The sequence below is a fragment of the Poecilia mexicana genome, unplaced genomic scaffold (assembly GCF_051168715.1).
Source record: "Poecilia mexicana isolate PSO_F unplaced genomic scaffold, ASM5116871v1 scaffold_21, whole genome shotgun sequence".
Taxonomy (NCBI): domain Eukaryota; kingdom Metazoa; phylum Chordata; class Actinopteri; order Cyprinodontiformes; family Poeciliidae; genus Poecilia; species Poecilia mexicana.
The window spans coordinates 12,418,807-12,628,482 of record NW_028263390.1 but is presented as its reverse complement, the minus strand read 5'-3'; the positions used below and the strand labels follow the sequence as shown (position 1 = coordinate 12,628,482).

Here is a 209,676-nt window from a genome sequence, read left to right as displayed (position 1 = left end):
AAAAAAAAAAATATATATATATATATATATATATATATATATATCGCAAATGTGCAATATCCCGATTGTGTACTGTAAGTGCAGAGTTAAACAGAGTTACTATAGGATTACTTTAATAACAGCATATTCATGTGTGTGGGTAGCCCAGTGAACTTAGTAAGAGTCCACTGGGCTTTAACTAAAAAAATCTGTGGCAATTTTTTTATGCCACAAAAAAAAGTGGCATAAAGACGAAATGTCATCAGATTGATGAAAAATCTGGTGCTTCCTTTCAGGGCCGTGCAGAGACCACTGAAGGGGCAGGTGTTCAAAAAAAAAAGAAAAAGGGCACATCTAACCGCATTCTAGGACCAAATATTAACAAAGCCACACAGCTTGCAGAGTTTAATAAACAATGATAAATTACAAAATTGTGACTTATCAAAGTTAAGGAAAATCTCTATATAGAGCATACAACTATGCATGTGTAAGATATTTTATTAGTAATTTCTTTCTGCAGGTCTATTTTGTTATAGGAAAGTATTGCAATATTCAAACCTGTAATTTAGCAAGATATGTAAATCGGAGCAAGACCACCAGACATATTTTGTCTTTACAGAATTACAGTATTAAAAATATAAACAAGGGCACAATGCAACCTTTTACTGTACTGTAATCTATAAAAAAGAGCTGCCTTTTTGCTACACTTGCAGTGGAGACGAAGATGGTCCATCCAGGAAAGCAGAGCTGCATCAAACTTTAATGTGGAACTGCAGAAAAAAAAAAAATCTAAAGCAAATATTGAATTGTTAAGGCATGTCACCATGAGAAAAGCCTACCTAGTTCTGCAGGGCCTTGCAGAGACCACTAAAGGGGCAGGTGCTCAACAACATGAAAAGGGCACATCTTACCACATTCTAGGACAGAATATTAACAAAGCCACACAGCTTGCAGAGTTTAATAAACAATGATAAATTACAAAATTGTGAGATATACAATCAAAGCTAATGAACATCTCTATATAGAGCATAACACTATGTATATGTAAGATATTTTATTAGTAATTTCTTTCTGCAGGTCTACTTTGTTATAGGAAAGTATTGCAACATTCTAACCCGCAATTTAGCAAGATATGTAAATCGGAGCAAGACCACCAGACATATTTTGTCTTTACAGAATTACACTATTAAAAATATAAACAAGGGCACAATGCTACCTTTTAGTGTACTGTAATATATAAAAAAGATCTGCCTGTTTGCCTCATGAAGTCAACTTTCGTTTTTGCAAAACAAACTTATTTGCGCATGTCATTAATCTTTCCTTGCAATTCAAAAGTTTTGTTTGTGTGTTTGTGACTCAAAGTTTTGCTTGTGATTCTCACATGACATCATGGGCAGGACCTAAAATCGCAACAAAAGATTTCTGATGTGTGCAAATAAATGTTTATGTTTGGTAAAAATGAGCTATTTAATTAAAAAAAGTCTTTTAAACAACTTTTTTTTTAAAGGAATCATTACAATTCCAAAGGTTTTGATTACAATTTTATTTTACTTAACTGAGGTTAGTTAAGTAGTTAGGCAAGTGCGTCACGGGCAAAAGGTCAAAGGTGACAGGCTTATTGTGTTGTACAACAAAAAAAACAAAAAAACTAATAATTTTAGTACATGTTCTAATGTGTCAGAAGAAGGCTTAGGAAATATTAATACCAAAAAAAAAAAAAAAATTTGACCAAAAGGGCACTTGGGGGCAAGGAGCAAGAGGGGCAGGTGCTCAAGCACCCCTACCCACCCACCCCCCCTCCTCTGCACGTGCCTGCCTCTTTTGATTTAAATACGACAGGTTTTTTTTTTTTTTTTTCCCGGTATTTTATTATTATGAGATTAGGACGATTTGTCTGCCTGTCATGGCTGGTGCTGACGTTGCATTCTTCACATTCTACGTTAACGTGAAAGCGTCGCTGCTGTGGTAAAGTCCCGCCCCTCCCATCGACAACAACTGGATTCCAGCTATCTGTATTTTCGACAACTAGCATCGCTAGCCCGCTAACGATGGTTGCGTTCATAAAGAAGTAACGTAACCTCGACGGACTCGGGTTTGTTTCTTTTAATCTGAGACGGGCTCCGTTTACGGCCCGTGTCGTCTATGCAAGCTACTGGACCAGCGGCCGCAGAGAGACTCGCTGGCGTACCGTCCTTTAGCCTTCTCCGAAACGAGATTAGCAGCTATCGCTAGCTGGCTCGCTGACAGCTGCCTGGGTTAGCTACGCGCCTTTACCAGCGACGTAGCAAGGATTTATTTGATAAAACAATGAGTCGTCTCTGACATTGGTGAGTCATCGTAGTAGTTTAATATGGTTTATATTTTTAAATGTTGTTTTTAACGCAACCGCGCTAACCATCGGCTTGTTTGTAGCCACACATACAGAGCCACGCCTGGACCATTTAAATCACTGCGCCGCATGACACTGGGAACTTATTTCGGTTTCAACGCCCCTACTACTGTGCAATGTTTGTGTTCAGGATACTTAAGGCATTTCTACTGTTTTTGGTTCACAGAGAGTACTGAGGCCTTGTTGGTTGTCACTTAGGAGTTATCCTAGCCCATTTCTTGCAAGGTGGGTCTCGGTTGACTCTGCATTGGTGCTATTGAAGATACGCTCGTCCGTGCACGCTGGTTTGGTTTTACCAGAGCTGCCAGTATGATGCCAGTGAGTATGATCGCCTTTTAACAATGTTGATTTGTGTGCTTAATTATACAGAAATCCTATGTGCTTTCACTAGGTAGGTGAAATTTTTCCAAAGACTTATTTTTTAAAATAAATCGTTTATTTGAATGATAAAAAGTGATAGCATTTAAAGCATTTAGATTTTGGGGTCATTCCTGTTTCTGATTTTACATATATTCTGACCCAAATTACTATTTTATCAAATTTCTTAAAATATCACCAATAAAAAGTCAATTTAGAGTTCTACAAAACCTGTTCATATTTTATGTTTTTATTTACCTGAAATGAATATTTTTAATTGACTTGGAGTTGTTAAATTCTTGAATTCAGCCAAAAGGCCAAGTTCCTTACTGTAAAATATTTTTTACAGTGGAATACAATGCTGGTTTAATTTTTCATAACATTTATTGTTAATTTCTGAAATTAAGACAATTTACACTTCACACCAACCTAAAACACAGCTGTGGAATAAAAACCAAAACTATTTTTATGGCTAATCCAAAAAAATGGCTTTATTAAAACGGAAAGCTTCAGTGTTTTGATCATAAACTATTTGTGTAAAGGTATTGCAATTTAACTTTTAATAAATGCCAGTTTGAAGCCTAATAAGAAAATACAGTATGATTTGCACAATTTTCTGTCTAATTATAACATAAAATACATTAAAGACATCTTGTCTTTTTTTTATTAAATTGTTGATTGTTTAATAGAACCTTATTCAGGTAACACTCTAGCAATATCTGGGTACTTTTTTTTTTTTACTATATTTCATATTATTTAACTTGGCATTCACATTTTCATACATTTTACCAAATAAAAGAAACATTTATCACCTCTGCTGCTATTGGTTCCTTTCCACTTTATACAAAAACTTATTTAAACAAAAAAAGGCACTGGCGTACCCAAAGGAGTGTTTTGTTTGTTTTTTGCTTGTTACATTTTTTTCTCTACCCTGTGTTGACCTGGTTTTATTGTTGTGTGCAGTGCTGAATATAATATCTGAATTGCAACTCTAGTACTAAGGCTTTGTTGTTTGTCAGTGCTGAGGATGCAGTGATGAATTTTGTGGAAAATTACAACTCTGTAGGTTGTTCAGAAGAGAGAACAAACACGAATGCAGGATTCATAATTTAATGATAGAAGGAGGTAATTTATATTTGGTTTGTTATCTAAGAGTTGCAGGAAACAAACACAGGGAGCCTTTTAAAGCTTTCAAGTGTACAAAGTTGCTCTGCGTTTGTTCCAGTGGTGACCTCCTCCGGTCCAAATGCGGCCACAGCCTCGGCGATCAGTTGCATCCTGTGGCACCAACCAGATATCGACGGAGTCAAAGAGTTAGTCCAGCAGACAGGGACTCGGTTCTCTCGTGTGACTCGGCCAGCCAATGAGACCTCAATAGATCTAGGTCTGTGCGACTACGTCAACTAACGCTCTGTTGTTGGGGGGGTGGGCGGCTTTTGAGCTGAGTGGATTGTCAAGAGGCATTAATCTCACACTGCGAAACTGAGCAAAGCTTGACTTAGAGGAAAAAGTAAACATTGTTGTTTTTTTTTATATATTCTCACTTTTGTAGATTAGTTGCTTTAAAAGCAACACCAGGCGAGCCACCATGCTGAAAGCGCTTGTCATAAAAAAGTAAAGTATTCGTAGTTGAATATGCAGGGTTGTGACTGTTTATTCTTTTTTTATCAAACCCAATATGAGTAGATGGATAGAGTCAGGTATTAATTTATTTAGCAACTTTCAGTTGTTTAAGATGCCTGTTTCTATTTTGCTGCTTGAATAAAATACATTATTGATTATGCTTTCAAAATTTTGTCCTAATGGACATTAGTCAGCCTTCACTCTGAAGCGCTCCCTTATGAAGGGTGGATAAGACGTTGTTGGACTTTGACACCTTTTCGTCTGCAAGCTGAGGCTTTTCTTTTATTCTTTTTCAAGACCTTGGCAAATTTGCTTCATGTTCTAAATGTGAAATATTAAGACTTGCTGCATATTAACAAACAAACCTGCATAAATGCTCTGGAACAATTTCCTAATCAGCTAAAGCAAGCCTTAAATCTGCTTATTCAATGTGGAAAGATCCTGTTGCCACGTTGTTTAGGTCAAAGCAAAAAAAAAAAACACACAAAAAAACAATGTTTATTCAGGTTTATATTGTTTATATTGTGTGTGTTTCAATTTTTCATTCATACTGAGGCTCTTTTTCAGTATTGTTTGTGTTTAAATACAGAGAATTGTGACATCCAGATTCAAAAAAAGCCCTTCCATCAAAGCACACCGGTTTATTGATGCTTACTTATGAGAGGAGCTTGTCAAAACCTTTTGATTCAATGATATGCAGCAACAAATCACAAAGAAACGTTCACGAGTCATCCAAAGATTGAAATCAAATCTATTCAGTTTAAATCTGCGTGCAGTTAATGCTTGGAAACGACCACGGCCATGTAGACACTCCTGTTGTTTACCACTGCCTCATGCAACACCGACTGAGTCCTGAATATTTTTCCTTCCCACAAGTTTCTTATCCTCAATGGTGTCATAATAACCTGTGTTGACACAATAGAACCTCATTCCTCTGCCTCGGTATTTGGTTACAATGCAATACATGCTTTTCTTTCAAAGCAGAAAATTTTTTCTGGCATCATTCAAGTTCTAAAAGAATATTTTGTTTTTTTTTCCACTTTTATTTGAAGTAGAGGGGGAAAAAAAGCTTGAAGCAGTTGGCAAACATACTTGGTCAATCATTTGCGATAAAGCTCAGATGGTTTTGACTGTATAAGTCTTGTGTTCTGGTGTCACTGTTTTATCTTGCTTTAGGACAGTTTTATTTTGAAACTGCTTTTCGTGAAGCAGCATCATTCTCCTGCTTATGATCCACTTTATTGTGAGTAAGCGCAGGATAAGACTTGAGTGAGAAAAAGGTTGTTTGACTCATCAAACCAGGAATTATGTCAGCTGAGACTTTTATGTTTTTTGTTTGTTTGTTTTTTCTCAAACAGTGATTGGTTGTCTTGTCCATTCACCATTTTTCTTGCGTTTTTGCAATCTTTATCATTTTGTACCAGACTAAAAGAGCAGTCTGCCATGGGACATTTCGTACTGACCATGCATCAGTTTGTACCCGCCCTGACTACCAATTGATGAAACAAGGGGAGTTGTGACAGAGGCTCCGTCGTTGGGTTTATAAAGGTTACTGCCTCCTCCTCCATTCTGGGCAGAACATATTAATATTTACTTAAAGTATTTTTTTAATATATATTTTAAAAGAGGCTTCTGTAAGCAACTGTGGTTATGAATTTCACTAAGACTTGTTTGACTGGAGGTCATTATCTGTCATGTTTGATCATTTAATAGCCTCAAAAGCGGTTTTAGAATTGCAATCAGGGAAAACAGAGTTCAATATAAAAAACACCTGAAAGTGTTGTGCCATAAATTTAAGTAATGCTTATGGTTTTGTGATTTTATGTTTATCGTCAGAAATCATCAAAACCCAAAACTACAACGCGAGTAAATTGATTCGTAAAGGTTACAGAGAGCAACAATGTTCATTAGGTGAATATAGTAGTGAAAATAGGGTGACTTGACCTGAGGCCTTTATCATTTACTGGATTAACCTGTTCATGTTTTATACGTGTTTTTTTTTTTTTTTTTTTTACCCAGTGAACATCAATCTGAATCATCATTAGATCAACTAAAGGTTTAGCTTTTCAGTAAGATTCTATGCCATTCTTGTAATTTCACTTGAGGTTGTGGAAAATTGTTTTCATTTACAATTCTGTCAAGGTCTTTGATTAATAATCAGGTTTTAGAATGTTTCTTCCTTACTTTCATATTATAAAATGCTGCTTTACATATTTGGCCAGGAAAAGACCGATACCATCATTTTTTTTTGTTGTTTTTTTCCCCATGACGCCACGGTAACCAGCACCACATCCCAGCCACAGTCTTCTGTCAGAAAGTCTTTTCGTTATCCTCCTCTGCCCTCTCTCCCTCTTTTTCGTTCTCTTCCTCTTACTGTTAGTTATACTCTTGCTCACTCTCCCCCCATCCGTCCATCTATCCCTCCCTCCCCGAACTGTACATCCAGCTCGTGTTTTTTTTTTTCCCTCCCAAGTCTCCTCTGCAGCACTTTTCTGATGCACGCACCGCTGTCGGCTTTAGAGGTCTGCTCGCGATGGCATAACGATTAAGTCCCACGACTGCAAAAGCAGCAGCAGCGCCATGATGAAGAGGTTTGTGAATATAATGCTGCGTGGCCTTGTTAGCCTCTCCAAGGAGAGCCCTATTTGGGCAAAGGAACACCAGCCGCTGCCAAAAAAGAAGATCAAGAGGAAACGGAGGGCGGTGAAGAGAAACAAGAGTATGGGCAGACGCAACTTAGTGAGGGCGGTTGGTATTTCTCCAGTGGTCCTTCAACAGGATCACTGGAGTTCCTGTTTTCTGAGCTGCTGTTTTCCCTGTGCAGATTTTTATTATTTTTTCTGTCATGTTATTTATTCTTATTAGCGGATGATTTAAGTTTAAATTTGCAACTTGTTTTCCTGATAAGCCTGAGTAATTGTAGGTTGGTTTGGAGGCAGACAATTAGAATTACATTATTAATTGTTGGCTAAAAAAATCTGCATCAAAGTAAAGTATTCTAAAAGATGTAAACAAGGAGGAATGTGCTCAATTCTCCCTCGAAATGAGGTAGATGTATAGCGTCATTCTTTTTCCCAGTCATCATCTAAAAACGTTTGTGCCAGTAAGGTGTCACCACCCTTAACTTATCTGCAATAGTTCACGTCAGCATGGTTGGAAGCAGCATCAAAATAGATGTTGGTTGTTTTTTTTGTCATATTTGTAAAGGAAAGCCAAACTAAAATATTTGCACGTGCTGCAGAACCTTTGGGCTTCTGGTCGCATTAGTCAGGCTTCGGAGAACAAGTGATCATGCTGGTTAATTTAGCCCGCTGTTGAAAATGTCAATGAATCAGATGTCTGCATCATTGAAATTCTGAGTCATTTGTCTCAGAAAATCTCCTGGAGTTACAGTTTAAAGGTAGCTCAGTGACTGGACTGTAAATTATATATGACGGTGCTGCAGAGCTGTAACTGGACACTGGAGCCCTTTTCACAAATGTAAATGTGAACTACTTTATTTTAAATGTAAACACCGAGTTTGTTTAAGGCATAGCTCTTTATTTTATGCGAGACTTGTCACATTTAACAGAAAGGTGCATCTTTAATCCTTTTCGCTTCATGTTACCAGTAACATCAAGCCAACATGTAGTGTGTTCTCACTACTACAGCAAGAAAAACAAGCATATGTGCCCAAAGATTGAGAAAGATTGAGAAAGTTTAAATCTGTCATGTTGGAGCATCAGTGGGCCAATTGTGCCTCCTTGATCACGTATTGCCAACTCCTTCCCTTAAACTACCTTGTTGGTCTTTTGCGTCCATTTATACAGACCTATACCTCTCTTTTGGTTATGGTTTTGAAAAATGATGCGGACTTGTGATTTAGAGTGTTTCTCAGCGCTCAGCTGAAGGACTGCTCCCATGGCTTGCCTTGCAGTGATGAAGGCAGAGTGAAAAGTGTTTTCCTCTGTTATGGAGGTCCGTGTGTTTCTGAGGAGGAGGTCAGAGATGACCTGTCAGTGCCCTGAGTGTCTGACATCATGGACGTATGTAACCTTTATTTTACCAGGAATGCCTCATTGAGATTTAAGAACCTGGTGAAGACCGACAGAAGCACACAGACAATAAATAAGCAATAGTGAAACACAAACTACCATAGATGACTTTGCGGGTAATGTGCAGCCTGGGTTTCGTCATATTCTTCAGATTTATTGGCTTTATTAATTTATTGAGATGGTATATTTAAACCAGTCGGATTTTTGTGGCACATTTTAGCAGATTTTTTTATTTGATCTCTTACACCCATTATACTATAGTAGACAGTCTAAAATGCAATAATATCTTTCCTTTAGTGAACACAATCGTTTTAGTCCTTGACCCAAGCAGCTGTTAACTTGAAAACATCTTCAAGGCTAAAGTAAACAGCATTTGTTTTATGTGGACAAAGACAACATCTTGTTAACTTTAGTGCCAGATGGGACTGCTTTGAATTGAAAAGTACAGCAGTGATGTAGAGTAGCTTTTGCACAAAAAGCCTACGTTTTTGTAACAAACATAAATTCATAGTTAATGTAGTAATGGGCACAACTCCAGAAGACAGTATTATTTTGCTTTTTTGTTTTACTGTTTTTTTTTTTTTTATTAGTTACATATTTTATTCTTAAGTATCACTTGCTATATGGGTACATTGTCATCTCACCGGTTTATATGCTTGTTTTCCTACTTTCGATGATATACATGTAACATTAGGTTTGTAAAGATAAATAAATGCGACGTCACTATCTTCTAAACTCCCTTTTCTAAGAACTTTAGTTGAAAATTATCTTCCCAAATGCAAGTAGAGACATTGTTCTGTGTTCCCTTCCAGCCTGAACTGCATGTTCACCACAGTATTGGGCCTTAATCTATGTAAACAGAAAAGTGCCAGGCACAGTCACGTGCATATCAGCAGTTCAAGCTATCAGTCACGGATGGTCTGCAGCATAACGCAGCATCAGCACAGAGGGCTTTGTACGTCACCGAGTGTTTAAAGCCCCAGCCTTCACACCACACCTTTAGACAACGATGGACTCTTTGTTTATTTCCTTCATTATCTATTTATGCTTTAAAAATTTTCTTCCCCGGGTCATTTATCCCTTCCGCGTGTCTTTCAGATGATATTGACAGTGTACCTCAGCGATGGGGAGCAGACCGCGGCCGAGGTCCCCATCACGCCCGAGACGACGTGCCGCGATGTCGTGGAGTTCTGCAAAGAGCCCGGCGAGAGCGGCTGCCACCTGGCTGAGGTCTGGAGAGGCAACGGTGAGACCCGCCTGGGAGACTGGGAGTACATAGATCTGCCCTAATCTACACAGTCTTCAAGTAGTGCTTGAAAATAATGCAATGAAGCCCCATTATTGCTGAGTCTGACACTTTTTTTTTCATGCACAGGAATTTCATTTTTGCTGTCTTATTCCAGAAGTATACTCAATCTAAAGAAGGTGTTAAGCTGAGTTATGCATGAATGACTTTAGTGAAAAAGACAGAACATGGAAAAAAAGGAAGATATTATTACAGCACAAGATAATGGGCTTCAAGTTCAGGTTCCAGTTCTTAGGACTGTCATGACTTCTCTCCATCCAGATAATCTACAGCCATCATAGTATCCTGACACACTGGAGTAGTTTTAGATCAGAGCCCCTTGTTTTCTTCTACGTCTGAACAAAGGGTGTTATTAAACCCAAGTTATGCAATAAGATTCAGCTGACATTTAATAATCCATCGCTCCCCCCTCTAAAATCTTTCTGGTGTTTTTGCTTGCTTTATTCCACCCTTTTGTTTTTGCAAACAATGGGCTGTCACATTGACATCCAAAATACTTAAAACTCTTGGAGATATCCACAGATCTCCTCCTACTACCTTGTTGTTTGCAGGCAGATTAAGTCCCAGCTAATCGACGTCTTCCTGGTTTCAATCATTTTTCTGCAGAACGAGCGATCCCGTTTGAGCACATGATGTATGAACATCTGCAGAAGTGGGGCCCTCGAAAACAAGAAGTCAAGTTCTTTCTCCGCCATGAAGACTCTCCCACCGAGAGCAGTGACCAAGGTGTGTGTGGGGAAAGTCCCGACTCCAAGTTGGCTCTTTACGACTGACACTGCTGTCATCTTAAGTTTGTGACGGCCTGGGTCTGCGTTACAGATTTAGTTGTTTTGTGTTGTTGCACGTCAAAGCCTGAGTGCTGATAAAAAATCAAAATAGCCCCAACAGGGACAGTTTTGCTTTCTTTCACTTTTGTCAGAAAATGTTTGACAACCAACATGTCCTCGGGTGTGTTTTCCTCTAAGCCACTTTCCAACCATTTAAACGATGACCGAGTTTACTTGGGGTGGGTTGGACCAGTTTTCACTCTCAAAAATATTGTTGAGCTGCATGTGTTTGAAGCATTGCCAAATAAACCAGAAATAATCCTGTATTTAAATCCCATCTGTCAAAGATCACCACAAAATATTTTAGTTTTAAAGCTTATTAGGTATGTTAAAGATGTGCACGCACATTAAGCCAAAGGCACATCAAATTAGTACATTATCCTATTTTTGTCTGTGCGTACATAAAATAAACCCAATTGCAAGAATTATTTTTATTTAGTTTAATTTCATTAAATGCATAATTAAATGATGCATGCAAAATGCGTAATTGTTCAGAATGTGCTTAAAAGTATTTAGATATGTTTTGTGTAAGTATTTCATCTTGTGCTGTCAGTCAGCTTCACCCATCAGTGAGTGGGCGAAGCTACTGTTGCTAAAGTATAATGCATTTGTTATTTTCTTTAATTTATGATAGTCAGTTTTAAAAGTGTAATTGTGTATTTAATAAGTTGACACATTTGGTAAACATGCTTTTGTCATATATTGGATGTATTAATTACAATTTTGTAGGTTGCTGGATTTAAATGAATGCCGATATGTTGTGCATCTTAAAAAAACTACTGTGAACAGTTGGCAAAATCATGGAGTTGACAGGGGAAAAAAAAAACAGAAAATGAAGAAGTTTTCAAAGAGAACATGAATTTTCTTTTCCACCTTACAGGTGCTGGTCATAAAATTAGAATATTGTGATAAAGTTCATTATTTTCCATAATGTCATGATAAAAATTAAATTGTCATATATTTTAGATTCATTGCACACCAACTGAAATATTTCAGGTCTTTTATTGGTTTAATTTTGATGATTTTGGCAAACAGCTCATGAAAACCCAAAATCCCTGTCTCAAAAAATTAGAATATTATGAAAAGGTTCTCTGAACGAGCAATAAAAATAATCATCTGAATCAACAAAGTAACTCTAAACACCTGAAAAAGATTCCTGAGGCCTTTAAAAACTCCCAGCCTGGTTCATTACTCAAAACCGCAGTCATGGGTCAGACTGCTGACCTGACTGCTGTCCAGAAGGCCATCACTGACATCCTCAAGCAAGAGGGTGAGAAACAGAAAGAAATTTCTGAACGAATCGGCTGTTTGCAGAGTGTTATATCAAGGCACCTCAGTGGGAAGTCAGTAGGAAGGAAAAAGTGTGGCAGAAAACGCTACACAACGAGAAGAGGTGACCGGACCCTGAGGAAGATTGTGGAGAAGGGCCGATTCCAGACCAAATTAAATTTTCATCTCCATAAAACTTTTCAGCAGATGGAAGCATGAAGTGCTCCAAAATCTTCTAATAGCTGCTGCATTGATCCTGCCCTTGATAAAACCCAGTGGACCAACACCAGCAGCTGACATGGCACCCAGACCATCACTGACTGTGGGTACTTGACACTGGACTTCTGGCATTTTGGCATTTCCTTCTCCCCAGTCTTCCTCCAGAGTCTGGCACTTTGATTTCCGAATGACATGCAAAGTTTGCTTTCATCCGAAAAAAGTACTTTGGACCACTGAACAACAGTGGTCCAAAGTGCTGCTTCTCTGTAGCCCAGGTCAGGCGCTTCTGCCGCTGTTTCTGGTTCAAAAGTGGCTTGACCTTTGACCTGGGGAATGCGGCACCTGTAGCCCATTTCCTGCACACGCCTGTGCACAGTGGCTCTGGATGTTTCTACTCCAGACTCAGTCCACTGCTTCCCCCAAGGTCTGGAATCGGCCCTTCTCCACAATCTTCCTCAGGGTCCGGTCACCTCTTCTCGTTGTGCAGCGTTTTCTGCCACACTTTTTCCTTCCTACTGACTTCCCACTGAGGTGCCTTGATATAACACTCTGCAAACAGCCGATTCGTTAAGAAATTTCTTTCCGTTTCTCACCCTCTTGCTTGAGGATGTCAGTGATGGCCTTCTGGACAGCAGTCAGGTCAGCAGTCTGACCCATGATTGCGGTTTTGAGTAATGAACCAGGCTGGGAGTTTTTAAAGGCCTCAGGAATCTTTTTCAGGTGTTTAGAGTTACTTTGTTGATTCAGATGATTATTTTTATTGCTCGTTCAGAGAACCTTTTCATAATATTCTAATTTTTTGAGACAGGGATTTTGGGTTTTCATGAGCTGTTTGCCAAAATCATCAAAATTAAACCAATAAAAGACCTGAAATATTTCAGTTGGTGTGCAATGAATCTAAAATATATGACAATTTAATTTTTATCATGACATTATGGAAAATAATGAACTTTATCACAATATTCTAATTTTATGACCAGCACCTGTAGTTTGAATCTCATTCCCCCCCCTTTTTTTTTCTCCCAAGCAAAGGTTTTCCCATATCAGGTTTTCTTTTTTTTTCCATTGAGCTTTTCTCAGTTAGTCTGTCAGTCTGTTCCACTCATTGTTAATTATCTTTCAAAGCTGCACGTATCTGCACACTTGTTTGTGTTTTTGTACGTTTCTTTTCTTGGTTAGTGACGATTGCTGTTGCCCGTTTGTTTTGCAGGGAGTCAGCAGTCTCAGGATCAAACTGGTCGCAGAAGTGGCAACGCTGGAGAGAAGCACAATGAGAATGGGGTGAGAAGTAAAGCTTATAATTTACTGTCTCTTTAGTCACCTATTATTATGCACTGTTAAGTATATGTAGCTCATAAACATGCCTACATTTCCAGAGTGTTTTTGATAACACTTAAGTCTGAAGTATGTTTTTGCAGACAGTTGTTTCTACCTTCTATCTTGGGAGTAAAAGGACAAAATAATAGTGCGTGTATGATTCTGCTGTCATGTCCATTGGACGATGGTGTGTGCATGTTTGGCTCTCAGGATGTGTCCACTTGGAGATGCGAATGACTCCCGTTAAGAGCTCCCTCTGGCATGACATCCTCTCTCTGCCCGACCATCTGTCCCAGATTTTGCATCTAAGTGTTGCGGTCAAGGAAATGTAACTAATTGAACCTTTAGGGTTAAGACAAGAAGCCAGTGTATCTGGTGAGATGAGAGGCTTGGAGTTTTGTTGTTTTCAGCTTATTTGATTCCAGAGCAGCTGCACCATTTTTACTATTCTCTCGTTGATGGGTGGAAATATTGTCAATATGAATGAAAAGTATTTAGATGGCACATAACGTCCTTGTGTTTTGTCATTAGTTTGGAGAGATTTGTAATCTACAATTCTCTTTGCAGTACAAAATGATTACTCTTGGTTTTCCAGTGTTCTCAGTAGAACTGCACAGTATATTGAGATGCATTATACAGTAATGTGTACACACAATCGCGTATTCAACCAATGCTTTGATATAATATTTTGCACAGCATGTTGGATGCTTTCATAGTCTGCATTCAAATAAATACACAACTCAAACCAGATATTTACATGCACTATAAATAGACACAGCCTGACTCACGTTTAAATAGACCCAAGCTTTTCCACTGTTAGGTCAGTTGGGACTTTCAACATTATTTTAGTTTGTAAAGTCTGTGTAAGATAGATAGATAGATAGATAGATAATTTAAAAAGGAAATCTGATTAACTTTGGTTTACTAATATGACAGAAGAATTTACAGTCATTAAAAGGAGCGTCCCGACTGTCACAGCTCATCTATGTCAGTTTTTCCCAGGTGTCAGATTCACAAGACTTCACCACACTTCCTTCTAGATGATATAATTGTTCCAAAGAACATAATAACTCATATTCTAAAGCCTAACCTGGTCATGTTCTAGTACCGCTGAGATAAGCACACTTTGCAATTTCAAGACTCGGTGTGAAAAATGCTGAGGCCCAGATAGTAATGAGCGTTTTATCTCGATTCCTCTTCTCAAAAGTCTCTGTCACCTTAAGATGCACCACCAACATCATACATCTATCATAACACGAACCAGTGGATGAAATGAACTCTGTCGGCGCTCAGGAGCACCATGGATGTCTCTCAGAAGCCTCCTGACTGTCAGAACTCATCTATGTCAGTTTCTCCCATGTGTCAGATTCACAGGACTTTACCACACTGCCTTCTGGATGATATAATTGTCACAAATAGGACAATTTCTTTGGCTTTCTTCGGCATTTCCACAGGCTGCTACTCTGCGGATCACGTCTGTCTACTGGGGGAGGCTGCTGTTTGCAACAGACTCGCATGAAGGGAATAAATATAGATTTATGCCCTTTACAAATTCTTGTCCTCAGAGAAGCTTAACAGACGGTTAGCTGTCTCGACAGATCAAATGAAAAGTAAAATAAACACCTTTTGAGACATAAGGTGGTTTTCAATTGGTTTATTCTGTGGACTCTGGTATAAATACATGATTTTATTCAAGAATTTGTTTTGGCAGCATAATCAAAAGGTTTGCATGCGCTTCGAATTTCTTCCTCGGGTGAATTGTTATTGATGCACATTTGCTTGAGTGAGTTTGAGTGTAGCTTCCTTTCCATCCAGACAGCCATTCATGTGAATGCTTTAATAAATGCCATGTTGGGACAGACTGGCTGAGTTGTGCTGGCGACAGTGCAGTGACATCGGGGCATGTTTTGAGTTTAACGTTGCTGCTTCCCTGCACAATATTTCAGAGAAATGGACATGTAGAAAGGAAAATCACTCTGGAAAAGAAGCAGTGTTTTATTCTGACGAGATGAGTTGCATTAATCTCCATTAATCAAGTTAGTCCATACCCGTCCAGCTATTTTAGCTCCTATAATACAGATACTTTCACAGTAATCCTCTTGCTAATCTCTTTAGCAGCAAACTGAACTCTTTCTGTGCTAGTATTCCACATTAAAAGGAGGCCACCTTCACATGTCTGGCACCATCTGCTTTCTCTGTACATCCGAACCGAAGAGGAAGTCTGGGAGAATTTCAAGCATGTCAGGAAGGCAGTTTAGAGAAGCTTGGAGTTCACTGAGAATGCTCCTTCACTCAAAGGCAGCTGCATCTTTGGAGGATGTTCAGAGGTTTGGTTTGGAGGAAAACAGGAGTGAAGGCATAACAAAAATCTGCCTTGTTTTGAAAGCGTTCAGGATTTATGTTGGTATTGTTTTCTGTAGATAAAGAGGAGGACTGTGATGGGTGTGGTGGTGAAAGCTACAGTTATTAATATTTCAGCAGCCTCTACAGATAGTTGTACATGGATGCTGTTACCTAAGTGTTTTATTGGAGTGGTTTGTAGTTACATTGCAAATCCTGTTATTTAGGGCCCATTGATTTTTTTTTTTTTTCTCCTTCAAAATTTTGTGAATTTGCATTAGAAACTAGAAACATTTAAAAGAAATTATAGAAAGTCAAAAAAAAAGTAATTTAGTTAATTGTTGAAATATTTTATTAACTGCAACTGACTTATAATCTCCAGTCTTTATTGGCTTCATTTATTTGGAAGTTTTTATTTTTTTATTTTTTTACATTTGTGAAGTTTAGCAGATGTTTGTCAGCGTTTGGTGCTTTAATCCTGTAAACTCAGCATCATGTGAACCGTTATTATCCAGTTTCTCCTCGGATCCCTTTGTGTCAGGAATGCTGCCTGTTTTGAGATAAGAGACGCTAAATTTGGAGGAGGTCTGTGAACCGCACTGAGGTGCATAAACAAAGAAGAGGGGAATTTCTCCAGTAGTTAAAATGACTATAAAAAATCTTACCAATTGGCAGCCTATAAAATATGTCACAAGGTGCTGATTTAGTAGATTATAAGCAGTGTTTACGATGTTGACCTCGGAGTAAAATGTTTGTGGATTCCAGCTTCCTGGTTGAAAGGTTTCCCCTGCAGCTTTGGCTTCTCTCAATATTCTGAAATATCCAAGTTAGATATTGGATATTCTAACTATCCAATTTTCAAAAGCGTTTTTTTCATCCAATGTTTATCACTATTGATACACACAACTTATACTGCTCTATTTCATCAAAACATAACTACTACATCATGTCAACAGTGAACTATTTTTCAGGTAACGTTTTGTTTCTGATTTTCAGCTTTTCTAAAGCTTTAACCTGCAAATTATTTATTATGAACTACAATTAAATGTTCAAAGTATGTTTTTCACTAACGCGAGCTGTGTTTTGTCAGTCTGAATGTTTCCTGGTGAGGCTTAAAAACCTCAGTAGTACTAAAAATATCTTAACTTGGATACACTACCTTTCTGTCAGTAACTTCTTCTACACTGACCAGTGTTGTGTTTATCATGACCTGGTAGCATTTACTGAACAGAAAAACAATTACTTTTAAGTTTCCAACCAACCTGGTCAACTCAAAATTGTCCCGTTTCGATTAGAAGCCGTTTTTCCATCGCACCCTTACATGATACCAATGCAAGTATTCACCCCACTCCCATTATTTAGAAAGCATAATCTGTACTTGTGTCAAACTCCCAGCTGTGGATAGTATTGAGGAAACGATATGAAGGTCCACATCTGATGTGGTGGAGTTGTGGACGGCTGTAGAGTCAAAGTTTCCTTTTACTGTAAGAAATGTCTCCTGGAGACTTAATGTGGTGTATTTGACTGGTTGGAGCTCTGCTGTGTAATTGTGATGCCCTCTCTGCCATATGAACTGTTATTAAGCTGTTGACACTAAATGGCACATTGGTCTCATCGTCTCACTGAGTCTTCATTACATATAATGTCTGAAGAGAGACTCTCTGTTGTGCCAAATTGAATCGGATATCTCTTTAAACTTTATACAAATAGAATATTTTGTGTAACTTGTCAGTTTGTATTTTACTCTGGCACTTTTTTTCATTATTTTATATAATGTGCTTTTGCTTATGTAACTTGGATGCCACATGTATTATTCTGCACTTAGTCACTTTAAAAAAAATTTTTTTTTACATTTGTCGTTGACGTGCAGATTTATGGGACGTTCACCAGAGTGGTGGCTTTAGGACACACCGCCACGTCACGCTCTGTCTCAGTGGCAGCTTTCAGCTCTTCCAGCTTTTTTTGCTCCGAGCTGTTAAACCGCGATGTTGTGGCTGGACGAAAAAGCCGGGTATCCGCTAAAGTAAAGCATCCTACTCATCAAAGCTCCTGGGGAGAAGCAAAATCTCCGGTCGTGAACTTTTCTGAATCCGGCAGCTCTTAGTAATGGGAATTTAAGCTCTAATATTTAAGCCTATTTTTGCTTTATTTATTTATATTTACTCAGCAGACAGTTGTGTTTATAAGAAAGCGGGACGGTTCTGCACAATTAGGCCCATCAGTTCTCTTCACCTGACTGGAAATCTTTAACCGCCCTCTGTGCTGTGTGTATATCAGCACTCATTGTAACATCTCGGTGCGTGTCAACATTGGGATCACTATGTTTAGATTTTAGTGTCTTGACCAGTGTGTGTGTGTGTGTGTGTGTTTTGTAGGTAGGGAATCAGCGTGTGGAGCTCACGCTGTCAGAGCTGCAGGAGATGGCCACCCGGCAGCAGCACCAGATCGAGGCTCAGCAGCAGATGCTTGTTGCAAAGGTAAAACCATTTTTTATTTATTTTATTTTTCAATCTATTCTCCAGAACAAGTTTCTGTTTGCTGTATCTTTTTTTGGACTAGAAAAATACAGTCAAATTGTTTGCATTTCATGTCTCCTCTAAATTGAATGGTTGGGTTCAATTTAGTGGAGTCTAATCCTACGCTAACACCCACTTAATGTCAAAACGAATCAGAGTCAACTTTATTTTCCCAAACTGTGCACAAACAAGGAATTTAATTTTGGTTTTCTGGAACTCTCAGCAAAAAGAGTATAAATGTATAACTTTTGAAGAGAGAAAAAAAAACATAAGGATAAAAAATAAAATGTACATCTAGTTGAAACCTTTTTAATTTATTTCATAAAGAAAGAAAAAGAGGAGTAGAATTTAGTTTTGTAAACCAGACCTACACACTGTTTGGACAAAAATATTACAGATATACTTTCTGTTTTTCCACTTAAACCTCAAAAAAGCCTCATTCCATGTGGGAACATCTATACCAGGAAAAGACAACATATCACTGTAAATTTTCTTGATATAAGTTTTTAAAGAAATGATGACGGTTAATGATTTGTAATGGTTTATCTCAGGGAGTACTCAGATTACTCGTCCATGTTTGTGTTTTTGTGCTCAACAGCTGCAGCATTTCTTAAAAAACACAATTGCATAATGAAAGCACAAGACATTTTCCTATGGTGTTTAGTTTTTTAGATTTGCATTTGACCTCATGGGTAGATAAAGACAGTTGTTTCAGGGAAAAGCATGAGCCGGTGACTAAGCGTGAGATTCTCAGTCTAATTTTTTATATTTAATGCTTCAGTATTAAATATAAAATTCTTGCAACAGGAAACTTGCAAGTAAAGAAGCTTCTTCTTTGCTTGAGGATATGTATAATTTTTAGCTGTTGCATTGAATAAAGCTTACCCAAAATCATTCACACATTTTAGGTTTAAAATCTTTTAATTTTACCAACATGTTTCTTCTGACTGGAAGGAATACTGCTATTTTGGAGTGGCCTGGTTCAGAGTCCTGACTTGGACCTTTACAGAAAAAAGTAAAAATGAGGGTGATGGTAAATAGGCCTTCAATGCTAAAAGACTCGGACCTCATCAATCAATCATTAAGCTATGCAGCAAATGGCCTGAGACCAGGAATTGAACCCAGGACTGTATCCTTAGCGCATGGATCACATACTGAGCCACCCAGCTTCTTTTATGTTTTTAATCAATTTGAGGATTATCCACATATTTCAATATGATGCAGATTATTCATTTTTTGAGCTGATCTGAAATGCTTAGCTGATGGATCTCCCTGATGGTTGGAAAGCCAGCTGATGGCTACTCTCTTGCACTTGCTTCGGTTAACTTCAGGACACAGAAGTCCAGTGAATTGCTTATGTGTTTGTGTCATGCAAAGATTCTCCTGTGACCTTAAAAGGGGGCCAAGCTGTTGTGTAACCAGTTGGACGGATTGTAGCGTGACTTTTGACGAAGAGACTTTAAACGCATGAAGAAACATGAAATTAATTAAGGCATTTCAAGAGTAAATGTTAAGCCATGAAAGCCTCTTTGACTGTTGTTGTTAATAGGCCTGTCACAATAGTCAATAAATCAATTAATTGCATGAAAAATTAAAACAAACTCTATGATTTTCATTCACATTCTCCACCAAAAGCTGGATGTTTTGGTCTCAACTATCCCTTTTTTTTTTTTTTGAGGGACAATTTTGTTTACAAAGACTTAAAAATATTCAGTTTATTTGTTGTTTTATTTATTTTTGGATGTTTAAAATGTTTTCCAGTTCCAGTGTTAAATGTTCATTGGAATTTAAACTTCGTTGATCTTTGAAAATGTGTTCTTGCATTATTATTTTTGCCATTACCGTTATATTACTTAAACATGGTCTCAAAACAACATTATTATCGTTTATCGCAATCTTACCCCGACTTGCGTGTTTGTGGTTTTGCTGATCAGTCATGCAGGATAAAGGCCACTGTAGACCTCCAGATAGCACAACGGTGTATTGCCTTTTGTTGTGATGTGTGAAAAGTAGGCCCCACTCGAGGCCCTGCAGTCATTTGGAAACTCGGGCTTGTCGGTTCTTATTTTAGGACCCTAACTGGAGCAATTCTCACTTGGGTAGAGATGAAGTCATCTGACCCTTTCTTCAGCCTTCCTGACACAATGAAGCATCCCGTTTAATACACACTCTAGACCTGTTTACCCTTTAAAAGTGTCTCTTCCTCTTCCTGTGTTAGATGGTATCTTGTGTGTTTTATTTGCCTGCGAGAGTAATTTGTTTTGTTGGAGCAGAGGTCGATGTTTTGCCCTTCTGATAAAACATTGAATGTGGCCCTGGGTGGCCACATTTTGCGCTTCCTGGTAAAAATAATTATCTCTGTGTTTTGTTTTTAAATATTACAGATATAAAAAAAAAATAATAATAATCCAATTATTTATTTTTCAGGAGCAACGTTTGCGTTACCTGAAGCAGCAGGAGAGGCGGCAGCAGCAAACCGTGTCTGAGAGCGAGAAGCTGCAGAGGCTCAAGGAGCGTGTGGAGAGCCAGGAGGCGAAACTCAAAAAGATCCGAGCCATGAGAGGCCAGGTGGACTACAGCAAGGTCATCAACGGCAACTTGTGTATGTAAAATTACCAAATGTACTCTAACTTTTTCCTTCTTCCTTTTTAAGTCAATATCCTAGTAGTAATACCACATAAATCAGCTATTGCAATGATTTTTGAGAGATTAACTTTAGATATATTTATTTGTATGCTTTCCAGAAAGCATTTTTTTTCCTTCTGATGACTATTAGCATATACATAAATAGCATTTATGTTTGATTGGGATTTTTGTTTTAACATCCAGCAGCAGAGATCGAACAAGTCACCAGTTTGTTTCAAGAGAAGCAGGCCGAGTTGCAGGCGGCCGTGCTGAGGGTGGAGCAGCTCAGCCTGCAGCTGGAAGACCTGCGAAGAGGAAAGCTCAACGGCATACAGACCGGCCTGGGTGGCCAAGTGACCGGCGCAGCGGCCCTGGAGCTCAGAAAGCTTTACCAGGAACTCCAGGTAAATGCTCTGCGTGTTCTCGCCGCTCACGAGGGGTTTGCTTTGCTTCAGGCTGCAGTGATGACGGCGTTTCTGCTCCTCAGATTCGGAACAAGCTGAACCAGGAGCAGAACAGCAAGCTGCAGCAGCAGAAGGAGCTTCTGAACAAGCGCAACATGGAGGTGACGCTCATGGACAAGCGGATCAGCGAGCTGCGGGAACGCCTCTACAAGAAAAAAGCTGAGGCACGTCAAAAAGAAAATCTCCCTGTAAGACTAGGAACACTCAATCCATCTCTTGAGTTTTTTTTGTCTCTTTATCCTTCAGGCATCATCGTGGATATTTTTGTCCATTTCTACTGTTGTCTTTTCTTTTTTCCTTTACAAGAATCTCTTAAACCCTCCCAGCTCTGCAAAGACACTTACAGTGCAGTACATTACTCTAGACTGCAAAAATATAAAATCTGAAAAAAACTCACTCTTAAAAAATGTAAACATTTTAAAGAACTGTCTCCAAACATATGATTGGAAAATTAAGACATGTTAATAAAACGTGACATTAAGTACCCAGACTGACATTTTAAGTCAAAAGTTAAAATTCTCAAATTTCTTGAGTGTTTGGTAGTTTTGAGAAGGGCTGATGCTGTTTAAGAGATTTACACAGAAAAAATAAAATACTAAAAAGTATTTTTTTTTTTTTTAATGCATTTTTTTTAGGGTGGATATTTTTCTCAAGTTTTAAAAGTTGGTCAGTTAAACTGATGCCTGAGAGTTAAAAATCTCTCCAACATCAGTTCTGCAGGTTTCCTCAGGCGCTCTGACAGTGTCCATAGCTCTCCATCATAACGTCTGAAATGTGTCTGACGCTCTCCTTACAGCTCAATAGAGCCAACGGGCCTCCCTCCCCCCAACCGGCCCCTGGCACTCTGGGTCGGGTTGCTGCTGTTGGGCCCTACATCCAGGTTCCGGTACCAAGTCGACAGGATGGGGGCTACACCTTACCGCCTGACCCTCTGAAGCCTCAAGCACTGGGTGTGAATAACCAAGCCAACCAGGGTCGTCCTAAATCAGGTGGGCTGAACTTCATAGAATCAGGAACAACAATGTTTCCAGGAAAAGAATAAAAATAAATAAATAAACTGTACAAGGTTTTATTTCACCCGATGTGTCGGAAGCAAAATCCCTAACTAAAACAGTGACTTAAAAATACATTTACTGTTAGGAGATCAGCAGGAATTCGGCATGCACTTTGGGACAAACCGGCTTTTTCACTTCTCCACGTTGAACATTTCCTGCATGAACCGAAGCCGTTTCTTCCCAATCTGAACTGTTAGATCTCAGCTTTGACTTGACCTCTGTGACTTCTGTTTCCCTCCTCTCTAACCTTCACTCTCTTCCTGTGTCGTGTGAACTCTCTTTGTCCGTCCTGGTCTCTCCTTGTGCCAATTCTGTCATGTCCATGTAATGTCTCTGTTTCGATGGGGGTTGGGCTTTTGGGTAGACGGTGTGCGAAAGCCTCCCGGTCCTTGGAAAGTGTCTGATTTAGACATCGTTGTGGACCCGGTGCCCCCGTCCTTTCCAGAGTCACACCCGGGCCCCGGAGCCTCCAGAGGCTCTGACGGCACGTCCCGTGAGTGCTCAGAGCTGCATATGCAAAGGAGGGGCAACGACTGAACCTTTTCTCTTGATTGTAGCACAGGATCCTCAGTATGCATTCAATATTTTACTCCTGATTAGAGAAAAGAGAGAGTTATTTGGAATCCTTGAAATCCTCCTCAGAAACTAATTTGTGTTTTTTATATTAAAGTGATTACATTATGATGAGTTCCTCCAATATTTGCAGACCAGCAATGCAGTACATTGCCTGAGTTCAGTATTTATGCCCCTTTGCAATATTACAATGTTAACGCAATACAACCACAAACGTTAATAAAGTTCATTAGGATTTTGTGTGATAGACCAACAAAAAGCAGTGCATACCTGTGAAGAAGAACAAGAGCAAAGGGTTAAAGGTGAGAAGAGCAGTAATCGGCGAAGCAGCCAAGAGCCCAGTGGTAACTCTGGAGGAGCTGCAGAGAGCCACCACCCAGGTGGGAGAATGTAAAGCTAGTGCAAAACTACAAGGCAGCCATCTTATAGTCTGCAAAATACTTTAGACTGGAGCAGAGGCTCATCTTAAAATATAACCACAGCAATAATCGAAGCATATTATATGTTACAATATTGCAGGCTTACAGCCATAATGGCAAATAAAAACAATTTTTACACAGTATTGATGCACACAGTCTTGTATTTTTTTTCCCCTTGTATTTTAATTAGTAAAAGTCTGTCCTTTTCTTGAATGTCACATTTATGCACTGCTGTGTGTTGGTCTTTTCTTAAATTGACATATGCACTGTAGTTTGTTGTAATTTGACAAAATAAAGAACTTTAAGGGGTATTAATACTTTTATAAAACTCTGTACGTTTTATTTATTTTAACGTTATTAACAGTTAAACAGTACGTTCAAATAATTCAAAAATAAATGTTTGGATTTATTAGAGAGACTATGATCAACGCACTGCTGATCCCGTGCCTGTTATTTACAGTTTTGAGAAGGTTCGAAGAGTTGAATGCCTCATTTGTTTTCACACACAAATCAGCCAATTATCTTTATTTTCCTCAGTGTCATAACATTCCTTGATGGCCTGTTGTAGCACTAACCTTCATGCGAATGTAGTGACATCTCAAACCCTAGGAAGCATTTGCTGTTGTCAAACACTTTGCATGCACAAGATATTGACTTGAATCTGAAAGGTTTCCTTATCACTATGAAGTGGGATTCAAGTATCAAAAATGCCTTTATCACTTTATTGAGGGAAAAAAGGAGCAGTTTCAATTTGACCGTTTAAAGTTTTGCTTTATAAAGTAGAAATTATTGCTTCCCATTCAGTTTATTGAAGGTTCCAACAGCATGATATGCCTCGGCTTTGTTGATAAAGTTAGCCTCCACTTGATCTAAGACCTGAAAGAAATCTGATAACATCTGATGAAATCTCTTAAACATGTCATTGAACTTCAGCATTTTGGTTTTCCGACTTTGTCGTCTTCATCTACTCCTGCTGTTCTGTTCTGTTTTTCTTTTTCTGTTTTTTTTTCCATTTGCCCTTTCTTTGCTGTCTAAAAGACACACCTTTGTAAAAGAGATTTCCCCCCCCACCCCTCAAATCTAATGAAAACATTTACTATTTCAGCCTGAATGCACGTCTTACTTCAAGTGCAGCAACTACATGCTATTCTATTCTACTAATGCATGCAAATCCATTGTCATTGCTGTGAAGTTGGACCTCAGGATTTTTTTGTCCTATTGATCAGTCTTTCTAGAATATTTGTTTTAGCCCTGTTTTTGATCAATATCTATTCAGACAGATTTTAGGCCATCTAGACATCTGAAATATTAAGTTGAAGGACTTTTCCAGAAATGATTTGGGTTCAGGTATCTCTTCGCTGGATCGGTGTATACCTATCAATATCAGAAGCAAACATAGGGTTTCTTCAGCCTTAAAAACCATGTAATATAATTTTATCAGATTTATTTTTCAATTTTGGATAAGTTTTGAGAAGGGAAAATTGGAAAAGGACACTTAATTCATTTTTCCATGATCTAAAAAGACTTAAAATAAGACTTAAAATATTCTTAAAATATTTTTGTATATTTATTCATTTATTTTAACTTTACATCCTTTTTTTGTCAAGTCAGTGATTTAAGTTAATCGACTCATTTAAATATAAAAGAGCTGTTTTACATCTTTTCTTTGTCACTAAGCTTTTCAGATCAGGGTTTTAAACAAGACTTATGGCTTAGATCCCAAACAAAGAAAGAAATTGAGAAAACATATTAGCGTTTTCAAAGAGGAAATAAATGAAGGAACCTGTTTTTAGCAGCTAATGATCTATTCTGGATTTGAGAATGTTTTTCAATGGATCTGATTCATCTGATTGGCTCAGAGCTCAAAAACCAGGTAAAACATCCCGTTATGGGACGGCTGAATCAAAACCCAACGCCCCATCAAGTGGTTCTGATTCACAGCTTCCTGAGCCACCTCCATGAAAATAGTTTCATTTTGTCTGTCACTTCATGATTTCTGGTTAATAGGATCAACATGTAAAAATCCTGACTCCTTCATCTGACTTTGTAACATATTTACTTTCCCTCACTAAAATCCCACACAGCCCTGACCAAACATTTCATACAAAACATTAAAGTCAGATTAGTTGCCGCTTTGCATAGCGACTTTTGTCACTATGGTTAGTATTTTTATTAATATTTTGTAACATACTTACTCTGTCCTGGTTTTGTCATAGCTAATGACACTGGTTGGCCCACCATAGGCAAGTCCGGCACAACTTTGAAGCCTCCTGAGAGACGAGACTCGGGGGCCGACAGTCAGGGCAAGAGCCCCACCTCAGGCTCCCCCGTCACTCCAAATGCAGAAAAGGTAAGCTGTCTAGTTCTATTCTTTACTAATGAATCTTCTGAACCTTGATTAGTTACGGCCAATTTAATTGTGTTTTTTAAACCTGTGAGGACCATAATATCTCAATATTCATTTTTGAACAAATTTATCATCACTCTGAGATAAAACTGTCAAATCAGACTTTAAACTGTAGAAAAAAATCACAATATAAGATCTAAACATTAGAGATCAAGCAAATCGTACCTGATGTACATTGTATAGTTGTATGAATAAATATTTTTAAACATAATCAAAGAGGTTTGTGTGTTTTATTTTTGCTAAATTGACAACCAAATCAGCTACACAAGAAGTTCAATTTTGCCTTTTAATTTTCACGATTCATTTTGTTTTAAATGTTTGTTTTTTTCCATCCACACAACATTTTGCTACATATTACAGCTTAGAATGGATCAAATTGTGATTCCAGTGTCTGTAATATCTTAAAAAATTGCTTTACATACGATGTACATTAAGCACTTTGTATTGCCCGGTTGCTGAAAATGTGCTATAGAAATAAAATTACCTTTACCTTTATCAATATTGTCATTCAGAAACTGCAACCAGGTTGCTTCCAATCAAATAACTTGTCAAGCTGATTTATTTTCAAAAACTGAATATGTTTATTAAATTAACAAAATGCAAATGATATCTTATTCTACAGAACCCTGACACTTGATTTGTCATAAAAAAAAAAATAATTCTTGTCTGTTTGCTGCTTTTCCCTCAGGTGCTAGATCCAAAACTTGCTGTGTCCTCCCCTGCCATAACCAAGCCACAGCCGCCGCCGTACGGATCCCACCTCACCTCCGCAAACCCAGCCAGCTCCTTGGAGCGCCGCAAAGATGCACCGCCCCCGCGGCCCCTTCCAAACCCCCCGGCGCCCGCGTGGCCCCGCGTGCCGTCCTCCACCGGCTCCTCCTCTCAGCAGATCCAGCAGCGGATCTCCGTGCCGCCGAGTCCCACCTTCCAGCCCAACGTTCCGCTCTTCCCTCCCGCGCTGAGCGAGCGTCTGGATCATCCGCCCGCCGTGGCGGTGCGCCCCTTCATCCCGGACAGAGGAACGCGGCCTCAGTCGCCCCGCAAGGGCCCACCTACCGTGAACTCGAGCTCCATTTATCACATGTATCTGCAGCATGCTGCGCCAAAGAGCCAACCGCCGAAGCCTGCTGTTAAAGCGGGTAGGACTTAAGAACATTTCTACAAAAACTCAAAATCTAACCAAGTATTTCCGGTCTAGTTTCTAGTGCAAATATCTTGGTACACTTGAAATAATGCATAATTAAGTTACAAGTAAATTTTCAGCATGAAATAGGAGCTTTTAAGACAATAACTCCTTAATGTTGATGAAACGGTTATGTGTAAAATAATCCGATAGAGGTTATTGCACTTATAACTAGTACTTTTTTGTGTTTTTGCAGTGTAATAATATGTTTAAAAAAATGATTGAAATCCCTGTTTGCCTTTATTCCACCTTCTCTTTCTACATCTAGTCTACGGGAAGCCTGTTCTCTCCTCCAGCTCGACACCAGCATCCCCCCTGCCTTACGTCCAGGCAGGTGGAGCATTCCCGGCACTCCAAGGCCTCGCCGGCAGTGACGACTCTGTAGACGGAGAACTTGATGATCCGGAGAGCTTCCAACCATCGGCACCTCCTCCCAGTGTGGAGAATATCCCACGGCCACTCAGTCCCACGAAGCTTACGCCTATGGTCCATTCCCCGCTCCGTTACCAGAGCGACGCAGACCTGGAAGTGCTCCGTAAAAAGCTAGCCAACGCTCCAAGACCACTAAAGAAACGGAGCTCCATCACAGAACCCGAGGGCCCCAGCGGACCCAACATCCAGAAACTTCTCTACCAGAGGTTCAACACTTTGGCTGGAGGCATAGAGGGGAATGGTGGCAGTGGATCAGGTGGGAGTAACGGCGCCGGTAACGGAACACCGTTTTATCAGCCGGCTATTCCACCTGGATACCTGGGAGGCGATTCACTGGCTGACACAAACAACGGCAACCTCCTCCCTGAGACGCAGCTACCGCCACCTCCAGGAGGGGAGGAACCAGGCTCTGAGGCTTCCTCTACCAACGACGCCAACGCCAACGAACCCAAGGCACCGGAAGGAGCTGCGGATCCAGGCGAGGAGGAGGAACCGGAAGACGACAACAACAACAACGTCGGAGGCTCCGAGGCATCTCTGCCCAGCCCGGTGCCAGAGGTCAGCAGTCCAGAGGAGAGTGGGACGGCAGTTTCTCAACAGCTGGTGAGCCAAGCAGCAGTGTACTCTTATTATTTATTTATTAATTTTTTTTTAATACAACATTAACTTTTTTCTTAACTTAAGACATTTCTGTTTTTGTTAAAGGAGAAGCGCACAAACCTGAAAAAGCCCGACTCTGAGCGCACCGGTCATGGCTTCAGAGTCAAGTTTAATCCTTTAGCCCTGCTGCTTGATGCGTCCCTAGAGGGAGAGTTTGATCTGGTTCAGAGGATCATCTATGAGGTATGTCCTTCGGATGAATGCTTTATGTACATTTCATTCATAGAGCTGTGCAAAAATATTCACACCCCATGAGCATTTTACTTTAAAGGGGGAATTGGAATTTGAGATCATGTAAAATCAAAGTGTTGCTATGATTCTTTCATGCATGTTTGAGAAATCCTCTAATCTCCCGTGGCAACCATTCAGGATGGGAAAACGGTTGCTCTCACTGAGTGCCGCATTTTCAACACAGCTCTTCTCTGAAGCTGCAGTTTTTCAGCTGAACTTCTGCCTCACAGAGTATCCCAGTGACTGCCCCACTCAGCTCCTTCAGACTAGCAGCAGCAATTAGAAAACACCTGGTAGAGCTGGCTTCTGCTTATCATCACGCACACTATTTTACTGTGAACGACTGTAAATGGGCTACCGGAGAAATGTTGTTGCAATTACAAGGTGAAGGTGTAGTGTGGGAAAGACTATGGGCTCCTTAAAGAGACAGAGTCCTTTAAGTAGGACAGTTTTTATCTGCGTTAAATTTCAAAGACAAAATGTTTTAAGTTATGTTTGATACAACATTTTTATAAACAACTGAACACAGTTACTTGATTGTGCTATAAAATGGCACTATGTGCCTGGAAAATACACAATACTTCCCCTTTGAAGTCAAAAACCTCAGTGTATTTATGGGAAGAAGATGAGGAAGTTCATCATTTTTAGGGCGGCGTATAGCCCTCATGCTTCTCTGTTTTTTCCAGGTGGAGAATCCCAGCACTCCCAACGATGAGGGCATCACACCTCTGCACAACGCAGTGTGTGCAGGACATCACCACATCGTCAAGTTCCTGCTAGATTTCGGCGTGAACGTCAATGCGGCGGACAGCGACGGATGGTGAGTCCGTTGAGTCGACACCGTAACGCTTTAATCATGACTCCGGTCGCGTCTCCCTCCTTTGACTGCTTGCGTTCATCTGAGCAGGACTCCTCTTCACTGCGCCGCCTCCTGCAACAGCGTTCATCTCTGCAAGCTGTTGGTGGAGTCAGGAGCCGCCATCTTTGCGAGCACCATTAGTGATGTGGAGACGGCAGCGGACAAATGTGAGGAAATGGAGGAGGGCTACATCCAGTGTTCCCAGTTTTTATACGGTGAGAGAGGGGCCTAGAGAGGAAAGTTCTGGTTTTGTAATCCCGCCGCTGCTTCATCTCCTTCAAATCTGACACAAGCTGCTCTGGACTCTCCTGTGCAGGTGTTCAGGAGAAGCTGGGTGTGATGAACAAGGGCACGGTGTACGCTCTGTGGGACTACGAAGCCCAGAGTCCAGATGAGCTGTCATTCAAGGAAGGAGATGCTATCACAATCCTGCGGCGGCAGGACGAAAATGAAACGGAGTGGTGGTGGTCACGGCTGGAGGACAAGGAGGGCTACGTGCCCCGCAACCTGCTCGGGGTACAGCAGGCTTAATATTCCTTTTACTCTAAATTATACTGCTATAAACTATTTTAGTTTTTTTGGAATTTCAGAATTTACCCTTTTCGATTACCTTGGCAGAAATGACTGGGTTAAAATTTAACCTCCATTTAACTCTGTGAAAAATTTTTTTTGGATTAGTAGACAGTGACATAAAGGTTTCCTTTATCGAACTAATTAATTATCCACATATTTTATACAGAAATGTATAAATCCCAAATAAGGCTGTTTTTCTGCGTTGCTAGGTGGGCAGAGGATCCAAATCTGAGCTCGTTTGGAAAGCCGTGTCTTCATAAGCAGCAACATGATGTCTTGTGTAACAGCAGATTTGATAACATGCTGATGCTGTTCAGAGATTAGATTCACCTGCTGCTTTTGAAATTACAAACATGGGAGCTACTAAAAATAAAGATTTAATGGACATGATCAAAGCAGTTTAAATAGTTTGACACGGAATATGGGAACTTAGAAATACTTTTTTCAGACAAGAGGAGGAATATTAGAGATTTAAAGTTTACTATCACTGAAGTGTGCCAATAGCCATGTCTGACTTGTGTATTATACAGGGAGAAGATTCAAATCCTGGTTACGTTTGTAATCAACAGCATTTGCTAAATGTATTTTGTTATGTACAGTTGCATATTGTTTCTATTTTGTAACTATTTAGAGTTTTGCTTTACTTTAAACATTTAAGAATAAAATAACACTCATAATTATTGAGAAGTAAAAAAAATAATAATTGCATTAAACCCAGAAATTTAGTACGAATTTAGTTATGCAAAGCAAAATAATTTTGATTTCCGTTTGTCTCTGCAGCTCTGTCCTCGAATTAAGCCTCGTCAGCGCTCCCTGGCGTAACGTCCCCCGCCTGGACCGGAGACGCACCAGAGGAGCCCGGTGCTCCGACTCCTCCCTGTGGCCATAACCTTCCCCAGCCTTGTGCGTTCACAAAATCTTTCCAGCGTATGCGGAGGGAACTGAACTTTGACACACCTACTCACGTCTGCACATACAAAGACAAGCACTCCAAAGTCTGTTAACTGTCTCCATCCTTATTTCCTCCTTCCTTCCTCTCTTATTGTTCTAACAGACGACTATTTGAAGATTCAAACACTACCCCTTGTCTGTATTTCTTGCAGTGTTCACACTTCAGCCATCTCCTTGAACAAGTCGTATTGACGGCACTGGTTTACATGATACTGTATGATAGCTGGAGGTTTATCCTTTAAGTCTGGTTTGGGTTTAAGGACGTTCTTTTTCTTGCTTTGCTCCGCCTGAATAAACACTATTGCAGAAAAACGAACCACCAAAGATGAAATGCAGTTAAAAGTTTTAATTCGTGCTCTCTGCAACAGCTTGAAGTAAAGCCGAAGAGGGGGATGATCAGTTTCTTTGCTGCTGTTTGTAATTATTAATGGTTCCCAGCAGTAAAAGTCGCTCTGGATGGTCTCACGGAGCTGAAATTGAAATTTTATGGGGAAAACGAGAAAGTAAATCTTCAGTATCGCTCACACAAGCTAGTTTAATGAATACGGACTGACATCTCATGCATTATTCTACTGATTTCATACACATCAGTAACGTTTTTTTTCTCTTCTTTCTTTTGTTGAAATTAATGTGCAAAATCTGGACGCAGAACTACTCTGGATCTGTGGCAAGAACACTAATAAATTATAAGCGAGCCTTTGAACAATATTTTCTTTGTATTATGTGATCTCTGTGTAAAACAGATGTTAAATTGAGAGAGAGGATTCAGTATGTAAAGTCTCTGAAAGTAGCACATCCCCAAAGACAATGATGCAAAAGTGGGCAACAATCAGTATTTTTGCTTTGCCAGAAAACGTTGTGTATGCAACTGTAGAGTGTGTGTTCATGCGTACAACACAATTAATAGCTGCGTTTGCACAGAGAAGGAACAAATTGGCATCAAATGGTGCCAAGATCCCAAGTGGTGTCATTTATATGCAGTGTCCTCCACAAGTCATTGGTGCCCCTGATACAGATGCATCTAAAAGCCTTAAAATACGTTATTGTCACGGCTCTTTGCTGCAGTTATCTAAATGCGAGTTCTTTTTTTTTTTTTCCCTTATCCGGTCCCACCTCACTGCATGTACTCGCATTATAAACTCAAGTTATCATCCAGCATTGTTTATTGTAGTTCCACTTGTTTTAAGTTTCAAATATTTGCTTTGTCCTACTGTAAATAAGAGCAAGTTCTGGGAAGGAGTGTTGTTTTAGCCTTTTTTTTTTTTTCTGTTTTATAGAGATTAACACAGATCTGCATCTTCCTTACTTGAGTGGCATGTTCTTTTATCTTTTCCATTTTGAGGCGTGGCTGAGAGAACTTCACTTGCCAAGTCATATTTGTACCCCAGAAAAACAGGATGTTTGTTTGTTGCATTTCTTTTAGAGGACTGTTGGTAAACATCAATTGTATTTCTGTAACTCACATGAGGGGCAGTACTGTGCTGCAGCAATTAGTACAGTATTTAAACTAAATGCATACGATAAAGTTAAATATAGACTAAGACGAGGAAAACGCTGCAATAAACAAGCTGATGGGAATTAAAAGCGAAAATAAAGTAAGTTTGAAGGAGGATGGAAAACCCAGTAGAATAAATATAAGGTGGCAAAACTATTCAGGTTTGGATTTTTCTAAATTTTCCTAAGGGATTATGTTTATAGAATAAAAATGTAAGGCTTTCACATCTCTACCAAGGGTGCCAATGACTGAGGGGACATCATTTAAGCAGTAATGGGTTTTAAAATGGTTTTTCTTAAAAAAAAAAAAAGAGTACATGAAAGACGCAAAGAAAAAAGACTGGATTAGAAAATTATTGATTTAGGCAACTTAACGGTTTACTTAAATATATTAATGCACCTTGAGGTGTTTTATAGGCCAGTTTTCTTCAAGATTAAACCACGTTCTGATTTCAGACTCATCTCTACATAACTAGCTTTAAAGGAAAAGTACAGGTAAGGGAAATTGCTAGTATTTTGGCTCTGAAATGTTGCATTTCCTACACATGCAAATACACAACCCGTCAGAAAGGAGTGCAGGAATTAAACATTGGTTATATACACATATTTTAATTTAAACCAAGTCCAAGGAAACAGACCCTGTAGCATTATCTCTCACTACCATCTTCCTAGGACCCGACTCTCACCATTTCAAAAACATTTTTCTTACCTCGTTAGTCAGCTTACACTCTATTTCTGAATATAACTTATATATTATCTGTTTTTCTCTATTAAAATCTTGTTTGTTTTCCACCCTAGCTGGATTTTACAGTGTCATCTCTGGTTTATTTCTTATGATTTAACCAACTCCACTGAAATATCTCAGGACTGACAAAGTGCTGCAGACACATTTCATCTCAGCTCTGGTATAGCATTTCACAAATTGCAGTCTGTTGCTCCGTGTTGGAGATAAGTCTGGGCCATCATCGTATGACTCCTGTATCCTTTGGTTTGTGCCATAAATACCTTTAAAATAAGGTGTGAATATTAGAATTGATCCTATTTGTTTGAGCTTTACGTTGCTGAAATGCTAATAAAATCTATTTGCTCTGTTTATTTGTGGTGTATTTTTTTTTTTCCATTTAAAAATTACAAAGCTGCTTGGAGTGAAGTTCGTTATGCTGATCTTTATGTTTTTAGTTGTCAGACTGCATAGAAATATTTCAGAAGTTATTACTGACAAGTCATGGACAACATAGTTATATGTAGGAAATGCGGGAATGTTTGAGATCTGGCTCGAAGTAAAGGTTTGGGTTAATCTCTTGATCAGACATAATTTCTGAATGGTTAAGGCTGTTATTTGACATGTGTTTTCCTCAAGCAAATATTGAAATGTTGAGTGGCCTTGCTTCACAAACACTGGACAAACACGGTGGTTTTGTCAGTGTCAGTAGAGTTTTTAATAAAGTAAGTTTGAGGCTGTTTTTACAGCTCAGATTAAAACCATGCTATTTGTTTTTGTGCCACCAGAGAGCAGTAAATCATCTGCTGTTTCCAAAGTTACAGCTTCCGATGAAAAGCAGGTCGCTTTTAAAACGTCTGGCAATAAAAAATAAAAATAAAAAAAACACTAACATGGAAGTACTACTGCCTGTTAAAGTGTTTTACCTTGTAGCAGACGGTTTTTTCATATCCATTTTCTATACACCCTTTTCCATTGTGGGGTCGAGAGGGGTGCTGGTGCCTATCTCCAGTTAACGTTCCGGGGGAGAGGTGGACAGGTCTGGACAGGTCGCCAGTCTGTCGCAGGGCAACACAGAGACAGACGGGACAAACAACCATGCACACACACACACACACACACACACACACACACACACACACACACACACACACACACACACATTCACACCTTTTATGAGTTTTTTACTCTACCTAATTAAATACATTGCAACTACAGGAACCTTTGTGTAGTTTGCTTGTTTTGTTTTTGGTAACAAATTGGAAGAAGTTGTTGACTATAGAAAATGAGTAATAACTCGATATTTATTGCGAGGGACTATTTCATTGCTTATATGTTGGTGTTAATTACATTTTGAGCTTACTAATACTTAAATGTGTGGAAAAGATGACTTTTGTGCATATAAACTGCTGCAATAACTGTTTACAGAAATATATGGAAACATTTGACATTTTCAGCATTGGAACATACAGAAGAGGGGTCTATTACCATCTCTCCAGTTTTTCTTAATTAGGTCTGGGAATTAAGATGGCAGTGAGGTGATTTTGTGACTGATAACTTGCTAATGTGTTAATTTGGCAATATGGTCTGAATCATTATGCTTCAAAATACCTGCTAGTAAGTTGTTTTCAGTTTATTCATAAGTTTTTAATGAAAAAGGCCCATGAGGAATAACACCGATCCTCCACCAGTACTTAATAGTGGGAATGAGATACTTTTCTACATTTGTCAGGCCAAGTCCACCCAGCTTGTTTATTGAGTAAAGCTCAACCTTAATTTAATATGACAAAAAACAAACCGTCTTCATTGCATTCAGTAATTGCTGATTGAAATAAATTTTAAGTTTATTTTCGTCACCAAACTAAATAAAGTATTGTTACAACCAAGTTGAAATTTTAGACGTTTAAGATTTGCAAGAATATTCCAATCGTTACTTTATCAGGAATTGAATATGCTGTTACATTAAGAAAACATTCATTATCTTGTGCACACACACACACACATATATATATATATATATAGAGAGAGAGAGAGAGAGAGAGAGAGAGAGAGAGAGTCTTATCTTACACCAATTCCTTGTCTGTGTGCACAAACTTGGTGACTGAAGCTTAGCACTACAACACCCATGAGGCACAGGGGTAAACATTGAACGACGCGTGCGCATTACCTGGTCGAGTAAACCGATGAGGTTACGCGTAGCTCGGACCAACCAGTCAAGAGGAGTCATTTCCAGCCGTCCGAGTTCAGCGCTTTCTGACTTCTTGTGCGTGTTTTTTATTTTTACTTTTTAGTTTACCTCATGAGCTCACGGACACAGACAATTAGAGGAATGCCCAACCTGACGAGGTAAGTACGGTGTGCTGTTTCCCATAACAAAATAATCACCGCAAGGCGTGCAGGAAAGCCAGAACCCGGCCGTTTTGTTTGGTCGCCGTGTTGTTGGTGACCTCCTCACCGCCGCCCGGTGACGCCAGCCGGTGAACTGTGGGGTAATGCCGGGGCGAGTTCATTCATGCTCTGTTGGATTTCCAGAGTTGCTAACGCTCAGAGAGCTTAGTAATCAATAGGAACGAAAACATTTACCAGACAGGGATAAACAGGGGCAGGCAGGAGTCACGTCGGTATTTGCATATATTTTGTTTGCGTTTAGCCCACTTTTTGTCTTCTGAGGTAAACTGGCCTGTCTGAACAAGTGAGGTTAGAAACGGGATGAAAGATCTTCCAGGAAGGTAGTAATAGTCTCTAATGGTTTCATAGCTTATTCACTCTGAAAACTACTTTAAATGCACCGCAGTTAAATATTACCCGCACTCTGCTTGGACTTTGATATTGTTACTTGAAATTTATCTGAATGGTCACTCTTGCTTATGAATATTCATTTGAAATAGAAACTGCACTATTATTTTACCAAAATGTCCATACTTGTTCTATATGGGATGATTGCTGCAAACTCTGTTATTGTTTTATGATTTTTGTCTGAGAGTTAAATGTCATTTAGCCTATTTGTATTATTTTATTTTTACTTTACCTATTTACCTAACTTTCCAATCGCATTCTCAGATGTCTCATGGTCATAACATTTTTTTAAGATGTCATAATTAATAATTCCTTTCAAACTATGGTTCAAAACACTTTGAATTAAATAACCTTTTCCTTAAATATCCTGTTAATGTGATTAAGATTCATTCTGCATTTATCTGTTTATTTTTAGCCATATAAATGAGTTTATGATGCTATTTTTGTGATAGATCATCATAGTATTAATTGTTTCCTTATTAAAGTCTTGAAGCTTGAATTTTTCATAAATTAACCAGCCTGTCAAACATCTAATACTTTACCGCCATGATAAAGTAACTACCTCTGTCTTGTGAAATAAATCATTTCACAGGTTGCTCAGAGTCCACAGCTGAGATTATCTGTGGTCTTATACCGAGTTGGACATTATTCAGGAAAGATTTACATTCCAGAGCATTAAAAAGCTCTACATGGTTAAAGGGCCTGTATGTGCTTGTAAGAAGGTTTTACCGCTGTGGTATCATCTGCAGACATGTTTTGACTGTAAACACTGGAGAAGTCTGACGTTATTTTGTCCACAGCTTTAATGCTCAGAGAGGGAGGTGAGCAGGTGAAGATCAGCACTGACAGGCCTGGACATTTAAACTGAGAGCCTTGTTTTTCTGAATACCTTGCAGATGATTAGTTCATGTTGAAACTGCGCTTTTTCTAAGCCTTAAGCTATTTTGTTGGCACCTAAGCAATTGCATAACAAAATGGCACATTTGCACATTTTAAATCAGAAGCAGTTTTTATTATAATGCACTTCTGCCATTTTCTGTTCATCATCCCGTATGTGGTTGTACATTGTGGCCGAGGGTTTTAAATGGGTGCGTTTCCTTCCATTAGTTGCTTAATGTGTCTTTGGGCTCGTCTCATGAAAACAAACAAAAAAAAAAAACATTGCTGCTGTGACAACTTAGGTTTTTGTTTGGTTTGTTGACTTTGTCGCTTGCTTGTCAGCTAATATCACTCAGCTCTGTGCAATCTCGAGCACATCAGATGACACATAATGGCATCACTTCCTCTACAGCGTTCAACCATAGCAGCTGCCCTTGTGTTTTTTTGCACTGGGTTTTTGTTGATTTTGTGTTCCTCTTGTTCTTCAAACTTACATAGACCGTATGGCTCATTTTTAGTTGCCGCAGTTTGTGATGATCCCAGTTGAAGCTTGAAGTAAGTTGATAATAATTGAATAAATCCTTGATGCAAGGTGATGGATTAAGCTGTCCCATGTAAAAACCTTTAATCGAGTATGTGAACCAGAGACCAAAGCTGGCACTCCATTAACAGTAGCAGTCCATTGTATGCCTGTCAGCACGTGCACCACTAGCACATGGGGGGCTCATTTAATGATCTATGTTAAGTTTCACTGGGCTCACAGTGTTACAGTGTAGCTGCCTCCCTGGATACTTCAGCATACGACAACTAAATACCTGCCATAAAGCGAGAGGAAAGAAGTAGCTGTGTAACACTGCTGAGTCCCACAGACCTCCATTTGTCTGCATTGTTTCCAGATTTGGTTTTGCCTTCAACACATATTGGCCGCAGCAACTGATGGCTTAAACGGAGGCCATTAAACTGACTGCAGGTGTTGTTTGTGACGTGAAGTTTCTTTGGGCATAAATAGACATTGTTTGACCTTTTCATCAGCCATCTGTCTGTTTAAAAACACCTGCTGACATCCTCATTTCAGCTCATTAAACTAAATCAATAGTCGTTCTCTTCGACTGTTCCTCCTGTATGTTTGCACAAGTGAGTTACCTGCAACTGTGGCTTATATTGCTCTGTGTATGAGCCAAATCAATCAGAGATTGTATTTCAGTAGTTTGACTTCCCTTCCAACAGAGTTGTATAATATATCTGAATTGTCATGGCATTAACAGTGTCTGCAATATTTAGCAATCAAAACAGTTTGCTCGGGTACAATATTTGGTAGGCACCTATATTTCCTGCATTGCATATAAGTAGAAGTTGCACGGACACCAACTGTCCTTGATGCCCATAGCTGATATACATTTATAGTGGCTAAGATGTGAAAACCAAAGGAGAGTGGAAAGACGATGTTGAAAAATAACTGAGAAAATGGGTTTGTCATCACAATTGTCAGCATAAGCATTGCAATTTAATAATCTTCTGACATTGTGCAGCACTACCTTCCAAACATGACATGCAAAGCATTAAAAAACAAAGTGTTGACAGACTTGTGTAGTTTGAACAGTGTCGTCAAACTATTATTTTGATTCGTACATTAGTATTACGCAGTTAAACTTTAATGAGTAAAACATGGATGGATTATGCGTAGATGGCTGAGATTTTTTGCTGCTTCCATTCACTTCTGTGGAATTTAAGTAAGTCGTTATTCATTAGTGAGGTAAAGACCAGGAATATTAACCGTGCTGTGTGCTTTTCAGTCCCTGAAAAGGGTACTGGTTTGCCATGTCTCCAAACTACTGCTTCTTAATAGCATTTCTCTTGACACCCTCTATATCACTGGACAAATGAGTATTTAATATGCAATGAGCGGGGACTAAAGTCTGGATTCTTTCAGTCTCTACTTTCTTCTTGGGGGGGACCATTGTGTAATGCTTTGAGATCTGAGTTTGGTTTTCTGTCTATAACATTATTCTTAATCACTGATTTATGTCTTCTCTTTACTTAAGTACATAATTGAAAAAGAAAAGTTCTTGTAGCTCAAACCTGAGTGTTACACTTAAGCTGTGTTTGAAAAGACAATAGGCCAGGGCTGTGTTACTGTAAATCATGTGATGGAGAGTCCTGTTTAACCTGTTGCAATCCAATGTGTGTGTGTCAGTGTCTGATCCTTAAGCATTTAGTGGATATCACCTGAATGAAAACATGCTGGCTTTCAGTAGCTAAGGCTGCAAATCTGGTAGGTAAATATGCCTCAGTAACTTTTCTGGGGTTAAATATTAACTACCACTGCATGTGTGTGTGCAGTTTTCCAGCCTCTTGTATTGTGGCGTTCAGTTTCTGTGAGGTGTTATGGTTTTCTCTAGCCATAATCTTTTTGCTTCATTTGTCTGATCTGTAATATTGTATAGTATTTCTTACAGTGGAGTTTTACAGAACTTATCACGGTTTTGTCACATTTAAAAAATATTGATCACATCACTATCGGCAGCTGTTTTATCACAACTAGAGCAGCCTCCTCCACAATTAATCCAGTTGTTTTTTTATGGATAGTGACGCATAGAAACACCTGGATTTGTTTGGCAGGAGTGGAGGAGTTCCAGATGGAGTCTCTGTTTCATGCCCCCCCCACCAAGCACACTCGGCATGATTTGTGGTGGATCGTGTGGCATCGGTGCGAACCTGCATTACTCCGCGGGCCCGTCACAACAATAGGCCTGTATGACTGTTTGAATGTGCCATTCTTTGCGCGGTGTGCTTCACTTGGGCCAGACAATGGCGTAATTTAGCATCCCATCTCCGTTTAGGCCTGCTGTGTCACCATGGTACCCCCTGCCATACCCCCCCGCAGTCTGCCCTGCCTTTGCACTTGTTCTGGTTATTGGGGCAGCTGTTTTCTGGACCGCCATTGTTGGCCACACCCAAGACCCAGCCTCATATTTGGAGGATTGCTGAGGCTATGTGGGCATAACTTATGGAAACATGGAATGCACTAGCAACATTTTTGCTTTGAGGTGGTTTGGACATGTTTAACACCATTAAGCGAGTTTCAAGAGCTGCTATTTAAAAAAAAAAAATGTTGTGCCTTCTTGTACAATGACAATAAAGGAATTCTAATCCTATTTGATGACAAAAATACAGAAAATTTGACTATTGTAAAGAAAACAAAAAAACATTGCCACTAACAAGATAAAAGAGTTGCATATGTATTTGTGATTTTTTTCTTTTCTTTTAAGTAAAAAGATAGCTATGCAGTTAAGGAAAAAATGAAATGTATTATAATCAGTTCCTATTCCTATTTTACAAAGTAAACAGATCACAAGACGAGGCATGCCCCGATCCGGGTGGCTTACTACTCAAAACAAACTATTTTTCTCCAGGAATTCCTTCGTTTTTTTCCCTGCTGATTTAAAGGTTTTCCTTGAAATGACTCTAAGAAAAAGAAAAAAAATCCAAAAAATGACATTCATTTAGAGAATCACAAACAAAGTGTTTTGCATTTATATAACCACTGCTTGTTTTAACAGTTTCTTTTTAAAATTAAGTAATAATTTTACACAACCATTTTCACAATAAGCTATAATTAACATATCCATCTGCGGGTTAGTTTAGAAGCCCGCAGAGCAACAGCACACTGGTTGTCCTTCTTTGAGACTGTTGACTCTTGACCCTCCTGATTGTTGAGAGGTGAAAAGGCAACACACACACACAACGCCTGGCGAAGCCACTCGGTGCTGGCAGATGTTTCATTAATGTGCTTTAGCCTGACTGACTTCATAGGTCACAGTAATGGATTCTTCATGGGAAGTCCTCTACCCAGTTTTAACTTTGAAAATGCATCTTAATGCTTGTGAGCCACATCCTTAATAACACAAGAAACACATTCATAGCTGATGTTATGCTGTGTTAGACTTGATATGCTGTCATTGAGTGTTGGATGAATACAAACCTGATATCGGTGTTGATGCCAACGTTTGCATCATCCTCCGTGCTCTATAACACCTGCAGTTATTAAGTATGCAGAGTTTTAGACTCTGTCCCAGTTCCTGTTTGTGCAGCTCCACAGTTTAGCTCCCTCTCCAATGTGAAGATCCTCGATCTACTGCCTTGCCTTCTGGCTTTATATGTAGAACTGGGTGACCTATCTGATTTTATTTTGGGCAATCTGAACTTGTTGTAGCCATACCCACGAGAGTACTGGCAGTACCAGTTGTGCTACTTGCAATGCATGCAGAGAGATGGAGCCTTTCAAAATTTTTGCACAACTCTTCAACTTTTTTAATTTGGGATTTTATGTGATCGACCAGGGGTCTGCAACCTGTGGCTACAGAGCCACAAGTGGCTCTTTGGATCTTCCGCAATGGCTCTTTAAAACTTTGATGGATAAAGAAACAACTAAACTTTACAAATAGATTATAAACTAAGATGTTTTTCAGTTTCTTTTCCTGGAATAATTGCATTTAACTTCCACACATGACACTAAAAGTTCCAGTCATATTTATTTAGATCTGTCTGTCGTTATTATGCTGGAAATTGTGTGCAAATATCAACATACCATATAAGAAAATTTAGCCATCGTTTTTTTAGAAAAGTTTAATATTTTTTCAAAGCTAAACATAGGAATAAGATTATTGTTCTTTAAAAATCAGAACAAATCTCCTTTATTAGATATTGATAAAAAAATCGGATAAATATGTAATAAATTAGATTTGAGTTATAATTTTTAAAAAAGGTCATGTAATATCTGCAGCTCTAAACCAGTCTTATTTAGCTGGACTGGTGGCAGAAATTACTCTGGGTTGTAAAGGTTGCAGAACCATCTGGTAGATCAACTCACAATTGTGCTTATTTGTGACTAGTTTTGAAATCAACAAAATGTGGCCTGCATTAGTATTGAGCCCCCTTTGCTCTATTTCTAGTGGGATCATGGGGAAAAAAAATAAGTCATTAAGCTCCCCTGTTTTCAATTTCCCACAAGCGATGTAGGAGGCACGGCAAACATGTGAAAGAAGAGGCTCTGGTGAAATGAGGTCAGACTTGATGGCAGCATCATGCCGTGGGATTGCACTCAAAGTCCAGACGAAGGTCCTGTTGAGAATCTGCGACAACACTGGAAACTCGAAGCTCTCCATCTCATCTAACAGGGCTATTTTTTGCTACAACTTACAGGGAGAACATCAATTATGCTGAGTTTTGTCATGCTCTTTAACAAAAAAAAACCCAAAAAAAAAACCGCAAACATTGAAATGTTTAAATTTATTTATATTTTTCTAGGTACTATAGTTTCCTTTTTAGTTAAAACCCACCTTACTTGTAATAGGTATGTAATAAAACACAAACTGATTAGGTAGACAAATTGAGAAATGACTCACTGACTCTTCCTCGTGTCTCGTTTTGTTGTGACAAAACCAGGAAAGGCGCACAGATTTTATGACCGATCTCATCCTACCACAATAGATCTCATCAGTGGCTCATGGTTTACCACAATATGGAGTGACGACTCTATTTTGGGTGCTGGTCTCTCCTCTTCTGAGGCCTGTTATTTGGACTAATTGCCTCAAGCTGTTAGTCTGTCATGTAACAGAGGATCCATTTATACTTTTGTTGGGGTTCAGCCTTAAATATTTGGATCAGTTCATTGTTTTCTGCATGTACAGTTTTATTTGTTTAATTAACTGGTCTCTTGTTTGGTAAGAGGTTTTTAGCGGTTTAGGTTGGAAAATGACTTCTCTCTTGGCAGTCGGGACAAAATGAGGTAAACCTTAGCTTATCATGACAATGAGGATCAAAATTAATCCCATTGGAGGCTCAGCTATAAGATGTGGAAAGAGTGCAGCAATGGAGGCCGTTCAAACAAAGGGCGCATGAGGGTCCTGTGTGTGCACGTGTGAGGGGGAGTCCCTTAACCAAGAGTTTGCTTTTAGAGGAAGGGAGGAGGTTTAATAGGTCTGGAGGGATTCATGTTTCACTCCATGCTCGCCTCCTGTGCCCCTTTGTCTAGGTCATATAATAGCTGGTAAGTTCTGCAGCAGAAATATTGGAAAGTTGGACTTTTCCCTGTGGGCCTGTGAGCTGCTGTCTGTCTTTTTTTTTTTTTTTCAAACATTTATTGTTTTTGAAGGAAAGCTTCCAGCTGGTTGGCTGCCAGCATTTTGCTTGACGGCATATTCAGTCTGTTCAGGCTGCTACTTGAAGTTCTGGTATCTTTCAGCTCAATTACTGAAAGCTGACGCGTGTTCAACATTTCAAAGGGTCAATTATGCCACACGCAACAACACACCTTGATTATTTGCATGAAATGTTTAACAGACAGCAGATCTTTTGACAAAACGAGACGTTTCACGTTAAAATTCTACAATCACAACGTGTCTCGGGAGGTACAACATCGGAGTCGGACTCCTGGAACTTCTCGGGATGCACATTTCATCTGATCTGGAGATGAAATCTGGATCTTATTTAAATATGAGCATTAGATGAAACTCCTGTGATTACCACACAAATCTAAGTTGTCTAATTGTAAGCCTCCAGGGTGGATTTATAATCAAAACATCATGTGGGTTTTCAAATTATGCCATGCATCATTTTTCTTTTTCTTTTTTATGGTTTCCTTTGACTAGATTAGGTCTGACGCCAACACGTGCCTTCTCTGTACACAAAGCTAACTGTGTGTATCTGGCTCTGATAAGCAGATGGATATCATATTCAAAAACAGCCTGTGCCAGACCATGGCATGCTTAAAATTGTTACCGCACCCTGCAGAAAGTTGGACTCATGTTATAACTTGTAGTTCACTTATAAGAACAATGCATGGAAAAATATGTTTAGCTTATGTCCTTCTGCCTACCTTCATCTCAAATGTATTATTGATTTACATGAACTCAAGATCTTTTTTCAATAGAAGACAATCCTGTCTTTATTGTTTTTGGCATCAAAATGTGTATAATTGGACGTTTTCGATCACTATTCTTTTCGGTTGTTTATCGCTTAGATTGACTTGTTGTCAGTATATTTGCTAGCTAATTTAATTTCCTTTAACAACCACTGATGGTAGTCATGCTTATTTTAAATGAATTAAAATAATTGGTAATTGTTTTTAAAAAAGAGGTCTTTGTTAGGCAGATTATTGCCTGTTATAGAGTCCAAATTCATTGCTTTACTTTCAGACTCCAGTTGCTCTTTCCACTCTTCCTGAAACTGAGCATTTTCAGGTACAAAATGTTTTCTCCTTATCTGTGAGTTCATGCTCCAGATGCTTTGGGTTCCTTGAACTCGGCTTTAAGCTGCTGGTAAAAGAAACTGGTTCCCACACTTCAACATATCTGTGTGATTAGCATTCCTTTGGCATAACTATTATAGGACCAATGTAGTCTGACGACAGTATCTACGTCTGGAGCATCATGTTTCTTATGAGGTGTGTTGTGAAGACGTATTTATCTGCTTATTCATTTCTTCTCTTTGCACTTATATGTATTAATACATATTTCACATCTAATTAACTTTATTACCATATAAAGGTGATCTAAGTGAATACTTGGTGCTGTTGTTTTTTTTTTTCCATTGTTGTGGAGGAATACTGGCCCATTGCAAAATTGCTCAATTTTAGCCACATTGGAGAGTTTCTTTGGGCATCAAATGCCTGTTTAATGTCATGATACATTAACTTTAAGTCCAGACTTTACTAGGGCTATGCCCTGTCCAAAACTTTCATCTTGTCTGTAACGGGTCAGAGCAGGACATTTTGGTTTGCTTTGGATCATTGACCACCTGCTGAATCACGAGTGAACCTAGAAAGGTTTGGAGCATGATGAGCACCAAACCTATTTTCCCAAAAGGTTTGGTGCTCATCAAGATGTTTTCTGGCTAATGTGAGATAGACCTGTTGTTTGCTTTTCTTGGCGGTGGTTTTGGTTTTGGAACACGACCATAATTTGAAACAGAAGCAAATGAGCACTGCAGTGCTTTAGATCTTGTTCTGGGTTCTTCTTTGACCTCCTGACTCAGTCCTTGGAGTAATTTTGGTTGGCCGGCCACTCCTTATTTTTTCTCCATATGTTTATAATGCCTCTCACTGTGGTTTACTGGAGCCTTAGACATGGCTTTTTAACCCCTTCCAGACTAATAGATGTCAATGACTTGGTTTCTCATCTGTTCTGGATTTTTTATTTTTTTTTCCCATCCTGGGGCATGATCTGTTACTACGTTGGGCATTTTAGCCAACTTCATGTTGTCAAACAGGTTCTGTTTAAGTGAAACGATTCTATAGATCTGGCAGCAACAAAGCTGGGGCGTTACCAATGAAATTGAAGATAATGATTTAGTTAATAAGTTGATTTATGATATAACAAGTGACATTTATTTTTCTCTTAACAGGGATGGTTGATTTGCATTGCTTTTTCTCTAAATTAGTGAAATCCACATTTTGTATTTACTCTGGATACTTATGATATTAATATTTATTTGCTTTGAAAATAAAAAAAGACAAGAAAAGTGTACTTCTACAGCAATACAACCCACTTTAAAATGTTTTGAGAGGTCAATCTCAATCTTATGCAACCCTACAAATAGCCATTTGAAAAAGATAATGTTCTATCAAACTGTACATTGAGCATTTAGAATGTAATACATATATAATATATTGCAGCATACAGCTGCTTTGAGCACAGAGTTGTTTGTTTCTAACGTTTGCGTTTTGCAGCTGATTGCTGAGACGCCGCAGGGCAGAAGCTGCCAGGTTAATCCTGTTAAACACCAGGTGTCCTTGTTAAACTCCCGCAAACATCCTTTTTTTTTTTTTTTTCTTCTGTGCATGTTTTGGTTTAAGTTTTGCTTTGCAATGCTCAGTGTTAGCAAAGTGTTTCATCTTCTGTTTCCGTGTTGTTTCTTTGGTCTGCTGAGATTATGACCACAGATAAGCAGCTTGTATTCCAGACACCTTGCGATACACTTTATGACAGCTTTGTTTCACACAGGACTTTGCTTCTGCCATAAATCCAGCTGGCCAAGAGCCAGTTTCACATCTGTGTTGGCTGAGTAAGATGAGGCCAGATGAGGCCTCAGACCCCGTTCACTTAGATCTAGTCTGGTGGATGAACTCTCTGATCACCTTTATGTGTCAGTAGCTAATAGCCAAACAGCACTTTGAAGCTGTCTTCACCCTCAGAGCAGACTGAGCACTGATTGGATTATATTGGATTAACACGACTCTATTTGATTTTGTTTGTGTGTATGTATCCTAGCTCCTCTCTAGTACTTGCTTCATGCTTCTCTATTTGTGAAAACCCTAACCACCAGTTTCTCACTGCTGGCCTACATCTGGACAGATCAGCAAGTTAATCTCTCTGCCTTTTAACCCCCAAACTCTGTCAATCTGCCATAAGCAGTTTCTCTGCAGCTGCTTAATGTTGTCATATTTTTCCGCCACAGCCTTCAATTTGTTTTACCAAGCCCTTTAGTCCAGAATATACCAGACTTGTTTGAAAAGTAGATATATTTATAGTTGCGTAGTTAAATGTCCTTATGTTGGTAATAGATGGAGAAGCTCTGAATCAGTTCTTGAGATTCCTTTGCTGATACAGTTGTTTTCTGATCCAGAAATGACTACTTTTACTTCAACATTTAGTGTTGTTTTCTGTTTTTTTGTTGCATAAGCACATGTTAACAAATCAGTTTCTCGCAGCCTCAGGGTCAAAGTGTTTTTTTTTTTCTGGATTTTACATTGTACACCAGAACAAAGTAACATATTTGAAAAGTGTGGTGTGCACTTGTCTTCATCTCTCCTGAATTAATGCTTTATTGAACCACTACTGTCTCGTGATATGGCTCCAGGTCTTTTTGGGGTATGTTTCTACAGTATTTGCACATCTACAGACTGGAATATTTACCCAATCCTCTCTGCAAAACAGCTCAAGTCAAACTAAAAGGAGAACATCAGTGATCATTATGTTCAAGCCATGCCAGAGATTTTTTTTAATTTTTTTATTGTATTTAGGCCTAGATTTCTCCTCGACCATCCTACCACAAAACATGCTTTGATCAAAACCACTTCCATTGTACCTCTGTCTCTGAATGTTCAGTGTTAGCCAACCAACATCCAAGTCTCATGTTGGTTGAGACTTTGCCTCTATGAAAAGGTTTTCTTCCAGGACTGTCCTTTATCTACTTCAATCAAAATTCCCACCAACTCTGACCAGATTTTCTGTCCCTGCTGAAGAAGAAACATCCCCGCAGCATATTAATGCTACCACCATACCTTACAGTGGTAAAGGTGTGTTCAGGGTTAGTCTCTTGCCACTACTGTTTTGCTTGTAGGCCAATAAACTGATTTTTCATGATTCTGCCAAATGCATCTACTAATGCATAAACGTCTATTTATTTACTTACTTAATATTTAATAAAAAGTCACATCCCAATACCAATAACAGTATTGGAACTACTCTTATATAAGGTCATTTTGGACTCAAGGTCCACTTCTACCTCTTCACAGCACTCATCTTTTTTGCATTAAGGCATTACATAAATGCTATGTTAAACACAGTGCTCGGTGAGATAAGTGACAGTGTAATTGTAGACACTTCAGTTATGACGTATAAATTGAAAACACTCCTCCCTGCCTTCAACAGAATTCCCTTAACATAACTTGCCTTGTTGGCTGCATCCACTTAGAAACATATTTTCTTGCTTGGTTGTTTTCTTTCACACCCCAGCTCTCTCTCTCTCTCTCTCTCTCTCTTTCCAAATTTCTGACCCATAAAGTGCTATTATCAGATATTGGACTACCATTTCTTGTTTACACTTGCTTGGCTGCACTTGAGTGGATGCAGAGAGTTGTGTGGGCCTTCAGGGATGGACCTGATTCAGAGAGTAATTACAAGCTTTCTGAAGGGTGGGTAAAGACCAGAGGGACCCTCGCCAATCCTGGCATTTAATTTGTCAATGATGGGGTCTCCTTCAAGGGAAGGGCTGCGTGGTTGGAATTTATAGATACAGCCCCACCCATACATAAACGTGTCGATACTGTGCAGTGCTATCGCCTTTTGCAATATCCTCCCCCTTCATTTCAGTTTGAGGCACTTTATTTAGATTTTTTGGGGGGAAGTTAATCACCAGCTAGATCACAATAAATATATTTTGTGGTGCTAGTTTTTAATTTTCTTTTTTTATTTATGTTAATTTGTATTCTTTGCTTTAAATTCTAGCAAATTTGCATTAAATTATCATAATTTACAAAATCAAAGTTGGCACTTTTAATGGACTTTTAATGCAACTTTTAGAGCAACTTTGCATTAAAAGTGTCCTTATTTACCGAATGACACTTTATGACAACAGTCATAGACATTCATAAAGACTCCTTCATGTTCATGACAGGCGTTATGTCATGTTTATGACAGTGTGATGTCAGTCTTATGCACACCCCTTCAAATAAAGTGTTACCCTACTTTCTACTACTACTTTCTAATTATTTGTGAGAAAGTACTTTTCTAAAAGCAATATAATCTGATTGTCTCTCTTCTCGCCTTATTAGAAATGCTTTAGCTTGTCTTTAATCACTACCAGGAATTTTAAGTAAAGAACTTTTTCTTACTTCCGTTTCGGTCCTATTATGCCTCAAGCTGGAGGTTGTCATGCATTTTGTCAATCAAGCTTGACGACTACATCTCCAGCTTGTAAAAGATCACAAACGATCTGCAACTCTCTTTTAAAAACTGTGTGATGGGGAAAAATATTCAGGAGTGTTGAGGTTTGACATTTTATCCAGGATAAAACCAAAGATATCAGCTAGTTTGTTCAGATATGCTCCTGTTGTTTCAACTTCAAATTAATACAGCACACAAATGTAGGACAACATTAGTAGCCGTGGAAGCTGTCAGCACCCTCAGTTTGCGCCCATCTGCTGGTGTACCAGGTGAGCAGGAGGTCAGCAAAACATGAGTGGTGGCACTTTACTGACAGAGGAGAAACGTCCCACCAGAACAGAAGTCCTCCATGGGAACAGGTCCTGTCTGTTATTCCAGCTGCATGCCATTCTTTTCAGAGGCAGCTGTCCAGGACTGTGCAGCTTCCACTGTTATCCATTCATGACTGCACCGGCTCGGCTTGCCAATGATGTCTGTTATACCAGCGCAGCAGAGATAAACTGTTTCACACGGGCTCGGCTGCATGGATCAAAGCTACCAGCTTAAACAGGAAAATTTGCCGCGTTTCTTTTTTCTTTTCTTTTCTTTTTTTTCAGCAGGTGCAAAATTGTACCAGCCAACTTCAATGCGTGACTTGGAAATGCTTCAGACGTCTTGAAGATGAAGGCAATGCCATAAGCAGGCATCTCCAAGTGGTGGGGAAATGCAGCTGCTGTAAGATTTTGAACTTTGAGCAACCTGGAAACGTGGAAAGTGACATTAATAAGTAATTCAGATCATATCTTCTAATATCAGATCCATTTTTCTCTTTAGTTGCATTTGTCTTGTAGTTCACAACACTTTCATTCCATGTCCAAAGCTGAAAAAGTGTGAAAGTCGCAGAAGAATGATGTTGCATCTGGAGCACGAAACTTGGGCATTGATTCATAAATGTGGCTGTAAATGAATAAATTTGGTAAATGGCTGTTTTTGACCATGTCAAATTGAAAAATGTCAAATTCTGGTAGATTTCACATAGGCGTCAGCGTTCCCTTTTCTCCCAATAACTATGTTACCAGAATACTTACATCAGTGAGGTATGGAGTTGTTGTTTAAAACAAAGTAGCGGTGAAAGGAAACATCTCACTGTTCAACATATAATCAGTCTTGTTTTGTTCTTGATGATTTATCAGCACTGCAATAATGTAGCTGCCATAACATTATTTACTTCAACTACCACAACAACATGTTTCTCCTTTAAATTTAAAAAAATCAAACTATTGCTTTTCCTGTGGTGGCTGGAATTGTAACTCATTTGACACAGATCCTAACCAAAAACTGCCACTGTTGCGGCTTATTGTGGACAAATGTGCAGGAAAATCATTTGAAGGGGTAGGAAAAAAAAAGTTTTTTTATGTCTTTGTTTCAAACAATTGCCAGTCTCTCTCTGTGACTGGCTTCTAGGCTCTGAAAGCTCTTTTTTGTATCGAAAATGTGTTTTTATTAAAGTTGCAAAAATAGACTGATGGTAATTTATTAGTGATACGGTATCCCGTTTTGAGTCATGTTGTAGCATATGTGTTCTGTAGCAATGCTTGATCCATCTTTTAATATAAAAAAATAGGTGACTGAATGATGGATGACATAACTTTTGCCAACAGCTGGCAGGAGGCATTTATGGCCTGAATCAGATAGACAACGGCTGTTCTTTTATGAGGACATGTCTGCTTGTCTTTCTCTTACTGCATGAGAAAAGATGAGTAAGTAATAATTGGTGCTGATGAGTTAGCTAAAGGTCTTGCTTTGGAAAAGATACATGAAGGAATGACCAACTTGTTACAGTGGAAATACAGTTTTTTGCAGTTTCCGCTGGATTTTTCTTAGTCAGCAATTAGCTGAGATGTGTGTGCTGTAAATCAAGTGGGAGTGTCAGGATAAGATTAAAAAAAACAAAAAAAAACACCTCTGATTATTTTCGCTGTCACAAAATGTGTTGCATTTTTGCGATCATGTGGATTTTATGCACAAAAAATGTATTTTTGGGACCAGAAGGATGTCAAGGTAGAGAATAATATCAGCTTTTCTTTATTATTGCGCTCCTTTTCTTCCTCATCTTTTCATCGCTGCTTGTGCGTTTCCAGTTCGTACCCACATTTGCGCTGCAGGTTTTACACCTTAGTCTTGTTCTCATCTCGCAGCTTTCCAAACAAGACTTCACTAAACAAGCTACCCAAAGCCCCGTCTAAAGGTGGGGGAGGGAGGTAGCGAGCTGGGCGGCGGCCACTTCTCGGCTGCATCCTATTAGAACTGGGAGTGTTGAAAAGGGGTGTGGCTTGAAGCCAGTAACATCTGTGCCTGTCCCCTTTGCCCCCAAAGCATTCTGCAGAGAAAGGGAGTGGAGAAGGAGGCTGGGGAGGGAGAAGATCTCCTAAGAAGTTCTCGCTGGCCAGCTGGCTGCTTTTGCTAGATCTCAAATCGTTGCCGTCTTTTATGGCAGGTTTATCCTATTTGCCCCCTAGTTGACAGAGAAAACCATCCCCCATCTATTTAGGATTTTCATTTTGATTGATTTTTTTTTTTTATTTATTGTTTTACATATATATATTTTATATATATATATATATATTACTTTTTGGCAGCTTCTTGAAGAGCGCTTATTACCGATGACTTTGAACCTGCGTGGATTACACACCTTGTGCAAGGAAATGCTCTTCTGTGTGCTGCGTACAAGTTTTATTTATGTCAGCCCTGCAGAGAGCTGGATGCTGCAGTGAGCTCAGGATATAAAGGGAATGCCCAGAGCACACCAGAGGCAAACTCTCTCCAGGACGGGGTAAGACGAGCCCTATAAATCTGTCTCTTATACTCTATAATCAAATGAATGCAAGGAAACGGAGAGCCAGAGCAGCAGCCGGCTATCTGCTGACTGGAATGTGTGCGCGGACTGCATGTGACCAGCAGATAGTTACAGGCTATCAGTCTGTGAGTGTTCCTAAGAGGAGTTGTGGCTGCTGGTTTGATTTATCTCCGACCCCCCCCCCACCCCGGCCACCACCAGAGCGTCAGCTGGATTCCTCTTACCGATACGTAGGTGATTGTGTCATGTCTGTCTAATTGAGAGGTGCTGGTGCTGGGAGCGGTGTTGCCGTAGTAACCGGAGAGAAGGGGGGGAGGATGACACGGCACTCCTGCGAGGGCCCCAGGCGCTTTTCTCGGTGGGAGAGTTGTGCCATGCACGCAGGGAATGCCCCGTAATGACAAGGCTGCTCTGGCGATGGGGTGAGGTGGTGGTAGAAGTATGTGCACTCATATACCGGCGGCTGCCTCCCACCAGCTTTCTCTCCCATTATCAGCATCAAGTGAGTGTCAAAGAGAGGGAGGATGGCATACTTTTTTTTTTCCATGACTGGGGACGGGCGGGGTGGAAAAAATCAGGTCAATGAGAGAGAGAGAGAGAGAGAGAAAGTCACCTTGAGCGGAGACAGGTCCACTCGTCCTCCCCTCTCATTTCCAGCTCTTGCCCACACTTCTCCGGTTCTGCTCCCAGGAGGCTGCGTGTACTCCACATCACACGCATCACAAAGGGACTGACAGCCAGCCTTTGTGATTCAGTGGGATTGTGCTGTGCCTCAGAGTGATGAAGCAGGATTTTTTACCCTGTAATCCTTAATGGTGCTGTTACTTGTTTTTGTCTGCTGAATTAGAGGGGCAATCCTATTTTCTTCCTCTATAAGCATCCAGAAGAGATTAAAAAGGAGGGTAATGTGCATTGGAAAGGGGCTTACATTAAATCACCCACCCAGCTTGCACCGGTCCCCCACTGCTCCGGTTACCATAGCAACTGAGGAAGAAGCAGGGATTTTTTTTTTTAAGCTCATCCTGCCTCTCGGGGTATCGTAGGAAATATTGCAATGCTCCTCCTGCTCTTTTATTGACGATCTGTCGGGTTGCATATTTTATTAATGAGGAATAGATTTGTCTGTAATGTTTGACTGTGCGCAGCTGTGCACACAGTAGTGTTTACTGTTCCCTCCGCAGAAAGAGATTGAGATGTTAGCTGTTGTTGGTTTACTTATCTCAGTCTTTCAAAGTCTGTAATCTATACGCAGGCTCATCAACTGTTTGTTCTGATCTTTCATCAAGTTTTCCTCTTTCCTTTCATTCGCGTCTGCTTCACGATGAAGCCAGTCATTTCTATTGATGACAGAAGCACACATTTTCCAGATAATAATATATTACAAAGTTCTCTTAATGCTGGTCGTTTAGGAGATATATTACACTGTACTACCCACATTTATTGGCACCATAAATTGCGGGAAAAGCCTTAAAATTGATCCATCTGTTATTCCAGCTTCATATCTGGAACATTTAGAAAAGTTCAACCCTTAATTTGATGATTGTTTTTAGCTGAATTTCAGTTACCACCAAGCTCTTCATATAAAATAAATATGCCAGAAACATTTCTAATTTATGCTGTAAAACTTAGCCATTTTTATGAACTTCCTGCTTCCCTAAAGTAGGAAGTTTGGCACCTTTGAGAGGTCACCAAATCTGCATAGCAATTACCAAAGTTGTCTACATGCTATTTGTCAGAACAACACAAAGGTAAATATGTGGAGCTTACTAAACTCTACTGAGTAAGTAAAGTGTACCGTTGAAACCAAAAGTGAATATTTGGAAAAAGCACAATCACGGCCACTATAAAGTACACTAGATGATCTGTGTTACTGTGAGCCATTTATTGTTCCAAGAGCTCATAAATGTTGTTGAAGTCCATGGCATCTGGACTCTTTGAAACACCAGGACATCTTAAATAAAAATCTGGTGCCATCTACCAGAAAACTGAAAATACATTGGCAGTGGATCTGTATTGGTGCTCAACATTGTCCTACTGTTAAGTTATCTTGTGAGCATCTTTATAAATTGTTATTTCCCTTGATTGTCTAAAACAACCCCCTAATAGTAGCATCCAGATAAGAAAGTGAAGAACTCTGTTTCAACTATTTTCTTTTTTTGCTCCAAATGAAACCTCCACTTGAAGGTCTGACTTCTGGAAGAATGCCAACATGGGTGGGGGGCTTTGGATCATCGCTCTGCACAACTGGTTTGGCAACCCTGTCTGTGAAAAAAAACAGCAGCCTTTTAACCTGCATTTTAATCTCTGTCCTCCCTACATTTTACACTGGCCTTCCTTTTTTTAACACAGAGTTTTGTCCATTAGGCTACGTTTATCGGAAGTAACAAATGACATATTTTTATGTAGATTTTATTTATAATGTGAATGGGGAAGCTACCATTTTAATACTTCTCCTTATGGATAAAAAGTTCAGTAGACTCAGATGTTCTGCATTTCAAAGGCAGCAAATATGTCCTTTGTTGATGAACTAATGCTGCTTTCTGCTATAGGTAAAACATGTCAATAGCTCTGATTGTGAAAGTTTGTTGCTTCAGCAATCATTTGTGACATAAATCTTCTGGAGCTGGTTAGCTTGCTTCTCAGTCTTCATCTCCCACCTCTTCCTTTTTGGAGATGACGTTTTGCCTCTGGCTGCTGGAAACAGGCTCGTTTGCAGCAGATCTCATCCAACCTGTGATCATGTTTCCGTGCGCTGAGGAGATGTGTAAAGATCATGAGGTTTCTGTAATGAGGAAAGATGGAGTAAAAATTGGATTACCCTTATGTAAGAGGGCTAATAGAATTTACTATTTTTGAAACAGCAGACTTGTCTTTTTAATGGAGACAGAGTGCAAAAATCATATTCATCTCAATTTCAGACTTTAATCTGTTATATTGAGTCTCATGATTGTCTTGGCAGCATTTGTTATTCCCTCTGACAAAGTTGTACAGAAACTTATTTTATGGTGCAGAATACTGCGACCTTACGGTTAGTTTGGGCTCAGACTAACTTTGTAACACTTCAAAGTCCCGAATAAGTAGAACTTTTCTAACCCTCCACCATGTCGTCAAAATGTATCCCTTGTTAGAAGAAGTGCTTCCTTTGTCTGCTCCTGTGCTCGTATCCCCCTTCTTCACTCATGCTGCATCCCTGTATGTTAATCCTGTAATCTGAGATCCCTGCCAGCTCCCTCAGCCATGTGACATTAATGCTCCAGAGGCTATACCACAGCCACATTTCAACAAACAGTCGTGTAATTCAAATGCACAGTAGCACCTTGCTGCCGGAGGCAAACTGCGCCACTGTTGATCGGACAATCCTGCCAACTCGGCTGTCACAGAGATGCGATTGATTTTAATCTGATAACTTTCCAGGGTCTGAACCATGTGATGGTTCAGAGTGTCCAGATCTGCCTTTGTTCACACATTGTGTTCTCTGCGCACCATTAACTAATTGGCGGAATACATAATTGCATGTGAACCAGGTGTGCTGAACAAATAGGCAACATGTGGAATTAAAAGCACCATATTTTTTATTTATTGTAGGGACATCAGTTTGCTTTTCATGTATAAAATGCACGGAGCACTTTGAGGGTTTGAAATGTACATTTGGTAGTTAAGGGCAGCTATATTCAATGTTGTTGTTTTTCTGCTTTGCTGATATGTTCATAAAATGTATATGATTCATCAGAGCTCAGGTTAATAACCGAGGCTCCAAATACCTTCCTGGTCTGCCTTGTAACACAGCTTCAACTGTAAAATTATATTGGTTTAATCTTTCTGCATATGCACAATTTGTGATTATAGAAAGGATATTTTCAATGGGTTATGGCATGATCTGATCTTTACCCCTTCCAACAACAAAATGCGATTTTCATTCAGACCCTCTAAATTATAATCTGAGATTGGGTGTGGGAAGCTTATCCCTACAGAGATTCAGCAAACATAATTTTTGTAAAGTTTTTGTAGGGTTTCTGCTTGCCTATCCTTATTTTTACCAATTCTAAGGTCTTAAATCAGAATTTATTGGGCAAGATTGCGTGCAAAAAGTTGGAATTTGACTTTGGTTTCAAGAACTCACAGTATAGAAAGTATAAATATGGAAACTTTAAAGGGATTAAAAGAAAAGCAACAATGAAAATATATTTATCCCACCCTTCCTGCCATAAACGGTCATTAATTATTTATATTATGAGTAAAAGTGATCTCACACATAATGTGGGTGTAACGGCTGTGTGACTAAAACAAAGACAAAATGATTGGAGAGTTGACATTTTAAACTGTCTTTAGTGTCTGATAGTAGCAATTAATGCTGTTGGTGTTATTAGCATTATTAATAGCCAAGTCTGCTTTTGTTTTCCTTTGAGAATGTGTATCCTTACTTTAACTCTGAGATTTCCAAAGGCTAGCGAACATCACCAAGTCTAGCATGTTCCATAAGAACACAAAAGGATTAAACAAAAAAGTTGTGTTATCCATTAGTCTTCACTTTATCTGCCAAAAATCTTGGTCTCTCTCGCTTTTTCACAGCTTGAACAATTTTTTTCTTAAATTGCTAATTTTATATCTGCACTTTCACTAACTTGCAGAGTTCTTAAGCAATTTAATCAAATCTGGAATTTAATTTCAGTATTTTTCAAACTCAGGTTGAGTATTAACAAAAGAAAATAAGTTTTCTTCTCACTGCCAAAAGGTTGTGTGCTTCCTTCTTTATCTCCTTAAAATGCTTCTCCCCTGTGTAAATATTTACCATAAATTCATAGTAAAGTATGGTGTTTTATTTTTTTTAATGAGCATAAAGGGATGTGAACTCTGGAAAGTTGAATCTAGAAAAGTCTGGATTTTTGCACCAAATCTAGGTTTGGACCCTGGATTTCAATTTGCTGATCAACACCCAAGTATGGTGCATTCACACTGGCCACAAACAGATTAATTTTTTTAAATTACTGAATCTCCAGTAACTTTTTACTATCTCCACTTAATACATCTAAAGGATTTTTGTTTCACTCGAGAACATTTTACAGAGGTAAATTGTTTCAAAACATTGTCATAACATAACAGATATTGTGTTGCGCTTTTTTTCTTAAATCAAAAACCTATTAAGCAATGCTATTGTTAATACATTTATTGATTGTTGCTTATTCTGCTGCTTCTTTTCTCTGTCTGAAGCCACAGTGAACTGTTTATCTGTACAATTTACAGCCAACATAGATTTTAGATATAATCTGAGCAGATTTAAGTTGTTGTATGTTTAAGAAAATTAAAATTAATCAGTCAAAAACTGCTGAGAGATGCCAGCTGGTGCAAAAGAAGGTATTTCACACATCTGTTTCCAATACACAGCTGTCCACTGTGTTCTCTTTCCAAGGTTGAATTCCAGCGTCAAGTCGACCACATGCGCACAAAGAACCATCAGCCCCAAAATGACCTTCTACTATTTTTAAATTAAACATAAATCAACCTAATTATGTTTTGTTTCTGGCCCTGACGCAACGAAATAGTCCATTTGTTTTATATATACAACCATTTTATGAAGATATTTGTGGCGCGTGCTATTTTGCCTTTTATGTCACTGACACATGTAGCATTAAATAAATCCAGCCCTTGTTATTTTTATAACAGGAAGGCACATCCCCTTAAGATCAACATTTGTCTTCAGTTATTAACAGGAGATTCAGTCTAAAAAAAAAAAAAGGTCTGAATGACATTGGTGGTGGTGGGGGGGGGGGGAGGCATAATCTGGAGGGAGGCAGCTCTTTGGAAAGTGTCAAGCCATCTTTGATTTCTTTGTTCCTTATTCTTCTCGTCACATGTCTGGTAACGTGAGTGTCTCTGTGTTTAGTTTACAATGTTCTTCTCAACTTCTGCCTTTCCTCCAGCCGACCTGACAGCTTTGAGAGTTTTAATAGGGGGCTCTTGTGCAGGCACCATGCACGGCTTCTCGCACAATTCACAAACACTGGGGTTCTTTTTACAGTCTGGACCTCAGCCAGGTCATCCGCCAAACCACATGGTCAAGAAAACAATAAAACCATCCAAAGACAGAAATCTCCCTCAAACAAACAGAGAAGTTGTCTGAACATGGGCAGGCGGGTCTTGTTAAATGTGCCACGAATTAAGGAGCACAAGAATTGTACTGTAAGCAGGGGCCGACTAACATTCACGATACTCCTCGTGCGGCCCGGTCCAAGAGTTGATTTATGGTGGAATAAACAGCATTCTTCTTGATTATGGAAAATGCAGCTGTTGCGTGGCATCACCGTCAACTTTCAGACTTTTCGCATTTCAAACATGCCTATCGACTTGGATCATTTCTGGAGTACGCTGTTCGTCCTGCCAACTTGTAATGCTTGGATACCTAGTGGTCGTTTCAGTTAGCTTTTCTGAAAACCTATGAGCCAAAATGCTAAAAGGAGCTGTAATCCCACCCAGTCGGAGCAGGTGGCAGTCGAAGGCTGGTTGTGTGGATGTTGTTCAGGGTCACAGGGCTCACCTGGCTTGTAGAAGAACGTCTTCCAGCTTCAGCAAACATGTTTTTTTGTTTGAAACCTTAATCAACTGTCAGGCAACTTCTGGGATTAACGTCCAGAGCACTCTGGTCTCCCAGGTTAAACAGTGACGGCACACAAACACAGCCTCTGCGTCATCAACAGTCTCTGTGTGTTTAAACCTACCTTGTACCAGTTCCTGTGGCTTAATATGGCTGACAACTTTACACAAAGCTTACAGCAGGCTTTAGCTAATGGAAAAGATGGGTTGTGTTTTGGACTAATATGGTCAAAGAGAGCTTTGAATATCTCCTTGCCTTCATGCCAGAATAGATGGTGAGTGTGAAGCCAAGCAGCTGCTGTTGAGACCCTCCGGTAGTCCATTCTGAAACATCGAGGATGTGTCAAAATAAATACACACTAGTCGGAGTGTAAGGAAGAGGGAGCTGCTGTGTACTTCAGCCCACATGTGGTCATCTGGTTGCAGGCAGAGTATGAGTAGTGTGTATATTAGAAAAGTCTTTACAAACCTGAGATTATTTTTGGAGTCCATAGGCCTCCAGAGAGCAGTGGTTTAATCTGCAAAGTTGCTAATAAAACGTCCTGTTACATTTAATCTTTAATTTTAACCGATTACACACAACGTAGCAAAAGCAGGACTTTGTGTCCTAAGCCACAGTTATTCCCAGTGTTGCTAAAATAATATAACAGAGTATTACTGTTACTATCATTTGTTATTTTGATGAGCCTTGCTTTTATTTACAGAAAGCAAGGCTTGATACAGTTTCAATACATTTTCAGTTAAGACAAAAAAAAAAATGTGGCAAATATTTTATTTATTCAGTCTTGAACATGAAATGTTCTAATGGGTTGTAACATGTAATAAAGACACTGGTACAAAACTGACTGGATATTTGGTTTGATTTGGTCAATGACTGAAATCACTGTACACCAAAGAAACTACTAGAAATGGTCAACGTACCATGATGTGGTTGCATGGTGCTGCTGTGAAGACTCCATGATGTCTGGGTCAACAAGTCTGGGTTAATTTTGGTGAATAAGACTGTAATGTAATGTTTAGTCAGAAAACTAGACTAAAACTAAATAAAAAGTAATTTAGAATGACGACGACTATGTTGGAATCTTGACCAAAAGGGAGATTAAATCCAATCATAGTTTTAATCCTTTGTGAAAATCTTTGCATACCCCAGCATACGTGGGTACCAGTAATCATCCATGACCAACCTTTGTGGCATTTTGATCATGTAAACTAACCAGTCTGGAGTTACAGAATTTAGGTGTTAACCTGTCTGCGTTTCTGCTGATTTATCTATATGTTCATCTGCAACATCATCTGAAGAAACTGCCTCCCTCTTAAGTTATTGACAATCATTTTTCGATTTATTTATGCAACTTAGCACTTAGGGGAAACAAATGTTTCAAGCAACTGAAGGGTTTTTTTTTCCTCAAATTCGCATTTAGCCATTGTAGCTGATGTTTGCAGTCGTTTCATTTTTAAGGAAACTTAGTGACATCTTGCAGTATAAAGCAGAGCTGTTGGCTTACATTATATGCCCAGACACACCAGACATGGCAGAACGCTGAGAGACCATTAGAAAATATGGGTTACTCTTTTTTTCATTAGTGACAGGGATAAAGCTACCAATACATGAAAAGAGGAGTTTCTATATTACTGGTTTTGATCAAATCTTTGTAGGGCTTGGGAAGCTGCTTCCAGACATCGAGACGTACAGTAAAGCGTTATGCATGTAACCGATGTAACCTCAGTTTTTATGGCCCAGCTGACCAAGCATTGCTTTTTAAGTGGGATTCTAGGAGCTAAAACAGAGCCTTGCAGACAGGAAGACTAGAGTGTCTGTGTAATGCAGAACACAAGGCAATGAGGAAATAGCAGGGTTCTTATGCAGGCTTGCAAAGCTTGAAAATGTCTGGAATTTGCCTTTAGCGTTTTCTATGTGTGAAAAATCTATGGATGCATGGAAAAAAGTCAGATTTTTCTAAACTTTTTTTTCTTTCCCACATTTCCTAAACACAGAAATCTAGTAATGTGTAAGAGGTGGTGTAAGAAGTGAGGAGGTTTTACAATAATCTATAAACATTCATATGTTATAGATTGTCTCAATTATTTGTGGTAAGTAGTGATGATGAGAAAACGTTCCTCTTGCAGATTCAGGTGAAGTTTTGTAATATTACAATAAAGTTTTTGAATCTTTAAAACTTTTGAAGATAATTTTATTCGTATAGACTCAATGTAAATTATCTCAGTGATTTAAACAAAAAAAACTTCTTGGATATTTAATGTCTTTTGCTGATTCTAGCAATACTACTTGGATTTAGAAAATTTACAATTTACAGATCAGACCAAGCGATTCATTCTTAATGAAAATGAACTTCCCCTCGGACAGCTAACTACAGCTCTATGCTCCTACCTCAGCTCTTTGAGTACGCTGTCCCGCAGTTTCCTGATTACAGTAGAGGACATGACTCGAGCAGACTAAATTTAGAAATGAATCCCACAGTTTATGATCCATACAGTCTGGATGTAGAGCCTGACGTGTAGTAAATCTTTGTGAAAGGTGAATGTGGTTGTGCTCAGCAGAAATCTGGTCACCAAGAAAAGGCAACCAGAAATTCCTGTAGGTTGCAGTGGGCGGTCCCTCCGCGCGGTTTATGACGCCTCGCTTCACAGCGAGGAGGGAAGCTGCCACGATATGCTGACATCCTAGCTGTGTTTCCAGACAGTGGAGATGTGTCATGAATTTAAAAGCAACCAGCAGGTCAGAGATCCTGTTTGTGCTTTTCGTCGTTTGTCTTCACTGTTTTTAGGAGGGTGCTCATCTGGGCTTTGAGAGGAATGACAAATAAACAGCGTCGTTCAAAAGCTAACTTGTCATCATGGAGGGAGAGGAGATGTTGAGGAATCGTCATTAATCTTTAAAGTTTCTTGCATATTGTCCCCCATATTGGCGGGTTCTGCAGGGACCAATACAGAACTGATACGGATTGATATGTCACATAATTATGTCTCCTTACAGTAGAAGACTAGGAACACACGATGGAAACGGGGTTGAAATCGTTTGTACAAATTTCCCCCTTCGAAAACCTCAAGTACCAAATAAACCAAACTGCAAAGGTTCAAAGTGGAGAAGGGACACAAAGTCCAAACCGCTCAAAACACATGATAATGATTAGCATTTGGCAGTCTATGTAAATGTTCCAGAGCTTGTTTTATTTATTTATTTTTTTTAATAGTAAAACTTTGTGGAATCTGCTCAGCCCCGTTCCGTAATGTTGTTCATTTATGACAGCTGATGTTTGTATTTTTACCCTCCATAAACATGCAGGCGGACGGTGCCACTGTTCAGCAAGGACTGCAGACGTTTTAAACATGCAGCTGTTAGAGGTCATGTTTTGGTCTATAAAAACATTGACTCTACTTCTGAAAAACAATATCCTTTACCTCTCAGCAAGATGCCTCCTCGTCAGAAACAGTCAGCCTTGCAGCTGAACGCTGAAGGCAACAGTGAAGAAAGTGGCAAGGGAGGGTTAAATGCACTAATCCAGGCAAATTATGGTCACCTCCTCAAAAATCCCTCATAACTAGTCTTTATTGTATAAACAGCATAGCTGCCTTTTATCATGTTTTATTGATTTAAGTTACACCATTAAGCAAAAACCACAGGCAAAGATTCATGCTTTACATTTGTGAACTTCATCTCTTTCAAAGACTTTGTTTTCTCAGTCATAATAAGGAGTTTTTGATTCAGTTGTTGGGGATTTTCTGTTGAGAACTAAAGATTATAGCCTTTGAACCGAGTGTTGATCAAATAGTACATCTTAAGCCAATTTAATTATTGGATATCTTCTGTGACCACGGTCCTTCAGCATTCTCACATTTAATTAAACGAATCTGTGGCACTTCTGTAACTTTCCCTCCATACAAAATTGTTCTTATTCATTTCAGGAAAGTTTTGAAGACTCTTTGCTCTGATACCTTCTTCTAGCATTTCTCTCCATCATTGCTGATTTTACACATTTTCTGTCAGTTTTGGCAGAGGCCTTCATTTAAACAAGACAGGTCGAAACCTTACTCTGCCCTCTCTTTGCGTCCACAGCGTGCTCTGATGGAGGCCGGACTGTAAGGTGGAGGAGGCCGTAAAGAGGTCCAGACGGAGCCTCCTATCCTCCCTACCGGATCAACGCTAATCGGCTGATAGCCATGGCTCCCCGGAAGCGCGGAGGCGGCGGCAGCCGGGGCGGCCTCTCCTTCGTCTTCTGCTGTTTTAGCAGCAATGATCACCCAGAGATCACCTACAAGCTGCGGGAGGACTTTGCCCTGCAGAGCATGGAGCCGTCTCTGCCAATGCCCGGATATGACGAGCTGGATAACATGTTCTCGGACCTGGTGGTAAGCTATCGCCTTTGTGCTTTCTTGCTCTTGTGTTTTTTTGTTTTTTTTAATGTCCCTTATTTAGTGTTCTTTGCAAAGCTAAATCCATTCATCTATCTATGTCTAAGAAGACATGCTTTGGTTCAAACAGCACAGAAATTTCGGATATATTCACAAACGGATCCAATATGTATGATTAAAATGTTGTATTGAAACGAGTCACTTCAAAAAACGTACTTGCAGCAAAATTTTAACATTTAAATTTTAGCTTTTGATTTCAAAATATTCTCTTGCCTTTTTAGAAATTAGTAATTGAAGTATCATATTCTCATAACTTACAGTACCAATATCTTGTGAGTAGCCAGGCCTGCATGCTTTCCTTTCTTTCTTATCGTCACTTCTAATTTGTCCAGTCACCCTCTCTCTCTCCTGGCCCTGATTCCCCTCTCACGGCAGCCACAGTCGTCTCTCTGCACATCAATAGGCCTCATTCAGGGGCTCTTTATGTCTCACCCCGCTACATCTGCTAATTGCTTGTTTTTGTCTGCCGTTCTATATGAAGACATAATTGAGTAAGTTTAGTGTGAAGACAAGGAGGCTTTCTGTTGCTCTGTTTACCAAAAGACAAACAGCCACATGCTTTTGTTCCCCCCTCAGCCACTCACTGGCCTTTTTGTTTACATCCTAAATGGGTCCACTAAGAAGGGAAAAAAATATGAACAGTGGGAGAAAAGTCGCTGATATGTTTGTCATTACAATCAGTTAAATTTGAGCATGATGAGCAAAGGTCAGGCTTGTCTTCCCATGATAGATGATGTCAGAGGTTAAATAAAAAATAAGTCTTAGAATTACTCCTAATAAAGTGTATTAAAGTTAAGTAATGTTTTATTACAGCAGCATAATCTAACACTGAATATTTCACTCATTCATTTGATTGATAGTTTATAAATCACTGAACGGTTTAGCACCACAATACATTAAAGATCTGTTATTGCTGTACCAACCATCTAGACCCCTCAGATCTTCTGGTTCTGGTCTGCTCTGCATCCCCAGAACCAGAACCAAACGAGGAGAAGCAGCATTCAGTTTCTATGCACCACGGATTTGGAACAAACTTCCAGAAAACTGTAAAACAGCTGAAACACTGGGTGCCTTTAAATCTCAACTTAAAACCCACCTGTTTACAGTTGCTTATGGCAATTGATGCCTTCTATGTATTTGCGAGTGACTGGGAGTCATTGCGCGTATATAAAACCCTGTAAATTCTAGACTAACAGGTAACCAATTAATGCACAAAATCCGCGTAGGACAGCGAAAGTCCTAGCGCAAAATTTTTGCGAAACAGGCGGACGGAGCCTGGTGCTGCAAGGCTGGAGGCCTTGTCCTGTTAGGCTGTGATTTTATTATCTTTTTATTACTTTCTTTTTCTTTCTCACTGTTTAACCCTGTAAATTCTAGACTAACAGGTAACCAATTAATGCACAAAATCCGCGTAGGACAGCGAAAGTCCTAGCGCAAAATTTTCGCGAAACAGGCGGACGGAGCCTGGTGCTGCAAGGCTGGAGGCCTTGTCCTGTTAGGCTGTGATTTTATCTTTTCTTTTTATCTTTTTATTACTTTCTTTTTCTTTCTCACTGTTTAAAATTATGTAAAGCACTTTGAAATGCCTTGCTGCTGAAATGTGCTATACAAATAAAATTTGATTGATTTGATTGATTGATTGATACTTGAACGAAATAAAATCCCAGTGAGTATGATGGCTTATTTAGGGGGTAAATTACGTTTATAGATGTTTTAATGGCCAGAGGGAGCTTTGCAGCGCCTCTCAGTAATGGGGGATGCCAGTTCCATGTTTCAGGTGACTTTCTTGACCACTGACGCATCGTGCAGCTCAGACACTGAGCTTTGAACTGAACCAATAGTAGAAACAGAATCGTTATCCTATTAAAACACCCCATTGTGACTTTAACAGGACAATAATCCAGGACATACGGCCTAATCAACACAGATGCCAAATTAACCTTCTTCCATGGGCTTGATAGTCACCCAGCTTTAATCCTACAACAATCTGGACAAGGGAGATGATGGAAAGAGGAATGATCAAAGATCCAGTGTCAGATTATACTACTGGAATAAAACACATTTAGTTTTAAGCTTCTGTTGCTATTAATGGGAGCAAATGAGTCTTTGTCTGTACATATCCAATCTGAAAATACTAGAGTTTATTAAATCCGTTGCCCTTTAAGCCTAGCACTCAGAGTATGCAAGCCCCTGAGTTATAGGATCAATAAACACTGATTGATTACAGTTAAGCTGATTAATTGATTGGCAGGTCTTGAACACTTTCACAAAATCCAAACTGTATGCCGGTTGGAACAGATGAACTCATTTATCTCTTTGTTCTTGAACTATCTACTAAACCACATCCAAACTTATTTTTTATGCTCCTTTACATCTTCCCTCTTGTGCTAAATTGCTTAAGAGCTTTCTCATGCCTTTTATCACTTTCTTCACATGAAGCTAATTAGACGCAGTTATCTCCAGCTGAAAGTTCACATGTTAAACCTCACATATTTTGCTGATACGTCCCTCTTTCCCCAAATTGGCTCTGGTGTTCAGTCCGAAGCCTTCCCGTCAGAACCCTTTTTTATTCGTGCCTCTGCGAACGTCACACATTGTGACACATGTTGCCTCCAGATGTTTGTTACCACATGGCAAACACGCGAACCGCGCCTTATCTTTTTACGCCGTTATTCGCATGTCTGAAGCCTGGAAGGGATCCGATTTACTTCACAACCGCACTGGATTTACGGTGACAGACACAAGCCAACCCAAAACTGATCCGCAGCTAAAAATGAGATATGTTTCAGCCTTTCTTGGCGAGCATTTTTGTTTTGCAGGAAAACAGAATTGATTTATGTGGATGTTTCTAAATTTGCAAACACAGTGCAGCACAGTAATCAATAGCAGATCATTAGCATCTCTGTCTTGATGTTAAGGAGGAATTTTGAAGGCATTTTTCTCCTTTTGCAGGATGAGCTGGACCTTACAGAGAAACACAGGGAAGCCATGTTTGCCTTGCCTGCAGAGAAGAAGTGGCAAATCTATTGCAGCAAGAAGAAGGTAAAAAGATCTGACAGTTTTTACAGGGCTTCTACATGGTCTACAAATTCTCCAGAACTTCACTCCTTAGCCCATCTTATTTCTATCCTTCCATTTGTCATTTTTTTGTGTTATTACCCGAGTCCCTCCTTCCCTGTTCACTTCATCCCATCCTTTTGCATCATTTCGTCCTTCCTTGTATGCCACCTTGTGTGGCTTTCTTGCTTCCTCCCTCACATCATTCCTTTTTCCACTGTCTTTTCCCATCTTTTTATTTCTTCTGGTGTTCCTTTGTCATGATTTTACTTGTTTCCTTCCTTCCTTACAAGTGTACTTGCATACAAACATCTATCCTCTCTTCCAAACTTCTTTCGTCCCTTATTTGAGTCCTAACTCCCTTTCTGCTTTCCTTCATTCCCAACAGTCTGTGTTTCTTGAATTTAAAGCTTTACATAAAAATATCATCCAGATGTTAACAGTAAAATATTCCGTATTTTAAATTGAACATAAAGGACTAAGAACTCTGGGGAGTTGATTCTGTGAAAGCATGAAAGTTGTACATGAATCATGCATAGTAACTATGTTTTCACAGGATCATTTTCTGTTTGAATACTTTCATTTTGACTCACTGTATCTCCTAAACTATCTCCAAAGGCGGCTCCAGTCTGACCTTTATCTCCTGGATGTTTTATTTATAGTACATGAAAGTTTGCGCTTCCTGTAAAAACCCTTTAGCTACATATTTCTGTGCTCCTAGTAGGCTGTCTGTCAAAACCAAATGATTAATAACGTTTCTCTTGAATGTGAAATGATTTGCCAAAAGATCGAAAATATATTTTTTTAGCTTTTATGGAACTGTCTCTCAAGAATGCAATTTTTATCTGTGTCAAACCTTTGACTTGTCACTTTTTTCTACCCAGCTGTTTTTTTAAAAAAAAATCATCTGTAAAAATCATAAATAACTATATTTAAGCTGTCCAAGCATGTGCTTTCAGACTTTAAGGAATATTCCTCCCAGGAGGAAGATGACTAGCTCAACATCACTCTTGCGACTGTTTATGATCAAGCCCGTACAAAAATTGGGAACCTTAATAAAGCCTTTCTGTATTCCATTACAATGATGCCAAACCACATTCTTTCTGTGTCTCAACATCTTTTTTCTTAGTAAAGACAAGAGAGTTCAGATTGTCACACAGCATGGAAAATAAATGTGGCTTTATTTTTATTAGTTTAGTTTTTTTTTTTGTAAAACTATGAAATCTGATTAAAGAAGCCTCAAACTGTTGAACGGTTGAAATCTGGTGGGGAAAACTGAGAAAATGTTTTGCTTTTTTAAAACCACATTAGCTTGCATCCATCGCTGAAAACTGTGATGAGACAATGTGGTGAAGCCAAATCCAATTAGATCGTAGCACTAATTGTTCATTTATGTTCTCTCATCGCGTCATGGAGCTGATAGTTGAAAAGACACCTACCCAGTAAACGTAACGAACTGAATTATCCGAGTCTCCAAGCAACATCCATTAAAGTTTATTATCATCACATGATAACCATTTCTTATCATGACATTTGTTATGATAATGATAAGCAACACAATTGCCTGTGTAGTAATAATACTATACTCTTCAAAGCTCAATACCAGATGAATTTGGCGTAATTCTGCAAATCTCCCAGTTTGCATTTTTTTTTGTGCTTGAATTCAGGGCAAAGCTTTGTAAATTGTAGATAAAGTTGAATATTATTCTGAACTATTACCAGTAAAATATTCAGTGTTTGCATAAGCATTAGTGAGTTTATTTCCATTTGAAAGCTATTATCACCCGTAGCGTAAAGTTGTTGCTAATAATCTTAGTCCCTCAGGGTTAGATCTCTGTGTCTTTGCTCAAAACTTCATTATAAATGATGACAGCCAGACACACGATGAAGTCACTTAATTTGTCTATTTTGGTTCGTTTTTTTGTTGCTTGATAATTTACCGGTACTTGAATAGTAAGTAAGAGAGGCTGTTGTTGTTTGAGCCACTAACCGGACTCAAAAGCTAAAAGCCTTCAATGTTCTGGTGTTATCCTTGCAGCGATGACACCTGTCCCCTCAGAGTTTCCACATAGCCATAACATTCCCGACTGCTCTGGAACCGCGTCGTGTTTCATTAAGCTTTTTGTTCTTGATAAAAGGTGCCTCAGCTGTTCGTCTTTCCCCTACACATGAATTTTTACCCTCAGCATGCAGGAAAACACAGATGCCTGTTGTCGTGTCACTCAGTGGAAGTGACGCTCCCACTGAATGTGCCCTCGCATTTATGCAGCATGAGGTATGAGCGTGTAGGATATCCTGTCCCGACTAGTTGGCCGTCTGGGCCTGCAGATGTACTAATCTTTTCCTACATCTGCAGAGGAGGGATGATTAATCTGAAGGATGGACATTTAGTGCATCATTGTGTACATTAAAAGTCTTCAGTCACAGAACCAAGATATAAGTTCTGTGTATTTTTATTTTTTTTTATATATATATAATTTTGGGACCATGTCCAGCGGGTTTAATTATTCTTGAAACGGATACGTCTCCCAGCCATAAAACTTTAAGTGATTCTTTTGGCGGGTCGTGTGTTTTCATGTTGATAGATAATTGCTATGGTTACTTCCTGAAGTCAAAAGAACAGCCTTAAGGCGCTACGTCATTATAAGCCTCTATATTTGCTTCTGTTTATTTTACTATTTGACTGAACATTCTTTTACTACAGATGTTAAGTCAGTTTGTCCCAGACCTACATTTATTCCTCAGTTATGACAGGGCAAGTTGTAAACACTACATGGTAGAAATGAAGTATTTTGATCTTCTCTTGATCCTTAAGTAGATAGTTCTACCTAAGTCACTATACCTCTTGAAATTTTTTGCATTATGCTCATAAACTTCAGTGTACTTTATTGGGATTACATGGGAAGAAAAGCATGACGCTGCCACCACCATGTTTCACATGGCATGTTCAAGGTGCCATACACAGTATTGCTTTTAGAAATGAAAAAAATGAATAAATAAATAAATACATATATAAATACATATATCATGTATTGTCTTTCTGCTGGTCAATCTGTTTAAAAAATACCAATAAAATACATTGAAGTTTTTATCTTTAACATGACAAGAAGTAAAAAGTTCAAAGAATAAGAAACTCTTTTAAAAACAGACTCCGGTCTTCAGGAAGGATTGGTTTGCTGGTGCAGTGAGCGAGGGAGGGTTTAGACGGATCAAAGCCTTATGTGTGAGCATCGACCTGCATGAGGGGGCTGCGAGCAAAGACAGAAATGCACAAGTATTGCTGACTCTGCACTAGTCTCTCTGGCTCTAGCCCAGACGGATACAAACTGAACCATCAGAGCTCAGAGGGGAAGGGTGTGTTAGAGGGGGGTAGAAGCCAAAGGAAGTACTTGGCTGTCCAAGCCAAACAGGAAGGTTCACTTCCACAGGTGCAGCTCTTTTATGAGCGCAGTGGGGGTGGGGGTGCATCAGCGATAAGGAGGAAAGTGGTGTCACAAACGGGGCCCACTAAAAGCCCACCAGAGATGAAGGTGCCTTTTTTTTTCTTTTCTTTTTTTCTGACTTTAGAAGCCCATCTGGATGCTGAGGAGATAATTCTGTCAGAGCCGTAGCTGTTTGCTTTGGCCAGACACCTGAACCGATGAAATCATTCTGTCAAGAATCAATCTTCTCTCTGCCTTTTTGTCAGCACTCCTCAAGGCTACATCCTCTGCCAAGAGGAAGATTCACTGATCCGGTTGCTAGAGGAGACTTTGCACTCGGGTTTCAGGTTTCACCCAACTCCAGAGAAGGCTAAGCTGCAACTTCTCTTTCGAGCGGGCTGTTCTACTAAAAACAGAAACTCACCCCTGTTTCCCGAAGCATCTTTGATCTTTATTTTCCTAAACGTGGAGAAAATAAATCCCCCTCTACGCTCACTACCCCCTTCATCCTGAAGAAACTGGAGTTATAAAGCAGGCTGCCGACATCCGAGTTAGAAGATCAACAGTGAGAGGAAAGTGGCCCCACTTCTGCGGCTGCTCCTCCAATAGACTGGACCGCATCCAGATCCCGGCTGGATCTGGTCAAGCTGGCACTGGATCCTGAGTGGACCCAGCAGGCTCTGGTCCGACTGTCGCTGCGCACTCCGCGCAGACCGGCCAAATCTCCGCGGTCCGCTTTAATAACGGACGCTCAATTAGTTTCCGACGGTCACAGTTCGTTTGTGCCTGATGGAGCAAAGTTAAGCTGGGAGGCACAAGGCCTTTTATGTTCAAGCCAAGTTCAGGAGAAAAAAACTGTCTCCTCATGAAAAATGATGTTTTTATGTACTTGTGAAACAAACATGGCTATGTGGAGATTAAGCCCACTATAAGTCAGGCTGTGTCCCTAATCCGTGGTTTTAACAATCATTTGTTAATCTCCAGATTTTCTCAAGCAGCTGGGCTGTCTTTTTTGGCACCTACTGAAGCGCTTGGAAGATAAAATGGGTTGAATATGTGTGTCGTCCTACTTAGGAGTTCTTCATTTTTAGCTATTTCTGTCTGCTCCCTGAGCGCTGCATGGCGCTTTAGCTGGTGTCTTTTACAGCTTATTGATCTGACAAATGATGGAGAGTAGGAGTAGAGAGCAACAAGCTACAGTTCTACTTTGAAGTCGGTCTTTGATGTTCATAAAGATCAAACGTGTGACAAGAACCAGATGAAAGCTCGTCCTTTTCTGTGACTTTCTGCTGCATTTCGAAGTCGCGTCTCAAAAGATCTGCTCTCACCCAATTCCCATTCTCACTCCAAATTGGTCCTCTTTAATCTTCACGTTATATTGTTGTGTGATTTCTTTTAAAATTCTTCAGTAAATCACAGAATAATTGTATGTTTACAAAATTATTTGCTTCTCTGCATTTTCTTTTTTGCTTTTATTTTTTAGGAACAAGAAGAAAACAAAAGCGCAACTAGTTGGCCAGAGTATTATATTGACCAGCTCAACTTAATGGCAGCTGTAAGTAATAATGCTAGAAGACAAAAATTCTTCTTTTTGGTTATAAACTGTTCATACAAACATGTATATTTCATCTGATTATTATTATTTTTTTTATGTAATTGGAAAAGGTAACTTCAGTGCGCTCCATGCTTTTTGACACCCTTGGTGGAGATGTGTGGAAAAACAAATGGATAAAATAAATGTAAAAAAATTATTGAAGAAACACACCAGATAATTTGGAGAAATTTAGCCTTTTAATTTAAGTAGTTCTTTTGAGATATGCTACAATTATTGGCCATCAGTTATTTGATTAATCCCATGAAATAAATAGAACTGAAACCATTTTTATTTAAATGTCTTTTTTAGTTTGATCAGAGTATCTTGGAAACTTCCATTATTTTTCATTGCATCACTTCTCATTTCTCTCATGAGCTTTTCAAAACGAGAAAGACATTAAATATAGCCTAAACCTGCACAGAGCAACACATAAAAAGTTCACAACGGCTGATAGTGTGAGTGAGAAGAGTGAGATCCCGGCGTCACCATGACAACAGTTTATTTGAAGTCCTTCGTACAAATCTTTACCAGGGGTGCCGCTAAATGTGGAAGCTGATATATTTTCACATGCAACAGGTAGGTGGCTCTTTGGAAAAATAGGCATGAACTTGAACATTGATGGGGTTTCATGTGTTGTTGGACAGAGAAAGACCCTTCTTGCTCTGGAGAAGGAAGACGAGGAAGAAAGAAATAAAACCATAGAGAGCCTGAAGACGGCTCTGAGGACACAACCTATGAGGTGAGAATATTTGCAGTTTGTCTCTGACAGCCACTTTCATGGTCTTTATGTTTAATGTCATCTATGATTATGTCTTTTCTCACATACCCTTTCCTAACCCTCTCTGTCAATCTGTTCGGTTCCTCATCACAGTATGGAAATGAGTCCTTTAGAAAGTGAAAGGTCAATGTACAAAAGAAAGTTTATTTCTCTAATCGGCTGCATCAAAGCTTAGCTTCAAGGCATCTGCTCATGTGCGTGTTCTTGGAGTTACCTTGAATTTTACATTCCAGTTTTGTGACCCGTTTCATCGACCTGGATGGCCTGACGTGCATCCTGAACTTCCTGAAGAGCATGGACTACGACACCACCGAATCGCAGATCCACACGTCGCTGATCGGCTGCATCAAGGCTCTGATGAACAACTCGCAGGGCCGCGCCCACGTCCTTGCGCACTCCGAGAGCATCAATATCATCGCCCAGAGCCTGGCCACGGAAAACATTAAGACTAAGGTGGCAGTGCTGGAAATAATGGGTGCCGTTTGCCTGGTGCCTGGTGGACACAAAAAGATCCTGGAGGCCATGCTGCACTATCAACGCTTTGCCTGTGAGAGAACGCGCTTCCAGGTGGGTCATTGCTGATTTTCTTTCTTTTTTTGTTAACGGTTGAATGCAGCAATATTTTCGTAAGATATCAAATGCTGGTTATGGTCCGTCGTTCCCCAGACACTTATAAACGAACTGGACCGGAGCACGGGGAGATACAGGGACGAGGTCAGCCTGAAAACGGCCATCATGTCCTTTATTAACGCTGTGCTGAGTCAAGGAGCTGGAGAGGTACATTGTTGAATCATTGCACTCATTTTATACTGGAGCATTTTTGTTTAACAGCTCGTAAGATTTGACTCACTTTATTTGTTTTCCTCCTGAACAGACTAGTTTGGAATTTCGTATCCATCTCCGATATGAATTTCTTATGCTGGGAATTCAGCCTGTGATCGATAAGCTGCGATCACATGAAAACTCCACTTTGGACAGGTAAGACTCTGTCTCTCTTTCTAAAATGTGCAGTTTCAATAAAAAAAAAACAAATTAGTAATAAACAGTTTGAAATTTAAATAGAAATTTTGATGAAAATCTGAGACTCAAAGTTTTTCACATCAGGTTCCTAGGAAGTGTGGAAATCCAAATCCTTACAGCTTAAGCTGTAACGGGACTTCCCAGTAACCCTATTAGATAATGCATAAATATAAACAGTCCATGCAGGATAAGTACTTAAATGCATCATATTTGCAGCCTTTCGATATAACGACATAGTTTTTTTTGTGACCCTCTCAGGCATTTAGACTACTTTGAGATGCTGCGGAACGACGATGAGCTGGCTTTGTCGAAACGGTTCGAGTCGGTGAGGAAGAGAGCCGCCTTCTCCTGCAAGTCTGAGTAAAGCCTTTTCTACACATTCAATATCCCGTCATGCCTTCTCTCTTTTAGGTACATATAGACACCAAAAGTGCCACACAAGTGTTCGATCTCATCCGCAAGAAGATGAACCTCACTGATGCATACCCGCACTTTATGTCTGTGCTTCATCACTGTCTGCTAATGCCACGTAAGTGTTTCTGTATAAGGTAGGATTACACAGAGATAGTACCTATTTCTGTAGTATTTTTTTTTTTTTTCATGAGGCTGCAAATAGCAGTCCAAAGGCATCGGTATAACTCGCATACAGCGCACAGTGCTTGTACTCTCCAGTTTGGTGCCAAAAAAGATAAGAGTGTTGACTTTGTCCAGAAAATTGGATAAGCACATTCCCAGCCTGACCGAACACTATGCTCCTTTGAACCGTGATATTTACTTTGTCCAAGGGGGTTTTGTAAAAAGGTACATAATTCCTAGTTCCCACATCATGCGTGAAAGAGCCTCTAAACAAATAAGTGTTTTAACTGGTGTGTATTTTCTTTACTAATCAATTAATTTCAGTCAGCATATTAAAAGAGGCAGATTAAAAAAAAAAAAACCTCTACTAGGCCTGCTATGCAGTTGGATGCTAGTATTTTCCACAGTCTGAGTATTTATGGTACTTACATCTGAGAGATCCACCGGTCCATAAATCCAGCACCAATCCACTATTCTATTGTTTTGTGTGTCCATCTATCTATGCATCCATCCACTAATCTTTCTTAGTTGTTTCAGGTTCTCTATTAAAAACAATATTCTGCTGTGAATTCATAGGAAAGTTTTGTATTTCGACTTTAAATATGTGAACATTGGAAAAGAGTCTTATAAAATCCTGAAAGTAGACATCTACAACCTTGGCTATTATTATTATTATTCAAAAGAAGAATGAATCAGTCACTAATTTATGATATAATCCTCTGAAATAACACTGGACACAAATATAAATGTAACACTTGTTTTTACTACCATTTTGTCACGAGCTGAACTCGATCTAATCAAAACTTTTTCTATATACACAATAAAACGTATTTCTCTAAATTAATTTGTCTAAATCTGTGTGTAAGCACTTCTCCTTTGCAGAGATTATCCATCCCACTTCACAGGCGTGGCATATCGTGATGCTGATTAGGCAGCATAATTATTGCACAGGTGTGCCTCAGACTGCTCACAATAAACGGCCACTCTGAAATGTGCGGTTTTGCTTTACTGGGAGGGTCAGAAAACCAGTCGGTTTCTGGTGTGACCACCGTTTGCCTCGTAGAGCCCAACACATTTGCTTCACATAGAGTTGATCAGGTTATTGATTCCGCTCCTCTTCAATGGCTGTGCAAAGTTTCTGGATATCGGTAGAAACTGCAACACGCTGATCCAGAGCATCCCGAAACTGCTCAGTAGCTGACATGTCTGGTACGAATGCTGGCCACGCAAGAACTGGGATGTTTTCAGCTTTGATTAATTGTGTATAGATCTTTGCACAATTGACCGTTCCTGCGATGGTTTCTGACAGTTTCTGCAGAAATCCTTCGGTTATACAAAATGTTTGAAACATTTTGTCCTTTTTGCACGTCTCAGACAATTTTCGAGGTGAATTTTCTGGATGTGGAAGTCCTGTGCTGCTGTCATTACAAGTTTTGATTATGGCAGCGAAGTGAACATTCAGTTCACGGTCAACGGCTCTGGTGGGCATTCCTGTGCTCCCTCAAAACCTGAAACATCTGTGGCATTGCGCCGTGTGATAAAGCTACTCATTTCGGAGTGGCCATTTATTGTGGCCAGTCCGAGACATACCTCTGCAATAATCACGCTGTCTAATCAGCATCTTGATACGTCACACATGCAAGGTGAGATGGATTATCTGCGGAACAGAAAATTGCTCAAAACACAGATGTTGGGAGATTAGTGAACAATATTTTAGAAAAATGGGTTTATTGCGTACATAGGAAAAGTTGTGGATGTTTGAGTTCAATTCATGACAAACTTACACGTGTTGCGTCTTATACTTTTTTCATTTCCAGACAAGAGAAGTGGAAACACGGTACAGTACTGGCTGCTGTTGGACCGGATCGTCCAGCAGATGGTCCTGCAGAACGATAAAGGTCACGACCCAGACATCGCACCATTGGAGAACTTTAACGTAAAGAATGTGGTCAGGATGTGAGTGCTCCGCTCGTCCTTTAACACACAGAAATAAATGGGGACATGGAAGGAATTACATGACTGTGGGAGTGAGGAATGCGCAAGAGTGCTGTGCTCGCTGACGAGCTGAAAGTCACAAAGTTTACAATGTTGGCTCCGGAGGGTTTCTTCTTAAAGTTCATCCGCGGGCTGCGATTAATTATCCGTTGTCATTTTCCTGCACAGGCTGGTCAATGAAAACGAGGTCAAACAGTGGAAAGAGCAGGCAGAGAAGATGAGGAAAGGTGCGTGCGTTCCACGACTTCAAATCCAGACTGAGCGAACTCGGTGCTGACGATTATTTCTCCACAACAGAACACCATGAGCTGCAGCAAAAGTTTGAGAAGAAAGAACGCGAATGTGACGCAAAGACGCAGGAGAAAGAGGAGATGATGCAGACGCTCAACAAGATGAAAGAGAAGCTGGAAAAGGAGAGCAACGAACACAAGAATGTCAAACAGCAAGTGGCCGAACTTACAGCGCAGCTGCATGAACTCAGCACCGTATGTTTATATCACTGTGAAATAAACTGAAAAATCACAGGTTTTTGTTAAAAAAATTAAAAAACTCCTTTTACTTCAATAGCATAAGGTTGTTAATTAATTTTCTGTCGTTTTCATAGATGTGCAACACGAGAGACTTGCATTTGAACCCTCCTTTGTGTTTTCAATCTGTCCCTGCAGAGACAGGCAGCAGCTGTCGTTCCTGGAGGTCCTCCTCTGCCCCCCGGACCTCCTGGCAGCCCCCTGCCTCCTCCACCAATGCCATCACTTGCAGGCATGTTCCCCCCACCTCCTCCTCCTCCCGGTGGTGCCATGCCTCCACCTCCTCCGCCCCCTCCACCCGGTGGCCCTCCGCCACCCCCTGGACGCGCACCCATGGGGGGCATCCCTCCACCACCAGGAGCCCCCCTGGGACCATCTTTGAAGAAGAAGACCATTCCTCAGCCAACCAATCCTCTCAAGTCTTTCAACTGGTCCAAGTTGGCTGAGGTGGGAGCAGTAAAGAGATTCAATGCCAAGTTTTGTTTTTTTTTGTTTTTTTTTTTGTAAATAAAATGACACTGGGGTAAAATGTATACTTTCCTCTGCACAGAATAAGCTGGAGGGTACTGTGTGGATGGATGTGGACGATGCCAGAGTTTTTAAAGTCCTGGATCTGGTGGACATAGAAAAGACATTCTCAGCCTATCAGAGACAGCAGGTATGATTCAGGTTCAACTTTAATTAGACAGGAACAGCAGGTTTTTATTTCTTTTCTTTTTTTTTTATATTCAGATTTTTGTTCTGCCATTTTTCACATTTTCATCATCTAAGTTCCACAACTTTGATGCTTGAATCTTGCTGATCTTTTATATTTGAATTGATCATATGGTCTGTGTGACTGTATGTGCATGAGTTTAATCAGCACAATCAGCTTCCTGTTGATTAGAGGTGACAGACCAACACAAATGGTACATTATTGTGAAGTGGAAGGAAAAGCTTAATTTTTACTCAACACTGTCACACTGAAAAAATGTGACATACATTTGCATTCAGCCAGCCTGAGTAAATGCTTTGCAAATTCACTTTTCAAGACAGTAATAACTGCAGGCTTTTGGGAAAAGTCTCTGCCTGCTTTTTTATGACTAGACTGTTTTTCCTTCCTTATGTTCAAAATGGCTCAATCTCTGTTGGACCAGATGGAAGGCGTCTGCAAATATCTTTTTTGTTTTTGCCCTTAAAAATTTTAATTTATGTTGAAAAATGTTCTTTGAATTAGATATCTGTATTTGAGCTGGGCATTCCTAGAAAGGTGTTGCCCTGCATTTATGAAGGCTATTTATTGATTACACAAGTAACACTGTTTTGTGTTTTTGCATTTGAATTGATTGTTTTCGGTTTTGCCTTTTTTGCTGTGTGAAAATGCATGAATGAACTGTTCCGAATTGGCTTCCTTTTGGTTTTAGTTCTCTTTTGCTTTAATTTCTGCACATTACAAATTATTGATTTGTGGTATTTTTTTATATGTGTATATATATATAAAAAATGCTCTCATGCATTTAAGCATGTTTAATACACTCAACATTACACTGAGATTGCATGTAGAATGTAAGAACGTGGGCTGAGTTTTGTTTTAGAAGTCAGTTACCAGCCTGATTAAATTTCACAGTGACCCAACACGGAGACAGCCGACAGACGTTAATGTGCGCAGCATGTGACAATGAGCACACATTGATTAATTGAACCACTCATCCCGTCTCACTGCTGCTCACCTCACTACTGATTCATTGTCACTGAAGCGCCGAATGAGCTCTGATTCATTTGCTGTCTGCTCTTACGGGCTGCAATCACGTAACTGCTTTACTCATTTCTAATGAATGCTTCCATCTTCCCTGCTTCCTGCTGCATTTTAGGACTTCTTAATGATCAATAACAGCAAACAGGTGAGTTGATTTTTCTCTACTGTTGAGTATTTGGGATGTTTGTTGTTTGTGTGTCATGTTTGTGATGTTATGAGCTCATTGTGTGTCTCCTACAAAGCCGTGGTAGAGTTTTAGTCCCTCTTTTATGTTTTACTGTGTCTCTTCTCACCGGGTTAATACTGCCCAGTTGTTTATGGGATTTATAATTTTAAAAAGTCACTGGTTTATCATTTCCACGTGAAGGCAAGATGTGTGGTGTGGTGTGGTGTGGTTCTTTTGTTCAGAACCACACCTATCACCTCTGCAACAAAACGCTTCCTCACAATCTGGAAGTTTCCAATACATTTTGGAGGTTTCTGCATCCCTACGTTCAGTTTCAGCTTTCCTTGGGACGAGGAAACGTCATTAGTGTCCTCACCAGCCTCTCACCGTTAACATTTGGCATTTTGTATTTGTGCTGCATTGTGAAGAGCGCGCATCTGTTCTGGGTCTTCCCAAAAATCGCAATTTGGAGGTTTTCGCGCTTAACCTTAGCTTGGAACATCATGTAAGCCACAGACCTGAGCATAAAGCTGAGTTTTCCTGCTCTTTCTTTTTTTTTTTCTTTTTTTTTTCCTGGAAAAGCGGGGATTAATCACGTCAGCATCCTTGCTGGCAAAGCAGCGGCGGGACCCCCCCTCCCATCCATAATAGTTGCAGACAGTCTGTGGACCTTTCTGCTTCACATTTTCTGTTTTAAATCCCCCAAGAACTACTCATCATGACTAAGCAGCCACTACTGTTACCAGGCCATTCACACCAGAGCCAGATACGCTACCAGCACGATAATGAACCACCTCAGATGTTTAGTGCATGCTAAACAAAGTCTGGGAACTCTCAACTCAACTCTTATAATCCAGCATAATGGGGAGCGCACTGTGTTCTTGGCGCACCACAGAGGACCCCTCTAGGGCTATCCACTTTCTGCCAGATTTTTAGTATTATTTCTGATCTTGTTATGCAGTCTTAGTCTGGTGAAAAATGGGGCTTAATCAGTGTTTTGCTTCTGTGTGTCACCTGCCGAAATAGTTTACTATCGCTCTGATCCTAACCCTGAACAGAAAGAAGCAGAAGACGACACCTTGAGCTCTAAGAAAGTCAAGGAGCTGTCGGTCATCGATGGTCGTCGGGCTCAAAACTGCAACATCCTGCTCTCACGGTGAGTTCAGACGAAACCGTCACGCCGAGCGGAAACAAAGCGCGTTTTCAACTGACTCACTTGTTGTGTACTGCAGACTGAAGCTCTCGAATGAGGAGATTAAGAGAGCCATTCTTACCATGGATGAGCATGAGGACCTTCCTAAAGACATGCTGGAGCAGGTATGGACACGGAAGCACAGACGTACCGAGCGAGAAACGCCCGTATTGTGCTGTACACATCTGCTGCCTTACTGCCGGATTTGTAAACATCCTCACTTTGCTCGATCAGCTGCTGAAGTTTGTTCCTGAGAAGAGCGACGTGGATCTCCTTGAGGAGCACAAGCATGAGCTGGATCGCATGGCCAAACCTGACCGCTTCCTCTATGAGATGAGCAGGTAATTACATTTGCCGCCTGCAGGATCCTCCTCAACGTGAGAGCCGGGAGCTTCAGGTTGGCGGGGCTCAAACAATAGACTTTGTTGCAGAGAGCACAAATAAATAAATAAATGAAACAACACATGGGTTTCTACTTAGGAGGGAACAATAGCTGAGTGTGAATCACGACTTCTAAATTTGGGGGATGATTAAATAGAAACAACAATGTAGTAAGAGTATTTTCATTCCTAATTTGCAATCAGTTATGTAAGCTGTAAAAAAAACTAAACCAAAAAAAGGAACATATGTTATAACATGTAATAGCTGCAGAATATATATGTTTTTTTTTCTAACAGATATTTAAAAAGGCTAAAAAGGATTGCTAAAATGTAAAGTTTTGAGGTTTTATTTTAAGAATCTGTCAACTTTTCATAGAGTCTTGAAAGAACTACGCATGTCACTGTGGTTGTCATAAGCTTCGGATTCTGTAGTTTATTGCTCTTACGAACCCTGCCAAAAATACTTCCACTACCACAAATCTTATGTCATTAAGTGAGATGAATAGTTTTGGTTTTATGAAGGGTCTGTTTTGTGGCTTTTCAGTAAATCTATTTATTTCCCTATTCATATTTAATTTCGCCTGCTCTTCGTCTTCCTTTCAGAATAAACCACTACCAGCAGAGGCTTCAGTCGTTGTACTTCAAGAAGAAGTTTGCAGAGAGGATAGCTGAGATCAAACCCAAAATTGAAGGTGAGCAAATCCGTAGAATGAGATTTAACTTCACTCGGTCATACTGATTGGCATCCCTGGTAAAGAAGTGCCTTTTAAAATGAATTAATCTCTTATTGCAGTAGCACAAGCTTAAAATAAAAAGTTGGTTGGGAGTGATGCAAGAAAAACACCTGGGTTGTCTTGCACTGGGACTGTAACTGGAACTGTGTACATCATCAGTAAGATAAGACAGCCTCTTTTCAGATGTTTTTTTTTTTATTATTTATTTTTAAGGCATTCTGTATATGTGTTCGATATAGCTTGTGATTAAAAGAAATAAAGTCAACCCACCAATATTCTGCCCTGAGGCCCCTCTAGTGGTAGCTGTAAATCTGCAACTACTATGAAGTGTACGTGTAATCTCTTAAGGGATAAAATGGTAAGTCGAGTGAAGGATGAGTGATGCTGTGGGCCTCTTTCTCTTTCAAAGGCCCACAGCATTTGAATGTTGTTCAACAACATTCAAATTGTTGGAATGTTGTTAGCCTGCATCCCATCATCGACTCTATGAAATACCAGGGTGAGTGGAGTGTGAAAATCTGGTGGCCTCTGCCAAACAAAACATAAGAAAGGCCGTGGTGGGGGTTTTCTGGATTAAAATGTGGCCAAATTGACACAAAAATTGTTCACCAGAAACAAAATTTTACTTAATTCTGTGGCCATCTCAGTCCCCCAAACTGAAGTAGGACCAGAAACGGCATCAGAAAGGGCCCATGAGTCTGGACTGTCTCTCCTAAACAGAAATCCCCTGTCTCTGTAAGATGCAACCTTGTGAAATGTTATAGAGGACCAGGTGCTGTCCTATTTGCAAATGGGATTGTATAAAGTGTTAACAGCTGGAGAAAATAAATGTGCTCAATATAACGGTGGGATCTTTTTTCAGGGTGGGATCGTAATACTTCAATAAAAACTAGGATCTGTTTTAGGCTTTTTCCATATTTTTCCCAGGGTTGACAGTAAAAAATGTCTGGATTTGTTTTATTTTATTAATCCACACTCCTGTCATTTTGACGCAAGCTTCCCATTTCTCTGTTTTAGCTCTCACTAAGGCTTCCAAGGAGATATTACACAGTAGAAACCTGAAGCAGCTGTTGGAGGTGGTGCTTGCTTTTGGAAACTACATGAACAAGGGTCAGCGAGGGAACGCTTACGGCTTTAAAGTGTCTTCGCTCAACAAGATCGCCGATACCAAATCCAGTATTGACAAGTAAGTTTGTCAGCAGTACCACTGACTATATCCAAGTATGATAAGGAACTGAGAATGTTTTATTTTTCTGGTGAAGCTCCATTAATCAAATACAAATACCTTTGTGCCTCTTTAACTCAGGAATATAACTCTGCTGCACTACCTGATCACCATCCTAGAGAAGAAATACCCCAAAGTCCTCAAGTTCCAGGATGATCTGCAGAGTGTCTCCGAGGCAGCTAAAGTCAAGTATGTAAAAAAATATATATATTTTATTTTATTTTGGCTAAATTGTTCATAAAACTATGTTATTTTTTTGGGCTACTGATGAACTCTGGATAGTTTCATCAAGGACTAAAGTCTTCCATCCTACCGCCATGCCACTCTCATTTTTTTTTTTTAAATAGATGGATGCAGAGTTTGAGTTGCATTCTTGAGTCATCTTTAGACAGCTACATCATTGTGGTGCTCTTTAACCATTACAAGTAAAACACACAGTGATTGTGTGGAAAACTAAGACTTTCAACTGCCTCCATTCGCTGTCATTATGTTTTACTGCACGGATCACTAATTTAACGTGTTTTCGTGACAAAGTAACAGTTTAAAAACAAAGCATAAATGATGCCATTTATGTATATAGAGAAATGTGAGATTTTTTTTTTCCACTTTTGTCACTGAGATCATTTAAATCTCTGGGTATGGTCCTCATCCGTTAGGTTTCAAAGCTAATACCTTTCGATTTATTTTTCCTATTAAGGATATAGTTAAGGAAGCACCCAATCTTCACAGTCTGCTATTAAACTGGTTTTAAGGATGATTACTCCTCTCTGTAGGCAATTATCCACTTTCTCTATTTTATTCCAGCATGACAGAGCTGGAAAAAGACATTGGCAACCTGCGCAGTGGCTTAAAAAGTGTTGAGAGTGTGAGTCATACATTCATGTTACTATTACAGCAGTTACACTTTTAAAAATAACACATTCTCAGCCTTTTAAAATGTTGCTCAATTTACATTTTCTTCTTTTGATAATTTTTTTAATTTTATTTTACAATTACAGGAGCTGGACTTCCAGAAGAATCGCCCGCAGGAAGTAGGTGACAAGTTTGTGTCAGTGGTGAGCCAGTTCATCACGGTGGCCAGCTTCAGCTTCTCCGACGTGGAGGACTCTCTCGCCGAAGCCAAAGAACTGGTGAGTCGATCCGAAAGGGTTGATTTCTGGAGGAAACCACATGTGAGCTGACAGGAGCGCATCACTGTCACTCCAAGACACGGGCGCTGAAAGCTCTCTTCTGGTTCCCTCTCGGCGCAGCTGTTTCTACACGTCTCGTTGACCCCCATCAGTCACCTCTGTAGGAAAGCGAACAGCAGGGGGTGGGGGGAAGCGTCTCGGCTTCCTGCTGCGGGACCCCTCGTGCGTTTTATTGGGTCCAAGAAACAGGAGCACAAGTCTAGGATCATTTCACGCTGTGGGATTACACCTGCCAGCTGCATAAACACGATATTTCACGGATGCTTTGTCTTCCTTAAAGTAAAGCGCCAGTGTTGAATAACACAGAAGAAGCTTTAGTTTATTGGGTTGATTAAAGTATTACTGCTTAAAGCCTGGGCATGTTTTTCCCTTTTTATCTGAGATTATGACATCAGACCATTGAATTTATATAAGTTTTGTACATAAAAGTGCATTTAAAATATCCATATGCTGTATTTTCTTATTTATTTCCATAAGATGTTAGAAAGACGACCAAAATGATGAGGTGACTTCTTTAAAATCCTTTAAAAGCGTCTTTGATCTACCTTATGGTTTTCCTGTCAGAGTTGCTGTAAACATCTCATTTTTAAAGGTATATATTCTCAGCGTGACCTCACATCCGGACGCTCTCCTTTTTAACTAGCTGCTCAAAACACCCAACAAACACATTGCCTTAATTTGGGGCTCTGGCTCCAGCCCCCCGACCTCTGCTCTAATCAGTAGCCAGTCATATCTAAGCTTAACTTGGGCTTCAAAGCTCCCGACTTCTGCTGCCCTGCTCCGATTTCAAAGGAGCCGAAAGCTTAACGAGTCTCCTGTAAAACGGTAGAAGACAGAGGAAGACGTGCTTCTGCTGACTGCGGCAGTAAATCTAATCCCCTGTGCCCCCTCTCTGTGTTCCTCTTCGCTTTGGTCCTGCAGTTCCTGAGGGCAGTGAAGCACTTTGGGGAGGATGCCAGCAAGATGCAGCCAGATGAGTTCTTTGGCATCTTCGACCAGTTCCTGCAGTCGTTCACGGAGGCTCAGCAGGAAAATGAGAACATAAGGAAACGCAAGGAAGAGGAGGAGCGCAGGGCCAAAATGGAAGCTCAGGTGTGTGACGTTGTTGACGGCAAAGTTTTGGTTTAGGGGCATTTATGAACCATTTACACTTTCACTCAGAAGTCTAAATGCACACTTGTACTCTTATGACAATTTTCGATTTTTTTCAAGGGTGAAAAGTTCAACAACCAGGTGCACAAGTTTTCATTTTTGTACATTTTCTCTTATCTGCAAGACTCGGTTTAAAATCTTTAAAAGCCCCAGACGAACATAATTAAGAGAAAACCAAGTTGCCAAATTGCTGTGCTTAAACTGATACATTGGCAGCAATGTAATAATTGAAGGAAGAGAGGAAGGAAGAAACCTGTTCATCGAGTCAGCTGTTGCTAATTTAGGTTCAGCAGATGAATGAAAACAAATGAAACTGTTCTACAGGTTTTATGCGCAGGAAAACCAACACTTTATTAGATCTAAAACAGTGCTGTGCTGGAAATGATTCAGTCTCTTGTAAGTTAATGAGAATCCACTTGGAGAGATTTATAAATGAGCTGCTTGTTCCTGCGTGTCACCAGCTGAAAGAGCAGAGGGAGAAAGAACGCAAGGCCCGGAAGGCGAAGGCAAACGGCGAGGACGACGGCGGCGAGTTTGACGACCTGGTGTCTGCGTTGCGGTCGGGCGAAGTGTTTGACAAGGACCTGTCCAAGATGAAACGCAACCGCAAACGGATCAACAACCAGAGCACGGACTCGAGCAGGGAGCGGCCGGTCACGAAGCTCAACATCTAAAACGTCCGTCCCCGCTCGCTCGTTGTTTTCTTCTTCACCATCGGTTTCCCACTGGGTCAAACTGACCTCCGCATTCCTCCTCACCTTCATCCACCACCACCCAGATAGGCTTGAATAAATCATGACCTCGATGCAGAGCCATGCACTACACAACACATTCAGTAACTTGTATTTTTGTTGTTGTTTTTTTTTTTATCTTATTCTGTTAGATTGCCATAAGAGAGGGGGCGGAAACCAAACACTGATTAAACGTTGACCAAATCAGATCAGCTTGTTCAGACAAAGCTGGAGAACAGCCTCCCTCCAGGTGTGGGAGATGCTTGCGGTTGTTTGATAAGATCCCTTTTCGTGCTGCTTTTCTACATCGGAATCTATGCACAAAACTGAAACGTGCAGCTTTTAGACTCATCCGGAGCCGGGAGAGGCCATTTTGTACAGACTGATTTCATAGATCGAAAGGCGGCCAGGTTCTGCTACCTGTGGTGTCCCAGACAGACTTGATGCTCTGCTGTTGCAGAAACATCAGAGGACTGAGACTCTGCGTTGTTGGGACACAAACTGAAAGTAATAGAGAAGCAGGGATTTTTCTATTCATTACTGATGGGGAGCATTTATAATATATATGTGTGTATATGTTTCATTTGAACATTCTCCTGTTAAGAGCTGGCCTTGACTGTGTTGGTTTTTCTTTGTTGGGTGGGGTACTCTCACAACCTGCAGCCTCTCAACATGTGTGAACACTCATGTCATAAACAGCATATATCCAAATATAAGGGTGTGTGCTTGCACACACACACGCATAGAAATGTATAATTCTTATGCTAAATGCCATTTTAAGAACAGAAAACAATTCTTGAACTATATTTCCCTACCCATAATGAGAGTTGCCCCACTTTAATGTCGTTATTTGAACAAATTAAGTATGTTTTCAGCACACTGGCTGGACTTACACTGCATTTAAAAACCCATGTATAGGTAACTATGTATTTGAATTTCAGCTCTGTGAATCGATCCAGCGTCAAAACATCCCCACTCAACTTTTATAATTTAAATACTGCCTTCCATTTGATCGGATATTATTAATAATAATAATAGTAATAATAAATGGGAGAAATTACGTTTGAGTTCTGTGTTTATTCAACTTTAACATGTGTTTTGGTTAAAAATCTGTAGCTGAACATCTCGCACCACAAAATCTTTGACGCTCACATCAACCTGACCTCTGGCTCCACCTAGTGGTCGGGTCGCTGTATTTTCTAAGGGGATTTCACTTCCAGTGACGACAACGTTCACTTTAGCAGAAACCCGTGGGTCAGCTCGTCTTGCGGCTCCTGTACGAAGCGTGAAACCCCGGTGTAGAAAGCTCGGCCGGCTACTTCCACCACAACTGCCCTGAAGTCGCCGCATCTGGTCTCCTGAAGAGAAACGGAAACGACAAGAGTTCACCTCGGACTTCCGGGGAAAAGGTTTGTGGGGGGTCGACACAGGAGTCGCCATCGGCTCATAAATCAGGTTAAAGCTCAGCTTAAGAGTCAGAACTGGTGGTTTTAATAAGAATGACGAGAGCTTAGTTTTGCTCATGTAGTGAACGTTTAGTCAAAGACGGTAAGAGCCAAAAATAGGGGGGGGCGGGGGGGAATCTAAAATGTGATTTTAGGTCCATTTGAATCTGTCCAATTTTATTTTATTTTTATTTTTACTTGCTTGGTGGGGACAAAAAGAGAGCTGAAAATTACCATATAAATTTGTACTTTTATTTTTATTTATTTATTTATTTTTATTTATTTATTTTTATTATTTATGTTAACCTAAAAATCTAGAACCAACAGCATTGATTTAGTGTAAATAATCTAGACAGTCTTTTGCTTAAACATGACACGGTTTAAGATCTATTCATTTGGTAAAACTTTGTATTTAATCAATAATTCTATGCACCCAGTAAAGAAAGCTAAAAAGGAAAACAGAAAAATAATATATTTAAAAAATACTAAATAAAACTTTCCAAAACGCATGTTTTTTATACAAACATATTAAAAAATGAATGATTTGAATGTAAATGGCTGCCACACTGATTCAAAACCACATATAATTGTCTTTCCTCTTTACGACTAGGCACTATATTGGTTTTTACCAACGACATAAAATGCTAATAGAATAAATTGATGTTTTCGCTTATAATTTGACAAAATGTGGAATTGTTGGGGACTGAATACTGTTGCGTAGAACTGTATCTAGATCAAAATTTCTCTTACCTCAACAGCTTTTCCTGTAAACTGGGATCCGGTGGCGCCGCTCTGAAATGTCCTGGTCTGGTTCAGCTGGATGAGACCTTTGTGGTACTGAAGAGCAACTCGAGCTGTAACACCTGAGCCAGTAGGGCTTCGGTCCACCTGGTGGGAAACGAATTACACGTTTAAGAATGCATGTTTTATCTCAGTACAGAAATGAGAGCTTAAAATATGACATCTGCAAAAACCAGAGACTGAGGGATGGAGAATGGGGGGAAAAAAACCCGAGGTGGATTGGTGGAAGGGAAAATGGACGATGTGAAGCTGGTTTTTCCAGATTGTGCAGGGACCCTGAACCTGAGCTTCGGCGAACACGCAGATGTTGGCGGTGGGCTCGGGTGAGAACTGGTCTCTGCCGTCTGTGAGGATGGTGCCGTAAAGGAAAGCCAGGTCGTCGCTAACTGGATGGTGCAGTTTCACCTACCGAGGAGAAGAGAAAGGAGGAGGAGAATGTGGACACACAGGTATGTGGACAAGCTCGTAGATAGCATGCACATGAAAAGAAAGCACTCTTTCTATTAACATTCCTGTGGCTGACTAGATAGTTTCCTTTTCAAGTGTAAAAGGAGAAAGTTTCCTACCTGGGATTTAACGGCTCTAGTCACTGCCGTTGCTGCGTCCACCAGAACCCGAGTCCTGGACTGCTTCACATCCAGACCAAACCTCTCTGCATCAACAAAAGCATAAAAAGCTCCCCCGTAGCTGATGTCCACCGTCACCTCACCAAATCCTTCCACCGTCACCGTCACATCTGGTGTAAAGTCATCTAGTCAGACCTGTGGAATATAAAACCACCTGACCACAATTTGAGTGTAAAAAAAATAAAAAAAACCTCCCACCTGTTGCAAAGGCAAACGCCGGCACACTCAGAAACCTCACCGCTCCTGTTTTACCAGCAGAGTACTCCACAAAGGCCTTCACCAGCCCACAGGGGCAGTGGATGTTCACCTGCGTCTCCGGCGAGCGCGGCTCCTTCACCAGCTTGTAGTCCACGGCGAAGCGTCCCAGGGCGATGACGGCATGTCCGCACATCGTGCTGTAGCCCTCGTTGTGCATGAACAGCACCCCCAGGTCGGCCTCGGGCGTCTCGCTGTCCACGATCAAGGCCCCGTACATGTCGTAGTGACCCCGGGGCTCGAACATCAGCACCTTCCTGAGGTGGTCCAGGTGCTCGCGGGCGTACCTGCGCTTGGAGAGCACGCTGTCACCTCTGACCTCTGGGTAGCCGGCGACAACGATGCGGAGCGGCTCCCCTCCTGTGTGCATGTCGACCACAGAGAGCTCGACTCCCTCGTGAGGAGGAAGCCGCAGCTCCATCTCTGAACTGCTCAAAGACATAAAAATGCACGCAAGGTTTCAGCATCATTTGGACCTGATAAAAGTTTAGTTCAACGCCTCCTCACACCGCAGGAGGAAGGAAAAATAATACACGATATCACCAAATAATGGAGTCCACCCTTATGTAGCGTATCTCGGTGTAAATCCAGATGTTTGAGGTTTGAGAACAGTAGTGGACATACAGTATCCTGAAGACCAAGGCACACAAGGAGGCCAGCTGAAAAGTTTAAACCGAGGTTCAAATCTTGGAATATTGGCTTGTCTTGGAAGATTTCCTAAGCCCTGTTTAGGAGTTTAGTTCAGTTGAAAGTATATTTAGGACTTGGACACTCTGTACATTCTGTTTGAGCTTCAGCTGCTTTGCCAGAAGAATCTGTAAACATTTCCATTACACAGAAAAAACCTAAAGCTGTAATCGGAGCAAAAGGCAGCTTTAGAAATGCAGGCTAAACTTTTTGCTATTGCTATTTGTATCAAAGAATAAATTAAATGTAAAACATGCGTATTTTACAATGGCTTCACTTAAAACCCAAACAAGATGGGTTAAAATTTGGTGTTGACCAAAAGTGAAAAAGTTAAGGGGAGTGAAAAGCCTTAATTATAAGGCGGGCGAGCAGGCATTACGGGTTGGTCTTTTGCAGAAGCTTACATGGTGAGTTTTCATTTTTATTAAAAGACGCTCATCAACAACAAAACCAAAGCAAGAAACGGCTTTAAAGTTGTAGTAGCGACCAACAGCAATACAGGAGCAGAGACAGTCACTTCAACATAAAAACAAACGGAGGAAAATGTTTACCTGATTTTTTTTTAAAGTTTCTTAAGTTTCTTTGTTTCTTGCAAAACTTTAGAACTTTTTTTTCATTCGTCTTCCAGTTATTTTGTTACCAACACAAAACGGACTAGGGAGGACTGAAAAAAGGTTCAATAGCGCCACCTGTTGTTCTGGATGACTAAACGAGGTTTAAGATGGGATGGTCCAGTTTATATAAACAAAAAAGGATTTTGACACAAATAACCATAACTGGGAGTGATACACCAATTATATATATTTTTAATAAATAAAATAACAGAAGGTTATCTGGGATTTAAAAAATAATAATACTATTATATCTAATTAAGCCTTTACGGTGAAAATAAAACAAAAATAGTAAATAATAAAAACCAACCTTAAATGTGCTGGGTGTGTGAAATAAAAAGCAGACCACCACATTTTATTTCACATTTAAAACGGGGAAAATTATACTTTTACACAGAAGATAACGAATGAAGACATTTTTATTCATCTGCAATCTGAAATAAATAATAAAACTGTGACAAACGATATTCTAGGTCATATCACAACCTTTCATATTTCCATGCATATTTTTTTTTTTTTTTTGGTGTGCTGGGAGTTTTAGCTGCTCGTCTTTAGCAAAAACAGAGTTCAGAATTGTTTCCAACTTTCACGAGATAAAGATGTGCTACATAGGAGACTAAACAACAGATGGTGAGCAGGAATCTGTTTTCATTATTCATTTCACAGCTGACAGGCTCCCTCAGATGCATGCAAGGTCGCTAAATAGATCTAACGTAGGACAGATGTACCAAATCGGCCAGCATGCTGACATCACAGCCCACACTAACTTAATCGGAAGTCATCTAAAATTAAATGCCAATTATTTAAATCGTCTACCTGTAATAAGCATACCTGAGCAAGTTTAGTTGCATGTCAGAATAAATAGTGACTTTAATACAGTTCCGTTTCCATATCTAAATTATACATTACAATGCTGCAATCCTTTCTATGTGCATGGGTAAATCCGTTTGTTGAGCACTTCAGTAGTTAAATGTGTAGATCACTAATATTTCTAATATACTGTTATGTTTTTCACCCTTTAGATTTCCATGCTCTACTAGTCTGTGTCAGAACTTCTAAATGATACTAGTGTGGGAAAAAATAAAGGTCAACCCTAACAGGTACTTAGCTGTTCAACCTTGATCAGTGCACCTCTGTGGGAGGATTTTACTTTATAAGGCACATACAGTTACCTGACTCCAGGTTGTGGTAGCTTTAGTGAGGGATGAGGGGACATTGGGGAGACATTAGACAAAGTGACCGATCCATTGTGCGCGTGCAAATGTTGAGCATGTTCCGATCTTACGGAGAGAACAAAAAGTCCGAGCGGCTCCTGTTTTCTCTGAGACACAAGCAGATGAACGACAAAAATATGCGCATTGACATTGGTAAAGTAAATAGTTCAAGAAGCCATGCTGTGCTTTGTTTTTTTTTTGTTTGTTTTTTTTGACATCTTAATAAAACTGGATTATAAACGGTCTCTGGCATGGTTTCCTCACAGCTCCTTCAAAGCAACGCTGAAATAACTCTTCTTTACAACAAATCCTTTGGACCACAGGAGGGGTCCGGGGGCTGTCATGGTCTCATCTTGAGAATGGTTTTCCTAATCTAAGATCAACTTATGTTCTACTTTCATTTTTTGTTTTGAAGCCAAGATCAAACCGTCTTATGTTAATAAAGTAGCCAGATATGAGAAAATGATTTCTCTGTTGCATGCCACTGGTGTCATTATTCCTTCTAACAACACTGTAAACACTCATTTAAAGTGGCATTTTCTCCCTCCAGCCACTGGTTATTATCTCCAACCAGGTCGTGCTCCTTTGTACCGGTTTGGGGAGGGGTGGGTCTATTAGGGTTGGGTTTGTAAACATGCAAATCTGAGCACCCGACATTTGCAAAACTAAGCATCTTAAAATGAAATGGCGACATCGCCACCCATCAAACACTAACCATTGTTTTCTATAAAAGACAGGAGTTTTTATGTTTTCTTATTATGTCCATTTTAACTAAAGTGATTGTTGGGCATCCTTTTAAGAAAACGCCGTAACATGCATAAAAGCTGCAGAGCAGATTATGTGGTGCTTGCATAAGATGCATAAGAAGTTTCAACAATCAGCTGTATTTTTACTTTTGTTTTTTGTTGTTGTTGTTGTTCATAATTTGTTTCTGTGCCTTCTTGGCATCACATTGCCGTACAAAGTGCATACAATTCTGAGAAAAATCCCTGGGTTTTGATGCATAGGTTACAGAAAGTAATGTTAGCATGCAGTCACGTTTTTAGTGTTCAAAATGCCTTCCAGTCCAGCAGAAACATGCGGGTTGCCGATCAAAAATATACAGATGTCGAGTCACAAAGATTCCTCTTCTGCTTTCGGCGCCACGACCCTAGAAGACGCGACCGCGTCGTGACTTTTTATTCTCGCCTTCGAAGAAGTCGGAGGCAGCGAGAGTCTCCTTTTGGACGACAGCAACCTGAGGACTTCGCTCACTTGCGACTCGAGGAGAGACAGCCGACTGCTCAGTTTCCTAATGTCTCCTTTCAGCTCCAGTTTGGCCTCGTGCAGCGTCGTCTGCAGCAGGGATTGTTCAGACACCGGCTGGAGGAAGGAGTGCCTCAGGGATACCTCCGTGTAAACCCCCAGGCTGTGCTCGAAGGGACTCCTGTCCAGTGGGCTCTTTTCCATCGGGCTCCGCTCAAAGGAGCTCCGGGAGTCTCCAGCTCGGTCGATGCGCAGGTCACTCTTTGTGATGCCGCTGTCGCAGGAGTCGGTTTTGTGCAGGACGCTCGTTTCCTCTCCGGCGTCTCCTGCCGTGTTGCCGCCCTCCGTGCTCCCTGTCTGTCCGCCGCCTTCTGATTCCCGGCTCTGTTTAGAAGCAGCAGGCTCCTCTGAGGCCTGCGGTGCATTCGGACACTCCTCCGCTTTCTGTGTGTCCTTTTCCTGCTCAACGGCGGGAAGCGCCGGTTCAGCAGATACGGCGCTCTTGAATCTCGCCCACCCTCGCCCCCCTCTGCTGCTGGCTCCGCCTGTACCCGTCCCACCACTCTGTGCAGGTTTTAAACTCCTCTGACTAGGCCTCAACTCCATGGTCACTTGGGTGCATAACTGCTCTGCCTTTCCAGAGTCATTGCACTCTTGGTGAGGAGAAGTTGCGCTGCCTCTCCCGCCTCCGCTCCCTGCTTCTGAGCGCAGCTTGGTGCCGTGCTCCTGCTGCTGATTGCAGGAGTTTGAGTCGGTGTGACGGTGGTGCTGCGGCTCCATCTGGATGCAGTTTTGGTCGGAGAAAGGGTGCGTCTCTCCTGGGGCTTGAGAGTCTCTCTGCTGCCTGAACCTCTGGAACAACTTGCGAACGGGGTGATCCTCGGGAATGGAGAGCGCCACCTCACTCCTCTGCCGCTCCTGCTCTCTCTTCACGTCAGCGATCTTCCTGAAGATCACCTGCAGGGCAGTCAACAAAGGCAATCTGTGAGCATTAATATGCATTTTGACAGATGCAGCTATGACAAGAAATTGAGTCCAAGATTAATCCACCTATTTTGTTTTGTGTATATTTAGAAAATAGACATTTTTTCAGCTACTTATTCCTGCTGAGCATCATGTACTGTTTTCTTACTGAGTAAATTATTTGCAGGTCACTTCCTTTCTCTATTTATTTTTCATGCTACATCTTACAGGATTCATTTATTTCTTGTGAATCAGCAGGTTTTGCCCTCACGAAAGCAAACTTCACACATCTAAAGAGTATATGTTAAGAGTAAGAGTTAAGCCCGTGCACACAACAACAACAAAAAGTGCTTAAAGCACCTCGAATTAATAATATATGATATAAAATCTATATAATACGATCAAAGTGTCATGAATCTTTTAACATGCAGCTACTTGTTTGGATTCAGAGCCGCTTCAGTGCGCCTGTGATTTTATTCAATATAACAATTAAGGAACTCTAGGTCATTTTTGTTTGTCTGCTTTTGACTCTTTATGAAATAGCCCCTTGATGTATTTATGACTGAATTGTTTCAAAATGTTCCAGTACCCTCCATACAAGCAGAGACCCGAATCGACTCGGAAAGGAAAAATCCGTGAATAATTCATGAGATGTTGTTTAGACAGGGTAACGTTACAGGATCATCTGAGCAACTTACCCTAAAAGTTAGAAAGTAAAACAATCTTACATCTACTAGGGTCTTCGTAGAATAAATAGTGCAAGTTCAGTCTGGAAAAAAAAATCTAGTGCTTCCTGTGACATATTGTTTTTTACCCGTTTCCGTAGGTTACAGGTCAGGATGAGATTGCGGGAGAAGGAGTTGGCAAATGCGGTGTAAAAGTCCAGCACCCTCATCAGAGCTTCTCTCCTGATGACGTGCAGGTCGCAGTAGGTCAGCGCTCGCACGTTGGCGCAGGCCCGGGCCGGCGTGGTCTCCTTCCAGAAGACGTCCCCGAACACGTCCCCTTTACCTGGACGTCAGTTTACAAGTAAAAAGACTAAACGTGTTTTCATTTCAAACCATGTTTTCTCTTTTCCAGAATGAACTACGTAGCACCGTGCAGAAAGCACCATATGTTTGTATATATTGAAGAAGCTGAATTGCCTGTTGTGATAGAAATGGCATGAAAAAAAATCTTTATAATTCCATACTGAAAATAAGATGGTAGCTCTGGAGGAGCTGCACAGATTCACAGCTCAGGAGGTGGGGGAGAATCTGTAGAAATCAAAATTATTATTAATAAACTTCACAAACTAGCTTTTATGAAAAAATGGTCGGATGAAAGTCATCGCTGAAAGAAAACTGCAAGGAAATTAAAAGTTTGCACCAGATCATGTACAGAATTCAGTAAGTCAGTCTTGACCAAACTGATTCAGTTTGACCTATATTGGTAGAAGTGTTAGTTTCTAGGTGAGTATGGTGAATACATGCTCCTAAAAGACGTGAAGCTGAAATTGCAGCAAGACATGGTGAATCAAGGGGGCGGGATATACATTCACACCACACTTTTCAGATTTCCATTATACTTTCCTCCTACTTCGTCAAAATTAATTGTCTACGCAACATGACGAAAAGTGGCGAAACTCAGTGGGAGTATTCAAGGTAATGGCAATGGTGTAAATATGACATAATGAAATCTCTGTCCAAGTTTAACATTTCAACATAGGTCCAAATAAAACCCAGCGTCGGGTTACCGAGTATTGCGATGACCTCATCGTCCTGGATGACTTCGAGGGAGCCGGAGACAACAAAGCAGAGCGTGTCGACGCTTTCTCCGATGTGGAAGATGAGGTCTCCCGGCGCGCAGTGCGTCGTCTGAAACTCCACGGCGAGTGAGCGCAAGCAGCCGTCGCTCGCCAGACGAAACGCCGGATGGTCGTTGAACACCTGCCTGTTGAGGTGCACACAGATGTCGGCACGCATGTCTTTAGGACAGATGGAGAGGACCTTTGGGAGAGATGGAGGGGGAAAAAAAAAGGGCTGTGACATAGATGAATAAAAAACGTTATAATGGCTGCTTTTAATGTGCTTCCTTAACCAGAGTGTTTGTAAATATATCAAGTGGCAATATTTAGGAGCCCTCACTATAGGTTACCTCCATTTTACTTGAGATGGACTTAGCTGCATAAAAGTACATTTTAAAGCAAAATTGATCAGATTTTGTACAAAGATGCTTCTGGTTTGGTCAAATAAAACATTCTTAGCTTAATGTAAGCAACACCTGCAAGGGTTTCACAGGTAAAATGTTAAAGGAAGGAGAACAACACCAAGCCAGAGCTGCAGAACATTTTAAATGCACTTAGTTCTGCTTTTTAAATCTCTTTGTAAATGTGGCACACTCATAATACACAGACTATAGCACTTCAATAATTCACCATATCCTCATTATTGAGAGATACAGTATGTGCAAGCCTTTTAGACAAAATTGATTTTTTTATGCAAATAAAAAGACAACCTATAGGTACATTTCGGGAGAGAGGAAGAGAAAAGATGATGCTAACAGTTTGTATTGATTTTTTTTTTTTTTTTTTTTTTTTTTTTTGCTGGTTCTTGTTGATGACTCAGCTTTGAAGAGACATACCATTTTTTCTTCTTTTTTTTTATTGCTGTCTAAAAGGATTAAATAGCTGCTGTCGGTGCTGCAAGCATCAGCCCGGCTACCTTGTCTGTGTCGATGCCTTTAGACATGGCCCAGGTGGAGACGATGAAGTCCATGACGCGCTCGCTCAGACCTTTGGGAACCTGGTAAAGCTTGAGGAAGTCGCGCACATTGTTGAGCATCTCATGGTATCGGTTTGTGTTGGTGTACATCTGCTGGAAGATGGTGGTCACGTTTCCAAAGATGGTGGCGTAGAGCAGCGCTGAGAGGGAAAATCAATGCACGCATCACTGCTGCGGAATGATTTCTCATCAGCTTTTTGCGTACTGGCTAAAAGAAAAGGCCTGTCTCTGCCACATCTAATTTTGTGCCACAGAGAAACACAAGATGACGAACTAAGAGAGGGTACAAGTTACAAATGTCCTGTTACATTTATTTCATACTTCTAACTGAATAAATACTTACTAGTTGGCAAAAAATGTGTGGCATGTCAGCTAAACAAAAAACTGCTTTCCAATTCTTCACACTTCATAGTTATCTCTTTTGCTTTTACAGCGATCGTTTTGTGCACATTTTACTCAAGATACCACCGAATTTGAAACCGCGTAACCACACGCATAAACCCAGCGAGTGCCGCATTAAGTCTTTATGATATAATTTCCACTGAACGTTTCTTCGGTAAAGAGTGCCGCGCTGCCGTGACCTCAAAGAGTCAGTCAGTATCTCACATAGTGACGTTTTACCCACTCAAGGAGAAAACTTTCCACTCATCACAGCAGGAGCACAGAGGTTAGGATGCATATCTATCATGATGGCTCATTGTCCACTTCCTTCCCCCGCGGCCTGCAGGCAACTCTCCCTCTCTGCAATTGTTTCCGTGGTTAATAATCGTATCTGTAGCAGGAACTTCATCAGCTGCAACTGAAGCGGACACGGCGTTGTTGTTTTTTTGTTGTTTTTTTTTTGTTTTTTTGACGGGGTCCCAGTCCGATCGGGCCACCAACGGAGCGATGGGTGTTTAGTGTGTGGGTGATGCACAAACCGCGGAGCGCGGCTGTCACTTTCTGAGTCCTCACTGGTTTTGTTGCATCACTTTTCATGCTGTTTCACTGGAGTCGCTTAAAGGTTAAAGGTGCAGCGATGCTACTCAATGGATGGTGAAATTAAAGTGAGCAGTATGCTGACACCAGTTTATGTTGAAATTTTTCTCAGTCGCTTTGGAGGAGCTCTCTGACACGCAGTTTAATGTTACTCCAACCGCCGCAAGATTTAGTCTCTGTGCTTCTTAGGAGCAGTTTATCGTTCCCTACAACAAATCGCAAATCCTTTTTGACTTCCATACAATTATTTTCTGTCTTATAAAATGATAATGTTTCTTATGTCATGCCAATCAAAAAGAACTACACTTATGGATGATAAACAGTCATTCACTCTAAAACAAGTAGTCCTCATTTCAGTAGCTGTCAATATTTATCCCAAATTCAGCATTTTCTCTTAGACAAACCTCAGTTTTCACTGATTCTATTGTTTAATGTTGTGCGCAGCTTTGGTCAAAGGATCTTCCCTATGTTTGCTGTAAATGTTTTGTATCTGCAAAATGCTGTGACCAAATTAGAACGGCAAAGAACATATGCAGTAAAAATGTAAAAGACATATTCAGCGTCTGATATTCATTTCCCTCACTGTAGATCATAGACATACTGTAGATTTCAAACGTCTGCGCAAATAGTGCGTAGCGCCGTGTTGAGCATTTTCAGCAAGCGTCACCGAGATCAGACTTTTCTTGGGTTGGGACGCACTTTTAGATGAAGACACGACAAAGCAGTCTGACCGCCTCGTTCACGAACAATACTGTCGGGGCTTTTCGTTTTGATGACACTTGACATTTTCACTCACACGAATGCTGGCTTTTGAGGAATGAAGCATCTATTTTGAGCAAGTGACACACTTTTGCAGTGTGTCAAAGATAGATGTGGATTGCTGGTGAAGGTGAGAACGATATCACCTCATGGTTTCTGTAAGCGAACCAAATACTCACAGAGTTACATAAGCAAAGAACTAAAACTTATAGAGCGGCGTATATGCTGAGCTAGATACGAGTGACGTTACGCAACGGCACAGAACATGATCTGTGGTGTGATGAACTGCGTCGCGTCTGCATCCGCTTAATGCTTTTCTAAAGGTTTGAGGTCAGCTCTGTGGAAAAAAAAACAACAACAAAAAAAAAAACAAGCTGTTGTTTTTAATCACAGAAGACACTTACAAAATAAAATCTGATTTAATTCCTTGTCTGGAAATAGTTTGAAGAAGATTCATATGAGAAACTTAGCACGGAGACAGTGGTTTTGTTTGAGACGGAGGAACCTTCAGACAGACAGGCTGTGATGGGCGCTGAACATGTCACTTCTTATCATCAACAAAATGACTCTTAAAAAAACTCAACCGGGGTTTAAGGCTCCAGTGAAAGAGGAGAACCCTGTAATTATCTTTGTTGAAATAAGATTAAAATTTTATGGGAAGTTTAATATAATTCTATATTTTTTTCAACTTATTCTTAAAGCTTTATACATTGGTCTCTCTTATTTTCAACAAACACGCCTCAGTGTTTATACATAAGCTAATTTCAACTGTAGATCAATATATAAAGGTTAAATAAAACAGTCCATGCAGTTTAGGCATAAATTATCCACATGCTGATAAGATGATTGTAAGAAGATATGCAACCTTCCCCGTCTAACATATGCACCATATGTTGCTATACTGACAGCTGTTACGTAGCCAGCAGGACTGCAGAGAGCACACTGCCGAGTGCAAGCAAGTGTGTCCAGACTGTTTAATCTCTTTTTTTAAGATTCTGCTCACTCATTATGAATGGATGAATGCGTGAATGGGATAAAAACGGCATCAACGAACGCACGTCTGGAACCAGACGTTTACGTGCATCCGTCACGAGTATGTAACAGCATGCTGAGTTTGACCTTCAGTTGAAGATTTTCAACCATTTTTCCAGGTAATTTAAGAAAAAAAAAAACAACCTCTCAGGCTTTTGTTTGTTTGTTTGTTGTGGATTTTCCTTTAAACAAACCAGGATTAAAATTACTGTTACAGTCTAAGATATCCACACAAATCCCTAACTTTCTTTAGCAAGTTATAGAGAAACCAGACTTTTTTGTAGCCATCAATAAGCTTCTGGCAACATTTTTGGTGGATGTTTGAACTTTATTCCTGTAGGAATAGAATTTCCATTAGTTGACTTCCTGCCACAGAACTGATTTTTCTTTTTTTTTTTTTTTGTCTAGTCCACAAATTTTTAATTGATCTGAGTCTGAGTCTTTGGAGAGTCTAGAGGAAAGAGGAAGCTTAGATCACACACTTACAGTCTTAATCAATAAATTACAGTTTTGTTTGTCAAATCAAAAATGCCTTTCAAAATAACAACCTTTAAGTTGGTATTGCATTTTTATTTTTTAATTAAGCCCACATTTCCACTTTAAAAAAAATAGTTTTTTTTTTTTTATTGCTCTGATGTAATACTCTAATTTTAAATGTTTTCATTAGCATCGTGAAGGCTTTAAAACTCCAAACAGTGTGTAATTAATCTATTCAATGTGATACATTCCTGAAATGACTGTACTTATTCTAACTTATTGAATAGGTCTGTGTACCTAAATTTAAAACATCTCACACAAACTGGCACCCAGAGATGAAAAGAAATGGATTAGGATGTTCAGGAACAACCCAGGAACCATCAAGGTTGAAGCCTATAAATAAGTAGAAACTGCCGGGAAGCCAGTCTCACGCTCTAACAGGACAGATATTGAACAGTTTGAGCTATTTCGAAGAGCGTTGGAAGGTCAGGGTGAGGCTTTCACGCCGCAAAACTTAATCATATGTTAAGCATAGTGGCGTCATGCTTTTGGGACTGTTTTGCTCTAAGATGCAATATATAAAGGTAGTAAGATAATGAAGGAGGGCTTAATCCAGATTCTTAAATTTTACCACAAAGCAACAGCTAGTCGGGTCAAACTTGAAGCCAGAGGTCTGTTGGCCAGAAAATCAACCAACTGAAAGGAGCGCTACTACTTATTGAACTATTGGTCAAATATCCAGCCAAAATAATGTCAGAAGTTTGCTATTGTCTACCAAAACATGTACAATCTGCTACACATTTAAGATATTTGATATTTGATATTAGAGAATGTGTTTGTATATTTGAGCCTGCATGTATAAGTCTGAGATGACTACGCACTGCTGAGTTGTATGCTTTGTGTTTTTCTAAATGTTTCTCATTTTTCTAGATGAAATATCTGCAGATGTTGCTTCTACATTTCTCCTCTGAAAAGTTTAAGCATTTTGTCTCTGCCTCTGCTGATTGTTTGTTGCTCCGCAACGTTATATCACCCGTTACTTCCTTGACGTCGTCTCAGTATCTCCGCTTGCAGTCGCTCAGATCGGGCTACAGTAATGATGGTACTGTAAGACCATTGCGTAACATCAGACCTATTAGATTTAGTTCCACTCCAGCTGACGCATCACGTCCCGTAACGATCTATACGAACGAGCAAATATATTCCAGAGGAATTTCTGCAGACTTTAAAGCGCAGTGGACAAATGAGTACTCACAGCCCACCATCATCATAGCCACGGAGAAAATCTTCTCTCCATCTGTTGTTGGCGCAATATTGCCAAATCCAATGGTGGTGAGACTCGTCATGGTGAAATAGAGAGAGGAGACGTACAGGGTGTCTTTGCCGGGGCCGCCTTCCCACCGACCCGTGCCGCTGGCGTTGTACCGGTAAGGCTTTCCGATGCTCATGGCCAGCTGGTAGAGCCAGCTGTCGGTCTTGATGCTGTTGGTGGTTTCGTCGATGACCTCGTAGTCCCCGATGCTGTACCAGATGCAGGCGAGCCAGTGGGCCACCAGGCCAAAGACACACACCAGGAGGACCAGGACGGCCGCCCCGTACTCCAGATAGTGATCCAGCTTCCGGGCCACTCGGCCCAAACGCAGCAGGCGGATCACCTTCAGGGAGCTGAAAAGGCTGCTGAGACCCTGCAGGACAAAAGCACACGTTATTCTAAAGGTTTGATCTGTTCCGGAGAGACGAAAACGAAATTCTTCTTTAATTTACTGTGAGGCCTTGCCTTGTTTTCTTTAACAAATCACTTTATTCGAGATATTAAATTATTTACAGAAGCTGTAAACCCAACAGGAACAAATATTGCACATCAGCGTTTAAAAAGGAGTTGTCAAAACAGAAACCTATTATCACATCTGGCAAACAGGGAGCAACAGAAGTTAATGTAGCCACCTGGTGAATATAAGCCCAATATTGACCCTTCTGTTAGCTCGCTTTAGCGTCCATCAACACCAGTTGGCAAAACATATATGCTTCTTTCATCCAGTCTGCCACCATAAATGGCTGAGTCACTCATCTGTTCCTGCGGTCTCATTCGTCTCACATGTTTCTAAATAGCACACGAGTGTTTCTGGCCTAACAGTGAGCCGTAGGGTCTGTATAAAGAAGAGGAAATTGTTTAAACTTTTTCCTCACTAAAGGTAAAAATATTAACCATCCCATATAGCTGCAACAGCTAATTTGGTAATAGGCATTTTTGCTTGTACAGCAAAAATGATGAGCTTTTTAATGCACGTCCAGACAAACTGGAAAAAAAGGGACTTACTGGAAGAACAGAGTCCTCTGCGCGAGTTGTGTTTCTGTGGAAATTTGAGAAGTCACGGAGATGACTTGCTGGGGAGGCATGAGGAGTGACGTCCTACAACGGGAAATAAAATGTGTGTAAATATCCATGACAAGATTATCTCAGAAAGAATTAAACATTAAAATTCTCCGGCAAACAGCCGCAACACCAATTTTATTTTGATTAGAAATCTAATATTCATGCTTCATAGTTAATGAAATACGTTTTTTGGAACTTTGCACTTCTCAATATATTTTTCTTGAATATTTTTATTTTGTAAATATTTTACTTTTTAAAATTTTGTCTCAAACTCTTGAACGTTCTGAAAGGTTTTGAAAACAAAATATATAATAAATAATAAAATGTATAAATAAAGCATTTGCTGGGTAAAATTCATATTATTATGGAAATCTGACCATTAAAACTGAATTAAAAAAAAAAAAAAATGAATGCTCCGTGTAAAATTTCCAATCTCTAAGCAGGTAAGATTACCTGAGCTGACCCTTGAGCCCTGAAATCTGACTTGGTAAGCCAGGTCAATTTCTTCTCAAACCCGACCTAAAATTCAACATGGCTGCTTAAAACATGATAAAAGCTGCAGTAGCAGGGCGTTTACCTCCTCCACATTTTCAAAGGCGTTGATGATGTCGTAGGGCAGACAGGACAGCAGGTCGATGACGAACCACGTCTTCAGGTAATTCATCCGGATCAGCTTTGCGTCTGAGATGACTTCTCCAGCCGGACCCACGAAGGTCGTGTGGAAGTTGAGCACAATGTCGATCAGGAAGATGACGTCGACCACGCTGTCCACCACCAGCCAGGCCAGGTTGTTGTGCTTGGTCCTGAAGGAGACGTTGTAGGGAACCATGATGGCCGTGTAGAACGTGAGGATGAGGATGACCCAGTCCCAGGTGGTCTTAAAGGTGCAGTAGTGGAGGATGATGTGTGGAGGGGTCTTGGGCGCCTCTTGCTTGTACTGAGGGAGGATGTCTGAACCCAACTGGAGAGCCTGTTATTGAGAGGATCGTGTGTTAAATATGCAGGCGGTGCAGAATGACTTTCTCGCGTTTTCGAGTGGGATTTTTCTGCTCACCTCAACCAGTCGGGAAGGCTTGTGGCTGACCTCAGGCTTGTTCAGAGGCGCTAGCTGCTGCACCAGGTTGCGGTTGTTGGTGAGTGCCCTTGTGAGCCGGGCAAATTTGGTCCAACCTACGAAATAAGAGTTTCGTCAAGGCAAAAGCACTTGAACATGTTCTCATTTTGTCGGGTTACAATCTTGTTAGATTTATTAGATTTTATGAGACCGAAAGATTGATTTGCATTTATCTTCAATAATGGTTGCTCCAATGCCTTTAAATAAAATCCAGCTGCCTTCATAAGTCACCTGATCAGTAAATAAAATTCGTCTGTGAGTACTGTAATATCAGTATCAATAAAGCTGTATCCCAAATGTCAAACATCTCAGAGAGCCAAATTCAATATGAAGTTACTAATATTCTGAAAATGAAAGAGTATGTAACTGCAAACCTACCAAGATGTTATGGAACTGATTTCATATACAAAAGGAACAAGAAAATATGTCACATAACCGTTATGTTACCTGCAAAGATCTTCAACATGAGAATTACAGTAATGTCACAAGAACAGGGTAAAATTGTTGTTTTAGAGAATAGGAAATAGAACATTGCTTTGTTTATAAAAGTGTGATTCAATGAGGCTGAATGAAATACAACCAAAAAGGGGGAAAAAAACGTTGTGATAGAAATAAACCACTGAATAAGTGATTCCAAATCCACTTTTACAGGCTAACATTGTGGGTTTTCTGAACCTTAGTAGAGAGGACTGCATTCTGGGTAAAAACCTGCTCTTGCGTTTTTGGTTGTTGCTGTAAAACCTCCCGACAGCATGTTCGCACTGTTTTCTTTCTTTTAGCTGCTTGATAAGCACTCTTCCTCCTCTCGGAAATGGCCCTGCGGAGACCCTGAAAAACCCACTGTTCACTGACCTGAACACACAACACCTGGCCACTTCTGTACTAAACACCAGGAGAAAAACGTCAGCGAAGTCACCCGTGTGCGATCAGGAGGTCTGAACGGACTTCGTTTTCTGTCCTTCATTCAAGTAGTTGTGTTGTTTAAGAAAAGGCCTTAAGTTTTTGGACGGCAATCACAGCAAAACATGATTAAACGAGGTAAAGTCCCATTTGGCCTCACCTCTGGCTGAATCATCTTCTATTGGCTGCTTAAAAAGTGTAATGTCTCTGAAGGTGCAGAGGAAAAGCACCACCTTGTCATTTTCATTCCTGATCGGTGCGATCTGCATGTAAAGCCATATTGGTGTTCCTGTCGGGGAGCAAAACAGAAACAAAGAACCGCGTTGTAAGCTGAGTAAATATGAGTTAATTGTGATTTTGCTTTCAATCAAACATGTTCGCACTCACTGTTTTTCGTGTACAGAAGCACCTCGTGGAAATTGGACTCGTGGCTGTCAAATGTTTGCCTGATTTTGTCTATAGTCTTTTTGTCGGTCAGGTCACCGTACATGAAGCTGCAGAAAAGGAAAGAGAGAAAATTTAAAAAGGAATTAAAAAAATTAAAAATAAAACAACATTTTCAAAATTTATAATTGCGAGGTTTGGTTGTCAATTCTACATCATCAAAAGGATTTAAGTAAATTTAAATTGAATATCAGAATGTTTTCTTTCCTGCTTTACCCATAAATTAACCTTGATTTGGCCGGTGGGAGGAAGCCGTAGTATTAACGTCGTGCATGCACAAGGCCTCCCTCTGAGATCCACACATAAGACCATGCAGACATATGAGTTCTAGATGAGATTAACTAATCTAAACAAAACCATTTATATCAATCACAACCAAGACCAGAAAAAAAACAAAAAAAAGCATTATTTAAATCTGTGCACTTTATCGGAAAATAAATGTGCAAATCACTCCCTTCTGGATCCAGATATTTATTTTATAGTTTATTTTGGTTAATGGGTTTAGTTGTGATTTTTATCAGGGTTTTTATCATTCATATCTGCATAGGAATATTGCTTTGTTTTTTGGGAGGTTTTTTTATTCAGTTTCCTAGTTTAGTTTGGACATGATTCATCATCATTAATACCTTTCTGTGGTTTATTGTCAAACTGCAGTGTTGTATTTTCAGCAGTACCTTTTGTTTCTTTAAAATAAATTAGACTTTTTTGTGATCCTTGTAGCATACTGTGATTTTGGTCTTGGCTCAGACACATTTCATCTTTAATCACATGGCCAATTAGTCACTATTTTTGCCCTACAACTACATTAAAAGCCTTTTTATGGGCAAATGAACTTCTCTGTTGGAAACAAAAATCTGTTTTTTTGCTGGCTTTTTTATCTTTATTCCCTAAGGTGGTAAGGAAACACCTTGTGTTTGATGTAAAACTATGATTCAAAACTAAAAATTAAGTTACTCTATTTGTCCTATAGAGCTGGATTAGGATCTGTAAAAGTGCATTGGATTTAGCTGTAAACTTTAAGCTTAATTATTGCTTTTCGTTATTCTAATTAACTGAGTTGAGATTAATAAAGAAAAATCAACCTGGCTGCAGAAACTCAGATTCTAAAAAGTTTTTCAACCCTAACATCAATCAAAACATGAGTACTTATTCTTGGGGGAGATGAAAAACTTAAAGATATATAGCACAGACCGTCCACTCCAGCTTGACATTCAGCTTCATTAAAGCACAGATGGTGTCTTACTTGCATGTGCTGCTCTTGTGCATGACCTCAGCTCTGTGGTAACCGGACAGCTTGCAGAATCCATCGTTGCTGTATACAACTGGCCAGTCTAGGATCTGCGCATTCCCCAAAAGGAAACTGGTTTCTGACAGAGTAGTAGAAAAAAAAAAAGGAAATTTAGGACTGAACATCCAGAAAACACTTAGTGTCCATAGCATTATACAAACTCTGCTTATACTGTGCAAAGAGTTGCAAATTATAACACAATCCAGCACTGACACTTCAAATTTCTCCACCTGACATACTTAAAGGAGATAAGAGGGCATTCAGAAAGCCTTATCTGAAGATTCAGTGAGAAGAAATATTTGCTGATAAAAGGTTTACGTTCCAGCCTTAATGCAAATTAAATATTGATGGCCAGCTTAAAAGTTTCCCAGCCATGTAACAGTTAAAACACAGACTGCAGAATGGAGAAGTAGAGATGGAGCACAAAAGATTTCTAATATCTGACTGAGACCCCCACGTTTAAGATGTTGAATTAACTAGTACTAGAATAAACACATGCTCTGCCAGGTTAACTGATGAGGTCTGCATTTCCATTTGCTACTAATCAAATGAGAGAAACAAACAAACAAATACAGTTATCACACAGTCAGCATGTATAATAAAAAGGTTCACATGCAGCATCCAGAGACTCCCATGAAGACTGTGTCTGCCATGGGATGTTGCAACGGCAGAATCATTAAAAAAGCATTACCGTAAGACATTGCTCGACTGAGGTGAACAAGTAGAAGCTATATGGCATAAATCACATTAACAGTCCCTTAAGTGGAGAGAAAGAAGCACTACTTTAAAAATGGCTGCAAGTTGAGTCTGGCAGGGCATGTTTTCCTATGTGCTCAGTGACTGTGGGCGCTGATCTAAAAGAAACAAAGAACATTTGCCTTGAGGTTTTCGTATAGTGTTTGCTGACAATGCCTTTAGGTTTTAACTTGTTAAATTTTCTAACTTAATTATAATCAGAAAGAAGCTAAATAACAATAAAGCAACCGGTGGAGTACAACTTATTTCTACAGCTTACACTTGGGAGCATGGCTTTAATGTAGACAATACGAATAGAGAGTTTTACTAATTTAATTTCACTGATTTCATCCGGCGAGTTTGAACACCAGAGGTGGGTTATTACATAATTAATCAGAGCGCATAAAAGTCAGGATCCGGAGAAAGAAAATTAAGCGCTTAACCGCAAGAAAGGTTTTTGTCCCCCCCTGAGAAGCACTGAAACATACTTTAATGCCATAGAACCTAACACGCAACAAAATAATAATAATAATAAAAAAAAGATGCAATGGAATTTTAGAAAAATTAAAAGGACGGCACTTTTATTTATTTCTCCGCTTTTAAGTATGAAACTCACCGCTCGAGCGCCTGACGATGTTTTCCAGGAAAGTGTTCTGCGGAGCCACCAGACCCCTCTTGCCTCCATGCATGGTGGAGGGATCCGGGCAGAGGCTCGCTGATGCGCCGAGGTGGTGGTGCTGGTACCCACAGCCCGTCTCTGCAGACTGCCCCGTAGCAACTCACACCACGTACGGTCAAGCACACCAGAGAGGAGACAGCATATCCGGTGGACAGTTTAAAAAAATAAAAACTCCAATCCTAGAATGAAAAAAAAAAGAACAAAAAATGTCCTCACGCAAACTGAATCAAAGGTTTCAACTGGATTATGTTATCCTGTCTCCAGTAATTAATGGCCTGTTTTCAAACATGTAGCTTAAAAAAATCACTATTTGATATAATAGGGCTTGTAAATAATATGTTAAGTCTCACTGATCCATAAGCTGTTATCATGTTCTTACACAAATGCAGATATTTTTTTTAGATTTCTGGCCAAGGTATAGCAGATAGCATCTCTCAAAAACAGATTAATATAGGTAATAAAATATAATCTGTCCTGATGTGTGTACAGATTCATGTGTTTTGAACATCCGCCATACCAGTAATGTTGGCTATCCATAAAAATAATAATGATGCAAATAATGTTAGGAATAGTTTTATTTTGAAGGGCTCTCCACTTGTTTCCCGGCTCTTTCCGAGTGTACTGTTTGATTTTTTTCTCTCTTTTGCATTTAACAGAAGAATTTTTTTTTTCTCTTCCACAATAATATATTTCTGTAGCTATGGAGATAACATAATAAGAAAGAGAAAGAGTATATAAAACGACATGGTTTTGTATATATAAAAATATATTTGGAGCCTTTAAAAATAATTTACTTGAAAGAGAAAACTCAAAGCATGCATGCTTTGAGATATAAAAAACAATTGTTTTTTATATCAAAACAATTGTTTGATATAAAAAGGATAATTAAATAAATAACACATACATATTAGTTTACGGAAAAAAAATCTATAGCTTTTATTTGTTTTAGTGAACATGTCAATGTACTTTGCACTCATTTCTCATTGTAGAGTTTATGGTAAGCATAAGGATTTTTGTTGTGGGAGTGGGAGGTCAGACACACACCGCCTCCCCCGCCTCACCCCGCACACACTCCTCCACACACATGCAGCGCACAAGGCATTTATGTTGCGAAACCTCTGACTATACCGATTTCGGGACTGTAGAGACATTTACGTGCACATTTTCCAATTTCAAACTTTGAAATGTAAAATTCTAAGTTAAAATAAAATGCCTAATTACACCACATCAATTGACCAACAAACCAACCTGCTTCAGATGGTTATACTTGGAAAACCTGGTTGTTGGAGATATTGATAAAACTTTGAAAAATCACTGTTTGTGACACTATCAACAATAATAATGCAAATATACACTGCTAAAAATATTCATCTTTAAGTGTTGCATTATTCAGGCAATCAACACTGACATGTTAAATGCTTTTTTAATTTTTATTTTCTTCTTTTTTTGGTGGTAACTCAAAATACAAAGGAATAAATATTACATCTTATTCCTGTTTTTTAAACGTTGCCACGTTTAGAAGGAGAGCACTTCTTTGAGGTTAAGCAGTAGAGTAATATATGAACTGCACCCATAAAAAAAACTTGTCAAATCCTCTGTCCCAGCGCAAAGCTTGCAAGCTAGTCTGTATTTCCATTGTTTGGAACTTTTTTTTTTTTTTTTTTTGTTGGAACATTGAAGTTAAACAAGTAACACATGTTTGGTAAATGAACACTTTAATAATTTAACCAACATAGACAGTGTGTGAGAGAACTATACCCACTGTGTGTTATGTGATAGACGTCCAGCAGGAGGCGGTGCTTAAACACTTTGGAGAGTGACCAACAGAAAGTAACGCCAGAAAAAGAAGAGGAGCATAAACGGTCCCAGCGGTTTGACGCAGTTAGTATCTATGAACGCATCGCACTGTAACTAATGGTTAACTGTTACGGACTTTGGATGCCGGTGTCTCTAATAGGACCACGCCACCGAACAAAGTCGGTATTTTAAATGCCGAGAGCAGGACTTAAGAGAGGTATTCCGCACCGGTCTTCCTGCTCAGAGCGGTTTTTTTTTTTTTCAAAAGGGACCATAGTTACCATAGTTAGCTTTCCCGATGATGAATTACAACTGAAAACAAACTGTTTTGTGTAACGAAAAATAAGTATTTATAGACATGGCGAACGTTGCTGTAAATAAGTTTGTAGAGATTTGTAATTATCTCCAAGACCCCATCCATGTCGCCAGGTTTCAAAATTTCTGCGGCGTTAAAGGGACATTTCCGGAGAAGCGGACCCAGCCGGACAGCGGGCAGCCGGACCCGGACGCTCCGGGACTCAGACAGAGGGTCCAGCAGAGCGCGGATGAAGATGTGGGGAACGGGGATATCTCCTTAGCTCAGGTTAACGGGAATCAGGAAGAGGACACGGCCAGGCCCAATGGTCCAAAAGCGGCAGAGACCGTCAGAGCGCCCCTCCGGAGGAACTCCCTGACCGGGGATATGGGTCAGGAGTTCCTGATCCAAAACAAGTTCCTCTTCTACCTGTTCACCTTCGGGACAGAGCTTGGCAACGAGATGTTCTTCATCGTCTTCTTTCCCTTCCTCTTCTGGAACATCGACGCACTGGTCAGCAGGAGGCTCATCGTGGTCTGGGCCTGGAACCTGTTCGTGGGACAGTCTACCAAGGACATGATCCGCTGGTCCCGACCGGCCTCCCCTCCCGTGGTCAAAGTGGAAGTCTTCTACAACTCAGAGTACAGCATGCCATCCACGCACGCCATGACGGGGACAGCCATACCTTTCTGTCTCTTCATGCTGACCTATGGACGGTGGGAGGTCAGTATGTTCGTTTGTTTCACATTCAGGGTGAGGATATTATCAGTGGGAACTAACGATAGCAGATGCTTCAGGGAAAGGATGGTGTTTAATGACCGTTATGTCCAGATAAGAACAGCTCCAGTTTGAAGCATCATGGAACCTGCAGACCACCAAGGGCCACTCAAAGGTTCACTGGCCTCTTGCTTTAGTTTAAATTGCTGAAGGTTTGTTTTTTTTTCATCTAAAACCTTCAGCTGACTAATTAGGTCAGGGATCAGTTCAGTTCCTCTTTTATCACAGAAATATCCTCACTTATTAGGCTCTGACTTCTCAACTTGCTTTGCTTTTTCGGTAACACTTTATTTGACGGGGTGTGCATAAGACTGACATGACACTGTCATAAACATGACATAACACCTGTCATGAAGCTAAAGAAGTCTTTATGAATGTCTATGACTGTTGTCATGCAGTGTCATTCGGTAAATAATGATACTTTTAATGCAAAGTTGCTCCAAATGTTGCATTAAAAGTCCATTAAAAGTGCCAACTTTGCATGAGTTTGTAAATTATGATAATTTAATGCAAAGTTGGCATTTTTAATGGACTATTAATGCAACTTTTAGAGCAACTTTGCATTAAAAGTATCATTATTTACCAAATGACACTTCATGACAACTGTCATTTAAGCATTCATAAAGACTTCTTCATGTTCATGACAGGTGTTATGTCATGTTAGAGTGTCATGTCAGTCTTATGCACACCCCTTCAAATAAAGTGTTACCGCTTTTTCTTTAGATTCTAAACTTTTTACATTGGAATATAGTTTTTAAAACACAATTTTTAGAATTGCTTGCAGCCTGAACACAAAATAATTATCTACTGTTCACTATTAACATTTTTGTCACAAATGGAGATGTAACATTAGTTTGCCTGGAGATGTGGGTAACCCAGTTTTCTGTTGATCAGTGACTGGTGGGGGAAAATACAGAAAAACCTCTTTCTGTATGAGCTAAATGCTTCAGAACAAGAACTTTCCCCCCCCCATTTTTGATCTAAAAGTGCATAAACCAACAGCATGTACTTAGTCTAATGCATTTGACTTTCACTTTAGGAGAAATCAGATTAAGGCTAGATATGCTTTTGTGTATAAATGGGGAGAATCTTGTAATTTCTTTCATAAAGGTTGCCATATTCATTAATGCTGAAATGCTACAAACGGTCCTAGAAATATAATTTTATACATTTGTTGTCTTTTGTCAATGTATTTATATACCTGTTTATTTCCATTGGTATCGAATGTTTTTATAGGAATTAAGGAGACATGCTTAAGAAGGAATCTCAAAAGGTTTCCTGGCGTATTTAAAAAATAAATATTCTGAAGGATGCAGCGTGTTTTCTCTTCAGGCCGTCCCAGCAGGGTTATCTGATCAAAAATAACTGAAAGCAGCTAATCCCAGTTTACCTTCTGTCTTCAGTCATAAAGAATACCTGTGGAAAAGAAGCTTAAAGATGACGAAAAATTGAAATCTCTTCTCATTTGTATGAGAAGCAAATCCTGCCCTGTTGAGGCCGACCAACAGGTTGTCTTAGTGGTTATTATTTAAACTCACTTCACTGCATTCTATTCAATGTGACTGGCAGGAAGAGAACGTTTCGTCATTTCCTACAATTGAAAATCATGACCGGTTAGTCCGGCCATGATTCTGTTGAGGTTTTCATAACAGTTCAAACAATAGCAGTGCTCAAAGAAAGGAACTGTTCTTTTTAACAATTCTACACATTAAGTGCGTTTTTAGCCCTGCAATGAACTGGTGGACTTGCCTGGGCTGTAAGGAAAACGGTGTTTGGGAAATGGATGAATGGATGGATAAAAGTAATTTTTTGCGTATTAATAATAAATGAGAGGAAGGTTTGATCTATGTAGGCATGCTTCTTAGAAACAGATCGCCCAGAACGTCAGACACGCCTCTTCTTCTTATTAATGCTTACCTGTTTGTTTAAGCTTGCTCTGCACAGCCTGACATTTGGTGGATATATTTTCCAATAAGAAAACTATTTGAGAACCGTCTCAAAACATGTGCTTTACCATTTCCCCTTGGCGGTTTCTTGCTAAATTATTTGCTGACATGCACACTCGTGCTGATAAAACCCCCTGACAAGCGTAAAGATCACCCACGCAGGAGGAGACAGGCGGAGGCAGAAGCTGTTGGAGTTCAGTGGGAAGAGACATAAAAGGGAAGTTTGGGGGGGGGGGGGGGGGGAGAGAAGCAAACGCACTGGAAAGTTGTGCTGTTTGTTTTTTGGGGTGTAGATGCAGAAAATACATGCCGGGAGATAAAGCACGAGGTCATCAGTAGGAAGGAAAAGTTCAAGGTTTTATAGTTAAGGAATCTGTTGACTGGCTTTGAACTGGCCAGACGCAGCTGTCCTGGTTGAACTTTCTCTGCTTTCAAGTGACTGATGTGGACACGGCAAACGAGTTAAGGAACCAAAGAAGAAAAAAAAAAAAGACAGACAGCGGATTTTAAAGCTGTAAAGGGAAACGAACGCACATCACCGCTGCCACCTGGCACTTAATTTATGAAGCGAGTAAAATATTCCACTGAAAGCGGGATAGATCTTCAAGAAACAAGATGAGCACTCACTAACGTCCATTACATGAACAAATGTGAGTTTATAGGTAAAATGATTCAGGTCTTTTATTGAGCAGCTGATCTCATCATTATTATTTCTCTGTAGCGATTTAAACTGTTTATTTTTCTTCTTTCTATAGAAATGTGTCTCCAACTCTGAAATAGCTTGAAAATCCTAACTTTTTTTTTTTGTTTGTTTGTTTTCAGTGCAACTGGTAGTTTCTGCATAATTATAACAATAATTAATTTTATTTATAATGTCCTTTACATCAAATTGAGATGGTCTGCACCATCAGCAGGCAGAGCGCGTGAGGTGTCTTGCCCAAGGACACAAATGACGAGGGCTGGCAGAGCGGGAATTGAACCGACGATCCACCGATTGTAGGGTGAACTCATACAGCTGTTGCAACAAATTTTCAATATAAATTTCCAATCATAATGTAAATCTGAGTCGCATCCTGTCAGCGGTGTTTGTCAGCTCTCCTCGTGATAAGGAGACGTTGCAAACCTGTGTGCCAACACGCATGTATGAATCCCTGCACCAAACAGACACACACACACACTCTGCCACCTTGCAATCCACCCTACTGCTGCCTGTATGACACTTTTCTAACGTTGTTCTCTGACATTTAAATAACATTCAATCTTAATGACTCAAACACTATCTATACCTCAAGAATTGAGCAGTGCGTTTCTCTGAACTTTATCTCAAAATGCTATCAGACTGTTGCTAAATGCCATAACCTTTATCTTTTTCGCAGAACTTTCTTAAACAAGCGATGACTTGTGACTGGGAGTCATTGTTAGAATGCTGACGTCGCTCATTTGACTGAACGCACTGCGGACATCCCTCCTCACACAGTGACCTCTGCTTAGTTTCTTACCTTGACAGAAATGAACCAAATATTCAGAGTCTTTAGAAGATGCCAAGGGTGGCAAGATGACCATATGGCAATATATAAAAATCTCCATTCTGCTATCAGTGTCCCGTTATCATTGCTGCTGTCCTTTCAGCGTCTTGCTGTGACACGTCGGGAGAAACCCTGATGGCAAAAACCACAGCCACAATACTTGCGTTTCTATGGGATTACCTGTTTTAATCTATGGTGATTTCGATGAGATTACCTGTTTAATAATGTGCTGTTTTAACCTGTGTGTGCTCTCTTCTGCAGTACACCTTCCTGTTTGGATTGTCTGTGGCTCTCAGCTGGAGCCTCCTGGTCTGCGTTAGCCGGGTCTACATGGGCATGCACTCTGTTCTGGTGAGGTGATTAAATAATTACATTAAAATGAAACTGATTCCTGACATGCCCATTGTCTCCCATCAGCTACTTACGCCGAAGTCCCAGTTCTTAAAGATACATTACAAGTGCGGCCTTGAACTTCTGTGGTCTCGACTCATGAGCTGGTTGTAAACAATAGAAACATAATCTGCCGTCTGGAAAAGTTAAATCGGCTTCAGCTCTCATGAATGACCCACTTGAGTTCTTCGCTTTTATTTGAAATATATTACACTCTTGGGGAAAATTGCTCAAATATGAAATCAGGGTTAAATTGAGAAGGTTTTGCCTTGACTTAAGCTTTGTTTGTGGAAGCAGGATAAAGCCTCCAGGAATGGCAAACACTGATTCATGCAGAAAAAAAAAAAAAACTTTACTGTGGTGCCTCTTCAGTTGTTACAGTTCCTTATCTTTTTGCTTTGCACAAGCTACAAATGAATCTTTGCACAGAACTCCAGTTTATCTCTTTAGTTTGGGTTTAAGTTAGAGCTGCAGAATATATCAAGTCAGTACTGATCACTGGCATATTAATATGTGCTGCACACAATCACAAAGGACTGCTTGGATGCAGTATTTGGCAGCGTTATTAGTTTTATATATATTTGAACTTTATCTGTGCTTAGTGCTTGATAACACTGCATTGCTCCTAGAACATGATTATAAACATATTAAAGCCTGTAGATAATGTTGGATCCGGTGGTGCGACCTCAGAAGCTGCAACCTATCAGCTGATTTGTAGATATATTGGTTATCTTCTGCATTGTCCAATAGTACAACAGGTTAAGACATCAGATCCTCACCTGATTTTTTTTTTCTAGAACTTTTTACTACCAATGCTGAAATAACAGGGGAACATAGCGCCTTCTTCAGGGCGGAAAGCATCATTGTTTCTTTTGTGATTTTTTTTTTTTTTCAGGATGCTGAGCTAATGCTTGCAGTTTTGACTGACTTGTTCTTTTTTTTTTTTTTGTCTGTTTTACAGGAAGTGATCACTGGCTTCCTGTACAGCCTTCTGGTTCTCGCCTTCTTCCAGCCGACCTTGGACAAGATCGACAACTACTACATGACGGGCCACTACGCTCCTCTCGCCATCGTCTTGTCACATGTGAGCCTGGGACTCGTAGCGTTCTCTCTGGATTCGTGGAGCACCTCCCGCGGCGACACCGCTCAGGCTCTCGGCACCGGGGCCGGTGCCGCCCTGGCTTCACATGTGAACTACCAGCTGGGTCTGCTGAAGGATCCTCCGCTGTCCTCGCTGCCGCTAACTCTGCCGCCGATCACCACGGGTCTGGTGTTGCGCTCCGTGCTGCGCTTCGTCATCGGCGTGGCCATCCTCCTCACCACCAGAATGGCCATGAAAGCAGTGACTATCCCGTTCTTGTGCCGACTTTTCGGGCTGCCGCCTGACGACGTGAGGCGGGCGAGGCAGCAGATGAAAGTAGAGCTGCCGTACCGTTACATCGTCTACAGTGTTGTAGGTTTTGTTTGCGTCTGCTTTGTGCCTGTCCTCTTCTGGATCTTAAACCTTGCCTAAGTTTTCTATGCAAACTGTTTGGACATTTTGACGGACGATGCCATTTGGGAATCTGCTGCTCGTTCAGGCAGAACGCAAGTTGTTTCCGGAGCGACCGAAGCATAGTTAAAGGATGAAGCTGATATTTGGGTAAATAAATCCAACCAGAAAACCACAAAGGGATGTAATTATATCAAATGTTGTCTCAGCCAAAGAAAATCTAAAAAAATAAAATAAAACACAGTAAACCCCAACAATAAATTAAAAATAAATCTTCCTTTTGTCCTAAGAATCTATATTTAAATACATGTGGCCCACTGAAGCACTCGTTTATTTTTTTAAAGATGCATAATCTCTCTTTAATTATTAGTTTTTTACTTAGTGATGCATTTCTAATTAAAAGGAGAAACCTGATTTACCTTCATCTATGACATTGACCTACAGAAACACTGGCAAATCACAATTTCTGTTTTATTTTTTAAATAATTTAAAAATATAGAAGAAATGTGCTGCAAGATATGTTTTTTCATTCCAACAGAAAATGAAAGAACCATTTCCTTCATTTTCTGTTATGTCATTCAGTTGTTATTCTGTTCACAGACTGAAAACGGTGAGCTTCTTGTTCTGATGCAGTTAATGAAAGGGGAAAATATGTTTTTGGTTTTTTTGTCTGACATGGCGATTTCTTATTAGAAATTATCAAAGGAAAATTGGACAATTCTGATCTCTGGTCAATAGATTGGTGGATCTTTTTTATTTTCTTTTTATTAATTCACATCTTTCACCACAATTATCGACAAACATCTGCCTCTCGTCTTTTCCATTCTGCCGAATAGCTAACTGGCTTTCATGCCAGTAAATGCAGAGTGCACTGTAAGTGAAAGAAAGTGCAGTATTTGTTTCTAACTTTTAAATATCTGAGCAAAGAAAACATTCAGTTTAAGACAATAGTAAAAACAACTATTGCTATTTATTAACATGCTTAGCCTCTGTCCTTCAGATGTAACAATTATTATATCAAAAACAATATCACGGCCCTTTAAAGATTTCCATATTGTCAAGGCGTTTAGATTTCAACTGGGCCTTCAACGTGTATTTCAACAACTACGTGTTTCAAATGTGTTATAATGGTTTTGAGTTCACTGTTGAAGACCCTATTTCACATTTCCAAAGGTTGTTAAAATATCCAGCTGTATTCTTTTAGAGATTCATATTTTCAAAATAATTCAAACCACAGGAGACATTGTGGCAGATCTCATTTGCGGCAGTGTTGGAAGTGAATTTTAAAAGTATTTAAATGCTCATGCATCAGGGACCTTCATTATTGGTTTTTGACTTTAACGTTTTTGTGTTGTGTTTTAGTATTTCTACTGATTATTTAGCCCAAATATAAGTACACTCAGAAATAATCATTTGGAGAAATAATAAACATTTTTTTTTTTTGATAAATTACCTGAATTTTTGCTTTTGCAACAAGTAATCTGTAAAATTGTTTCTTATTTATTGTTTTGGTTTCCAAAGGCATCTCATCTGACATTTATAAACTGCAATATATAACAACTTTGACTCTACTTTTGCTGTTGATATGACTGTTTGTATTCTGTTGTAGAGTAGGTTAATTCTGGTATTAAAACCAATATATCCCTTTTCATATGTAGATGGTTTTCCATCATCAACTCTTTCCTTTTATACCAGAACAATGCACATTAACTCGGAAACAATGAAAAAAAAAAATGTTTTTTTTGTTTGTTTTTCTGTCATATATGTTCATATGTGCTCTTATTTGGGGCTAAATTGGTATCTGTTAAGGCATCATACTTCGTACTTTCAAATATAATTATTCATTAACAAATTCAAACAGATAAATACTTTTCCAAGTCTGTTTTTTTTTTAAAATAAACTTTGACATACTTACATCCATAATACATATTACATATGTTAGAACATTGTAAAGGACTGATCGATGTTTAACTTAAGCTATAGGTGTGTCTTATATATGTATTTTTCTTCATTCAGCAAAGTTACTCACAAGTCAGACTCAAGGTCAGAGCATCCAGAATCTTTACTCAAGTAATACTTACCTAAGTTCAGGTAAAAAGTACAGTTTAGTAAAATTACTCTTAAAAAATATTTTTTGTCTTAATGTGACTGAGTAAATGCTAGTTACTACCTACCTCAAGGAAATGTCTACAAGAAAATATTCACTTGCATCTGTCTATATCTTGGGACATTTAGGTGAATATTAATAATTATTGTTAAATTATTAATTTGCACAAATTTAAGTTATACGTTTATTTATTATATTATATACTTTTATATTTTTTCTAAGCAGTTATACAACTATTTTTTTACTGTGCTCTTTTACTATGATATCAACAAATATTTTATATTACTATTTTCAAAAATATCATGCTAAACTTTTATTTCGAAAAACCGAAGAGGAACTCGGGAACCCGGAAGTATGACACTTGCTGACAAAAACGTTTGCTTTCAGCAGAAGCGGAGGTTGACAGTGAAGCGGCAACGCAGACTTAACCGGGATAAGTTAAACTTTCTTGCGAACTGTCTACATGAGCCTTGAAACAATAATAAGGGACGCGATTTAACATCCATTTCTAGTTACGTCTTTGTAGCTGCAACTAGGGCTGTCAGTTCATTCGGATGTTGCAAATCTGTTGGTTTTTAGATTATCTGGAGCCCTAGTTGTTCTCAGATTTGCCTGAACATTTAAGGCATATTACTTGACCTGTAAATAATCTATGTGAGCTGTGATATTGAAGGGAATTATTTCCCAGCTGCTGGTTCAGATGCCTTGCCTGGAAAAGTCAAAGGAAAGAAGGACAAATGGGTAAAAAAAATAAAAATAACAAAAAAACTGATTTACAAGATTGCGATGTAAACAGTGTGTATTTACATAGACACTAAGAGTCTTTTTTGTTAAACGAAGTTACATCTCAGTGTTTTAGCTTTTGTAGAAGATAATCCAGAAAATCAAATTAACAAAATATTTTATCATTTTCTTCTCAATCATTCAGGCCAAAACTAGACTGGACGTTTGTCCAGAGGTTCTGCAGCATCCAGAGGGTTCTGTTCCCATCATGGTCCAGTCAAAGTGTGCTAATGTTCGGGACGCTGCTGGGTGTCACTCTGACAGGTAGTTATGAACCCATCTGAGCAACCACAGACAGAAAGAGGAAATGAATTGCTGCAATCACACTGGTCGTGAAATAACAGAAACTTCTTGATAAAGAACTCTTGTTCCTTTTGTGTCTGACTGCAAAAATATGCGTCCTGTTGCCGACCTTTAGCTTGGGTTTAGCTGCTTTACGACTCCCCATCTGACCTGTCTTTCAGCATTGCAATGTGCTAACACATCTTTTTTCTACCATCAGAGCAGCTGATCATTTACCAGGTGGGCATCCTCCCCAGTCACTTCTACAACGTGCTGGCAGACAAAGATTATTCCGGCTTCAGGAGTCTGATGGGAACAGCAATGGTGCTCATTTTGCTCAACTCCACGGTAAATTGATGTAGTAGTGATTGCCGGTATTGTCCCTTTATCTCTCATTCCTGTGACCACATGAGAATAAAGTCACACTGATTGATTTTCCCATTAAAACCTGGAATTTGGCCTCTGTCCAAAGTCACCTGATCCCCTATCTTTTAAACTGCCAATGCTTTGATCATTGTCTTTCAGCAGATGTTTGTTTCATGTAAATCATGTTATTGATATAAGTTAATCAGTTATATCTGTTTGTTTAAATCTTGACACATAATTCCACTTGTATTACTGAAATCAATTATTTTGTCCTTTCTCATTATACATGCTTAATTCTCTATTTTCTTAATTTATTTGTGCATTTTGTCATACAGTCATCTAGCTGTCTGTCTGAGACACCATATTATTTTATGGTTTGCTATAAAATTGTGAGATTGTTTCATCTTTGTGAGGTCACCCTGACATGTACTTTTTTTTTTAATTTTTTTTTTTTACATGTATACTTTTACACTCATTTGATTCCCAACCTAATTGCAGTGTAGTGTCACAATACTTTTATGGATTTCAACTTGCTATTTAATTATTTATTTTTTGCTTTTCAGCTTAAAAGTCTTGACCAATACATTTGCAATCAAATGTATGTCAGCTGGAGGACGACCCTGACTGAGAGCCTTCATTCGTCCTACTTCCAGGGCAGAGTTTATTACATACTAAATGTACTCCAAGAGGACATTGATAACCCGTAAGCATAAGTTGTTTTTTTTCCCCTCCCTTACATTTCTACTACCCAAATAATTAAAATATGCATGCACAAATAAAATGTTCAGTTTTACTGTGCACAACAGTCTTGAACTGTAAATCTCAATTTCTAAATCTTTTGGCTATTAAATCAGAGTTAATGTATCTGTTTTTCTTCTGCATCCGTGTCACTCGCAGAGACCAGCGGATCAGTCAGGATGTGGAGAGGTTCTGTAAGCAGATGAGCACCATGGCCAGTCGCTTGATTGTCTCACCGTTCACAATTTCTTACTACACCTACCAATGCTTCCGCAGGTCAGTGTGCAGGAAGACGTCGCGCTACTGCTACAGTATACATGTCCAACTATGAAGCTAAGATGTTGTAAACTAACATGATAGGTGCAGTAAAAAAAAAAACAACAACAAAAAAAACGTTAAAGAGCAGCAGAACGAGGTCGGAGTAGCTGAAATAAACGGCAAACTTTTATCTAGGGTGTTATGTCCCCCCAAGGTCGAGGGGTCCAGGGGCAGTAACATAAAATGTGTCCAGAGTAACAAGTGGAATGTAAAATTATTTATTTCAAAAGGTTTCACAAAACAATACAATGTATCCCAATTAATGCAAAACAAAAGGGATCAACAAACTCAAGAATGTCAAGCGCAAATTAAAGTTACAAAATGTCCAAACAAGTCAACTCAAAGTAAACACTCAAAATGGGGGGAAAAAAAAGAACACACAAAGGGAATGCTAAGGGGAGCACCAAGCCTCCCAAACACGAGCTTCTAGCTTGTGAAATTAAACTAGAGTCAAAACTGCTCAACTGAACAAGCAGAAACAAACAAGACCAAATTAGTTCAAAAACTGCCCAAAGAAGTTGGACGCACCAAACGAGGAGGGCAGCTTCACAAAACCTCTTCCAACTAGCTGCCCCACTGGAGGAATGGATTCAGGAGCCTTTTCTATGGTGCAGGTGAGTCTCATCATTGACTTGCCAATCCTCTGCTGGTCCAATGGTGTAGCTGCTCTCCTGCAGCCTTCAGGCAGCCAATCAGGAAGGTGTGCTCTCACAGCTGAACCTGCATAACAAAAAGGGAGCCTGCACAGCCTCAAGAGGTCAGGGGCCGTAACACAGGGAGAAATTTGAAACTTTTTTTTTAAAGCAGATTGTCAAATGTTATTTCTTTCTTTCACAAAGTGAAGCCACCAAAAGCAAAACACATTACACACGTTACATCCTTGAAAATGTTTTTTTTTGTTATCTAGCGTATTCATTTTATTACTTTCATTGGTTGTTCTTAATGTTTAGAAATTAGGTGGTGGTTTTATCTTCATAACAGGCAGGAAAGCAGGAAAACGATGCAGTTTTCACATCATCTCCATCTCTGAAAATATGTCTGAACTCTATTGGTCTTGACAAACAATGTAACAGATTCTTAATTGCATTTACGTTTCACAAAACGCCTAAAAATAAATTCCCTTTGTTTTTCAGCACCGGATGGATTGGTCCTGTGAGTATCTTTGGATATTTTGTTGTTGGAACTATTGCCAATAAAATCCTCATGGGGCCCATTGTGTCCACTCTGTTTGAGCAAGAGAAACTGGAGGGAGACTTCAGGTAACTTTCACACAAAAGTGCTGTGCACACAGTGATTCGAGCTACTAACGCACATGAGGCTTTCCCCAGTGTTTGTTGCAAAGGACGTTTCTGTGGACTTTGGCGTGATGCCTTTTCCTTTCTAAATAACGCAGGATATGCATCGGCTCACAGTTTATATTTGATCTTTTTTTTAATCATATGTTAAAACCATCAACAATCTGTGCTATAAGTGCTTCCTTGATGCTTAAAAAGTGATTGGATGTTGTGCTGAAATAAATGTGCTGATTTATTTTCCAGATTTAAACACATGCAAATTCGTGTCAATGCAGAGTCCGCCGCCTTTTTCAGGTGAGTCCAAACAAATCATAATTTGTATCACATAGGCACACAAAGCAATCAAACTCTCTATTCATTCACAACATCTTTATATACATACTGTCAGTTTATGAGATGGTGATTCTTTTTATTTGCTCAAATTTGATCTTTCAACTTCAAAGATTACGTCGGCCTTTTACGTCGTCAAATAAAAGCAGAACGATGTCAAATTTGGGGACTAAAATCTAGAGTTTCGTCTTAAATCAAGTCTTTAATAAATAGTTTCAGACCTTCAAATCTGTGTTTCTGTGGTGAAAGACGACCAGGTGTGAAACTGCATGAAAAGATTAGTCTGTGTTTCGTTTTCAGAGCTGGCAAAGTGGAGCACATGAGAACTGACCGAAGGCTGCAGGCCCTGCTGCAGACCCAGAAGAGCCTCATCAACAAGGAGCTCTGGCTTTATAGTAGGAACATCAACTATTAGCACACTTCGCCTCTGGAGTATTTCAAACGTCTTTGCTTCAACTGTAACTCTTCCTGCCACAGTTGGAGTAAACACCTTTGACTACCTCGGAGGGTTCCTCAGCTACATTATAATCGCCATTCCCATCTTCACTGGTGTTTACGATGGTCTCACTCCAGGTGAACTCAGCGCACTCATCAGTAAGGTGGGTGGGCCTGTTGTTTTAAATGCTCATGCAGTTGCTTTTTTCTTTTATTGTAACCTGTCATCAGCTCCTCCACGAGGAAGAGGCTGCAGAAATCAAATCTTTTGTTCCTAGTTTGTCCACTAGATGGCAGAAAGACTCTTTTCTTCCAGTCTGAGAGCTAACTGCCCTCTAAATGTTTAGCATTTATTTCGTCGAAACACATCTAATTGTCTCAGGTCTTGACTTTGTGCTGCATTTTTTTTTCTTCCATTTAGTCAGTAAAGTTGTGATTTTTCATTCTCTGCCTCTCCTCTTTTCTCTTTCCCCTATTTTATATGCAGAACGCCTTTGTGTGCATCTACTTGATAAACGGCTTCACGCAGCTAATAGACCTGTCAACTACTCTGTCAGATGTGGCGGGATACACCCACAGGTAGGACGCTGCATGTCTAACGACAGCAGGTCTTTCGTCGGTGGGATTTGGCCTCCCGTCTCTGAAGCTCTGTGTTGTTGTGGTCAGGATTGGGGAGCTGAGGGAGGCGATGGATGACATCCTTCACAAGCAGTGCGATTATGACCCCGCATCCGGGGAAAGCTACGACTTTGACAGGTCAGAGGGAGCGGTTTCGCACAAACACAATGAAAGTGGGGAGCAAACTGAAGTGTAGAAAAAAAAAACACAGCCTGCATTTGATTTTAATATAATCTCCCCCAATCCAGTGACTTTAATGTCCATGCGGGCCCTGTGGATACGGCCTTCATCCTGGACCGCCTTTCGTACAAATCTCCATACTCGGACCAGCTCCTGGTGGAGGACCTGAGTCTAAAAATCAGCCAGGGGACTCACCTGCTGGTGGTGGGGAACACAGGCACAGGGAAGACGTCCCTGCTGAGGGTCCTCAACCGTCTCTGGGAGGCACACAGCGGTGAGACGGCGGGAAGACCGCGACTGTTGTTGAACCATTAGGGTATCACAAATAACTCCTGACACAAGTGCTTGTTGTACCTGCTCCACGTAAATGTGATGATGCATCACTTTCAGTTGAATCAATTACCAGCAGAGCACAGATGAATGTTTAAATAGTAACCTAAAAAAAAAAAACGCGTCAGCATGTGCGGCATGTGTTGTTGAATACATTAGCACAAACATAAACGGACTGACAGCTCAATGTGGCACTTATATAAAACAGTGTCACAGGTTGCTGATGGAATAATGTCTTCAGTTTTTTTTTCTCTTTTTCTGTGCCTCTAGGTTTTGTCCAGATGACCACATGTTTTGGTCCCAGAGGAACCCTCTTCCTACCTCAGAAACCCTACATGACCGACGGCACTCTGCGTGAGCAGGTGACTCTTTGTTTATGAATTCAAATAACAAATATACTCTACGTGTGTGTTGGTGTGACTTCTCATTTATTGGAGTTTTTTTTTTTTTTCTCAAACAGGTGATTTACCCGCTGAAGGATATTTACCCTGCATCAGGTATCACATATTATAATGAAATAGTTAACTATAAGGCAATACAAAAACTGGTGGGGAAAAAAAATGTTGTTTAGGAATTCAATTAAATTATCTTTATTTATATATATCGCCATCTCACAATATGCCATCTCATGTACTCTACAAAAGAATAGGGAAAAAAAATAATTAGTACAAAGGATTAAGAGTTTACTATAAAGCACATTTCTGGGATTGTTTTCATTTCATCAAATGCTTTCTGTCTTAGTGCTACTTCATGGTTTCTGTATTATTGTGACTAACATGAGATGATAATATTTATTAAGCCTCATTTTCAGGGTCAGTAGATGATGATAGAATTATGCAATTCCTGGAACTTGCAGGAGTGGTGAGTACAAGTTGTGCAGTAATAAAACGTTTCTGAGATCCTATCAGTTTGTTTATAGACTGGTAATAAACCACGTTTCCTATGCGTTCCTCAGTCAAGCCTCTTGAAACGAACCGGTGGTCTGGATGAGAAAGTGGACTGGAACTGGTATGAGCAGCCAAATAAAGTAGAAGCTATGAAAATAAAAATTGAAAATAATCCTTTCTAATATATATCTTTTTTATATTCCTTGTAGGTATGATGTTCTGTCTCCAGGTGAAATGCAGCGCCTCTCCTTTGCACGACTCTTCTACCTGCAGCCAAAATATGCAGGTGAGTTTCTTCTGCAGCTCAGGTGTGAACAGCTGCTTTTGTCTAAACCCTTTATTCTGAAAATGACATACAGTGCCATTTAGAGGTAAGGAAACTTTATTTATTTTCCTTAATCCACTAGTTTTAGACGAAGCCACCAGTGCTTTAACAGAGGAAGCAGAGGCTCAGCTGTACCGGACCTGTAAACAGCTGGGCATGACTTTGATCAGTCTGGGACACCGTAGCAGCCTAGAAAAGGTAAGCCGAATAATCATCAGGTGGAGTGCAAACCTATCATTTCTCTATGCTTTGCTTCAAAACAGCCAGACCGTCTAATAATCTTTGAAGTTGCATAGGCAATTGAGTTTGCCTATGCAAACTGCTGCTTTTTCCATCATTTAATTTTGTCCAGCTCATTTATCTGAACACAACAGAAAGTTAGGAAATATCACTTCATTGGAGTCAAAGTCCAATGCAAACTTTAAACAGCCTCAAGAAATCAAAGAAGCAGAACCAAGACCTCTCTGAGGGCAGCTAGGACAATATGGCCTCTTTAAAGTAAAGGTTAATTTTTAACACCATTAAATCAGCAGCTTAACAGGATATGTTGGTGAAAAATAATGATTGCTTCCTCAGGCCTTTGTGCCTTCAAATCTTTTTTGCTTTGCTCTCAATTTTGGTGCCCGCTTTGCCAACACGTCATACCTGATCTTCCAGTACCACGACATGCAGCTGAAGCTATGTGGAGAAGGCCGATGGGAGTTAACCAAGTTAAAAGGAACCGGTGGGACCCTCAGCCTCAGACAAGAAGCCACGTGAACCCCCTGACCTGCAGGAAGCCTCGAGGTTTCTTAATAATAACTTATCATTCAAATCCTCTTAAACATGTTACAATCAGTCCATGTGAGCAGTCTTGAACAACACTTTGATTATTTTCTTATCTAAAGCAATCAAGGAATGGAGTATTTTAGTAAAAAAAGGCTTGAGATTCAGAAACTGGACCCAAAAAAATGTTTTATTGTGTTAAAAATCACATAGAAAAACACTTAAGTGCATTAAAGTTGTTTTTGCAATGGTGTTATTCATAGCCACATTTGACGGTTTTACAGTCTTAAAATGAAGATACGTGGGTTGTTAAAAAAGATTTATATGTACAATAAAATGAAAGGTTTGGTCATTAAAATAATTTTTTTCTCTAAAGGCACATGTGTGGTTAATGGGAATGTGCAAGTTGTCCTTCACAGCCTCCTTTACATTTCATCGTTTTCGGGAAAGTGAACTCCGATGGCTCTTATTTACTCAAGAGCTTCTCGTGGCCTTCAATGATCTCCTGGACCGCTGCCGGATCGTCCAGCGTGCTCAGGTCCCCCAAACTGTCCAGGTCGCAGTCCACAACTTTGCGCAGCACGCGCCGCATGATCTTCCCCGAGCGCGTCTTGGGCAACCGTTTAGCAAACTGCGTCACAGATATGATAAGGATAAAATCTGATAAATGGGCTTCATCTGAACGAACTGCGTCACAGATATGATAAGGATAAAGAAACAGAGTGAAGCCTGTTTTAAATGCAAGCTTGTCATTTGAACCCAGCCAGAGAGATGATTTACCTGAATGAAGTCAGGACAAGCGTACTTGGCGATCTTTTCAGACACCATGCTGTTCAGCTCCTTGGACAGATCCGCCTCCTGCATGTCTACGCCCTTCTTCAGGACCACGAAGGCGTAAACTCCTAACAAATCAGAATAGACAGGTATTTATATCCGTTTGTTTACTGCAAAAAAAAAAAAACAAACTCAGTTTGCATTGAGAGAAATCAAAAGTTTTAAATTTATACCCTCAATTTAAAAAATTTGATCCGACAGTTGAAGAATGTATTCTTGGTAATCTAAGACTTCCTGTTTGTCAATATCATTTGACAAAATGACCTTCAACATGGGAAATACAGGCGAACGTGCCATTTAATAAATCTTTGGATTATAAAATTAAAATATTGCTGAATAGTCCACATATTTCATTAGCTTTCACTAAGTGAGACACTTTGTATAGATTAATTACGCACAGACTTATGTTGGAAAGAATTTATTTCTGTTGGTTATCATTACAACTAAAGAAAACGTATAAAAAATTAAAATAGTGCTATTTTTAAAAACAGAAATGTGGGCTTAGCGAAAAGTAATTTTTAATCTGATAAACGGGCTCAATCTGAACGAATATTCTAACTTGCTGAATATGACGTGTACATGTGGAGGACACGTTAGTACTTGCCTTGACCCTTGATGCTATGAGAGTATCCAATGACTGCAGACTCAGCCACTGCACTACACTGATTCTGTCACAGACATAAAATACAAACCTCCTTTTATATTCAGTGATTTAATAAAGAGTGTCGGAATAAAAGGTGTTTTTTTTGGATGTTCACAGTAAATCGAAGTTAACTGGCTTCTGTTACAGGTTACCTAAATAATGTTTGTGTGCTTGAGTATATTTAAGGTGAACTCACCACTACGTCCTCTATCTCTGCTGTCCCGATCCTGTGGCCGCTGACGTTGATGACGTCATCCAGACGCCCTGTGATCTGGTAGTAGCCCTCCTGAGAACGATATGCTCCATCACCGGTGAAGAAGTACCCTATGGTTTGTTACAAATAGAGTTTTTATTTTCCATTTTTGATGTGAAAAATGAAAAAAAAAAAAAAAAAAAAAAGGCTGAAAACATGAGGTTGTTTGTTTCTGAACACAGTACCTGGATAAGGTTGGAAGTAGGTCTCTAGGAATCTCTGGTGGTTGTTGTGGATGGTTCTTGCCATGCCGGGCCACGGCTGAGCCATACACAGAGCTCCGGATGCGTTGTTGGAAGTCAGTAACTTTCCCTGCAATAACAAAAGGCAACGAATCTGTTAACGCAAAAGAAAAAAACGCTGCAGTGAGTTGGAAAGAAGGAGGAAAAAGTTGTACTCTTAACAAATTTAACTGCAAATAATGTAAAAATCGGAGTTCATGGAGAGGTTGGGCTGCTAGTAACGCAACAGTAAGCAATGAGTGCTGAAGTTTTTTTTTTTTTTTTGTTGGTTCATTTCCGCCGCGAAAGAGGAAGAAAGGTCAGCTGAAACGCGTCACTCCAACTGTCTGCACAATATGTGGGGCTGCAGGCGGCATATCAGTGTGACTGACGGCTGAGAGCAGGGTGGGTATCAAAAGTGACACAGCTGGTGGCGACTGTTTTATAATCCTTAATCTGACCTTCTCCCCCAGGCTGCTCCCACAGCCGCGCGGCATGTGAGGGGGGGTAGGACACACACAGACGCACACGCTGCTAAGCGGTTCACCTCGGTGTCCATGAGCGCCGGCTTGATGCCAAAGAAGGGTCTCATGGCCATCCCAGGGACGATCTCTGCGTCTGGTTCCGACGGCTTTGGGGCGATGCAGATGCCACCTGTTTCTGAGGTCAAAACAAAAAGCAAATGATAAAGTAATCTCATCGAAACCTCGTCATAGTGTAACAACCGACATCAAAATAAAAAACAAGTTTTATTCACTTTTACATTCCCAAACCTAAAGAAAATGACACGTGAATACAATATTAGAGAATATAGTAAGCGAAAGTTTGACAGTACATTTTTGTACATAAGCCGGGTTTTTGGGAGGTACTTTGATCTTTTGCAAACTTTTTCAAGTAGATTTCATTTTTGTTTAATGAATGGTGACACTGTAGACTCAATAGTGTGTTTTGCCCGCTTGGTGTTGAGTTTAAATTATTTCATCATTGGATAAACACCAGATCACTTGTATATTAACACCTTTGATTTGAAAGGTATGCTTCCTTTTTACTTGCACAAAGATAACAGAGTTAGATAAGTCAAACTAATCACAGCATTATAACCCAATCATACAACCTAATTTTTGTCAGTTGTAGCAAAGGTACTTTAAATACTACAATAATTATTATATTTATGGGGTTCCTCTGGGTTTAATGTTCGGGCCACTGTTATTTTTTATCATTCAAAGTTTCCTCTAATGCCCAAAGCAAGATTTAATGTTTGGGCCACTTTTAATTTAGTTATTCTCACTCTAAATCAAATCATTATTTAAATACTATTCTTTCTTTAAACATTATTTGGATCCATGAAACCTTAACAGGCATTCAAGCAATATTTTATATTTTAACTAGTTTAGCAATCTAATCTGTCAGACAAATTAACAATCACAGCTAATGTGTAATGAAACTATTGCAGTACTTTATATTTTGGTGTTCACATGAAAAATGTTAACAAAAGTCTGATCTATTTATCTCTTTTTTATTTTTTATTTATCACATTTGTGCCGTTCCACGTACACTTTTACATTAAATCTTTATCAATACTGTTAATTACACTAAAAATACAAATTGAGAGTAGGCTGTGTATGCCGAATGTCACACGGGAATAAAGGCAAAACAAGGGACGGATGGAGCTGAGTAATGTTTTGTGAATCCCGGCATAAGGCTTCCTCATGACTCCAGATGCAGATTGTGGTATTAGCATCATACTAAGTAAATTAAACGCAATTAGAGCCTCCCAGGCCTCGTGGGCTCTGGTAATCCACCTAGTGGTGGCACCAGTGGTAGCGACAGCAGAGGGGGCTGCTCTAAAGTAGGACACAACAGATGATGCCACAATAGCATTAGACTTGTGCGTTGTTCTCGTTGACTGTAACTCTGAGACTGGTGCTCAAAACTGTTTCCCAGGAGTAAATTCATGTTTCACTACCTTTCTCCTATAGAGATTAAATGCTGACTGTAAATAAATCTTTGTTTTGTTTGTTTAAAGCTTGGAAACGAACAGAAACCCCCTCGACTGACTTCCACCTTAAACGATTTGCTGTTTGTTTGAGACGTCCGTGCCCTTTCACCCTTTCACCCTCTCACCTCCCCTGCCCTGGGTGATCCAACACTCGACTCGGATGCCAGCAGAGGATAAAAATCTAATTTTCCTCGACTAAACAGGCTACTTGCTGCCTGATCAACCAAATGTCATTTATGAATAATGCCACTTAGCCGTAATTGAAAACATTAGTTCGGAAAAAATACCATAACAACATAATCCTTTTTGCAGAAGTAGGGTATTTGGGTCATATCTGTGTCTCTGACTCTTAAGCTCATGATGCTCTAATGTTTAATTATCATCAGTAGTAAGAGGTTTTCTACCATTTGCATGGTAATTACCACGGGTGTGCGCCATTTGCTTATATTACTCGATCTGATTAGGGTGAAACACATAGTGTCAGATGGGTTCAGCAAAGTTGACTTTATTAGCAAAATCCGATGATTTACAGCATGCTGTCATTATAAGCTAATGTTGTGGAAGCATGGAGGCTGTTTTCTTGCGACATTAAAGTTGAAAACATATTCTAGAAGGTTTTCTTATGTGAGACCAAGTGGAATCCCTGTAGTGTGTTTACGTCACTTCCTTTTTACAGTACTATGAAACAGTGTTTGCTCCCTTACAGATTTCTTGTTTTGTTTTTTTTCTTGCTAATTCATGGTTTAGCAGTGATTAACCACACTTTGAGTTAAATTTCCTCAGCTACACCCAGACCCACTCCTAGAAAAATAAGAAAGCACTTGTCTGACAGCATGAAGCAGGATCAAAAAGCAACACATCATGCCCTGATCTTAAGAAATTTAAGCACAGGTGAAAACCAAATTCGTCAGTCTTGATTTGTTGACTCAAGCGAGTCACAGCGACAGCACAAATGGAGACGACGTGGAATAGCGGTGAACCTTCCCAGCCGTGTGTAGCCTCCAAGTTATTCCGAGAACGCACAGAAAAAAGACTCATCCCAGAATGTCACAAAACAAGCTCACAATAAAAGAAACTGCCCTGCAGGCCTCACTTGCCTCAGGAAAAGTAAGTGTTCATGAATCAACAATAGAAAGAGGACAAAAGCCAAAACCTTTGCTGACCCAAACAAAGCACAGAAGAAGTTTGGAAGAACACATTTGCACAGCTGATTGCTATAACAGCCTGTGTGTTTACATGCACACACAACCACAGGCCCAACACGTTATGTAACAGTCCCCGTTTGGCGAACAAAGCTGACGGCTTTTCCCTTTAAGATGGACTGCTTCTGTGCAGACGTGGCCACTTTTGAGGAGGAGTTTGTGAGGCTAGCTTCTCCTCCAATAAGGAAGATGGTACTATTAGACTCCCAGTATCTGACATTAACACAGTTGTAGATTCCTCTGACATTTACCTGATAAGACACTGTACAAACCACAGATGCACACAAGCAGCAGACTGAAGTCAAGCTTAAAAATATACCACATGGTCCACTTGTTTGAGTTATGATCCCGACACAGCAAATAAAACTCTTCTCTGCTCAAACGCAAAAAAATACAAATCATTTTTTTTTCTGTTTTATTAATGAAATAATAATATAGTTTTGTGAAATAGGATCCGACTCAGGTCTCTGTTTTTCTGAGATGACAGATCAGCCATCATGGCTGCTAATGACATAAAGATGATTATGTCAAAATAGCCTCAAACGCTTATTGACGATGTTTTAATTGTAGGTCAAACAAGCTGTGTGATATGAGGGTTTTTTTTTCTTTAAAGTTGGGTAACTTTCTACAAAATTTTAGATTACAGGATCTGTATCTTACCGGTTTGCCACCAGGTGTCCACTACAGGACAGCGTCCTTCCCCGACCACCCTGTTGTACCACTCCCACGCTTCTGTGTTGATCGGCTCACCCACTGCAGACACAAACACCATCAGTTATGTCTTTATACGGTGGTCCAAACTGCTTTTTAGTACTCGAATATATGGCTATGGAGTGCAATACAATGTCTTCAGAAAATATAACAGAATTTAATTGAATTACAAGAGAGCATTTTAGAACTATTTATCTCCACAGTTTCTGAAAATTCTTAATTTAAAAAAAAATAATTTAAGTATTGTCTTGATGCAAGAGCATGGCTACTAAATGGTTTGCTTGCAGGTACGGAAAGGGATGCGAGTAGTCCAAACAAGTTTTTTTGTTTTTATTTTTAATGAAACAATTAACATTATTAATATCCACTATCTGTTTCAGCGGCACTCTACCTGGCACAGCGTATATGTGAATATTTATTTATCACAAGTCATACTGTCATCAAAACTTTCACCTCCTTCATCGCATCTCACGTTTTTTTTCCAGACGTCACGCAGGATTAGTGCGGAGTCATTTTAATCTCATGTATTTGTAGATTTTCTCTGGATGTACAAAACAACTGCTTTGCTGACAAGAAGATAGACTTGGGGGGAAAATAATAATCGGTTCATAGGTTTTTAATAATTACAGGCTGATGATTAACAGTTGCAGGGTACTGAAGGAGAGCAAAAAAATCCAAAACGAAGCCAAAAAGCTTTTATCCACAACCCATAGTGACTCCAAGTTAGCAATAATATAAGTATAACTGTGTGGCTGATGCTAGAAAACTAGTAGTGTGCAGTAGAAACAGCGAAACCCTCCGAAGAAATGTGAAGGTGAACCTGCGTTCCCTGCAGTTGTTTTGCGTTTGCCGTCATGCATTCTTGTCCAGTGCAACTCTGACTGTGAAAAACACCTAATTTTTTTTTTTTTTTACACATAAACACAGAAAACTGGAACAAAGGTGAAAGTCATTCAGGTCGAGGCTTCGTTTCTTTCTCGGTTCTCTGCCAACCCCAGTTTGGTTTTCAGTAAACCTCAACCCTGCATCAGCCTCTGTTTGTTCTTTCAGGGCAATTTGCAGCCTGACTGCTGAGGAAAGAAGGACGTCATGTGATTTTCCACTCTGTGCTTGACAGCAGTCATCGTGCTAAAAGTGTTGTAATAAATACACAATACATGTTGACTTTTTTGTTATTATTAACAGAGCAGTTGAATGCAAACAAAACAAATCCTGTTTGCGTTTCAGAAGCTGAGAATCCGTGATGTTTCATAAATTAAACACATTTACTAAAGTGCAGGCAGATTTTTAAAAAATAAGACTTGCTACAGTCCAACCTAAAGAAGATGAAAGCTGGACAAAAAAAAACAACAAAAAAAAAACAAAAGTCTTTTCCCGCTTTGGAGCAAAGTGTTTCACGTACCAGAGCCGAGTGTGGTGAGGGAAGAGCGGTCGTACTTCTTCACCCACTGGTCTCCGTATCTGATCAGGAGGCGGATTGCGGTGGGAGCTCCGTAGAACTGGTTGATCCTCAGCCTCTCCACCATGTCCCAGTATCTCCCTGTGAACCAGACAACATTTACATGTTATAGGATACAAATAATTCCACCAGCAGTGTTCTTCTTACACTTTATTTATTTTAAAATTACACACTTTTCTAACTTGGATGTGTGAGTGCAAAATATTACCCTTGAAGCTACTTGAATGGTATAAGTTCCACAAAATAATTCAGCAACGCAATGAGGTATTTGATATATTTATTAGAGTATAGTAGCATTTCACTCAGGATTAACTTTCTGACTTGACAATTAAGGAGTGGTGGTGTGTCCCAAACTGAACGCATTGTTTTAAAGCAGTTTCTGAAATCTGGAACTTCAGTTTGTAAAAACAAACTGCAGTATTAGTTCTTTGTTTTACATTTTAGACCCATTTTAAAGTCGCAGGACCAGTTTAACAGGTGGAAAACAGTAGTGAGATGTGCTTTCAGTCAGTAAGTCAAAAACCAAAATACTGGTGGTTTAAATGCTAAAATCAAGGTGAGGTGTGGTCAAACACAGAAAAACCATATAATTTCTACCAAGATGATTTTTTTTTCTTTTATTGATTAAATTCAGGACATTTAAATATCAAGTTTTAACTGTTAACCTGTTTTAGTAACAGTTTTGTTATCTACACACCGCACAGTTGTGGATCAATGCAGTACTAAGATAGCATCTGGGCCATCTCACTGCTTTCACTGCATCTGGTCAAACATAGATCACCTTTATTTGAAAATATAAAACTGTTGGTCTTTTTAAATAAAAAGTGCAGCATATGATTTGGGAACTTTTTATCTTTATTTTGCTTGTAAAGCCTCCAAAAATAGCCACACATATGCGCAAATACAGTTTAACCTGAATTTAAGGTCTGTTTGGCCTGCAAAGTTGTTTGCAGGCCAAACAGAGGTTAAAATTGCCATTTTTATTCATATTTAAGTGAGTGTGTAAGCCAATAGCTAGAATACTAATGGGTAAAACTAAGATTTGAGTAAGAAAATTATAGGTTAAGCATGTCAAATTAATAAATCAAGGTGAAAACAACTATGTTTATTATGCTGTGTCCAACTTTTGTTCTTTAGAAAAAAAAAGGGAACAAAACTGGACAAAAAAAGTTTCCCAACTTCATTTCCTTTCTTCCAAAGCTAGCCAGATCTGGAAAGTGATCAACAGATTAGAATAGAAACAACGTTTTGTTGACCCGGAAAGGGGAAATTCAAAGTGGATCTCATAGTTTTACCAAACTTTTCAAGGCTGTGCAGAAACTCTGAACCAATTTTTAAACTTAAAACATTATTTTAGAATTCAAAACCTGGGTCGGGATACACCGGAGTGCTCTCAAACAGAACGGTGGTCCCTCCGTTGGCCAGGGGCCCGTACACCGTGTAACTGTGTCCAGTAATCCAGCCTATATCTGCCACACAGCCGAACACGTCCCCGTCGTGGTAGCCGAAGACGTACTGGACACGAACCGGAGGGAGGAGACACGTTAAGCGTCATGTCGTAGAGACGGGTCAGCAGTCTGTCTGTGTTTGTGGGATCGCTGCTCACCCGGTGTGTGAGAGCGGCATACAGCAGGTATCCAGCCTGGGTGTGGACCAGGCCTTTGGGCTTCCCCGTGCTGCCAGATGTGTACAACAGGAACAGGACGTCCTCGCTGTCCATGGCAGCCGGCTCACACACCACGTCCTCCTTCAGCATCTCCTGAGCAGAACAGTGAGGTCGCGACTAGGTCAGGATCGTGACCTTATCACAACAGTTCAGGAAGCAGTGCCTAGTTTTATCACATCAAAGTGAGCAGACGGGAGTTTGCTCAGCTGTTCCACGTTCGATTTTTTTTTTTTTTCAGACAATTCCCTGAAAGCCTTTTCTAAAACACGACACCTTACTTTATGAACATCGTATCCTGAAAACACACAGTCAGCCAGTCAGGCTCTGACCTCCTCCAAGACGAAGTCCCTGTCCGTCATCTCAACTCGTTTTTCAGTTCTCATGGCCACAAACACCTGCCGGACAGTTGGACAGCTCTGGACGGCTGCGTCCACCGTCCTCTTCAGCTCTGTGATCTTCCCGCCCCGGACGCCCTGGTTCACGGTGATGACGGTGCTGGACTGAGCTACAGACAACACAGGGAAGGAGAAGTAAAGAAACACCTGCACGAAAAAAAGGATTTATAAGTGTGTCAGTCAGAATCAGCTCTCAGTGCTTTTGAGAGCTGATTCTTTTTTTTTTTTTTGATGATTTCAAAACACAGCTCTTAGTGTTTTGATGATAATATTTTTTTTCTATCACAAAAAATATATAAACAAGCAGGAACGGTTAGTCATCACACAGTGCATCAGAGTCGTAAAAAAGATCAGGATTTATCATGTTTGCAAACAACCTAGAAATAATGAAAAATGTATTAGGTTTGGAGTCTGAGTTGTTTTTCCCCCCACTATTGGATTTTTGAGACATCAATAAACCCAAATTTAGTTTTAGAAATATGATTAAGCATAATTACAAACTGTGTTTTTATTCCACCTAACAATTATATGCTACTTTGTGTGGGTTAATCCAACATGATGCCCCCTTCAAAAAAGATGAGGCAAAAAAAAGGAGAAAAAGCTGAATGAGCATGAAGACATCACATGTTTTTACACTCCAGTTTATAAAAATTGAAGTTTTTGGATTCGGAAACATACATTTCTTTCACTGAATAACAATTCAGTTAACAAACTAGCATAATGTGATGAATGTCACCTCTGCTATCTAAAATACTAAGCTTTAGCACATCTCACACAACCCTTTTAAAATCCAGCCTAAGATGCCTGCTCCCCACCTGGCTGGGATTTCTGGAACAACTGAGGCAAATTGATGGGGTTGGAGATGATGGCCTGTCGTTGCGCCTCTTTTAGATGAGTTGGCAAGTAAGTGTGAAGTGGGAGGCTGCTTCATTGTCACTCTGCTGGTTCCGCTGGGTCTACTTTATTGACAGGAGCACAGATCATCACAGGGCTTGGCCAACTCAAGTGGATCATTATGAATAACCAGAAGAGGCTTTAAAAGGGGCCAGTCTCTGCAGCCATACCATAAAAGTCCTAAAAAAAGGCTTTTGTTAGACTCTCCTTTTATATCCTATCCAAACATCCCGAGAACTAATTTGCTGATTTTTATCTTTCAGCTGGCTTTTTATATGAAATTCTGCAGATCTTCATATTTTTTATGAAAGTAATGAATGTGTGTCTTTAACACAAGAGGTTCAAAATATGGTTTGTGTTGCATTTTTTTTTGTAAAAATGAGTCCACATGGAAGACTGTTTTTAGTTTATCTGGGCATAACTCTAACAACTGACCATGTCCACAGTATCACAGGCATGTATTCCTACATTCCTTTATAATCTGCATGCAGAAATGTTATAATCTAAACTGCTTTACACGATATGGAATTACAAAATAAGTTTGATCGTGGCTAACTACAACCCCACATCAAAGATGTAGTCGGAGAGTAAAAAAAGAAAAATTGACTTTGTAGGTGTGAATTCAAATATTTGCAAAACGTTTACGATTTTTTCACTTGTAAAAATGTTGAATGACTTAAAATATTGCTGTAGCGCAAAACAACGTACTGTTATTTTTACACATTGTAATGTTTGACTTTGGACTTCATATTGTTATTTAAAACTTCTAAAATATTGCTTTTAGCACTTATAAGGTTTGATCATTAATGAAACAAGAAACGGTCATAAGAAATCAAGGCATTTTTATAGAGTTCTAACATTCATTCACATTTATAGATGCATCTTCCTTTCATTTTTTTATGGTGCAATGTCCCTCTGTTAGAGATAATAAAAGACTCAGTTTGAGCAGCAAGATGATCCCGACTGTTAGAAAATCGACTAAATCATGAAAAAAAAGACTACTTAAATGACAGTGAAGTACTCATGACTACAGGAAGCTAAAACAAAACTCATTTGATTATAGACAACCCTGAGATCAGCTGTTTGTTGTGTACGGTAAATCTAACCCAGCTCACCGTCTCTTATGCGCTCTGCCAGGGCTTCTGAACTGAAGCCTGCAAACACCACATTGTGAGCAGCACCTATCCGGGCACAGGCCAGCATGGACGCCACAGCCAGAGGGCAGGTGGGCATGTAGATGGTGACGCAGTCCCCCTTCTTTACGCCGTGCCGCCTCAACAGGTTCCCCAAGCGGCAAGTCATTTCCAGTAGCTCCCTTACAAAGATAAAGGTCAGTCACACATTGATTTTATTTTAACCGAAAAGAAAAGCTCGTGACCATGATGATTCCAACATCCTCACCTGTATGTGTACCTGACCTCTGACCCCCGCTCATCCCTCTCCCAGATCAGGGCCACCCTCTCTGGACAGGTGTGCACATGGCGGTCCAAGCAGTTCACTGTACATGATGTGCACAACGTAAACAAAGCAGCGTTAACCACGTGATGCGTTCAGGGCGCACACTGTTATCAGTTTGTCATCTTGTAAAACTGTAAAAACGGGTCGACACGCTTTCGACGTTTCAGCGAAAAAAGTGAAAATAATCTCACCGGAGACGTTCAGCTTTCCGCCCTCGAACCACTTAATCCTCCCTTGGCTCAGATCGCAGTCCTGCACAGCTTCGAAAGGTCGGATCCAGTTCAGCCTCTGGCGGGCCACGGCGGCCCAGAAGTTCTCGCTGTGGGAGACCGAGTAGTCGTGCAGAGCGTCGCGGCCAGAAACGCCCTCGAAGCCCGCAGACTCCGGCATGAAGGCCGCCGAGTTCCAGCTGCTCCTGCCGCGGCGCAAAGCATGAAGAGAAGATGCCGAGACGCCACGTCTGATGGAGGCAGCCACATACTTCGTAGTGCATCTGCAAGGAAGCCACATAGTGTTGCTGAAATCAGTCCGAGCAGTGCAAAGAAAGCGTGCAAATCATTTCCGCAAAAGGAGAACAGTTTTATGATGAAAGGTTGGAAATGTTGCGCTCGCTGTTTTTGCGCTGGAAATCTTGGAAAGTCCTGAGAGGAAGGGCTTGATGAGTTAAAGGGCGGTCACTAAGAAGGGAAAAAAAGAAAAAGAAGAAAAAAAAGCAATCTGCCGACACATTGTTCCTTCTTAGAAAAATTCTAAACTGTGTACAAAATGCAATGAATGTTGTGCTCCTTTCACATTAAATTACTCGTCAAATTAATATTAAAACATTTCAAAGATGATCACAATTAATATCTATGTAACAACTTGCACGTAAAGCGTTTGACAGTGTTTGAGCAATAAAGGTGTGGCCATAACTTGTAAGACAGCCTTTCAGTGAAGTTTATTGGCTGTAAAAAAAAAAAAAAAAAAAAAAAAAAAATAAGACTCATTGCATGAAGAGGTCAGGTTGTTCATATCAGACAAGCAGCTGTGTTTCTGGGCTAAACACATACAGGCAAGGGCGTAGGAACAAGTTTAGGAACAAGTTTATCATTGGGGTGGGGGACACATATCGGAAACCAAACAGATCTGTAAATAGCTTGAGCAAAAATGTCAAACAATAGTGTCATCAACACGTTACTCTAATCTGACCCCTTGTAACGCATAATCTAACGCGTATACTTACAGTCCAATAATCAGAATAAAGTTACGTATCCAAGTTACTGTGTGTTACTATATTTGTAATTTTTTAGTAAACACATATTGTTTCTTTCTTCTTTTTCCTTGGGGATTTACGTTTCATGTGTAAAAACAGCGACACAAACGTAAACAATGGAGGGAAAAGAGATGCACATTTTCTAGCTGATTGGATTTTTCATTGAGTACGTTATTTTTTCAAAGTAACTATGCCATCCCTGGTAATAAACTAACTAAATCATTTTTATATTTTCACACCCTGAAACCACCTGGCTCTCCTATGTCTTTCCTGACCTGCTCTTCTTATAATAAAATAGTTTAGTTTATTTAAAAATTAAAACCAGCTAATACTCAATAAACTAATTGAAGACCTCACCAGAGCTTCCTCGGTCTCTTCGCCTTTCTTCAACAGCTTCACTATTCTAGCACTGCCATTCTCCTGAATATCTAATATAATACACATGATAAGTGGTAGAGTATGATCAGGTGTTGTGTAGCCATTGCTCACACTGACGTTACACTTTAAGCAACAAGCGGAAAAAAAGGGCTCATTTTGCTGCCGTTTCATTTCCTTGTGATGAAATAAAACATTGTGGCTAGAGTAGCTAACTTTCTAGATAAAGTTAGCAGTAAAATATTAGACGTGGGACTATTCCAGAATTAAAACGACTTAAAAAAAAAGGTTTGGTTCTATTTATGAAAATAAACTGACAACAAGATGTTATAAACAAGCGATATTCATGGCAATATTCCCGACAGGCCGTTTACCTCATTCAAACTGAGTTTCTAACTCCCGCTGCCTCCTAAACTCTGAGCCTTTCAGAGGAGGGAGGGGGGAGGAGGAAGCGCTGTGCTGAATGGGGCTGTGGTGCGCCTTCAAAATAAAAGCACGCGAGCGGAAAATTTCAAAATTAAATATTTTTCACAACTGCGGTGAAATTATTGGGGGGGACAAATGCGCCTTCCTCCAAAATTTGGCGGGGGACGTGTCCCCCCCTTTTTCTACGCCTATGCATACAGGTCTCAGCCAGCAGTATTTATGAAATGGCGCCAACTTCCTGAGGGGGCGCTGCAAGAATAAAACAAATAAAACATGCAAACAATAAACAAACAAACAAACAAAAAAACACAAAGACAAATAAATACATCAAAATAACAACAAAAAACAGCAACAATGTGCTATTGTGACTGATATCCTTTATTCATAGCAAGAATGTTTTACATGTTTCTGCAAGACTTCACTGCGTCAGAATTTAAATGATTTCATGCATTTTGATTAGGCAAATGGAAGAGAAAGGGCGGACTCAGTTACTGGACTGGGAAAGGAGGTAGTACTTTTCAAAATGTCTCTTCAGGAGGGTTGTAAAACATTTCTGATATGTATTGTATGGATTTCTGTAAACCGAAAATGTATTGTTTTGTTGACAAAAATCAAAAAAGCGTTTTAATCCAGAACATGCTGAAGCAACATGGTAAAACAATGGTTTCCCTGGTCCTTCATGCTTTAGGCCCCATCCACTCTGAGACTAGATTGGGTGCATCTGCACAGACATTTTGTCATTTAGGCTTCATGTCCATAGGGATCCCACTTTCTGGAAGAACAGAAATGATCATTTTTGAAAACGGAATCATGAATGAACTGAACTTATATAGCACTTTTCCAGTCATTTTGACCACTCAAACACTTTACACTAGAGTCACATTCACCCATTCACAGCTTGGTGTTAAGTGCCTTGCCCAGGTGCATATTGACATGTGACAGGAGGAAGCTGGAATGGAACCTACAACCTTCCAATTGCAAGACGACCACTCTACCCACACACCCCCAAATGAATGGTAAAATTTCAAAAGGCTGGTCTCATGTTTCTGTGTGCACATGTGAGTCACATCTCTTTTGAAACAATGATCTACATCTCTCTGCTGCTGTGTTACAGCACCATCACTTGGTCGCAGTATTTTCTGTGACGATGCGTCCCATTATACGAACGCACATTTTTTATTAATCGTTTACCAGAATTTCCCATGTTTGTCTCCAGCCTAGATGTTTACCTATCGCTATATAACTGTGTGAATTAAATGGGTCCTCAACTGGCTTCTGCTTATCTTGATGGTATGCAGAGGAGATAATGCAGTCATCTGAATGACGTGGGCTGAAATATTTAAAACCTGCAGGACTTTGGACCCTGAAGACTAGGGTTGGAGGGAGCAGTCTATATGGAAAAAGCAGTTGAAATTGAATCGGTAATTCCACATTTCAAATCCTCCTCCAGCATTTTTTTAATCTACCACAATTAGCTGATGCTCTAAATCTGCTTTTTTCAGTGTCTGAGCCAAATGAATGTGAGAATATGTTTGTTTGACTGGCATTCATGCCTTAGTTCAGCGTTTCACATGTAAAGTCATCACTCTTTGGCAACTTTCAGCTGCGTTATCAAGAGATAGTCTCTTGTTTCAGTTCTTTCACACTTTTTTTTTTTTTTACAAATTTCACAACTTCATAACTAAATATAACTATTGCAGATGATCTTCAATGTAGATCCACGTCAGCTGATTTGAAACCACTGCAGCAACTGTGCTATTTTTGCAGAACTTTTCAAAGAATACACAAGCTTCGATTGCTTTCTTTTTCTTTAGTCATGCTCAGATTGTTTATTCTTTGCAGTTGAGTTGACTTTATTGCCACCTACTGGGCTGATCAGTGCTCTTGATTAGGCAAAGGGAAGAGACTGTTAATTTTCCCTTCACCTCAATAATAACTGTAAATGGAAATTCTGCTGGCTGGGAATGTTTGCTCTTATATATATATATATATATATATATATATATATATATATATATATATATATATATATATATATATATATATATATATATATTTGAATTTCACAACAAGACCTCATTTGTAATGAGTTTGATAAAAAAAAAAACTTCCAGTAGCTTTACCATTGCAGCATATGTTTTGAAGTGAAAGAAAATCTACATTAGATTGACTTTCTTCACAGTCATCATCATGGATGATAGGAATCTCAGTCAGAACAACAACAACAAAAAAAAAGGATTTTAAATATAAGTAGCTTTTATTTAACCTACAGTTACATTTATAAAGGGACAAATAAGTACATGTCATCTAACCATCGGACACTTTAAATATGTACACCACGCTTTGATCGCCTGAAAACAATGCTTTAAGCTTGTAATGTTCCCAGGATTCGGTACACAGATTTGCAGTGGCACCTGTAGCAGTACCAAACAGGAATTCGGAGGCCCAGGAGTTGATGGGAGGTCCAGGATTCAGTTTCACCAATCAAACAACGTAGCAGACTCCTCTCTGTTGGTATTTCATCATCAATCTGTGTGCTACTGTCTTTTTTTCTTTTCAGTTGCTCTTCTCCCGCTGTGCCATCTCCTCATGTTCCGCCTCCCCTCTGTGCACCGTGTGGCCGTTTGTTCTGTCTGAAACAGTCTCCAGCATCTTTGCACTGTGCTCCAGTGCCTTTGCTCGCAGCACAGCAATACTGCACTCCCTCAGTTCCTCCTTAGAAATGGACAAACTGGTGTTTTTACTCTGTTTCTCCTTGTCTTCTTCGGTCATCGTGTCTCCCGTTTTCTCCTGCCCAGGCGGCGGCGGCGTTGGTGGCGTGCCGCTTATGGTTTTTCCTTGGGAGGGGTGTGAAGGATCAACTGACTTCTTGTGCATACCTGAAGAGCAGAACGATAGGAATAGTTTTTGAGTTTAGTCTGGGAACACATTTGGGGATAAAAAAAAAAGAGAATGTGAAAGTAAATAAAAACAAAAAAGTAAAGAAATTAGGGCAGAAGTTCTTATTCAATTAGTGTTTCCTAATTGATTTAATCTAATCAATTGACATGAGGTGACATGAGGACTAATCTGTCTTGATGAGGAGGGATTATTGCTGTATCGACTGCGGGGTGAGCCCCTCAACGCGTGTCAGAACGCAGTTCAATTTCAGCTCTTAATTACAAACTCGCAGCCAAAGGTTTTGACTTTTTTGATCACGCATAAACATGTAATGTTATTTTACATTAATGATAGAAATGTGTTGGCATTTCTATCATTAATAACATCTGTTGCTCTTAAATGACTATATTTGTAGGTGTCTTTAAGTTTTGACAGTCTTTGCAACTGTTATTACAAGACAATAAGATACGTTAAGCGGTTGAGGAGACAAACTGGACATGAACAGCAAAAAAAAGCCAAATAAAGCCCTAAAAAACAACAACTTTGAAACTGTTTTATTTCCTATATTTGAGTGTATGGTCGCATACCCAATAACCACGGAGCGTAAGAGTCAGAGATGCCGTCCTTTGCTGACTTGAGGATGGACTCAGGCAGGGGGATGGAGTGGCGGACCATTGCGCCGTACAAGCCATACTCTGCCATCACACTGCTGCGCCCCCAACACTTCTCCCTCTTCCTCCACTTGGCTCTGCGGTTCTGAAACCACACCTGCCGAGACAGGAACAATAAACATGATGTTAAAAAAAAAAAAAGAAAAAAAAAGTAGATCAGACTGAAAGAGTAACAGGAATAAAAATGTATTTTCACCTTGAAAGATTTGTGCTGTTCTTGCTCATTTGCTACTCTGAAATGTTTCAGATTATGAAACCAGTTTTAATGTCAAACAGGTTATAACCAAAGTATATATATATATATATATATATATATATATATATATATATATATATATATATATATATATATATATATATATATATATATATATATATATATATATATATATATATATATATATATGAAATGCTTTCATAATCATACCAGATGTATTCTGCTTGCAGATATGTAAACCAAAATCTTGTTGGTCTGACAGGTTTAAAAAAACAAGAAAAAAGTATCTCAACTTTCCTAGCAAAGAGAAAAATTGTGTTCCAAAGATGCTCTCAGCCAAAGCTTTAAATGTTAAGGAAATCCTTATTGGATTGTTTATGTGCCAACCAGGTTGCCAGAAAATCACTGCAGAGTGTGTGTTCAGCAATCTTGTTGAGGATGTTGCTCTAATATTAGCGATCAACAGCTACCATGATGGAAGGTCAACAGACTGTCAGTGTTGTCTGTTAAATAGCAAAACACTCTTGCAAATGACGCACGAGCTTGAAATAATATCACAGATTGCTCAATAAAAACCTTGTTATCTTTTTGTCCATCTGTAAACACTGAGTAACAATCTCATGGCACTGTACACCAGACAGCTTTGATGTGATAACAGTTATTTCTGGCCTGTTTATCTGTAAAGGTTGAACCAGGGTGCTGTGAATGCTGCTGAGTCTGAAGGAAATTAAACCAGAACTTTTCGCTTTAGAAAATGAAAGAGCACCAAAGAGCAAAGTTATATTTCAAAAAAATCACTGCCTTGATAGTTGGAAAATATTTAAGGTTGTACTTTGTACTGTACAGATGACAAGATTAACTTCTCACATTCAACCTGTTCTGCTCCTATTTAGCAGTAACATGGACACTTAGAATATTTCAGTGTTAAAATATGATAAATTACGCTGTGGTTTGTATTGTAACTGGACCTGTAACCTCAATTAGGTGTTTTCAACATTGATTCATGTGAAAAAGCTAAACAACGTCACCGCTGAGTTGGACATATTGTGTAAGAACACAACATTCAGCTGTCATGATGCACTGCAGCTATAGATGCATGTTTGGTTCATTTTTAAAGAATGTCTAAAAAAGATCTAATTTCATCAGCAAAATACCCAAACATTTCATTTAAATTTAACTCCTTTCGATGCGTTCCGATGTGTTTTGAAAAAAATGGTATAGGCCTTTAAAAGCAAATATAAGAAAACAATTTGTTCATTTAATAAACGACATAACAGTGTCAGGTAAATAAGATTGGTGAGATGAACAAAAATAGCAAATAAATCAACCAATCAAAAAGAGAAGCAGAAGGCAGAACGCAGGTTGTCCTATGTGGGTGTGGAACAGCCTTTAAAAAACATTTTCTTGCATCTAAAGTAGCCTCTTAGCACAAAAACTGAATGAAAATTGTCTCATAGATCAGTTCTTTCAGAGCGAGTAGGCTTCTGACTCTTCAAGAGGTTAAATTGATTTCCACCTTGTAATAGCCTTGTGAATATGGATGAGAGGAAAAAAAGAGTGATACTTTAATGTGTGTGTGGGTGTGTGAGAGAGCGCGTGTGTGTGTTGGTTGTGGAAAGATGGGCAAGTATAATATTCATCTGAAATTGAAAGGCCCCAGATGAGCAATCGACCCTTTTTTTTTTTTTGTGAGTGAGTGAGTGCTCCTGACAGCTTGTGCGTTTCTGCTTCCAGTGAGAGGTGAGGAAGGAGCTGGGAGGCTGATTGGAAAATAAGTTAATTTCCAGACCTGGTCGATCGGAGACAGGCATGTCAAATTTCATGGGAAATTAAAACACTTTGAGCAGCCGGGTACAGCCCTCTGCTCAGCCGCTGACCTCCGCTAATTAATTTCTTTATAGTTACGCTTTCATTATAGGGCTGCGGCCTGTTTATGCTCAGAAAAGACGGGATCATTTTTTTCCCCTCTAACAACTAATTAAAGTGTGAGGGGAAGCTGGCAGCTGAGAAAATCTCAACCTGATGGTTTCGTTTCGATGTAGGCCCCATTATCACTACATCCACACACAGGAGACATGGATTTTTTTTTTTGTTTTTTTGTTTTACTTTTTTTTTTTTAAATAGATGAATTTCTTGCAGTGAAAAAATCTGCTCACCTGTATTCTGTCCTCTGGCAGCTCAGTTTTCATGGACAGCATTTCTCTGGCGTAAACATCTGGATAGTGAGCTTCATTAAACGCTTTCTCCAATTCCTCCAGCTGATAGGATGTGAAAATGGTTCTGCAGACAAACAAATATTATTTTTAGTTTATTTTTCATTATACTGGCTACTTCTTAAAGTATTACTTTACTCGAAATTCTTTTTTGATATATGTTATTCAGTTTCAAATGTTCGATATTTTTCTTGACCCCTGTTTAGTTACATGTAAAAGGAACAATGCATAAAATGATGAAAATTTTAATATATCTTTTTAATGCATTTTCTTTTTTTTTTGAAAAAAAGACCCAAGTGCTGCTGTATCCAAAAGGTTCTCCTCACATGTATTCTAATTTATTGGCACTGTACAAAGTCAATTAAAAGAAACAAAATATAAAATATAAAAATGAAACCAGCTACAATTAAACTTTGTTCATTCATATAATAATAATAATAATAATAATAATAATAATAATAATAATAATAATAATAATAATAATAATCTTTAACTAAACTTCAAACATTATCAGAGTTTATCATAGAATAGATTAAAAATAAAATAAATAAAACATTTTAAATACATTAAATAAATAAATAAATAAATAAATAAATAAATAAATAAATAAATAAATAATATTTACCTGTGTCTTCTTTTCTTTCTCTTCTTGCTTTGACACATCGATGAGGTGGAGAATTTCGGATCACCGGAGGAACTCAAGTCATCTGAATCTGTGATCATATGTCATAAAATCATTTGTAGGTGATATATATCAGAATATTTGACGTTTCCAAAAAAAATAAAATAAAATAAAATAAAATAATTCCAAATATTGTTTTATACAGATTAAGTCGCATGATTTACCTAAAACGGGTTGTGCATTTCTACATTTGCACGCAGGTTCGTTCAAAAATTAAAGTAGCTAAAATCGAATAATTACGGAAAAGAAAAAAAAAATAGACCCGTATTTTCGCGAAATTTTAATAATTTCCATGTCAAGTAAAATCTATGAAAAACATTTTATACCATTAATAAGACTGGAAAAATATATTAAATGCTTAATTTCTGCGTTTCTCTTATGTCTTTAAAATTATGAGTCAGAAATTTGAGGAATACTTTTTTTTCTGGACTGAGAGGCACTCACCGGAGCTGGCACCGGAGTGTTGAGCCTCCATTTGGGGGTCCATCTGCGGCGCCCTGTGCCGTGGCTGCAGGTGCACATTTTGCGCCTCTGACAGCACCTCCAGAAAAGCAGGCTGACTGTAAAACGTGTGTATACTCTCCGGGCCCAGGAAACCCATGCCGACTCCGAGCCCTGCGTGTCCGAGGGCCGACCTGGCGGCCAGGACGTGCGCTCTGTGCGGCAGAGTCTCCAGGGGCCGCCGTGGTGCGGTCGCCGGAGGCTCCTTGTTGAGGCCGAGCAGCTCCTGGATGCCAAAGCCGGTGCGCCGCTGCACAGTGGGGGCCATCTTCCAGACCGGAGGCTGATGCTTGGAGTCCCCCTGGTTTAGGACGTTCTGTGAAGCTGTTTTCTGTTTATTCTCTGTGTCTGACAGCACAACTCCCTCCTTACCAGTCATGCTGTTGGCCTTCTCTCTCCAGCAAAAATACTCCTGATCGCTGGTACGCAACAATGCGATGCTTTTTTTTTTTTTTTTTTTTTTTATTAAATCTCTGGACTCATCCGCGCTGCGCTTTTTATTCAACGGGCAACAGGCGGCAGCCAATCACAAGAGGGGAGAATTTGCTGAAGTTTTTGTCAGATCCGTGAAGCCTTATGGGAGAAATCACTGGTAGTTAATAGAGAATAAGTAGATGTACATTTATTTCTTTAATCATGAAATTGTTGATATGATACATAAAGAAAAATATTATTGATGTTTTAATTATTAGAACTTATTGTAACATGCCCGACCTTTAATTTTAATTCATTATTTGATTTTTAACATTATTGTATTTTCAAATTCTAAACTATGCCCCTCTAAACTTAGTTATATTTTTTCTTCATTACATAATAATAAAAGGAAAATGTTGAAACTTCATCATTATTATTTTTGATATTATTGGTCTAAGGTGCTAAATAGATCCATTAGGGGGAAAAAAAGGTAAAGCGTCAAACGGAAATGACACCAATTCTTACATTAAATTATTCATAAATGAAACAGACAATTAACATTAAACAGAAGACATTCTGCAAATGAAAGTCTGGAATAGTAAGATTCTCACTTGCGAATGTAAAGAAAAACAACAGAATCGCGCCAGACAAAACATTTCAGCTTAATGAAGCAAATCTAAGCTGAACGCAGGGTCCAGCTTTCTTCCCAACGTCCCGCTGTGATTTGCATATTCTAATTAGGTTTGCGCACTAAACGTTTTGTCTCTGTGGCCACAATCTGCGCATCTGTTGATTAGTTTATTATTACCATTCGACGGGTCACATAATAAAGTTGTCCCAGTTCGGTGTATTTAGGACACACCACGGTGGTAATTAAATGTGAGATCAACAACGAAAGCAAACGACAACAGATTTATCCTCCTCCCCCTCCACGCCCTCTGGGGCGCACTGTTGCTACCTTTAGATATATTAAATAAAATAAGACCGATACACGCTAAAAGGTTACAGATTGGGCGATTTAATCCAATTTGGAAAGTGAGAGCAAACGAGGACGTCAAAGGAAACCATCCGTCGGTTATAAGAGAAATAAGTGAAGCTCTTGATTGTGAAATAAAGTGGAAATACTCTCGTTCCCTCACCCCTTTTTTCTTCAAGCCTAATCTTGTCTAATGAGCTATTATTCAATTAATGCGGGAATTTCAGTCGTTTGGAGATAATTTGCGGCACGCTTTCGGACATCTGGACAGACAATTGCGCACAGGAGAGTTTTATGGAGATGAGGAGACGCGCTGGAAGGAAGCGGCATCACTGGGACATGTGTGGCGATGAATAAATAAATAAATGGGGAGGCTCCCACGGGAGTACCGCGGGTACCCGCCGGGCTGCCACGAGAGGAAAGACACCACAACAGATTCAGACGCGATCAGGAGATTTGGCTTCAACCCGAGAAAGTCGATTGTCAAATGTGTTTCTACGCGCCATTTTTTCCGGTGAGACCATAAATATAATGGAATGAGCTTTTAAGAGGTCAAAATGTGACCTTTGTTTTGTGAAAAGTTTTATTTTAAAAACAGAAAAAAGAGGGAAACAATGACTTTGATATAGTAAATATGACATCAGTGGTTTCATTTGTATTAACACACAGACTGTGGAGCATAGGGCCGGTCCGAGGTATAGGCAAATATTGCGCCTTCTTAGCATTGCTGCTGACCTGGGACTCCACAAGAAAACTTGACTTAGAAGTAGGTGTTAAAACGAATAGGTTCAACATACCGTGTTTCAGACATGATTACTGCAGACGATCCTCATAAATATGTGAGGATCCCCACATATTCTCACATGTGACATGCATGACAGCCTACGTACATGTTTTGCAAAAACATGTATTACGGTTAGCATAACTGTGTTAGCACACTCTTTAGGAAATTCTTTCTGCTTTTTATTTGAACTAGAGCAAATATCACATTTTTCATTAAACATATGAAAACTCCCCTGGCATCGTACTTGTTTAAGATTTAACAAAGGGTATGAAGTGTGTTCATTATATTTCTTAATAAGGTTTAAAATTGGCTGTATTGCAGATAAATGCAAATGCTTTATCTATGTTTTGTATTCATGTTAATAAGAAAGGATACCAGCTGGCCTTGGTGGGTGGGTTAGGAAGAGGACCTAAGCCATCCAGGGAGGCTCAAAGTAGAGCTGCTGCTTCTCGGCATCGACAGGAGTCAGTTGAGGTGTTTCGAGCATCTGGTCAGGATGCTGCCTGGCCTCCTCCCTGTGGAGGTTTTCTGGGCTCATCCCGCTGGGAGGAGACTCCAGGGAATACCCAGAACTCACTGAAGGGACTATTTGTCCCGTGTCGCTTGTGGACGCCTCGGGATCCCTCAGATTAAAATGGAGGATGTGACCGGAGAGAGGGAGGACAGGGGTTTCCTCCTGGATCTGATTTCAGATAAGTGAAGTACAATACATGGATGGACAGATGATCGAACAGACAGACAGATGAATAATACGATATTGTGCTTAGTTTGGGGCACAGTCTGTTATATGAGGTTGATGAATTAAATTTAGATCCATTTCAAAACCTTTTCATTCAACAAGCTTCTGGTATATGACTACCAGTAGTTCATTTTTGTCCTCTGTAGAGGACATTTCTAAACTTGAATATTTCCCACTCCCTGCATTCTACTGAATTAATTCCTTTTGGTATCTGGAGAGGACATTTAGGGCTTTTCAATGATACCACATATGAAGGGGTGGGACTTTTGTTCGTATCTTTTTCTAATACATAAAAATTGTGTTCATCAGTAATAACACATTCTATGGGACGAGACAAAGTAAGTGCATAAAACCTTTTATTACCTTACGAAGAATGTGGGATTTAAAAAAAATGGTGATTGGACAATATTGTTTTTCCTGGTAGTCAGGAGGATATGCAGAAAAATTGACGATGAAGTAGAACAACAATGATGCTAAATAGACTTTATTGTCATCACACAGTCACTGACTCCCTCACGTTTTAATGCTGCTACTCACCTTCTCAACAGGTACTCTCCACTCTTTCTTGACTTTATCCACCTCACGTTTCAATTTGACGTCTGACATTTAAGCCGCAGCAAACATATCTGCTTGCAGTTTTTTCCTGTACCACACTTCTGGTTTTCCATTTGTATTTTTGCTTTCTCTTAGCAGTGAACCCTAATCCGGCCATTAACAATGTTCTCTCGGTATTAACACCATCATTTAAAGTGCAGTTAAAGTTTTGTGGTTCCTATTTTAAAGGGGAGGAACCGGTCTGAGAGGCAAACAGCAACATTAAAAAAACCAAAAAAAAACATCAAAGTTGCGTTACACAAAACCATGTATGTTCGCAACAAAAAAGTTATTGCAGTGCATCATTACAAGAAGACCAGAGGAATACGTTATATTCATATTCCAGCATGATGGTGGTTTCATATGACAGAAAAACAGAGTGGTTCTCTGAATCTGAACAATAGATTTCAATTCAAATGTGGAGCATGTGTATTAGACTCTTCCAAAAAGTGATTTAAACAATCAACAATAATAATCCTTTTGGTGGAAAGGTGTTCCCCCTGCTTTCACATAGTGAGACGTTTAGAACTTTTTCTGCCTTTTGGTCCAAAGGTTTGGTCTCAGTTTCTGGAAGTTCCTGAACCATCTTTAGCTTTGTCTCTTTGTTCTATCTTTATCTTTGTAACGACTCCAGAAATGACCCTTCTAATCTAGCTAATTGCCGTTTTTCCTGAGCTTGGCCTTTTAGAAAGAGGAGCCGGGTCACCAAACAGCCGTTGATCAAAACAACCTATTAGGGTGAGGAAACAAAAAGCTCTCACAGTCCGAACAATGCGCCATCGGTTATTCACTGGTTTGCTTTGTGGGAGCAAAGCATTAATTAGGGCAATAACTTCATGCTAATGCCATTCTGTGGTCTCTATTTCTGCTCGGAAGTTTTGTCTAGGATTCTCTCCCCTGTTGCTTTTGGACATGTGTTGTTTCAATAATCAGAAAAAAAAAAAGAAATACTGAAAATGTGGGAGACAGGCCCTGCAATGGCAAAACTTTCTTGCCAAAACTAATATTCCTCACCAGGGCAGCTCCTAACAGGAATTGGCATAATTACTCGGCCTGTTTCTTGTCTAATTAGCACCCTTCCGCAAGACAGGGACTAGCACTTTGGCAGGACAGGGGAAGTGGACAGGCATGGCCGTAACAACAGGAGAAGGGGCCCCTGGTTTCAACGTAATTAGGTGAGACAATGCCCCTGACTGTTTTTGAACTATGGCAGTGGCTCGGAGTTGGGGCCAAATCGGCGAACAGACGCCCCGTGAGGTACATCTCCCCAAGACCCTAATAAGCCCCTAATTGTCCGTTCTGGTTTCACATGGACAGCACCAGCAGACATGAAGACAGCCTATTCCTGGTCTCCTGTAGAGAGCGTGGTCCCAGATGAGGGGACAGGGATCAAGGTGCCTCTGAAAGCTCATTGAGGCCACTTAGCATTTGGACGTTAGACTCCAGTCAGTGTTTGTTAACATCCTGCAGGCACTTCTAAAATAAGCAGCGTTGTTAAGAGTGATACATCATATTCTACAATAACTCGCGTCAATTTTTTTTGTCATGTTCCACCCAGAGACATTTGGCTGCACAAAGAGAAAAACGGTGTATTCCAGATATATTTGTGACGGTGCCTTGCAACAACATTGTACTTACTGAACCTTTTCACATTCCTTCATGACATAGCAATAAATATCAATGTATTGTAGCATAGCATAATTTAATGTGAAACACTGACAAAGTAGTTCAGAAATGAGAAGTGGGAAGATAATGGCAAATATTTTACAAATGAGTTTGTATTCTAACTCTTGCTTTTCTACCCCAGTACAACCATCTGCCTTCAGATATGATATTTGTACATATCTGTGTGTAATTTAATCAATGTATCCATACAGCTGTTATGTCAAAGCGTCAGACAATTGTCCTCAAAAAGACTTTATCAATACAAGCTATTTTGTTTAAAAAATGTATGTTGCTTTGGTTTAGCTGGACTGAAGGCAAAAATGCCTCTAATGTTTGGTAAGGTTGCTGACTCATGCTTTTGCAACAAAATATGACAGAAACTTAACTTGTAGCTTCTGTTGGATATGCCACCAAACATGCAGCTTTTTCATGGATTTGCCATGTATACTAGAAAGTGGATGTGACCTCGGGTCCAAAAATACATTTTTTTGTAAGCATTTTGCTAAAAAGATCAAAAAGCGTTAAATTGACAGATGCTTCATGCCAGCCAGGGGTCAGAGGGCACACCTAATTAGGGTCATTTCTAACCGCAGATATTTCTCCTTGATATTAAGCTCTGGTTCCAAAAGTTTTTCAGCAACATCTTTTAGATTTGTTCAGATACTTTCTTATTTCTGGGCGGAGATGAAGCGCTCGCAGTACAGGCAGCTGGCGCTCAACAGGCTGCATTTCAGCACTGTAAGATGAGCCCGTTTAACTAATCACACACTCAGACACACACAGAGGGGCCCATATGTTCGGGGCCACTCCTGACGGCAGGTGGTGCTCAGAAGATTCAACATTTCATCATTCCCTCTCCGTAACATCCCCTGCGGTCAAAGTGCCGCTCACAGGGACGTCAATCCGATGTACCCTCACTCCTTTAATTAGCTGTCAATTAGTGCAAATGAATCAACTCTTCGCCTAATTAAGCAATGCCACCAGGCAGCTCCCACGTACGGGCCATTGTGCGAGCAGCATGAGAAAACCTCAGCTAGCAAACTCGTTTTGGATCACGAGTGCAACCTAACGATCACACTGACAAACTCTGTTTATTGAACTTTGTGTCACAGTAACCTCGCTGCAGCTGCCATATTTTGAACTAATTTCCGTCTTTGGCTGGAGATGTCAAACGTCTTGATGTCTTTTATGCGCAAAATTATTTAATGCAACGTGTCGTTCTGCTCCATTTTTAAATCTTCTAGAGGTTTAGATAATTCTTAAATTGTCTAAAATGCCTCTTAGTGTACATAGATTTAAATTAAATAAAACAATTAAACAACAAGAACGTTTTTGCCACTTGTAGCTCCCATTTTCATCATTACGTCTTGTTTAGAAGCACTATTACCAAGAGTAACTTCAAAAAACGATTTGGTAGTTCAGTTTGAGGAGAAAAGCGACTAGCTGATCCAATAAGCTTAATGTGAAAGGCAATAAAAATCTTCCAGTAATTCCCCATCCAAAAATATTAAAATTAAATGTAATATTACTTTAGATAAAGGGCATGAAAAAATAATAAGTTGAGGAAGTCGTCTGTTATTGACTTTCTTTTAGCCTCTCTTCATGAAAGACTTCACTCCTTCTCCAGCCTTATTTGTCCATATTCCAGTTGTTTTAAACTTTTCAGTTATTGCTCTGACTTCATTTGGGTAAATTAAACCCAGTGTAATTGTTTTTAGCTATTTCTGACTTTTTATAATCTAAACACATTTGCCTTACTTTAATCATATGTTCTATTGTCTTTCCCATTTTGAAGAATTGCTAAGGGAAACGAGATTCTGTGTCGCATCATATTTTCATCTAAAATGAAAATACTAAGGAAGTCATGGTTTACTAAGGATACATCAGAAAATGCTGCAGTTCCACAGATTGCAATGGAATATTTACTAACTGGGGACATTTGTAAAAAAAAAAAAAAAAAAAAAAAAAAGTAATAACTGTAGAGGACGATGCTGCAGCTGCAGCAAAAAAGCTTCACCTGTTTTGATGCTTTTTTGCACAACACAACAAAGAACTCCACACATCTGTAACAGTGGATGATCCTCCCTCCCTCATGCAACCCTTTTAGCCTGTGTGTGTTTGAGGTTTAATCAGCAGGATGAGAAGATTCACCCAGGTTAGGGGGCAGTTCGGTCGTCTCACCTCTTTCCACCAGCCACTCTGCGCCTTTACGGGCCGTGATTGTCATTTAATGGATTAAACATTTATCCTTTCCTGTGCAAAGCCCCTCGGAGAGAGATGACAACATCACCATGTTCACACAGCTAAACACCCCCCATCACGCGCACACATCCACGCGCTTACAGAAGCACGACAACGCCTCTTTTGACGGCACTATTTGTGCTTAAAATTCAATTACCCACTTATTGATAGCTCTCTGGGGTCGTGGGGAGGTACGGATGATTTCCCACGAGACTCCGGGCTCCTCTGCACATCTCCAGCTGGATCTATTTCATGGCTTTGCTCATCAGCAGTCGGCGCAGATGGAGCACAGGAGGCTGTCGTACGCCTGCACACACCACCGCACGCTGACTCTAAAACACACACACACACACACACACACAAAACAAGAAGAATATGTTGATAACAGAGTGAAAATGTTTAGATAATTATAATGAGATTTATCTTTGAGTTTTTCTACTACTACTGCTGCTACTGCTAATAGTAATGGAATTAATAACAGCATTGGCTTCATTTACTTCACTTCCTGCTTATTAATGGAGATAAATAAACAACTGGGGTTTCAGGCTGACCATGACAGAGGATCTGACAAATACTTGACTGAAAAGAGATGTATTTATGCTGGAGAAGTGATTGATGGCTTGCTACACAGGTGGGCCCGATGACTGGATAATAAACAACCGAGGCAGTCGAGACAAACAACAGCGGCGATGCAAGGGAAAACACACTCAGAATGAATTTCAAGAGATGAACATATCTGTTATTTCTCTTCTTCCTCTCATATTCTTCTGTTTATATGCTTCACAATGGAAAGAAAGTGAAATTGAAGTTGAAGAACCATCACCATCCCCAAGGAATAATGTTAACTTATTAGGATTTTTGTATAAACATAACAAATTACATAGAAAATGTAAATCTCCCTACAAATTGTGGAAAAATTATGGAATAACAGCTGCTAAACAATGTTTGAACCCTTTTTTCTTTTCTTTTTTTAAAAAAAAATTTGGCTGCAAAAAATTAACAATCGTCATACACATACAAATTGCAGAGGTTCCTTTTCAGGTGTTTATTCATACATACAAATAAAAGCATAAAAAACAAGATAGAGTCACTGTGAATGTAAATACATGGAAGGTAAGGGAATTTACATATGAGAGGCTGGTTGTAAAATATACAAAAAAACAGTAAAATGACTGTTGTTTGGTTATTCAAGCATTACTATTCAGTATTATTTAACTGCTGTTGTTTGATATCTCCAAAAGCCACTAATGTTTTTTCCTACCTGAACATAATGCCTCACCTTTAATCTTTTAAGCAGAAGAACAACCCATTATTTCCAATGAAAATATCCCTTTTTGAATACTATTCAGTCCTAATAACCCTGATGAAACCATCACTTCCACTGTGAAATGCCTCAGTTAGAATGCTGCACATTTATCATTAACTGGTTTACCAATTGCACGGTTTCTTGAGCTTTAAACGTAACTAATCACCCCTCTCAGCCACAGGTAGGACCCTACAGGTTTGCCACGCGCCTCGGTGTCCCCAGAGAGTTTCAGTGGAGCAGAAGGAACGCTTGGCGAGCGGCTGGCCTCGCCGCGACGCTAATTACGGTTCTCATCCCTGATCTCCCATGAGACGCCGCAAACCTGATGACAACACGCAATAATCACAAGCATCACCAGGAAACAGCTGGGGCTGCTGCCTGCATGTCAATACCTTGAGGGTCAATGAATGGAGCAGGATGGTGAGCTGCATTCCCAAAAGCAGGTTGAATGTTTTTACCACACCATATTCGGTTTTAACACAAAAGTAGTGGACAAAAATCAGATTTAATGCAGAAAATACTGTTTTTTTATTTTTTATTTTTTACAAAGTGTTGCATGCATTTAATCATCCCACTGAATCAATGTTTTTGCAGAGACGCATTCTGCAGCAATTGCAGCAGAGCTTTTGGACTGTGTCTCTATCAGCTTTGCACGTCAAAGTAATTTTATTTTCCCACGTTTCGTTGCAAAAAACGGCTCAAGTACATTCAGATTTGGATGCAGGGCATCAGGAAATTAATTTTCAAGTCTTGCTATAGACAGCTGGATTTAGGCCATAGATTTGATGAGGGGATTTTAGCATATTGTGTTTGATCTAATCTTTCCATTGTAGCTTAGGCTGTATGTCAGTGGTTGTCTTTCTGCTGTTAGGTGAACCTCTGTCCCAGAGTCAAGTGTTTTTGAGCCTCTGACTGGTTTTCTTCCAGCCTTTCCCTTCAGTCAGCTCCACCCATGTTCATAATGCTCCCAGCACCATTTTTCATCAGTATGATATTGTGTTCGGGGTGGCGTGCAGTGCTGCTTTTTCTCCACACGCAGGATTATTGAATGTTGGCCAAATGGCTCAGTTTTGGTCTCTGACATAATAACTGGTGTGCCATCTTCTAAATGTCTCTTCGTATTCTGCCGACAAGGAACCAGACTCTCTTTTCCTCTCTTAAATAGACCTTTATTTCAGAATTCACTGGGAGAAATGTAGAAAAATAAAAATGGATCAAGACTTTGAGTAGCGCGGCACAAAACGCAAAAATAATCTAAAATAAATTCTGACCAGACAATGAAGGGGAATCTCGCCGTCCTTTAACACGACAGGGTTGGAGTGTGGTCATCTTTCATAAAGTGACCCTGGATTGATGAGATCCACAGATTCCACGCAGCGTGATTGTTCATTAGCAGGGCGCTGAGCTGTAATAGCCTGCACACTTCTCTCAGCTGTAAATCTCTACCCCACTCTGCACCCCGGTTTGATCCCCTGTCTCATCAAAAGGGCTGTGAAGAATGAAGTCAGCTTGATGAAAAACAGAATGAGATTTATCTGCTCCACCCACCTTCCGCCTCTTCGCACAGAGACGAGCTTCAAGGCAGTGAGTGGAATAAGGATGTGAGGCCCAGAAATGCGCTGGTGGAATGTGGATGTTTTTTTTTTTTTTTGAGATGCTGATGAGCCTAAAAAACACTTTGACTGAAAGTCCCTTTTCTGTTTGAAATTTTGCTAGTGTTTAATGGACAGGCAAGGAAGGGCAAGACAGCTAAGAAAAAATAGAAACGGGCAGGAGCTGTCTGTTTTAATAAAAATATAAATTAAACAGCTAAATTGTCATTTTTAAAGGAAGTTTCAGACTCTGTTTGACCAGTAATTACCATAACTGCAAGCACCAGTCTCACTAATAAATTCAATAAATTGCTCCCTTTTAAAAAAAAATGCATATGATCCAACCACCTATCATAAAGCCTAATTAAAAAATCTAAATAATAAAAAAAAAAAAACATTTTTTTTTCTCATGTAACAGAGTGATGATCTTCAGTGGTTTCTGTGGGAAACTGATCCTGTTGGTTCCAGAGTTTTTCATTCACACTAGATGAGCTTCCCTTAGATAATATCTTGTTATCCTGATGATAGACTGATCTAATGACCCTATGTCCTGATGCCACTTCTGTTATTTCCAGCCTGAATATTGTAAATGAGCCAACATCCTGGTTGTTGTTTTAATCCTTATAGCTGAATTATTCTAAATTTCAAATGCATGTTTTGTTTTATTCGCTGTGTGAATGACCACATCATGTGTTTTAATGATTAGTTGATGTTATATGATTTGGGGAAAAAACAAACAAACAAACAAAAAAAAAAACAACTTCCGATAAACCCTAATGAACTTTATTAAAGTCAGAGCAGGACAAGCATTTGTGCCATTTAACTTATTTTGAAGGGTTCTCGAAACGTTACTGTAACACTTAGGGGGGAAAGAGACGACGCTTTGTGTTTTTCTGTTTTTATCCTTTCTGAGAAACACTTCAGTACTAAAACTTTCTGACAGTTGGGTGAAGTCACAGTCTGCCCATCGAGGGAGAAGACTCTGCTGCACAGCATCCCATTCAGTCTGACCGTTTTCCTTGCAGTTCCACGTCATAAAATTTAGGTCAGAGAACAATGCAGTCTCTCTGCTAGACCGTAGCACGGTGCCAGGACCCTTCACGTCCTCCTCTCCGACCCTCATCACTGTAACCTTTCAAAGACACCCCTCCACACTGTGCCACAGATTCCGAAACATGCTGCCTCTCAGTTGTTTCCAATGCAAAACTCCAAAAAGTACAATTTGAAGTTGGCGAGCCACGTTGTGGTGAGATATAAAGACAACACTTTATTTATGAATCTGTGGATTTTTCAAAACCTTTCGTTTGCAGAAATGTCTGAAAGGTATTTTCACTTGTTTTGTCTAGAATATTGGATCGCACTGAAAAAATTAAAGCTAAAAGGACAATTTATTTACATGAACATATGTTGCATGACATTTATTTCATTGGTTAATGTCATGACTTTCATTCACAGAAGACAACATCACTTTACACAACCTGTATCTTTCCAAAAGTTGCAGGAGTTAGTGTATGTTCGAAAAGCTGTATTGAAACTTGTCCTGTAGATAAAGTTCTACAACTGTTGCACCGTTGCTTATTACTAGGAGGCACAATCATTTCTTGCCACTTCCTTCAAATGCTCCAAATTATTCAACATTCAAAAGATTCTGAAACACTGGAAAAAGACTTGGTTGCCATTTTATGTGTAATGATTTACGGGTCAGCATGAACTCCTCTTGAAATTGCTGACATTAAAGAAAGGATTGAACATTTGTAGGAACCAATCTGTATAAAGACAAAACAATCCATCCATTCATCATTTGGTTCTCTAAAATGCCTTATCCAGTCAGTTTTGGGAGACAGAAGAACAGTCACCCTAAATGGTTGAATATTCACAATAAAAGACCTCTAGAGAACTTAAAACCTAAAGGACGCTTTACACTTGCTGACGCGAAATTCTCTTCTCCACCTCTTGGTGTCCCTCTCTTGTCTCTCCTGCTAGCATCTCGTCTCTCCTGGTCAGTTTCTTATCTGATCAGCTGCTTGTCGCCGGGTGAGGTGGCTCTCACCTGTAATCCAAGCCACCTGGAGGCTGAGGCTGGAGGATTGCTTGAGCTCAGGAGCTCTGAGCTGCAGTGGGCTATGTTGAGTGGGGGTCCACACTAAGTTCAGTATAGATATGGTGTTCCTGGGGGAGCCTTGGACCACCAGGTCTTCTAAGGAGGGGTGAACTGGCCCAGGTTGAGAACGGAGCAGGTCAAATCTCCTGTACTGCTCAGTAGTGGGATTGCCCCTGTGAATAGATGCTGCAGTTCAGCCTGAGCAACACAGTGAGACCCAGTCTTTATTATTTTCAGCAATACACTACTGATACAAAAACATTTACATCTTAGCATCACACAGCTGTTTGAACACTCATTCTAGCTTCTTATTTAATCAAAATCCTTCATGAAGCAGCTGGGATTCTTGCTCAACACCGCCTCCTTTTGGAGCACACCAGACACTACATCAAGCTGGTGCAACTTAAAAACTTCAGACATTCTGGTAAGTTCAACTGACAAAGTCAACTCAGTAGACAACAAGCAATCAGAGATGTGATCATTCAGATGTCGCATTTCAGCAGAAGTAAGTTAAAGTTTCACATATTCAGGGGTTGCAGCTTTGTGATACTTAATACAATTGTGTAGTATCTGCTATCCTCCAGCAGGAGGTGGTGTTAGACAAGAGTCCCAGCTGCTTTATGAAGGATTTCGATGAAACAAGAAGCAAGAATGGATGTTAAAGCAGCTTTAAGATGCACAAATATAAATAAGGATTTGATAGTAGTTTATTAATGAGTGCAAAAAGACTGGGTCTCACCTTGTTGCTCAGGCTGAACTGCAGCATCTATTCACAGGGGCGATCCCACTACTGAGCAGTACGGGGGATTTGACCTGCTCCGTTCCCGACCTGGGCCGGTTCACCCCTCCTTAGAAGACCTGGTGGTCCAAGGCTCCCCCAGGAACACCATATCTATACTGAACTTAGTGTGGACCCCCGCTCAACATAGCCCACTGCAGCTCAGAGCTCCTGAGCTCAAGCAATCCTCCAGCCTCAGCCTCCAGGTAGCTTGGATTACAGGTGAGAGCCACCTCACCCGGCGACAAGCAGCTGATCAGACAAGAAACTGACCAGAAGAGACGATAGCAGGAGAAGTAAGAGAGGGACACCAAGTGGTGGAATATATTACTGCATGTGATACAGTTTAATGAGTCAGAGTTTCGATTTAAAGTGTTGCTTTTATTATGAATATTTAACCGTCCAAAGTGACTCTACATATTTTTCTAAAAACTGAAAGGATAAGGTCTGACAGGATAGATTCACTACTGGGCCACTCAGTGTCCCTCTCTTACTTCTCCTGCTATCGTCTCTCCTGGTCAGTTTCTTATCTGATCAGCTGCTTGTCGCCGGGTGAGGTGGCTCTCACCTGTAATCCAAGCTACCTGGAGGCTGAAGCTGGAGGATTGCTTGAGCTCAGAGGCTCTGAGCTGCAGTGGGCTATGTTGAGCGGGGGTCCACACTAAGTTCAGTATAGATATGGTGTTCCTGGGGGAGCCTTGGACCACCAGGTCCTCTAAGGAGGGGTGAACCGGCCCAGGTCGGGAACGGAGCAGGTCAAATCCCCCGTACTGCTCAGTAGTGGGATCGCCCCTGTGAATAGATGCTGCAGTTCAGCCTGAGCAACAAGGTGAGACCCAGTCTTTTTATACTCATTAATAAACTACTATCAAATCCTTATTTATATTTGTGCATCTTAAAGCTGCTTTAACATCCATTCTTGCTTCTTGTTTCATCGAAATCCTTCATAAAGCAGCTGGGAATCTTGTCCAACACCGCCTCCTTCTGGAGTGTACCACACACTACATCAAACTTTAGAAACTTTGACGCTCTGTTCAGTTTCAAATAACCTTTCATTCGTCTTTATAAAGACGATTTTATAATTTGTATTGTGGCATGAATATTTCCGTAATGTTTTTTTCTTTATTTGATCTGACGGGGTCATACTGAGACATTAATATATATTCATATCAATTAAATCAGAATAATATCATTTATCAATTAATTCAGTTTCTCTGTATCCCTGCAGAATTAATATATTTTCTCAGCATGGTGCTACCACCGCTTCCATAAAGGTCAGATTTGTGCAGTGCGTGACTAATAGTTGTCCTGTTAGCAGTTCGGCCAACAGGACAACTGTGTGGTTTGGTTGTGTTCGGTTTCTTCAAAGCTATTATAGCCTGTTGGCTGCTTCGCTGATGAATCCTCTCCTGGTCTTGGCATGGCACAGTAGGTTTAGCTGTGCCATACCCTTTCCATTTTAAGATGATACAATATGACTCCTCATATTGACTTTTCACATAGCATCTCATTAAAATTCGCAAAACCCTGTTTTTACAACATGATCAAAATGTGTCATGATGTAAAAGTAGTTTTCAAAGCACTTTAATTATCCAACGTTCCACCTTGACATTACTCTTTTACTGCACACCGGGCTTGTGAAAGCGAAAACAGTGGCAGTAGACACTGTCACTGTCTGGGCTTCACACGTTGGACACAACGAGTCATAAATGTCATTCGTGTATGAGTAAATACTTCATACGTGACAACAGCAGTGTTGATATTTTTAAGCTCAGAAGTGTTTGAATGATCATTTTCCCAAATCAGAAGCTTAAAAGAAACCTCCCCTCAGCTACTTCCAAGAAACACTGACCACTTATCAGGGTGCTTAAAATGCTTCCTTAGCATTGAGAGAGCAGTTTATCGCTGAGGTTTGTGTATTAGAAGAATGCGGATGATTACACACACATCACATTACAAGAGTGTGTGCATACAACGTTCTTCAGTAAGTAGGTTTCTCAGAATATTCTAGAAGCAAACACGTTTTGGGTTAGTATTGAACCGTGTTGTGCTTCTCTCCTGGTTACCACAAAACTGGACAAATCAGCTTTTCTCCTTTCTTTTCTTTTCTTACACTCTCAACTCTGTTGGACAGCCTTAAATGCCAAGTATTAGAAATGTCTGCCCTTGCCCAAGCTCTTCAAAATTCCTGCGATGGTGGAACATGTTTTTGTGTGGGAGGACTGTTCTGCCAAGCAAAGCTGTTTTAGTCCTGATTCTTTTTTTTTTTCTCACAAGAAAATCTTGTTCTTGCACCGCCAAATGCTTTCTCGTGACGGGGGCCAAACAAGAAAGGGCCTATCACAAGTAAAAGGGCAACTGCGGCTTTTAATTAGTCTAACTCTAGGTTTCACAGTGCAGTAAAAAAAGAACAGATATATTATGTTTTGTGTCCTTCTTTTCTGTACTACTTAAATGTTTTAGATCATCAAAAAAAAACAAACAAAAAAAAACATCTACAGTTACCTGAGTGAACATAAACATGCAGATTTCAAATAATGATTTCAGGAAAAATGTATTTCCTGATCAAAAAAATTAACAAAGGAACCCCTCTGACAAAATAAAGTAAGATAAATGAATCCAAGAAAGGATCAGAAACAAGACGTTAACAGGTATTATACTGAAAACTGTTCTAAAACCAATTAATAAGCTTATAGCCTCAAACAAACCACATTGAGAAAAAATATTCACAAAAGTAGCTGGCTTACGAAAATTGCTCCTAGAATGCTTTAAAACTCATCAGGCTTCCTTTACCTCATGTAAGGTCAGTGTTCATGTTTGAATGATGAGAAAGGAACAATAAGGGGAAAAAATGCCTCCATGGGAGAGCTCTAAGGCATAAATGGCTGCTGACCCCATCAAAAAATGTATCTCATATTTCCCAAAAGAACATACTCATGAGCCCTTTGACATTTGGTAAAACGTCTGATGGTCTGACAGTGGAGATTTTTGGAGCATGTGCATCCTGTTACATCTGTTGTGAAAAGGAAAAAGACAATGCCTTCAGTCAGACATGATGGTGGTAGAGGGATGGTCTGGGACAACTGTAGTTGACAGAGCGACAAACCTTGAACGATAAACGACACCGGGAAATTCCTGTCAGAGAATATCCATTCATAACCTTAAGCTCAAATACACTTGAGTTTTGCAACGGGCACAATGATTACAGGCACACCAAATCCACCTCTGCTAAGTTCCCATAAACCAAAGTAAAACTTTTAGAGTGGCCTAGTCAAAGACTAAATTTGAATCTGATTGAGATGCCGTGGAGTGACCTCGATGCTCAAAACACCTCCAATGTGGCTGAATTGTGACGATTCTGCAAAGAAGAGTGGGCCAAAGCTTCTCCACAGCGATGACTCATTGCCAGTTATCAAAAATGCTTTAATGTGCTGGCAGGGGCTGCAAAACCTGCCATTAGGTTCTGGGGGGCAATTATTTTGCAGACTCACGATATAGCTTTTAATAAAATTATTTTTCCTTATGGACTCAAGTTGTCTTTATCTAATATCAAAATTAGTTTGATAATCGTAAGTATTTAGCTATGACAAAAAAGGAGAACCAAAATAAATTTGTAAGGGGGAGGGGGGGGGGGCGATCATTTTTCAGAATAACGCCACATGAAAGAATGCTTGGATTCAAGGGCAAAATTTGATACATTTCCAGTATATTTTGCCCCCACAGAGGCCGTAAACCTCCACCAAATTTAAATTTTTTCTCAGACAATCCCCACACTTGCAGCATCATTTACAGTGAAAAGGCTACAAGGGAACTGTGAGTGGGTTTTTGGGGAGCCCCTTTAGCATTTCTCAATGCCGCGAGGCCTCGATGGCGCCCTCACTTATTTGCAGCTGGTGTGTCGCAAAGCGAGACGGCGTGGCACAGAATGTGGAAATCACCATTAGACGTGTCGATATTCGAGGCCCAGTCACCCATGCCAGAGGTTTGGGATGTGGCGTCCCTGGAGGACTGAGTCGAAACGCAGCATCATATGCGACTGCCCCAAAAAAAGGGGAAGAAGATATACCCCTGATGTCTGTTTGATACTTACCTACAGACATTAAAGTAAGGCTGCACAAAAAAAACAAAACAAAACAAAACAACAACAAAAAAAAACAGCAAAACAAACAAAAGAAAAACATTTGTCTCCTGTAGAAAGCTGACTGTTTTAAAGTTGTTGTTTTTGTGATCTTACACAAAGTTCCTGATATCCTGAAGGTGTTGAGTTGAGATGAATGTGATAAGTTATTTCTCAGGAATTTACACAATTAGTTTGAGTTCAAACTTTCCATCAGACATGTGACTTCCAGTCTAATGCAACTTACCCAGATTCTTACCAGAAGCCACATCAGATATAGATAATTAGGTATACAACTCTCACAGTGTGTGTATATGTGCATGTGTGTGTGTGTGTGTGTGTGTATGTGTGTGAGACAGAGAGAGTGAGAGAGTGAGAGAGAGAGAGTGCGAGAGAGAGCGAAAGAGCGAGAGAGAGAGAGAGAGAATGAGAAAGAAGGTGAAAGAGGAGGAGTGTCAGAGAGGGAAAGAAAAGAGGGAAGAAAAAGACTCATTGCTCATTAAGCGGTAAGCCAAGTTCTGCTCAAAACGAGCTCTACAAAGACTTTCCTTTACTGACACACACACACACCCATACACACTTTTTCAGAAACCCAAAGCAGAAGTGGACAGAGACACCGGTTTTCAGTCGCTGTGGTTGGCTATGGCTCAGGGCTCTGACAGCAACGACGCAAGCTACAAGTCCCCATCACCTGGAAGCAGACCGGTAAGTGTCTCATTTATTTATTTATTTATTTTTTAAATTTTTTGTTTACCTTTTCAGATAATCTCCAAATAGTTTTACTGAAAGAGTACACATATAAATCAAACATCTGTCTCTTCGATCGCTCTCTGTGCTTCATGCACACTTTGTGGCCATCGAGGCTCCTGTCTTTGGTAGCTCTTTCTTTTCACAGCTTGTCAGGGTGTTTCACTTGCACACATGGGCTGGAGGCATGACTCGCATCAAGTGTAGGCTTTTTTGAATTGCACAATTCATCACTTGCCCAAGCTGTGGGAATTCTTGTTTTTTCTTTTTTTCTTTTTCTTCTTCTTCTTCTTCTTCTTTTTTTTTTGTTTTGCAATTCTCGAAACTGTGAATGATCTAAACGCTGCCAGGAAAACGCATTTATGTGACTGTCATCCTTCTGCCTTCACGTGTGCAAGCCTTTGGTGTTCATGGCAGTTCATATGGGAGCGTCTGGTGGCTTTCAGGCTACATTACCAGACAAACAAAGAGAGAGTTGTCTCTTTGATGTACAACTGAATCAGCATTTAGAGAAGGATTAGTTATTGTGATACCAAGAGCGTTAGGGACATGAAACAGGGTGTGCGTTACACCTAACCGAAGACTCAGCCACTCCCTGACCCTACCCTTCACATTGGGCTCTATGCAAACTCAATCTCCTGCCAAACCGCCATTGGCATACATAACACTCCAATTTTCAGCCACCAGTGATAGATAGGAGGTTTTGGGTGGTTTTGTCCTCGTATGCGTTGCATCGACTGAAAGGTGGTTGTGTTTTTGCCAGAGCTCCTCGGATGACGTGAAGAAAGTGATGAGGAGAGAGAAGAACCGTATCGCTGCACAGAAGAGCCGGATGAGGCAAACTCAGAAAGCTGACAGCCTTCACCTGGTGAGGAAGCCAAAAACTTTGCCACAAACATCACACGCAGCAGCAGAAACATGAGATGCAGATTATCTTATTTTTCAAAACGTGCTCTAACCGACAAAGATTTAACTACAGGATATGTTAAGCAATGCCCAGAACAGGTAGCTTTACCTTAACGTACAGCATTCCCATTACGAGAGAACTTTATGTCTCTGCGAATAGGTTTGTGCTATATTTACAAAATGCTACCTGACCATGTGGTGATGTGTCATGGCTTCTGTTGGGCTGCACGCTTGGGTGCTTCTCTATGTGTTTGCAGAAGATTAAGGAATAAATTAACACGTGTGGGCAATCAAAAATCCAGCGCCAAAGACTGCAGCCCTGCCGAGCTCAATGGCAGGAGTGTGTGTGTTCAGTCAGCTAATTTTATGTGATAGTTGTCATCTGTGTTGATGACTTACATGGATCTCCAGGTTCAGGTCTGCATAACATCAAAAGTAGCTACATTTGATTTTCTTCTGTTTAACCTTTTTTCATATTTTTTTTTTTTAAAAGGACAATTTGTACCTTAACACCGTGCTCTGCTGCCGCCACTCTGTTTTCAGTTTTCAGAACATCAACTTCTGTGAACTTTATCTGATAATTCGGAGAGATTTTGACCTTCAGAAAAGCCACATCGTAGGCCATAGTAGATTCTGTGAAACAGATCTGAATGCATGACACTACTTCCAGTGAAACATGCTGCATTTTATCAATCTGTTTAAAACCCTGTCACATTCACAAAGAACACCAGGGGACCACAGAACATGCTCTGTGGTTTTGCTTTCATCGTCTCGCTAGATAAACAGGAAGGTGAATTTTTCCCTTGCTGTGACACAGTCTCTTATTTCCTGTTTCTTCTGTAGTATTTTTTTCTCTGTAAATGAGTTTGAATGTTGTGTGTCGTGGGCAGCAGGGGAGAAAAAAAGGGCTGTCACTTCTTGTAAAGCCCTGATAGCAGTGGGCTGTATTTGGCTAAGTGACGCAAGTACATGGGGTTTACCCAGAGCTTCTCTGACAGTAAGGACCTGAAGGTTTTGGTCATGGTGAGATGACCTTTATAGTACCTGAGTGGAAGATTTTTGCTCCACAATCCCCACACATAGACGGTAAAGAAGAAAAAAAAAAAAAAAACACAAAAAAGGGAAAAAAAAAAAAAAAGTTTTCTGGTTGTGACGTAGAATTAACTCTTTTTAAGCTGTTTTGGAAAGTCAAACTCTCAAACCCTATGAATGGTAACTTCTCACACTGTGATGCTGCTGCAAGACATTGCAGGTGGTTTCTCTTGTTTTTCCAGACTTCTGCAACACAGTTGATGCTCTGTCTTACAGCACTATAAAGAAGACTCCAAAGTTACTTAATTTCTTTCCTTAATTTCAGTGTAGAAGTAAAGATTACATCTTTTTTTATTGACTTGTTTGGCTTAAAAAAAACCCTGTTTAGTCACTGTTTGAATGAAATGAATAATACTCTCATACCTAACAAAATATTTACATTTTGTGCACATAACTTCCAAATGAAAACTGTTGTCACAGAATGAATTAGTAGGATAAAACAAAATTAAAAAGTAGAAACTCTCGAAATTTGACCTAATAAAAAGAGTTAGTTTATTTTATCTTATATCACAGTTTGCTCATAAATGATGCAGACCATTTTAGGAAAAATAATAACGCCTGTAAAGTACAAAACTTTGACAACAACTACATATTTAAACAACATCAAGAGCCTGTAAATTGTTATAGATGGGTTTCATTATATTAGGTGACTTGCATTATATTGTCATTTTGTTATGTAGCTCAGGTGTTTACATGTCTATATCCTGTATATGATACATACTTCATTTCATTCACAATAATTGTGTTATAATGTGTTTTATAGTGAGGAAATGAAGATTCTTGTTCATATTTAAGCTAAAACATATTCGATGTCTAATGCTAGTTGAAAATGCCAGCTATTATTTGCATGATAGTCCACACACAAGGAACTGATGAGTTGTTCTGGGCTGAAATATTTCATGCAAAGTGGTGGTTTTTAGCAGAATGCTAACACACTATCCTGTTAACATGATTATAGGTCAACAAACTCATGCTGAGCACATTACTTTAGTATCTCCTATAACAGTTATAAAGGCCTTTGGTTTGTCCAGAATTTTTTTTTTTTTTTTTTTTTTGTGGGATGAAGGCATTCCCTGGGGGACTCCTCCAAGTGTTGAGGGAGATTCAATGAGTAGCAGGAAGGAAACATCTTAAATTATTTAAATAATAACTTAAGCGTTTGTGCAAGATTACTTTTTTTTTTTTTTGCGTATATATTATGGAAGTTTGGCTTGGATGTACAGATTCGGCAACCACGATGTATCAAACAGTGATAATTGGTTTTCTTGGAAGAGTTGTGTTGTTTATATAAATTTACATTTTGTGGTTTTGATGGTCCAGGAATTTTGTGAGGGAAGTTAGAGATTTTCCAGCTTTGTCAAAGGCGTACTTCACCATTCCTGAAAAACCCTACTCTGAAATGAAAGATGATCAGAAAAGGAGAAATGAAATTGTGACCTAAATTTTAAGAAGAACTGCATCATAAGGTGTTATTTTTTTTCTAAAGGCCACACAAAGAAATCCCTCATAGTTGTATTTTAGTTAAAAAAAAGAAAAATGCAATATGTTGTGATACAATAAATTTCTTTAAAGACACTGTGCTAGATTTCAATAGTATTTTAAAGGTGCTGCACTTTCTTCTTTCTTTTATGCCCGTTCCTCTTAAAACAAAACTTATACTTTACATTTTTAGAAAACTGTTGAAACTGTAGAAATAAGAGGAAGAAAACGCATTCATATACATTTAGTAACACTTGTGGTTTTTTTTCCCCCAGTTTTGATTTAAAACGTCAGAGTGAAGTTGAAAAGAAAATGTAATCAAGACAGAAAATGTAACCATAGCCAAATCCATTCAAAAGTACCAGTACCAGCAGCAATGTTTATGTGAGCTGTGGGTCACACTGCTCCTTTAGTCAATCCCCGTATCTCCATTTTAAAAATACATATTGTCATTTTGTCCCTATGCTTCCATGTTGTACCAACATACTTATACCATGGGCTATGAGTTCATCTCACATTGCTGTTATTGTGATAAATGGGTATGCAAATCCTAAAATCTCACTTATTCCTTAACAGAGTAGTATTTTATTATCTGAACCGTTTTATTCTGACACTCCATGTATTTTTCTTCTGTCAGCCTGGGCCACCTACATTCAAACTGAAATAACACTAAGTAACCTCCAGCTGCTACATATGTGCTGGACTCATACAATCACGTTTCTTCATAGCAGACTATAAGCAGACAACAGAAAATAGCTGCATTCATGTAAAATCTGGTGTGAAATGCCCCCCTCTAGTGGCTACCAATTGATGCACGGTTCATATGTCTTTCAGTAGAAGTTTTGGTTGTTTCATTCCAGAAAAAGTCAAGCACAAAATGAGCAAAACTCCGATAGCATATACCGACAAACACAAAAACAGAATGGTACGACACAATCTAAGAAACAATTATCCCAACATCCATTGGAATAATATAGCTACTTATAGTCCTACTAATGTTATTTATATTATTTATTAACTGTGTTTTTTGCAAGCATAACCTTCCACGCAATGAAAAGTTGACTTTTTTTTGCAAGTGCGCGAAAAGCGCACCAACTATATTCAGCAACACGTTGGGAAGGGGCACTCCGATCCATGCTCCATCCAGCAGACACAACTCCAGTCACTCTGAGACTTTTTTACGGCATCTTAAAAAGACTTTGAAACAGAATATTGGAGCAGTGCGGTTTTGAAACCATAACTTTTTAAAAACTTGATGTGGTAACCAGTCAATGCTTGTTGTGCCCTCATTAATAGAGTCACAGGAGATTTACTTCTTGCTTTTGGCCAAGACATTTGAAAAGACTTGCTTAAGCACAAGATCATGTAAAGTAGCCTAAAAACGACTGGTTTAGCTGATCATTTATTGATCATTTATCTAGCTTGGCATTGCAGCGTAGAACCACTTTCTGCTATTTTGAGCTCAGATCTAACATTCCTGTCCCTGTGTGTTTCCAGGAAAGCGAAAACCTGGAGAAGGAGAATGCCGCCCTGAGGAAGGAGGTGAAGCAGCTCACAGAGGAGGCCAATTACCTGTCCTCAGTGCTGAGCAGCCACGAGCCCCTGTGCACCGGGCTGGCCCCGCAGACCCCGGACCTCCTCTACCCTCCCCATCAGAGCAGCTACCACCGCCAGCACATCGCCGTACCACACTACCAGCGCTGACCTGCCCGAGGGCCTGCGGCTAAAACAGATGACTGACCTCAAGAGACACAGACTGACAGGAGACTTGTGTCTTTTTTGTTTATTGTTAAAACGTAGTTAAGGCAAGACAGGCTAAGTTGTCCATCAAGCAACGAGCCCAAACTGTAACCAGTAGAATTCAAGACCTATTTATTTTGCTTCTTCATGTCTCTTTGCTTTCCGATTGTAAATCCATATGTGAATTTAAATGGCTTGGTAAGTAGGTTTATCAAATAGTCCATGTTTACAAAGAGAGAGGAAACAAAAATATTGTGCTCACATTTGTAAATGCTTATTTTTAGTATTTCAGGGAGCACCTTTTGTCATCTCATGTCTTGTGTTCTTTGTGTGTGTAATATGTTTTTTTTTGTGTGTGTGTGTGTGTGTGTGTGCGTGTGCGCGCGTGGGTGTGTGTGTGTGTAAATGCTCAGGAGCCTTGACAGTGTTGATTGTGGACAAAAAGAATGTAAATGTAATAAAAAAAAACAGAGAGAAGGCTGAAAATGAAGGAATGGTTAGTGAGAAGACCCAGTGGATGTATTTATTAAATTTTATGCTTTTTCTTTTTCTGAAACATCATCTGTAAACCTTCTGGGTTCATGTTATTCTTTTGTTTGCTAGGACAGCTGGGTGTGTGTAAAGTCTGCACAGGTGCTGATAACAGGGACACGTGACAGACTTTTTATTTCTCTGCTCAGACGCCTCTAGGTGGCACTGTTCAACAGTGTGTGAGATCGAATTACAGTAGCTTATATTTATAAAGCATAAAATAATTCATTTGTGGATTGCTCTGTGTGTGGGTATAAGGGTTCATTGTGGCCCTTGAGCTCCACTGTCACCTTTTGCTTGTGCTCCACTCCTGGTGGCCTAAATCAAACGGCCTGTTATCTGCAGTGTATTAAAGCAGGAAATAAGTGTAATAATAAACTGGCTTTAATTGGTTTCATTTTTATTACTGACTCTTTTGTAATAAAGTAGATAAGGATATCTCGCTCGCTCACTGATATACCAAGACGTATCTCATTACATGTTATGTAGCGTGGACTGAACTGTTCAAACAGCCTCGATAAAGTTCTTTTTTGTACTGCTAAACTCCGCCCTGGTGGCCGACTTTAACCGACTTCTTTTAAGATTTCAAAGCGGCGAGTTTGAGTCCGGGTGGAGGGACAGAGCGGGCTTCCAAACACGTGTTACATCGACCTCTAAATCTATATCTATTCATGAAATATCCCGCTGATCTTTTATGTTGAGCTTATTTATAGTTTGAGGGGAACAGTGTGACTACTAAACTTGTTTTCGAGGAGGAAACGCGCTGTAAACTTTGAGCGGCACTGTACTCTCATGTGTTACACATTTGTAACAAACAGAAACGTTTTGACTTGAACTCGCTTTTTTTTTTCTTTTTGCTGAAAATAGTTATTTGTAACACATTTTGATCGTTTTATTTAGCTTTAGTTATTATTATTATATAAACGAGACACAACTGGAAAGCATTGTATGATCCTCTATGTGCTCTATTACTGATTCCACTGAGAAGACTTGAACATGAACGAGAAACACACGCTGGAAGACACTAAACTAAATCCGGAAGACTTGGCGAACTATGCGAAGCTCGAGGCGGGCGACGCGTCTAAGCTCCCCGGCGACCAGAGCCCAGAGGACGGCCACGGGGAGCCGCAGCCGACCCGTCTGTACAAACGCCGCTGGATTATCGTGTTTCTGTTCAGCTCCTATTCGCTGTGCAACTCGTATCAATGGATCCAGTACGGAATCATCGGAAACATCTTCATGAAGTTCTACAACGTGGAAGCGTTCACCATAGACTGGACGTCGATGATCTACATGCTGACGTACATCCCGTTGATCTTCCCGGTGACCTGGCTGCTGGACAGAAAGGGGCTCCGGGTGATCGCGCTGGCGGGCACGGCGCTCAACTGCGTCGGGACGTGGATCAAAGTGGCCAGCGTCCGGTCCGATCTGTTCGCCGTCACCTTCCTGGGGCAGTTCTGCTCTTCCTTGGCGCAGGTCTTCATCCTGGGGATGCCGTCGAAAATCGCCTCGGTGTGGTTCGGTTCGGAGGAGGTGTCCACCGCCTGCTCCATCGGAGTCTTCGGGAATCAGGTGATGCAAATCTGTGCTGGATAAATAGGTCAAATTAATTATTCACCCATTTTCTGATTTGGTCGATTGCTTCAAAGATTTTCTGTAAGGTCCTTGCTTCACTTATGGAGCACCGGGACTGCCATAATCAAAAATAAAGAATATAAATAACTCAACAGAACAATCATTATGGCACATTAACCAAAAAATAAATAAATAATAACACAAAAAGCACAGGACTACAAAATGTTGTAGTACCCACTTCCAGTCTTTAAACTATATATGTTCAAATACCTCAAAACTAGTTCTGAATGGAATCACTGGCATAGATATTTAATTTTCATTTCAATAATTGCATTCTTATCACAGTAAGTATATGTAGAAATTAATGACCTATAAAACTGCAAAAAAGAAACACTTTATTCAAGAGAAAAATGCATTTGTAAGTATTAAAACACCATAAATAAATTAATGATACATGATGCATAGATAAATCAAATTTAGAAAAAAAGAAGGGAATATTAAAAAATTTTAAAAAGGAAAAAATAAAGCAAATAAGTGCTATAAACTTATATTGTACTATTTCAATTATTCTAGTCAATGCCACAAGGTATGAGAAGATCTGCTGGAGACATATTTTTTTAACACACTCAGCACTAGGAAACAGTTGTCTACGGAAATATCTCTTGAGTCAAGAATATGACAGTAAGAGGCCATCATTCAGGGCTGAGGATGTTGCAACTGAGAGCAAGTTCAAATAAGAGATTTAATAAATAGGAACAAAACATGTTAGCTGTCAAAAGCTTGAAAAATGTTTAAAAAAATACATACGCACAAACACAGTGACCAGTACCAGGGTGAATGACTTCATTTTCAGGATATTAGAAAGTATGATGTAAGTTTTTCCTTAGAAACATCACATAGACTGTTGCTTGCAGTCTGTGGTGAGAAGTAGCAAAGACTTGTAAATATTAACATTTGTAGCAAGTTTCTGCCGTCTACAGGCATTAGTTTTCACAAGAGTTGTTTTGACTTTTATACTTATGGAAGTCTGTGTTGGAAATGGTTTCCGAAGAATTAGACTTTCTCATTTAAAAGCGTCACCTGACACGGTTTATGGTAATGAATATGTGGACATTGTAGTACGATCACATGTACGACACACCACTATTCATTCCAGCTGCGCTCGCGTCTTTCTGCAGTGTCCAGACTGGAAAGCAAGCGGTTGGGAAGCACAATCTGGAATCCTAAGACAGCTCACTTTGGCTGATCCAGGCAGGGGCCCCGCTTCGGGACAGCTGAGATGCCTCATAACAATACCTTGAAAGGAGACCGTGCAAATCCTGAACTCACCGTTGAAGAATGGCTGCAGTCCAAGGCTGCAAAGGGTCCCTCTCCGGGCCTTGCTTCTCTGCAGTGGAGCTCGGGGCCCCATGGCAGAACACTCTCCCCTGGCTCCAGATTGGAAGTTGGAGCTTCAGGTGACCAAGCTGAGCTGTTCCAAATAGCCAAAACCAAGCTTTACCATCGTCGCTGGGTCATGCTGTTTCTCTTCAGTGCAGTCTCAGCTAACAATGCCCTCATGCGGCTCCAGTATGACATCATTAGTAACATCTTCATACGCTTCTACAACGTCGATGCCCTGGCCATCGACTGGTTGTCTATGATCTACCTGCTCACATATGTGCCCCTTGTTCTGCCCGTCCTCTGGCTCCTGGACAACAGGGGAGTCCGGGATGTTGTCCTTGCCGGGTCAGCCTTTAACTGCATCGGTGCCTGGATAAAAGTTAGCAGTGCCAGTCCGGATATGTTCCTGGTGACCTTCTTTGGACAGTTTGTGTGCTCAGTTGCCACAGTGTTTGTTCTTGGTATTCCTTCTCACCTTGCCTCAGTTTGGTTTGGAGAGAACGAAGTTTCAACGGCTTGCTCCATCGGGGTTCTGGGAAACCAGGTTTGTCCGAAGAAGTCAACTGATCAAAAATAATCTTCCCACTTATTTTCTCAAGTTTAAGTTTGGTTTAGTTTGTGCATTTTAGCGAGAAAAAAATGTTTGGTTTTGATGATTTCAACAAGATGAAACTAATATGTGTGGATAGGTGATATTGAAGTCTAAAATAATTTGCTTACTCTCACACTTTTACACAAGTTTTATGTGAAAAAGTATAAAATGTACAAATGTCTGAAAGAATTAGGACACCTGCATAAACACTAGTTTTATTCAAGCATGTTCCTATCTAATATAAAATGTTTTTCAGGAAGCTAATTTTAGTTAATTTATGGTGGACACCAAAAAAAGAACTTTTTCCTCATTAAACAAACTAATAACTAAAATATGGAAAAGTTTAGGAAACCTTCATGTAATTCTAACAACTTTAGCTGGAAAAAAAGCTCTTAATCTTGTATTCTCACTTTCAACTTTGAGATCTTTGAGTCATTTCTGGCAAGTTACACCGCTGCAAATCAGTGAGATTAAGATCTGGACTTTGGCTAGGTTCTGAACAGAACAGTTCAGTTCTTCAGCTTGAGTTCTTTTTTTTTTGTTTTTTTGTTTTTACACCTCATGTTTTACTGTAGCGTGGCTGCCTCTGATATATATCAGACCTGTCCAGATTCTGCTTCAAAGCAACCATAACACTTTTACTTCCATGATTTGGTATAAGTTTATTTTTCTTAAGCCAAAAGTGTCCTCTGTTCTGGTGGTAGCAAAAACTATTCTGCCCAAAGAACATTGTTCCAGAACTGCTGGTTTTTGTCTTCATATTCTCTGGCGTTTGTGTTTTTCTTAAGAGTTCAAAGGTATTTTTCCTTGCAAATCTCCTATGATAATTTAACTTGTTCTGTCTCTTTCTGATTGGACAGGTCACTTTCACTTCAACATTCTGGAGCACACCAAGCCAAATGTCTGTCTGAGGTTTAGAAAGTGCAAAACGTCCTTAAAAATGCTGAGTAATGACGCTCTAACTTTGTGCTCCTCACGTGAAACACCTCCGTTCAAACTGGACCATTTTAAGTGATAATATGTTTTTGTGGGCGTCCTAATTTGATTTTTACCAGAGATTGTTTTTTAAATCACAGTTTACATAAAGTTTTGCAGGTTGAAGTTATATTGTTTGAAATTCCCTGTATTGTTACAGTTGATGTTAAATATCTCTCTAGACATATATCCAAAAATGCAAGCAAAACGCATTTCCTGTCATAGGTTGTGCTCATATTTTCGATGCTTGTGTCAATTATATTTGGTGTAAATTTGTAATGTGATATTTTGTTGGCCGCTATTGAAATACCCCTTAGAGTTTACATATTGATAACGGTAATTGGCACTGAATTATCTGTTTACCACAAGGTCTTTTATTTTGTTTGAACTATCAAACATCAAATTAAAATGTCCATTTTCAAGTCAATTTAGCTTAATTAAATAGCTCCAGCTCAAAGCATTTTACTGTCACGTCATTTCAGTTCCATCACACATACATTCCAAGTGATCCTAGTTTCTTTTGGTCCTGCTTAGATCACAATAAGGTGGCACTTGTTTTCATTTTTCATTTTGTGTTTCTGTGTTCTCTAACACACAGATGGGCTGTGCCATCGGGTTCCTCTTGCCTCCAATCCTGGTGCCTAACGTGGAAGACATGGACGAGCTGGCAAAGCACATCAAAACCATGTTCTACATAACAGCAGGAGTGGCTTCCTTTCTTTTTATCCTCGTTATCTTTGGTAAGATAAATCTCACACATAAAAGTAAAGCCTTTTATGTGCCAAGTCACCACTTCCTTATCTGGCTGTAAAGCAATTAAGAGTTGATTTTTTTCAGATTATTATTTTTTTCTTTTTTAATTTCATTTGGAAAGAGTAGAAAAGATGTTTTGAGTCTTATAACTTCCACGGAGTTGTATTTCTCAGCCAGGCGACAAGATAATTAAAGATTTGTTTGTTTGTTTGTTTCTGAAGTTAGGCAAATATTAACTTGAATAAATGGGATTTTACTGTACAGTGAAACGGCAGCTTTCTGTGAATGAATGAAGAAGTAAATCATCAGTGACAGACTCAAGCTCATTGTAGAAAAGACTTTGCATCATTCTCCCTTAAGTATTTTTTTTTTCTTTCCAGAGCTGAGACATTTAGAGCCGTATTGTGTGGGTCTATTTTGGACCGGGCTAATGGGGAGTCCTTATTCAGCAGATCTTTGCAGGGATGGTTTTAATTTCCATGCTCTGACTGAGAGCACAATTCAATAAAAAGGAAAAACCGATGACATATGTGTACGCACTGGGAGATTCATATTAAAGATCATTAGTCCACTCAGGAGAAATGTCCTGGCCGAAAGGCTTTCCTGATCAAAAGTCAGCAGCATTATTTTGTCACAGCAGGGTTTGTAACTGATGTATTAGAAACAAAGAAACCAAACGCCACAGGAAAATTCAGTACATGGTGGTAAAGGGAAGTGGCCTGACATGTGATGTTGCACAGGATACATGATGTTTGGACAAATGGTGACCTATAGAGATCTTTGAATTTCTGTGAACCGTCTATTTTTTTTCTTCCCGATTTAACATTTTCGTCCAGCTGTAAGGCCTTTTTATTATCAACTGCTCATCTATTTCACCCACCTGCATCTTATTGCTCTTCTGTGGATTGTAAATTAATCACAATGCAAAAAAACCCAAAAAACTACACAAAACAGGAAAACAGTTTGTAAAGGAAGGAAAAATGGTTCTCACGATGGTTACTGTCTTCTGTTAGCAGGAAAAGAGTGGACCCACTGGTAATCACTCTAGCATTCCTTGAAACAAAAGGATGTTTGTGAAAGCATTTCCATCTAGTACCATGCACAACACTGTGTCAGTGTGAGTTTGTGTGGTGTCACAGTCTCCTGTTGTGGTTAACTGCAAACTTCAACTAATTTCTTCCAACATGTGACCAGCTGAATGCTGTGTCACGTGCATTTTTCAATCGGACAACTTTGAAGGTGGGCTTAAAATGATGTCGTAAGTACAACTATATAAACATATTATTTTTCCCTCTCCAAACTAATTTTACTGCATCAAGCCTATGGGTTGAAACGTTTTCAAATGAAAATCTGGTAAAACTAAAACAACAACTTTTTTTTTATTTTTTTTTTTACTTTTTTCTGAGTGTTGACTATTTATTGTCTAATTTGTTTAAGATTTTTTTGTCTTTCTTTTCTTGGGTCAACATAACTAAAGTCACTGTGCAATTTGAGATCAGGTCACGTTTTCATGACTTAACTTTTCAGTGACAGAAATTTTGCATACCAGTGCACTAAGCTTGAGAAACATTGCTTAGTTTAGCATTAAGCCCAGGGAAAAGGGTGTGTGTGTGTGTGTGTGTGTGTGTGTGCGTGAGTGTGTGCGTGCGTGCGTGTGTGTGTATGTGTTAAATCCGTTCAGGGATTTCACAATATGGGAATTGGCTCTTTTAAAACTGACACATTGCACTTTTGCTTAATGTTCCTCTCTTCATATTCATTCAGTGGGTTAAAAGTAAGAAAAATGCAATATCTAATTAAAAAAAATTATTTACAGCTCCTTCAAATTTTATTTTTTATTTCATTTTTTAAAGTTATTTAGCTTGATATGTTGCTTTTTTTGCTAAGCTAAACCAAGAAAGAACAACAGATCAAGATAGATAAGATTAAATAATGTATTCAAAGATTAAATAATGTATTCATTGCAAAAAATCATAAAAAGATATGAAAAATGTTAATATTTACTTATTAATATCAATAGAAAATACATCCAATAGAATGTTCAATAATTTTCAGTGAACTCTAATCTAGAACCGTAGGCAGAGGAAAGTTAGCCGCTCACTTCCCACGGCCAGCTAAGCTAGGTTAGCGTCATCAACTAAATAACTTGCTCTCTGGTTACCTAGCAACAACCTGTTGAGTAACTTGTGCAGCAGCAGTTTCATTACTGCTTAAAAACCAACTATAGCAGTAAGTAAAAGGAGAAAATGAATCTAATAGTTCAAGAGAAAACTCTGGATAAAAGACGAAAGGTAATTTAACCAGTTTGGCAGGTTTTCAGATATTTAAAACAATCAATAATTATCGCTATTAGCTGACATGAATCTCTATATCGTGATACAGTTTTCATCCATATTGTTCAGCCCTAAAGTGCTTATTTTTCATTCCACAGGATGCACTTTAGAATAGTTGAGTTTTTTTTGTTTTACTTGAAAATGAAAACAAAGCTCAAACTAAAATATACTTTGACTTTTTCACTGTTAGCACTTACCAACATGTACTGTAGAATTTCCTTCATTTATTTCAAGCATGGCAATGTTTTTAAGCAACATATGGATCTCTTCATGTTTTTCATGAGATAATTTCATTCCACTTAGTTTCATCATATGACACATACACACATAACACATCCAGACTTCCATGCAAAGTGCCATGTGTGAGGGCCCCCCTGCTGGGAAGGCCATCTGTAGCCCCGCAACAGTCCTGTGAGTCAGCAGGGCGGACAAAGTCCCGCGAACGAGAAATTTGCATAAACTGTGTGCAGAGAGGTGAGAGAACAAGTTTGGCTGCTGCACTAGTTTGCTAAAAGACACTGACTGCACATGCATGTAAAAATGAACAGCTTGGTGTACAAAAAGGTTCCTGTTTTAAATTTTGACTTTTAAATTTTCAGCAAACATAAGAAACTGATAAGAACAAACAAACAAACAAATAAAAAACAAGATTGGTGCATTTCAACTATATTTTTTAACTATGTTTCTTAATTAGCACAGTAGCAATTACTACAAACTGGTTACACGGAGGAGAAGCTAAACACAGACACACCCATCTGTGTTTTTTTTACTAATACAGTCAGTTAGTAAGAGGATTATGCACAATGCAAAAGTGTTCTGAGAGTTATTTATGAAAAACAATGGGAGACATGACCACAAATGACAGACTGATATGAAAATATAATCAGATAAAATTCATATTTACGTTATGGCCGATACAATATTGATATGTTGTATGATATTACATTTCTTCACCTACACGTTCAATACTATAATAAATGTCATGTTGTTCCTCGGATTTAGTTTTATTGCCTCACAATCATCACTGTCACATGTCCAAACAAATTCCACACAAACACAACAACATGACAACAAGTTGGACATAGATAGACATTAACAAATTCAAAATTCCACTTATGGGAGCAATACTGATATGTTACAAGATGACTGCAGATACATAGACCATTTCCCCTGTTTATACTTGATATCGTGGCTCATTTCTTTAGATGTTTTTATATTGTTTCACAAAAAGCGGTGTCTTGAGGCGATGCCTTAAAATTCATCCATGCGTGCTACCATTTAACGATATCATCATCATCTGTGCTTTACATTAATTAATAAAATGTAATAAAAACAACCAACTGACTGAAATAAGAAGCATTTAATCTAATCTAATTTCAGACTGGGACTATCACTATGGTAATATTTTGATTATACTGTGTCTTAACTTGTTTGTCTCTCAATATATGTCAGTTTTCCAGGAGCGCCCGAAGCTTCCACCGACTCTGGCGCAGGCCTCAGCTCGCACAATGCCACCAGAGGACTACTCCTATGTAGCGTCCATCCTCAGGCTGCTTCGAAACAAACCCTTTGTGCTCCTCATCATCAGTTATGGTCAGTGAAAATGTTTTACTCTAGTATTACAGCCAGTGCTTGTAACCACTTCTGCAATAAAGTGCATTAAAAACATTTAAAATTGGTTATTGATTTTAAAATTTGGGGTCACAAAAAAAAAAAAAAAAAAATCTGGTAGCATTAAACCGCTCATTGTTTCCACAAAATATCAAACTGTGTTTATTCTCTTCCTTGATTAGCACTGATTACAGTTAAAAAAAAAAAAGCTTCCAGGAAGGCCTGAAGACACTGTTTATTGACTGACGAAGTACATCTTATCGCTGAGTCGTGGATGTATCCATACACGCAATTACCACCGTTATTGGAAAACCCATTGAGATCATAGGGAATGCATGGTGGAGTGGTGGAAGGTTTGCTCATCTGCTAATGTTTAACTGCTAGTTGGCCTCCGTGTGGCTGAAAGATCACAGCACAAGCTCATATTTTAATTCTTGGAGCTCCAAGGAGAAATCAGTTACAAACTGAGCGAATAATTACAAAAATCACTTTTCAAATAAATATTTTACAACAAAATTAAGATAATCTTCTTCATAAAAAAATATATAAATATATTTGACTCTTCACAAATCATGCATCTATAAATAGTTAAAAGAAAGTGTTGTGTTTTTGTTTGGCTTTCCTTGTTTTAATTCAAATGGTAAGTGCTGGACAAGAGTTTCCTGGCACCTCCTTCAAGTGAACCTTTGGGTCAGAGGTCACTGGACTCAGCCACGTTCAACTGTCTCTGTCACTTCACTGAGCTCATGTTGTTTTTCATTTGAGTCCAACTGGATTCAAGAACCTCCCTCTCCTTATCATTATTGTAATGTAAGATTTATTGTAGTATAAAATTACTAGAATGTTGTTGTTGTGTAATTGTTCATCAAGAAATATAGTGAAGAGTTTTAAGTAGACGGCCAGAAGTGGCCAAAACCAAAACATTAAATAGTTCCATAAATCCATTAAAAAAATGGAAATGCACACATTGAATTGTTAAACTTTGATGTTTACTGATAACGTCAAAGTCGGTGGTCTGCAGCTGAGCTAAGTTAGCCAATTATCATATAATGGACTGTGACACAGGAAATATGAAATAACTAAACTATTAGTAAACTGGAGATATGATGATTTGTGGAGAATCAATAAGAATTATTGAAGAGACTTTTACATATATTTACATACATTTTCATATCTGTTTAGTTTGTTAACGCCATTTTATGAAATTATTACATTTACTAAAATGAATGTTATTGATTGGATTGTGGTACTTTTGGCACTAGATCGTTGTCAAGCGCAGTGTCTGATTGTCCAAAGTACAGCTTTTGATAAGTGGGCTAAAGAAATTGATAAAATGGTCTCTCCTGACAGGTCTGAACGTGGGTTGCTATTATGCTGTAGGAACTCTGCTGAACCGCATGATCATCGACCGTTACCCTGTGAGTTCAAAATTCATCTGCAATTATCTCTAAATTAATTTATTATTTGAAGAAATGCACTGATCAATCAGACCAATCAGGGTAATTTTACCTTGACTGGCTCTGACTAGTTGTCAACACTGACTAATCTGATTTTCTTTTTTTTTTTTTTTTTTAAACTCCCACACTTTTTGGTTTTATGTTTCAACAGTTGTTTCATATGTAATAAATAAACTAACCATTTTTTTTAAACTTTTCCATCTAAAAGATAAAAAGGCAGAATTTCTTGGTATTAGAAAGGTATTTTTTCATAAAATGGGTTCAGTTTGAATGTCATAGCATTTAGTCACTGGTGTCACCGTGTGTGTATGACTCAAAGAAACAATATCGCATGCTCTGCCTTTTTGTTTTTTTTTTAGAACCAATTATCTTTTTTATCTTTTCATATGTGGTATACTATGGACCTTTCTTGCATCCGGAATAAAGATCGTTCAGTTGGTCGAATGATTATTGAGTTTGCTTTTGTTTGGCATTTTGTGAAATGAGGGTATTGATTACGAGCTGGTTATAAAGAAGTTTGTGTAGGGATGTCTGCTCCATGTTGTTCCTAGTAAAGATTTTAACTGATTCAATTTTGGCCAGATGCAATAAAAAACAAAATGTTCCTTTACCACATTTCCTACATTAGAAGCCAGCTTTAAACAGTTTGTTTATAGATTTGTGGGCACAAAAACAGGGAAATATTTTATCCAAATGTAACCAATTTAAAACAAATCCACCAGAAACCTTTGAAAACTCACAGTGGAAAATGTGAAATTTTGAAATGGAAATAGTGTAGAAACTCTGTACAACCTTGGCATTAATTATAATGTGGCTAACTGCTACATTAGCAGAAGCTTATAATCGAAACACTGCACCATTTCACATTTTTCTTTTTCTTTTTGTTGCGTAAAATCCCAATAAGATGTCTTGAATACCTTGCAAGGCACATGTTATTCTTAATTAATTTCTATTAATACCACACTGTCTTTTAATTGCTTCATTGGGAACTTCCTCTTTTGCTGTGTTTCGTGACAGGGTGAAGAAGTGAATGCTGGGAGGATTGGGCTCACAATTGTCGTTGCAGGGATGGTCGGCTCCCTGATCTGTGGAATCTGGCTCGACAGAACAAAGACATACAAGTAAGTCAACGTGAGCGCAGCAGATCCTGAGAAAGGAGGATGTTTGGTTTATAAAATTAAAGAGACATAAAGAGAGATATAATTAGAAGTCACATATAGCCAACTTTCTAGGAAGTTATTGAATTTTAATCTAAAGTCAGAGTCCCATATTTAAATCTTTATACAAAGCCTCTACACATGTCGTCTCTTCCTTCCTGTCTTCTTCTGTAGTGTTTTATCTGTTGGCTGTTTAGTCTGCACGGCTGTTTAACCAGGTGCAGCCTGCTGTTACAACTGCGACCCCTCTGGTCTTCCTCATGAGCTCCCAGGCTGTGCGAATAATGATGCTCGTTATTCTCAGCTGTTCTCCTCAAAAGACTTTTGCCCTACAAATGGGGAAATACAGAAAAAAATACCCCACTAATGCGCTGTAGCATGTGGGTTTTTAGTACAGTGGAAAATGTTTCTGTTTCTCCGGTAAATCTGCTCTAAGACATTTATTATTAGATTTATCCTTTGACAAAAAAAAAAAAAGAAAAGGCACCAATATTCAATGTGGCTGGAACAGTGGACATAGCCACATTTGCTGTACAGAAAACATTTGTAAAGTCTCACTGAAAGGCTCTGAAACCTACATTTTAAAACCTGTTCGACCAGAGAAAAGCTGACGTTTGATGTTAGCAGTCGGTGAGACAGCCGGCAGCTCCCGTCAGTCCTGCTGTGTGGGTTGACTTCAACAGCGCAGCAAAAAACAATAAATCATCTCAAAACCTTGCACTTTCCAGTTATTGTGGTGCAACTCGCTCTGTGTGGCTGTTAAGAGTGCCATAGTGCAGGAGAAATCCTCTGACTGTGAAAAGTGTTTGCTCAGCATCGAGTCCAAGTAGGTTCAATTTGACCATAATAAAAAAAAGTTTTTTTTTCCTAGAAAAAGAAAAAAGAAATTCCCACAAAGTGCTTTAACATTTTTGTTCTGTAAAATTTTTGATTTTCGAGAAGATGTGAAGCGAAAAATTTCTCTTATTTGTCATGTTTATTTTTACAGACAGACCACTCTGGCTGTGTACGTCATGACTCTGGTGGGTATGATCGTATACACTGCGACACTCGACCAGGGACTCCTCTGGGTGGTGTTCATCACTGCTGGATCCCTTGGGTATTATTATTTCTAATCTTATTTAAATTAAGCAAAAAGTAACTTAAAACATCTGGGGTATGGGCTGTGAAGAGAATTTCAGATTACAGGAACAAAATATGACGAAATCTTTCTGATCAATATTGAACTATTGAAATTGTTTTTGCTTATATTTTAGTGTAAAAGTATAAAAATCTAAATTAAGAAATTTTGACAAAATATATTGAACAAACTCCTACTACTTTCTGTATTAGTTGCTAAAAAAAAAGTTTTCCTGGTCATCCCTCCGCTTTGTACTTTTTGCGCACAAAATTTTCCAGATAAATTGTTCTTGTCTAACAAAAACTCATATGATTCTACCTTAAAAAAATGGAGTTAATGTGAATTAAAACAGATTGTTCTTAATATTTTGTACCTGCAAACAAAATTAGATATAATAATAAAAAAAAAAACTAACATGTCATCATGTTTGTTGTCATCTTATTTTTCTTTATCAAAACATATTTGCTGACATAGAAAATAGAAAAGTGTACTATCTGAAAGACTTTTGCTCGCTATCACTTCTTTGGAAGGAAATAAACTTCCTACAGTGGCTCAGTAAAAGTATCCGATGCCAAAACTTTGTTGTTAGGTCTAAAATCCCTGCTGCCATAAAGCAATAGAAAGATTAGAGTACATTTAGGAGGTACAAAGTTTTCTTCCACATGTTAAGTGTCATGAAAAACTCTCCAACAGTTCAGTGGACGTAATACTGAGACTGAATAAAACAAACATTGTCGGTTCAATGAATCAGTTTGCAGCTGTTTTTTTTTCTTTTCTTTGAGCGTGACGTAACACATTATGTAATTTCTTTTGCATGTGTCTGGCTCCAGGTTCTTCATGACAGGCTACCTGCCTCTCGGTTTCGAGTTTGCAGCTGAGCTGACGTACCCGGAGTCAGAGGGAACGTCTTCGGGATTGCTGAACTGTTCAGCACAGGTGAAGCTGTGACTCATGCAAGCCTTTTATGACACAGTAGTAAGAAGATCTAAAGAGAGGAATACGCCTTAGGATTTTAAAAGTTAAAGTCCAATGCATTCATATAGTTGTTTTGTTTTTATTTCTAACTGAACACGTTGTGCACACACAGGTGTTTGGCATCATATTCACCATCGGCCAAGGGAAAATCATCGACAAGTTTGGGACGTTGGCAGGAAACATCTTCCTCTGTGTCTTTCTGCTAATTGGCTCAATAATGACAGGTATGGCGTTTGTGAACATATGACCGTGTGAAGCAACTTCCAGGTATTATTTTGAAGTCATTCATACTGAGGTGTGCAACACCAATGTTTTCATTTCTCTAACCCTGTTATTGTTTGACTAAAGCCTCTGTGGAAGGTGGTAAATTCCAAGAATGTTGCTCTTTACGTCTGCGTATCTTAAAGCTGAAAAAGCTGGTTACATTTCAGGAAAAGAATATTTTTTTTTACTGCATAATGTCAGTTCTGTATTACCGTAAAACATTATGTAAAAAGACACCAGTTTTATTGGCAAGGAGTAGAGAATACGAGAGGACAAGATCTTTTAAAGGCACCATACAATTATTTTACAAGAACAAAATCTTGTTTTTCTGCATATCTGCAAAGTCAAACTAAATAAAAAAGGGAACATGTAATCACAAAAAGCTAACACGTCATCTAAAGGTTACTATTAAAAAAATACCGTAATTCCTGAAAGCATTTATACCGCTTGATCGTTTCCACATTTTGTCACATTGCAACCTAAAAAAGTAGGTATTTATTAGAAGCCTTTATGATAGATGAACACATTAGTGCGTGAGTAGTAGTGAAAAGTAATGCTTTTAGTTTTAGTTTTTTTTTTTTTTTCGTCAGAGAAAACCTTCCAAGCCTCAACTTAAGAGTTAAGGCTGTTAGAGCTGCAAAGGACAAGATGATGCTAAAGTCTGACTCATGCTTTCACACACACAATGGCAGACGAGGAAGTACCATTTCGCTGCATATTTATATTTTAGGTGTGCAACATTTTGTTATCGTCTACACTTCTGTTAAAATAAAATGTTTCCTGTCGCCGTTTGTGTAGTTACTGTGACGTTGCTTTATTCTTTAGTCACCACAAGGGGGCGACACGCCCACAAACTTCACACGCTTTACTTTCATATTAACTATTTTCTCTTGCAGGGTTGTCTTTCAAAGGTGAGAGGGTATAATCAACTCTCAGATATTTTTAGACATTTTGATGAAGCAATATGAGGAAGCTTTAAGAAGACTTTTTTTTCTTTTATAATATCGACTCAGATATGTTTTAAAAAGTACTTCTGCAGGGGTAAGCAATGAGGATATTTGAAAGGGATAAAAAAAAAGTAGATAAAAAAACTGTTGACACGTGCTAAAATACTGGAACCACCCAAACAAAATGTAGCTTTAAAAGAATCACATGGGGAAGCAATCTGAATTGCATGCGGATGATGTCAGGTGCACAACAGGTTATTCAGCTGCTGTGCCACAATGCACACAGTAGCAGAGTGCTTTCAGTAAGTAAAGGTTACCGACCTTCCTCAGTCAATACAGAACCACTGAAGTGTTTCTTTCAAGGTCTATTGAGAGCTTTACGAGCAATGTGTAACTTTTAACAATACACATTAGGCACTGAGGCGATAAACCTCGCGCTCTCTAGAAAAACAAGAATCCGTGATGAGTCTTTATGCTCTCAAAGGTCAGGAGACTGACTCATTTGTTTGCTCATAGTTCAGACTATCAATAACTTGTTTTGGTCGTAATGGGTTTAAAGGAAAAGCAACTGCTTTCCTGAAAACAACAACAAAAACTTACGTTTGATTTAGTTTGCTTTCAAACTGAATTTGTCAATTATTCTCTTCTTGTGGAATAAACAGAGCTGTAAAATCTTTTATACCCTTCGATATAAAAAAGTGTGAAGGTTTTTGCCATTTCTCTCTTTCTGCAAAGTCTTTGAAAATGCTCAGCTTATGGGGCACCAGTTTGAAGCAACTTTAATGTGTCATTGTCTGTGCATGTATGACTGCCTATTCGTCCTCTCGCTGCCATCATTTATGCTTGTATGCAGCATAACATTTTACTTTCATTTATTTTTCTTTTTTACAATATCATTTTATGGCATCTCATGATCTTGCACTGCGTCTTTCTGTGTTGTAGGTTTGATCAAGTCTGATCTACGGAGACAAAATGCAAACCGACTGGCCAAAGAAGAGGTAAGTGGTGAAGGAAGGTAAGGGGATGGTGCTTGTGTAGGGATAGTCAAGGAAAATTGGGAACATAAAGCAAAAATGACAAAATAATGAACTAGATCACAATAAAACCATGATAAAAGATTATTTATCATAGCTTATACGTACTGAACATGTCTTTATTTACAATAAGATTAGTAAACGCAGTCAAAGCTATTTTCGAATAATTGTTATTATTGTGACTTTCTTTTTTTTTTGCGTTTGCTTGTAAGGCAGAGTCACATTTATAGCACATGCTTCTCTAGAAATAACCAACTATGTTCCAGTGTTGTCTAATTTTTAATCCCATATGTATTCTGCATACAAGTGTATTCAGACATGAACTCTAGATGCAAGATATGCGATGCACAAGTCTTAGCTAACATTCACTGCCCGGCCAAAAAAAAAAAAAAAAAGATAAAATAGAGACAGTATCAGATTTTTGTTAGACCATCTTCATGTTTGATGACAGAACCCATGGCGCTGCTTTCAGCATGAAATGAAATTAAAGGCAATCATACATTGCCTCTTTTTTTAAACTTCAGTTTGAAAACCTAAAAAAAAAAAAAAATGTTTCCTGATACACAAAGTTGCAATTTCACCCCCAGAAATCCTCAAATTCACAATGACTTTGTCATTTCAAGCAGTGTCACTAATGTGTTTATCAAGTTTTAAGCATTCAATGACTAAATTGAGTGCACATGCAAGATTTCAAAATTGCGTGTGCAGCGACTCAAACACAAAACGTATACTGTTCACTCTGTCAAAGCGAGCTGCTCGCATCATACATGTGGAAGAAGAAGGACGAGGAGGAGGAAGAAACGGCATGAACAGCGAGTCACAGGGTTTATGACACACATTGTCAGTGTGAGGCATTCTGTGCAGAAAGCCTTTTTCATCCTCTTTGTGCTGTTAGTAAGTTGCAGAAAATAATAACACTAACAATAATAAAAATAAATAAAAATAAATCACAGTTTTATTTATAGTTGCCTTCAAGACCCACATGCACATTGAGCCGGATAGAAGCGGTCAAAACAGCATGGAGTACAATAGTCAACACAGCAGGCAAAGACCTTGTGTTTGATCCTTCACTGCATGGCCGTAACTCATGATGGGGGTGCAGGAACTTCCCATACTTAAAGGGAAATTACATTCTGATGGTGATGTGAAACCCTTGATGATGCCATTGTGGTTGTGTAGCCAGGAAAGCTTCAGGAACAACCTACGTTGTTTGGCGAGTACGTATAGCAGACTAGCGTCGCGATGCCCTGAGACTAAAATACATTTTTCAAACTCCCTCCTGTCGAGCAACGCTTAAAAGGTCTTGAAGGCCTGAATGCATTTCCTTTATCTTCATCTGGTGTGAAAGTGGGCTTAGTGAATGAAAAGCTGCTCACTGTATTGAACGGAATCAAAATAAGGTGGAAACTTAATAACCACTCTTCTAAGATGAGCCTCTTAACTGTGTTCTTTATTAAATGTCTTCATTTGGCTGGGCAGTGCATGTTTGTCTACAGCTGCAATCAATCCAGAGATACTGCTCTTGTGATTCACGCTGTTTTTGAACTGTTTAGTCATCGTGTGTTCCTAATTCTGGATGGGCCTCCGAGCTTTGTGGTGAAGTTACTGCTGAGTGCTGACAGTAAAATCTTGGGTTTCATTGTACACACATTCCTCATTTTGATTCTAGATGTGCCTGAGTCACCTTAAGCTATACTTTTGGCTTTCGCAAACTTGCACCTTTGCACTTTCTGCAGGACAACGAGGCGCTGACTTTGAATTTTTTTCCCCCCCTTCAATTCAGTAGCTTGATCAGAGAAGATTCAGTGGCTTTTAACGAATATGTGATTAATTAAATCTCCGTCAGTTTCTCCTGAACTTCATCCCAGACTGGAGCCTCATGCATCTGTAATTGCTGAATGAGAAGTGATCGGCAGCTGTTGTTTTAGGCGGAGAGACGGATGCTGGAGCAAGACTACGGAGCGACAACCCAAATCTCACCCGAGCCACAAACTCCTTCCTCTCAAGCCTGATCAAACAAAAATTTTCTGTGCACACACAAAAAAAAATCTCCTCAAATTTTAGCTCAACACACAGCATTAGAAAGGTAGGAGCACAGAACAATCACACACTGTTGTTGATTATCTTGCCACCTGTTGTACACTATTTCACTGCGCACCTTTAAATCTCTCCACTCTGTCTCTCTGTTTGTGAAGATCAATGCTTAATCAGCTATAATTTTTAATTCTTTCACTGTGTGTTGCTTGAAATTATTTTTTTCCCCCAGATTCAGAGAATTAATCTGAGTGAGCAAAATGTGTTTTGCTCAAATTACATTTTTCAAATGTATTATTACAGACACTGAAGGAAATACATTTAGCTAACTCACCATGTAAAAGGTACTTTTGCAAAAGGAAAATAAAAATCTCCAACAGCTGAGCATATTTGTTAGTCTCTTAAAGATTTTTCGTTCACATCTTATTTTAAACAATTTATGGATAAAATTTAAAAATCAAACTAACCTCTGTTTAAGGGTTTAAGTGTAGCTCAAAGGAAATCGGTAGAATAAACCAGATCATATGTTCAAAGTTTTTCTTCCTCATAATTCGCAGCATTAAAGTAGCTATATTGTCACACTGTAGTTTGGTATACTACTGATATTTATCATTTTTTTTAATAGCAGAATTTCATTTAAGCTTCATGTAATCTCCCATGGTCCTCCCATCACCATACTTTACTGCCTCCATCTGACGTTTTTTGTTGCTTTAGCTGTGAGAATCTTTGCTAACTCTTTGTCAGTCAGGATGAGAAACACTTGGCGTTTCCTGTTGAAAATTTTAATTTTGTGAGAACCCATAAATCAGGTATTTTCGCAAGCATCCACAACTTTAACAGGCTTTAATTGTGCCATCTGCATTTGAAGTGTGGGGTAGCTCCAAAGGTAGAAATCTTGTCAAATCCCCAGAACTTTGCACTTGATGTATATGAAGTACTTCGTTAAACCGACACAACCCTTGACCTGCTCGACATTTTGTTATGCAAAATACCACAAACTTTGTATTTTATTGGGATTTTATTTGATATAGCAAGACAAAGTAGTGCCTGATTGTGTGAACTGCTAGAACTTGATAGTTTAAAAAAATCTTTACAAGTACACAAATGTAACAGCCTTCCTCATTATCCATTATAGCTGCTGAAACAGAAGAAGCAGAATTAACAAATAATTTTGCGTATGCTGTCTTTTTACTCCCCATCATCCTTTAGTCCTAACAGAGAACTAATCTTTTTTTTCCAGATTTAAGCAAATTAATGTTTGTTTGTTTTTTTTCTCTTTACCGTTAATGAATTAGAATGAAAAGGTTCTCATTTGTTGGTGGTCAGAACCAAACGTACTCAGTGTGAAGCATTATTATCAGAAATGTTTTTGTGTAAATACTCTTACTATGTTTGGCTAAACATGCAAGTCAAATGGCTAATTTTACTGTACATACAGACATTTATATTAACTTAATACGTTTTTTTAATTTACAGGAACCTCCTGATTCCTCCATGGGAAACTTGGACTCACCCACCATCATCAAAGAAGTCCGGTTATAGAGGAATTAATTTAATCTCCGACGATTTTAATCTGAAGTACTGGTAATCATGAAACCACCAGATTGTTTTCTCTTCTGAATAGACTGAGACAAATCTGTGAAACAATGCTGCCTTGACAGTTTGATCTGTCAGTATTTTATTTTTTTAAAATGTTTATTAATATTATCTGACTGAAATAGAGCAACAAGGTTTGATACTTTGTTGTTTCACTTTAGATTTGATTTCATTACACAGTAGTTTTGAGATTTAGGTGTCTGATTATGTCCAGAGTTGCTGGGAAAACTGAAATCGTAATAGTGTTATCTTTTTGTTTGTTTTCTTGTTTTTTTTTTTTTGTTTTGTTTTGTTTTGTGCAAACCTCATGAGGTGAGAGGCAGTGTTATTACTACTAGAGTTTGTCAAAACCCAATTAATGAAAACAAAGAAATATCTGCACACTTTATGAAAACAGTCAACTTGTGCTGCTGTAGTAGAATCCAATATTAGAGACTGGCTTAAAGGGGCAGTGTTATGTAAAATTGACTTTCTTGAGCTTCACACCATGTTATAATGTTATTCCCTCATCAAACACATACCTGAAGTGTTGCCTTGATTCTTCCATTCATGTTTGAGAAATTATTCAGTCTCCCGTGGCAACCATTCAGCCGTGCACAACGCCTGGGGGGACCTAGCACCACCTTCGAGATGCAACTTCAGCTTTGTGCTGCAGTTTCGAAGCATCTGAGCTCCCGCCTCACAGAGCAGCCCTCCCCAGCAACTGCCCCACTCAGCTCCTTCAGACTAGTCAGCAGCAATTAGTAAACACCTGGTGGATCTGCTGGGCTTGTTATGCGAGCTACTTCTCAGTGCAACGCTGGTAAAACCGCTGTTGAAGGGTTAATAGAAGAGTGATGTTGTGATTACTTCCTGAAAGTGAGAGTTTTCAGAGAAAGAGGCCCAATTTCAAGTCACTAAATACTGAAGTCAAATTTCTTTTGAGTAATATTTGTTATACGCAGCATTTTTCTAACAACTGAAGGCAAGCTAGTTAGTTGATTGTGCCATAAAATTTCACTATGTGCCTACAAAACAGATAATATTGCCCCCTTCATCGGAGAAAATATCCATGTAATTGTATCAGCGAGCAGAGCGCTCTCTTCAGTTTTCAAAGGGCTGAATCTATACAGCACGTTTCCGGCCATGCTGACTATTCAAAGCACTTTACACCAAAACCAGATTCAAACAATCATGCTCACATTTGAACCAGTGTGTCATCGTTCCAGTTATTTCCCTTTTGTTATTCGTCCTGTTATTTCTCTTTAGGTTAGTAGTTATTGTTCTTTCAACCACTCTAATGACTAGACTAAATTTCTCTCACGTCAGCTGAGTGTTTTTTGTCTTTCACAGCTTTGAAGAGCGTCACTAAATCTAGCCTCTGTGTTACGTCATATTTAAAACACATTCTGAAAAAGGAAAAGATGGGTCTCCAATTAAACACTAATTAACTTAGGACACTAAAGAAAAAAATGACAATCGTATTTCAGCTACATTCTTAGACTGGATTATTTTTTCCCGGTGGATTATTCTTTTCAAATTAAAAGTTGGATTTTTCTAAAATTGGCAGTGCAATAAAATAAATATTTAAGGCTTTATACTGTGATAAAAATGATGTAAACTTTATAACCGTGTTTTAGTTTTTAAAAATAAGACTTAATTATAACAAAAGAGGAATTCTAGTTTCTTGCAATTTACTGAAGTGTATTTATTAGGGATTTAAGTTCATTAAAAGAACTAGTCAGAAAATGAGAGAAGAAATTTGGGAACAATATTCATTGAGCAACACAGACCCACACCCTGCATGCAAACATCCACACTCAGGCATTAGTACCAGAATCAAATTAAAGTTTGGACTAATCCTGATTTATTATTATTTTTTTAAGTTTTTGATTCTCTGAATTAGTAAAATGCGATAAGTGTCAGACAAACAGTCACACTTGCTTACAGGCATTGAATGACTCTTGTTCTGATTACACTTTATAGTTATCATACTATAAAGTATGATAGACGCTCACGGATGTCATTAGAGTGGGATAAGAGGTTGTTTTGCTAATCTAAAAGGTTCATCAAGGATATTTTCAAGGTCAGTTAGAGAATCTATAAAAGTTTGAAAGGTCAGATTTGAAGTGTTTGTGCTGAGTACTAATTTCACTTTTAAAAAAAAATACTGACTTTTCACTGACTCAACGGTCTGGCTGTTTCCCACTTGTCCTCTTGTGTTGACTGGTTACTTTGTTTTCACAGTTTTACGGATTATCACTACGTGGATAAGCACACTTACTCTCTATGTTCCTCTAGAAGCATTAAGATTAGCATTAAGCATTATTGCCTTTTTTTTCATTTTTGTCAAAAATGTCTCATGTATTTTCTTGAAAACTGTTTTATTTTATTTTTTCGCCATTTTATTTTCAGCTGACACTGGTGTTGACTGAAACAAACAAATGTTGTAACACAACCTCTAGAGGGCGCCCTTCATCCATTTCTCTGTTTTACCAGCGCACATTCAACAGTGGAACAGCCTGATTTTTGTCATTGTCAAAAATGATGGCTAACCATTGTTCTTCGGTTTTCAACAGTTGTTTCTGTTTGAATTAGACAGGCAATTGAGATGTTAAAATAAACAAGAGAAGGAGCTCTGTAAAACAACATAAAAACATCTAGCCTACTTTAACTTTTAATTATTGCACTTTTTTCCCTTTTTTCCCCCACTGCATAAATCCAGGTGGAGTCTTTAATTTATTTTTGACTGACTAACCTAGAGCCTCATAATGTCGATGTGTAGGCACTAACTTTGTCACTGTATGTCACAGTTCATGTCAGTAGGAGGATATCAATGATTAAGACAGGGAAAAATATTTTGTAATTTAATTTTGTACAAATATTCCTGTTGGTTTTTTTTTTTTTAACATAAAATACAATTATTTTGTAAAGGTTCTTCTTACAATTACTTGTCACATTATGTGTATTTCAAAAATGAAACTTACATGTTGTACTAGTCGATGTTAATTTCAAGCCCAGATGCACTACAGCCAGTAAAAGTCTAAAATTAACATTTACACAGCTGATCTTTTTATTATTCTTTTGTCACAAATGGCACCAATCTGAAAGAGAGGTGTGTTTAAAGATAAAACTGTTGCTTACATCAGCTCCAAATCTACAGCTCTGCTCTTATTAGTGACCATAGTATGAAGTTACTAAAAGTTATTAAACTATGCAACCTATATTGTTTGTGAGAATGAACTAAAGCAACAAAATGTTTTTGAGTGAATGTTCACTCTATGTCAGAGTGATTGCATATGAAAATAATCAATTCAGATTAAGCTATATAACCTAATTACCAACAGTGGATCTCTAACATAAACATCTTAGTTAGAAATCTAGGTTTCTGAAACAGAATTTCTTTCCACATTTAACGTGACAAAAGCAAAATAAGAAGAACATGTCAGAATAGCCTGGTCCTTCTGATTGAGTAGCTTCCAGTACCTCACTGCCACATTCTCCATAAAATGGCAATATTTTCTCTACCTTTCAAAAAGTTCTGTAAAATCGATCAGATTGTGAGAACATCCTCAGGTTATCCCACAGGTTCTCTGTCAGACATAGTTCTACGCTGCGGTTTGACTCGTACAATTTCAAACTAAATGAAACAGCGAAGCTTATTTGGGTTGTTGTTTCCAATTCAAAGCTGAAGAAAGGTAACATGTTGACATGTAATTAAGTGGTCACAGAGTAAAAGTGTCCGGTTATAAATGCACATTGCACTTTTCAGATTTTTTTAATCGGTCAATATTTTGAAAACCATGTGTTCTTTCCTTCCGCTTCTCCAGTATACACTACTTTGGTTGGTACATCAGTAAAATATATTAAAGTATATGGCTGTAAGATGAAAACGTTGCAAAGAAAATGTCAAAAACTATAAATATTCCATATCAATTTGCCTGTTTTCTAGATATGATAGTAAGGAAGACAAAGTATGCACACATTACTAGTGTACAAACACAGCATCACCCAGATTTTGTTTTTATATCATTTTATGTGGCATTATTTTACCTTCTGGATCACTTCAAGCTTGCCTGTGGAATAAATATTGACCTCAATATGTAAAGCCAGAAGAGAGGGTGCAGTACCACTTGTGACCAGCTGATGGTATGATAGACATACAATCCAATAAATTTTAGTGATTAGCATCTGTGTGGGTGTTTTAACATTTCTCGTCTTTTCCAACAAATCCTACATTGTGAGGGTCCACTGCTCCTTATGGGGCCCACAGTCTGGGCCCCATAATAAGAAGCGCTGTTCATTCATGAAAAATGAATGGAAGTCATTGCAAAGTTCTTGTAAAGACAGACAGACACACTCTGGGTGTGTGTGCAGTCAAATCTATTTTCAGTAGAATCAACAACTCCAGTCAAAGAAGTGTCAGCAAATCATTAGGATCAGGAATAGTGAAAATGCTGCAAGTTTCACTTCATGTGAATTGTAAAAATTAGGTTTAATGGAGGAGTTTTCGACAAATAAATGCTCCTAAACCCTCCTAAAAACCAAAAGCAGACAGATCAGTTTCCACATCAGGCTCCAATTTTGTGATGTCCAGTTAAGTTCAATCAGAAACGAAAGGTTGACTAGTGTCAGGTCACTGGCATTCATTTTTCTGACTAGGTTATCCATGTTAGAACAATTTCTCATAGCTTTGTTTTCACGGGATCACTAGAGTCATAGTTGCATTCACAAAGAGTATAATATTTAGTCCATGATGGTTGCTGAGTTTACTTGAGAAACTTTAGATTTCTCCCTCTTACAAACTTTGCACATTAAATCTGATTCTTGTGAGCTTTTCTTGTATGGATTATCCCTGTAGTCACATTCCTCTAACACTGAGGTATCTATTTAAAAATATGTTGTGACACCCATGGCCAATAAAATGTTTTATATAGAAAACGAATAAAGTAGGGAAGGCATTTAGCTGGGGTCCTGAGCTTAGGAAAAGTCATGTTTACGACTAATTTTTGAACAGTAGTGTTCAACGTAGCTGCCAGCGTTCTGAGGCATGGCTGGCTAAGCAAGCTCACCGTGAAGCCAAAAGAAGTCTCCAAAAACCATCACATGTCCTCAGGGAACCTGCAGCTTGAAAGTGCATACCAGTGCAATCAGAAAGCGACTGCACAAGTGAAATGTTCCTGGGAAGTGAGTAAGGGGGAAACCTTTGCTAGCTAAGAAAAACATGAACATGAAAACCAGACCTAATTTTGAGAGAAAGGACATATACAAAAGCCAGAACTTCTGGAATAAAGTTCTCTAGTCCATGGGAGTTCACCTCCAATCCTTAAGGGCCGGTTTTCTGCCAGTTTTCGTTGCCATGACTTCGAATTGATTAAGAAAGAAGTTTTGCTGCAGTTTGAAACATCAAGTCCCTGGTAGCATTTCCAAATAACATCAGTGCTTTCCTTTTGGCTGTTCTTGGCTGCTTATAGTCATAGCACTGCAACTCATCCGACGGGGTAACATTAATCACTTAACCATCTAACCATTAATTAGGAAGCAAAACGTGACTTTCACAGTAGAGAAACCTTTATAAATAGCAAAATCAGCGCAGAGAGAACTTCATAGAAAATAGCCTGTCCCGAAACATTTAAAGTTACACCTTGTGGAAGTAGTAGCACCACAGATTGACCAGTGTTACCTCTGATTTGGCAATGGTGCACCTCATTCCAAAGCCTGATGATTTATTTTTCAGTGAAAGCCTGCCCAACTGCGTCACAGCCCTGAGTGTGGCCCATCCTATCTTCCTCCTGGCGCTTCTCAGATATGATCAACTAGCCACATCGTCATCCGTCCCTCACCCGCAAACCAAAAACACACAGCTGAAATCATAGACTGTATCGTGTTTTCTAGCATTCTGTAATTCACTTCTGTGCTATTTACTTTACTACATTGTAGGCCTCCACAAAACCGGTTAGATGCTTCAAGCAAAGTCTAAATTTGCCGATATCATTGCCACTAAGTGTAGGAGTGTGAAGCCATCATGAAAAGGAGACACACGGAGAAAGAGGAGGTGAAGATGCCGTGACGCATTGACTCCTGTGTAAGTTGCAGCAGAGGCTGTGTGAAACACTGCTGCTTCACACATGATCCATCTTTACCACTGTAAAGATGGATCATTTCTAACACACGGGTTAAATAAAAAAAGAGCTGAGGACAACAGAAAGTGTTAAAATGTCCAAATCTGCTGACAATCAAGAAACAAGGAAAAAAAAAACTTTTTTTTTTAAATCTTGAGTTGAACACTGTGCTGTTGGTTGAAGGAAATTTAAGTGTGTTAAACACTTACAGATGGCAGCTACTTCAGAGAGGCTGCTGAATGAACACCTCATCCATGACCGTTCTGGAGAAATGTGACTCACAGATGGACACCAGAGATGGGAGGCACTTCTGTGAAGTGAAACTGTATTTTTGATACTTAACACTGGCTAGAGTCGTGCTAATCAAGCAACAAATAACACAAAGATTAAGAAGAGGGTTTTTTTTTCTGCTACTTTGTGATCTATAAAAAAATTGTAGATGTGTGATGTGATACATGTATCTAGTTTATCTTCTCCAATAATCCATATTTAAGGAAAAAACTGCATCATCCGGTTCAATCAGATGCAGAAAAACTAAAAAAAAACAACAAAAAAAAAGAAATTGTATTACAACAAGCAGTAACGGAACAATTGAGGAAGCACAGCTAATGACGTAGAGGCAAAAATCATCAAGTGAAGATTCAAAATCATCTTGTATATCTTGGCATGATTTTAACAATGCAACCCGGAGCATTTCTTTTCCTCCAACATAATTTCTCAGAACCTTTTTTGATTTTACCCTGGCCTTTACGTCTGTTCATTTCTGCTGCGGTGTTCAAGTCTGGGTTGTTTGTGAAAATGACATCTGCTGAAGTTGAGAAGGTTCTCATCCCTGAGGAGTGCTGCTGCTTCAGCGTCAACAATTTGAGGAGTGCCAAATTGTTTAGCTTGTACAATGTCTCTATTCTTATTTGGAGTTTATGTTCGTCAAATCTGCCAACTTTATCCACCGCTACGCATCTCTGCAAAGAACGAGGTAAACCATTGGGACTTTCAGTTGTTCCTGGGCTTTCCAAGACCTGAAGTTATTTGAAAATTATCCCTGTGGACTCAAAGAAATCAGCTGATGAAGTGGTTTAATACAGAACATGTCTGGTTAGTGTTTTCCAACAATCTGAGGATACTGCTTCCTAAAAACCTCACAGTGACACACGTCGTTCTACTTCTGTTACCAACAATGAGTAAATAGAGCCTCGATTGAAAAAGGTATCAGATTATTTCAGAGGTTTAATCAAGAGGGAAACAGAAGGAGAAAGAGAGAAGATGTTGCAACAACAATAAGAAGGTAGGATTTTCAGCAATAAATCTGCAAGTCTGAATTCTGTTCTAGCAACTACACTATATGACCCATGTACAGTCTATCCTTATGGAAAGGTGTAACTGTAACACACTGTGTGGTGCCATCTGGAGAGCCAATGTTTACTTTCAAACCTAAAAACGTGGCGGGGGGTTCTGATCGTTTTTATTTCCGTCTCAAAACTCCATCAGCCTTTTTGAGGGGCTTAATTCATTTATAAATCTACTCCAAGGTTAGCTGACTTTCCCTTTTACACTTTGAAACACTGCCATGTTCAAAATGAGCACTGTGCAAAAAAGCCTTGTAAAAGGAGGTGGCTGCAGCTGGTAGGAGAGTCTCATTATCTACATTGTAAAAAAGATCTATACCAACAAGGGAAACTCAAGAAGAAGAAATGACTCTGAAAGCGTCATAAAAAGCCAAATTGCAGTTTGTAAAAATGCACTCAGGGACCAGGACCTTCATTTCTGAAGATCTGTCCTGTGGTGTGGTGAAACTAAAGCTGAAGTGCTTTGCCACAATGACCATCACTAACATTTTGAATAAAAAGGGTGACGCTTTCAAGACTGAGAACAGCCAAACTGTGAAGCATGAAGATGGCAACATCATTTTATGTGGGTGGGTGGTTATTTTGGTGGTAAATAATAATAATAATAATAATAATAATATCTTGAGATCTCAAAGGGCTAATGGGGCAAACAAATCAATACTTTAGTGTCATCTCCATCGGCTCAGATGATAAAGTTGAGACACAAATAGGTCATCCCAATTAGCAACAACCCATACTTAAAATCCAGTAGAACATTTTCTCAAAAGGCATTTGCAGAAAGAGGTCAAAGGGTGCCGACAAGGCTGTCGACAAACCTGACTCAGCTGTGTCGATTCTGTCTTGAGAAATGGGCCAAAGCTCCAGCAAACTACAGTGAGAAGCTTGAGAAAAGACACCCAAAATGTTTTGGTTCAAGTCACGCAGTTCAAAACAAAATTCTACCAAACACATAAGAAATGTATGCAAACTAAACATTTTTCTGTCTTCTTACACTGGTACTATACTAGTTTAAATCTAAATGACTTCAACCATTTCGATCAGAGACACTGAGAAAATAATGCTTATGTGTATTTGTGTATGTAAAAATATGGCTTCTGCTAAATATATTTTCTATTATCTACAAATAGAAATTCAAAACTTTCTTGCATGGTTAAAAAAAAAGTTTTTTTTTTAAGATTAAAAACTGCATGAAATAATTTGCAATCTCAAGAAAGGGGGGTGTGGTGCGATACAATTTTGAACAGCCTCGTCTTTTGTGTGCAGACTGGTTTTTTTTATGTTTGCTTGCTCTGGCCCAGCACCCATTTCCATTGCATCTTTATTTATGTTGTTTCTGAGATTACGGCACAAAAAAAAAGAGTCTGTGTCAAACAAAACCTCTGATGAAAACTCTGGGCGTCACAGTTTTATTTGTGGCCTTGTTGATTAATTGCAGCAGTTGGGAACTAATTTCTTCCAGTGTTCACCATAGCTCATGTGTTGTTCTTATTTTATTGTTCATGGGGAAAATGTTTCAGTGGGCAAAAAGTGGAAAAATCCCTTAATTTTCCTCCCCATAACCAAGCTACTGTTTTGGCTTTTACTGCTCTCTCCTCCGCCTACATGGTTAGTCAGAGTCTGAACCTTTATTAAAACGCCTTGTGTTTGCGGGTTCGTGGAGGTAAAGGTGCTACCAAGCCCTGTAAGTGCTAAAAAAAATAAAAAAAATAAAAAAAAATAAAAAAAAACACGCCCTCAACTGAACTGTTTTGACAAGAGAGGTATTCATTGAACAGTTTGCAGATTTACCTGATTTGAATTTACATCTGGCGGCAGAAGAAACCCCGGGTTGTGGGCTTTTCAGGGGAGGTTTCTCCGGCTTCTCGGGTTTCAAAGCTGGCAGGCTGATCAGAGTGCACGAGGTTTGTGAGCCTTGGCAGTCGCACACAGGGCCGGGCTTTGAGGACCCAGATTAACCTACACAGAAGTTAAATAAACACGCATCCACGCATGGTCGCATGAATGGACGTTTCATCACGGCCCGCTATGTTTCTGTGATTGTGTTTGAGTAATACACTGCCGCACTCCATGATGCAATCAAAAATAACAGTGAGAACGCAAAAACATATGTGGAATATGAGCAGAGAAGCATAGGGAGGGATAGACTCTTCAGATTAATGCACATTTGGACCTCTTCCCCTTCCTTTATTTTCAGATGGTTATCAGTTGCAACTTCCACTAGTCACTCATCAATTCCAGCATTGTGTATTCATGTCCTTGTAAAGTGGCCTCAAGGCCAAATCTTAGCTTGACCCCCACAGACTGCATGACTCTGGGATAGAGTGGGGCCTATAGCTTCTTGGAGGGGCGCACTATAGTAGCAGGTCGTGTTAAAACAGCAGAGACAAGGGAGTTTTGGGGGGAGGGGACTTGTGTTTGTACACAGGGAACCCCAGACGGCTCAGTAAAAAGGAGCTTTATTATTTAGCCCACTGCCAAGCAGAGATCAGGGTGGAAAATACACAGGATCACCGGCGCCTACTCCCTTGCTCTTGGAAAATCCTCCCCAGAAGCGTCCAACCATGGGGCCTGGATTTAATCACTCTCTGTGGCATCTGTCCTCCGTCTGAAAAAGGGGAATCATAATCGATATGCATCATTGTGACCCCAGATCCTGGCGTCAGATTTAGTGAAAAGCAAATACAATACGACGGTCTTTTTCTAGTTTGATTAAAATGTGTCGAAGCCGGTGAAACGGTGTGGTTTGAAAACTAAACATTCAAGTAATTCAAACAATGAAATAATTGTTCGGAAGCAAGCTCAAAGTTAAACGAATTGCTAAAAATTCATAAATCCTGCATGAAGAAAGCAGACAGAAGGCAGTCTAGGTAAGGTTCTTAAATGGTTCAGTCAACCGAGGCAGGTATTTTGGAACAACACATTTTATACATCTAAAACAACTATTTTAAAAATGAAGAGTTAAACTAAAGCCATTATATATATATATATATATATATATATATATATAGATTTACTTTTGGATTCAAATGTTTATTTAACAATGCAAGTGGAGGACGCTATGAGATAGCCCTACATCACCCTTAGAAAATCTGAGGCCAAATTTAGCTTTCTGCTTTTTATGGTTTATCAAACTTACAAATGAAATAACAAGAACATATAAAATATCACATGTTAATATTAAAAATGTGCAGAAACCCTGCTCTGACATCCATTTGTTGAAATACATGTCCACTTTACATGCTAATAGCAAGAAATGACCACGACCCTGTGGTCAATGTTTGTATTAACCTTAAGTTAAAGACTGGCTGTGCTTCATCACACTCTTAAGCCATAGTTCCTGTAGCTATGTTTCTGACACAGCATTAACAATGAAATTGTTGGATAAAATGATCAATGGGCTTCTGTTGCTCAGGAGAATATTTTCTCCAAGGTGGATAGTAATTACTGAATTTTTTTGGACTATAGAGAGCACCTCACTGAGAGCCGCACCCACAAAGTTTTTTTTTTTTTTTTTTTTTTTTTTACTGGAAACTTATGCCCCTTTCCCACCGGCTCAGCTCATGTTCGGAGCTTTTCCACAGGCCATTTTTTGGGGCTGGCCCTGCTTTTTAGGGTCCTGGTTCGGAGAAGGGCCAGTCGGGCCTGCCCTGATTTGGTGGGTAACGCAAGCTTCGCTGCTGTTCACTGACTGGCCATGGGTGCGGTCAGATGCAAGGTGAAGAGCGAAGAAAACACGGAAATTAACACCGACATAATTTTGGAACGGTAGCGAAGCGGCGATGGAGTCCTCAGCAGAAATTTCTTCCATGGGGCAACAACGAAGTCCAGGCTTTTCTTGTGATCATTGGGGACTGCAGCATGCAGTGCCAGCTAGATGGAGCAACACCTAATGAAAAAGTCTTTGTTGAGGTTTCAGAAAGAATGGCTGGCGCTGGATACAAGAGGACATCTCTACAGTGCCGGGAGAAATTGAAAAAGCTGAAAAGCTCAGTCGTGGTGGTTTGATCACATGGACAGGATTTATGGTCATCGGCCTGCTAGTCGTGGGTGGGAGGGGAGCTACAAGCCATTGGTCGAGAAAACCGACCCATGGATTCGTTCACGCCAAGCTTGCTTCAAGTGCAGCGGCTATTAACTTAAAAACTGCATCATATGAACGTCTTCGTGTTGTTTCCATGATGAGGGGGTATGAGTTTGAAAACATTTCTCCGTCGAGCCTGCTGCCAACATCTGCTTGTTCTAATTGAAAATCAGCACTTTCTTCTTTGATTTCCAATTTCGACTTCCAATGTTTCACTTTCTTCTAAAGAGCCCCCTGGTGGTTGAAGAAAAATCCACAGAAAAGACGCACCGGGCTATAAGCCGCATGGTTCAAAGCGTGGGAAAAATGTAGCGGCTTATAGTCTGAAAAATACGGTATATGAAAAAATAAAAAGACCAAAGAACAAGATTCTACACAACTTAGATTCTACAGGCCTTAGTGTACTTGTTTAACAACAAACTTTTTGACTGTCCAGCTACCATAAGACTGGACGAGTAAAGCTTGTTTGCTCGTCTTGCCAGGAGGAAACCGCTTTTCTCCACAAAGAATTTTGGAAGCACAACTCTGGTTTGCAAAGTTGTACTTGAAAGAACCACAAAACTTCTGGAGCAAAATGCATTGGACAAATGAGACAGAAATAGAGATGTTTGGTCATAATGCTTAATTATGACCAAAGATTGACTCTAATTTGTCCTCTCGGATGAAATGAATGTGAGTCATTGCACAGATCATCAGACTGCTGCCTCAGCTGCGTGCTCTCAGCTTGAACCTTTGGCTGAAAACCAATAAGGTACATCCTTTGGAAAACATTCATTAGCAATACAAATGGTCATCTGTTAATGTGAACACTAAAGTCGAATCAGAAACATGATCAAATGTCAAAATCTTGGTTAGGAGCCAGAAAGCAATATGCTCATAAAGGGTGTTGGACACAAAGATGTTTTTAAAGAAGCAGAAACCTTTATCACTGCAGGCAGCAAAATCCCGCAAAACTATCTCTAATCTTTTCAAAACGTTGGTCATCGCCTTAACATCTGGAGTGATGTAACATATATCCTTTTTGGAGTAATACGGGCCGATGATGCATTGCCTAGGCCTCGGTTTGTTCTTGGGGTTTTCCCACAGTTTGCTGAGTTTGCTGCAAGCAAAACTAAACAGAAGCTAATATGAAGCTTTAATGGTCCATAAGGGGAACTTTGGTTGCTCCATCAGCAAATAGCAAAAGGATATAGTGGAGTGGAAAACATGGACTTGTGTAGCAAATTTTTTGAAAACTAAACCCTTTTCATGTGCCTCTAATTCACCCATTCACTCTCTAATAGTGAGCCCAGCTACAATCATATGTATAATTTGAAATTTCTGGTTTGAGAGACTTATGAGTTAATAAGAGATCAAAATTCAAATTATTGAATTAGCAGAAGACCTGCTTCACATTCTTTGCTGATGTAAAACACCCCATAATGCATTAAAAAAATACAAAATAAGGCATTTAAAATCAAAGTGAGGATAAGAAAAATACTGCTAGCTTAGTTCTGGACTTCAACCCAGAACACAGGCCTAAAATGCCTCATTAATGGAAAGCAGGACTCGGCTTTATGTGGGTTTCACTCCAGGATCGTTATTTAACCGAAACCAGTGATTTCCTACTACTCCTTCAGACAGATGTGGGTTCTCATAGCTTCTCATAAATTCAGATTATGACTTTTTATATTCATCATGTCCCAATCTAAAGGAAAGATGGATAGACTTGGAAAATTATGAAGACACATCAGTCGGTTCTGAGCAAATTCCGTACTTAATCAAGTTGGATAAAACGTTTTATGAAATAAGATGTTTTCACTCACTAAAACTGAGCCTGTAGATGTAAAAGTATGTCAGCGTTTATGACGAATGGTTTTCATTCTACACTGAGAGGGTCAAGCATTTTAAAAATCTGAGTTATTTTTACTGTAGTTTAGATATTTAGTTAGTTACAACATCTTTTCCTTAGTATATCAATGTGGTTCTGTATTTCATTGAAAAAAAAAACAACCTAAATTATTTGTCACGATTAGCAGTAATTGAGGTGAGGATAAATGCAGAGGACCCAGGTAGTGGCATGAAAAAAAAAATCTGATGTAATCAAAGAGCTCACAGAAAAACAGAAGTCCAGGCAACACTGGTGAACTCAGAAGGCAAGGAACTCAACACAGGTAGCACCGGCAAAGACGACGACGGCTTAGACAAGGACCCAACGAGAAAATGCAGACACAGGTGGGATTAAATACACAAGGGAGTAATCAGGGAAACAGGACACAGCTGGGATCACTCAAGGGGGTGGACAAGACAGCACAGGAACAAACACAGAAACCTAAATCCATACATAATTCAATGATAAAAACAGAAATGACCCAAATCCAAAAATCTACATTCCTGCCCTAATGCAGCTGTTACAGTAAAATCCAATTCAGATTAGTAGGTCATCATAAATTGTCTTCTCAGCACTGCGGGTTCATGCAAGTTTTGGTCAAACATTTGACTTCCCTCTGGGACCCAATTCACTCTGGTCTCCTGAGATGACGCAAAACGCTTTCCTACTTTAAAACCAATATTGACGTATGGGATTTGCGAGGAAATTAGGGTTCTATTTGAAGCCTCCAGGCTACTTTAGCATACTGTTCCCAATAAAAGGTAACCTGGCAAGGTCTGACCATTTTGTATTCCTTCGTTTTTAGCTTTTTACCACTGAGAGAAGATTCCCAGGTTTAAAATACGGCTGTCCTGTAGAGTAAGGTGTTAGAGCGCAATTTAAAACTACTTTTCTCCTAAATATAATTGCTAAAATTTGAATAACACTGTGCAGATTGCCGCTGCTTCTCAACGCTGATATGACGGCTGTATTCAAAAGTCACTTGTGGTTATATTTCTCGGCTGCTTCCAAAACCACACATTACAGAGTGGCTGCTACTTGTCTACGAGTGATTATGTCTGTTTTCGCAACAGAGCTAGAAAAACATTGCACTGCAATGATCTCTCACTCGACCCTCCCTCATCAATCCCTGGTGTGGACTGCTGGTGTATTTTTCTCACCATATGACTTTTATTAGTTTGATGCAAAAAAAACCCAGATTCGTTCTTCGTGTCACAGTCGAGAGCTTTTCTCACTTAGATTTTCAGCCTCCTTGCCTCAAATCAACCAGAGATTAACACAGTAGAATGAAAAAAAAAAAAAAAACAGCAATTTGCTGAGGACTTGCCAAGTGGTAACCGCAAGGTAAAAGTTGATTAAAGCTGTCGATTGCCAAGGGAGAGAACTGGATTTTATTTTGGACCCAAGTGGAGCCACTGCCTTTTACCTCTGTAGGTTAGAATTACAATCCTATTAGAGTGTACGGTCAGTCAAGAAATTACATCATGTGCTTTCAGTGAAATGAATGACTGGTGTTTTCACATCGCAGTGCTGCTCAAGGAGCCGCTGGGAGGGATGGTTCTGGATAAGGTGTCCTTGCTCTGTCAACACTTGAAGAAATCAAAGCGTTCTTTTCCCTTCCTGTGTAAGAAACGCCCTCATGTTTTTAATTTTCTGGATGTGGTGGACTTTTGACTCTTTCACCCAACAGTTTTCACAGTAAAAAATACTCTAATGGGAGAACCTCAGGCAGTATGATGAAATATTTGCAGCTGCTGACAAAAGTGAACTTTAACTCCTGGAACTGACATGGTTATGATTAAAAGTGATGTTACATAAATTTTACTGGGATGTAGTAATACTTTAACACAAAGATTTTCAAAGACGTTAAGTTTGACTGTTTCAATACTTCCCTTTGTCCCACTCCAGGCTGTCAGTAACACCATTCTCTTTTGCCCTGTTTGCACCTCATCATCTGCCTAATCTTGTGCTTTTTGTCTCTCATGGGCTGCTCATCGTTTGTTTCTCTCACAATACCTTTCTTTTAAATTCTTTAAAGTTGCTCTAGTAGTGATGGTCTACTCAGGATGCTTTAAAGACTGCCGCAGGCATGAATGTGTGATTTGCTACTTATGGTCTCCCTTTACCAGCAGCCTGGATGTGCTTCATTCATTCTTCATAGTCAAATTGCATCCAGGATAATCCCCACGATGAGCTCCGAGCCTTCCCTCCCACTGGGATCCTTTCAAATAGTCATTCAGTCAGATTGTAAAAACACCACATCCAACATAAAAACATGTAATATCCTGCAGGTTCATTCCTTTAAACTTTTTTTATTTTATTTTCCCAACCCCTGACTCTCCATCCTACGGAAGCGCATTGCTATCATGCAGTAAAAAAAATTTTTCGATCGCTATCTCGTTATAACGAGTTACGTATCTCGTTTTAACGAGTTACGTATCTCGTTATAACGAGTTACGTATCTCGTTTTAACGACTTACGTATCTCGTTATAACGACTTACGTATCTCGTTTTAACGACTTACGTATCTCGTTATAACGACTTACGTATCTCGTTTTAACGACTTACGTATCTCGTTTTAACGAGTTACGTATCTCGTTATAATGAGATACGTAACTCGTTAAAACGAGATAATTTTAGGTCCAGGAAGTGGCGGTATTATGCTAGGCTAGTACAGTGACTAACATGAATTGGTCAGGTTTCCCTTCATGTTTGGTCTACAACATGTAGAGATACGGATGCTGCTTTGCACTGTGGTTAAAACCATTAACAGCATGCCTACTCTGACAAGATCCTAAACAGAACGGGACTGCACAGAAGGAGACGTTAGTCCGGTCCTCTAGCTGTGGCGGCGTTCCTGACTGGATCGAAGCTGAAGTTGGCTTTCGATTGTAGCTTCTGATTCGGGAAATGGCTAAAGGGAGATTATAACGGAGGCTCAGATGTATTTGATGAACATTTTCTGGTCAGATTTTTTATTAGAACAGTACACTTGCTGAACAACGGCAACGGCTGTTCGTAACCAAGCAACCGAAATCAACAGAAGGCTAGGTAGTGGCAAAAGACAAAACTAGATCCTGTTAAGCATTCTTCAAAATAAAAGACTTCCTCTCTCCAAAATAAATCATACACAAAGCTTTGAATTTAATTATTTTTCACGTCACCTTTTGGAATTGTGTACAATCAAGTTAAATTCGGTGAATAATAATTATCATGTAAATTATACTTAACATATGACTTGACATATGACTGTAAATAAGTAACTGGAAATTATATTTAACATATAAATGTTAAGAAATCATTTGTTATGCTTTAAAAATGAACATACATCGACACTTCAAATCTGGAGTAGATTATTCTAATCTACGCTAATGGCAGAATATTTCAAACCTAGTTTGTGATTTGTGAAATCTTTATCTGAATTGAAACCTCAGTAATGAGAGATTTAAAAATATTTTTGCATCTGGAGTGCATTAGAAATAAACTCCTATCACATTTACAATATTTGTTATTATTTTAACCTTCTGTTTTCTTTCACTTTTTTGTCCTAGAGCACCTGCCTTTTTGTGTGGCTTACAAGGATCCATCAGCTGGGATAATAATGCCAACAACTTTTCAGATTCCGATTTATAGTGATGCAACGTAGCATCAGAGATGAATAATCTATTCCAGGTCGGAAGTGTCTAAGTATGTTAGCTTTAAAAGTTTAATAGTTAAAGATGCTACCCATCTCCTTAATTGGTCACATCAATATTATAAAAATTACAATATTGCCAAAATTCTTATATGTTTTCCAATCAGTTTCAATTTCCTCACTCCCCTTCTTTTTAAGGAGCTAAATATAACTTTTTCCAACTTCACTTAAATGGTAAACGCCCAATAATGAAACTGTTTCTCTTATATCTGCCATATGACAGAGGGTGTTAACAATTATCAAACCTATTATGTTATTTCAACCCAGATCAGGGCAGCAATGTTTTACTTTACTGCCAGATAGCCCCCAGCATGGGTTACTACTTTATCCCACTTGATCTCTATTGCTATAGACTTGTACATGTACTCATCAGGCAGGAAAAGGTTAATTAAGCAAACAAAATACCCATTTCTGAAAAATACAATGATGATCTGGCTAAAAACACTTGATTATTTGGGAGAAATGCAACAACTATCCGATATAATGTTCATCCATGTAGAGCAGGATTTAAACTGCTAAGGATATAGCTAAAGTGTCTGATCTTTTTCCTGGGAAGGTATTTATGTAACTTGAAGAAATTAAAAACAAACATGATATTCCTACAAAATATTTCTATAACTATCTTCAAGTTCAGAGTTTTATTTTATCAAAGCAACACAATAATCTTTATCTACCCGCTTTGTCTTCATTAGAAGACATTATTGTAAGTCACCTATATGGTAAAGGAGAGGTGTCTCTTCTTTGCTCCTTGTTTGTCGACAAATATTAAAAATCTTTGACCAATATTTGACAAATATTATAATTTATTTATTTTTTTTTTCTTTTATTTTATCAGGTAAACCCCGTTGAGATACACATCTTATCTTATTTTCAAGAGGGACCAGGGTAGAAGTCTGCAACACACAGCAACCTGGTTACAAAATAAAATTAATGCATATGCAGAAGTGTAAAACAGTAGAAAAGAATTTAAAAACAGTGACACTGTTTAATAGAATCTCGTCTGTTTTTAAGAATCGCTCGAAATAAGTCCAGTGGAACCAGTTTTGACATCTTTATTTCAGACTGGAGCTGATTCCAGGCTGTAGGAGCCATCACACTAAAGCTTGCTTCCCTTTTTCAGTTTGGAAACGTGGAACATGCAAAAGAAAAATATTGTAAAAACGTAAAGAATGGGAATTAACAGATCTATGTTAAAGAAAGTTTAAGTATGCTGGAGCCAAGCCGAGTAGAGATTTATGAATCAGGATCATTAGGTGATTGTTTCTCAAGACGCTTAAAGGAGGCCATTCAGCTTTTGCTGATTTATGATTTATTTTGGAGAGAGGAAGTCTTTTATTTTGAAGAATGCTTAACAGGATCTAGTTTTGTCTTTTGCCACTACCTAGCCTTCTGTTGATTTCGGTTGCTTGGTTACGAACAGCCGTTGCCGTTGTTCAGCAAGTGTACTGTTCTAATAAAAAATCTGACCAGAAAATGTTCATCAAATACATCTGAGCCTCCGTTATAATCTCCCTTTAGCCATTTCCCGAATCAGAAGCTACAATCGAAAGCCAACTTCAGCTTCGATCCAGTCAGGAACGCCGCCACAGCTAGAGGACCAGACTAACGTCTCCTTCTGTGCAGTCCCGTTCTGTTTAGGATCTTGTCAGAGTAGGCATGCTGTTAATGGTTTTAACCACAGTGCAAAGCAGCATCCGTATCTCTACATGTTGTAGACCAAACATGAAGGGAAACCTGACCAATTCATGTTAGTCACTGTACTAGCCTAGCATAATACCGCCACTTCCTGGACCTAAAATTATCTCGTTTTAACGAGTTACGTATCTCGTTATAACGAGATACGTAACTCGTTAAAACGAGATACGTAAGTCGTTAAAACGAGATACGTAAGTCGTTATAACGAGATACGTAAGTCGTTAAAACGAGATACGTAACTCGTTATAACGAGATACGTAAGTCGTTAAAACGAGATACATAACTCGTTATAACGAGATACGTAACTCGTTAAAACGAGATACGTAAGTCGTTAAAACGAGATACGTAACTCGTTATAACGAGATACGTAAGTCGTTAAAACGAGATACGTAACTCGTTATAACGAGATAGCGATCGAAAAATTTTTTTTACTGCATGATAGCAATGCGCTTCCGTACCATCCTGGGATCACTCTGATTGTTGCAGACAGACAGTGACTACTCATAAATACTCTACCCAACCCCTCTGAAGAAACTAAAACAGATGCAAACGTTTTAGGAACATGTTTCTAGAATGAAAGTATTTTATTAATATTTATTGTACATATAAAAATTAGTTCCTGTATGACCAGCTTATTGACTAAAAACCTGTTTTGATTACTATATCAAAACTGGTATGACAAGTATTGAGGTATATTCACTACCTGCAAGTGCCATCAAAAGGAATTATTTTTGACTTTTGAATTTGTTTTTGTCATCTTCTATTTATTTTTGTGTTTAGCTGCATAGATTTGGGGTGTGCTTGATTTGAATGATCCAGTGATAAATGTAGTTTGTGGATGAAAAGTCACTCTATGGGTCGATAACCAATAGATGTGTATCTTAAGGACAATTCAACAACAGAAAGATCTTGGTGGTATTATTGAAAGAGTTCCTCCTTTCTTATTTCAATTATTGCACATCCTGCACCACTCAATAAAGACACAGACAGTTGCTCTTTTTGATTTACTGAGGGTAGAGAACATTGTTGCTTGCTTCAGTTATGTCATGTAAGTTTTCACTGAAATACACGCTTTACTGCAACTACAAAAATACCCATATACTTAATTAAAACTGTGAACAGAATTACACAATTCATTTATGGTCTTGATCTTGTTTTGCCCTTTCTCACTTTTGGCACAAAAAGTAAGATCGGTGTTAATTATCTTAAAAGTCGTTGAGCCAAAAGAACAAAAGTCCACAGACCACGACCTCTTCAATGTTTCAACATTAATCAACAATCCACTTTTTCCTCTCAGGCTGCTGGCTTACTTGTGGGTTTTTTTTAAATAACTGCTACGATTTATAGCTCCTATGGGGTTTTTGTAGTTTTAGTATCTGACTTCAATCTCTCTTTTTGTGCTAAAAGCGTCTTCAGCCATGTTCTTTAGATTCTTAGTCTCCTGTTGATATTTTCTTATCTGCTCTATGAAAATTTTTTTTCGTGTTACTAACAAAATCTGTTGCATTTAACTGGAATGAAGTTGTTTTGTAGAGCCTAGACATTGTTATATGTTGCTTGTTAGAGGAGTTAATTTATTGCTCAGTAAAGCATCTGTTTTGAACCTATTTTAACACAGAAAAACCAATAAGACATCATCCTCTGACTCATTCACAACCTCAAATTACTAGCAGCAGGTTTCTGCCTCCTGCCTAATACTTTGCACTTAAGTACACTCTCTTTTTTTTTTTTTGTTTCTTTTTGCAACCTTTGGCGTCTGCAAACTTCTACCATACACTCATACGTCACGAGGTCCGTGTGGCTGCAGGGATGAAGTTGACCATCTGAAATTGTCTGAATATGTAAACCAGATGGGCATGAGACAGGCAGTCCATACATCATGGCTGTCAAAGTTATGGACGTGCAATTTGCAAGTAAGACCTTTCAGAATAAAAATGATGGATGGGTTTTTCTTGCTGACGATTAATATGAGAAAATGCTTCACAACCAAGGCTTAGTTCTTTAGTCTGCCCTTACAAATATATTCTTGGTCCAGTATGTGAATACACCTATTTGAAGATTTTATTCTAGAACGTTATTTCAAATTATATGCAAAAAAAAAAACACACACACAAAAAAACAATTTAGTCACAGAGCACATCTAAAATTTTTAAAAGAAAATGCAACATGAGAATCTGAAATACCTGAGTTCAGTACTATTTGACATGCTGTTGGTTGGCATTTTCAAAGCAGCTAATCCAAGATTGCTTTTTTTTACTTTCCTTGGCACACATTGGTTTTGCCCCAGAGGAAAAATTTGAAAACTGTAGTTATTATCCTCTGCGATAGTGCTAAGATGATTTCTACTGTGTGTATTAATGATTAAGGCATATTTGCTTTTTGAAATATTAAATAGACAGATGAGTCAGAAAGAAAGCTATGGAGGCATTTAAAGAAGGGTTATGTTATAAAATAATATCCCAAACTTTGAATGTCTCGAAAAACAACACCAACCACTTAAACTCACACTTTAGGCAAGGAGATCATTAATCAAAGAAGGTAGCAATGAAAAGGCATTCCCCATCCAATGTTATTGCACTTGAGTCAATTTGCAAAGGATGGGCAAATATTTTTATTACAATATATGAAAAGCAGGTGGCAAAACAACTTAAAAGATTTCCAGAAATCACTCTGATGAAGGGTTTTCCCTCAAACTATTGACTTGGGCCCTGAATTTACAAATTTTTTTCAGATTTTGATTTGTACAATCATACAAAAACGCGAGCCGTTTTCCTACTACTCCCCAGTTATGCTTCCTGTGTGTCGGTCTGTGACAAAACGTCTTAACAAAACGCACAAAAGTTTGTGGTCATACTTTGACAAATTATGAAAAAAAAAAATCTGCAATGTTTTTGCAAGGGACAGATAGAGAGAACGCATCGGCCGTTTGTTTACAAGCCTTCATCGCTGCGTCTTGACTTGATTAAGGGCAGAAAAGGATGTGCAGAGTAAATGAAAAACGTCAAAGGGAGTTTTTAAGTGTGGCTTAAAAGGCGACCCCATGTGTGTGGTCCCCCCTGTATCAGATGCATTGAAGAGAGACATGCACAGAGCATGTTGATATTCAGAAGCATGTTTGTTTAAAGAGAGTAATTGACACTTGCCACTGGAAGAATCCCCCCCCATCCACCCCACCAGTTTGGCTCAGAGTGTGAGAACAAGGGGCGTCCAATTTGCCATGTCTGCTTGCTGCTGGCATGTGTCATGCTATGATGGGAATATACTCTGGCCCTGCTTTTTGCTCTTCCTCGGTGTTCACTGTGAAAGCAACATGAGACCACACATACTGTTACTTTTATGGTTTTTCAGTCGAGAATCCCTTTAATTGGTGCCAAATTCCTCATTACTGACACTCTCAACAAACAACCAAAGAAATGTAAGGCTGTTTTATGTAATTAGAGAATGAACCGTTTGACCAGATCTTAG

General features: G+C 39.3%; 10 protein-coding genes, 3 non-coding genes and 1 pseudogene across 24 annotated transcripts; 9 read left to right on the top strand and 5 right to left on the bottom strand.

Moving 5' to 3' along the window:
• The first annotated feature begins 1,837 nt into the window (after positions 1-1,837).
• ppp1r13bb (protein phosphatase 1, regulatory subunit 13Bb) lies at positions 1,838-33,195 on the top strand. Of its 5 annotated transcripts, none has more exons than XM_088002146.1 (18): positions 1,838-2,306; positions 2,535-2,686; positions 9,481-9,628; positions 10,295-10,414; positions 13,214-13,284; positions 18,036-18,137; positions 20,604-20,778; positions 21,009-21,205; positions 21,289-21,453; positions 22,062-22,254; positions 25,529-25,662; positions 26,408-26,858; positions 27,171-27,937; positions 28,040-28,177; positions 28,912-29,045; positions 29,133-29,299; positions 29,401-29,600; positions 30,438-33,195. In XM_088002146.1, exons 2-18 carry the CDS (start codon positions 2,678-2,680, stop codon positions 30,477-30,479), a joined length of 3,213 nt encoding a protein of 1,070 aa, XP_087858272.1. In that variant the 5' UTR covers positions 1,838-2,306; positions 2,535-2,677; the 3' UTR covers positions 30,480-33,195. The 5 variants fall into 5 exon arrangements, with proteins under 5 accessions (XP_087858272.1, XP_087858274.1, XP_087858273.1 ...); XM_088002148.1 differs by having other exon boundaries at positions 1,839-2,306; positions 21,006-21,205; positions 25,556-25,662; XM_088002147.1 differs by having other exon boundaries at positions 1,840-2,306; positions 21,006-21,205; positions 21,289-21,429.
• Positions 33,196-34,996: 1,801 nt separating this feature from the next.
• Positions 34,997-84,553, top strand: daam1b (dishevelled associated activator of morphogenesis 1b). Of its 3 annotated transcripts, none has more exons than XM_014990192.2 (26): positions 34,997-35,169; positions 61,664-61,956; positions 64,972-65,061; positions 69,982-70,053; positions 70,737-70,831; positions 71,104-71,437; positions 71,537-71,647; positions 71,745-71,848; positions 72,149-72,215; positions 72,302-72,419; positions 74,284-74,422; positions 74,630-74,688; positions 74,759-74,946; positions 75,127-75,435; positions 75,539-75,646; positions 76,839-76,868; positions 77,948-78,045; positions 78,122-78,206; positions 78,316-78,422; positions 79,065-79,153; positions 80,213-80,381; positions 80,502-80,609; positions 81,225-81,285; positions 81,419-81,550; positions 82,532-82,702; positions 83,224-84,553. In XM_014990192.2, the coding sequence occupies exons 2-26, from the start codon at positions 61,768-61,770 to the stop codon at positions 83,434-83,436; spliced, it is 3,246 nt and encodes a 1,081-aa protein (XP_014845678.2). In that variant the 5' UTR covers positions 34,997-35,169; positions 61,664-61,767; the 3' UTR covers positions 83,437-84,553. The 3 variants fall into 3 exon arrangements, with proteins under 3 accessions (XP_014845678.2, XP_087858266.1, XP_014845677.2); XM_014990191.2 differs by lacking the exon at positions 34,997-35,169 and adding an exon at positions 49,103-50,976; XM_088002140.1 differs by lacking the exon at positions 76,839-76,868.
• Positions 84,551-88,901, bottom strand: l3hypdh (trans-L-3-hydroxyproline dehydratase). Of its 2 annotated transcripts, XM_014990197.2 has the most exons (6): positions 87,859-88,901; positions 86,564-87,048; positions 86,306-86,475; positions 86,022-86,144; positions 85,689-85,826; positions 84,551-84,851 (listed from the first exon to the last, which is right to left on the bottom strand). In XM_014990197.2, the coding sequence occupies exons 2-6, from the start codon at positions 87,039-87,041 to the stop codon at positions 84,726-84,728; spliced, it is 1,035 nt and encodes a 344-aa protein (XP_014845683.2). In that variant the 5' UTR covers positions 87,042-87,048; positions 87,859-88,901; the 3' UTR covers positions 84,551-84,725. The 2 variants fall into 2 exon arrangements, with proteins under 2 accessions (XP_014845683.2, XP_014845681.2); XM_014990195.2 differs by lacking the exon at positions 87,859-88,901 and having other exon boundaries at positions 86,564-87,096.
• A 1,344-nt stretch (positions 88,902-90,245) lies between these two features.
• On the bottom strand, positions 90,246-105,611 carry LOC106919668 (voltage-gated delayed rectifier potassium channel KCNH5-like). Its single transcript, XM_014990194.2, has 12 exons — positions 104,820-105,611; positions 103,424-103,547; positions 102,124-102,230; positions 101,897-102,025; positions 100,777-100,892; positions 100,300-100,692; positions 99,666-99,758; positions 98,604-99,033; positions 94,043-94,242; positions 93,076-93,328; positions 92,155-92,351; positions 90,246-91,334 (listed from the first exon to the last, which is right to left on the bottom strand). The coding sequence occupies exons 1-12, from the start codon at positions 104,890-104,892 to the stop codon at positions 90,246-90,248; spliced, it is 3,204 nt and encodes a 1,067-aa protein (XP_014845680.2). The 5' UTR covers positions 104,893-105,611.
• Positions 105,612-106,272: 661 nt separating this feature from the next.
• Positions 106,273-114,971, top strand: LOC106919673 (sphingosine-1-phosphate phosphatase 1). The gene is made up of 3 exons (XM_014990203.2): positions 106,273-107,697; positions 111,485-111,574; positions 112,575-114,971. Exons 1-3 carry the CDS (start codon positions 107,038-107,040, stop codon positions 113,124-113,126), a joined length of 1,302 nt encoding a protein of 433 aa, XP_014845689.2. The 5' UTR covers positions 106,273-107,037; the 3' UTR covers positions 113,127-114,971.
• Positions 114,972-115,549: 578 nt separating this feature from the next.
• Positions 115,550-123,239, top strand: abcd4 (ATP binding cassette subfamily D member 4). 3 transcript variants are annotated; one of them, XM_014990201.2, is made up of 19 exons: positions 115,550-115,953; positions 116,141-116,259; positions 116,498-116,625; positions 117,207-117,346; positions 117,541-117,657; positions 118,833-118,958; positions 119,238-119,288; positions 119,625-119,719; positions 119,802-119,923; positions 120,247-120,338; positions 120,426-120,515; positions 120,626-120,831; positions 121,158-121,249; positions 121,348-121,384; positions 121,699-121,748; positions 121,843-121,895; positions 121,984-122,060; positions 122,182-122,297; positions 122,757-123,239. In XM_014990201.2, exons 1-19 carry the CDS (start codon positions 115,913-115,915, stop codon positions 122,856-122,858), a joined length of 1,854 nt encoding a protein of 617 aa, XP_014845687.2. In that variant the 5' UTR covers positions 115,550-115,912; the 3' UTR covers positions 122,859-123,239. The 3 variants fall into 3 exon arrangements, with proteins under 3 accessions (XP_014845687.2, XP_014845686.2, XP_014845688.2); XM_014990200.2 differs by having other exon boundaries at positions 121,687-121,748; XM_014990202.2 differs by lacking the exon at positions 115,550-115,953 and having other exon boundaries at positions 116,503-116,625; positions 121,687-121,748.
• On the bottom strand, positions 123,037-135,746 carry acss1 (acyl-CoA synthetase short chain family member 1). 2 transcript variants are annotated; one of them, XM_014990198.2, is made up of 14 exons: positions 134,791-135,732; positions 134,543-134,639; positions 134,257-134,456; positions 132,182-132,357; positions 131,793-131,945; positions 131,554-131,701; positions 130,130-130,267; positions 128,677-128,769; positions 125,363-125,475; positions 124,780-124,906; positions 124,538-124,665; positions 124,303-124,366; positions 123,645-123,766; positions 123,037-123,495 (listed from the first exon to the last, which is right to left on the bottom strand). In XM_014990198.2, exons 1-14 carry the CDS (start codon positions 135,107-135,109, stop codon positions 123,331-123,333), a joined length of 2,043 nt encoding a protein of 680 aa, XP_014845684.2. In that variant the 5' UTR covers positions 135,110-135,732; the 3' UTR covers positions 123,037-123,330. The 2 variants fall into 2 exon arrangements, 1 of the variants encoding a protein (XP_014845684.2); XR_015761757.1 differs by lacking the exon at positions 124,303-124,366 and having other exon boundaries at positions 123,303-123,495; positions 134,791-135,746.
• A 3,144-nt stretch (positions 135,747-138,890) lies between these two features.
• Positions 138,891-144,678, bottom strand: LOC106919663 (visual system homeobox 2-like). Its single transcript, XM_014990181.2, has 5 exons — positions 143,760-144,678; positions 143,259-143,346; positions 142,577-142,700; positions 140,120-140,300; positions 138,891-139,531 (listed from the first exon to the last, which is right to left on the bottom strand). The coding sequence occupies exons 1-5, from the start codon at positions 144,193-144,195 to the stop codon at positions 139,209-139,211; spliced, it is 1,152 nt and encodes a 383-aa protein (XP_014845667.2). The 5' UTR covers positions 144,196-144,678; the 3' UTR covers positions 138,891-139,208.
• Positions 144,679-156,156: 11,478 nt separating this feature from the next.
• Positions 156,157-156,455, top strand: LOC148153052 (signal recognition particle RNA). The gene has a single exon (XR_015761886.1).
• A 495-nt stretch (positions 156,456-156,950) lies between these two features.
• On the bottom strand, positions 156,951-157,249 carry LOC148153051 (signal recognition particle RNA). The gene has a single exon (XR_015761884.1).
• Positions 157,250-157,553: 304 nt separating this feature from the next.
• Positions 157,554-157,852, top strand: LOC148153050 (signal recognition particle RNA). Its single transcript, XR_015761885.1, has one exon.
• Positions 157,853-161,539: 3,687 nt separating this feature from the next.
• Positions 161,540-168,011, top strand: batf (basic leucine zipper ATF-like transcription factor). Its single transcript, XM_014990206.2, has 4 exons — positions 161,540-161,629; positions 161,712-161,828; positions 162,634-162,738; positions 166,845-168,011. Exons 2-4 carry the CDS (start codon positions 161,766-161,768, stop codon positions 167,049-167,051), a joined length of 375 nt encoding a protein of 124 aa, XP_014845692.1. The 5' UTR covers positions 161,540-161,629; positions 161,712-161,765; the 3' UTR covers positions 167,052-168,011.
• A 132-nt stretch (positions 168,012-168,143) lies between these two features.
• LOC106919675 (choline/ethanolamine transporter flvcr2b-like) lies at positions 168,144-191,593 on the top strand. Of its 2 annotated transcripts, XR_015761874.1 has the most exons (11): positions 168,144-169,190; positions 172,742-172,883; positions 176,682-176,822; positions 178,191-178,258; positions 179,315-179,418; positions 180,443-180,553; positions 181,405-181,510; positions 181,662-181,773; positions 183,703-183,758; positions 185,723-185,880; positions 187,305-191,593. XR_015761874.1 is itself a non-coding variant. In XM_014990205.2 (10 exons), exons 1-10 carry the CDS (start codon positions 168,615-168,617, stop codon positions 187,368-187,370), a joined length of 1,482 nt encoding a protein of 493 aa, XP_014845691.2. In that variant the 5' UTR covers positions 168,144-168,614; the 3' UTR covers positions 187,371-191,593. The 2 variants fall into 2 exon arrangements, 1 of the variants encoding a protein (XP_014845691.2); XM_014990205.2 differs by lacking the exon at positions 185,723-185,880.
• On the top strand, positions 169,219-171,337 carry LOC106919676 (choline/ethanolamine transporter flvcr2b pseudogene; annotated as a pseudogene).
• Positions 191,594-209,676: the final 18,083 nt, after the last annotated feature.

Bases quoted from the DNA above. Each gene is read 5' to 3' on its own strand.
- ppp1r13bb (XM_014990183.2), top strand. From the start codon at position 6,929: ATGATGAAGAGGTTTGTGAATATAATGCTGCGTGGCCTTGTTAGCCTC. The intron at 10,415-13,213 runs GTGTGTGTGGGG...TTTGTTTTGCAG, and splicing joins CACCGAGAGCAGTGACCAAG to GGAGTCAGCAGTCTCAGGAT. The intron at 27,938-28,039 runs GTGAGCCAAGCA...TTTTTGTTAAAG, and splicing joins CGGCAGTTTCTCAACAGCTG to GAGAAGCGCACAAACCTGAA.
- daam1b (XM_014990192.2), top strand. From the start codon at position 61,768: ATGGCTCCCCGGAAGCGCGGAGGCGGCGGCAGCCGGGGCGGCCTCTCC. The intron at 71,648-71,744 runs GTACATTGTTGA...CCTCCTGAACAG, and splicing joins TGAGTCAAGGAGCTGGAGAG to ACTAGTTTGGAATTTCGTAT. The intron at 74,947-75,126 runs GTATGTTTATAT...CTGTCCCTGCAG, and splicing joins AGCTGCATGAACTCAGCACC to AGACAGGCAGCAGCTGTCGT.
- l3hypdh (XM_014990195.2), bottom strand. From the start codon at position 87,062: ATGTCTTTGAGCAGTTCAGAGATGGAGCTGCGGCTTCCTCCTCACGAG. The intron at 86,145-86,305 runs GTAGGAAACTTT...TCTCCTCGGTAG, and splicing joins CTAGAGCCGTTAAATCCCAG to GTGAAACTGCACCATCCAGT. The intron at 84,852-85,688 runs GTAAGAGAAATT...GTTTCTCTTCAG, and splicing joins TTACAGGAAAAGCTGTTGAG to GAGACCAGATGCGGCGACTT.
- LOC106919668 (XM_014990194.2), bottom strand. From the start codon at position 104,892: ATGCATGGAGGCAAGAGGGGTCTGGTGGCTCCGCAGAACACTTTCCTG. The intron at 103,548-104,819 runs GTGAGTTTCATA...CTACTCTGTCAG, and splicing joins CATCGTCAGGCGCTCGAGCG to AAACCAGTTTCCTTTTGGGG. The intron at 100,693-100,776 runs GTGAGCAGAAAA...TCTCAATAACAG, and splicing joins AGCCTTCCCGACTGGTTGAG to GCTCTCCAGTTGGGTTCAGA.
- LOC106919673 (XM_014990203.2), top strand. From the start codon at position 107,038: ATGGCGAACGTTGCTGTAAATAAGTTTGTAGAGATTTGTAATTATCTC. The intron at 107,698-111,484 runs GTCAGTATGTTC...TCTCTTCTGCAG, and splicing joins TGACCTATGGACGGTGGGAG to TACACCTTCCTGTTTGGATT. The intron at 111,575-112,574 runs GTGAGGTGATTA...TCTGTTTTACAG, and splicing joins TGGGCATGCACTCTGTTCTG to GAAGTGATCACTGGCTTCCT.
- abcd4 (XM_014990200.2), top strand. From the start codon at position 115,913: ATGCCTTGCCTGGAAAAGTCAAAGGAAAGAAGGACAAATGG. The intron at 116,260-116,497 runs GTAGTTATGAAC...TTCTACCATCAG, and splicing joins GCTGGGTGTCACTCTGACAG to AGCAGCTGATCATTTACCAG. The intron at 116,626-117,206 runs GTAAATTGATGT...TTTGCTTTTCAG, and splicing joins TCATTTTGCTCAACTCCACG to CTTAAAAGTCTTGACCAATA.
- acss1 (XM_014990198.2), bottom strand. From the start codon at position 135,109: ATGTGGCTTCCTTGCAGATGCACTACGAAGTATGTGGCTGCCTCCATC. The intron at 124,666-124,779 runs GTACTGTGTTCA...AACAAACCATAG, and splicing joins CTACTTCCAACCTTATCCAG to GGTACTTCTTCACCGGTGAT. The intron at 123,496-123,644 runs GTAAATCATCTC...TCTGTGACGCAG, and splicing joins CTTGTCCTGACTTCATTCAG to TTTGCTAAACGGTTGCCCAA.
- LOC106919663 (XM_014990181.2), bottom strand. From the start codon at position 144,195: ATGACTGGTAAGGAGGGAGTTGTGCTGTCAGACACAGAGAATAAACAG. The intron at 143,347-143,759 runs GTGAGTGCCTCT...ATATGATCACAG, and splicing joins ACACTCCGGTGCCAGCTCCG to ATTCAGATGACTTGAGTTCC. The intron at 139,532-140,119 runs GTATGCGACCAT...TCTGCTCTTCAG, and splicing joins TTACGCTCCGTGGTTATTGG to GTATGCACAAGAAGTCAGTT.
- batf (XM_014990206.2), top strand. From the start codon at position 161,766: ATGGCTCAGGGCTCTGACAGCAACGACGCAAGCTACAAGTCCCCATCA. The intron at 161,829-162,633 runs GTAAGTGTCTCA...TGTTTTTGCCAG, and splicing joins CATCACCTGGAAGCAGACCG to AGCTCCTCGGATGACGTGAA. The intron at 162,739-166,844 runs GTGAGGAAGCCA...GTGTGTTTCCAG, and splicing joins AAGCTGACAGCCTTCACCTG to GAAAGCGAAAACCTGGAGAA.
- LOC106919675 (XM_014990205.2), top strand. From the start codon at position 168,615: ATGAACGAGAAACACACGCTGGAAGACACTAAACTAAATCCGGAAGAC. The intron at 179,419-180,442 runs GTAAGTCAACGT...TTATTTTTACAG, and splicing joins GACAGAACAAAGACATACAA to ACAGACCACTCTGGCTGTGT. The intron at 183,759-187,304 runs GTAAGTGGTGAA...TTTAATTTACAG, and splicing joins ACCGACTGGCCAAAGAAGAG to GAACCTCCTGATTCCTCCAT.